Source organism: Punica granatum, chromosome 1, assembly GCF_007655135.1.
Source record: "Punica granatum isolate Tunisia-2019 chromosome 1, ASM765513v2, whole genome shotgun sequence".
NCBI classification, from domain to species: Eukaryota; Viridiplantae; Streptophyta; class Magnoliopsida; order Myrtales; family Lythraceae; genus Punica; species Punica granatum.
In genome coordinates this window covers 873,867-1,150,021 of record NC_045127.1, presented here as the reverse complement: position 1 = coordinate 1,150,021, position 276,155 = coordinate 873,867, and the positions used below count along the sequence as shown (strand labels likewise).

At 38.5% G+C, this 276,155-nt stretch overlaps 42 protein-coding genes, 1 long non-coding RNA gene and 1 other non-coding gene across 61 annotated transcripts in view; 25 read left to right on the top strand and 19 right to left on the bottom strand.

Annotated features, from left to right (window-relative positions):
• The window catches only part of LOC116192589, a 2,060-nt gene extending 1,640 nt beyond the window's left edge, over positions 1–420 (bottom strand). The window contains exon 1 of the mRNA XM_031521173.1: positions 1–420. This exon is cut by the window's left edge and continues 1,640 nt beyond it. Coding sequence (XP_031377033.1) covers positions 1–377 — 377 coding nt within the window. The 5' untranslated portion in view covers positions 378–420.
• Positions 421–5,970: 5,550 nt separating this feature from the next.
• TRNAG-GCC lies at positions 5,971–6,041 on the bottom strand. Its single transcript has one exon. It is a non-coding gene; the product is annotated as a tRNA-Gly (tRNA).
• Positions 6,042–6,869: 828 nt separating this feature from the next.
• On the bottom strand, positions 6,870–8,873 carry LOC116192376 (aldehyde oxidase GLOX). Its single transcript, XM_031520915.1, has one exon. It carries the CDS (start codon positions 8,774–8,776, stop codon positions 7,160–7,162), a length of 1,617 nt encoding a protein of 538 aa, XP_031376775.1. The 5' UTR covers positions 8,777–8,873; the 3' UTR covers positions 6,870–7,159.
• A 3,546-nt stretch (positions 8,874–12,419) lies between these two features.
• LOC116201017 (UV-stimulated scaffold protein A homolog) lies at positions 12,420–15,218 on the top strand. Its single transcript, XM_031532083.1, has 3 exons — positions 12,420–12,552; positions 12,687–12,946; positions 13,194–15,218. The coding sequence occupies exons 2-3, from the start codon at positions 12,719–12,721 to the stop codon at positions 14,955–14,957; spliced, it is 1,992 nt and encodes a 663-aa protein (XP_031387943.1). The 5' UTR covers positions 12,420–12,552; positions 12,687–12,718; the 3' UTR covers positions 14,958–15,218.
• Positions 15,219–15,434: 216 nt separating this feature from the next.
• On the top strand, positions 15,435–18,395 carry LOC116201027 (mitochondrial substrate carrier family protein B). The gene is made up of 7 exons (XM_031532095.1): positions 15,435–16,102; positions 16,738–16,914; positions 17,007–17,153; positions 17,313–17,414; positions 17,505–17,575; positions 17,682–17,749; positions 17,867–18,395. Exons 1-7 carry the CDS (start codon positions 15,884–15,886, stop codon positions 18,088–18,090), a joined length of 1,008 nt encoding a protein of 335 aa, XP_031387955.1. The 5' UTR covers positions 15,435–15,883; the 3' UTR covers positions 18,091–18,395.
• Positions 18,396–19,967: 1,572 nt separating this feature from the next.
• Positions 19,968–21,105, bottom strand: LOC116201036 (dynein light chain 1, cytoplasmic-like). Its single transcript, XM_031532106.1, has 2 exons — positions 20,901–21,105; positions 19,968–20,545 (listed from the first exon to the last, which is right to left on the bottom strand). Exons 1-2 carry the CDS (start codon positions 21,036–21,038, stop codon positions 20,345–20,347), a joined length of 339 nt encoding a protein of 112 aa, XP_031387966.1. The 5' UTR covers positions 21,039–21,105; the 3' UTR covers positions 19,968–20,344.
• Positions 21,106–21,572: 467 nt separating this feature from the next.
• On the bottom strand, positions 21,573–23,017 carry LOC116200379 (protein MIZU-KUSSEI 1). The gene has a single exon (XM_031531232.1). It carries the CDS (start codon positions 22,668–22,670, stop codon positions 21,912–21,914), a length of 759 nt encoding a protein of 252 aa, XP_031387092.1. The 5' UTR covers positions 22,671–23,017; the 3' UTR covers positions 21,573–21,911.
• A 78-nt stretch (positions 23,018–23,095) lies between these two features.
• On the top strand, positions 23,096–26,006 carry LOC116200389 (PRA1 family protein A1-like). Of its 3 annotated transcripts, none has more exons than XR_004155712.1 (8): positions 23,096–23,553; positions 24,226–24,266; positions 24,372–24,450; positions 24,698–24,784; positions 24,872–24,960; positions 25,062–25,133; positions 25,260–25,413; positions 25,609–26,006. XR_004155712.1 is itself a non-coding variant. In XM_031531241.1 (7 exons), the coding sequence occupies exons 1-7, from the start codon at positions 23,396–23,398 to the stop codon at positions 25,361–25,363; spliced, it is 630 nt and encodes a 209-aa protein (XP_031387101.1). In that variant the 5' UTR covers positions 23,097–23,395; the 3' UTR covers positions 25,364–26,006. The 3 variants fall into 3 exon arrangements, 1 of the variants encoding a protein (XP_031387101.1); XR_004155711.1 differs by having other exon boundaries at positions 23,097–23,553; positions 25,754–26,006; XM_031531241.1 differs by having other exon boundaries at positions 23,097–23,553; positions 25,260–26,006.
• A 6,008-nt stretch (positions 26,007–32,014) lies between these two features.
• Positions 32,015–35,553, bottom strand: LOC116200359 (uracil phosphoribosyltransferase). Of its 2 annotated transcripts, none has more exons than XM_031531212.1 (12): positions 35,300–35,553; positions 34,958–35,050; positions 34,791–34,869; positions 34,579–34,637; positions 34,248–34,325; positions 33,998–34,079; positions 33,634–33,682; positions 33,402–33,463; positions 33,126–33,193; positions 32,558–32,613; positions 32,402–32,449; positions 32,015–32,322 (listed from the first exon to the last, which is right to left on the bottom strand). In XM_031531212.1, the coding sequence occupies exons 1-12, from the start codon at positions 35,549–35,551 to the stop codon at positions 32,271–32,273; spliced, it is 978 nt and encodes a 325-aa protein (XP_031387072.1). In that variant the 5' UTR covers positions 35,552–35,553; the 3' UTR covers positions 32,015–32,270. The 2 variants fall into 2 exon arrangements, with proteins under 2 accessions (XP_031387072.1, XP_031387076.1); XM_031531216.1 differs by having other exon boundaries at positions 35,195–35,336.
• Positions 35,554–38,041: 2,488 nt separating this feature from the next.
• Positions 38,042–39,463, top strand: LOC116200352. Its single transcript, XM_031531206.1, has one exon. It carries the CDS (start codon positions 38,123–38,125, stop codon positions 39,176–39,178), a length of 1,056 nt encoding a protein of 351 aa, XP_031387066.1. The 5' UTR covers positions 38,042–38,122; the 3' UTR covers positions 39,179–39,463.
• Positions 39,283–42,083, bottom strand: LOC116200372 (NADPH-dependent aldo-keto reductase, chloroplastic). Its single transcript, XM_031531222.1, has 7 exons — positions 41,824–42,083; positions 41,297–41,347; positions 40,888–40,964; positions 40,622–40,709; positions 40,101–40,376; positions 39,752–40,000; positions 39,283–39,594 (listed from the first exon to the last, which is right to left on the bottom strand). Exons 1-7 carry the CDS (start codon positions 41,941–41,943, stop codon positions 39,508–39,510), a joined length of 948 nt encoding a protein of 315 aa, XP_031387082.1. The 5' UTR covers positions 41,944–42,083; the 3' UTR covers positions 39,283–39,507.
• Positions 42,084–45,339: 3,256 nt separating this feature from the next.
• LOC116193316 (NADPH-dependent aldo-keto reductase, chloroplastic-like) lies at positions 45,340–47,426 on the bottom strand. Its single transcript, XM_031522137.1, has 7 exons — positions 47,140–47,426; positions 46,955–47,005; positions 46,767–46,843; positions 46,561–46,648; positions 46,175–46,450; positions 45,747–45,995; positions 45,340–45,625 (listed from the first exon to the last, which is right to left on the bottom strand). Exons 1-7 carry the CDS (start codon positions 47,257–47,259, stop codon positions 45,539–45,541), a joined length of 948 nt encoding a protein of 315 aa, XP_031377997.1. The 5' UTR covers positions 47,260–47,426; the 3' UTR covers positions 45,340–45,538.
• Positions 47,427–48,769: 1,343 nt separating this feature from the next.
• On the top strand, positions 48,770–51,423 carry LOC116193274 (CASP-like protein 5B2). Its single transcript, XM_031522092.1, has 3 exons — positions 48,770–49,203; positions 50,056–50,188; positions 50,822–51,423. The coding sequence occupies exons 1-3, from the start codon at positions 49,073–49,075 to the stop codon at positions 51,020–51,022; spliced, it is 465 nt and encodes a 154-aa protein (XP_031377952.1). The 5' UTR covers positions 48,770–49,072; the 3' UTR covers positions 51,023–51,423.
• A 417-nt stretch (positions 51,424–51,840) lies between these two features.
• Positions 51,841–54,473, bottom strand: LOC116193048 (wall-associated receptor kinase-like 20). The gene is made up of 2 exons (XM_031521798.1): positions 53,708–54,473; positions 51,841–53,258 (listed from the first exon to the last, which is right to left on the bottom strand). Exons 1-2 carry the CDS (start codon positions 54,471–54,473, stop codon positions 52,123–52,125), a joined length of 1,902 nt encoding a protein of 633 aa, XP_031377658.1. The 3' UTR covers positions 51,841–52,122.
• Positions 54,474–56,548: 2,075 nt separating this feature from the next.
• Positions 56,549–57,286, bottom strand: LOC116197452. The gene has a single exon (XM_031527608.1). The coding sequence runs from the start codon at positions 57,187–57,189 to the stop codon at positions 56,881–56,883; it is 309 nt and encodes a 102-aa protein (XP_031383468.1). The 5' UTR covers positions 57,190–57,286; the 3' UTR covers positions 56,549–56,880.
• A 37,894-nt stretch (positions 57,287–95,180) lies between these two features.
• On the top strand, positions 95,181–99,955 carry LOC116192736 (transcription factor bHLH155-like). Of its 5 annotated transcripts, XM_031521361.1 has the most exons (10): positions 95,181–95,887; positions 96,460–96,660; positions 96,974–97,055; positions 97,139–97,180; positions 97,422–97,481; positions 97,578–98,705; positions 98,810–98,911; positions 99,057–99,206; positions 99,317–99,442; positions 99,532–99,955. In XM_031521361.1, exons 1-10 carry the CDS (start codon positions 95,790–95,792, stop codon positions 99,622–99,624), a joined length of 2,082 nt encoding a protein of 693 aa, XP_031377221.1. In that variant the 5' UTR covers positions 95,181–95,789; the 3' UTR covers positions 99,625–99,955. The 5 variants fall into 5 exon arrangements, with proteins under 5 accessions (XP_031377221.1, XP_031377224.1, XP_031377223.1 ...); XM_031521364.1 differs by lacking the exons at positions 95,181–95,887; positions 96,460–96,660 and adding an exon at positions 97,241–97,310 and having other exon boundaries at positions 96,973–97,055; XM_031521363.1 differs by lacking the exons at positions 95,181–95,887; positions 96,460–96,660 and adding an exon at positions 97,241–97,322 and having other exon boundaries at positions 96,973–97,055.
• Positions 99,956–106,755: 6,800 nt separating this feature from the next.
• LOC116196996 (zinc finger protein 10) lies at positions 106,756–108,334 on the top strand. Its single transcript, XM_031526980.1, has one exon. It carries the CDS (start codon positions 106,967–106,969, stop codon positions 107,885–107,887), a length of 921 nt encoding a protein of 306 aa, XP_031382840.1. The 5' UTR covers positions 106,756–106,966; the 3' UTR covers positions 107,888–108,334.
• A 7,857-nt stretch (positions 108,335–116,191) lies between these two features.
• Positions 116,192–116,800, top strand: LOC116192694 (transcriptional regulator TAC1-like). The gene has a single exon (XM_031521304.1). The coding sequence runs from the start codon at positions 116,192–116,194 to the stop codon at positions 116,693–116,695; it is 504 nt and encodes a 167-aa protein (XP_031377164.1). The 3' UTR covers positions 116,696–116,800.
• Positions 116,801–120,133: 3,333 nt separating this feature from the next.
• Positions 120,134–123,394, top strand: LOC116194315. Its single transcript, XM_031523107.1, has 4 exons — positions 120,134–120,735; positions 120,863–121,178; positions 121,274–121,819; positions 122,539–123,394. Exons 1-4 carry the CDS (start codon positions 120,158–120,160, stop codon positions 122,650–122,652), a joined length of 1,554 nt encoding a protein of 517 aa, XP_031378967.1. The 5' UTR covers positions 120,134–120,157; the 3' UTR covers positions 122,653–123,394.
• A 5,450-nt stretch (positions 123,395–128,844) lies between these two features.
• On the top strand, positions 128,845–129,656 carry LOC116193040 (probable LRR receptor-like serine/threonine-protein kinase At4g31250). Its single transcript, XM_031521772.1, has 2 exons — positions 128,845–128,955; positions 129,126–129,656. The coding sequence occupies exons 1-2, from the start codon at positions 128,845–128,847 to the stop codon at positions 129,654–129,656; spliced, it is 642 nt and encodes a 213-aa protein (XP_031377632.1).
• Positions 129,657–133,911: 4,255 nt separating this feature from the next.
• On the top strand, positions 133,912–136,020 carry LOC116195933. The gene has a single exon (XM_031525370.1). It carries the CDS (start codon positions 134,056–134,058, stop codon positions 135,616–135,618), a length of 1,563 nt encoding a protein of 520 aa, XP_031381230.1. The 5' UTR covers positions 133,912–134,055; the 3' UTR covers positions 135,619–136,020.
• Positions 136,021–143,078: 7,058 nt separating this feature from the next.
• LOC116210595 (L-type lectin-domain containing receptor kinase S.4-like) lies at positions 143,079–145,737 on the top strand. Its single transcript, XM_031544515.1, has 2 exons — positions 143,079–143,282; positions 143,374–145,737. The coding sequence occupies exon 2, from the start codon at positions 143,392–143,394 to the stop codon at positions 145,507–145,509; it is 2,118 nt and encodes a 705-aa protein (XP_031400375.1). The 5' UTR covers positions 143,079–143,282; positions 143,374–143,391; the 3' UTR covers positions 145,510–145,737.
• Positions 145,641–146,766, bottom strand: LOC116210610 (subtilisin inhibitor-like). The gene is made up of 2 exons (XM_031544542.1): positions 146,236–146,766; positions 145,641–146,030 (listed from the first exon to the last, which is right to left on the bottom strand). The coding sequence occupies exons 1-2, from the start codon at positions 146,315–146,317 to the stop codon at positions 145,801–145,803; spliced, it is 312 nt and encodes a 103-aa protein (XP_031400402.1). The 5' UTR covers positions 146,318–146,766; the 3' UTR covers positions 145,641–145,800.
• A 140-nt stretch (positions 146,767–146,906) lies between these two features.
• Positions 146,907–149,899, top strand: LOC116210603 (glucose-induced degradation protein 4 homolog). Its single transcript, XM_031544527.1, has 8 exons — positions 146,907–147,062; positions 147,604–147,659; positions 148,180–148,323; positions 148,715–148,788; positions 148,924–148,978; positions 149,061–149,123; positions 149,209–149,336; positions 149,439–149,899. The coding sequence occupies exons 1-8, from the start codon at positions 147,017–147,019 to the stop codon at positions 149,515–149,517; spliced, it is 645 nt and encodes a 214-aa protein (XP_031400387.1). The 5' UTR covers positions 146,907–147,016; the 3' UTR covers positions 149,518–149,899.
• A 2,893-nt stretch (positions 149,900–152,792) lies between these two features.
• Positions 152,793–154,777, top strand: LOC116193032 (putative cyclin-D7-1). Its single transcript, XM_031521762.1, has 6 exons — positions 152,793–153,122; positions 153,238–153,324; positions 153,432–153,533; positions 153,734–153,947; positions 154,255–154,388; positions 154,520–154,777. Exons 1-6 carry the CDS (start codon positions 152,844–152,846, stop codon positions 154,775–154,777), a joined length of 1,074 nt encoding a protein of 357 aa, XP_031377622.1. The 5' UTR covers positions 152,793–152,843.
• A 2,514-nt stretch (positions 154,778–157,291) lies between these two features.
• LOC116192466 (protein SRG1-like) lies at positions 157,292–159,090 on the top strand. Its single transcript, XM_031521020.1, has 4 exons — positions 157,292–157,644; positions 157,808–158,055; positions 158,219–158,543; positions 158,689–159,090. The coding sequence occupies exons 1-4, from the start codon at positions 157,375–157,377 to the stop codon at positions 158,932–158,934; spliced, it is 1,089 nt and encodes a 362-aa protein (XP_031376880.1). The 5' UTR covers positions 157,292–157,374; the 3' UTR covers positions 158,935–159,090.
• A 2,885-nt stretch (positions 159,091–161,975) lies between these two features.
• LOC116200093 (protein SRG1-like) lies at positions 161,976–166,541 on the top strand. Of its 2 annotated transcripts, none has more exons than XM_031530798.1 (5): positions 161,976–162,141; positions 164,656–164,941; positions 165,216–165,463; positions 165,625–165,914; positions 166,052–166,293. In XM_031530798.1, the coding sequence occupies exons 2-5, from the start codon at positions 164,672–164,674 to the stop codon at positions 166,150–166,152; spliced, it is 909 nt and encodes a 302-aa protein (XP_031386658.1). In that variant the 5' UTR covers positions 161,976–162,141; positions 164,656–164,671; the 3' UTR covers positions 166,153–166,293. The 2 variants fall into 2 exon arrangements, with proteins under 2 accessions (XP_031386658.1, XP_031386650.1); XM_031530790.1 differs by having other exon boundaries at positions 161,982–162,141; positions 165,625–165,949; positions 166,052–166,541.
• Positions 166,542–166,639: 98 nt separating this feature from the next.
• On the bottom strand, positions 166,640–169,276 carry LOC116200086 (hsp70 nucleotide exchange factor fes1). Its single transcript, XM_031530775.1, has 6 exons — positions 168,989–169,276; positions 168,728–168,870; positions 168,464–168,514; positions 167,995–168,216; positions 167,765–167,867; positions 166,640–167,581 (listed from the first exon to the last, which is right to left on the bottom strand). Exons 1-6 carry the CDS (start codon positions 169,072–169,074, stop codon positions 167,002–167,004), a joined length of 1,185 nt encoding a protein of 394 aa, XP_031386635.1. The 5' UTR covers positions 169,075–169,276; the 3' UTR covers positions 166,640–167,001.
• Positions 169,277–169,486: 210 nt separating this feature from the next.
• LOC116200104 (protein FAR-RED ELONGATED HYPOCOTYL 1) lies at positions 169,487–172,038 on the top strand. The gene is made up of 3 exons (XM_031530810.1): positions 169,487–169,882; positions 171,099–171,700; positions 171,807–172,038. Exons 1-3 carry the CDS (start codon positions 169,833–169,835, stop codon positions 171,878–171,880), a joined length of 726 nt encoding a protein of 241 aa, XP_031386670.1. The 5' UTR covers positions 169,487–169,832; the 3' UTR covers positions 171,881–172,038.
• Positions 172,039–172,528: 490 nt separating this feature from the next.
• LOC116200081 (laccase-17-like) lies at positions 172,529–175,672 on the bottom strand. Its single transcript, XM_031530761.1, has 5 exons — positions 175,482–175,672; positions 175,176–175,327; positions 174,775–175,019; positions 174,518–174,646; positions 172,529–173,901 (listed from the first exon to the last, which is right to left on the bottom strand). The coding sequence occupies exons 1-5, from the start codon at positions 175,581–175,583 to the stop codon at positions 172,808–172,810; spliced, it is 1,722 nt and encodes a 573-aa protein (XP_031386621.1). The 5' UTR covers positions 175,584–175,672; the 3' UTR covers positions 172,529–172,807.
• Positions 175,673–185,631: 9,959 nt separating this feature from the next.
• On the bottom strand, positions 185,632–186,819 carry LOC116192561. Its single transcript, XR_004154106.1, has 2 exons — positions 186,741–186,819; positions 185,632–186,276 (listed from the first exon to the last, which is right to left on the bottom strand). It is a non-coding gene; the product is annotated as an uncharacterized LOC116192561 (long non-coding RNA).
• A 4,962-nt stretch (positions 186,820–191,781) lies between these two features.
• LOC116192867 lies at positions 191,782–194,161 on the top strand. 3 transcript variants are annotated; one of them, XM_031521553.1, is made up of 8 exons: positions 191,782–191,939; positions 192,360–192,432; positions 192,517–192,582; positions 192,677–192,774; positions 192,880–193,005; positions 193,108–193,443; positions 193,539–193,604; positions 193,718–194,161. In XM_031521553.1, exons 2-8 carry the CDS (start codon positions 192,378–192,380, stop codon positions 193,874–193,876), a joined length of 906 nt encoding a protein of 301 aa, XP_031377413.1. In that variant the 5' UTR covers positions 191,782–191,939; positions 192,360–192,377; the 3' UTR covers positions 193,877–194,161. The 3 variants fall into 3 exon arrangements, with proteins under 3 accessions (XP_031377413.1, XP_031377414.1, XP_031377415.1); XM_031521554.1 differs by having other exon boundaries at positions 191,790–191,939; positions 192,302–192,432; XM_031521555.1 differs by having other exon boundaries at positions 191,795–191,939; positions 192,317–192,432.
• Positions 194,162–194,983: 822 nt separating this feature from the next.
• Positions 194,984–197,995, top strand: LOC116192869 (uncharacterized protein At5g02240-like). Its single transcript, XM_031521556.1, has 7 exons — positions 194,984–195,176; positions 195,768–196,039; positions 196,134–196,170; positions 196,262–196,359; positions 197,169–197,230; positions 197,405–197,528; positions 197,653–197,995. The coding sequence occupies exons 1-7, from the start codon at positions 195,122–195,124 to the stop codon at positions 197,770–197,772; spliced, it is 768 nt and encodes a 255-aa protein (XP_031377416.1). The 5' UTR covers positions 194,984–195,121; the 3' UTR covers positions 197,773–197,995.
• Positions 197,996–198,209: 214 nt separating this feature from the next.
• Positions 198,210–200,217, top strand: LOC116192870 (UPF0161 protein At3g09310). 5 transcript variants are annotated; one of them, XR_004154160.1, is made up of 6 exons: positions 198,210–198,468; positions 198,563–198,622; positions 198,875–199,015; positions 199,110–199,231; positions 199,468–199,588; positions 199,752–200,217. XR_004154160.1 is itself a non-coding variant. In XM_031521557.1 (4 exons), the coding sequence occupies exons 1-4, from the start codon at positions 198,261–198,263 to the stop codon at positions 199,169–199,171; spliced, it is 471 nt and encodes a 156-aa protein (XP_031377417.1). In that variant the 5' UTR covers positions 198,211–198,260; the 3' UTR covers positions 199,172–199,745. The 5 variants fall into 5 exon arrangements, 1 of the variants encoding a protein (XP_031377417.1); XR_004154159.1 differs by lacking the exon at positions 199,752–200,217 and having other exon boundaries at positions 199,468–199,745; XR_004154158.1 differs by lacking the exon at positions 199,752–200,217 and having other exon boundaries at positions 199,431–199,745.
• A 423-nt stretch (positions 200,218–200,640) lies between these two features.
• Positions 200,641–204,359, bottom strand: LOC116192866 (scarecrow-like protein 9). The gene is made up of 3 exons (XM_031521552.1): positions 204,208–204,359; positions 201,380–204,006; positions 200,641–201,269 (listed from the first exon to the last, which is right to left on the bottom strand). The coding sequence occupies exon 2, from the start codon at positions 203,706–203,708 to the stop codon at positions 201,477–201,479; it is 2,232 nt and encodes a 743-aa protein (XP_031377412.1). The 5' UTR covers positions 203,709–204,006; positions 204,208–204,359; the 3' UTR covers positions 200,641–201,269; positions 201,380–201,476.
• A 6,712-nt stretch (positions 204,360–211,071) lies between these two features.
• On the bottom strand, positions 211,072–213,080 carry LOC116189417 (molybdate transporter 2). The gene is made up of 2 exons (XM_031519075.1): positions 212,616–213,080; positions 211,072–212,414 (listed from the first exon to the last, which is right to left on the bottom strand). Exons 1-2 carry the CDS (start codon positions 213,011–213,013, stop codon positions 211,397–211,399), a joined length of 1,416 nt encoding a protein of 471 aa, XP_031374935.1. The 5' UTR covers positions 213,014–213,080; the 3' UTR covers positions 211,072–211,396.
• A 940-nt stretch (positions 213,081–214,020) lies between these two features.
• LOC116197278 (apical junction molecule) lies at positions 214,021–217,162 on the top strand. The gene is made up of 6 exons (XM_031527400.1): positions 214,021–214,328; positions 214,468–214,583; positions 214,708–214,826; positions 215,075–215,467; positions 215,541–215,856; positions 215,939–217,162. Exons 1-6 carry the CDS (start codon positions 214,170–214,172, stop codon positions 216,978–216,980), a joined length of 2,145 nt encoding a protein of 714 aa, XP_031383260.1. The 5' UTR covers positions 214,021–214,169; the 3' UTR covers positions 216,981–217,162.
• Positions 217,163–217,817: 655 nt separating this feature from the next.
• Positions 217,818–221,020, bottom strand: LOC116200458 (pentatricopeptide repeat-containing protein At1g15510, chloroplastic). The gene has a single exon (XM_031531310.1). It carries the CDS (start codon positions 220,744–220,746, stop codon positions 218,116–218,118), a length of 2,631 nt encoding a protein of 876 aa, XP_031387170.1. The 5' UTR covers positions 220,747–221,020; the 3' UTR covers positions 217,818–218,115.
• Positions 221,021–221,197: 177 nt separating this feature from the next.
• Positions 221,198–225,009, bottom strand: LOC116200466 (plastidic ATP/ADP-transporter-like). The gene is made up of 5 exons (XM_031531317.1): positions 224,236–225,009; positions 223,173–223,427; positions 222,936–223,079; positions 222,290–222,637; positions 221,198–221,834 (listed from the first exon to the last, which is right to left on the bottom strand). The coding sequence occupies exons 1-5, from the start codon at positions 225,007–225,009 to the stop codon at positions 221,499–221,501; spliced, it is 1,857 nt and encodes a 618-aa protein (XP_031387177.1). The 3' UTR covers positions 221,198–221,498.
• Positions 225,010–228,775: 3,766 nt separating this feature from the next.
• On the top strand, positions 228,776–234,522 carry LOC116215011 (protein ANTI-SILENCING 1). Of its 3 annotated transcripts, none has more exons than XM_031550576.1 (12): positions 228,776–228,929; positions 230,240–230,577; positions 230,678–230,846; positions 231,006–231,158; positions 231,254–231,609; positions 231,921–231,953; positions 232,743–232,835; positions 233,117–233,195; positions 233,284–233,374; positions 233,515–233,614; positions 233,742–233,858; positions 234,032–234,522. In XM_031550576.1, exons 2-12 carry the CDS (start codon positions 230,263–230,265, stop codon positions 234,083–234,085), a joined length of 1,560 nt encoding a protein of 519 aa, XP_031406436.1. In that variant the 5' UTR covers positions 228,776–228,929; positions 230,240–230,262; the 3' UTR covers positions 234,086–234,522. The 3 variants fall into 3 exon arrangements, with proteins under 3 accessions (XP_031406436.1, XP_031406428.1, XP_031406442.1); XM_031550568.1 differs by having other exon boundaries at positions 233,093–233,195; XM_031550582.1 differs by having other exon boundaries at positions 233,093–233,195; positions 233,742–233,863.
• Positions 234,523–234,687: 165 nt separating this feature from the next.
• LOC116215033 (probable histone H2A variant 3) lies at positions 234,688–236,714 on the bottom strand. Its single transcript, XM_031550593.1, has 2 exons — positions 236,411–236,714; positions 234,688–235,331 (listed from the first exon to the last, which is right to left on the bottom strand). Exons 1-2 carry the CDS (start codon positions 236,510–236,512, stop codon positions 235,035–235,037), a joined length of 399 nt encoding a protein of 132 aa, XP_031406453.1. The 5' UTR covers positions 236,513–236,714; the 3' UTR covers positions 234,688–235,034.
• Positions 236,715–243,564: 6,850 nt separating this feature from the next.
• On the top strand, positions 243,565–249,096 carry LOC116196517 (boron transporter 4-like). 2 transcript variants are annotated; one of them, XM_031526278.1, is made up of 14 exons: positions 243,565–243,693; positions 244,016–244,121; positions 244,219–244,301; positions 244,628–244,820; positions 245,050–245,188; positions 245,315–245,480; positions 245,585–245,751; positions 245,831–246,004; positions 247,319–247,414; positions 247,514–247,630; positions 247,730–248,049; positions 248,207–248,486; positions 248,604–248,741; positions 248,861–249,096. In XM_031526278.1, exons 2-13 carry the CDS (start codon positions 244,018–244,020, stop codon positions 248,730–248,732), a joined length of 1,968 nt encoding a protein of 655 aa, XP_031382138.1. In that variant the 5' UTR covers positions 243,565–243,693; positions 244,016–244,017; the 3' UTR covers positions 248,733–248,741; positions 248,861–249,096. The 2 variants fall into 2 exon arrangements, with proteins under 2 accessions (XP_031382138.1, XP_031382127.1); XM_031526267.1 differs by having other exon boundaries at positions 248,207–248,501.
• Positions 249,097–252,695: 3,599 nt separating this feature from the next.
• On the top strand, positions 252,696–254,122 carry LOC116193024 (transcription factor bHLH94-like). The gene is made up of 5 exons (XM_031521747.1): positions 252,696–252,777; positions 253,089–253,160; positions 253,248–253,552; positions 253,852–254,001; positions 254,117–254,122. The coding sequence occupies exons 1-5, from the start codon at positions 252,696–252,698 to the stop codon at positions 254,120–254,122; spliced, it is 615 nt and encodes a 204-aa protein (XP_031377607.1).
• Positions 254,123–262,334: 8,212 nt separating this feature from the next.
• Positions 262,335–266,846, top strand: LOC116194043 (boron transporter 4-like). Its single transcript, XM_031522765.1, has 14 exons — positions 262,335–262,493; positions 262,837–262,942; positions 263,038–263,120; positions 263,450–263,642; positions 263,944–264,082; positions 264,172–264,337; positions 264,432–264,598; positions 264,679–264,852; positions 264,915–265,010; positions 265,117–265,233; positions 265,341–265,660; positions 265,825–266,104; positions 266,214–266,351; positions 266,458–266,846. Exons 2-14 carry the CDS (start codon positions 262,839–262,841, stop codon positions 266,491–266,493), a joined length of 2,013 nt encoding a protein of 670 aa, XP_031378625.1. The 5' UTR covers positions 262,335–262,493; positions 262,837–262,838; the 3' UTR covers positions 266,494–266,846.
• Positions 266,847–276,155: the final 9,309 nt, after the last annotated feature.

The window sequence follows — 276,155 nt, the reverse complement described above, 5'->3', positions numbered from 1 at the left end:
ACTGCGCCACCTGCCACCGACTTATCCACTGAGCTGTGGTGGTGCTTCAAGTGAATCTCCTTCGTTTGTAAGTTGAATGCTGCGGTGTCCATTGACTCGACCGAGGTTGCCTCACCTGAAGTATGATCAGATTCGCCCTCTTTGGTCAAATAAGTGCTACCTTCATCATGTTGTGGGGCTGGGGACGGGCTACGTCGATCTTGCACATTGCGGAACCCCTGCTCTACCAACTGGTGGAGCCCCATCTTCCGGTTCAGTGTCGATGATTCTTTGAGTAGAACTATAGCTGGGCTTGGGGAAGGTGACATTTCACTCGCCATTGCAAGAACGGCGAAAACATCTACTAAGACCAAGAACTGAATTATAGATTTGGCCATCTCGATCGGATTGGAGCCCCCCTCAATTGTTATGAGGCTTCTGTTTGGTATGTCGCAAATGGATGTATTGCACTTGATGGCGACTTTTGGTTCTATATATATTTATGGAGGGATCTCTGATGATCATGACAAACACTCGTGCGGGAGGCTGATGGAAGTTTCCTTGCAAATAGTTTAGATCTCTTTAGGAATTATTATTTATGCATAATTTATTTTCGAATTTTTGAGGGTTTTGGTTTAATTAAATGGGCTGTGTCTGTCGTCGGGGAGGGAAATTGAGGGAGACGCACGTGGGACCATTAAAGAAGTATTTGGCAATACAACTCATGCATAGTACTGGCAAGGGAGCAAGATCCTTATATGTTTGTCTCTACACATTATAATGCATTTGAGTTGAATATGTATTATACAGCTGAAACTTTAGCAATTTAGGAATATAATAATCAATGAACATAGTTTATCACGGTTTCTTTCTCAGATTTCTTCCTGTATTGTAACTTTCGATTTCTCGGTTTGTGTTATATCAGCTTTTCCTTTGATAAGTGGAGACAAAATAAGGCGTTCATAAGTGGAGACAAATTAAGGTATCCATAGTAAAGACGCTTTGTTGTTTACTCTTGATTCAACACACTTCCATTGTAGTGGATTTGATTAGATAATGTGCGGTTACTAAACAAGGATCAGTTTTTTAGCAAGGTATGGAATGTATCAGAACATTGATGCCCCGTTTGAATTCAAAGAAATTTGATTTTAACTTTAACTTTAACTTTAACTCAACACACTACACAACAAAAACACACGTTTCCCAAATCAAATTTATAATCACATCTCATTTGTCATTTTCCACAATCAAAATCAAAATCAAAATCAAAGTAACTTTAACTCTAAATCCAAACGGCCCCTGAGATACTGATACAAGCTCTTCCATTCTGAATCAGATAGATTAGTATCCGCCTAAACCTTAGGAAACAATGTCCCACATAGCACATGGAATGCAACCATGGAGAGGAGGAGCCAACATATCATCAAGCGGTTGATGATTGTGTATGATTTGTTTGGTCCATAATTAGGTAGCAAGTCCGATAGACTGACAGGCTCTGTGTTCCATTGCAATTATAGGTAGCAAGTTTTGGTTGGTTTGGTCATGTATTTACAATTGCCGACAACCCCTCATAGTTTCTTATTAATCCATTGTTATTATTGGTTAATAATGTTTGTTGATTGGTACTTTTATTTTTAAAATCCGCCAAAGATTTGCTTCCCGAGTATAATGGATATTCGATGTCCGTATGTAGATAAGCAAATAAAATGTAATGTTTCTTTCCTAGAAAGATATATATTTCACTGATGCGAGAATAGGTGTTGGTTCATGCATGATCTATATAGTTTATATACATAAAAAGAATTTCTACCGAAAAAAGAAGAAGAAAGAACTTCTACTGTATCCTGGATTGATCTTGCCCTAGGTCGACACATCAGAACAAGACATTTCTTGACTTTGTTCCTGTACCTCCATAGGCGGGCGCACGCACACACCCACTGAGCTAAAAGCTATATATAAGGGAGACAAAGCAGTTTGGTCGAATAGACTCTGGGCAAATGGACCAAATTACAATGGAGTCTCCATAATAATAATAATTATTAATTAAACATCGAATTATGTCTATATATAGGCCCCTAAGTGGGCTCTCCAAACATGTTGAATATCCTAGAATTGCTCTAGATAGAGTAAGGTCAGTATCGAGATAAGATAGATATAAGACGGGATCCGATCATCTGAATCTTAAAAACAATTTCAAACTTCACCATACATACGTTGCATATATAATTAGGATTAATAACCAAAAAAACAAAAAACAAAAACAAAATTTTTACATTTTAATAGGTCTAGCACGAACTTTTTTCCTTAAACTAAAAATGTTCAAACTTTCGATTTGATAATAATTTTAACACAGCGTTATTTTCGTTAATTTACCAGCCAGAATCGGGAGAATCCCCAATTTGAAAGTTCTCCAGATTTCGAGGGTGGGGCCATCGATTCCGGCCACTCATCCCCGATTGGGGTCGCCAGCTCCCTGCCTCTCAATTAGGGTCATCGACGCCCTTTGTGACCTCGATTCCGTCGAGATTAACGTAAAATTTGATGTCGTGTTAGAATTATTATCAATCAAAAGTTTGTATATTCTTAAGTTAATAAAAAAAAAGTTCGTACTATAATTGTTAAAATATTAAAAATTTATATATATATATATATATATATATTGTTATTAATCCATATAATTACTACGGGGGATGATAGGGGTATATTGTCGGCAAGGGCAAGGGCAAGGGCAAGGGCTATCAGTATCATGGTACGTAAGTTGATAAAGTTAAAAAGGATGATATACCGGTGTTATTAGGTGTTGAGTTGAGTGGGGAAAAGTATCATATTTTCACACAGGGTAAGAAAGGGAAAATAGAAGGATTTATACGAGATTTTAAGTTAAAAATACATGGATCCAAATCCATATAAATTCAATAGAAATTTAACATCAGGAATTCGAAGTTGATGCTGTTGAGGTCTTAGAGAATGAATTCTTCATATGGAGAAGTAGTTTCAAAGAAATTATATATGGCGGAGGAGACAGCAAAATGCTTCTCACCCAGGGGACAACGTGGTTGAAAGACACCCCAAAGCCACCAGGGAGACCCAAAAAAATAAAAACAGAGAGAGAGTTTTTAAAATATAAAATTACATTAATTAAATCAACAGAAGTTTTACTGTCAGTCTTTGTCTCTTATTGAATTATATAAACTCATATTAGCTAAGCTAATTAATTGAGAAAACATATTATTAATAGTATAGTTTGTTTGCTGGAGTGGAGATACTCTCCGTCAGCTACGGAGCGGGCAGGACGGCGGTCAACCTGACGGTGGCAAAATAGGTTGGCCGTCTGCACGTGCCCTCTCTCGATTCCCCTGACAAGTGACAGCACCCTCTTTGCCTGCAAAAATGCTAAACAAATTAACAAAAATTTGTTAATGGAGATGAACAAATTAAAAAAATCATGTTCGCATATTGTCCTTGGAATTATGTTGATTCCAATATTTTCTGATTTGTTATGGATCTCATGTCGACGGAAATGAAATTTAAAAGAGATCATAAAAATATGTTGATGTAATAGATAGGAAATAGAAGTATGATCAACTTGACGTGAAAAGTGGAATGACCACCCGTTGTCACATGCGCACGATGCCTTCCGTACCGTGATAAGTGATAGCACCGATCTTATTTTTCCTTTCTTTTTTCCAATTATATGCCCACGTAATAGTTAGGAAATGGTAACAAAAGCAATTTCATTGAAAATAGCATGCAAGTTAGATAATTTTTTTTTTTGGTAGACGTATATGATTATTCTCTAACTTTGAAGTGGATTATTCAGGGGAAAAAAAAAACTTTGAAGTGGATATCAGCAAGTTATACCATCGCCCATAGTGTTGACCCTTACTATAGTCGGAGTCAGAGAAGCCTCAGTTGGCCAGATAGGCTGGTCCCATGCGTGGCAAAGCATGGTCGGCCCGTGGCAAGGGCCAACTTTGGGCTGCGCGCATGTATGAGACATCTACTTGAAATATTTATACTCAACGGGCTCCAAATATAGTTCCCTTAAATAGTCAATTTGTTTCTCAATAAACTAGCTGGTTCGTTCCCAAAAATAAAAATTTTCCCAGTTGAAAAATTCAATCCGGCTAAAACATCTATAAAAATGGAATCTCAATGCACTAGATTTATAAGCTTCCCTTGCAACCGATAACAGCTCGCTTGGTACGATGGAATTGGCCTTGAATGGAATCCAACACTGGTTTAATATGCTGCATATAGTAAACTGGTTTCTTCAAGTTATTTCTATACGAGCGAGGAAACCTCATCTAGACGGGACATACTTTCACGACTTCTTTGAAAGGAGATCAATTGCAGACACAACATGCTTGGACCAACTCAGGATGAATAGAGCAGCTTTTACCACTCTGTGTCGTATGCTTGAGAATGTGGGAAAGTTAAAAGAAACGAAGCATATGCTTATAAATGAGCAAGTGGCAATTTTTTTACATATACTTGCTCACCATGTGAAACAGAGATAAAGTTTCGTTTTAGACGATCCCGGGAAGTCCATAGATATTTTTCAGCATTTGCGACTTTGAGAAAGAGTCTTGAGTGAGAAATTTCTTGAACGGGAATTACTAAACTTGACTTTAACATCAGGTGATATTGGAAGAGATTAACAAACTTATGAATTATAGGTTAGGTGTTGAAGTATGATGTTCTTGAGAAACTTCGAATTTTTAATACTAGACTATTTTTGTTGCATGGAGATGCAAATTATGTCTGAAACTAATTTGAATGATAAAATATGCATATGCTTTTGTTATAAGTGGACATCCGGTAGGTCATGAAGCATAATTACCATCATTATGATTTCTTTATTATTGAGTCATATATTGAAATATGCTTTCTCGATTTTAATATTAATATTATATTATCATGTAATTATTAAAATTGTTCACCCTCAAAACGTATTATTAAAATTCATTCCATCAACTTGTATTGGAGACTTATGAACTAAAATCAAATTTTAGTTGAAACGTGAAAACATAGAAAACATAACATACCAAACATGAGTCTGTGGGGGGTTAAATTTGGTACATTAACTTTCCATTATAATAATTCCATTGCCATGAGCATAGAAAATACACCAAACATAAAATATATAATGTCAATTCTCACATGAATTCATTCCATTTCATTTCAATCTATCAAGTCCATTTTCATTCTAGTCTATCGGGGCCTAAAAATATTATAAGATATGTAATGGCAATTCTCTCATGAATCCATTCCATTTCAACCTATCAATTCCATTTCATTCCACTTATGAATTATAGGTTAGGTGTTGAAGTATGATGTTCTTGAGAAACTTCGAATTTTTAATACTAGACTATTTTTGTTGCATGGAGATGCAAATTATGTCTGAAACTAATTTGAATGATAAAATATGCATATGCTTTTGTTATAAGTGGACATCCGGTAGGTCATGAAGCATAATTACCATCATTATGATTTCTTTATTATTGAGTCATATATTGAAATATGCTTTCTCGATTTTAATATTAATATTATATTATCATGTAATTATTAAAATTGTTCACCCTCAAAACGTATTATTAAAATTCATTCCATCAACTTGTATTGGAGACTTATGAACTAAAATCAAATTTTAGTTGAAACGTGAAAACATAGAAAACATAACATACCAAACATGAGTCTGTGGGGGGTTAAATTTGGTACATTAACTTTCCATTATAATAATTCCATTGCCATGAGCATAGAAAATACACCAAACATAAAATATATAATGTCAATTCTCACATGAATTCATTCCATTTCATTTCAATCTATCAAGTCCATTTTCATTCTAGTCTATCGGGGCCTAAAAATATTATAAGATATGTAATGGCAATTCTCTCATGAATCCATTCCATTTCAACCTATCAATTCCATTTCATTCCACTTTAACAAACGGAATCTAAAAGTATTTATACAAAAAGAAAACGAGAATGCACCAGCCGGGAATCGAACCCGGGTCTGTACCGTGGCAGGGTACTATTCTACCACTAGACCACTGGTGCTGAATATGTTATGGTGTCTTGTTACAAATATATCAGAGGAGAGCATTCCATGCTTTTTTAAGGTTCGCCTTTTCCTTTCGTTGCCTGGTTGCTCCTTTGTGATCTTAGTTTTATCAACATTGATTGCAAGCTATAAAGGAAGCATGAAGGGAAGCCGTGAAGTGATCATAGTTCAGCTTTATCTTCTTCTCTTTTCTTGCCATGAACGGAAGGCAACGTCAGGAGAATGGACCAGCTGCTTGAACTTCACTGGGCTTAGACCCAATTTTGGGTCCGGAGACAAAATAGGGCGAAATTAAAGGCCCAGTCCTAAAAGATAAGTTGCAGTTCCTGTCACCGATTCAAGCAAAAAGCCCCGAACATAAGGAACCTTTGCTTTGTCTGCTGTAGTTTAAGAACATCTGATTCTCTGTTCCCTGAGAAAGAAAGAATAATTAAGGTCAATTGCATTGGACTTCACTTTACGTGACAGGAAGGATTTAAAATGTTCAATTGAAGAGTCTCTTAGAGCGGACGCAAAATATTGTCTAAAAACTAAAAAGTAAAAAGAACTGCAAAAGGAAGCAAAATGCCGGTGCTTGTAAATCCTCGGCCTTTTCCTCTTCACTTTCTTCATTGGCCCTTGCTTCTTTTACTTAGGTAGATATCAAAATCTGTTTAATTATCAAACGAGTATTCGACATTCAAATCACGTGCTGTCTTCAATCCAACACGCATCAAACAGTCGCCAGATAGAAGAAGTGAACCATCGAGCGAGCTGGCTGGTTGGCAGTCCAGCTTGGCTTGGAAACTATAGTACGTAGAGATGGAGAAGGAACATAAATAAAGTGACTTGCTAAAGCAGCGGACACTGCAATTTTATTATATTGCTGAATTCCCTATACAAAACAACAATGTCCCAAAGGGCCCCTTTTCTGTCTTGCCCTTTCTCGTTATATAATGGGGTCCCCTACTTGATCTATTCCTTCAGGCTTCACCTTCACACAATTACGATAGATAGATATCTCTCTAAGATTTATACTTGCTTGGTCAAAAATAAAAATAAAAAACAAAGAAAAAAACTTCTAGTTAATTATATGTATGTATGCTCGACCTGAAAATATATATTAAATATACAATTACTTCGTCAGCTGTATCCACCGAGCTATGCTTGGCACACCCTGATTTACTGCAAATGCCATGTAGTAGCCAGGTGGTGCCACCACCGGACTCGGTGGTGCCGTACACCCGATGTGGTATCGGCCGTTATCCTCCAAGACTGGGGCCGTCACGCCCAGCTTGACCAGCCGTTGCCCCTGAGAAAATGAATGCGTGGCAAAAGGTGCACTGTTTAAGTTCACCTCCACAATTCCCACCACAGGCAAAGTTACCGACATGCGCACGCTGAATGCCTCCCCGTAGCGCACCTTTGTGGGGGCTTCCTCCAGGACGGGCCGGATATTGGCCCGGTCCGGTGACAGGTATTCGGGCGAGAAGGCCTCGATCCTCAGCTCGGTCGGGAACTCCGCATTGAACTTGTAGAAGTAATGAGGGTTGCTGCCCGCAATTAAGACCCGCCCGTCGGGCAGGAGGTTTGCCGTGGAGTGGTACAAACGGGGAACCGTGCCTGGGTTCAGGGTCATGAACCTTAACCCCGCCGGCTGGTCGGGACGGTACAAAAGCGGATAGAGGCACGGGCTAGATGCCATCTCGAACCCTTGGGTCCCGGCCTCTGCCCCGTTAATGATGAGGACATCCCCGGTCGGTAGAATTACCATATCGCCCATGATCCGCCCGAATGGCATGTCCTCCATCTCCCACCTCGGGTCGGCTGATGTCGCCAATATCCGACCGCAGCTCCCGTGGGCTGGGCTGTCGGTGCTTTTCTCAATGAACGCGCCATACCGAGCTCCTCCGCAGACCACAATTACGGCCGTCGAGTAAGTGTCCGTGAGGGCCAGCATCGCAGAGGACCCGGCCGAAGGGTAATTCCGTGGGCCCCCTTCCAACGGCGGGTAGTTCCTCACCACCTTGTGGGCCTTGTAATCGTACGAGACCGCCTTGTCGTTGGCAAAGATGAAGAGGTTGCCGTCGGGGAGGAGGTGGATGTAAGGGTACAGGTTGTCCATCTGTTTGTCTTCAGCGGCGGCGAGGAATGGGAATGACACGGCGCCTTTCTTAGGCGGGAAGAACTCCACGGTGTTGGCTCCCCTGCCGCCGACGATGATGACGGAGCCGTCGGGTAAGATCTGGTTCGTCGCGTACCACCGGCCGTTGGAGAGCTCAACGTCATCAAGCTCGTCCCAGTCGCAGGACCCAGCAGGACCGCATGGTTCGAACCGCCGGAACTTCCGGAACCCGTCTCGGCCGCCGCCGGTCTGGATGAGGGAGCCGTCGGGGAGGAACTGCCCGGAGGAGCACCACGTGTCTGTGAGGATCATGAGAGGGCGGATGGCGTTGGTGGCGAGGTCGAGGATGGCGGAGTGGGCGTAGCAGTCGCTCTTGAGGACGGGGTCGTTGGGGTCACGGCGGCAGCGGCCCTTGGGGAGGAGCTTCCGGGAGGGGCCGATGTCTGTGCGGTCGAGGAGGACGACGGTGTTGAAGCGGGTGACAGCGGTGTGCATGGAGGCGATCCCGGCGTTTGCCACCAGAAGCTCCCACGAGCCGGGGAGGCCCGCGAGCGCGGAGCCGGGGAAGCTCCGGAAGGAAATGGCGGAGAAGAGGATGAAGAGGAAGAGAAGCCGTTGAGACGCCATTAGATTAGAGAGTTGAGTGATCAGTGAGTTCCACCGCAGAGTAGAGAGTGGAGGGAGTGCTTAAAGGAGAGCGGGCGGGTCCCGCAGGAAAAAGTGGAATTTAAGCAGAAAGACGCAAACCACATCGGAAAGATGGACAGACCCGTTCAGATAAACCCATGGTTTGTATGGTGGGTCCCACAACTTTAACTCTTGGGCGAACAAGAGCCTGCCACTTGGAGGATTGGAACCGAACGGGGGGTGTGGCAGTGTGGGGCCGGCGAGAGTGACACGTAGGCACATGGGTGCTACAGCCTCTTTATTTTTTTTTAAGCAAACGCACATAAGCATCATATAAAAAAATAAAATTAAATAAAAGAATACATAATTTTCACTAATAAAAATTGAACTCAGAATTTTTAGATTTCGAGCACTGCCTTGTGCCATTACGTAAGTACATGGGTGGCATGGCTGTTTTGGGCTTGTATAGAAGGTGGCTGACGAGTGTAGGGGGAAGAAGAGACAATGCATCACGGGGTGCGGGGCCCACTTATCGAAGTTTATATATTGAACTGCTCCCGTGCTCCATTCGATCTGGGTTGGGAAAGAGAATTGGATAGCAATGCCTGTGATGAGCCAAGTCATCAATCCTCGTTCATCTTAAATAAATTTTTAAATTCAAATTTTATGAATGAAAAAAATTTATATAGAATTTTATTATTTAGTAAGTCTCACACTCGAACTGAATTAATCGAGATCAATTGAATTTTTTAATATCGTAATACACGTTGATAAAATATTTGATGATCGACTCTTGTCCATAAATCAAAGAAATGCTCCTATTTTCATCCTTTGAAATATATTTTTTTCCGGTTAGAAGAAATGTCAAGTATAGTACAATGAAATAAAATTTTAATAACTATTAAAGGGTTTTGGTAATTTTATAATTATAATCAAATTTGAAATTTATTAATTATTAAATAAGGACGTAAATTTCCCTAGGAAAGCTCTTCGGTGTCTTCTCTGGGTTTGCCCTCTTCATCTTTGTGCTCAGAGTTTGGTATATTATAGTGATTTTCCTCAACTCTTATTATTGGCCATGTGAATCTTTGGAAAGAAAGAAAATACGATCCTATCATGTTTTAACAACATGATCATTTCATAATTCAAATTCAATTCTTCATTTTGAATTTTCCTCTCGGTACCTGTATGAATTCGAACGTGTCATGTAATTACAAATGAAGAATCCTATCAGATAATACTTTAAGAAAAAAAAATATTATCCCGTAACTTTATAGTAGCCATTTTTCTTATCTACACTTTTTAAACTAAACTAAAAAGACAATAGAAGTCGTTTTCTAACCCTAGAAGAGAGCCCCTATATTCATTGGTGCATTACACAACTTTAGTCGCAAGCAACTTCTAGTTCATTTTATATTCATCAAAAGCAAAAGTTCTAGTTCCTCTTTTTTTTTTTCTTTTTTTTTATATATATTGTTCGGCCTTTATAAATATGAACCTTTTTTATTTGAAATCATTTTAGGATATCATAGGGTGGGAGCCACAAATGAAGTATGTAATTGATGCATGTGACATAAATCTTACAAAACAAGATTATAACGGAAATGTTTTAATGATCAAAAGGATAATTCTATTCTAAGCTTGTTATCGATATTCAAGATGATTGAATGTATGTCAATTGTCAAGAGTAACACTCCAAAAATATGAATTATTATTATTGTCCTCAACGGTCGACACTCGCTTCTCCATAGTATATAACGAAAAAGGCATTAATGCTTTCTCTTTCTTCTAAAAAAATCAATAATGGTTTTTGGATTATACAGTTCATTGTTTTGGCAGGTCCTTTTCGGGGTCTTCTTCACGTCAGCTCACTTAATTCCTCTTAGTTTATTACTACCAAAAAAAAAAAAAACTCATGCTTCTCTTCTATATGCCATTCTTTACCCTTCCATAAATATATATTATGGTAAGATCACGTACTAGCAGAAGTCGCTAACGGTTTAATATCGGGTCATATGCATTGAGATCGTAATCGGTCAATTTCACCAGCAGAATCTTCTTTGTATATATATAATGGTCATTTCGGTTGCCTAAATCGGTAAAGCTTACAAGAAAAGATGCATGATGAAACAGAGAGGGCCCCTCTTAATGGAGATCTCGACCTATCTATTTTCCCACTTTGGGGACCCTTTAGCTGAACAACCAATAATTCAAGGGGGATTGGAAAATGTTTTCATTGGGAAAAAGGACTTTGCTTTTAATTGAAGAAGTGTCGGTGAAGCTAAGTGTTGATACAACGTGCCGGATTAGAGGAATTTAATCAAGAAGTAAGAACAATGAACATTGGGTTATACGTGATAAAACTCTCTCAATGAGGGAAACGTCAACGGACAAAGTAGGAAATTCCACTAGATTGATAAACCGGAGATTACAACATCGAGATCACACTTGTGTTTCCTAGTTCTTGTTACAAAACTCAATCCGAAAAGAGTCTCATAATCTTCTCAGCTTTCTCACTCTGTGAAGTCTAGAGACTCCAAGAGAGTAAACCCAAGAATTCCCAAAAAGATTATCCGTGATTATCACACAACGCCTCTCTTCCCAAGACTCCACCTCTCATATATATAAATACAAGAATATATCTATAAAACTCTAGAATATCTCTTATGAATAATATCTTATGATTACATGAAATCACGCCCAAAACGGAAACAAGAATCGCTATGACCAACTCGCATTTCTGCAGTGAAACAGCAAGTTGCTATGGCAAAACCTCCCAGTGTTGCGATAAACTTAATAATTGTTGCAGCAAATCTCTTTTACAGAGAGCAACTCAACTCGGCCCCTTTCTCCTCATTTTCAGCTGATTTCATCGTCATATCCAGGTCTCTGGGTCCTCCGTCGAATACGACACATATCTTCAACACTAAGCTTTAAATCCTGGTAAAAAATTAATATGAGGACGAACATAGATTTATTTATGCAGTCTTGGGAACAAAGTGACAATGAATGAGTGAGAGAGAGAGCTTCTAATCGAAGGCACTCTTTATTTAGACGAATTATGAGCTATGCTTTAATGAATGACGATATGAGGTCCACTCTGTGAAAATCAGATGTCCAATTCCAAACTCCTGGATAATGATGCGGGCACGAGAGGGACGACAATACAATAAGGCACAGAAGCTTCTGGTTCATGTCGCATATTATTAGAAATGGCTGTCATAATCAAATTGACAAAGAAGAATGTACTGAGCGAGCAACTGACCTAAACAGCCCGATAGATTCCCCATAACCCATGCAGATAGTTCAAAGTCCCTGCAGGCAACCGTTTTGTGGATGCTGCTCTTCAGCAGTTGGGAGATTGTCGGCCCATTGTGGCGGTTGAAGCCCATCAAAAGCCCTATACTTGGGCCTGTAATGGGGCCTTTCGGGCTTGAGATGTTGAAGTGGCAATTTTGGACCCTACCCTGTAACCATTATTGGGCCAAAGGCCAAAGCTTTGTCTTGCTGTGCACGTTAATGAGTCGGTCCGCAGACAAGTCTTATTCATTATCTATCGTGCCTGACCAAAAAAGTATACGACACTGCACTGCACGGCATATCAGCCTGTCACTTGATAATTGCGGCTTGCACAGTAAGGCCAGTTTCGTTATCAAGTCCAAAGGAAAGGATCTCGAGCGTGGCTCCGCTTGACTGGTTCGGGTCCATAAGCGGCGGGAAGAGCGGGGACTGATGCATCAAGGAACAAAGGAAAAAGGCAGATGACGTCCGTTTAGGTTCAGGATTTTATTTTAATATTTAATTATTTAGGGGTTGAAAAAAAAAGAAGAAATTATTATTAAATATTTTCTAGGATGAAGAATAGAAAGCCCAAATTTAATCCGGCTGCGCCCTACTGGCGGCCTTGCAGGAGAGAGAGGCAGAGGGGTCAATGGTCAATCAATGAAGCAAATCCAGAGACAGAGAGACGAGGGGGAGAGAGCAATGGATATGGAAGAGGAGGAAGGCGGCAAGGTGAGGGCTTTGATAGAGAAGGCTACCAATTCCACGGCCAGGGAAGTTGACCCCCGCCTCCTCAAGTCCATCAAGTCCGTCGTTCGCTATTCCGACTCCGAGCTCCGGGTCGCCGCCCAAACTCTCATGTCCCTCATGAAGCGTAACCATTCCCAGGTTCCCCCCCTCTCTCTCTCTCTCTCTGCGCTTTCAATTCATCATATGTGCTGAATATTTGAAATTGATTCTGTGATTCTGTTTGAATTCGTTAAAATTTTCGCCTTATTTTGTTCAACGCTGCTGTTGGGCACTGCATCTCAAGAAAATGCCATTTTAGGGTTATTATTATTATTATTATTATTATTATTATTATTATTTCTTGTAGGGTTGATTGGATTCTGAGATTCGTGTGCCCTTGTTTCAGGTGCGGTACCTGTCACTGCTGATAGTAGATGAACTGTTTATGCGGTCGAAGCTTTTCAGGACCCTCATCGTCGAAAATCTGGATCAGTTATTGAGTTTTAGTGTCGGGTTCCGAAGAAATATGCCTCTTCCTGCTCCTGCAGTGATTGCTTCTTGCTTGCGATCGAAGGCGATTGAGTTTCTGGAGAAGTGGAACGCTTCCTTTGGCGTCCATTACAGGCAGCTCAGGTTAGGATTCGATTACTTGAAGAACACCCTCAGACTGCAGTTCCCTGATCTCCAGGCGAACGCAGCCAGGATTCAACAGGAGAGGAGGGAAAGAGAGATGAGGACGAGAGAGATTCTGCAGAAGAAATTTGATGCTCTCAAGGAGAATTTTGGCTCCATGAAGGACGAAGTCCAGTCCACGATCGATGAGATCGAGCAGTGTTTGGATATTGTTCGTACAAGAGACAAACTTGTGCCCCCTTTCCCCCTTGATGATGAAGATGTCGGTGAGTTCCGTTCACGTGAACTTCTGCAGATACGTCTCTCATCATTGAAAGAAGGGGAAAGAGTTCATGAGAACCAGGACAATAGAGTTGTGTTTGACACACTGAGAGAGCTTTATAAGTTCCTTGTCGCAAAGCACTTGGCTTCTGTCCAAGAATCAATCACGGTTGTCGTGCGAGCAGATGCGACAGACAGCAGGGTGAGGGACTCCACTTTGAAGGAGCTGATCAAGATCCAAAACAAGATTCACGACGTGAAAAAGAAATGTGAAGAATTAGTCAGCGAACCTTCAATTCCTGGAAAGCATGATGCAGAAGAAGAAGACGACTTCTGGGAAGAGGGAAAGGTCGGAGAGCTCGAAGACAGCACTACAAGGGCACCTAAAGATCGTGTCGAGGATCTGAGTCTGCCATCAACTAGTGGTGCGAAAGAAAATTCTAGATGTGATATAGAAGATTCCAATAGCGACAAGAAACCTGATTGTGCACGTGTTCCGGATGATTCGGGTTCTTTGAAGAGTAAGCTTTTGGCTGAAGCTCCAGTGGTGAAATGGGGCTCTTGTTTGGACAAGTGGGGTTCCAGCGATGGCGTTTTGGCTAATCAGAGGGGATTGGAGCTGGAAAGCCACTGGGGTCGGGTGGACTATGATGCGGTTATTCCAGCCGAAAAAATCGCAGAGTTGAATGTCCAGGCAACCGTTTACAAGGAAGAGCGAGCAACCCCTCAGCCTTGCCGTGCTCCTTTGAGCAATGGGGCACTCTGTCAAAGAAGAGATCTAAAAGTCTGCCCTTTCCATGGACCCGTTGTATCTCGAGACAATGAAGGCAGACCAATCAATCAGGGGCATTCAGCAGAAAAAGAATTTCACGAACCGGAGAATGATCTAGTGAAAACATTAGCTGAACAAGCTGTTAAAAATGTTAGGACGCGGGATAGAGAGGAAGGCGAGAGGAGGATGCATGATAGGAAAGCGCTGAAACGTGCAAAGCTCGCTAAAATTCGTGAACACAATGAAGCGGTTCTTAGGGATGCTGCATTGGCTTCTACTTCGAGGTCTGCAGCTATTGGGGAAGAAGTGGATGTGGCTGTGGGTGGAAAATCATCGGCTAGGAGCAAGAAGCAGACTCTTGCATCAATGCTACGGAAGAAAGCGACTGCGAAGGATAGGCTATCCCGGAGGTTACTGAATGCCCGTGCAGCGGATTCAACCACGACGCAACTGACCACTGATGAGGATCAACGTTACAGGGAAGCCTTTCCGAACCAGTGGTAGACGGGCTGTTTGTTCTGTAAGATTTGATGGGTTTTGCTGGCTTTCAAGAGCCCTGAGTTAAGATACAGATTAGGTTTTTTATCTTCATCTGAGGGTGGAAGTGGAAGCACTTTATTTCCAGGAAGAAGTTCTTGGTCGGCAAACACCTCGATAGTAACCTTGTACCACGGCTTTTCTTGATGTATTTATGTACATGTAAAAGATGGGGAGGGAGGCATTTCGCTTGAAGAGCCCTGAAATAAGCTCCATTTTTTATTCTTACCCATATCTTTGCTAGCCGGTGGAGCACCTGTATTTGTAAATTCAACAGAGTAGCGTCTTTTCTCGGCTTCTCGGTGAAGACAGAGATGGCCACGGACATGTTAAACCTTATCTCGATATGTTACACGTTTTCAAGCGGTGCCTGTCAACTGTTGGATCGATGTTAACCTGCCGATCGCAGTGGTCCTCCAAAGACCAATGTGGCAGTGGCATGTATGTGTGGTGTGAAACAAGTCCTGGCCAAGTGTGAAGTTTTCTCAAGGAATATTGGCATCTTCCCCTGAATATCCAGCACGTGCGTAAATAGGAAGCTCTTGTCTCACGAAAACGAAATGGAAAATCTTTTTCACGAGTTGGTAATTTCCACTGTTCAGATCAGAGAACTTAAAACCCTCGCACGAGAAAAGACGAATATTAGGGTTCTCCTCTTGCCTTCTCTGCCACCTCCTCGTTCCCCCCTTGCGGAAGTTTAGAATAATCTAATGACCAGTTCCTGGTTTCCCCCGATACTGTGTTCTTGATTTCTTTCCACTCACCCGGTGACATAAACATCGCCTGCTGTCTAATTTCACTCACACCCAGCTGAGCTCAGCTGCTTTTCTCTGTGTGTGTGTGTGTGAGAGAGAGAGAGAGAGAGAGAAGGGAAGGGAAGAGAGACTGCGGCAATGAACATGGAGGCTAGAGTCGGCGTCGTGAACTCCGCTACCCACGGAGGGGTTGTAGATAGTGGGCACCGGAAGTTCTTGCAGCCGCAGCAGCACAAGCCGCCGCCAGCTGCTCTGACCCAGATTGGGACGGCGCAGCAGCTTTTAGCCGGCGGTATCGCCGGTGCTTTCAGCAAGACCTGCACCGCTCCTCTCGCTCGCCTCACCATTCTCTTTCAGGTCCATTTTGGATTCTGACTCTTGGGTGTCATGCTTTCATGCTGTGTGCTATGTCGGAAAGTTTTGATTTATGGGGAAGGGCTATTTTGCTTGGAATTAGGACTTGTTCTTATATAGGTGTCTCGCATAGAGTTTGGCTGGAGAGGAAAGAAATGGTTTTGTTTGTGTGAAGTGGCTGTATCTGGTCGAGTGCTATGTCCGCAGGGCTCTAGAGGTAGACTGAGCTGAAGGGACGGAAATTCCAGCTTCCCTGGTAAAGGTGTTCCATGGGTTCCGTTTGTTGGTTGCAGAGCAGAGCTCGCAAGTTTATGTTAGAATCACATGTTCTGTACTTCACTTTGTGCCAATATTGTGTCATTGCTATCTGTTTCAAGAGTGAGTATCCTTTAACCGATCTCTCAGTAATCCGTGTCAAGTTGATTAGGCATTGCCACCTTTACGTGATTGGGCAACCTCGCCATAGATCCAACTGTTCATTATTGAATTCCCCACCCGCGCATCTCCCCAGTTTTTGCCCAACAATATGACAATTTCTCGAGCATGAAATTCTCTGTGCTCCTCTTGGTGCTTTTGTCTTTGTGTCTGAACTTTTTTATTTGTTTGTTGACTTCATTTTTGACATCCGATCTTTCTAGGTCCAAGGAATGCACACTGACGTCTCACTTTTAACCAAGGCCAGCATATGGCACGAGGCTTCACGCATTGTCAATGAGGAGGGATTCAGAGCCTTTTGGAAAGGCAATATGGTCACAATTGTCCATCGGCTTCCTTATTCGTCTGTCAACTTCTATGCTTATGAGCATTACAAGAGGGTTAGTACATGTTACCGCCAACCGTCTTGTCTATGATTCTATCCTCTTATCAGGACTATCCTGCTAACACTGAAAAAACAAATTATTTTCAGTTCTTGCATTCGGTAGTCGGAAACAGTCAACAGGGGAGTGCGAGCTCAGATCTCTTTGTGCATTTTGTAGGTGGAGGATTGGCTGGAATAACAGCTGCCTCTGCCACTTATCCTCTAGATCTTGTTCGGACCCGCCTTGCTGCAACGGTAAACATGCATACTGTACTTAGAAAGTAACTGAAAAATAATAGAGATCAATGAGATGGACCAGATGGAGATTTTGGGTGAAACCAACATTGGTGACTTAGAAAGTTATTTGTTCCAAGTAGAACCCTCAATCCCTACTTTCCTTGTTGGGTTTTGCAGAGAAATGCAGTATACTATAGAGGAATTTTTCACGCTTTGCATACAATTTGCAAAGAAGAAGGCTTTTTCGGTTTATATAAAGGACTTGGAGCGACATTATTGGTATGCTATTGCTTTGGCAGTACACATCTGTTCTGCTACCAATTTTTGTCTCTGTATGTAATTTTTATGTTGGTATTCCCCCTTATGTAGGGAGTTGGTCCCAGCATAGCAATAAGTTTCTCAGTTTATGAAAGCTTGAGATCTTTTTGGCAGTCCCAAAGGTAGAAACTTCACACTTCTTCTCCCATGTGAATTATCTTATGTTTATTCGTCCTGGAATTTTTTATTAGACTCCACGTATTGATGATATGTTTATACTCTTCTTAGGCCAAATGATTCAGCTGTGATGGTAAGTCTTGCCTGTGGCAGTCTCTCAGGCATTGCATCTTCAACTGGTAAATTATTTGTGTATATCTTTAGATGTCAATTTTCCCACTTCTTCTATATAATTTTTTTCTTCCATATCCTGATTGTCTCATAAAATTTTCAATTTGCTCCTGAAAATGGTGTAGCAACCTTCCCTATCGATCTTGTGAGGCGAAGAATGCAGTTGGAAGGAGCGGGTGGCAGAGCTCGTGTTTACAACACTGGCTTGTTCGGGACATTCGGGCATATTATCCGAACAGAAGGCTTATGGGGCTTGTACAGAGGGATACTTCCCGAGTACTACAAGGTAGTCCCGGGTGTAGGGATCGTATTCATGACTTACGAGACACTTAAGATGCTGCTGTCCTGAATTTCCACCGATTGTTAGCTTCCGTTGCAGATAATTGTTCCCATCGAACTCTGTAGGCGGGTAGGCTTAAATGAGAAGGAAAGATAGAGTAGGGATGTTTGAGATAGTGCATGGGTAGAAGTGAAAAAGAGGATGTACTGGAGTTATTTTTGTTAAGAGTCTGGCAGTAAATTTTCCCGTTGCTGCCACCTAATTTACCAGGCCAAAGTTTTTGTGTGTATAAGTTGTTAGCACTGGAACCGTTATTGTGTTGAGTTTCTTGCAGCGGCATATTATCAATCCTATCCCTCGAACGATTCTTAAAATGACAGGTCTCTTGCCAATACTGCCTGTTGCCTGCTTATCCACACGTTAGGCTCTGTTGGTTCGAATGTTCCTTTCGCATGAAGATATAAGACAGCATATGGTGTTGCTATATCGAAATCTCTCAAGGTTCCTGATCATTACTTCATCCAGTGATAATTGATTTGCAGAAGTAACAGCAATTTGTTGGTGGTTGAAGGAGCTTTAACGGCAGCTTCGACCTTTGACAGCAGCATTTTGTAACAAGTAGATTCAAAAGAGTAGCCTTAGCCTTTGGGCATAAGTTACTTATGAAAAAAAAAAAAACTCTTTTTAGTTCTCTTTTTGCTGCCTTATGATTGGTTATTGGACATACATCATAATCAGGGTTGGTTGCAAGTTGCATTCTCTGCTGATCGCAGCTTCTGTCATGTTGGAGATATTTTCGACAGCAGTGGCCAACCTTTCTTGTGAAAGAACATAGGAAAAAAGCGGAGGATATGGCAGCCTGACGTGTGGTTTGGTTCATTGTAAATCAGCCATCAAGGATCGAAGAACTTCTAAAAGTTCGTATTCCACTTCATAGGAAGAATAGATATCATGCTGTAAAAAGAAAAAGTTCCATGCTAGATATCATGCTGTAATAACGTCATTCGATATGGGCATGCCACTCTCACAACTTGTATAATTTGATTCACTGATAAAATGTGCCCGGCAGATAGCGACATCAGTCCCACCTTGTAGCTAAGCTGGCATATACATTCTAGAAAGAAGTATTACAAATAAAAATTGAGCACTTGTACTAAGTAATCGATTAATAAAATGGAATATGCTATAGGCGTGAGAAGTGGTTCCAAGTGATGAAGAGTGTCAAGGTATCATCAGAGATCTTTCCAAACGATATGCTGCCGTTCGAGTTCATTCAAAGACCGAAGCGTAACTATTTGTCATGATTGTTCGAGAGCATTTCACAGATCATAGATCACGAACATGAAGATGAACACGAACAAATTCTCCCAGGACTTTAAGAATATCCACCCAAGCAGAGGCAGTTACTGGGGCTGGCAAGATTTTGACAAGACACCTCCTTTCCTTCACAACCCATCAATTTTTTTGGCTTCTCAGAGAAAATATGTGCAGAAGCTGAAGTATCCATCTTAAGCTTTAAGAGATGCTTGAATTTCTTCCTTTGAAGTTGCAGAGTAGCTTCAAGCTCACAATAATTATATCTGGACAGAAGTGTCTTGATTAGGACTCGGAATATATGTAAGGGGGAGAGAATCTATCAAAACTGGTGAAGGGGAAGATCCGGTGATCGGATTGGTTCATCTTCGGAAAGCATTCAAGGCAGAGAAGATGTCCTCATCTGCTGAAAGCAGATTGAAATAAAAGAAGGCCCTTTGATCATGATTGGTTGCAGAAGAACAGAATCAAATCAAACCAACAAAAAGAAATTCTGACACCTAATCATATAAATGCCTACATATATATATATATATATATATATCCCGAGGTAGAAACAGCTCTTTGCACCACATTAGATCTTTTAGTTAAAAGTATAACGTATCATTTTCTAGTGACTTCATAGAGGCATATATAATTTCGAACACATCTAACTCTTTGCTTTATCCTCCATGATCACTCTCTAGCTAGAGAAATACATACACAAGTCCCTTGTTTCCTGCCAAAGTTTGATATTTTGCTGATCATATTTGGGTGAGGATCGGATAATCTGCATCCTGAGGTTTAGAAATCCCATTGACCCGAAACCATTTCTAGTCCTTGGGCTGCAGATTCTCTCTTCCTCACTGACAATGCCAACCTTCCTCTACCGGTACTACTTTCCTGACGCTTCTTAATTATTCCGCTTGATTTTTTCTGTAGATTAAAATAAAACACGAGAACTTTAAGAAGTCTGTAGTGTATATAGGTTTGCTAACACTTCTTGCATTTGTAAGATTATCTTTATACTTCAGGCATCAAAGCCGTTTTTGCGCCGCACTCCGATCGCCTCCTCCTTGCTCTCGGAGAAGTCCTTCCCGTCCTTGAAGATGAGAAACGCCATCATGTCCACATGGAAGAAAATGAAGCTCCCACGCAAATGAGTGATGCACGAACCGAAGTCCTTGCCCACCACGCAGTGCCAAGAAGGCCCATAAGCTTCATCAAAGCTCTGTTAAATGAACAAAGAGTATGATTGAACATCTTTCATATTCTTGGAAGAAAATCCTCTGCAGCTGAGGATTCCTGCAGCTGGTGCGATAAGTATAATAGGACTTTTAGAAAAGTAGGGATCCCTCAACTGCAGAACTGACGATCACACAACATTGAAAGTCGTAATCATTCCTCAAATTATCTCCTGATAATAAGAAGATATAAATTAGCAGCGGTACTGAAAACAGATCAATCTGCCTTTATACTCTCACAAGCTTAAAACCACGCTTGCCTTGATCGCATATTCAACTCTTACTGCTATATACTAATATAGTCACATTAGGTGAGATTCTATGAGAGGACTGTGGTAGGACCTGTTTGATATGATGAGCGATGGATTGACAATCGGAGGATTCATACAGATCAAGGGACTTGTACGCTAACTCCATTACATGGGCTTGCGTTTCCTCTGGCATGTCGGTTTCTCGCACCACTGCTCTTCCCTCCAACATCTCGATGAAAACTCTGGAAAATTTCTCGCTTTAGGAATCACTTTAGGGCCTAGTAGCAGAGAAAATTCATACATTTTCTGTATTTATGGGGCAGGTAGGTTAACGCTTCGATTAGCAAAAGGTGGTGTTGGTGTTGGTTGTAGTGGTGGAGATTCAAAGCTGAATCATTCCAAAAATCTTCTACCATATTAGAGAAAAATATCTCAATGTAAATGCCGTACGTAAACAAATGCGATTGAGCCAATTTTGCAATTGAAATCTTGGATTCTTGTTTCTCAGAAGAAGAAAGATTTCGTTGGTAAGTGCAGAAACTGGAGGCTGAAGACAAGGAATTGTGTGGTTCGATCCGGCTTGTCAGTTAATTCTCTGTTGTCTTGGAGCATGGAAGTGGTCCATGTAGAGTCGAGCATGCAGTTGTTGCGAAAAGGACTCCAACTTCTTGTCTGTGTTTTGTGGCTTACGAACATTCTGAAGTGTTAGCCATTCGTCATCCCAAAGGAACTAAAAGATATGCATTAGAAACAAATAAGAAGATTTCGAAAACGAGAATTCATTCGAACATTGCATTGCTCTGACACGGGTAAGTCAGTTCTTTGTTGAAGATGAATCAACGCAAGGAAAAAAATGAAAAAGAAACGAAAAGTACAGCCTGAACTCCGTGACAAACTATGTCCAATGAAGCAAATTGCCTACCTACCAGTCTAACTCTGAATTTGTGTACCGATCATTCCCGAAAACAGATTCAATAAGATTACAAGGTCGTCAATTTTCTCAAGAAACCATCCCAAAGAACCCAAGAAAAACTCCGATCTTGGTAAAAGAATGAATCTGAAGAAATAACATGTTTTGCTTTCTTCAGGAACTCCCTCATAATTACTTTGAACGGAGCAAGAACACGCTGAGTTCTTGACCGGGGCACTGGTCCGGGCTAATGAGGTGGAAGGACTCAGAGTCGGCGCTCCCCACAACGTGCTCATAGTTGGCCCTCATGTACATGAGCTCCTCTGATGATTGTGCTCCTACGCTGGGTGGTATCACCCCAGCTCCGACTGTCATGGATTGCATAGCCTTCAGGATTGAACGGCTCTGATCGTTCGACTTCCTCCTAACAGCAAACCCGAGCTTCTTCCCATTGCAGGAGAGGGTCCACATCGGGACTGAACGGAGAGTGCAAGAGTAGGCAGATGAGGAGCACTCGAGGGCGATTCTCATGAGTTCGCTCGACTGCATCTCCTTGACGAGCTGGTGGGTTGGGATGGAGAGCTCGAGGAGGAGGAAGGGCTTGGTGGAGAGGCGGTCGTGCTGGATACAGAACCACACATGGCCGCGGCGGGGCCCAAAGATCGTCCCGGTAACCATTGTCTTGGAGGGCCGTGGTGGGGCCGCAGATGGGGCAAGCGGGGACGAGATGCTGTTGGTCTCCACCTCGGAGTCCTCCTCACGTCTCGGGCCTGGTTCTTGGATGCTCTCAGCCAGTGTGTCTCTGAGCGTGGTGCTTATGCGATTCTTAGAGGAGGGGACGGCAATGGCGGTTGAGATTGAGGCGGGGTGGCAGGTGGTAGGGGAGGAGGCCGAAGCGGAGGGGGCGAAGCAGGGAAGTGCGAAGCGGCAGAGGGTGCTGATCTTGGTCATGAGTGGCTGTGTTCTTGGTCGGGTTTCCGAGAAATGGATTGAATTCTGGGGGGTGATTGAAGGTTTCGAAGGGGCTAAAGTTGGGGAAAACAATGGGGGAGGGCTTCTTCCTCTTCCCGGTAGCGTCTCGGAGAAGGGGAACTGAGAATAAAATACGTTTGCTGGTTCGTTATGTGGAGGGAGGAAGGAAGGCGGGAAGAAGGAAGGCGGATATAGCCGTTGGGGGAGGGGGAGGGGGAGGGGGAGGATCTGTGAAGTTAAGGAACAGAGGAGATGATGTGAGAGATGGGCTTGGGCCTACTAACCCCCACATATTTGGGCCACAGAGTTAACAAGGCCCAATCTTGGCAGGAGACAAAAGCCCGGTCCATTATTAGCTCATTGACGAAGACTTCCCGTCGAAGAAAAGGAAAACCCCGGCGAAGAAGAAATCCATCGTCTCCTCCATTTTCCGTTCACCGCTCCGTTTAAGTTTAACAAGAAAGGACCCGTACGGAATTAAAATCATTAGGGCAGTTCCATTCAAAGCTTCCTTCCCCGTTGCTCCATCATCAAACAAAACAAACAAACTCATCTTCTCTCTCTCGATCGGCCTTTGTCGCCACTCCATCTAGAGCCTTCATCCGTCCAGTCGTTTCGAGGGTTTACGTTGTTCTCCGACCTCGCATCGGGATCGTATCCGATTCGGACCAGCTGGAGGGAAACAGGTAGAAGCTCGAGCTGCGATGGATTGGGGAAACGTGACGGCTGAGGATCTGATTGACGCGCTTCGTGAGGTCGATTGGTCGTCCCCGCCCCGTCCCCTCGCGGAATTCTTCTCCAAATTCACCGTCCCCAGATCTTACGCCAAGTGGAACAGTCGCTTAAAATGCAACCTCTACTAGTACGATCCGACCCTGCCTTCCTGCTCGTTTCGTCCAATTGATTTGTTGCGTGCTTTGTCAGTTTGCTGCTGCTGGCTCTTGTTGTTTTGAGCAGCAATCTCTCGTAATTGTCGGAAATTCTTGGAAATGCAAGAGCCTGTCGTGTTAACCGGGTCAATTTTTTCGTAATTGGAAAACGTTTGCTCAACGGTAGTACTTCTCCCGATTGTTGTCGCAGATGGAAAAAAAATATAATTTGAAGTTGTGGCCATTTCCATTTTTTACAATCCAGTGTGTTCATGGAATGGCCTGCTGTCTGCCTCTGTTTAGGGAGCTGTTTCTGTTATTAGTTTACCTTATGATTGGAGGGAGGGTTGGTTTTTGGAGACTTGAGCGCATACAGTGAGATATTAGATTTGATGCAAAACAGATATTCTCTGAAAATGATGCATTTTTTCCTCCACAATATAAATATGTTTCTTCCGATATGTCTTGGCTCAATTTGGTGGTGGTTGGGTGCTTTCTGGAGCTCATTTAAGCTATTCGCTGAGTTCGTGCTTGTTTCGGCAGCCATATTCTCACTACTTTTGTTTCGACTGTGAATGTAGTGTACCCTTTGCATGTGTTGATATATTATTATCATAAAAGCCTTTCCATTTCTCTTTCTTAAATATGGCATTTGTGGGTTGCAGCTACAGAACCAACTATTTCATCATGGTCGTTGTAATCCTTGGTGAGTAGGACATTTTTTTTTCCCTTCTGGAAACTAGTACGCACAAGGTTCTTATTTCTTTTTGTAGATGGGCATATTCGTTTTTGACGGTTTTGAGTTTTACAGGGCTGGGTTTTCTTAGGAGGCCACTTGCAATCGTTGCTGCTCTTTTGACAGCTCTTAGCATTGCGATTCTAAATGACAGGTATGTATGCCTTATCAAATGACCCTTTAACATTTCCTAGCAAGGCATTTCCGAAGGACTGGTAGACCACTTGTATCTTTAATGGTTTGCTTTATCAATTTATTGGCATGTGTGGTGATACTGTAAGTGGATTCTGTAATGGTGCATTAGGATTGAGGGGTAAAGTTATTTTTGGCATGCTTCCTCCTGTTTTTACTATGTTCTTGTTTGCTGAGGTTATGTGATGCAGCTAGGGTTTCTTTCACAGTTTTGCAGGTTCTTTTAGTGAAAAGGTGACAAGAAGTGTGAGACAAATTTCACCACATTTGGCTGCCAAGATGAGGCCTCCTCACACGTATGTTGTCTTGTTGCATTCTTGCGTGCTAAAATCTAATTTTATTGTGTTGTTGCTAATCATACATAGACATGTATCTGTTTGCAGACCTGTCATTCGTGGGCGTCCATCTGCTAAAAGAGCAATTTTTATTTGTGGTCGGCCACGCTGGGTGTTTGTCTTGATATTTTCTTCTGGTAAACTGATGAAGCTCCTAAAATAAGTAGCGTGTCGTTCCCTGATTCTTTCAGTTAATGCAGCAATCATGAATATTTTGCTGTGTTTGCTCTCTCTTCAGCTAGCGTCAGCCTTTGGTTTGTGTCTTGCGGTCTCTTAACTGTCCTCTGGGCTTTCACCATTGGGTTGCTGGGTATGTATTTTCACTTATATTATAGTTTGTTGTATTTTATCATTTTCAGATATTACTACTGTTTGTTTTCTTCTTTCAACTTTTGACATTTTGATGTCATTTCCATCTTCTCTTGGTTATTTTCAGCCACTATCCTCCATGCGAGTTTCAGGACTCCAAACTTGAAAGCACGCTTGAATACATTCCGCGAGGAGTTCCGTGCAGTTTGGCGCAATTACAGTGAACTGTAATGCTTAGGGACTTGTGTGTGAAGTAAGCTCTTCACTGAGCAGTGCATGAGGTTAGTCCTCATATTGTATGTTGTTAGTCTGATAGTTAAGTAGCTTGCACCTTTCCTCTGGGAATTTTTCCTTCTTCAGGAAGGAGTATTTTCCTAATTTATTGTCATGTTGACTGATAGCTCAAATGCTGACAATAACCAAGGATATAAGTTACGAAATATAGTACAAGCGATGTACTCTTTGCTTTATGTTAGGTTGTTCCTGTCAATTGAAAATTCCCTGCGCTTGCGACCGGGTTAAAGCTTATTTGGAGCTACGAGCAGCAGCTGCTTCTTCCCTGTATGATGCGATGCAATAATAATGTAATCTTGTTTCTGCTGGAATATTGGGAATTCTCAGGTGAAGCCTAGGAAGTGGGGGCTATATCTTCAGATTGGACATTAAGGGGCTGGTGAATTGAGAGGAGAGGCGGCAAGCTCTTTCATGTTTTATTATTATTGTAAAAAATGAAACTGATTGTCTCTTTAATTGTTAGCAAATATTCTGCCAAAAAACATACAACTGCACAATATCCGCTCGTGTATTTCTGGGAATCTCGGTTGGCTTTGCGACAGACTTTTGATATTTGATTGCGTAGCAGATTTACACCTCCCCTCCCTCCTTCCCTCCCTGGCTGACTCCATTATGTAGTATCCATGTGGACAGGAGCATGAGAAGGAAAGGAAGTCTTTTGAGAGTGAATCTGTATCACCCAATCCATTCCCTTCGGAAGAGGATTGTTCGATTTGCATGAAAGGTCGAAGTATGATATATCTGATTGATTTTAACTGGGTAATCCTCCGGTAACGTGGTTGTTACTGCCATTTATGCTATAATCGTAGATGGACTCATTGAGTAAATTTCCCATATTTTATGACTGTACTCTACAATATGAAGAAAGAGAGAGGAACCCATCAAAAAATAAGAAAAAAGAAAGGAGGGCGGAAAGGAGGAGGATTCAAAGTGCTTATTTGTCCTGAATGCAGTCAAGAACCAAGGAACTTATAACTGTTAGCAATACCCCACTTTCTGAACACAAAACCGCATGTTAGTTAGTACGATTCGTCACATTTCTAAAATTTGCAGTAAACAAACAATTCTCTATGTTATATATTTGGAATTTTTATATCGGTGCTTTGCTTCTTGTGATTACTCCCACAAATACAAAGCGGACGGACGCTTTGATTTAGATAACAATTAATTATGTTATATATCACGTCAATAATAGGATTATCTGGAATTTTATATATATCGGCTGTTAAGAGATTGAAAAGGTGGTTTTGATGCTCCCACAAATGCGTGGATATTCAATTTAATTTCCACACAGTCTTTAGACAGTTTACCTTTTCTTTTTCATTCTTTTCTTTTTTAATATTGTTGTTGTTATTAAATTCACATACTCAAATCTGAAATTGTATTTGAGGGAAATAAGTATCGAATAGTTTTAATCAACTTGGTTAATAGATTGATGAGATCTCTCCCTCTAACTTTTTTAGTCCTTCTTCACACGTCACGGGCCAAGTGCAACTTTTCTTGGCGATTTTATATTACGGGCACAAAAACAAGAAACAATTGCTAAAGAGAGACAATGAGAAAAGGTGCTGTTGGTGTCTTCTTCTTTGCATTGTGTTCCACCACTTCCTTCCATTTGCCCCTTCCTTTGTGCTTGGACCGGGAAAGGAATACGCTTCCCTAAATTCCCTTTTATCATTTTTATGAGCCACAGTGTTTATGGGACCTGATTTGATTCATTGTTTATGTTAAAAAGAAAAGAAAAAGAACCCCCGAATTATTTGAACTGTGAGTCAAGTGCACATGATCATATCAAGTTTCACGGTCTAATAGAATATTCGAGGCAATTGTGTGTGGTGGATAGTCTTATGCCAAGCACAGAAGAACTAATAACTATAGAACGACCAAATATGCTCAATGTAAGATATTCTTGCACAGATCTAATCCATAATATAATAAACAAAAAAAGACCAACGCCCCACGAGGTAATTAAGCTGTATATCTTTTACCTTTTTTATTTTTTATTTTTTTCCCCCTTGGTGGGATACAAAAGGCATTTCACTGTCTGTATAAATTGGCTCTCCTCAGGCTCTGGCAGAAGTCATCAGAGCTCTCTGCCTTCCCTCATCCCTCTGTTGAAGTTAAGGAAGTGTCGAGGCAACATCGAAGAATATTGTCTGCAGACTCTACACGAAAGGGAAGAAGAAGAAGAAGAAGAAGAAGAAGAAGAGGAAGAAGCTTTCAAGCTAATATTGTCTGCTTGCTTGCATGCGTGCGTGCGAATAAAAATGAACTTGAGTTGGGTAGAGGCAGTGGCATCTGTATCAGGTTTCATGCTGTTTGTGGGTCTCATGTGTTGCTGCCTCAGCACCAAACCTCGCGACCTCGACCTCGGCAATGACACCGGTGGTTGCAGCTGCGATGGTGGTGTTTAGCTCTCTGGAAATCTCTGTGCCATGCTATCTCTGAGTTGATAAACTTCGGCCATGAGTTCCTCCTTGTTTCAGGCTCATCAGAGCATGCATATATAATCGGTTGCTTGTAACTAGGAATATATTGATCACAACTCTTCAAGCTTCTATTCATTCTCTTGTTCAAATTTTAGCAAGTCGATTTCGCGTATTGCCCCACAGCAGCATGCAATGTCGATAAACTGATGTCAAGGTCTCAAAAAAAAAATAAAAATAAAAAATCAATCATCGATCTTCTGAAGATTCACATGCCGAATTCCATTCTAAGTGTGGAACGCCTTTGTACCGAATGCTGGTTCTGCTTTTGCTACTATTTGATTGAGTTGATTTTCCTACTTGAGTTTTGAAACTAACATATGCTATGAAAACGAAGAAATCAAATGATATCCGTGCAAAGTTAATAATGTATTTGACCACTCGGGCAGTCCAAGAATTTGTCCTGAGTGCAGTCAACAACGTCCAAGGAACTCTGTTCATTACCATATCAACATCTTCGCAACTCGAACGTTTCAATATCAATATGGCTTATTTTTCCAAATGCACTTATCATTGCAATACCAGCATGCCAAAATTGCTAGATGAAGATGGATAGCTGCGGGGCATCAGTCCTGAATGAAGCTGCGGTCTCCAGCATTACGGAGGCCTGCAATGATGAACCTGAGATCACGAAGATTGTTTTTAAGTATCCAAATAAGAGAGATAAAACTATGAAAAGTTGTTGATATAGGGCTTTTACTTGGCGCCGACTGTTGGGTCCATTGTGCCTTTATAGACATGCAGCCTACGAAGGGTGAAAAAGTAAAGGAAAAAATGATTAGTGACACCGAGCTCAATGTTGTTCTCGAATCAGTTATCAGTTAATCGTTTCTGTTTACGCAATGGAATGATTACACAGAAGCCCACAAAATGAATCAATCATTGCCTTCTCTTTGTCATTCTCAGCCACTATCCTCCATGCGAGTTGCAGAACTCCTAACTAGGAGGCACATCTGAATACATTCCGCGAGGAGTTCCGTGCTGTTTGTTTGGCGCAATTAAAGTGAGCTGTAATTCTTGGGGACTTGCGTTTGAAGTAAGCTCTTCACAGAGCAGTGCATGAGGTTAATCCTCATTTTGTATGTTGGTGTCTGATGTATATATAGTTATGTGTGATCTTACCAGTTGCTTGCATCACTCTCTCCACGGGGAATTTTTCCTTAAATTTCCGAAGGAGCATTTCGTTCCTAATCTATTATCATATGGTTGACTTGATTGCCCTATGCTGATAATAACCAAGGATATAAGCAAATAGAATATATATAGTAGTAGGACAAGCAATATTGTACTCTTCTCTTGATGGTTAGGTTGTTCCCGTGAGATTCAAATTCCGGAGCTTTCAACCCGGGATAAGCTTATTCGGAAGTTACGAGCACCAGCTGCTTCTTCCACGTAAGATGCAATGCGATAATAATTTTATCTTCTTTCTGCTGGAATGTTGGGGATTCTCAGGTGAAGGCTAGGCTATGGGGGGCTATCTTTAGATTGGACCTCAAGAGGGAACTGATTGTCCCTCTAATATTTAGCAAATTATTCTGCCAAAAACATATAACTGCACAACTCTGGAACCTCTCGACGATTCTGCTCATCTATTTCCGAAAATTTCAACAGCCTTTACGACGACTCGGTATTACTTGATTGTGTAGGACATTTACACCTTCCCTCCCTCCCTGTCTGTCCGACTTTATGACTCATATATGCATCCATATATAAGTCGTATGTATGCGTGGATGTATATAAATCAATACATGGACATGAGCATGAGAAGGAAGTCTTTTTAAGAGTGAATATCACTCATTCATTAATTAGGGAGAGGATCGTTCAATTTGCACGAAAGATCGCATGGGAAAAAAGAAGGATGGTGTCTCGTTAATGATATTATTGGGTAATGCAATAATTATTGTGGACTCATGGTAAATCTCCGGTATATCGTGGACTCATAATAATTGAACATGGACTCATTATTCCCATATTATTGTGGTTCTTTACAAAATGAAAGGGAAAAAAGAAAAGGAGGGGAAAAAGAAGAAGGATTAATTAATGTACAGCGAGAAAACAAGGAGGATTTAGTGTACACTTGTCGATTTCATTATTATAACGTACAATTGATTAGTGGGTCATCAACGGTATGTGGAACAAAAGAATCAAATGCTCCAGAAAGGATCAAAAATTAAAAGAGAAAACAAATTAATAATTTCGCATGTTTAAATGGATGAGGCAATGTGTAAATGCATCAACAAAATATTCTCGTCAGACAAGAAGAGATCTTTGCTTTGTTGCATTTTTGAAAGCTGAAGAGCCAGGCGGGTTTTATTGGACCGAAATCCCATCTTTTTAGCCTTAGGGCAGCTTCATTGCATGGAATTAATTAAAAGACTTTCACATACTTTTAGCATGCGAATAGTGAAACCAGCAATTCGCATGTTTAGTAAGATCAATCACGTCACAAATTCCATCGAAACAATCGTTTATGTTATTACGTCACGCAAATAACTGAATTACCTGAAATTTTAAACCGGCCACTACGGATGGAAAAGATGGCTCGCATCTTCTGACGCTCCCACAAGCACAATCTTAGTTGAATTAATCTAATTTCCACTGAATCTTTAGACCGTTTAGCCTTTCTTTCCTTTTTTTCTTTTTGCTATTGCTATTATTGAATGAATGATGAAATCATCCTCTTTTCTACCTTTTCAGAACAACTTCTTCTTCTTCTTCGGACAGCACAGGCCAGCGCAACTTTTTCTTCGTGCTTTTGTTTTATGTGCACAAAATAATTGGGAAAGTGAGAAACAAAATGAATAACGACATGCGCTCGGCATCTATACACTGGCCCCCCTTGACTCCTTCGTTGCTTGGACCGGGGATGGAATACGCTTTCCTTTTCTTATTTTTAGGAGCCACAACGTCTATGGAATTCCGGGCCTATGGAATTGCCATCGCGACCCGACAATATTCATTGCTTATGTAACGTAAAACTCCGAAAGCGTTCAAACTTGTGTACTTTGCACGATTTATATCAGGTTTTGTTTCAAGGTCTAATAATAGTGCTCGAGGCTTGTGTATGATAGAAAATTCTTATGCCATATGCTTTGTGCAAAGCAGAATCTTCGCAGGAGGTAAGTTTCATGCGATAATTCATTCTTTTTCTCTTTCTTTCTTTTGCGGTGGATGCAAATGAAATGTCAGTGTTCATATAAATCGGCTCTCCTCACGCTCGGGCAGAAGTCATCAGAGCACTCTGCCTGCCCTCATCCCTCTGCACACACGAGGGAAGAAGAGGCTTTGCAGAAGGCTCGATATTGTGTGCGGTGCGTGTAAATAAAATCAACTTCAGTTGGTTAGCGGCAGTGGCATCTGTATCAGGATTCATGCTGTTAGTGGGTCCCATGTGTTGCTGCCTCAGCGCCAAACCCCGCAACCTCTCCGACATTGGCAATGGCACCGGTGGCTGCAGCTGCGATGGCGGTTAGCTGGCGTTTAGCCCTCTGGAAATCTCTCGGTAACGCTCTTGTAAGTTGGTAAAACTTCGGCGCCGAGTTCCTCTTTCCCTGTTTTAGGTTCATCTGACCATGCATATAATCGATTGCTTGTAACTGGGAGTTGGTACATGCGAGATCATAACCGTTCATTTTCTATCCATTCTCTTGATCAAGTCTCAGGAAGTCGCCAATGAACTGATGTCACGGCGTCGAAGAATCACTGATCTTCTCAACATTTGATTGTGCCAATTTGACCTCATAAAATTCTGACTGATTTTTGGAACTAACATATCAGTTGAAATATAACAAACAAACGAAATCTGTGTGCAATGTATAGCTGCAGTGCATAACGCCTCAGTCTGCTCATTTATGGTGTGTTTGATTTTTGAATTGAGTTAAATTTTAATTTTAATTGGATTGTAATGATTGTTTTATTGAATTATGAAAAAAAGTGTAAAAAAATAATGAATAGTTAAGAGAATTTAATATTAAAAATTAAGTTAAGTATAATGAAAGTGTATATGAATTTATGTATGGACCTCACCTTTTTTACTTTGAAAAATTAATTTTTATAGTGTAGTGGGTAGAATTAAAGTTAAAATTAAAATTTTAAAATTCGATTGCGAAACCAAACGGAGGATTAACCACTCGGGCAATCCAAGAATTTCTCCTTAAAAAGGTCAAGAATCAAAGTACTGTTCATTCCCCCATATCAACATCTTCGCAACTCATCAGTTTTCCGAATTCATAATTTGCACATGAGAGCAGAGATAATACAGATGCAACCACTCATCAATGTGGTACTTGTAAATTCTCTGATCAACAATAAGCATCAGCATGGCAAAATTGCCAGACAAAATGGCTGAATGCAGGTCATCAGGTTCCGAAGCTGCGGTCTCCAGCATCACCAAGGCCGGGAATGATGAATCTGAGATCACGAAGAATGTTTTAAGTATTTGAATAACAAAGAATACAATGAAAAGTTGTTATAATAGGCTTTTACTTACCCCTTGTCATTGAGTGTTGGATCAATAGTTCCTGTATAGACATGCAGTCTAGGAAAGGAAAAAAAAGTGTTTAGCAACATTGAACTCATGTTTTTTCCTTGAATATTATAAGTCCACTGTTTCTGTTTATGAAATTGAGTTTGATGGAAAAATTACCCGGGGAAGTTTTCACTAAGCTTCTGGAGAGCAGGAGGACAAGCAACAGCTGATATCTGCAAGAAAAAGGTTTGTAAAATGTTCTGCGTAAAACAGAGAAATCTCTTCGTGAGCCAGAAAAGGTTAAAATAGATGTCTACGTTGCTCATACATGAAAAGGCCGCTCCAAGTATATGGCATTACTAAACATGCCAGACCACCCAACATAGTCTTATGTAAATGCAGCATAATGATGTGCCGTGTGGGTTAACATTTAAATCAGTTTCTGAAGAAAAAGAAAGAAATTTTCTTGGGGAAATGGTTAATCCAAAAACCAAAGTAATCCTCAAACCCTCTCAACTCACACAAGGCCCTGAGCCAGGTTGTCCGTCAACTAAGCATATAAAATTTGTGGAATTGAGGTTGTGACTACATAATGTGCTAAAACTTCAAACATGGGGATTGGTTGATGCTTTAAAATTCTTAGACACCGCTATATGTGTCAACTGATGGATACTACAAGCACTGCACTGTGCGTTGCATTTTATATCCAGGATGAACCACCAAGGCATCTATTACAAGTACTCACAAGTTTGATTTGCTTGCTGCCAACCCCGCGATCCTTGATAAGGTTGAGGGCAGTCACTACTGTTCCTCCTGTAAGTAACACGAGGGAAAAAACGTAAAATAAGAATAGCCACATATTGAATCAAGCCAAATTCCTTCCAGATAAAATAAAACATATACGGAAAAACATTATTACTTTCAAAAGAGGAAATCGAGCTGACTTCAGATTAGTGAAGCTAAAAAGGGTCGATTTAAAAATGTCCAAATGGTTCAGCAAAGGATAAACGACCCCGTATACCTGTTGCTAGCATAGGATCAACCACAAATACTCTAGAATTTTCAGGAAATTTGTCAGGTAACCTGCGTGTAGAAGATAAAATGTCTGAAATAAGCGCTTGTCGTAAGAACATCTCAAGAAGACTGAAGTACACAAAATCAGGCAATCAAAGAGGAAACTGATCTGTCATTGAAGTGATGTGAAGCATATTCTTCCCATCAACTGTCAGATAAAAAGTTGATGGAATTCTTACTTGTTCAAGTATACGGTTGGCTGAAGAGTCTCCTCATCTCGGCTTATCCCTAAATTAGCAATTGCAAATGTAATAAATATACAGAAAATAACATAACGAAGGTGCGTATACATTTTATTATAACAAGAGAGAAACAAGCCAAAATAATTGAAGTTAAGTACAGGGAGTATATGCTCATTGTCATGGGCATAAACCGGAATATACCCTCAAGTCAAAAGGCTGCAACTTTGGCAGCATTGTTTTATTAAGGTAACTCTTCTTCCGTAGGCTTTTTTATGAGAAGTAAGCGAAGTGAGGCAAGATATCTCAATGATGCAAACTTCCATTTGTGTTCACTAGATGACAAGATCCGAAGTTTTCCTACCTAGGTGGTATGTCTTCATTGCAGGCAAGATTGATGATGCATGTTCAGCAAGAGCTAGACCAGCTCTCAAGATTGGAACAACCTGCAAATCAAGGAGAATGCGAATATCATTCGAGACAGCAGCAACTATGATTTCCACTGAAAGAATCCCGCCCCTCTGTCCATTTCATTATAGGCCAAATGTGGCAACTAACTAGAAAAGTTTGAATTATGCGAGGAAAAAAAAGTAGTTAAGTCGATATTCACTAACCATGATAGGTTCTCGGGGATCAATAAATTCAACGGAGGCCACGCCCAACGGTGATTGAATTTCCCCGGTAATGGTAGGCTAGCATAGAAAAAGAAAATAAGAATAGTATCGTAGTCAGTATTATGGATTGATCTAGTGAAATGTCTTCCTAAGAGTATTATAAGATATTTCTCCTCTCAACAAGAAATACATATGCTTGACCTTATTATAAAGAACAAAAGGAAGGCCTGGTGACAAGGGCATATTCTCGGTGGGGATAAATACCAGATTCAGCAAAAGAAATGACAAACGCAAAAGATCAAAACTCCCTTGCAGACAGTATGACACTCACCAACCAATCTCTCGCAGCTTCATAAATAAGCAGCCTTCCCAACTCTGCCATTGCATTTTCTACAAATAAATGCAGTCAAAATAGATGAGGATCTGAGAAAGCATACTTTGAAAATGAGATCACTGAATTCGACCAAAAGCAAAGGTGCCAAGATGAATGCATATATCTAGGAAAAGCACCAAAGGAGAGGATAAAAGAAAGAAAGCAATTACTGAAAATGGGGCAAGGAGTTTGTTCATTCCTCAGAACCGAAACCCAATGCTTAATCAACGGATGCGGAGGTACAAAGACCTGAAAGCAGAAAAATTGCATTCAATGAGGGATACAGCTTAACATGCATGAAGGAGAGAGAGAGAGAGGAAAAGGGGCAGTGACTGACAAGCATTCTGTCCTCCGAAACGGACTTAGGCTCGGTGGCCATGTGAGAATTTACGGCGAGATACATCCGGCGTCGACTAGACGAAAGCAAAATCTGAACAAAGAAGACAAATATGAATGAAGTTACTGCAGAATCGAAATAAAGCTTGACCGGGAAGCCATATACAACAGGATGGCCACGCTCCACACCGACTCCCCAGTGTGGTTGCCTTGCAGATACAACAGATTCATTACTAACATTGATCGATTACTTCAGTTGACTTGCAGACGAATGGGATTCCGCATCTCACTTCGGCAAATGTGAGCTCGATGATTGATTCTTCGGCAAAGGAAGAAGCTTTACCTTGGAAGAGGAAGGAGGAGAGGAACTGAGTGGCAGGCGGGAAGGAGGAGAAGGCTTAAGAAGAGGACATGAGGGAGACGTGGTACGCAGCGAGGCGGGAGAGGAAGAAGAGTAGGAGCCGAAGCGGCTGCTGACAGTGAAGCTGCTGCAGGACGAAGCCATGCTTCCGAATCCTGAAGAAGAAGAAGAAGAAGAAGAAACGAACAGAGAGAGACAGCAAGAGAGAGAAAAAGGAGTTTGTCTCTCGGACATCGAGGTTGGATTTTCCTTTTCCAATGAGATTCGATCTCATGGGCTTGGCATGGCTTTGATTGATTGCTTGCTTCTATTATGGGCTCAATCTTCTATCTGTTAATGGGCTTTTTACTTGTATTAATTGGTGTAAGATAATACAATTGGCAGTTGAATAATATATGTTAATAATCTTATAATGTCACTCTTGTGTTGATAAAGTGTTTTGACTTGGTTAAAAATTCCTAGAGTAGCCAACTACACCCAACTCAACCATAAAATACAACCTCTAATAAGTCTTCTTCCTTCCTTATTTTAATGTTAAATTTAACTCGACCACGAAGTTACACATCGTTTCTCATCGTCCTCGTCCATAAAATCGTCCATTTTGTCGTCTGTGTCTGCAAATACTTCGGAAACAACTAACAAGAGAAAAAATAGAGAGATGGGTACGTACAGTGCATGGAAGCATCATCAATCACTTCATGCACCCGGAGCATCCACTCGCCAAGTTTGAGTGCCACGCTGAGTTTGTGCTAGGGGCGGGGGGAAGCGGTTCTGGTGCAGCATTTGCGGCTTCAACCTCCACCAGAGTTGTGCTACCTGCCCTGCGAGTCTCTCCTCCTTCCTGCACCCGGCGCACCCTCTCAGCCTAGTGCTCCGCAAGCCCCAGGGCGAGCGCCAGATCCAGCGGGTGTGCAATGTGTGCGGCGAACAAGTCGAGGGGCTCTTCTACAGGTGCAAGGCCTGCGAGTTCGACGTCCACCCAGGCTGCCACCGCTGGTGCGCCATGCCATGCACCCGGAGCACGACCTGACCCTTCAGAATCTGCCCTCCGGGCAGTGCTTGGTATGTCGGTGCACTTGCACTGGGTGGCGATATAGATGCAAACTTTTGTTGCGCTGAGATCCACTTCACATGCCTCCTCGTCCCGTGCCACAGTTCGACGGGATCATCCCGTGCAGTACCGCCTGCGCAATATCATTACGGGACAGCCCCATTCCCTTACCATTCGACGAATACGTATCATGGCGATCCATTACATACAACAATGGCACGTACGGGTGGCCCCATCCCTGGCCTGGGAACACCAATTCGAGCAAATAACGATAGGGTACGGAGAATAATCTATGGGATAGTAGGAAGTATAGTGCAAGGGGCTACAACTAATGTGGTTTTTTTTTTTTTTTGAGTGCAATGAAAGATAAATCATAAATAACTAATAAAAGTGATACGATTAGTTCCCGTTAGAAATCAAATCTGCGACCTCTAAATCAACAGGTGAGGGTGTGCGCCACTGCGCTACGCTCTCTTTTGAGATAACGAATGTGCTCTTTGGAGGGTTGGATTTCTCTTCGTTCTTCTCCTGAATGAATACAATAAATCCGGAATGGAAGTTATTTCTTTCTTAATTAAGGATCTTTCCATGTAACCAACCAAGCTTTACGTCCACGCAATGCAATGGCAACAGATGAAATATTGCATGAAATTCTTTCGCATATTATATTTCAAAAGTTGTTCAAACATAATTATTTAGCGAGACATAAAATATCAAAAATCGACCTGTTGGGCATAGAGTAAATTACAATTATCGGGTCACTTGGCAAATAAAAAAGAGTTACCGGGATGTTTCTCCTTTAATACAAAGCATAGATAGATATAGATATAGATATGGATAGATATGGATGTAGATATAGATCGATAATCAAGTGTAATATGATTGATATATCTTTTCTTATACTTGCAGTAGCTCGAAGAATCAACTTGCAAAAAAAAAAAAAAGGAAGAAATTATATTATATAAAGTATATTTATAGAATCATAAAACACCCCAAACCGTATACTTGTCTGAATTACATTTTTTAAATTTTATTTAAAAGAATATAAAAAAAAATCTAATGAAATTTGACTTAAACGTTTTGGGTGCAATAGGATTTGATTTTGATGTGGTGTTTGAGAATCGATTTTTCGCTTGATTTGCATAGGGGACATGAAGGCGGCGGCGGTGAGCCGTGTCCTGCGGGTGCGTGTGTAGAAATGCAGTAAACATCTCAAATTAAAGATTATGATGTTTTCACTTACCAAAAAAAAAAAAAAAGAAGGATTATGATGTTTTGGCTTCTTTTTTTTTCCCTGTTTACTGGTATGAATGAACAATCGGGTCGGCGCTAGATGATGAGGATCGCCTGTTCGACTTTCGATGGGCAGCACACAGAAGCAACAATCTGAAAATTGCTGTAGGATTTCTACTTTGATCTTCAACCTGATCCATAAATTAAAGTTGCAATTTAAAACATATATATCCTATCTTTTTAATGAGTTCAAAAGTTAAAATTTGTGCCCATTTAAGTAAATCAAAAAATTATTCCCACAATAAAATCTCACGCCTAAATAGGATCCTTCCTATCCGTATAGATATAGATTTCCTCGACAGAATCTAAAAGTATCGATTGATCCTTATGCATTAGTCAGATATAAACACCACCACCCCCACCACATCATTATATTATTATATAAACTAACCCTCGTACGCAGAACATGTACAACGAAACCAAAAATTCACTCACCCTCCTGTTCTGTTCTTCTTAAGCGCATGGCGATATCGAAGTCTTTTGAAAGCAAAGGTGAAGGTGGACCAGTGGACCGGGACGCTGTGGCGTCACTTTCCTCTCACTTCGGCAATCTACAAATCGTCGATGATGCTTCCACTGCGGATGCAGATCATGATCAACCCAACTGCGTTCAGGGTGGCAGGACAACATCCTGCTCCGAATCTTCCGACCCCTCTGGATCATGTGATAATCTACCTCGTGACAACAAGCTAGCTCATGAAGTTTATGATGATTTTGACTACCAAGAAGATGAAGTATGGTCTGATGCTGATTCCAATGACTCAAGCTACTTCTTGGACGATGACATATTGTTTTCCGACGATGGCCCGCTCTACGTGGTGCGCGACTATTTCCTAGCTGACGCTGGGATCGCAACTCGAACTCAACCTCCCTCCGCAGACAGGGTCATCTTCTCGATCCACTTTAGCGTGCATATGTCATCTCCGGGCATCCGCGATCTATCCGACAGGGTTAATGATACAGCCATCCAAGCCCTTGCTGATGTCCTGATCAATTCAAACGGGGAGGCCATTGCCCCCTTCTTGTCCTCGCTCGAAGTCCCAGAAGATCACCACCCACTGATTCTTGAACGGATTGTCAACACGGCCAATACGATGCTCGCAGATCCTCGGCATGCTCTAAGGCAAATATTCTCCATGCATGTATTCATATCAGATGGTGAGCCGGCGGTGGAGCAGGCGATAGCTCCTCCTGAATGGGAAGCTACACCCACCGATACAAGAGAAGTCACAAGAGAAGAAGAGAATTACTCGTATGGTATTCCGGCCACAGAATCTTCGATTAAAGCCTTGAAGAGAATCAGCTCCGAACGGCCCTGTGACGGCCAGAGCAAATGCTCCATATGCATGGAGGAGTATGAGCTCGTCGAGATGGAGATGAACCTAACGGAGATGCCGTGCTCTCATGTGTTCCATTGTGATTGCATCGAGAAGTGGCTACAGACGAGCCACATGTGTCCGCTCTGCCGCTACCAATTGCCATGCATAGAAGCCGACTCCGGGGATCTGTTCCCCTGAGAATAGTAGCTTTGCTCGCCCCCACCCTCCTCTAATTATTTTGGTTAGCATTCCTTGGTTGTACGGAATATTCAGTAGATGAGAAGAACATGTAGATTGCATGCTACAAGCAATAAAAGAAAACTCTGGATTGTTTAGGGCAGCCATAAAGTGAATAACAATCTAGATGACAATATTCAGTAGTAAATATAAGACTACAAGTCTCTTTATTTAAGCAAAGACACAGTTCAAATATCTAAAATCATCTTGATTGAGAACCGACACAATATTGTCAATCTCTTCTTGCCCAGAGCCAATGGAATGAATCAGCCAAATTAAATCGCTTCAAATTATATCTCCCCATCCCATAGTTCTTTCACGTTCTTGTACGGGCTGAGAGTCTCGTGGACAAACGAAGTTCCTCTAAGCAGCCTTGCCTGCAATATAAAAGGGAGTAGCAGAAGTGAATACCAACCATCGCTTAGCAGGTAATGGCTGATAAAAGGCATTTGAACCATAATACTTACTATGAAGAGGATCATAGTTACTATTGTTACCATAAGATGCAAAGCAATTTTGAACCATAATAATTACCTGCTCAATCTGATCAAACTTGGAGAACAGCTCATCAGGGATGGACCAGTCAAAGACATTGAAATTCTCCTTGATCCTGGCCTCATTAGTACTCTTCGGGAGCACACTGTGGCCCATCTGTAAGCCCCACCTCAATGCAACCTGCGCAGGCGACTTCCCAAGCTTCTCTGCAACCATGTTCAGTATCGGATTCTTGAGAACCTCGCTCTTGAGCCATGTTGAGCCCGGAGAACCAAGTGGTGAGTAACCCTAAAGATCATATCACAGAGCCAATGAGTTCTATGACTTCAGAAAACAATCACGTCATCCGTTGAATCATGGAATCGAAACACTTCAAATTCACACTCACGCTCAGGTGGACTCCCTTGGCTTTACAGAATTCATGTAGCTTCGCTTGCCTCCACGAAGGATGGCACTCCACCTGATCGACAGCAGGGGGAACACGAGCAACTTCCAAGAGGTCCCCTAACTTCTTGGTGGAAAAGTTGCTGACTCCAATTGCCCGAGCTTTACCAGAATCATAGAGCGCTTCCATGGCTTTCCATGTGCTTGGTATGTCAGGCTGAAGGAGGTTTTCAGGCTTGAATCCAACAGATCCTTTCTTCATCTTTACTGGCCAATGAATCTTTAACGTATAAGGAAGCCACAGTCAGCTAGTTGAAATTGAACAGTTGAGATCAATGTATACAAAAGATCAGCGCTACCATTCATCATCAGCTCTACACCTTTTCTTGGGTCAGTGTACTAAATAACACAGAGTTGTCGCTAAAGCTGCAGGGAACCAACTATGCAACTTCCTAGAAAACGAATCAAAGGTATGTTTGACATAATAAATAAAATAAATAAACAACCCTGTCAAAATACACTCACCAGGTACAGATCTATGTAATCAAGCTGCAGGTCTCTCAAGGTTTTCTCCAAGGCCTTTGGTACATCTTCAGGATCATGATCAGTACACCTACAAGGAATTGAGAGAGAGATCAGTGAACCTTCACTATATTGAGTGGATATCACAATAGAATTCGTAAAGAGATGAGAATGGTAGAAACAGTGGCTCCAATAAATGAAAGACTACAACGTCAAGTCAGCTGCACTCCTAATTGAAGTAGTATACGGGGCAGAACTTGTAGATTTACCAGAGTTTGGAGGTGATGAACAATTCCTCACGCTTGACCACACCATCTTCAAACAATTTCTTCAAGACGGACCCGATCTACATGGGAATAGTTGTCCAAAGCACAAATTAGGTACGAGAAGAACTTAGAATTAGAATTAAACGATCATAAGAGAGAAAATGGGTTTGACTCTTGCCCGATCAGTTGGAACAAATGATAAAAGACTGCTCATTCATGAATACGGGTTATGAAGTATAAAATGCTGCCCGTAACTCAGCAAGATTATAGAACAACATTATAGCACAGCATTAGCAAAAGCAATTTCGAGCTATTTAACTACAACTCCCATGAAAGGTCAGCTTAAATTAGAAAATCAGTGATAAATAAATAGCAGAACAGAGAGATTATAAATCTAGTCTGGTCCGGGTACCTCAGCTTCATTCCCGTAGACTTGTGCACAGTCGATGTGGCGGTATCCAATCTGCATCACGAAGAATGACGAGCTGATCAACAAGGGCGAGTCATGAATAACTGATTAATCTCGCAACATATAAACAACTATAAGGCATTCGATAATGGAAATGTCCTTCGGAAACATCTTTCTATTGGGATTCTTATGAGCATTCTACAAGTTGGCGATGAAATGAAATGCGCAGGCAATTGATATCAAGCGACAATGACACCAGTTCGTCTTTTGATTTTCTTTTAAGAGAACTGCAAAAAGAAACTTAACATGGGTTTTAGGCACGATCGATCAGTATCGCTACAATGCAGATAATACAGACCGTATCGTGGGACTGATCTTCAGAACGAAAATCAAATATCCAAGCATTGTATTGCACCGGTCATCTCAAGCTAATGGGATCATGAAAGAAGCAGCAGTAATAGCAAAGGGAGAGAGAACCCAGGCGGATAGGGGGCTCGCTCGCTGGGAGGAGGGGGGGAGGGAGAAAGAACCTTAATGGCGGCCGCGACAGCGTTGCCGACGAGCGAAGGCTCGGACTGCCAAGTGCCCAGGCCGACGGAAGGAATCTTGGCTCCGGTGTTCAGCTGGAAGAATCTTACGGCATTCGCCATTTCTCCGTGAGAGAGAGAGAGACAACAGAAAGGGGGGGGATTTTGATCAGAGGAGAAGAGCCTTGAGAACGTGAGTGAATAGGGAGACGAAGGAAGCAGGCAAAAATGTGCTTTGGTCGGCTTTATTTATATATTTTATTATAGAGGGAGGGGGAGGGGGAGAAGGCAGGCTGTTGAGTGTTAAAGCCCAACGAAGCCGTCTGCGGCTCAACGACAAAAAGCTAAAGTGTGGCGGTGACTGGGAGAGATGCTTCTCGTCGTATAGCAACGTGTCCTTAGCTCCGTCATTGCCGTCTCCAATTGCCCAACACCTTTTTCTTCGTTTTGTTTTAATTTGGGAAAATGTCAAATTTGGTCCTCAATCTTGAGCTCTTTTTCTATCTTAGTCCTAAACCTTTTCTTTGACTGAATTTCTTCCTTAATCTTTTCCGCGCTGTATGAGTTCAGTCATTTCATCCAAAATTCCGTCCATTTTCCCTGACATCTATATTCTTCAAATGAGAGTGTACCACGTGCGTGATAGATCACTACTACTCTAAATCGATTGTTATAGAACAAATTCGATTTTTTTTTAATCAGACCTGTAAATCGGACTAAGATATTTTCGGTTTCTTTAGGATTCCAGCCATCTGTTGGTGCGTGAGACGATGAAAGAGAAGCAATGGCTGGAATCCTAAAAAATCGAAAAATATCTTAGTCTGGTTTACGATTCTGATTAAAAAAGAACCGGATTTGCTTTATAATAACCGGTTTAGAATAGTAGTAATTTGCCGCGCATTCTCATTTGACGAATATACATGTCAAAGAAAATGAATGGAATTTTGGACGGAAGGACTGAATTCATACCGCGCGAAAAAGATTGAGGACGAAATCCAGTCAAAGAAAAGATTTAGGACTAAGATAGAAAAAAGCTAAAGATTGAGGACCAAATTTAATCTTTTCCCTTTGAATTTCGATTTTTTTTTAAGCTGTAGCTGACTACACCTTCCTCTTCCTCTTCCCGCCGCCCCCTCGCTTCCTTTTCTGAAAATTAGGACCTCTTTTTTGTTTTTTGCTGAGTATATGGAAAGAAGGGAATTTTAGTAATAAGCTTCGAAGTCCATCCTAAATTAAGGATTTTCTCCTCTTGTTTTTTTTTTCCCCTTTTTTCCTGAACTGCCAGTCCGCCTGATGCTGTAAGCCTGTAATAATTAATCTTTACCAAAAGAATTGCAAAGTGGATTTCAATTTTGACCTCTCTTTTTTTTTAGAAGTAAGAATTATCTAAGAATTTGACTTAATTAGTGGACTTATTGGGTTTTCAAATATCAGAGTTTACATAAAAAAAAAGAAAAGCACAGAAAATTTAGAATCTAATGCATAATTCCTTGATTCCTAGTTCCGACTAAGAGTTAATGCTATTATATTTAATTTTATTTATCGATTTTGCCTAAATATAAGGTGATGATTGTTCGAATTTCGTGGCGTTGGCATATGCATAGGACCCCATGAATTAGTCTCTTGAATAAATAATAAAGATATATATTTGACAAGCTTAAACTACATAAAAACGAACCTAGCCCGACGAAATGCAAAACATTGGCAAAATTTGGCCGGTATGGGTCAATTCCGACGTTTTTTAAAACGTCGGCTAATATTAACCCTATGCTGACGTTTTCCAACTTTTTTAATGTTGGTCTTTGTCAATGGATGTTGTTAAAGTCTGATAAAAGATTATCATTTCTCTACATGATGTTGTCAAAAGTATTGTCAAAATGCAAAAGGGTAAGAAGCAATACGTTGCCATCTTATTATATAATATTTCGTTGTTATTTGTGGCTCATAATAGAAATGGTAACATGTTATTTTCATATGAAAGTACGTTTTCATATAACATAAGATGTTATCGAGAATGGTATTGATGAAATGAATCTTTCGAGATTAAATTACGATGATCTTCAATATTTATCGATCGACCTAAATTCACAGTCGCTCTTTATCAAAAGACAGATTTATTACGCTGCTTTGGTTTCAAAGTAGGATTTTAAAATCAGATTTTGATTTTGAAAAAGAGTGGTATAAATAGGGTCTGCAATTTGACTTTGTATGAGTTATTTTGTTTTGTTGTGAAAAAAGAGTGGTATAAATGGGTTTCACCATTTGACTTTGTATAAATTATTTTATTTTGTTACGGGTAGAATTAAGTTAAAGTAGGATTTTAAAATCCTACTTTGAAACCAAACAAGCCATTAGTGTTTTGAAAATCATTCCAAAACAATGAATTTTGTAACATTTATAATCACGTTGCTCTTTCATGTTTAATTGCATGAAAGAAGATAATTAGTTCACATGAATTTGGAAAGTATGAAGCTAATCGAAACCCAATTGTCGATAATTGGAATTGAGTTGAAAGAGACTTGTTTCTCCCGAGTCTGACTAGATCACCCCTAAAGTTAAAAGAAACCAAGGTAATTGGCCACATTTCGATCATATAAAACAACTTTTAACTTCCTTGTTTTCCTTGAAATCGGAAGAACATCCTCACAAGCATGACCACATATTATAAGAGATCGATTAAACAATTGAAAGTGTGTACTGTATTCATATCTTACTTGAAACCCACAACTTGGTTTCACGAAATGGACCTAAACACACAACTTGTTTTAATTGAAAGGCTTGTGTAGCGTTTTCACGAGTCAACTCTTAATTTATGACATTAAAACTGCGCAATGTATATATATTTAGAATTAATGCTAACTCATGGAGGATGAGAATATGCGATGCACAAAGCTATCACTAATAAGATTTGAATGCAGTCTCTCTTTTGCTCAGAATTGAGGGTGAATATTGCACTAGTTACTCTTTCAAGCTATGATATATTTTTATATATTTGAAAATCATAATAATAACATCTCTTCTAATAATTTTAAGAAACAAGGCCCTAAAAACTCGATTATGGATTCCATATGATTCTACAATAATCCAAACGTCATACCGAAAATAGAAAAAAAAAAGAAAAAAAGAAAAGTAAGTTGCGAGTTGGGCAGCTCACCGACTTCGTCAATCCATTTCCCCAACAGAAATAAAGGTAGAAATGTATTATAGACTGTTTCAGAAAACACTAGTCTGGGAACCTCCTCCATCTATCTTTAATTCGATCAGCGAATGTCGGTCGAACTACATTATGTATGATTGATTAGGCCAACTATTATATACTTATATTTCACGAACTAGTTAGTATCAGATAATGGTCTGGGACTCGGAGGACACTTGGGCATGGCAATGAGGGTTGAACTGCACGATCACCTCAACATTTAATTTGCTGAGACAATATGGCATGGCATATATGGTTATTCGTTTTGGTCATAATTGAAATGAGAAACGAAATGGGCGCTTTCACTTGGCAGATGCAAAATATAGGATGAAAAACATGTCTTTATTTATACCAATTCAGGCACTGCATTAGAGCAAATTAAACATCACAAGTAAGTCATCACTCATCAGGAACCAAACGCTGTTTGCACCAATTCTTCCCTTCTTGCTATCTCAGAGACGTCCAGTTAAATCTCAGTTATTCCAGTCCGGTCCACTTCTCGCCGCGGAGCTCTAGTACTGTCTAGATCTCGCCGTCCCAGAGTTCCTCGACGGTCTTAATTGGACTGAGAGTCTCATGGACAAATGCATTTCCTCTGAGGAGTCTAGCCTGCAATTGTCAACGGTAATGCGGCAAAATCAAAGACCATAATAAAGACTTAAATGATAGGGAACACATAGCCAACGATACATGCCATAGTTATATATATATATGTCTAGGCAAATTCTACCTGCTCGATCTTGGAAAACTCGGCAAACAAGTCGTCGGGGATCGACCAGTCAAAGACTTCGAAGTTTGCCTTGATCCTGGCGTCATTGGTACTCTTTGGCAGCAAGCTATGGCCCATCTGAAGGCCCCACCTTATTGCAACCTGTGCAGGGCTCTTCCCCAACTTCTCCGCAACCATGTTTAAAATGGGGTGCTTAAGGACCTCGCTCTTAAGGAACGTCGAGCCTGGGGACCCGAGTGGTGAGTAACCCTTAAACCATACAACACAAAACCAATTACTTGGGGAATTCGTCACATGTATAGTTAGACGTATATGGTCTTCAGTTGATTATTTAGTCCGTAAAAGAGTCTCTCATTAGGTCGAGCTCCAGTAAGATCGAATTGACAGTCATTCTTTCTGGATCTTAAACGATGAAAGTCGGCACTCACTGTCAGATGGATTCCTTTGGATTTACAGAACTCACGGAGCTTGGTCTGCTGCCATGAAGGGTGGCACTCCGCCTGATCAACAGCAGGAGTGATGCGTGCAGTATCTAGGAGATCGGCCAATTTCTTGGTGGAAAAGTTACTGACTCCAATCGCCCGTGCCTTGCCTGAATCGTAGAGCGCTTCCATTGCCCTCCAGGTGCTTGCTATGTCGCCTTTTACGACATATTCAGGTGAATAGCCCACTGATCCTTTCTTCATTGCAAACGGCCAGTGTATCTTCAAGACATAATTGATAAACACAATGAGGGCCAAACTAGCCCATGGCATGCACCCCTCTCAATAATAACTAGTACCGAGAAACATATAGTATTGGAATGTGTACGTACAAGATACAAGTCCAGATAATCAATCTGCAAATCTCGTAAGGTTCTTTCAAAGGCCTTCGGTACATCATCCGGGTCATAATCTGTACACCTGAAATATTTTAACAAAGGACTGCTGTTATGCCTTAATCCATAAGACAAGGTTTAAATAAGCTCCAGTGTTGTTAAGAAGCGAATTCATGAAACTGCAGAATATATAGCAGATTTACCAGAGTTTGGATGTGATGAACAGTTCCTCACGCTTGACCACGCCTTCATCGAACAGTGTCTTAAAAGTTGAGCCGATCTATCAAGGAGACATGTACCCATAAAATAAGATCAACCATTACCATCGGCCCCAAGGAAAAATTTCGAAGACCATAAATTTCAAAATCTACGGTGAGTGTAATATATGTACCTCTGCCTCATTGTCATACACTTGGGCACAATCGATGTGCCGGTACCCGATCTGTACAGCCAAAACGTAATGGTTTAGGACAATCTAGTTTCCAGTATGAGGATTCCACTTGCAGCAAACAAATTCCAGCAAGCATAAAATGCTAACCAGGGACAGTGAAAGTGCAAGAGAAATGGAGACAAGACCTTTACTGCTGCTGCAACAGCTTTGCCGACGAGACCCGGATCGGACTGCCAAGTCCCCAATCCAACTGATGGAATCTTTGCTCCAGTGTTCAACTCAAAGAACCTGATTGCGTTCGCCATTTCACTATATATATATATATGTGTGTGTGTGAGTGTGTGTGTACTTGATATGGGAGGAACCGATGGATAGAGAGACGGACACAGGCACACACTGATGGACAACAATCTTGTAAAGAGACGCTGGCTAAGTACTAGAGGGCAGATCGTCGAGGAAGACACAAACGAGGTCCTTTTATAGAAGAAAAATCCTAATCCTGATTTACAATTTAGTGCTAATATCAGATATTCATCATGCATGTGTGGATGCAGGAGAAGATAAAAAGGGGACCCTGTTAGGTCCCCATCTCCTATGAAAATGGATTGAGACGTTTGTGTTTCAATAATTCGATGATGGGCCGAGGTTCACCGGCAGAAGGCCCACTTCAGTTAATGTCTACGTAAAACTTTCACTGAATCTACAATTGATTTGATCTAACATGCATTACAAATTTTAAATTGATAGGACAATAATTCTAATATATTATATACTAAGATAATTTTTTTATTTGATTTTCCGATACGGGGAAAAACAACTCTCGATAAAGTCGTCGTGCTTGACTCAATTTTTACCTTCCTCCGATATTTTTGCAAGTTGGGCACAAGTGTTTCATCATGTAATATCTTTCTTTCTTCCATGTCCGATAAGGATATGTTCAAATAAAATTCAAATGGTTCAGTCTATCTCTCTCGTGACCGTGACCGCACTGACCGGTTGAAGTGAATCGTACATGACAAGTTGAATGCGCACATGGAACATCTTCCTTGCTGAGGGCCGGCCCGGCCACGTCCCACATAGATGTGTGTTTCTCATGTTCAATGAGCACACTCAGCTAGTGACCAAAACCCACTTAAGACAAAGGACATTGGGTGGCCAAAGATGTTAGCTAGCTTTTACAGCAAGAAGGGCCAAAAGAGAAGGGACCTGCTGAGAGACCGGTCAATCAATTGAAGGTGAAAAAAGGGTACATTGTACGTTTTCTCCCCCTTTTTTTTTTTTTCCCCATTTCCACGTAATGATAACGATGATGACAATCGATTGATGGGTTAAATGTATGTTGGATCCTTTAAAGCTACTTCCATGCATCTTTTGTCATAAAGCTAAGCCACTATCCCCCCCTGCTTTGAGGTCATCCTACCATACGAGGCCGGCTCAATCCCCATTTTGTATTTGGTAGCTCTAGCTTATTCCTGTCAACATATTTATGGTGCAATCCAAAAGGGTAACCCGACTTGATCAATTGAATACATGAATACTGGAAAAACAAAAGTGGTCCCAAAAATTCGGACAGAAAGGACAACAAGTCACAGGCAAACAGTGGGAATCGGACAACACCTCCCGATCAACCGTACCGCCACGGTCGGCACATCCAATATTATTATAATCATAACAATCAATATATATACGTTAAGTAATCCGCCTTCTCCAAATCATAACCATAATATAATATAATAAATTGTAATACGTTCTTTTTCTTAGTTAATTAATTAATTAACTCGCATCAAAAGAATAATTAAATGAATATTTTTAATTTCTGCCTCTGCATTGCCATTTCAAAAACCTTCTTCCTTCAAGCCGAAGGTTTGGTGGGATTTGTAAGTAAAATCAAGAAATCGAAGCTGAAAAGAATCCCAGTGGGCTGTTCCTCCTCCTCCTCCTCCTCCACCTCCCCGACAGGTCTTCCACTTCCCACTTCGCCTCAAATCCACCCGATAATGCATCCGAAGAAGGATAGCAGTAGCTCATTTTGACATTTCTAGGGCTCTTTCTGCTCTGGGTACCCTTTTCTCTGAGGAGGAGGAGGAGGAGGAGGAGGAGGAGGAGGAGGGAGAGAGAATGAAGGAGTTGATTGGGGGGCCCGGGACCTTGAGCGGGCTGCTGCTGAGGATAGGGCAATCTGCCTTTGCTGCTGCTTCTATCGGCGTCATGGTTGCCGCGATAGGGTTCTCTGGCTATACTGCTTTCTGGTAATAATTGCTTCTTCCGTTTTCCTCGTCTTCTGCTAAATCTTCAAGTATTTCTGAAGTCACTTGTTATTGTGTTTCGTTTCCCAATTGATTTGGGAGTTTCTCAGCTCGCTAATAAGGGCATTTGTCTTTGCAAGTACTATAAGCTATTTAGCTCAAACTATGTATAAGAGGGGACCGGAAATTCAGGGAAATGCCCTTTATAGTTTCTAGTTTTCGTCTTAGATTTGTGAAGTTTACAATGCCATGTCCTGTTATGGAAATTGGAGGAGAAGGTAGCAGATGAGTGGATGCTGAGCTCGAACTTCGGTTTGTGTCCCAAGTGTTCAGCGTCCTTTCACATAACTTCTCGCTCTGTTTATGCTGGTAAAATACGCTCTGCATCTAAGCTTCTCAGCCCTGTGGCTTCGAAGAACAAATGCAGGATGATGCTTCATGAGATGGCTGGTGTCTGTCGTTAGACAACTCATCATGCTGCTTTTGGAACTATATATATATATATATATATATAGATATATATAGCAAGAACAAGATTCTCACTTTAATAAAAATGATGTTTCTATCTTTGGCCTAGTGCCTGTTCTGATGGAATTTGTTATTAGGGATGGATCGAAGAATGGTGCATTTATTGTACTGTGTGTTTTTTGTTCTGTATCATAGGTTTATACCTGCGGCTACAATCTTATGCTCCTTCAATGTGTCAAATTACATTTCTGCTGCAATTGGATATTATATCTTTCGCTGATTCTAGCTTCTTTTACTGTATAGCTTCCTGCTCTTATTTATAAATGTGTTTTGAGATGCAAATCTTTCAAGTCAGTTGTACTTTCATAATGATAAGTCTTCTCACAGCTATCTGATAGCATCAATGGGCCTTCAAGTGTTGTGGAGCTTTGGACTGGCATGCCTGGATGTCTATGCTTTGAGAAGAAAGAGAGATCTTCAGAACCCAATCCTAGTGAGCCTTTTTGTTGTTGGTGATTGGGTACGCTCCTTAACATGTATCTTCTACTTTATGTTGTGCCTATATGTAGAGATGCACGAGCATTTCTCTAAAAATCATTGAAAGGCCACGATACTGGGAATTATATGATCCATTTCAATTTGGATGAATACTGATCTGGTTCTTGATTCATCATCTTCTCGTCTATATCCTTCTTCGTCTCTTTCTATACATATTTTATCTTAACCAATTAAGTGCTTATTTTTTAAACACTTAATTTATCAAACACCACCTAGTTTTGGATTCATGCGTTTGCTTGTACCTGATAAGCTGTACCGGATAGCCTTCCTTTACTTGCCAGATAACATGGCCCAATATTCAGATAATAGAGAACTACCCATTTCTGCCTCATACTCAAATTCTTTTTTGCTTCAGTTTGTAAGATGTTGAGTAAAGTCCCACCTTTGGATTGATGGATCTTGATCTGGGGATATCTTTGCTTCAAGACGTTATGGTGATTGTTGGGTTGGCTGCATAAATTTCTCATTCTTATAGTTAATCATAGATCATTCTTAAGTTTCTTTGGATCAGAGTCATCAGACGTTCTTCTTGTAAATGCTTCCTATAAGTCTGCCGAGATGTCAAAGAAGTAACTGATGATTTCCGCCCCTGCAGGTCACAGCTACATTATCACTTGCTGCTGCCTGTTCATCAGCAGGAGTTGTTGTTCTGTATGCCCGAGACATGGACTTTTGCAGGGGACAGATGTTTTCCTCGTGCAGAGGTTTCCAAATTTCCGTAGCATTGGCCTTCATTACGTGGGTCCTTATCGCCATATCATCCCATGTTATGTTCTGGATCCTTGCTTCGGTATAGTCGACTTCGAGCAACCTTAGACTCTGACGCCTCCATGTAGACATACCAAAATGTCCCATGTTCAAACATGTAAATTCCTGTTCATCTGATGTCGTTGCCTGTGGTTCAATCAACTGATCTGTTAAATGCCTTTAGTTTGTGGGCAATTTCCAGAGTTTCTTCGCGCACATGAAGTGTGTGCTGCCAACCTAATGTTGTCTTCCCTCCCCCCAACCCCCCCGCCCCATCTTCCCCTTCCGATTGATTTCGATTTGTTGAGGCGAAGGAGATAAGTTGCCTTGTCGCATCCTGATTTTTGGCCTGCTCTCGTTGTAAATACACAGATGGCTTGAATTTGCTTTGTTCAATTCACGGAATATGATTATGGACACATTGACATGTATTTATTTAATTTGCGCTTGTATTCCCTCTTTCTTTGTGTTGGAGAAAAAGTGGTGATGTGAGAGGATATAATGTCCCACATCAGTTGAAAAGAAAAAAAATAAGAAAGTTTATAAAAGATAAAAGCTTAGAGTGCGTTTAGATTTAGAGTTGAGTTGAGTTGAGTTTTGGTTTTAATTGGTTTGTAATGATTGTATTGTTGAATTATGAGAAAAAGTGTGAAAAAGTAATAAATAATTGAGAGAAAGTAATGATTAAATAATGATTGTGTTGTTGAATTGTGAAAAAGTAATGAATAGTTGAGAGAATTTAATATTAAAAGTTGAATTGAATGGTTAAAAAATTTTAAAAAATGGAAAAAAAGTAATGATTGTGATGTTGAATTGAATATAAGTGGAGTTGAGTTGAGTTGAGTCAAAAAAAATTCAAAAAACAAACAAACCCTTAGTAATTCATTGGTTTAAGGTTTTGGATTGCATATGGGCTCGACTTCGAATTAGATTTATTTTATTTAAAAATTTATCTAACTTTTTGTACCAGATTTCAAGGAGAGTCAAAACTTAACAGCAAAATCCTTAAAAAAAAAAAAATTCTCGAATGATGCAAACCGGAAAATCTGCGTTGATTTACATTTGGTTGTCATTCACATCGACCAAAAAGGAAGAACAATACAGACGGAGCTACACCACCACTTATTCCAGGGACTATGATCAAGGGCCTCAACTCTGTGAGCTTTGGCCTTCTAGTATGCTTATAATGTATTGAAGTTCCTCAGCTACTTCCTTCATCGAAGGGCGATTCTGCCTCCGCTCATCGACACATGCCGATGCGAGATGAGCCAAAGCATGCATTGTCTCCACTTCCAGCTTGGTGGCACCCTCTTTGATTGCTGGGTCAATTGCCTCCATAAGGCTCTCCTCCTTCATGATTCTCCGGATATGGACTGCCAGGTTCACCTCGTCATCTTCCCGGTTAAAATCAATGGCCTTCTTGGAGGTCAGAAGCTCTAACAGCACGACTCCAAAGCTATAGACATCACTCTTATCGGTGAGCTGGAAGTTGAGGTAGTACTCAGGGTCCAAGTAACCCAACGTACCTTGAGCGCAAGTCGTGATATGAGTTTGATCAGTCACTGCAAGCCTGGAGAGGCCAAAATCTGAGACTTTAGCATCAATCTTACTGTCCAGCAGAATATTGCTCGATTTTACATCTCTATGGTAGATCGGTGGAATGGCGGATGTGTGGAGGTAGGCGAGGCCCTCTGCGGTTTGATGTGCTATCACAAGTCGGCGCAACCAGGACAGAGGAGGCAGTTTTTGTCGCTGGGCCAAGTGGAGATGATCAAAGAGATTACCATTGGGGACATACTCGTATACGAGGAGAGGTAGCTCGAGATCCACACAGCAACCCAACAATCTCACTAGGCTACGATGGTTAACTTGACAAAGGATCCGAACTTCGTTAAGGATCTGATCAATGCCCCTTGTGTTCCCAACTTTGGCACGCTTAATTGCAGTCACGGTTCCGTCATCGAGAACGCCCTTGAAAACCTCGCCAAATCCACCGGCTCCAAGAAGGTTCTCTTTGGAGAAGTTATTGGTCGCTTTTATCATATTCTTTCCAGTGAAGATCTTGGCTGGCTTTCCTAAGCTATTGGCGTTTAGTATATCCTCGCGCATCTTGCTTAAGCTAAGTTGGGCCTCCCTCTTGATGCCCTCCCGATGCCTTCGGATGATCAGAGCTATCGACGCAGTGAACAGGGCTGCCACGACAGAGCAGGTTAAACCTGTATGACAAGAAAACAAGAAAATAGAGGAATAAGATTTTGATTCAGTTAAGAGGAAACAAGCCCTGCCTATAAATTATTTCGTAATATAAGTTTATACCTCCAGTAAGTAGAAGGGTCCGTCGTTTGCACTTCCGCCCTTGCGGGCACTTACGATCTACAAGGTAGCACAAAATTTTACGAGTTAATGTATTATGGCGGTTTCATCTTCATCAGAGTTGTTAGGATCGGAGGACGATTCAAATCTTGTATACAAAAAGAAATTCTTCTCAGTATGATGGCTGAGTACCATTTTTTTTTTATAGAGATGGCTTTGTACTGCAATTCGTTCTAGTTTTCAATGGGTGTGAAAAGTATATGAAAATTTATGAGTATTGCATCATGCTGAATTGTGCTGCTTTTGAATGAAGCGTGCCGGTGACAATGCTGGATTAGGTCTTCCTCATTGAACTCGTAGCAACATGTATGAAAAGTTGTAATCTACTTTAACAAAATGTTCACAAGTCACTTACTATAGCACATTCCTCTGATGGGGTCCCACCGGAACCTCGACTTGCAAAAGCATCGGTTTTGATTGCTTAGCGGATCCTTGAGACACACCGACTCTGGCAAGCCCAGGCAGTCGATCTGGGACTTGCAAGTCGGCTCCCGGGGCAGCTCCCACGATATCTCTAGGCCGGGCTCAGGCCACTTGCTCACAGCCAGGATGGGATCCAGGTTCACAAAGCTCTGCCATGCCCTACATCGGTTATCACGAATCCGGATCCTGTATGCATTCTGGGACCCACCCGTCTTCAAGGAGCAGCAGAGCGGGAACCCACCACAGTAAGCTGCTGCCATGGCATTTTCCTTGATATACTTGTGGCATATGCTCGTGGAGGAACAGTCAACTGTAAGTTGCAGCATCTCACTGGAACAATTCATTAGGATGAGGGTATTGCTTCCCGTGACATTGAACGGGAGGTTAGGATCGAGCATGATCCCCTGGGTCCAGTAATCAAGCGATAAGCACGTCCGGTCGGCCCAACCCGATGGCCTAATCACCAGCTTCTGCATCTGCGGGCTTATGGAGGTGATCAAGTGGGATGACCCATTCAGCGAATTGAACCACAGGGCAGCCCCGTTGCACCGTATCTTGTAAGATTGGTCCCCACAGTCAGGTCCTGTGCTCAGTGGGTAGGGCACAGTCACATTGCCGCAATTTGGACATCTTCTGATGGCTCCTGCTACTATGGGAGCCAACAGCAGCATTAGCACGGAGAGGAACGGATCCATGGAGGCCATTGCAAAAGGATGAGTCAGCGAAGTGAAGTGAACCTCAGGGCAACCTCCAATGGAAATGGAAAAGGAGTTTTTCCCAATATAATTATTGCCTCGTACAAACCATAAAAGGGCAATGACATTTGTTTTTCCAAGGTAATGGCCGGTGATGATGGCATGGAAGACGGAAATGGACCAATTGCCAATCGTGCGAGATTCAGGTAGGTATGAAGCAAAATCACGTGAATTTACGAGAAAAATAAGTAATACCAAGAAATTCTAAAAGGTCTAGAATAGTGAGAAGCGTGATACTATTTAACGCAACTTGTTGCTTGTTCATAAAATGAACCGAGTCGGTAGACAAAAACTGCTACTCGGGAACTCAGAGGCATTTGAAGGTTTCCTAGAAGCAAGACAAGAGAGTCCTAGGAAGATTTTGGTGCTTTAGGATTTATGAAAGCCGAAGCAATCCTATATATAAAAAAAAGAACGATGTATGCAAACTGCGATTGGGTGTGTCCTCTCATAAAGATGTCTCTTGGGGTATGTTTTGCCCTTCTTGGAAGTTGAGATTAAGGAGATTGGACTTCATTCTTTCATAGGCATGCAGCAAAAAGAAAGCCGACAAATATAATTGCTATACTTAAACTGATTATGATTCGAGTGAGCATCGACTTAGAACATATGTGCATCATATAAATGATGATCTCTTCAATCTCAATCGAGTTAATTTCATGAAATTTGATCAGATTTATATGATACAATCTTTTGTCGTCAACCTGTTTATATCGTGCCAAGGACCTTGGAGTGCATTTCATTTTGCTAAATAAATGTTGAAATCATCATGGTGCTCTCTTCAATCACTTGCCTAGAAATTGGGAATCCGAGGTAGGAATTTTGAGATCCAAAGCCATTAATTACTTAGGGAAAAAAGAAAAAACCGCTTCTTCCCATAACATTGGAGAAAGTAAACTAAATGAAGCACTCGTGCCTCCCCCCGCAATCTCAGTCTAATGCTTCTATAAAGCTCCTGCCCTTCTCTTATTGGTTCTAAATTAAATAACTAAAATATTCCAACTCTAATAGCAGCAGTACGATGATTCTTTCCTCGTATTACACAATTTATTGGATATATCTAAATATAAATATTAGATATAAATAATATGTTCAGGTAAAATTCCATCAGTCGATATTGAAATTAATTGTACTAGTTAGCACAGTATATATAATAATAATAATAATAATGCCTAGCTACAACTTTTAAAAAATTATAATACCTGTTAGTGAACCCGATATAGAAGGATGGATTGGGGGATTGATCTCTCAGGTCACATCCGAGATCGAGTCCAAACTCGCTCACTATATGGAAATCTCAAGTTTAAGGGGATTCGGCTTTCGATGTGGTCATGTGACGCGCCTCAGGTTCAACTGCTAGAAATAATTATCTATTATATCAACTAAAAACTGAGATTCTTATTATATCATATTATATTTTATTTTTATGACGAAAGTATCTTGAAATCATCGTGCTGATTAAAAAAAGAAAATTGCTGCTGGCATGTAGAACTTCGAGATGCGTATTGAAATATATACGTACAATATTTAGCTTTTGCCAATGAAGATCCTTGTTGAAGGTTGGAAATTATGTAGCTTCTGGCTGGTAGCAATATAATGCCAACGTTTCGTATTCCTTAAATTAATAAATATATTAATGATATCGAGCAAAAGAAAACAAAAGTAAATATATGGTAATGATATTTGTACAGCTAAGAATTCCGACACATTAACCACGACCAATTTCGGGGCCACCCCTTCCTTCTCATGGAAGAGAAAGAGAAACATCAACCGAAATTGTTAATCTTAATTAATTTACAGTGAGAGCAAACCCAATTAATTAACAAAACCCAGTTGACCCTACCAGAAGCAAAACGAAACCACATATATAGAACGATGGTAAGGATATATTATATAGTAAGTTAGTAACTTTGATTGTCCAAATTTCATTTCTCAGTTATAAGGTTCAAGAAGACATATATACACATAATAATAATATTAAAACCTGCAGAAGCTATATATGATAATGTATATGAAAAATAACATAAAGAGAAGTAACAATTTCCTTCGAGATTTATTTATATATGATGGCCCTTTTGGCCTGCCCAAACCAACATTGATTACTCAAACATCTTTGGGTTTTTGTGTCTACACACTCCTGACTTTCAAGTTACATGCACCTTCACATTTTTTGGCAACATGACATATAACACGACTATTATATAAAGCATGCGACCCCCTTTGGTTTTTCCCATGCTCATTAATCTTCAAAAGGTAAAAGAATCAATATTCATGCTATAAGATATGATGGCACTATTCACAACTTGCATCTTCCATGACACACAACGTTCCATCATTTTATGGCTTTTCTTGCCGATCATGCAGCCACTCGTCGTGTAGTCATTCGGGGGAGAGGGGACTGGATGCGGGTTGGCGATACAATCACCTGGGTGTTCGAGGCAGGTCGTCCTCTTGAAGGCGATGAAGATGAAGTCGAAGTAGAAAGACTGTATTGATCGGATGACCGGAAGAACTGGAGGTCCGATGCTTGAAATCGGCCTGAATCCCCAGGGAGCCTCATGTATGATGTCGAGGGTGACTCCGGGAACCATGCGCTTGAGGGCCCCTGGTTTCCATTCTTGTATTGCACGATTGCCCTGTAAACCAAAGGAATTAGACCTTCCATTAATGTTGGTTGAAGCTTTTTGCCTTCGACCTTCTTGAGAGAAATAAGGATAGTTTGAGAGTGATCGATCAGGTTCAATTCGGGAGGGGAAGAGGAGGAGGAAGGTGGGTATAAAATAGGAGGGGCTTGAGCTGACGTGGCGAGGAGTGATTGGATGATAATCCAGCTCTTAAAGCAAAAGACAAAGAGGGACAGAACAAGGCAAACCCGCACGAAGACCTTTGAAAGCACTCTTGAAAGCTATATCTAAACAGCTTACCCAATCTCAGCAGTATCCCTTCTCCAAATAATTAAAATTATAAAAAGTAATGTTTATTTAGCAAAAAAATTTTGAAAAAAAGGGTACTCTTAACTCTTAAGTAGAAGATGACTGTATAAACATATATATATATATATATATATATATATAAGGTTTGGTGATAAATTATTACATTTGGCTTTATTAACAAGATTGGTCGGTTCTTCCATCTCTTTGGAGAGGTTTCCTTAAGAGTTGTTTTTTTTTTAATGATATGATGTACGTATTTAATCATATCTTTTGCCCTGCTGGTGTGATCAAGGACAATATTTTTATTGAGGTCGGATTGGAGGCTGTTTTAGAGTAAGTTACATGGAAGATTTGGTAGAGTGAGGGCCGTTATCGAGAATGTTCAACATATTCGATTTGAGATCCGATCAGCTTCTTCTCCACACCAGAAATGTATATATAATACCAACATGATCATCTCTAGCTAGCTGTTTTGTTCTATTCTAGCAGCTGGCTTCTCATATATATGGAATTGTTTAATAATTAATTATCACTTTCTTGCTTGTTGGTTTCAACTTTCAACTAGTGGTTATCTCTCTTCGTCGGCCTGTTTCATTCAATCTGTGGTCAAACTAATTCCATGTTTTTTATGAGGCTATGATATATATATAATATGACATTGACATTTTTCTTTCCCTCTCATTCTTTTTGAAGCGCTGGATAAGGTTTTATGTGTAAGAGATATATTACGTGGTATACCGGTTTGATATGTACTTTTAAATATTTATAATCGAGTCCACAAGATCCATTTCTCTGAAAAATGTGTGGTACTGTAGATGCCTTGCCTAACGCTGGCACATAGAAATAGAAATACCTAATGGAAGAAAAAGTCATCATCGGCAAGTGTGTTTGTATATTTATTATATTTTTTTGGGTAAATTTTTTCTAGTACAAATACATATATTTCGATCTTTATAACGTGTCAATACTCATTCACAGCTTGTTCCTGTTGTTTAATAGCTGAATGTTCATTCACTCTTATCAATACTTAATCGAAAACCTCATGATTTTTTTTTTACCTGTTATAAAGGACTCTCATAAATCTGGTACAATAGAATATAAAAATACAATAACTAATAAAGACATAAGTAAGCCCACAACGAGTAGGAATGGAGCCAGAATTTTTTTCCAACCGGGGCAAAGTAATGGCTTAACATGTATAATATGTTCCTGCAGGGGCAAATAATAGTTTAATAGTCATATTATCGAGAAAAATCTTAAAAAATTATAATTTTTTGAGGCAAATATTAAAAAGTTTGAAAATTCAGGGGGCAATTGCCCCCTAAGTATTAATGTGGTCCGTCCTCTGATCACGCGTATCAATATTGGAACATCTTAATTACTAAATAAACTAAATGAGGTCGGACGAATAAGTGCTCTACAACCCTTTTCATAAATCACTTGATTATTAAATAAGAACCAATACCATTGCGCTATATCCCTTCCTCACTCTTAGCTGTGTCTAAGTCATTGGACCAATAGTACGTGTACCTCATGGAACGAACCTTTGAATGGACAAAGTTATTAAAAAAACCTAAGGGTATTTCTATATGCTAATATATTGGAACTATTTAATTTGCGAAACTATGATCTCTGATCAATATCCGTCGCTGAAATCAATCAAATTGTCAACATATATGGAATTAATTAAAACTCGTATACTTAAATTCCTCGGAGCAAGTTAACTTGGTAAAATGCTAATATCATCAAGAAAAAAACTTACGGTAACTTTATTTAAATTGAAGTTAGAAAGTTCTAAGCAAGTCTTGAGATTTGATAGCTGCAACAACTAACTAATTACCGAAATTTTGTATAGATAAGTTCCAAATTAATTATGTACCAGGATGTGGAAAATTCAATGTCGTGTTGCTTTCCCCTTCTATAGAAAATAAAGGGCAGTTGACATGGAAATTATTAAGTTAGAGTTTGCTTGCTTCATCCTCATACCAACTCCAATATAGTCCACGGCAGATGAAATCACGGTTGGCATCATCTTTCCTTACCCTATGGTCAGAAATTAATCAAACCAACGAACATTTCTGTCCTTTTCCCCTTCCAATACAATATATAGTGGGAGTCTTCTTCGATTTAATTTCAAAACCAGAGATTATTCATCTTTGAATCCAATCAGTCTCCTTGAAGCCAAATGGAGGAAAAACTGCGTGCGCATATTGTTATTAGTTGATATACACTCTGAGGGGGCGTTAGGTGAAGGGTGAGGTTAATTAGGGATCATTAATTAATTATACTCCATGGCCACCTCAAAATCAGCCTGAATAAAAGACAGCCGGGGTCATAAAGCGGATTAATTCCATGCACGCTACTGTTAATTGTCACGTAGAACTTGTGTTACGATGGCAAAATTAAACCAACAACTTGTACGCTGTTGATCGCTGTCGATTCGAAAGAGTGGATCAACTTCCGGGTAGAAAAGTTCCATAAAAGGGGAGTGAGTGGGGAAGGCGTGGATGTCAAAAGGTTAAGGTCTAAAGTAGTAATAAAATATGAAAAGGAACAAAAGAAGGCATGCGAAGGGTATTCTATTCTAAATTGGTCGATTTCCTTGCGACATTTCAAGCAATCAAACATCACTTACCTACTCAAAATTGCTATTCCAATAGCAATCTATATCATAACTTCAACACTAGAGGTGATGATGAGGACCAAGACTGTATTCAATTCCACATTACGAATGAAGAAGGTTCTAGAGCTGTGCTCAAAGTGCTAATCCGATCTCGAAGTTATATATCCGATCTGTGCTAATCCATCATTGGTATTCGGTCACGTGTTTATTGGTTAGATGTTACAGCTCAATCGGTACATATATAAGACCAATAATATATATAGCTCAACAATATTAATAGATCATGAATGATATCAAACTAATTGGTAGTAACGAGATGAGTCGTTTCTCTTGTCCACTACATATATTTACTAGTAAAACTTCCGAAGATTATCTCAGTATCATTCGTTTGATGATCTATATATAATAAAATCGTTTCTGTAATTGGTTGGACATTCCGTACTTCACTAATAACTGTTTTCTCCATAAACTTTTACGTTTAGTTAAGGCGCGCATTCGAGAATTTCTCCGGGAGTAATAATTAAGGACTTAAGAGAGCTATGATCGACGTATTATGGGGCACGAGGAAAAAGGTTCAGAAAAAAGTGCTAGTGATATATATACAATTAGTATCATCAAAATCCCACGGTCAACTAAACCAAATAGTACTACTTGGAGGCAATACTAGCTAACCTTTTAGTACTACTTTTAGTTCCTTATTTGCCGAGAAGGTTTACATAGAAACTCCTCAACAAATGAATCGGAAGCTCTTATTGAGAGTATTTTGAATTGCTATATATATATATATATAGATAGATTGTCTTATTAATTTGAAATAATTAAGAACTAGTTTTCCTTCTTCTTTTTTTCTTTTACTAATTTATTAGAAATTGAAGATATTAATTAACAATTAAAACCAGCAGAAAATTAATCAGTCTCGAAATCCTTCCAGTTCACTGGAATAATTAGCATTCTTTCTTCGATATGTTTTTGTCCTGTTCCCCTGGTCGTCTAAGGTTATTTCTGTGCGGTCTTCATTTGTAAGATGAATCACGCAGCATTGGCTAAAAACAACATGTGTCACCGAAAGAAACGGCGCCCTTGATTAATTAAGGCAGATCAAGTTATTTAATCAAATGAATTCATGATGTGGATATATTATGGCAGAGTAATTAACAATATCGCAGTATATAATATTGCAAAAAATGCAGGTTAATCTTGCCAATGATATTATAATATAACTAGAAGCATCTGTAATCGTTCCAATAGGTTGGGTCAGTCGACTTGGGCCGATATGGAAAGAACATTCCTTATCCTATTCCTATCCCTATACATGTCTTATCTTTATCTTACTGGAAAAAATCAAGCCCAATTCCTTCACTTCATCCCTACGTTGAAGAATGGTCCAAATCTCACATTTGCTTCCACGACTTAATTTGCATACCTTCACAGACATTTCAATGATATCTTTAAGCTTAATTCGACGAGACTCTCCAATCCATCCATATCTTTACTCCATCCTCAATAATGTAAATTTCGAATGCACTTGCCTTTAATATACCCTTCTCTCATCAACATGTCAAGACACGAAAAGATTTGATCCCTAAGTTAGAAGTTTTGTTCTTCTATACATATGTAATGTAGTGTCTGAGATATATGGAAAATGGCGTCATCGGGCATCGCTTTGCTGGCTCCTTCACGTTCCAACAAGCGAAATCCCAAACCCATACCAGATGGTACACAATTGTCGTCCCAATTAATATCACAATTAATATCACAATTAGTGCCCATTCTGTTTTCTTTCTGAAGGAAATATAATAATATATCGTACCTAATAATCATCCCCAATAAAAATTCAAAATTTTCAAACTCACATAATGCTAAACAATTAGCTTCACTTTTAGTTTTCGGATCTTCACTAACATCTAGCAACTTCAATAAAACATCTTTTATTTGAGGAGTTTGAAATCTTATTGCTTTAACACTTTCAATCCAACTTTCTCAATGTGTTTATGACAATGATTTAAGAGTTAGATTGGGTACAAAATCTTTTAAAATTTTCCGTGGTATAGCTAAAGAAGAAAATAATGAATATATATGTTGTACAACCCTGAAAAATGATGTAGTTTTAGTACAACAATTAGCCATGTCACATGGTACCGAGTTCAGATTATGACAATCACATGGTGTATAAAATGCTCTAGGATTTATATCTAAAAGCCTTTTTTTTGTACTCTTTGGTGTTTTCCCTTCATATCTACCGCGGCTCTGTAGGAATTTTGCCTCAAGGTGGCCCGTGACCATGCCCAGTAACTGGTGACCGTGCCCAATGCCCCCGTCACCGTGCCAAGTGCCCGGTAACTTCAAAAAGGCCAAAATATTTTATTTCATCCACAAAAACTTCAAAAAAGGCCCTTCCCACTTGTGTCATGTACTTCTGAAAACTCTACAAAATATTCCGTAATTTTTATTGGATTTGAAAAAATATCCACACTTCGCAATATGAAAGACATTTGTTCCTGATGACTTCTATTTGGAGTGCAGTCAAGTAGAATTGAAAAATATTTTGTGCCTATAATTTTTTTAATAATTTTATTTTTAATTTCACTTGCTAACATATTTATTAATTCATTTTGTATTTTATGTCGAAGGTAGTGGTTATGAATTCCATCATGTTCAATGCGTCGGAAATGTTCTTTCATCACTGAATTGAATTCTGCAATCATTTCAGCTAAACCTAAATAGTTTCCATTACTTTCTTGATAATTTTTTTTATTCATTTTCCCCTGAATGCTAAATTATTTTTACCAAGAGTTTTTATGACAATGATAATTCTTAACTTTTTCTAGTGTTCTCTCTCTTTATCAATTTGTTCTTGAACATTCTTATCAATTGTTTTAGTTTTTAACAATCTCATTTCTAAATCAACCCATAAACTCATATTATTAATATGCTGGGTGCTTGTTTCATGACTTTAAGCTTAGCCCTAATATTTCTCCAACCGTTGCTGTCTTCATTAGCTAGTTTACTAGTGTTAGAAACAGAATTAAATAACTTGCAACAAAAAAAAAATTACTCTATCCAATTCTTTAGAATAAACTAACCATCGCCTATCATGCTTCTTACCATTTGCTAATTTTTGAATATAAAGCGTAGTAGCAAAATGTCTTGAGAATTTATCGTTTGGAAAGTCTATATCCATAATTCTAATTGGCCCTTTTTCAACCAATAAATCTCTCAAATTTGTATCGATATCATTCCACTGACTAGAATCGTAAATATTTTTTAAGGAGTCATTCAGTTCATTTATAAGTTCGTCTTGATGAGGATCACTAGAAGACTTGTGACTAATTTCTCATCTTCAATTTGATAACCATCCAACCTAATTGTATTACTTACGTGTTCATTTAAGGAGCAATCTTCCAGATTTTCTGATTCAATTTTTTGTGACTTGTAAAAAATTTATTGTGAGCTCCTTTTTGAGATTGTATTAAAGTTTCAATTCTTCTGTTTTCTTGGCATTTTGAATAACCAGATTTCAAATTTTCTACTTGACATACTTAATATCGTATAAATTACAATAATAATAATAATAATAATAATAATAATATGTGCCTAATAAGTATAAATAAAAAAGCATATAAATTAAAAAAAGAAATTAGAACGATGGAACCTGGCCCTTGGATATTGGAGTTGATTTATGAAAGCGCTTTAATGTAGACCGGAGTGTTATTTCTTCAATTCTTCGCAACAACACACCGAATAAATTTTCAGACTCTTGCTGCCCGCAATTCAGATTAGAATGAAAAGATTAAAGGAGCAACTTGGCTTTTATAAGGGTGTAAAAGTAACCGTTGTTGGATTTTTTTTTTTTAATTGAATACTGTTTGGATTTTGGATCAATCAGTAATGGTAGAGGTTAGTTCCATGAATTTAATGTTTAGGACGTTAGAATGATTATGTATGACAATTAATAAAAGTAACAAGTATTTGTATGGAAATTAATAAATTCAATTCTACTATAAGATGTTAGAGATAGAAACGATTTTTAGAAAATTAACGAAGTAATTTAATGCAGTAATTAAGGAAATTAATAAAATATTAAGTATGCTTGATTTACTCTGCTCGGGCTGAACATAGGCTTATGTGGGCCTATAATGAGCCCCTAAACAAATTGATCCTACTTTTATAGTAAAGGCCTTGGTGGGCCTTCGATTTGGAGGCCCCAAGCGAGGGCTTTACTTGCCTATATGATGAACCGATCCTGCTTGAACCCAAGCGTATCCACGCTAGATGAGGGTCGATTTGCGTTACAAACTGGTGGACATACTGTACAAATTGCACTAGGAAGCTAGGGTTGGTAGCCGATATAGTGTGTCTGTCTTGTCTTTTAAACTTGGGATTTCTGTAGAGCACAAATTTTGGAGTTATACCTAATACTCCACTTTATTCTATTTTTCAACAATATAATCATTAATTTTGTCTTTTTATCTTGTTTAATAATAAATTTCTCATATATTTTTTTCTAAAAATTATTAAAATTAATTTTCAATAATAAATTATCTATATATTTTTATATCCACATATAAATATATACATACTTTTTGTCATTTTTTCTCATTTAATAATCAACTGTCGCGTAGATGAGTAGATGTAATCCTTGCACATATTCCTTTTATCAATAAAAATTGCATCATTTATCCAAAAAAAAAACTATCACAAATCTCATTTTTCTTAATTAATATTATAATTAATTTTTAATGATATATTTCTCATCTACTATTACCTATTTTGTCCGGACATAGATGTAATATAGTAGAATAAAAATCATACTCCGAAACCAAATGTAATAATTTATCATGACCAAACCTTATATATATACACACACATACTGTCTTAACTATCAAAAAATAAAAAAATAAACAAATATATAGAATAAATTCAGGCCTCGGGTCTCCTTGTTACCAATATATATATATACATACACGCACGCACACACTATCATCTTATACTAAAGAGTACTTTTTTTTATTTTCAAAATCCTTTTGCTGAATTAACATAACTTTGTAATCAATATATAATATATTAAAACATAAGAGTGGTGTTCATAGAGTTTTATTTCATAGCCCTCAGCTCCCGATGAAATCTCAAAAACCCTCGGCTCCTCGTTAGGCGTCTCTTGAGCTGCTCGGTTTAATGGAGGTAACACAGATAAATTTGATAGAGACGATAAGAAATTTCTTTGCACATAAGTCGAGGAGTCCCAATTCATAGAACTCTAATCGAAAATTCTGAACTCCTAATGAAATATCGAAAATCCTCAACTTCTAATGAGAGAACTTCTTAGTTACTCCCATGATGGCTCTATTTTTCCATGTGGCTCCTCGGGCTCAGTTCCAATCTACCAATCCGACTCTTCTCCTTATGCCCGTTGTCGGTTTTCGGAGGGATAAGTCCAAGGGTCGAAGAAGGCACTCTCTCTCCTCTGCAAATCTGCAAAACCCACGAAGGATTTTGCTACTTGCATAACCATCTCCGGAAGCTACATGCCGAAGCGAAGCAGCCAGGGATTTTTCAGTGGATGCTAGAACAGACACAAAACAGGAATCCTCTGCTTTCAACTCCCTTCCTTGAGTGCTGAGTATAGTTCCCAAAATAGTCTTTTATATATATATAAAAATAATCTTTCGAATTAACGTTTTGTTTGGACCATCCGACCCTTTATATACGCTCCTCAGATCCTTAAATCTCATTCGCTTCCTCTGCAGCCTCAGTGAACGATAGGCCATGAAGAGGACATAACCGTAAACTTGGAAAGAGGGCGAGCATTGAGCAGGAGGAAGTCGGTTTTTGGATCCAGTGTTCGTACATGAACTGCTTATGAAAGACAATAGACAATGGCTACCATAGTGTGATACGAACTTGCCATAGTTCAGATTTTTGTTTCCTGACTTCCTTACTACAATTATAATGAAATTGTGCTTATGATCCCCATATATTTTCTTGAGGAACTTGAATTTGTTCCTATAGGATTGATTCTTAGTCAAGAATTTTTCTGCCCTTATATGATAACTTATAATATTGATAATTTTCAATGTGATACTATATGCACGAATGCATGATTCCAATTATGATGATTGCAAAAAATCCCAAGAGACTTCAACCGGTAAACTTGCTTCAATGTTTTTTTTTTATAACCGTATTGAGTTCATAATATTGATTTGCATGATTGAAGACATTATAAGTCGACGCATGCTTCAACTTCTGGTTTTCATTCTTTGATTTGTAAATCTAAACTACAGATTTTGTACTTCCTATCACTTCCATGTAAAGATGGGACTCAGTTATGTTTGTTGGGGGTTTAGGTTCTGTGATGATTCTTGAAGACACATTACCAGTCATTACTGTTGTAAAGAAATGATCAAGGGCACATTATTAAGGAATTTGGCGACTATTGTGCCTGTAATAGCAGGTCCACAAGGATTGAAACTAGCATTTCAAAGTTTGTATTAGTGGGTTGTCAAGATGTTAAAGATTAACCGGAATTATGAGTTATATAGGTCCTCACCTCAAACACTTTATATTAGGAGCAACAAAAAACCTTGCTGGGATGTTCATGAGAAGCATGACCTTGGTTTGGTTCCTGAACAAGGTAAAAGAAGGTACAAGTAAGCAGAATAGTTACAAAGGGTCCGCCTAAGGGATGGCTAATATAAGAAGGGAGATGCTTGATCAACATTATATGCATAATTAGCTCAAATCTATTGTTCAATACAAATTGTATATACTTCATTGTTTATCCAATAACTAATTATTCCCACAAAATTTTAGGTTTTGTCGCTTTTTTTTTAATTGGTAGTTAGAAAAGGATTTTTTTTTTATCAGCATTTAAAAATTTCAAATGCTGCAAATTCTTCCAACGATCGCATTAAAATGCTCTGGTCTGGTTTACAAGATAATCATGTTTTACAGACTAATGTCCAAAAGCGAAAGAGACAAGCGGGTTTAATAGTCCCGCTCCCAAGAGATGAAGTCCGATTGCGGCTGGATTCTTCATGCTCACAAGTTCGAGAGCTGTTAAGGTTACCATCGACTTTCAAGCAGTTATCGATCGGTTTGAAGCCAAAAGAAGCAAGCAAGAGGATGAGGCAATTGTGCCTTCAATAGCTATAGGCTTGAGTGCTACAACTCAAAACAGACAAATTATTTCTCTTTGGTTCTTATTAGAGTGATGATCTTTAGAGTGATTTCTCTTTAGGATTGTTTTACTGTTGAGCTAACAGCCTGCCTAAAACTAAAAGTATAGGAGACAATATTATTCCTTTTTTTTACTACTCAGATAATTTCTGTTGTGTCCCCATAAAGTCCCACCTTTTCCTTAGTAAATATTAATTTACAGAGCATCCTTACTTGAAAATACTAATTTAAAGATGTGTATTACTATTTCTTTCGAGTTCGGCATGCCAAATAAGATAAGAGTGACAGGGGTATCATTATAAACAAAAGTAGGGGAACTTTTCCATGCAGATGGTTTGGGCATTTGTCCAATCCGGAGGAAATTTATTTTTCCTTTAAATAAATATATACTCAATCAGGGGCGGCTCTTCCGTTTGGTAAGGAAGGCAATGGACTTAGGCCCCGCAAAAAATTAGGCCCCTAATTTTTAGGTTTGTGATAATATTATTAATTATTTTATTTACTAATTATAAGAAGAATTCCAAAATTAATTAACAATCAAAGCCTTACAAATTTAAAAAAAATAGGGCCTTACTTACATTAACTTAGTCAACATTATCTAATTACTTCTCAAATACTCCTAAATTTTCTCTCCCACATTAATTGATAAATCAAAACTTCCATATCTAATTATTTACTTAATTTCTTTTACTATCTCTTCCTTTTTTCCATCCTTTAATATCTCAAACTACCTTTGTAATTTAATCTGCTTCCCTAAAACGTTAACCTCCTTATTTATCTCAAACTACCTATTTCCAATAAATGTTTTAACGTTCAATAGTTGTTTTTATTTTAAATACTAATTATTCTCACAATTATTTCTTTTTCTCATCTTTTCTATTAAATTACACTCCTTTCAGTTGAAGCAATCCTCTCATGTTGAAGTAAGTGATCTACTTCAAATTTCATAACTAATCAGGTTCTATTGTATTAAACTTTGATTATTCTTTTTAATTTATATTTATATTTTAAAATATATATTGTTTATAGGTATATATTTTTTGAAGTGTTTATAAGTATATTTTATTGTTTGTAATACACAGGAGTTTTTTCTTATAGTGTTTATAAGTAAATATGCCAACTAAGCGATATGAATTTTGTTATTCAAAAAAAAAAAGAAGAAGAGAAGAATTGAAAGTTTAATTCAATCTCATAAAAAAGGAGCTCTTGAAAGGTTCACTCAGATTTGAATCTCTCTCTGCCCCTTCCGTAGGGGTAGAGAATTAAGAGTTGGAATCCCACATATATTATCCATTTGACGGAGTGGGATTTGCCCTAATGATCACAGATCACCTACAATCGCATTAACCTCCTTTGCTTATGCTAAAGAACTTATATATAGAAGATTTTCCGTTATTGCAGTGTTAGAGTGACCTCAATAGATTATATTATTATAGGTTAGCATAACAAGATTATATTATCACACTCTAAACTGGCTTGGAAGGAGACGAGAGATTTGTAGAGACCTCTAGAAAGTGAGGAATGACGGATGTACAGAGATGGAGCATCAACTACACAGTTGAAGTAGAAACTCATGTTCTATTGCAATAGTTTCTTAGCCCTCTACTCTTCGATTCACAAAGTATCTGTATATGTTCCGCTTATACATTAATTATCTAAAAACTAAATGTGCACTTAAATTTGGATACAAGGCACGAGTTGATTTGTGATCGCTAACTTGTTCTTGCTACCAACTTGAGTTCATTAATTTACAGCGTTTGGTCTACTATGAGAGCACGGTACTATTAGATTGGGAGACTCTCAAGGCCGATGGGGTCATCAAATCATGGGGGTAATTGCTATTTGATACTCATCTCATTGATATTATCAATTCTGAAGGTGGTAAAGGCCTCAAAGGATTTGAAAAAAGGGTTCGGTGCAACTAATGAAGTCATGTCCTTCCATGTCTGCTGCTATTGGTTCTCTATATCTGTTACTTTCGTATTTTACTCATTTCTCAGATTCTCAGATGCTTCGAAACTTACATAATTTTTTCAGTTAATGTCAATATGCCAGAACAGAATTGAGAAAATTAAAGTTTGCAAAATCAAGCCTAGTCCAACCATTATCTGTGGGCAGTCCTAAATTCTCTATATTCTCATAATGTTTTTAGTCATGTGGCGGCTTTCTTTCCTTAATGTTAATTATTCTTACATACTACATAGTTAAGTCAGATAACTAAGAGAAATCGAGATGTTTTTTTTATTCTTTTGCCCAAACACGGCATCTATGGATAGGCAGGTGAGTGTTTGTCTATTATTGGCACATCGTTTGATTGTATTCATGCTTTTCATTTCCTCTGTATATAACAACTAAATTTATCAATTCAATCTATTCTGATTGTGATGCAAGATTTTTGTCAGTTATCTTGATTGAAACTTAATGTGGACAAGACAAAAACTTTCTTAGCTGGAGTCTCACTGGACAGAATACAGTAAATAATAGATCTTACTGGTTTCAAGTTGGGAATGCTTCCAATTAGATATCTGGGCCTGCCACTGATTTCTGGTAGGTTGTCCACGAGTGAATGTGTTGCATTAACTGAGAGGAATGCTGGTAGATTTAAGAGCTGGACATCGCATTATATGTCTTATGTAGGGAGATTAGAGAGTTGTTTCACTATGTGCTCTTTAGTATGGCAAATTTTTTGTATTCTGCTTTTGTTCTGCCTAAGAAAGTAATCAAAATGGTTCTGCATACTTGTACTGCACTTTTATGGAAGGGGCCTGTCTCTGACTCTAAGAAAGCCAAGGTAAAATAGTTTAATTTATACTTACCATAATGGGATGGGGGACTTGGTGTCAAGGAGTTGGGCGTACTGGACAAAGCTTGTATTATGAGAAATCTTTGGATGATCTTGATAAATGTGGGGTCATTACTGGTGGCATAGATGAAGAATATTTGATCAAAGGTAGGAGTGTCTGGACTTCAAGTTTCGAAGTAGCATATCGCATGGGGTTAGAGAAAACTTCTGAAGTTGAGTTGAGACCCTCGGCAAGGCCATTTATCAGTTATAAGGTTGGTTCTGTTGGGAATTGGTGTATGTCCTAGATGCAATCTATCATCAGTTCTGTAATATGACATGTATTTCATTATATTACGAGGCATATCTGTTATTGTGTAGATTGCGCTAAATATGATTTTACACAATAATGTCCTTGGAATAGTAGGTTCAATAGGCATCAAGTGTGACTTGATTGTGAGATCCTATAATTATTGAACATTATTCCTAAATGTCCATAGTCAAAGTATTATCGTTAATTAGGACAACGATAATACAGTTAGATTAGTGTAAGTGTTGATTGATGATCAAATCTCATAGGTCATGGATATGGAGATATCAAATCACACCACATGTATACATTAAGAGTAATGTGTATAGGACTGATCCGCCATGAGATTGCTACATGGGTTGTTACGTGACTGTCATTAGCATATCTCAAAGTGACTATAGTGTAATGGTCCTTTGACTTGAGGTCACCATAGATTCCTACATGTAATGTCATATAATTTGATACTGTCAAACGCCACTGTAACAGGATGGTTATAAAGACAGTTATTGGGTATACCACAGAGCATGGAGAGGAATGTGAGTGATCAAGATAGGATTTGTCCCTTCTACGAAACGGGAGCGATATCTCACGGCCACTTGGTGGTTAAGTCTAAAAGTGTATGCATACCCAAATGAGTCGATATAATGATATCGAGCTCATTTGTTCTGATAGACTTACCCGGTAAACCAAGAAAAAGAGATATTGAGCCATACAAGGATGTCATCGACCATGCCTTGGGCTCAATAGAGATATAGAGGACAAAGGGATTATATTACACGGTAACGGAGGTCACAAGGTTCGTCGAGAAATTGACTTTCCGATTACTTGAGTAACAGTGATGCATTGCTAGATGCCACTCACTGTTTGTAATATTGAAATAGAGATTTTGATATTACTGTCAACGTAATTGGGAACCTACAGGGTCACACACTACGACTAAATTGACGAGATATTTTGAAACAATAAAATCATCTAATAGAGATTAGATGATTTATGGTGCGACTAATTAATTGGATATTTAATGAGATTAAATTTGTCGATTAATTAGACTCGATTTATTAGATTAAATGGACCAAATTGATGCACGATTAATATGGTGACACATGGCTTTTATGTGGATTAACATGTGTAAGGACACATGTCATAAGGGAACCTTAATTCCCTAAATCCCACATCGGTTGGGATTTCATCTTCACCCCCCCATATTGCTTATAAAAAGGGGCAGTAAGCATGATTATATATATATATGCTTATATATAAAAGCGCACACATATTATATATATATATGCTAATATATATATGTACGTGCATATATGTGTGCATATAAAATATATATAATTTGGGTTGAATTGTTCAACTCAAATTAGGTCCATTAGTCTGAAAATTTCGGGTGTCGCATCGGTGTTTCTTTCGAGTGTTGGTCGCTAGCACCGCCGATCTCGAAAACTCGTCGACAAAGTCGGTGTGGATTCCAGTAGAGGCGTCACGCGTGGGACGCTCGGTCGACAACTTTAAATATTTCAGGTACGTTTTTATTTACTCTTATTCTTCTAGTAGGTCTTGGAATTAGTTTCACGGGTAGGAAATTTTGAATTTCTGTTCCTTTTCGCTTCCGTTGCGCCCCGTGGAACTAGCAATTGGTATCAGAGACTAGCTAGTTAGAATCTGAGTAGATAATAGCATAAAATATGATTTTATGCTTGGTACTGGTATGATTATGTTTGATATTTGCGGTGCATAACTGTTAGACATGGACTATGTCCTAGTTGTGTTAGTATAATAGTTATACGTGTGGACTATTATGTAATAGTTACATAATAGTGTATAGTGAGATCGATTAAATGTTAATCAAATCCCTCAAAATATTAAGTCCATATCTTTCCACCGTGTAACGCTCGTCAAGACCAAGATCGATGAGTGTGTAGACCTTGCCTTCGCAGGATGCCCTTATCTATCCTAGTAAGACGTTGTGTTTACCAGTGGGTCGGACTTAACTGAGCAAGCCTAATAGGATTAGGAGTTCAGAGGCATGTAGTTGGGCATCGATCTATAAGATAGATTTGAATAAGGAGTTATTCACTCAACTAATCAAGAGTTGCATGTGATGCAATTGGGAAAGTGAGTTCCCTACCTAAATAGCCAGTTCTGGGTGAATCAGCCCTCGCTGACTCAGAGCTTGGTGAGATATGGATCTTGAGCTACTATGAGAATGATATTCTCTGAATCAATGTTGAGGGTCATTGATTTGATATAAATAGTGGGAGCAATATTTATAAAGTCCTCATTAAATATTGTTGTGTCATAATACTTATTTTGTATATTTCTATGGTAGTTACCATGGCAGGGAGCACTTCTAGTACTTTCTGTTTGCGATCCGTCCTTGATAAGGACAAACTGTCAGGGAATAATTTCCTTGGTTGGTATCGAAACTTGAGAATTGTTCTCACCCAAGAAAAGAAGCTATATGTCTTAGAGCAACCTCTTCTTGCGCCACCGCCTGACGATGCCCCCCAAGCTGAGAAAGATGCTTATAGTAAGCATCATGATGATGCCGTAAACGTCGGATGTCTCATGTTAGTCACCATGGACTCGGAGCTTCAGAAGCAACACGAGAACATGAAGGCGTACGATATGATCGTGCATCTCAGGCAGCTCTATCAAGAGCAGGCCCGACATGAGAGATTCGAGATCTCTAAAGCACTTTTTCAAGCAAGGTTGACTGAGGGTAGCCCGGTGGGTCTTCATGTACTCAAGATGATTGGGTACGTTGAGACTCTGGGAAGACTGGGATTTCCTCTTGGTCAAGAGTTGGCCACAGATTTAGTCCTACAGTCGCTGCCCAGCAGTTATAGTCAGTTCATTATGAGCTATAATATGAATGACTACAATAAACCATTGCCTGAACTGCTTAGCATGTTGAGAACAGCTGAGCATGATATCAGCAAGGGGACGTCCGTTCTAATGGTCCAAGGGACCAAAAGAAAGGGCAAGAGCAAGAGTAAAGGCAAGAAGGCTAAAGGTGCATCCAATTTTGACTTGGGTGCGTTGAAGCCTAAAGCCAAGGTGGCGAAGAATGATTACTGCTTCCATTGTGGCAACACTGGACATTGGAAGCGGAATTGTAAGATATACCTGGAAGAGTTGAAGAAGAAGAAGGGAAGTGAGACTTCCACTTCAGGTATCCATGTTATAGAGATTAATGTATCTACTACTTCTACATCTTGGGTATTAGATATCGGATGTGGTGCTCATATTTGTGGAAATATGCAGGACCTAAAGGACAGTAGATCGTTGACAAAGGGCGAGGTGGACCTACGAGTTGGAAATGGAGCAAGAGTTGCTACATTAATTGTAGGGACTTATCACCTAGTTTTACCTACTGGGCTTGTATTAGATCTTAACGACTGTTATTATGTACCTGCTATTAGTAGAAACATAATATCTGTTTCTTGTTTGGACAAGAAGGGATTTTGTTTCACTATAAAGAACAAGTGTTGTTCTATGTACATGAATGATGTATATTATGGCAGTGCACATTTAAGTAATGGTCTGTATGTTCTTGATCTAGATACGCCTATTTATAATGTGGAAACCAAACGGCTCAAATCTAATGATTCGAACCCGACTTACCTCTGGCATTGTCGTTTAGGCCATATTAGCGAGAATCGCATCTCTAGACTCCATAAGGATGGATTACTGGACTCGTTTGATTTAGAATCGATCGAGACATGCGAACCTTGCTTAATGGGGAAAATGACTAAGGCCCCTTTTACCGGAAAAGGTGAGCGAGCTAGTGATCTTTTGGCTCTCATACATACCGATGTATGTGGACCAGTGAACAAGCTTGCTAGAGGTGGGTATCTCTACTTTATTACATTTACTGATGATTTCAGTAGATTTGGATATGTGTTTTTGATGAAACACAAATCTGAATCCTTTGAAAAGTTCAAAGAATTTAAGAATGAAGTGGAGAATCAGTTGGGTAAGAGCATTAAAGTTCTTCGATCAGATCGAGGAGGTGAATATTTGAGCTATGAGTTCGCTGACTATCTTAAACAGTGTGGGATTTTATCTCAACTGACTCCACCTGAAACACCACAATGGAATGGTGTAGCTGAGAGGAGGAATCGAACTTTATTAGATATGGTTCGATCTTTGATGAGTCATGCAAACTTACCTGACTCCTTCTGGGGATATGCTCTACAGACAGCTGCTCTCATATTAAACAATGCTCCGTCGAAATCAGTTGAAAGGACACCATATGAGATGTGGTATGGGAAGCGTCCCAAGATGTCTTTTCTAAAGATATGGGGTTGCGAAGCTTATGTGAAGAGATTATCTTCGGATAAGTTTGGCCCTAAATCGGACAAATGTTACTTTGTGGGGTATCCTAAGGAAACTCGAGGATACTATTTCTATAATCCCATCGAGGGCAAAGTGTTTGTCGCTCGAACTGCGGTATTCCTTGAGAAAGAGTTTCTCTCCAAAGGAACTAGTGGGAGGAAATTAGAACTTGGGGAAGTTCTACCACAAAATGACATTAACCAATCGACGGGCGGTGTTGCAGAACAAGTATCACAAGTTGTTGTGGCACAATCTTCTACACAGGTGACACAGGAGCCTCGTAGGTCTAGTAGGATACGTCATGAGCCCGAGAGATATGGATTTCTCGTGACTCAAGACAATGACGTATTGCTCATAGATAATGATGAGCCTACAACCTATGCGGAAGCCGTAATAGGCCCAGACTCTGAGAAATGGCTGGAGGCCATGAGATCTGAGATGGAGTCCATGTACACTAACCAAGTATGGACTTTGGTTGATCCACCTGAAGGGGCAAAACCCATTGGGTGTAAGTGGGTCTTCAAGAAGAAGACTAACATGGACGGTAATGTGATTACCTTTAAGGGCCGACTTGTGGCAAAAGGTTTCAGACAAGTTCATGGTGTTGACTATGACGAAACCTTTTCCCCGGTAGCTATGCTTAAATCCATCAGGATCTTGCTTGCAATTGCAGCTTATTATGATTATGAGATCTGGCAAATGGATGTCAAAACTGCTTTCCTGAACGGGAATCTCCTCGAGGATGTGTATATGACGCAACCTGAGGGTTTTGTCGATCCACATAGTGCCAGAAAAGTTTGTAAGCTACAACGGTCTATTTATGGGCTGAAGCAAGCTTCTAGGAGCTGGAATCTTCGTTTTGATGATGCAATCAAAGAGTTTGGCTTCATCAAGAATGAAGATGAACCCTGTGTTTACAAGAAGGTTAGTGGGAGCATAGTAATCTTCCTGGTGTTATATGTAGATGACATACTTCTGATCGGGAATGACATTCCTTCCTTACAGTCTGTGAAGACTTGGTTGGGAAGGTGTTTCTCTATGAAGGACTTAGGCGAAGCTACCTACGTGCTAGGTATCAGGATCTATAGAGATAGATCCAGGAGACTGCTTGGCTTAAGTCAGAGTGCATACATAGATAAAGTGCTTCGGCGATTTAGCATGCAGGATTCTAAGAAAGGGTCGCTGCCTATGTTACATGGCATAAGCCTTTCGAAGGCTCAGTGTCCTTCTACTCGAGAGGAGAGGGACCGCATGAATAGGATTCCATATGCGTCAGCTATTGGATCCATCATGTATGCTATGTTATGCACTCGATCAGATGTCTCGTATGCTTTGAGTATGACGAGTCGATACCAATCAGATCCAGGTGAAAGACACTGGATTGCAGTAAAGAACATCCTTAAGTACTTACGAAGGACTAAGGAGATGTTTTTGGTATATGGAGGCGAAGAAGAGCTCGTTGTAAGAGGTTACACCGATGCTAGTTTCCAGACCGATAAGGACGACAGTAGATCGCAGTCAGGGTATGTGTTCTGCCTGAATGGAGGTGCTGTGAGTTGGAAGAGTTCCAAACAGGAGACAGTAGCCGATTCTACCACAGAGGCCGAGTATATTGCTGCCTCTAACGTTGCAAAAGAGGCCGTTTGGATCAAGAAGTTCGTGACAGAACTTGTTGTGGTTCCTAGCATCGCAGACCCAGTGGATCTCTATTGTGACAACAATGGAGCCATTGCGCAAGCTAAGGAACCCAGGTCTCACCAGCGATCCAAACATATACTCAGACGCTTCCATCTCATTCGCGAGATTATTGACAGAGGAGATGTGAAGATATGCAGAATACCAACAGATGAGAATCTCGCAGATCCACTTACGAAGCCTCTTGTGCAGCGCAAGCACGAGGCTCACACTAGATCTATTGGCATTAGACAGATGCCAGATTGGCTCTAGTGCAAGTGGGAGATTGTTGGGAATTGGTGTATGCCCTAGATGCAATCTATCATCAGTTCTGTAATATGACATGTATTTCATTATATTACGAGGCATATCTGTTATTGTGTAGATTGCGCTAAATATGATTTTACACAATAATGTCCTTGGAATAGTAGGTTCAATAGGCATCAAGTGTGACTTGATTGTGAGATCCTATAATTATTGAACATTATTCCTAAATGTCCATAGTCAAAGTATTATCGTTAATTAGGACAACGATAATACAGTTAGATTAGTGTAAGTGTTGATTGATGATCAAATCTCATAGGTCATGGATATGGAGATATCAAATCACACCACATGTATACATTAAGAGTAATGTGTATAGGACTGATCCGCCATGAGATTGCTACATGGGTTGTTACGTGACTGTCATTAGCATATCTCAAAGTGACTATAGTGTAATGGTCCTTTGACTTGAGGTCACCATAGATTCCTACATGTAATGTCATATACTTTGATACTGTCAAACGCCACTGTAACAGGATGGTTATAAAGACAGTTATTGGGTATACCACAGAGCATGGAGAGGAATGTGAGTGATCAAGATAGGATTTGTCCCTCCTACGAAACGGGAGCGATATCTCACGGCCACTTGGTGGTTAAGTCTAAAAGTGTATGTATACCCAAATGAGTCGATATAATGATATCGAGCTCATTTGTTCTGATAGACTTACCCGGTAAACCAAGAAAAAGAGATATTGAGCCATACAAGGATGTCATCGACCATGCCTTGGGCTCAATAGAGATATAGAGGACAAAGGGATTATATTACACGGTAACGGAGGTCACAAGGTTCGTCGAGAAATTGACTTTCCGATTACTTGAGTAACAGTGATGCATTGCTAGATGCCACTCACTGTTTGTAATATTGAAATAGAGATTTTGATATTACTGTCAACGTAATTGGGAACCTACAGGGTCACACACTACGACTAAATTGACGAGATATTTTGAAACAATAAAATCATCTAATAGAGATTAGATGATTTATGGTGCGACTAATTAATTGGATATTTAATGAGATTAAATTTGTCGATTAATTAGACTCGATTTATTAGATTAAATGGACCAAATTGATGCACGATTAATATGGTGACACATGGCTTTTATGTGGATTAACATGTGTAAGGACACATGTCATAAGGGAACCTTAATTCCCTAAATCCCACATCGGTTGGGATTTCATCTTCACCCCCCCATATTGCTTATAAAAAGGGGCAGTAAGCATGATTATATATATATGCTTATATAAAAGCGCACACATATTATATATATATATGCTAATATATATATGTACGTGCATATATGTGTGCATATAAAATATATATAATTTGGGTTGAATTGTTCAACTCAAATTAGGTCCATTAGTCTGAAAATTTCGGGTGTCGCATCGGTGTTTCTTTCGAGTGTTGGTCGCTAGCACCGCCGATCTCGAAAACTCGTCGACAAAGTCGGTGTGGATTCCAGTAGAGGCGTCACGCGTGGGACGCTCGGTCGACAACTTTAAATATTCCAGGTACGTTTTTATTTACTCTTATTCTTCTAGTAGGTCTTGGAATTAGTTTCACGGGTAGGAAATTTTGAATTTCTGTTCCTTTTCGCTTCCGTTGCGCCCCGTGGAACTAGCAGGTTCTGGAGCTGATATCTCGTTTTGGCATGATAAATGATGTACAGAGGCTCCTCATACTGATTTATGCCTAAATGGATTTAGTTGTTTCCTACTATATCTTCAGATCAAAAACTTGATTGTGTTTATTCGAGAGGACAATGGAATTAGCCTAGAATTAGGGATCCTCAAACCTCGATATACAGTCTACTATCATGTTTTCTGTTCAGCCTACAAAGCGAGATGTAATGCAATGGAACTCCAAGGTGAAATTTGTTTTGGATGAAGTGTGGCAATAGCTTAGGCCGTGCAAGCAAAGGAAATACGGCACATCTTCCCAGATGCTCCTTTATTAGCTGGTTGGTGATTCTTAACAGGCTCCCTACAATAGTCAGATTGCAGCAATGGTGTTGCCGCAACACCAGAACGGCTTGTGAATTTTACAGCACGGAACAAAATCCAGAGGAGATCATTCTATTTTTTATGTCAATATACAAAACTTGTTTGGTCTAAAATTCAGCAGCTGCTTTGCATCTCTACTCCTATTGGAGACTGGAAGGGCAAGAGACTGGAGACCACTATGAAGAAGTTGGCTTGGATATGCTACTTTTCACTTATGTCATCAGGAAGGAAATGAATATTAAGATTTTTCAGGGCCAACTGTGGAAGAGGAAGGCTTGATCGAGCAGATATATGATATGGTGTGACTAAAAGTTTGTTGCTCTTCCTAATGTTTCTCATAGGATTGCTAATTATCCTCTTTCTGTGTTGTTTGTTCTATATGATCTTATGTACATAATTTCATTTACTCCAACTCTTTTATTCATTGTTGTTTGAAGTAATACAGATCAGCACTTACAAAGAGAAACAATTAAATTTGTTTATATTGCAAGATTATTATGTTAGACTTATATATGCGTTAAAGTAATATGCTTGTGCTCTTTCTATAGATCCTCTTTTAGCCGCTTGACTTGCTTAACTGATAGACGTACGATTTTCTCGGTGGCCTTGTACCTGCAGCAGTTTATATTTAGTTTCAGACAATATGGTATCATGTCAGAAAAATGACACCACTGTGATGCCATGGACATGGTCGAGAGAGGATTGGTTGTATGAATCCCATAGCTTGCTTGGAAATGATACAAACGTAGCATTACATCTCACAAATTAAGTGGTAAATTTCTTCTCAAATCCCAACATTTACTTTTTCTTCTAAATAGTCGTCAGTATGTCATAAAAGAACAAGAATTAATGATATGTACTTGCTCTTGCTCATGATAGGGACTCTAATTCTTATATAGAAGGTCGACAATTGGTATATTCCTTCATCTTTACTATACACGTATTGAGCACGGAGTTTAGTTTTATAGCGAGGATAGAGGCATAGAGAGAACCATCTACATGTCCCAGCTAGCTGAGTAGAGCTATTCTGGCTTGCCCTATCGATGCACTGCATCTACTGTGAGGTGAAAGGGGAAAAGTTGTGCAAAAAGCACGACAACCTTACCCTTTGCTAGTCGGAATGAGTTGTTGAGCTTCTCAGTTGTCTAGATCCAGAGATGATTCCTTGGAAAGAGATGTACTACGGTCTCAGATCCATCTGATGGGAAGGTGAAGTCGGAAGATGTGCTAGAACATCACCCCTATCATGCAAGAGGTTAGCCAGAGCCTGAGGATCATTTGCTCTCTTTGTCATGCTTGATGATCCTTGGATTACTTTGATCTTGTTCGACTGAGTTAGGATAAGCTTCTGCTTGGCTTGGTCTTTTGTTTTTGTGCACTCTGTTTTTGAGCAAATCTATAGATGGGAAAACTGCGGTTCTCTTTGCTGCTTCTGTGTTTTCTTCATCTGGGTCCACATTATTGTTTTGTAATTCTCCACTTTATTGTAGAGAAAAAAGGAAACAGACATGCAAATATGATGGTGATACTTTGAAACTTATGACAAAAATATTTCCATATCATTTTAGCACATATGACACGTCATATGTCACATGTCACATTTTAGTAATTCTGTTTCAGCAGGTACAAAGACTTTCATCTCCAAATCTCAACTACCTCGATCGCTCTTGGAGCTGATGACGAGTCCGCAACATCCTCCGATCGGGATCGTCATCTTCTTTTTGGGCAAGACGCCACTAGAGATGATCTCGTCTTGAAGCCCTTTGTAGCTGAGCTCTCAGAAGGGAATGGTGGTATCAAAGAGGACGAAGATAAGATACTTATGGAAAAGTTCATTGGTTCGGAATTGCGGTCGGATACTATGATGGAACTACTTCGGCGCAATCACACTTCCTATCGGAAGTTGGTGGGATTCCTCAATGGCTCTACTCTCTTGGAAGTTACAGTCACTTCTATTGAAAAGCGGGTCTACTAGACTTGTCCCTGTTGGGAATTGATGTATGCCCTAGAGGCAATCTATAATCAGTTTTGTAATATGATATTTATTTCATTATAAAACGAGACATTTCTGTTATTGTGTAGATTGCGCTAAATATGATTTTACACAATAATGTCCTTGGAATAGTAGGCTCAATAGGCATCAAGTGTGACTTGATTGTGAGATCCTATAATTACTGAACATTATTCTTAAATGTCTCTAGTCAAAGTATTATCGTTAATTAGGACAACGATAATACGGTTAGACTAGTGTGGGTGTTGATTGATGACTAAATCTCATAGGTCATGGATATGGAGATATCAAATCACACCACATGTATACATTAAGAGTAATGTATATTGGACTGACCCGCCATGAGATTGCTACATGGGTTGTTACGTGACTGTCATTAGCGTATCTCAAAGTGACTATAGTGTAATGATCCTTTGACTTGAGGTCACCATGAATTCCTACATGTAATGTCATATACTTTGATACTGTCAAACGCTACCGTAACAGGATGGTTATAAAGACAGTTATTGGGTATACCACAGAGCATGGAGAGGAATGTGAGTGATCAAGATAGAATTTGTCCCTCCTACATAATGGGAGTGATATCTCACGGCCACTTGGTGGTTAAGTCTAAAAGTGTATGCATACCCAAATGAGTCGATATAGCGATATCGAATTCATTTGTTCTGATAGACTTACCCGGTAAACCAAGAAAGAGAGATATTGAGCCATACAAGGATGTCATCGACCATGCCTTGGGCTCAATAGAGATATAGAGGACAAATGGATTATATTACACGGTAATATAGGTCACAAGGTTCGTTGAGAAATTAACTTTCCGATTACTTGAGTAATAGTGATGCATTGCTAGATGCCGCTCGCTGTTTGTAATATTAAAAATAGAGATTTCGATATTACTATCAACGTAATTGGGAACCTACAGGGTCACACACTACGACTAAATTGACGAGATATTTTGAAACAAATAAAATCGTCTAATAGAGATTAGATGATTTAGGTGCGACCAATTAATCGGATATTTAATGAGATTAAATTTACCGATTAATTAGACCCGATTTATTTGATTTAATGGTGTGCTAAGTGGCTATTTTTTATTGAACCACTTGGAGTCTATTATATGGTAACACATGGGCCAATTGTATAATGACACTTAGCCATGCACTTGGCTCTTGAAATTCTTAATTTCTCTTATCCCACATCGGTGGGACAAGCAAATTGCCCCATTCTCAAGCCTATATATATGTGTATATATATGGCAGTAAGTATGGGTAACAGGGGTATACATATATATGTGATATATATGTATGCATAAGTATATATATAGATATATATAAAACGCACTCATATAAGTGCTCAGATATATATAGTGCGTGCATATGTGTATGTATATAATAATTTGGGTTGAATTGTTCAATCCAAATTAGGTCCATTAGTCTGAAAAATTTCGGGTGTCGCATTAGTGTTTTCTTTCGAGTGTTGGTCGCTAGCACCGCCGATCTCGAAGACTCGTCGACAAAGTCGGTGTGGATTCCAGTAGAGGCGTCACGCGTGGGACGCTCGGTCGACAACTTTAAATATTCCAGGTACGTTTTTATTTACTCTTATTCTTCTAGTAGGTCTTGGAATTAGTTTCACGGGTAGGAAATTTTGAATTTCTGTTCCTTTTTCGCTTCCGCTGCACCCCGTGGAACTAGCAATTGGAATTAGTTTCACGGGTAGGAAATTTTGAATTTCTGTTCCTTTTTCGCTTCCGCTGCACCCCGTGGAACTAGCAGTCCCATAGTACGAGGGCTTGTTCCTTGCCGATGCACCACCAAGACATATTTTCGACAAGGTTAGTGTGTTGCCTTCAGAAGTGGAGTTCAACTTCTTTAAGGCGAATCTTAAGCGGATTTACCTTATTTAGCATAGAGTCGAGTTTTACATCAAGGATAGAGGCATAGAGAGAACAATCTACATGTCCCAGCTAGTTGAGTGGAGCTATTTTGGGCTTGCTCTATCGATCCACCGCATCTAATATGAGGTGAAAGGGGAAAAGCTGAGCAAAAAGCATGACAACCTTACCCCTTGCTGGCCGGAAGGAGTTATTGAGCTTTTCAGCTGTCTAGATCTGGAGATGACTCCTTGGGAAGAGATGTACTGCCGTCTCATATCCATCCGAATTGTGAAGGTGAAGTCAAAAGACGTGCTAGAGCATCACCGTCCATCATGCAAGAGGTTTGTCGGAGCCTGAGGTCCATAGGTTGATTTAGTCCTTGTAATTGGTTTTCATGTTGGTAGAGCTAGGAGGTTGATTTCTTACCTCCGATATTGAAAATGATGTATGGCGAAAGTTGGATTAGAGAATTTGTCACAAGCTATTATTGAATTCTCGTGGATCAGAAAGAGATCACCCTATATCACCGCTTGTATTTTGTCGATCGGGCTGGGCTCGTTGCAGGGACAACAAGTTCTAAAGGTGGCATTGGACTTGGTAATGCTTCTCTTCTTCCATCAGTCGCTATACTTAAAAGATGACATATCAAGGAGGGGGAGAAAAAGACACACAAAAAATCCTTTAGTAGAGTCATGGTTAGGTTCCGGCTCACTGCCAATGCCACCTTTAGAACATGTTGTCCCTACAACGAGCCAAGCCTGATCGACAAAATACAAGTGGCGATATAGGGTGCTCTCTTTTTGATCCACGAGAATTCAATAATAGCTTGTGCCAAATTCTCTAATCCAACTTTCGCCATACATCATCTTCAGTCTCGAAGGTAAGAAATTAACCTCCCAGCTCTACCAACATGATAACCAATTACAAGGACAAAATCAACCTCTGTACTTCAGGCTTCGGCAAACCTCGTGCATGATGGGTGGTGATGCTCTAGCACATCTTCCAACTTCACCTTCACAATTCGGATGGATCTGAGACGGCAGTACATCTCTTCCTAAGGAGTCATCTCCGGATCTAGACAGCTGAGAAGCTCAACAACTCCTTCCGGCAAGCAAAGGGTAAGGTTGTCGTGCTTTTTGCATAGCTTTTCCCCTTTCACCTCACAGTAGATGCAGTGGATCAATAGGGTAAGCCCATAATGGCTCAACTCAGCTAACTGGACATGTATCTTTTTATGCCTCTATCCTCCCTGTAAAACTCGATTATGTGCTCAATAAGGTAAATCCGCTTAAGATTTGCCTTAAAAAAGCTAAACTCCAAGTCTGGGAGCAACACGCTAACCTTGTCAAAAATATATTTTGGTGGTGCATCGACAAGGAACAAGCCCTCGTACCACGGGACAAGGTCCAGTAGACCCGCTTTCCAATACAAGTGACTATGACGTCCGAGATAGCATAGACCATTGAGGAGTCCCACCTTCCTACCGAAGTGAGATTGCGCTGAAGCAATTCTGCGTAGTATCCGACCGCAATTCTGAACCAATGAACTTTTTCACACGTATCTTATCTTCGTCCTGTTCGATATCGCCATTCCCTTCCGAGAGCTCGGCTACAAAGCGCTTCAAGACGAGATCATCTCTAGTGGCGTCCTGCCCAAAAAGGAGATGACGATCCTGATCGGAGGATGCCGAGGACCAGTCGTCAACTCCTATGGTGATCGAGAGAGTTGAGATTTGGAGATGAAAGTCTTTGTATCTGCTAAAATAGAATTGCTAAAATGTGACGTATGACATATGACATATGTCATATGTGCTAAAATGCATATAGCAATATTTTTGTCAATAAGTTTCAAAGTATCACCATCATTTTTGCATGTCTTTTTCCTTTTTTCTCCACATTCTTCTTTTTATAAGCACTCAGGCAGCTTTTCACTAATAAGCCTATGACTTTACAAAAACTCACTACAAGAAAACTGCCATGCACTAATGGTCACAATTTGTCAGAAAAAGTTGAAAATTCGTTAGCATAGTTTATGCCAATAGAAATGGTTGACGTTGGTGTAAGGCGCATTAGGATAGGTCCTTCCCAACAAATATTCATGCCGTTGGTATAGTGAAGAAGACTATACTAACAATTTTCCAATCCGTTAGAATTCAATGTACCGTTAGGATAGGGCTTATCATCACAAATGACTTAAGTGTCGTTTGTACAAGATTTTCAAGCAAACCACGTTGATTTTGGTGCTGGTTATTGTTATTATTATTATTATTATTTAAAGAAAAAGACAAAAATAAAAAAATATTGCAAGACAGGAATGATGAAAATTTAAATATTTAATATATAAATACAAAATATACATCAAATACATCATTTGACATCTCTAAAATCCTATAATTTACAAGATCTAAGTGCAATTGGGCAATTGGTTGATTTTGAATGATCGTCTTCAACCCATGAGATAACCCCATTTAAAGAACTTATAATAAAATAATAATTTATTAAAATTAGAAGACATATACGAGTAAAGCTTAAACATGTAGAAGAAAATTGATATTTTACCATGTTGATCAGTGAATTGAAGTGAGAGAACCAAAGAGATGTAATATCAAGAATTAGGCATAATCACCAAAGCTTGACAAATTCTATACCTCTGCAGAAAAAAAAATGTTATTTGTAAAAAAATTTACCTCTATGGTTATCTCTACATATGAACCATCCAAATGAAAACGTAGCTTGAAACTTGAATAGGTTAATCACCTCTTCTTAAATCCTGATAGCAAGCATTATAATCAAGTATACAAACAATTCTGAACCAATTAAGTGGAATTAGATACAATGAAAGTGGTTGAGGTCATGAAAGCAGAGAGAGAGAGAGATTGACATACCCAGGGAGGAAAAAGGATGGGAAGCCCGGCTTCAAGAATGAATTTAATTCGTCTTCCTGCTGTTGAATTGAAATACCCAGATCATGGGCGAGAAATTAGAGATAGAGGCAGCCTAAGATGGGAAGTGAGAAGATATTTAGGGATCTTAAAATTTTAAATTTTGAACTTCTAAATTTAGATTGAAGGAGATTATTATTATTATTTTTTTCCAATCGTTTCATTTGTGTGCCATATCTTTAAGATTATCCATATCGGATAGTTTTGTTTGTTTACAAACAAAGATGAAAAGATACTATTTTTCTTTTTCTCATGTCTTCGGTTACAGGAAAAAAAAAATCTTTTTCCGTTTCTTTTGTTTGAAGAATACAGACTTACTTAAGGTTAACAACGAGTATAGCCAATATCGTTTCTAATTCATTTAGTGTCAAGTTTCTACAGTTTTACAAGCTTAATTCAAAATCTAATAATGCTTAAATGGACTAGTTGCGTACATACTGTTATGTTAAGTATATATGTAATATGTGGCCAAAAAAAAAAGTACATATGCAATATAAGGACCTCGTCTGGAAAGAATTAGAACGAGTTAAAGAACACTAACAGAAGACCTGTTAGTAGAAATAATTTTTACTAGCGGAAAATTGTGTTCCGTTAGAAAATAACTGAACATTAATAACAATTGTACCAGACCATTAGTGGAAAGCATTATTTAGCTAATGGATTATCAAAGTTGTTAGTGTATAGCCAAGATTTCCTAACGGAATATAGCAAATGTTAGCATATCCGGAGTTGTACTAACAGTTATAGGAACCGGTTTGTTGATGCAAGATACACCAGCGAACTTGTAACTTGTTACTATAGATTCCTGTTACTAGATGGCAGTTTTTTTGTACTGAGTATGCTGCCACTTGAAACCTAAAAGCATGTAAAAAATTAAGATCAAAATTTTCTCATTTAGTCTATTTACAATGAGTGTCGATGAAGTCTCTCTTACCTATATAAGTATGCATTTTTTTTGTTTTAATTACTTTCTCTTGGGTCAAGTAAAATTACATAATTATCCTTCATTTTGTAGCATGTCGAATAGTTGCTTGTTTTACGTTACTATGGAGATAGTAGATCCATCTCGGTTACTTTTATCCCTCCCTAACCCGATGAATCTAGCACCAAGCTTTCTTTATTGTTGATTGTCTACAAGGCTTATAGCGTCATCATTCCTCTCAGCGATTGTCACCTACTCCAAATGGATTTCTTGTTTGCTAAGTTCAAGGAAAAGTTGAAGTGCGTCGTACTCATGCAGTTCGGTCTCAAGGTTTGGGATATGGAGGATAAGAGGGTATTGGAAGCGCTTCGTACTCATTCCAGCTAGTGTTTAGGGTTATCAGGCTCTTGCACTTGTGATCTACTATAAGTGGAGCATGGCCAGTGGCCTACCTACCCGCTACCAACATGCTGCCGACTTATGAATTTTTTGGCCTAATATCGAGGTCATCCTCTTGGATAGCTATGGGAAACAGGTTGATCCGAACTGCCTCTGGAGATATGCCTTTGTTCGCAGGATGAGGGCTAGGTTGAATTGTACGTGATGCACATGAATCTTAAATTAGAGTATGAAAAGCTTGGAATATCTAGTAGGCTCATGAGTTATATATCTATATATATATATATATATATATATTTGCATTTCGTTGATTTTTGGCTAAAGTAAAGCCTAGAATTAGTAAAGTCCCCGATCCATGAGATTTCTTGAGTGGAGAACGCTATACAGAGACCACTTTTGGAAATTTTTATTTGATTCGGACCTTGTTCCAATGCTTCAAGCCTTGGAAAATTCATGACGATAATTTAATTAGTAAAAGTTGAGGATAAGTGGTTAATAATCATGAAAAGATAATCAAAATAAAAAACAACAACAATGGTTGGGGAAGTGTGCCGATTCAAGAAATTTAAACCGAGAACAGAGAACAAACAACATTGGAATATATGTGGTAAAACTCTCAAGGCGAAAGGAAATATTTACGGACAAAGTAGGAGATTCCACTAGATCGATAAAATCAGAGATTATAACCTCAAGATCATATTCGTACTTTTCAATCCCGTTACAAGATTCAACTCGAGAATAACGCCACAATCCTCTCAATTTTCACCACTCTTCCACTCTACGAACCCTAGAGAGTATTCCCGGGAAAGTCCAAGAAGATTATCCGTGATTCCCACACAATGCATTGTCTTGATACAAGGCATTCTCCCACATTCCTAATATTTTAAGGATATCCAAATATAATGTTAGGATTTTTCCTTCTTTGAAATATTTTATAAATAATACAGAATTATCTCTAATCTATTACTACAAATTGGGGAAGGAAGTTAGTTTGTCTAACTTTCCCTTTCCAAAAATACCCTTAAAGAAATATGAAATTTATTTACTAATCATTAGATGAGTGAAAGTTTAAGGGCGATTATGTAAATTTAACTTATTTTTGTAACTACAAATTCTTAACTCCTCCCATAATTCTCTCTTCCTCTCTCTCCTCACTTCCTACGTATCCTCTACCATTCTCTCATATTTCCTTCCCTCAACTTCATAATTTCGACAAAATTAATATGCATAGCATTTTATTATAAATAAGTATCTTCAATATATAATGCATATATGAAAAATAATCTACTATATTTCACGTGGTTTAATTTTCAATTTAGAATTGCTTTTGATTTCACGCGTAGCGCAGGTCCCGCTGTAGTATTGTCAAGAGATAATTCTTTTATTTAAAGATCTAAGAGATACAATAAAAATTCTATAAAATAGGAAATATAATCTCAGCAAATTCTGACATTCTGCATCTTCCTTTTTTGTCCAATCTTGTTACCGCTTTCGGTCTTTAGGTCTTCAGATTTTCTCTAAATACGAGACATATCTCAACAACAACAACAACAATAACAACAACAATAATAATAATAATTGGCAATGGTGCTTAATTGTCTTTCCAGGAACAAGAACCGCCCCGTAGTCGACAACATTGTGCAATTCTTTTGTGTGCGAGTGTGTGTGTGTGTCGGCAACTTTTGATTTGATCTGGTGTGCCTCCCCCATGACGTGTACGACCCCACCTGTGGTTGGAAGTAAAAGGAAAAAAGAAAAAAATTAACGTTTTCCAACTCTACGATATAATTAAATAGGAGACGAATAAGAAGTCTCTATAGTTGATATTCAATACAAACAATTATTATAATATGCCTATGCTTACTATGTATCACACACTTTGAAGTCGTTTTCTGCTGATAATCAATGAAGAAATTGTCCTTGTAGTGTATATGGAGCTTCCTATTATCAACTTGACAAGTAATAGAGTGATGCCTCTTTATATATGTGTATATATATATATATACATATATATAATCTTAATTTGAAAGCAGAATTTTCTTTTTCGGATCCATTTGTAATTGCAATAAAAGTAATATAGGAAATCATCTGTGTAAAACTTTAGACTAATAATAAGAATCCTCTTGAATAATGACAGTCGCATGTGATTTTCAACAATCCATATTGATCATAACTATTTATCAAATATATTAACTATCCAATACTGTTTCTCTTTATCCTGTTTATGCGAAAACATATAAGTAATTCTAATCAAGGATGAGAGCGACATCATTCAAACATAGGTCTTCTGTTAAGTTCCATAAATTGCGAAATCTCAGGCTCTATGTACTAATTGATATTTCTTTATATACATTTTAGAACATATATATATATATAGGTTCCAATTTTCCTTGTCTCCAATGAATTGATAGTGCCATGATATATGTAACGGAGAGGATACACAATGTCCCGACCATGGGCCTTATCCTCTCCCTCTCTCGGGGGCAATCTTGCAGCCATTCTCTTCTCTTGATAATAATCGGACTGGTGGATATCCATTAATTCTATTTATTTTTTCTTTTTCGCCCTCTTTCCTTGTGGAACAATTTGGAAATCGAGTCTATATATGAGATATTTTAATAAATATACACTTAGAAAGCAACCTAAATACTTGTTTCCCTTTTCTTCTCCTTTTCAGTTCCGAAAAAATAGGAGTTAATTGCTTATTAGGAGTGGGCAGCTTATTCAGATAATAATATATAAATTTCGTCAGCAACTTGGCTAACATCTCCGGGTGGATTAAGTCAAAACCTACAGGATTGAAACTTAGCTATCTTATTAAATGAGAGAATTTCCAATTACACTATTATTTGAAAAGTTATCTTACGGTTCCTAAAATTCATTTTATTAGGGATATAATATATATATATGTGCGTGTGTGTGTGTGTGTGTGTGTGTGAGTGTAAGATATTACTTGTCCATAATGTGGATCTTGATGTAATTTTGTAAACTTCCACTCTTATATATCCCTAATAAGTTTATAAATTACCCGAACAACAGGCAATACACAAAATTGTGCCCCGGATTTGACCTATATATTACTTATGATAGTAAGTCATTAATTATATACAAACATCTCTTAGAATTGTAGAGGATGATGTAGCAAAGGGTTGACTACAGAGAAATTTTCAAAAAAAAAAATCTTATCTTAAAGAAACGTTGGCTTTTTGCGTAATTATTTTCTAAAATAGTATATAGGGAGGGTGATGCCTAACTCATATATATATACATATATATATATACTTAAAAGTTATGTACAAGAATAGTTATGATTAATGGGCATCACGTGTCTTTTAGCAAATTTAAGTTATAAGAGGCATAAATTTCCCTATTATTCATAACCTTAATTAAGCCCTATATAGGTTCAAACCTCTCCTATCAATCGGAACTATTGTCAGCATTTTGCGCAGTCGATCATTTACATATCTTATATATAATTCAATAATTATATATTGGGGGGGAGCAAGTAATTTTCGAAATACGAATGAGCGAGGTATGTTAATAGGAGAAGGCATTATTGTGCACCACTACAATTTATTATAATATAATGTAATAAATACTATTTAGAAACAAACAAGACGTCTTAAAAAAAAGTGATTATCATCATTTGGAACTTTTCTTTGTTTGAATATTCTATGATCGATATGGTTAAAATTCATGTATGATATATACATGTATTTACTTTGAAATTTTTCAAGTAATTTATCTATAACTCAAAGAAATTATGAAAAGAATAAGTAAATTATTTGACCTTACTTGAAAAAGTAGAAATAATTTACTTGCATGTACCATACATACATTTTGAACTCCAGGTTCTAAGCGTTACAGACGAAAAATTCTGCGATACATAATTGCCTGTATTATAGATTCCCCCATTATAGACCGATACCTCTTTGTTACTTCTAACGTTATCTTGCACCAATTTTCTAACCATCGGCCTAAAATTTCAAATTTCCTTCTTATATCTTCGATGCAAATTGAGCTAAAGACACTCAAGTTTATGTCAATCTAAACAATTTCATAGAAATTTGATACGAGTCAGCCGTCAGTTTGTCAAACTAGCACTATCGATTGCCCTAGTTGATTACATTTTTCAAATACGATTATTATATATTATTATTACACTTGGATGTTACGATTCGATCGTGAATGCACATCATCAATAAATCTATGATCAGTGTGTTGCACATTGTAATGTTCAAATAAAAGTAAAAAAATTGCATATAAAAATGCAAATTGAATTTAAATAAGACTCTATCAACGGTAGATTAATTCAAGTTGAAATTGCAATTCATTCTCCTCACATGAGCACAAGTATCCATCCTCCCATTCTCATAATGAATATGGTAGTAACTCAATTTGTTTCAATTAAACTATTTGTTTCTTTTTCGCCTAAAACTGGATGGACGAATCTCCAGCCTACACGTGGCAAGACGAGTGTACCAGGCTTGCCATAGGGCGCTGTCCCAAGATAACGGCGAAACCACCAGCTAACTTCACTGACTTACATCAAAGCTCCACGGTCCCTAAGGTCTGTAGATGCAAGCGGTTGCTGGGTTTCGTGGATGTGGTCGATGCATTGCAGGTATGTCAAATGTGTCAGACGATGAGACGATCTCGAGGATTAAAGCGTCGAAGTTCTTCCCACAGGCCTGTGACTTGTACACCTTCAAGCTTTAGGATAGAAGGAGCGGCTAATCGGTCAGCTTGAGCACTATGCAGCTGAACTGCTAGCTGACCAACACAACATGTAAGTTTCCCAACTGATGTAGCTGAAAGTCAATAGAACCTCCAGCCCTGAAATCGAAGTGGAGAAATTGCCCAGAAGCAAGAAACAGTGGAGAAGATGGAACCAAGAGCTCCGAACACAAGGTGAAATATGTAGTATGAGAATCTAGCTATTTAGGTGTGCATACGGGAAATAGATATCGAAAGGGCATGGTGAGATATATGAGATATTTAAAAATACTGAACGGATATTGAGATATTGAAGAATGGTATGGAATTGAAATGACAAAAAATGTAAAAGAAAAGTAACGATACGTTGGCGTAGAGCCGATTTGTGTTTGTGTTGTTGAAAGAGCTTATAATTATGACACCTTCTAACTCTGAAAGGGCAGACCATGAACCCTAATTGAGCATAAATTTGACCTTATTATGTGGAAATAAGCAACAAAAAGCAATAAAATCATGCTGCATTAATAGTTAGCTAAACTGAGAAAGTGGATATCCTTTATATCTAATTACATTGAAACTTCCTAGTCATAATATTTTACATGCTAAACCCTCTAGGAATCTCCATGTAGACGGCCTCCTACTCTTGGAAACATCCTTGACCGTCATAATTAGGGCAGTGGCCGTGCCTTCATTGCCATAGTCGCACACATCAACCCAAGTAGGGAAATAAATTGAACTTGTTCCCTTACCTGGTTAATGACCAAACGTGTATCGCTAACTCTCGATGTCTGGGGTGCAAGTCAAGGAAATGCCTCCCGCTACCATATAGTCACATACCTACCCGTGCCCCTTTATTTAGATTTCATTTCCATTTCCTTGTATTAGGCCATGAGCCTCCTATTGTAACCAGAAAAAAAAAATCAAATCTCTTCCTTTAGTGCGAACTAAGGGCTAGCTCTCGACTAACTCATCTGATCAACCCAACTAAAGCATCTAATGACTTCTTCCTCGAATTCTCTCTCCACCAACGGCTATCCTAGTAGGGTAGTATCGTGGATCCTCGAGTCAGGTCTTCAAGTCCTCGATTATGGGCTGTCTTATGATACAAACCTTCTTGAATATCCAAAAATGCAAATATCGAGTCGTGGACCATAAATGAACCCAAATTCGACTAATTGAGTTCACCAAATTATTGCGTCTGTCACGGGCTTGAAACTGCCGTTGGGTGCGAAAAACCGGTGCAAACTGTTTCATAGGTAGAATCACGAATTCATTTCTTCCCCGGCCTCATGTTTACATAAGTCGAATTATCATTGATTCAACATCGATATTGAAGAGTTCGGCCAAAAAGATCCCTGAAGAGTTAGAAATGTGCTTATATATATGGGGTCATAAAGTAAGTAATAAATTAATCTTTACAGGCATGCATGCCCCCCGCATCATTGAAGTCCAAAATTGCTGCTTGAAGAGAACTGAGAATGCGCCTTCTGCTTGCCGTATAGAGTTGGAATCTAAATAGAATAATATTAACTACACAATTAAATTTCAAAGATCCCATTGGGGCAGACAGACGGGCAGACAGACAGAGAGTTGCTTCATTGCATCTGGACGACTATATAAATAAATAAATAAATATATATATATAATATCAATGATTCACGACTTCTAACCGGCCTGAAGGTCAGTCATGTATATTGTATTATTTAGTCAATTTTTGCTGACTAAAATATCGCAAGTTAACCCATTAATTATTAATTCAGCACAATGTATATTTTATTATTTAGTCAATTTTGCTGATTCATATTTTGCAAGTTATATGACTTTATGCTTATTCGTTGCAGCGATCAGTTCATCATCCCGATTAGTGAAAAACCTAAATTAATTCCCGCCCCCCGCCCCCAAAATGTATATATATATATATATATATTTAATATGTGGTTGCTAGGTCACCTTACAATGTTCCTTATTTATTTATTTATTTATGGTGAATTAGTGGGGCCGAAGCCTCTTTTTCTTCTTGGCATCAATCGCCTTATAATGTTCACTTATGTTCAAATACATATATTGAATTATCTTCAGAATATATATATATATATATATATATATATATATATATATATACACGGGCAATGCTTGGGATCAGCCACTTAAAATTCAGTCGTTTTTGTCTTTTCCAAGTTTACTTGCTACAAGAGGTGCAGCAGGTGGCTGGCTTTTTTTTTTTTTTTCCTTTTGTTTTTTTGTCTTTCACTCCTCCCCCATCCCAAAAACCCAAATCCCAAGACGAATATGGAAAGTTTTCGCAGAACATTATTTTATACTCGAAGAATTATTTCTACTAAACTTTTAAATTAAAATACGACAACTTTTCGCACATCTCTTATATCATTCAATACTGAAGCAATAGTCTTGATTCAGGGTCTAAGACAAAAATTAATGATTTCAATCTAAGCAAAAGAGGAAATATAATGAATCCCACAATTTTTTGATAAAATATAGATGAAAAATATTGGCCAAATGCAAGAAATCAACCGAGAAATATTGACTTCAATAGATAAATAGTAAGTCATAAAATGTTAGTTCATGCATTTTATCAAACACCTTTGAATCCAATATAAATTATATGCATAGCACAAAAGTAAGAAATATAAAGCTAACCAATATGTTGCAAATCAATTCCGCAAGCTCCTCAAACCTGGACTAAGTATGTTTGACAAACAGAGAAGACCTGATAATTTAAATTAGCATAATCTCAAAAAATACCCGTCAATCGGAGTTTCGGATTTCTCAATTTAAATATTAACTCCATGAAGAAATTACCACCAATCAACATTATCGAGCTACTACAGTACATATAATCAACAGAGCATTGCAATGCATTACCGCAAACAAAATATAATTAAGGTATGAGGTGGCGAAGCAAACACTAGCCAATCAGTACAGGAAGTGAGAGCCACTGGTCGAAGATCTTGTCGACGAAGCCAGCTTTCGACTCCAGGGCGAAGGACGCCACTGGCTTCAGCTGCAACGGGTCAGTATCCAGGGAAACGGGAGAAGAGAGAAGCAAATGCGAGTTGTTGCACTTGAATGTCCAACCTGCCGCCGAAAAGACCTCCGCGCTGAAAGAAGGCTAAGCAACCTTCCTGCTTCTTTCCAAAGATAGCCGAAGCAACCTTCTGCTTCTCCCCCAAAGATCTAGTAGTCTGCCTGCTTTCTTCGGTATTTTGTCTGCTTCTTCAGTATATTTGTCGTAAAGTCAATGTGTTTGGGGTTGTGTGTTGTAAAAAGTTTAAAAAAAGGAACAGAGGGGAAAGACTGGCAACTTATTAAGCCGGTCCCCATTCTCATCCGTTGGATTTCTTTTGGATCTCTTTTATGCGATCCAACGGCAAACACCCATACGGGCCCACTGACTTAATAACCATTGACTGGATGTAAGAATTTTCCCTATATACTTATTTAATTATATATTTATGTTGTGTATGTTTTCTCAACTTGTAGGTGGGTTTGGCCGACTATCCACGCGCTCCGGTCGCGCGTGAGACGGATTCAGAGAAGATAACGGGTTTACCGGTACCGGAGGCGGGATTCTATAAATGTCCAGTTCCATTCATGGGAATGCCTCCATAGGACAGAGAGAGAGGCAGAGGAAGAGATAAAAGGCAAAATCGTATCTGCCCGCTGTGTTTCTGATTCATATCCTTTTTATACAGAGACCTTGTCTCAGAAAACTATGGAGTCCAACGAAGTTGAACGTCTCAAACCTCACTAACAGTGATATTTCCCGCGGCAGACTCGGCTTCTGGCCCAATAGCTTCCATTCTCTCCGGTGATTCTGCTTTTGGTTGCTGAGAAAGCTAGGAGGAAGATCTTGTTGATCCGTCCTGACTCGTATCGATTGAACTCCTTTTGCCTCTTTGAATCATCTGCAGAAATTCCCTGAAAACTTCGTGTTTGCAGCATTTGCTGTGTCCACTTCATTTAGCGTGTTCTCGTTCAGCTCGGATCGCTTCAACTGCCACTGAAACTCGATCTCTCTCACTCGAACTCATCAAGATGCGGCTTTTGAGGCTCGGGTTGATGGGACCTCCAATGGTGAAGCGAAGAGCAGGACTCCGCATGAAGCAGGCCGGTCGAAGTTCCTACTTCGGGAGCTAGACAGTGTTCTGTTTGTGATCAGACCTTGTTTATTTTGTTTAGCATAATAGTTTGAATCGAAGTTTGTCAGTCGTATGGAAGCTACTGCCTTGAGACAGTTTCTCACGGGGCTCTGCAACAATTCTTGCTGGGACTATGCCGTCTTCTGGAAGCTTTGGCATCAAATCCCCGCGTATGTTTCTAACTCTGCTGTAATGTAGTTTTCCGGTTCTTTCCATTCCCATGAAAATTGGTTCGATTAATTTCTTTATGCCAGTCTCAGGATAGCTGCTTCTTGGCTAGTACGGTACTGAATCTACTGATAGTTAGCAGGAAAAGATATGCCCATGCTATATATAGGTTTCAATCAGTCATCAGGATACACCTTCAAAGTCTTTCATAGCTTGTCCCAGATTGCGGGTTATGGAGGGATGGGTTATGTGGTGTTATAATACAAACAACTTACGCATGGAACCGGCTCTTTCTGTGAAACATCTCAGATGGATAATTGGATGATCTAAAATTATGCACTGAGATACCGGATGGAACTCATGTATCAAGCTTATCCGCAAACTAGTCTGAGGCATCTATACTGTACAAGTATCTATTGATTGATTTGCTTAGCCAAAGTTCTTAACCTGAACTATACCCTGTCCTAGCTTAGACTGACATAATGATAATCTTTACGCTATTTCATCATCTGACAATGACTTGAAGAAAACCTAACATCTAGTTCTTAATAATATTTGCTGCATATATTGTCAGGGTTTTGTCATGGGAGGATGGTTATTATGATCAACCAAAGCTGAGAACGACCATAGAAAAATCATCGGGCATGCTATACTTTGATGGATATAGTGAGTTCATTGATGATGAAACTAGCCAAATCTACGGAACTGCAGTCCAATATCCAATTGAACTTCTGATAGCAGATATGCCAACTCAACAATACACACTGGGAGAAGGGTATATTACTATCTTGTCTATCTTGGAGTTCATTTATTCGTTCCATTTGCAGCATTCAGTAAACCGATCCTTCTGATCGGAAGCAGTCTTACGCTTTCTATGTTAAAGCTTTACTAGAATGAAGGCCCTCTTAATCATTCTAAGTAAAAAATGTGCATCCAATTTCATGTAATTTAGAAGATTAATACACGTTGCTACGCATCTAATTCGGTTGCACAAGCGCTATCCTGCATCCCAAGGTGTCCTGCAATTTTTTCATCAGCAAGATATAAGTCTTCATTGTGATAACAGTTGTACCTACATCATCTGCCAGGCTTGTTGGCCAAGTGGCAAGCACATATAACTACTGTTGGATTTCTTTGGAAGCTAGTCAGTTCAAAAACAAACACTTCGATGTGAGTATCTTTAACAAAAGAGCTTCTTACCGCTTTACATAGCAGGAGAAAACTGTATTCTAATATCTCGATATCCATTGCAGTTTCCAGAAGAATGGCTCCCTCATGTGCTAGCCGGTGTCAAGGTAACAATTGTCTTCATTCTACCTTCCTTGGTATACTTACAAAAATATGGTTTATAACAGGTCATTTGATAAAATGGTTCCATATAACTTGTCCGTAAGACACCGGATTTGCTCGCGGCTCCAACGATTGGTAACTCATGCTGTAAATTTCACACGAAAGCTTTCTGTACAAGTGATTTCCCTTAGCTTTTAAGATTTCCACAACAGATCAACATCGATTATGTGCATAATTCTGATGCAGACAATGCTATTAGTATCTGTCCATCCTCACGGGGTTTTGCAACTTGGTTCCTCTCACGAGGTGTGCCTTCATGTGCCTTTCATCATTGTGCATAAATATCAGATTGCTGTAAGCTTTGAATCTTTTGTGTAATGTTTTAATAGGGTTAACTTTCAGGTTGCTGAAAATGCAGCAGTTGTCAATCACATCAAAGAGACATTTATCATGCATCAAGTTCTTTCTGGATTTGCCACCCCTCCCATTCTGAAGGAAGATGATCCACTTTGCTCATTGCAGTCATTGGCTGACATTGATGATCCATCAATTATCACCAGAGCCTTGGTTAATGAACTACATCAAGAGTCCCCAGAGGACAGTGAGGAAACAAATGCAAGCAACACCTCAATATTCGGTTCTCTCCAGGAGATTTTTGAAGATTTAGAGGAGAACAGGGAACTCATTCATTCAGAAATAGGCCTTTCCAGGGTGCTGGTTCCCCTGAACGAGCCTTTGGAATTAAGCCAGCAAGAGATGGCCCAAAACGAGCAATTAACGTTCTCCTATGTTGGAGCAGACTTGTCAGGTTTTCCCTGTGGAGTAGGGGATTCCTATGTCACCAGCAATATTATCAGAGGACCCTATGGAGATGATGAAGAGGATGTTGAGTACACAAGGTGCAAAAATTTGGGTATATTTAGCATTCCCGAGGACTGTGATCCCTTTGAGGCTCTTGGTAACTCTTTCCGAAGCCAAACCGGCGAGTTTGTGGGAACTGAAGCTCGCCCTGTAGAGATTCGTGATTTTCCTGATGGTATGGAGTCACCTCCTAGGGAACTCGCAAGAAGTGATGCCAAGGTAAAAGCAGAGGATCTTTTAGAAGCTGTAATTGCAGACTTGCGTGATGGTCTTGATGGAACTTCACCAATCAGTTCGGCTGTCACCCTCACCTCATCAGCAGCCCCAGTAGTTCAATGTGATCCTAATCCCTCCTCTAAATCACTTAATAAATCTGCCGAAATTTTCATGGGAGAGAGTGATAACTCAGTTATATGGAGTGACATTGGAACAGCATTTGCCAATAGGACTGGAAACAATTCCAGCAAACATTCTAATCCGGCTTCTACAAAGAGCACGGTTAGCAGTTTAACAGTACAGGGACAACCTAGGGAGAGCCAGAAGCGTCAGTTGAGTGGAAGCAAAAGAAAGGGCAGATCTGGTGATAGTCAGAAGCCGAGACCGAGGGATAGGCAATTGATTCAGGATAGGGTGAAGGAACTACGAGAGCTTGTCCCAGATGGCTCCAAGGTTGGTGTTTCTCTGAAGCTTGGCCTTTAAGGCACTTCTAATTACTTAGGTGAATTGAATCTATTGCTGTTATTGATTGGAGGTCTTATATGATATGTTTTCAGTGTAGCATCGATGCTCTTCTTGATCGGACGGTAAAGCACATGCTTTTCTTGAGAAGCGTAACTAACCAGGCCGAGAAGTTGAGAATATGTGTGCCGCCAAAGGTGTGCTTCTTTACATATATCAATTGCTCTCGTGTCACTTAAATCTTCAAATAATATGATCCATCAATGACCAAATCTTTATAATGTGCTGTGTAATCATTTTCTGTAGGTCTTTCCTAACAACTCTTCGAGTGAAATTGTGCAGGAAAATAAACCGAAGATCTGGAAATCCCTTGGAATTGATGAAGAAGATCGTGAGAACAGGAGAGGCTGGGCTTTCGAATTTGGAGGCGAGTTCCAAGTTTTCCCTATAGTCGTGGAAGATGTCGAACACCCAGGACAAATGCTGATCGAGGTCTGTTTCCTATATCTCTGGCCACTTTGCCTGGAAACAAAGACAGTCCATAGTGTTTTCATCTTCTCAAATTGGGTCCCATGTCTAATATAGAGACGCTCTGGGTGCAGATGATGTGCGACGAGCAAGGTCAATTTTTGGAGATTGCTCAGGTGCTTAGGCGCCTAGAGCTCACGATCCTGAAGGGCGTGATGGAGACCCGTTCTGATAACACCTGGGCCCGCTTTATCGTTGAGGTACCAATACTAGGTCTTCCGGAACAACGATCCTCCATGTCGTATTAATGGACTATGATTTGATTATTTCGGATTGTTTCTTCGGGCAGGCATCGAAGGGCTTCCAGAGAATGGAGATCTTCTGGCCACTGATGCAGGTTTTGCAGCAGCAGAGGGGGAAGCCTATAACAGGCATAGTTTAAGGATCAACACGCCATTCATACGTCATGATGTTTTCTCGATCCACTTGGAATTAAATTATTGTAAAGTAGGCTTTTTAAGATTATGGAACACAGAATCTTCTCACAGTGAGATGGTTGAGGTTACTCGTATGCATGGGAGGTCTATGGCATGTAATGTCTTGTACGCTACGCCAGCGGAGTTAGTTTTCGTTCTTGACATAACACATTCCATATATGAACGTTGACTGATCCTCTGTGCATGTAATATTAAATACTGGGTCATTGTCTAATGTATTTCATGTGGAAATTTCTGTTCAATGAGAAATTAGAAAAGTCATATTTATGTGGAAAATTTTGCATACGGATACTGAATGGGCAGGATTGATTACCTTGGACATGGTGTGAAATGGGTTCAGCGTGAAGAGAAGACTGCATGGGTGACTGAGATTTCGGGGGTGCAAACAGTCGATCGACATTGACCGCGACCCACCATGAAACCCGGATGACTCTTATTCCCTTTGCCGTGTTGGATTTGGTCGAAAAAAATAAATAATAATAAACAATATAAAATAAGGCCCGATTATATATAACCATAATTTCCTGTGTATTTGACTATCAAGTAACCTATCATCAAATCAAAGTTTTAATTTAGCTCCACAAGCTATTATGTTTCTCTTTGGATGGAGCTGCTCTAAACCCTTTGTCATTCTCTTGTTCGCCCATTAAAAAGTAACACTCCTCTTTCGATTGTGAATCTTTTTCATTCAAAAAATTTGAATATAAACTTTCCTGAAGGAAACAAATGATGAATCACTTAAACTAATCCATATTTGTAAGCCTTTGTCATATTTGTATAGAAGATAAAGTTATTTATCGGTCATATTATGTTGCTTGACTGAGGATCGGCTCACATTACTTTTATAGATGTTACTCACACTGATCGTGCTATAATTATACTTTCAGTGCAATAAGAGACTACGATGCACCTAAGAACTAGGCAAAGTGGGTCAAAGAAAAATACGTTGAGTGTGAAAATCTCTACCACGCGCATTAATTTTTAGAAAGTTTGTACTTGTTATTATATAATGGCCAACCTTAATTTGGACCTATTATCGGTTGAGTAGTTTTTCTGGTGAGATAAAAACATTTTTCTTGGGGGAGGATTTTGAGGATGCAGTAAGTGCGATTTTTTTTTTCTGCATAGTAATAGTGAATGGATGACTTTTTAATAAAATTTTGATTGACATTCAATTGTTTTTTGGGCCCCTTTCTAGATGGTATATATAGACAAGAGGGAGCGTCAATTAAGATTAAAGAGTATTGATTTCTTGTAATATTGATGGTGATATTATACCGAATTCCTCTCCCACAAGATCTTTAAATTTCTTGACAAGTGTGTCCCCCTTCCTTCCATGAATGGTCTTTCTCTGGGCTTTCCTTCCTAGCTAATTTGTTTCCTCAGACTCAAAGGTCAGGAAATAGCATAATTGTCCCTGAACTTTCTCACTATTTCGATTTTGGTCCATCTTCTGCTGTCATTTCTTTTAAAGGAGCTTCTCAACTCGTGTCTCGTTTTCGATTAATTGAAAGCGATGGCAATGATCAACCATATCTCTATTTTCCATTTAAATAAAAAAGCTACATTTGCTTTCTTGAAATTGAGCAATATGATACGATACAATCAAGGGATTAAAATGGAGAGATTAAAATCAAAAAATCCACGTTAAAAGAAAAAATAAAAGGAAAAGAGGAAGAAAAGGCCTTTGTCAATGGATGTGAAGCATTGAGATCTCATGACTTAGACATTTAATTATAGGTAAGGGAACAAAGAGGCATTCAAATTTGATTGTAGATCAGACAGACAGAGGGAGAAGAGAAAGCAAGGGACGTGACGAGGGTTCCTTAATTCTTCTTTCTTTCTTGAGGCGGGGCTCCCAATTAAGACTCGAAGTGACGCACACGTACGTTGGCTTCTTGCACAGTTAAGACAACTGAACATCACTTCATTAGATAATGATTGATGCAAAATTAATTAAGGAGACCATAGAGCCTAAAAATCAATAATTGTGCTTCAGACATAACTTACTATAAATTATTATATTTTCCGTATATTGAAGTTGAACCACCCTCTCCTCCTAACTTCACAGTTCGCCTAATACTTAAGGTGAGTCACTGTTGCAATTAATTTAGATTGTCACACAATATACATACAAATTATCTTTTCTAATTTATCAAAATAAATGTTATCTCAATAATGCCTTCTAATAACATACATCACAATTTCGTAAAAACAACATATTGCTCCATGCATCCAACTAGCATTTGAGTATATATATCTAAATAATTAAATCGATCGTGCAAGATATTCCTTATATATTCTTATCCAAATGTGACATGTGATCTTGCTTCGTTATATGTGGTGCATTGCATATAAGACGAAGAAATAATGCCCTATACTATGCATATGATGATGAACTAATTAATTAAAATCAGGAAACAGGGAAAATAAAGATTGTACTATCTTCTACCATATATCTAGAAATATAAGATAATGAATTTGTCTATTGTCCTTTCCGTAGAACCGTCCGCATTTCGGGGGTAGAGAGAATCAATCGTTAGAAAGCTTTACGCTGAAAAGAAATCTTCTATGAACGCTACATGCTCCGACTGCTTGCCAAATAGAAACGATCAAAATCAATTTTCAGAAAAGAATCAATTCAAGTGTACAATATCTTCTAACATAGAATTTCCAATATTTCCTAATAATTACATTGATCTTTTTTTAATAGTGTATCGAAAATCCCTTCAGTGTCAATTCGATGCTAATATTTAAGTTGTAAGTATGCATCGCTCATAAATCTAGCTAGCTAATAAGTGCTTTATTCCCTTAGCTATACATGCATGTTTCTCTAGACCTTAGCATCAAATGTGTGTATATATATATATATATATATATATATATATATAGTTGCATACTCGGGTATAATTTAATTCTGTTGTATACTTAAATATACCCCCCCTAGCTAGGTATACAATTTTGCTATGGAACTACTGATAAGATTAATTTTATGGTCTAGTTGCAACTAGATTTGTCCTTATTTTGTTTTTAAAAATTCACATGCTTGGCCGATAGTGACCTTGCCGACAAATCTTCTTTTGAAGTTAAAATGGATAATTAATCTCGATTTTTATGCATTTAATAATTTATGGCTTTGAAATGTACCGTATATTAATTATCAGCATAGTTTAATCGAGGAGCACGGAAGGTTCATACATTTTTAGGAACCTGGCAAATAAAATAAATCAATAATTATATCTTTTCTTCGATGTGCATTTCATTATATCTGAAAGTCTAATGACCCCAGTTAATTAGGTATGTTTCGGGTCGCTAACTAAGGATGAAGGTTTTCCCAATCGTGAATATTTTCAATCCTACAATTTAAACCTTAATTAAGGTGAAGATGTGACGAACCACCTAAATAAATTCACATGTTATTTAATCAGTAATTATGTTTACCGATCGAAAATACATAAACATTTTGTTACCCAAAAAGAAAAAAGAAAAAAAAGAATAGACATTTTGATGATAATATATAGTACATGTCCTATGTGTCTTTTCCAATAGAGATAGTTCCATATATATTTTTCAAACTCGGAGGTTGCACTACTTTGCACGCATAATTCACTGTTACTACCTGTGACTACGTACGTACATATTATATAAATCGTCCTAATAATATATATCAGTCCCAAAGTGTCATTTCACAACCACTAATATTCTTTGAGTGGCCCCATATCTTTATTATTATTTTCTTCTTAATTTGATTATCCCTATTTCGATTTTCTCAAGCACTTGGCCAGTAAAAAAAATTGAAATAATAGATATCTATTAATTAAAGTGAGGAGTCTCAAAATTTGTGTGGGAAAAATGGCTGAATTGGCACTTAAATCAATGAAAAATTCAATCCCTAGATACCTCTTATTATTTATTTTTCAGTCATTTGACCTTTTATCTAATTTTATCCGGTAAAAACGAACATGAGCATGATTGATTTTACAGAAAAGACGTGTATAGTAAATTATTGATATTAGCTCACTTCAGGAGGGTTTCTTATACTATTTGAAAAGGCAATTCATATACTGACTTATTGGCTTGTAAATCGTTAAGACTTTATTTAGGACATCCACTTCTTCTACTCTCTTATATTCATGACGATATTTCAGAAGGCTCCATTTCTAACCCTTTCCTGTGTAATATAATTTAATTGTTGTTTTGGATTTGGCTCCCTTTCCACCAAAAAAAAATTGAAATTAGCTCAATATGCTTGAATTATTATTTTCTTTTCTTTTGAATAATTTATGTTTAATCTTTGGTTTGTCCGCATAATCAGAAATCCCAATAGACCGGAGTCCTGCGGTCAAATGGGCTAGTCTTAGCTTGCAATTGACACCAAAGACCTGATTCTTTCCTGCTTGTCCTCCTTAATTCTTCTTCTCCTTCTTCTTCTTCTGATGTTGAAGATGATCATATCAGGGACTAATTATTAACGTAAATTATACGGCTCATTATATATATACTATGGAAGAAAATGAGCAAAAACCTTTCGCTATCATTGACCACTTAAATTAAGGCAAAAGACCAAAGACTGATGAAAATGAAGATTCTCCGCTCCAACCACAGGAACAAACAGTCAGCATTGTGCTGCCAAATATAAACAGCCGTAGGAAACCTTTTTATGTGTCGATTCTCTATCCCAGGAAAGAAAGATGCGCTTCATTCAACGCCAGTCCAATATTACTTTTGGAGATATATAATTTAAGATTATAAATTAATTACTGTGTAGAGATATATAATTTCAATATACGATATCTAGATATCGTAAGTTATAGTACTTTAGGTTTGCATCTGATAATCATTGTGGAGATGTACGTATAATTTCAATTTACAACTTTCTGTGTCCCACAAGGATAAATCATTGCTTGCATGCGATTTATATTTGACAATTAATATGGAAAAAATATAGTCAAGAGTTTGGAAATTAATGTTGATATCATATAAGGCGATCAGTGATCGGCTTAAACAACACATCCGACCACGACTGATATTAATTAGGAGCCTAACAATCATCAAAATCAATGGGAGTTAACCACAAAAGAGGGAAATCGTCGGGATTAGGTAAAAGACGTCGAATGACTTTACCTGGAGGTAGATGTAGAACATATATACAATTTATTTTTAGCTCAAGGAAGGAATATTATTTTGGCTTCTATTTCTACCGCGTTTACGAATGGCAAGGGCCTCTAGCGAATTCCCATATCTTCTTATTATAATATTGTAGAGAGTGGGTTGAAGGAAGGAATGTCGAAATAATACAAGAACTACATTCCAAAGGACAACCTTTTAGAGTGAGTGTTACAGGCCTCTACTTGTTTCATTTGTTGACTTCCGCGAGCGCTAATTTTACATCATTTCTTTATGAATTCATTATCTGGCTGATCCAATTAATAAGGACGAGATTGAAGCTATGTGAACACGTCCGAGTAGTTCCTTCGGGTGATCAAGTTATGGCAGAAACCATGAAAGACCAAGAATATATATACATATATATATATATATATATATATATATATATCTGATGTGTATACAGCTTTTAGCCTTGTTATAGCACGTTTGGAGTCCACATGCATGGTATGTGTACCGTGCAACTACTAAACTGAGGACATTCGTCAATGTCAGCATCTGTTGTTGACACTAGGCCCATCACATATATATCCAAAATCCGGGAAATCAATCATCAATCAGTATGTGTCGAGGGGCTCATGAATAAAGGCTCCCCTATTCAGACCTGCATTCACCTCCTTGGACTTCCAAACATGCCAATGTTAATTTTAGCGTTGTGATTGCAGAAAGAATATCCCTAGCTAAAGCTGGAATTGGAACTCTAGGCAATGAGACTTATTTTACGAGTTTACTTTTTTGATCTCTTCGGTGTATTGGTTTAATTTGCAGTTCCATATATATCATTCCAGGAAGTTTTCTATGATCTCATTGTTGTTGAGAATATTGACACGACGTTGTTGAAGAGCCAAATTGATCATATGGAGAGGTGCAAGTAAGTGCAACAATAAGGGAAAAGCTCAAAAAATAATAATAATAATAATAATAATAATAATAATAATAATAATAACAACGAACAAGTTTGAGTTTGCAATGGGTTTCATGCCTCACTGCATCTGATGAATGTTATCATTAAAAGTATTGGCTGTTTTAGACCAGTTATTATAAAGAACATGTTTGAGTTGCACAAATATATGTAACGGGCATTTTGGAAAGTCCATATATAATGGGTAAGTCTAGACATGAAGGAAACGTACAGATCAAACGCCACGTGCAAATTATCTCTACTTATCAATATCAAATATAAATATGGTGCATCTCATTCTAATGCCAAATAAAACTTTTGAAAACAAGTGAAGTCATTAAACATTTAATCACGAAATCCTATGCGTTAAACTTCATTTGGTAATGAAGAGATTTACTCGGGCTCTCAGTAAAAACCAAAAGACAATGAATGAAGGATATATGCATATATAAACACAAGACAGCTTGTGTGTGGCTGATATGTGAGAAGTACATGTGAACACACAACTGATAGGGTTGTCTCATGTACTTCTGATTGAGTGCCACCCATCAGCAGGGACACTTTTAGAGGATCAAAACTTCAGTCAGATGAGATCAATATTAACACATAATTTTGTCTGCATTCATATCAATCACTAAGCCTTACTCAAATCATGTCAGGATCCACTTGGCCCACCCTAAGATCTTGAGCTAAAACCCTAAATTGCTTCTAATTCTCACAAGCGGTAGAAAACAGAGATACATGTTTGGGAACCTCTAGCTAGTCAGTTCATATGCCACTGTAATTTGCCACACAAATTTATAGAATGTTTTATTCTCGAGACATGGATTGCGGTTAGCTTTTAATTTGTCTGAATTACTTGAACGAATGGACCTGAGATCTGTATTATGTGATAACGTGTAAAAGAAATCATAAAAAATTTTACCGCCGGGAGTTCCTCAGTCATCGTTAGAGTGAATATTTTAATCGGAGACAGCCTAAATGAGACAGAGATGATCAGTTCACCTTCCAAGCAACCGAGCTGGTCTTGTGCAAAGCTGCCCCCCTCTCTCTTTCTCTCTCAATAATATTTGATACCATAGACTACAAGCTCTCATTCAGGTTGAGGTTCCTAGCTCATAGTTAGAGATGCTTACTGTTTGCTTGATGCTTTTACTTATATGATCTCTCTGGTTGAACTCTTATTCAACCAAGGAGATTAGTTCTTCTTCAATTCATTCATGGAGCAACCACAATTCTTGCTGTGGACCAAGAGAAGGCACAACCTCAGCTCTCACTTGAAGCTGGGCAACAATACTTCTTCGCATGACGATTCGTGGGAAGAACAAGCTTTTGCCGAGGATGCTTCTGGTCCTCTCGGCGGCTGCATATGGCCCCCGAGATCTTACTCTTGTAGCTTCTGCAGGAGAGAGTTCCGATCAGCCCAGGCTCTCGGTGGCCACATGAATGTCCATCGGAGAGATAGAGCCAGGTTGAAGCAGTCAGGCGGTGAAATCCTCAATTCTCACGAGCATCAAAACCAACCAAATCAGATCCAAGGTCCCTTTGTGCCTTTAGGTTTGCCATATCCTTCTCAAGCATACGCTACAGCTCTCTCTCACAAGCCTAACCCTAATTGTGATTACTCTCCCTTTGTATCCTCGACCTCATCAACTTCTAGGGTTTCAGCCCCACCGAGTGAAGCCAGTTGCAATGAACAAACCTCGAAAATCCCTTCCTATTCTTCCTTCTTAGTGAATGAAAATTGCACCAAGTCCCCGATTCATTCACCTCAATCTAAGCCACAAACAGTCAGCCATCGGTATCGGCATCCCATGAATGCCATAATTGGAGAGAAGAATCCGAGAATTATCAAACAACGAGGCATGGATAAAGAGGATCCTGGAAAAACCGATTTAGCGGTAAGCTGGAATTTGGTAATCCGGACTCGGCCAAATCCATTGGACGATGAAATAGAGGAGTCTCGCAGTTGTAAGAAGAGGAGGACCGATGAATCATCACTATTACCTTTCTTCATGAAGACTATCGCTGTTGATAGAAATCACTGCCAGGAGCCATGTGCATTCAGCTCTAGCCCAGGAGAGGACCTAGATCTCGAGCTACGGCTCGGTGATCGGCCCAAGGTAAAGCTGCAAAGCTGAATTTGCTTAAATTGTTTGTCCTGATTGCCATATCGATCCGTCCGTTGTTCTTCTTGCTTCTTCTTCTGCCCCCCTTCCCCTTGTTCTTCTTTTTCCTTTGATCTGAAGGGTCAAGGGCATGTCTGTGATATATGTTTGATCACTTGACCAAGTTTGAAACAGTGTGGATTTGTAAGGTGCAAGGATACAATAGAAATCACACGGCAAAGTTTGATCTTCTCACACTTCCCTACACAAATGGATTTATATATAGATATATAATAACCTTTCTTTATAAATGTACAAATAACTGCTTTGATTCAACCGATCTAGAGAGGTCTGTTCTATTTGTTGTTTCTCACGCTTTTCACATCTCTGGAGTATGAATAATATTAGGTTTCACATTCCATTTGAGTCGAGTCGATGGCTTCAAGGCCAGATTAATGAACCTTTCCTCTCCTTGGTATATAAATAGAAACCCAGCTACCAAGATCTCTTATAGGTAGTTAGTATGCAGGAAACATCGAGGCACATCAGAAACATGCGAAAACATTGATGATGTGCGCTTTAAGCTTTTTCAGTTTTGCTGGTATGCATGCCAAACTCTAGATTTTAAACATGTAGTCACTCTTTCAATAATGACATCGCATAGTCACTTCTATTGCCAATCCACCATATAATAAAATATAATCAATCATCATGCACACTTTGTTGGAGAGAGAATGACAAATGCAAGTCCTCATGCATGTTACTATAGAGACTTGACGGAAATTAGGGCAGCGCATATTTATAGTTACGGTGGTCTAGACATGCACAGGTATTATTACAAGCACTATCACGTGATAGTTCACGGCCTTTGTGGAGCTTGTGGCCAGTGGCGGTAATTATCCTCCCATGCATATACTTGCTGGCTGACGATCGAGGTGTCGCCAGACTAGATATATGCATGTGTAATCAGATCAAAGAAAAAGTTTACACAGTGAAAACATAGAAACTTTGTCCGTAAGATTTTGGGTAGAATAAGGTAAATTAGGAACATTGACTGATCGAGTGTATGTTTGTATGTGTGTCTGCATGTGTTGAGAGTTCGAGATGATAAGAGGATGAGAGGAGCACTGTTTCCCAGTCAGTACCTCACTGAGTACTGACAATTCTCAATTTGGAGCAGTAGCAAAGCTAACAGACGACATGACAGGCACAGCAGCATCAAAACATGCACACAGTACACAAAACAACGTAAACCCCGCAGTTAGAAAAATGGTGGTCTTAGCTTTCCGAAGCCAAATAGAGTCGGAAAACATCCCAACATCGATTCCCTTTTCCCTTGTACGCATATATTATGTATCCATCCATGCATCCTGACCCAAACACACACATCACAGAGAGATTTCTTCGGTTTACTGGGCACAAAAATCCAACATTGCATGCATGACCTCTCTCTCTCCCTCTCTCTCTTCCATCTCTAAATCCTTCCAAAAGTTGCCAACAACTCTTGGAATCAATCGGAATTAAGTATTGAGCAGTGTAGTTGTATGAGTAGTACGTATATGCATTTTTATATTCACAAGCAGAATATTATCGCATCACGGCTCAGTGGCATATAATTGTGCGCATATATCTTTTGTTCCTTTGTGGGTGCATCTCTCATCTTTAATCATTTAATTATGGTTGCATTCTTAGGGCTACACTCATATATCTCGAGCAATATACATAATTAATGTGCCCTCAGAGTCCGATAGCTATATATGTATTTATGTAGGAAACCCTCACCCTAGCTCCAGGAGCCATATAGTAAATACCTAGCAAGTTTGCACAAGATTATAATTAGTGCCACTCACAAGTACACGCACATGCCAAATTTGGGCATTCAACAATAAACTGACTGTCAAGAAACTCCGTGGTCTATTTCAGGCAAGATCAAATTATCCTTGCGTTGTCGGATCACGGTTTCTAATTATTATTCCCGAAATATATCCCGTTAATTTCTCGTAATTAAATAACTCTTCGATCTATATAGCTATAGATTCCAGGTTTCTTAGAGGAAATAAGTAAGATTATTATTAACTAGCTAGCTTAGCCCTATATGTATGATCCTAAACCTATGTAAGAGAATTTCAAGGATGGTTGGTTAATAATCATGTTGTCTTATAGTTATATAGTCTCATAGAGCTGCGATCATCAGTTGTATACTCTGGGGAGAGAGATGATGAGTGGCAGAAAGGCACATGGGCTAATCAAAATATCGTTAATTTCTAAAGGAATTCTGAGCCAGAGGAATTGAGGAAATTATTCTCACCGGAGCAGCTTACGGGGGATTTTTATATTCCGAAAGAGCATATTGTAATTCCATATATAATTGTGATGAGGTGAGGGGAGAGAGAGAGGAATTTAATTGAATAATAAATTGGTGATTCCAATGGGGAGGAATAATTCCAGTCATTTGGCTGGTTTTGTATATATATAGGTGAAATAGTATTTATAATTGGCACTGACAACTAATAAGGGTGGAAATGTTGCATGGGAAGGAGTTCCCTTACTCACGAGACAATTTCACACTATCACATTTGGCATATTAGCTAGAAAGTAGAGAATTAGCCAAAAAAAAAAATGGGTCAAGAGAGCGGAGAAGCCATCGACCTCGAAGAAATTTTCCTCTCTGCTCTCTCTCTCGCTCCTTTATATTGACCGATCGATAAATTTTTCTTTCCGTGTATAATTTCGTATCCAAAAATTTAATGAGCTCCAACTAATCTAGTTCGAGTCGGGTTGATCTATTAAAGGGTAGAACTCTCTCAACATTGATTTTTTCCATTCACAAAATTCGAAATCATGACTTCTTTTAAAGGAAATAAATGCCGAACTGTTTGAACCAACTCATGCTAGTTTATTGATAAAATATTATATGTACTAGTGGGAGGCCTTCTACCATTTTCTACATGTTGTGCTTATAAGGCTTGTGCAATCTAGGTCAGTAAAATGCCCTCTTTATTTCAACAGCCTAGTATCAATTCAAATGATTATGAAATATATGGAAGTATGTGGATTAATGCAAAGCTCGAAAACTTCATGCAAAGCTTGAACTCAACGGAAACAATACATAGCAACACAAATAAATATTCAGTTACGCAGCCAAGTGGCTGTGTAATACCCAATAAGAATGCATGGAAGTGATAATCATGGTCTACAATGATCTCACAGATTCTCACTTCCACACATTTTGATTAGTTGTTACTCGTCCATTTTACATGAGATTACTCATTGCATGTATGCCTGCTCTGTCATGTCACGTGAGTATCCTCATATACAGGCCACATATGTATGGGCTCGTAGAAACAGATCCCAAAGTACTAGTAGTTTGAGCAGAACAGGCCCATCGTCTCCATGTGCCAGCCAACTTCTGGGCCTATTTATACTCATGAGAAGCCCATTCTCATTTTAACCTTTAACAGGCCCAGGAGCAAATGGTATCACTTCTGGGGCCGAATATGTATAATCAAGGCCTTTCTCTAATTATGCAAATTTATTCTCTTTCAATTTTTATTCCCAGCAAAAAAAAAAAAACTCAAATTTTATTTGTATTTTCTTTTTTTGGAACAGAATCTTTATATAAGCTAAACCATATGAAGGGATGAGCCGAAGTCGCAGCAAATAAACAAATAGCCAGTGTCGACTTTGAAAGAGAAAATTAATCTTAATTTAACCAAATGCATTGAATTTACCTACGCAGTAGTTATTCGCAATTAACATTGAATGTGATTGGAAAAGATTATGCAAACTTGAATTTCCCTATTTGTATATAGTGAAACTCCCGTAGTAAAGTCAAATATGATCACTGTATTTACAGGCTATGTTTTTTACTGAAAGATATATTTTACTATGACATCTTTTTTTCCTTCTAAATAGAATAATTGAATAATAATACTGTACACTTAATATTATTTTTCCCTATTTCTTTACTCGCATGTGTCAATCTATCTTTATTTTGCTCTCTCGTTTCAATCTCTTAATTCACATTCTATTTTTTTTTCTTTTTAATTAAGTCTCTAGTATTACTTACTTTATATTTTTTAACCTCAATTTTTTCTTACTCTTCCAAATTAATCCATCCATGAGTGTACTGAAAAAAAAAATCCTTATAGTTGAAGCGCGGTCAGTTAACCCGTGCTATATTCAGATAAGTTTCTAATATATATAATAATATTTCTGATAGAGTTAATGATGATCACGATATTTATACAACAAGTAGCAATATTTACGAGACAGGTCATCAAAAAAATACGGGGAGGCCACATCCCGCGTACGGCCGACCCAGCTATTAGATTGTCCGTGTCAACAAGTTTTTCTTGGTTGACATTTATAAACTGATGATCACGTGTTAATTTTATCGCTCATATTGATCAATGCTCTATATTCCATGCTATAAATAATAAAAGATCGTAGTCTTACCAAATCTCTTGCTATGTTCCAATTAATAACCCAATCTCTAACAAAGCGTAGGTCGTCTTTCCATTCATTAGGGGCCATAAGCTTCTTTCTCGAGGACAACTAATTGAAGATTAGTAACATATTGCAAGGGAACATCGTTAATTAAGTATGAGTAAAATTAAGAAATTATTCCTTTAATTTATATAAACTGAACCGATGAGGAAATAAATATTTAAAATTATAAATTTGTGTTGCGCTTCGGCGTCCTAATTAAACAAAAATTGAGAAATTTGTAAGCTGGGACGGTGAGCTAGGGATAATCCCAGCCACGTGGAACCCTAATTAGTCTCTAGTTAATACGTACGGCAGAGATGATGAAATAGTCGGTTACCCCATCAATAGAACATCACTATCAACCATCATAAACTAGATACATTGTTCTTGTTCTTGTCGGTTGATCTTCATCAAGATTAAGACGACCCTCACATAATTTAATATTTTCTTACATATATTATATATTAACTAAAGCTTTTGGACGGCGATAGCTCGTCTGCTTGCTGCACGAAGCTTCTCAAGCCCTGCCCGCTCTTATTGTTCAGTATTTGGTGATAAAATATAAACCGATATCTAATTTGCTATTACAAGAAAAGACTACGGTGTGTTTACTTGTAGAACATTATTTCTCACTTGCCATCTCAATATTTCTTCTCTTTTTCTAAATTTATTTCTCCATAGGAAATTATAAGAATATGTTTACTAATGTTAAGTTCGAAAATTTTATTATGTGAGAATAATTACCATTAGAAGATTATAAATCATACACAGAAAAATCATTTAAAAAAGTCATAAATATTTGAAAATAAAAAAAGAAAATAATAGACTAATGAAAAACCGAAAAACTATATAATTTTTTTTCTAGTCTTTATACAATTTGGATAATAAAGAAGAGTCTTTTTAAAGCGAACAGTCTCTTTTTTTTTTTTGTTGGCAGTTCTCCATATTTTAGAAAATTTTCCTGAGAAATTGAAGAATTCTCCAAAAAAGTAAATGGGCCTTTAGCCATTTCTTTCTTTGCTACAATATGGAATTTCATGCCTATTTTCCCCTTCTTTTGTTAAATTTTCATGTAACTCATAAATGATTAGACTTATATTTCTTTCAGCTGTAAAACTTGCCAAATCTCACAAGTTTTATCAATTTTGGCCCATGCAGGACATTTGATTCACAGATATTTTTTCTGAAGTAAATCTTCATACACAACATGAACATGATATACATATCATTTGAATCACTTACTTAAGGTTTGTTAGATTAAGAAATTCTATCATGGCACATAAACTTACAACTGCGGTCATTGTCAATGTTACATAGATGAGCAGTTTAGTTGAATCTTTTTTAAGTGTCATTGTCATTACAGACGTCATACCTAGATAAGAATGATCTTACATTTTCCCTTTGGTAATTTTCATCATATATTAAATAAATAAATGAATAAATATATGCTGTTATAAATGCATACAGAGCAAGAGGATTCTTGGCCAACATATACTGAATAAATAATACTATAAATATTTTCTCATTCTCATAACTTGGTTCCGGTTCGATGTTTGACTTCAAAAGATTAATAGTATGGATTTCCTTGGTGATTTCTTCAGGTATGATCTAATTTTACATTGTGTCAACCTTAATGAATTACCGAAAGTTCACTTTAACGTTGTACCTTTTAATGTGAGGAAGAGACAGTCCGAACTACGCACATACTGAAAGTTTTAAGTGCAAATGGTCAGGAAAATCCTTCTAGTGCTGAAAGTGAAAGTCTGGAGGCTATATATGTTTTTCAAAAGATTATTGCATGTGGGAAAAAAAAATATCTATATATAGATGAGAAATTATTTATATTATATATATATTTGTAAGAAATTGTTTAATAATTAGAAACTACTATAGTAGGGGCTGCTTCGTTATAGCTCTCAGGGGTCAAATTAGAAAGTAGCATGCGTGCTTGCTTTCGCAAAGGTCAGGTTAAATATTATCCGGTGAAAACCAAATTGATTCTGACGGCGCAGCTGTTAGCTTCCTCGATTATTAATTACTGCAGACGATATCGATTTTCTTAAACAACAGCATTTCCAAAAAAAAAAATTAAACAGTATTATTCTTAAGGAAAAATAAAATTATGGAGGAAACCATATATATACATATATGTCAAACTACTCAATAGCATCTTCTTGAGGGCGCATGAGTGGCAAAACTCTTACAAATTAATTAAGCTATAATTTTGTTTTGATAAAAGTAAGTAAATGAGATTTTTCACATATCAAACACGTACAATTATGTATATCACAGTTGGGCGAGCATTAAAATAAATCTCGGAACTGCAAGTTCCTTCTTTTTTTTCTTTTTAAATAATTATCCGACACAAAATCTCAACCGAACTCTCGACGAAAGATTTAGAAGCATATTAATCTGATTATATACTCTTTTGAATGCAAACAATGAGAGAAAGACTAATGATGGGTGTTTTTCCCAATGCTAAATGGGGTCTACATGTTCGAGAGATTGCTTCACTCAATGTCGACTGTCGGGCACTAAGCAGTTTTTCTAACATTATTTTTTCCGGTTAGTTATAATTTCTTTTCGGTAGTAGTTCTTCTATCTCTTTTAAATTTCTTTTACGTACATGTTTTATCCGATCAGCTGACCGATTAAATAGCAGAAGAAGAAAAAATATTTATTCAAATCTACATATGTATCAAAATAAGAGGATTTATATATATGCTCCTGCTTTGAAAAGATTCTGCTTTACTCTTTTGTTTATTGAGAAAATCGAACGAATTAATAAAAACTTCATCTGTCTGGTGTAGGAACAAATTAAACATGTCGCTCAAAATAATATTTTTAAAATTCCACCGAAAAATTAATATTTTTAAGAGAGAGAGAGAGAGAGTAACTAAGAAAAAGGTCTATAGTATATATGTCGATCGATGGCACAATATACAACCAGACCAATCCCTCTGTTTCTTTAATTAATGAGTTTGAAACTAGAAGTCAACCCTGCAGGCCAAACAAAACTTTGCTTGATTGAATAGTATGAGTCTTGGATTATTGTCTCGTTTCTCCCGTTCAGTACGTATAGTTTAGTTCATTTCTTGTAAATTCCTTCAGAAATCACTTGTGAATATACAAAATACAAACCAATTTGTGCCCCTTTTTATTTTCTTTTGCTTTTTTTCTTTTTATCAAATCCTACATTCGAATTAGTCAATTTATTGGGAAGTTCGTCGAGAGTTAACCGGAAAAGTACTGATATAGAGAGAACATGAGAACATGTAATTAGATTTATCAGATATGACGTCCATCTAGTTAGTAATTACTAGAGGCACTTGCAAGGTGTGTGATTTCAAGGATGGATTTAAGAGGGGAGGGGGGGATTGGGGAGCATTTGCTTCCTTCGGACTCGAGAAAAGTTATAAATTTTCTATTAGGTTTTGTCAAGTTTAGTAATATTTTTTCAATGAAATTATTATGTTTTGGCCTCTTGATTTTACGATGTAAAATCTGCTTGAACTCCAAAAAAAAAAAAATCTTAGACCCGTCCCTACGTAATTTGGCTAGGGTCGACCGTTGACATATAATATATGCGCGTATCTAGATCTGGGCATATTCATGAAACCACGTTTATTGTACTTACATTTTCGTAACAAAGCCAATTAGATCTAAACGTAGGTATATAAGTACCTGCCCGCCTTAACGAAACCTTAAATTTCATACGAAAAAGGCCGGACATATATATATATATATATATATATATATATATATAGTTGACCGTGACTGCGTCGCCTATATATATATATAGTAACAAGCTCCGCTAAACCGTTGCATTGGATCGTAGACAAATTAATGGATCAGGCCAATGCTTCGAGTTCAACTAGGGAAAAGTCCGACCAAATTGCAGACTCTTCCTTGAAGACATATTCGTGCACCTTCTGCAAGAAGGGCTTCTCGAACGCACAAGCTCTCGGAGGCCACATGAATATTCACAGGAAAGATCGAGCCAAACTTATCATGCAATCTCTGGACGATAAGTCACACGAAGTTGTTCTGGACCTGAAGGACGTCCCTGACGATGATCATCATCAGCATGCAGAACCTGGTCCTGATGATGATCAGGAACATCCGACAGATCAGGAGTCGCGGCTTTTAACTGCATCTTTGTCATCGATAACTGGGGATCACGAAAAAGTCAGGAAGTCACATCACAAAATGATGCTCAAGGAGAAGAAAATTGATCAGGTGATTCATGGGAGGCAGCGTTCGTTCCCTTCGGAGTTGGATCTTGAGCTACGGTTGGGCCACGAACCACAGCCGGGATCAACGGTGCGTGATGACGGAAAAATCTCTTGATATTTATACTTTTAGGGTTAATTATATATGCAGAGTGTCATAATTAGGTTAAGTATAGATGTACAATTAGATATATGTCAATCAAATTAAGACTTGGGTTACTCATTCGTTCTCTCATCTTAATTCCCTTGTTCTTAGCACCTAATTATTATTATTATTATTTTCGGTTACAAGGGAAATCTATGGGTTTATTACATTGAAATAGAAATCTTAAGTATCTAATAAATGCGCACGGATAGTCCCACAGAATATCGAACCTAAGACCTCAAGGTTACCAGGCGAGAAATGCATCACTTAATTATACCCTCTCTTGATAGTACCTAATTAATTTTTCTTAGACTATTACACCAAACCAGAAACTCTACACATATGCTCTAGGTTAAAATGTGCATGGACCGAGGCTGTTATTATAGACGATATCCATATATAGATAATAGTTTTGCTTTCACGTATACACTTATAAACCCTGCCAAGAGAGTAGATGGTCTAATCCGTAGTGACATTTATTACGAGAGAGCGCGCAAGGAGGTGCACTTTGGAATAGCAACTGTGTCGAAGGACATGTTTTATACGTTCCTAAATTGTTGCGGTGAGAACAGCCTAAATTTCATATATAGACGTTCTCATAGTTAATTACATGTTGTTTGACCGATTTTCTATAAAACAACGATTACTTCCGGTTAACTTTTGAACTTGTTTGCATCAAGTCTTTTATCTTGTCGTCCTTTAGAAATCCAGATGGAAATATATAACTTAGCTATTAAAGCATAAACGAGCTAAGGCAACGTTGATATCGGATTCTTTTACTCGGCAACAAAAATAGAACTTGCATGTAAATTTGACCAATTAGAAGGTAATTTTATGTATGGAATGTATCCGATTCTTGGATTCATTGAGGAGATCGGTAGTTGGATTGTGATAGCTAGCATGGACTAGGTCTGTAGGTTTTGGCCTCGTATAAGTTTGAGGAGAAAACATATATGGTTAATGTAAAGAATATGATAATTTACTGTCGTAATTATTCTTATATTCTTGTCGTCCTTATTCCTTAGTACTCAATTGAACGTTTCTTTGTAGTCCAGCATGACTTTCAATTAGAAGATTGTCGAGCAACTCTAGATTGGTCGCCATAAATTGATATACTTTATTGCTCAAATATTAACATTTTTATTTTTCCATTGTGCGCCACCTGCTATCTAAAGCCTAATGGCCCTGACTAATACAAGTTCGAACCAGGTTAATCTACTGAAAAGTAAAATTATCCTTTTTCATGGGTTTTCTCCATTTACAAAATTCGAACTAGAGACTTTGATTAAGTGTTAAGCATTAAACCACCTGAATCAATCCACGTTGGTATTTTAAAAAAAAAAATCAATAAGCAACTGTTTTTAAATTGAACATGTAGAAATTATGGTGGTGTTTGTTTCAACTTATCATCAAGTGCTGATCTTTGAAGTGTTTAAGGAAATGAGTTAATAGAATAAGTAAATTTTATTTGGTGGGTGAAAAAGTAGTAAGTGCCCAACACTATGAATCATTTTATGCTATATTCAGTATTCACGTAATGCAACTAAACTTCTCTTTCTTACACTTTTCCCATCATTTTTGTACACTTATTAATTAAAATAATTTCAAAACTATTGAAAAAAGAAAGAGCAAATATGAGAAGCATCGACTGAGAGGGGCGATGGAGGCTCCTACTCCGAACACCACCGCCCGGGACAAGGTCAGTGGCACCATCGAGGGTCGCCCGCAACCTCATTTGGGCAGTGGTGGCTAGTCAAGGCTTCCACCGCCCGAAATATACTCCTCTTCCTTTCCAATTGAATAGAGTGAGAGGTGCAATTTTAGATAGTGGTGGCTCCGATCCTTACCACCACTGCCAAGACAAGGTTGGCGGGGGCCTCTAAGATCACCAAAACTAAACAAAGACAAATACATTTCAATTTGTGGATCTCGACATGGGTGATGGTGACCCACCCCAAAGCCCCACCGCCTAGAATCATGAAGTTGTGCCCTTCCCCCTCTTTTTACCTCTCTCCCCCCTCCTCTTCCATGTTTGACACAAATGGGACCTACTTGCAATTAGAGAAAAGTTTAGGGGTACCAATGCAACTTTCAAAAATTACCTTATTAATTAAGCAATTAAGTAAGAATAAAAAAAATATGTAGTTTTGGGGGATTATTTTCTGCACACATTAGCTTAGAGTAAAAGCTCCCAAGGCCAAGTTGTATCTAGCTAATGAAATTGACTGCTTACTGCTTTCCAAGAAAACAGAAATTGAGCGAGAAAACCAATTGTCCTTCCATGAATACATGCAGAATATGGGCCCATCAGAATTTTATCAACTCTTGCTTTGAGGCCCATTGCACAGTGATGCATGATGGATCAATGGGCGGGCTTGCTTGATCACAAAATTACTCCTGAATTTGTCCAAAACCGAAGTCTGCCTCTGTCCCATAGTCTTCTTTTTTTTTTATAAAGGAGATTCATCGCCTAATGAAATAAAAGAGAAATCATAAATAATTAATAAAAGGACACAGTTAGTCCCACATAAGTATCGACCCTGTAATCTCTAGGTTAACAAGCAAGAGTGTAGCACAGTATCGTCCAATAGTCATTTGAATAGATCTTTCCTCAGCTCAATCAAAAACTTACATGGCAAGTCCGGTGTGTGCAATCACACGATTTTCCATTACATTTAATCATATCACTCGCTTAAAATAGATATCAAATGCATGTGTTTCCCTTCCCACTTCGCCAACACCAACAGGAAATTCTGTTTAGGATATGTTGTAGAAAATATTATCAATCGGTGTAGACCAGAATCTCGACCTCTGAGGGAAATATCCGACTGTATATATAATAGTCAATAATTGAGAGATTGCTGGAATCCACAAATTCTTTAGGCAGATTCGTTTGGATAGGAAAAAAGTGGTCGCCCATCAAAATGGAGAAAAAAACCTTTGTATTTCATAGCTGGTTGGTTCAATTGATTGGGACAGATAAATGATACTTTACTAATACTTTATACGAGGAATTCATATGCATAGACTCATCCATGTACTATTGTAGTCGCGTAGTGGGCTTCCAAACACAGCAACCTTCCCCATCTAACACACACATATAATTTGCTCCATTGTCTTAGCACGTGCACGCATTTGGTTGTAGAAGACTAGAAGTTGAGAGAGAGAGAGAGAGAGAGAGAGAGAGAGAGAGAGAGAGAGAGAGAGAGAGAGAGACATGATTCGATATTTTTAATGATACAATCATGATTAGTAGATTTATTTTTGTCATGTTTAGGTAAAAAAAAAATCACGATGGTTGATTGTTATAGTCCTAAGATTAAAACAGACGCTCCTAAAATAAAACACAGTAAAAATCAATATAAACGTCTAGGCAACGGCAAGGAAACGGCTGTTTCATTTTCATTTTCTTTTGCATTTTCCTATCGATCAGAAATGCCGCCTCCTCCTCCTTCTTCTTCTCCTTCATCGGCAATTCAAGACCCAATGAAAGCATGGAGAGTGCTGGTCCTGCAGATAACCACATCCAAAGTGACTGATGCCTTCACCCTCTTCATGAAATCGGCCTTCGTCATATCGACGGTCGCCTCCCTCTCCCTCCTCCTCTACTTCACCTTCTCCTACTCCCACCTCCTCCTCCTCTCCTGTCCCCACTGCAGTCGCGACCCCGTCCCCGTCCTCTCCCTCCGCAAATTCACCCTGCCCGCCTCCAATGATCCTGAGCCCCCCACCAACATCTCCCACATACTTTTTGGCATCGGTGGATCCGCCAGGACCTGGCACAAGCGCCGCCACTACTGCGAGCTCTGGTGGCGGCCCAACATTACTCGCGGGTTCGTGTGGCTCGATGAGAGGCCCCAGAAGAATGTGACCTGGCCCGCCGGGTCCCCGCCCTACCGGGTCTCATCCGACACGTCACGGTTCAAGTATTCATGCTGGTATGGCTCAAGGTCAGCCATTCGGATTGCTCGCATCATCAAGGAGAGCTTTGAGCTAGGATTGGCAAATGTCAGGTGGGACACTGAATCGAGGGTGGGCCTCCTCCTAGATAGTAAACTTTATTCGATCTGTTGCTCACTTATACTACATATATGATATGATATGACCCTGGTTCTATGATTCTATCCCCGATTCATGCAGGTGGTTCGTAATGGGGGACGATGACACTGTCTTCTTCACGGAGAATCTTGTCAGGGTGCTGTCAAAGTATGACCACGATCAGATGTACTACATCGGGGCGAATTCGGAGAGCGTGGAGCAGGACGTGGTCCATTCATACACGATGGCTTATGGAGGTGGAGGGTTTGCCATTAGCTATCCTCTCGCAGTTGAGCTCGTGAAGATTTTGGACAGATGCATCGATCGGTATGCAAAGATGTATGGCTCCGATCAGAAGGTCCAGGGTTGTCTAAGCGAGATTGGCGTGCCTATCACTAGAGAGCTCGGGTTTCACCAGGTTCTAGGCCATTACTTTTCGCAATTAGAACCGAACAGAACGCATTTCATGTAGGTCAATCATATATTAACGTACTTTCTATATGCTTGTTGCAGGTAGATATACGAGGAAACCCTTATGGCTTACTAGCGGTGCACCCGTTGGCTCCTTTGGTGTCCCTCCACCACCTCGACTACGTGGACCCTCTGTTCCCGACCTTGACCCGGACTGACTCGCTTAAGAGGCTGAGAACTGCATACGAACTGGACTCCGATCGCACCCTCCAGCACAGCTTCTGCCATGAGCTGACCCGAAACTGGTCGATCTCCATCTCCTGGGGTTACACAATACAACTCTACCCTTCACTGCCGACCGCAAAGGAACTCGAGACAGCACCACAGACCTTCTGGACGTGGAGGACATGGAGCACCGAGCCGTTCACATTCAACACCCGGCCCGTGAGTGCGAACCCGTGCAAGCAGCCCGTGATTTATTTCTTGGACGGGGCATATGACAGCGGGTCGACAGGCGAGACGGTGACCACCTACAGGAGGCACGTTGACGGAGGGAAGGGATGTGACCGACATGAATATGTTGCCGCTCGGGGCGTTGAACGGTTCAACGTCAGGGCTTCCAAGTTCAATCCCGACTTGTGGAAAAAGGTAAGCAGAAAATATTATCTTCCCATAAGAGGGGAGGGGGGAAAATTTCCATTTCAAAGCAATAATTGTCAAAATTTTGGTAGAAATTAGTTGACCGTAGATCATCATCAAATTTACATTACATGCCCACTGACTTTAACTTGTCCCGAAATCTTGTCCGACCACCCATCGCTAGTGAAATAAGATTTGATTAATTAAGACCCAATGTTCATGTCAGTTTAGTTCACATGTGACTCAGAATTTTGACAACCGAAATCCAATCGATGGAACGAGTAAAATAATTGTTTGGTTAGTGTGAAGCTTACACTTGGAATGGTTTTGAGAGAGGAGGGAAAGTGAAAATAACCGGAACCCGACTTTTGTTGGAAAAGGAAAAGCTGGAAATCAAATAACTAATCCGGCGGAAAGCTGGCCGTAGATTTCTTGATTTCCCACATCATATGTTCTTTTTTTTTTCCCGCATTATAGAATTTCCTTTTTTCTACCGTTGTATGTGCCAACAAATGTTCCATAGCGAGTGCAAGTCAGCTAATAATGGAGGGAATGAAATTTTGGTCCACCATTTCTTCCGCAATGCTCGCTCAACTGAAATCATTGCATTACTGGTCCAAAATCTAAAATAATTTATCTATTTCCCATTAACTAGTTTGAATTTAATGCAGCGATTGACCAGCATAAGTTTCGTTTCTGATACGTATTATGTATATATTGGTGGGCAGGCGCCACGTAGACAGTGCTGCGAGGTAGTCAACGGTGGGGATGACACAGACATTAATGTCGTGGAGGTCATGATCAGAAGCTGCAATCCATGGGACAGCGTAACACCACGTTAATTAAAGGTCAAGGTAAATTACACTACGGTCCAAAAAAATTTATAAATATTTTAATATGTTATAAATTTTTTTTTTTACAATTTGATAAAATATTTCAAAATTATTTCACCATTGACGCCGTCAAGTTGTCCTTTATAAGACTGTAAATTTTGCATCATGGTGTAACTAAGGTAAAACATTTTGTATTATTAAGTTACAACTTCAAAACATTTTGCACCATCATATAACATTCCACAAAAATCGGTTTTGCACTATCAGCGTCGGTTTGACGGTGTCAATGGCGAGATGACGATTTATATTATACTGAAACAATTTTGAAACATTTTGTACCATCAAATGACAAAAAAAAACTTTTTATAGCATATTGAAACATTTATAAAACTTTGTGGACCATCAGTGTAATTTACCCTAAAGGCAATTAAGGCAAGAAGAGCGGAGCGAGCTGCCGGAGAGGAGACATTGCCGTACGTTCTGGCGATTACTGCATGCAGTTAGATCATACATTTCTTGACCTGGGCTGATCTTATTGGAGTTTAATTAGCCACGAAAAATAGATTAGTAGGGGAGTGGGGGGGCCATCACAACTCATATACGTGTCCGCGAATTAATTTTCGGTAAATTCCATGTAGAGTCTCGAAAAATTTTCAGGTCGATCGGTGGAAATGGTGATTCCACGCAGCTTGTCCTGATTATCAATTCATGATAAGAGCGGATCTTGATGTGATTTCGTCGGTTCTTGACATACATAAATCTTGACTCGGTAAATAGAGATATACAGCCCGAGGTAATTAATTAACTTGCAATCAATCATGGAAATGATCTGCTAGTTAATCTTGTACGTATATTCTAGCCAAAAAGAGATCATGTACCTAAATCTACACTACCTCAAAGAGGACAAGGAGATCCTCCGTTTAACTTTCTATTTCCTATTTTACCCCTATAGTTTATGTTATATTATTTAATAATCATTACATTAAAGGCATAATTGTAAACTTATACCAATAAAAAAAACTACCCACCCTTTTCACATTTCTCTCTCCCTCCCTCCCTCTTCTCTCTCCCCGCTAACTCATCAAATGTGGCTGTGATCTTTTTTTTTCTTTTAATTTTATTGATCACGTGAGATAATTGAGATAAAAAAAAGTGGAAAAATAACTAGGATCGTAATGACGAAATTAATGTCAAAACTTAACAAATGAATGCATTTCATATAAATTTATTTTCAGATTAAACGCGTGGTATGCGTGGGTCGCCATCCAGTTTCTTAGAAAAGGAAAGGAAATAATAGGAACACTAATGAAAGGAGATTTATTGATGAATTTCCACATTAAGTTTAACAATTTGATGAATTTTTCCATATAAAGTTTCAACCATTTCATGTACAAATATAATTTTTATGTACCGATACAAATTTGGAAAATTCTAGCATGAGACACTAAATAATATTCTATGGTGGAACATATACTTTTTTTTTTACCCTTTAAGTATTAAAACTTACATTTTAACCCGCAGTTTTGTTAATCTTGTTACAATATCATCGGGTCACATTTAAAAACGATCAAATATGTTGGATTGATTGTGTGTCACATGTATACACCTACACGTGTCACAATTACTACCCGACACTTTAACTATTCCTACCCGAACTACGACAAATTCGACCTGACTTTTTTGGACCGAAAGGCTTTTCGAGAAAACCAATTTAATACAAAACTGTTCAAAATTAAATTGGGTCAAATTTATCAATATGATTCGTAGACTAGGTTTAAACATTTAGTTATTCTTCTAAAACAGCACCATCAGCCATGGCATCCATCATCGCCAGAGATTAGAAAGACAGACTTAGGTTTTCATTTGGAGAATTACAACCGAATAAAACAATATATAATCAAGTGAATCAAACGAATGAATTTAGTAAATTTATGATTAAGTTTCATGAACGATTTATGTCCGACCATGCTCCTATGGGCTAAAGACAACTACCAATAGTTGTCTTATTGTGCAGTTGGATGAAGATCGGACTTGGACGAACACAACATAGCGGAACATAAAGTTATGAAACGACAACAAGATTCTGAAAAGGAAATGAGATTATTGCAATAAGGCTCAACATATTTTAAAGACGATGAACGTCGTCGTCGATGGTGGCTTCAGGTCAATGAACAATTCCATTTTCTTATGGAATGTTAGATTTTATGAGGATCACTATTCCTAAAATTATGAAATTTTAAAAGTAAATTAAATTTAGGAAAATAGATTAAAAAAAATTTGAAAAACACGATTCATCTACTTGTCGTGTACCTCTAACCATACAATAACTCGCCATTATTCTTTTAGATAGATTTGTTTAGCGGATTACAAAATTGGCCCATGCCAATATATAAATATACAAACTTATTAGTTTTTCCATCATGGTCCTCTTCATTGATACTTTTGTTTTCCCTCCTAAAGAAATTTATATTCCTTAAACTATTTGTAGTACAAATGAGCTCTGACAAATATGACATTTAGCTTGAACCAATATAAAGAAACAAAATAAAAGTTAGCCATGTTCCAAATATTTGTTTCTATTAGTGGTCGTCATCATTGTTGCATTCATCAACAATTGAAACTATAAATAGGAATAAAATATTGAGGTAGCCCCTAATTACTCTCTAAAATTCATTTTGTTAGATTTGCTTAAGCGGATTATAAAATTGGTCTAGGCCAATATATAAATATACGAACTTATTAGTTTTTCATCAGGGTCATCTCCGATGCTTTTGTTTTTCCTCTTAAAGAAATTTATATCCCTAAGAATATTCATAGCACAAATGAGTTATGGCAAACATTACAATTAGTTTGTGCCAATATAAATAAACAAAATAAAAATTAGCTATATTCCGAGTATTTGTTTCTATCAAATGGTCCTCACCGTTACGACATTCATCAACAACCGAGACTATAAATAAGAATAGGATATGAAGGTCGACTTTGGCAAGTCATTCAATCGACCAAAATCATTAATGCTCAAAGCATTTAATAATTACTCATTGTTATCCCTTTAGTTAGATTTGCTTATGCGAATTATATAATTGCCTTAGGCCAATATTAAACTTACTAGTTTTTTATTATGGTCATCTTTACTGATACTTTTGTTTTATCTCATAAAGAAATTTATATCCTTAAAACTATTTATAACATAAATGAGCTCTAGCAGATAAGACAATTAGTTTGAACCAATAATACAAAATAGTTTTAGAAAGAAAAATTAACTCAATTAACGAATGAAATATTCTCAGAAGATATCAACTTACCGAAAATGCAAAATATCCCTCAATATCATGGAATAACATAAGAAAATTATTGTTGCCAAAAAGAAAAACTGATCGTAGGTCAGGAAAAAAATGAGAAAGATTAACATGGCTAGCCTCTGACGAAATCTCAGAGAGTACTACGGGAAGCCTTGAGCCATAGCGCAATTTGACGAAGTGAAGCAAAACATGTTGATAGGAATTGGCCATCGTAATCGAAACTAGTTTCCCGTCGCAACAGTGGAACGTCCAATAGGGGACTCTTTTCATATTGAAAGCATCGGGAAATTGATGAGGGAGTTGAAGTTTCAATTCTGGTAAACAAAATTTTCAACTAGGTACAAAGAACTGCGAAAACCAATTGTTTGTGTAAACAATTTGATGATCGAAAAGACCGAAACCTCCGTATTTATTGCTAGATGATGATCGAATGCGGTGATTGGAATTGGAAATGATAGAATGAACCTATTGAAAACCGAAGAAACTAGTTAAAAATGATAGAATGAACTAATGAAAAACCAAACAAATCGGTTGAATAAATAAGACCAAATTAGATTTGCAAAAAAATTAGACTATTGATTCAGTATTACTCCGATTAATTAGGGTCAGGTTTCGCCCATTACCCAATTACATTTTTTCTCGCGTGTGGACACGTGTGACGGTGTGATTGGGCCATGTGTCGGATGAGTACAAATTATTGTGGGTAAAAATCGCTAAATAAATAATTGAGGGATTACAATTTGAGTGGCAAAATATATAAATTATGAATGACTTGATTTTATGTTGAAATATCTAATTAATAGAAATAGTATCCAATCATATGACATTATTTAGCGTCTCATTCTAGTAGTGCTCTAGAAATTTTATGTACCATTATTCCTACGTGCAGAAATAGAACTTTTTGAGTTCCCGACGCCCGGCCATAGGAAACTTAAGATATGGGCCTTAATTAGCTGGGCTACTTCCAACAGACTACACATATTCAGAGATAGCATATAGGAGTACATTTCAGTCCTCAATCGTTGGTCGCCTTTCATTTAAGTCCCTACTCTTTGTTCTTTTTCTTTCAGTCTGTTCATTATGTAAATCAAAAAATTCGAAACAGTCCTTCCACACTAAATTAGTTCAGCCAACAGTACTAGAAACTGATATTTCTATATTTCAATACATATTCAGGTTTTCACCAAAAAAACAAATATTCAGGTACTTGTAATAGATAAGTAAGTTGCTAGCAGGCGGACAAAAGCTAGCTTAATTAGAGAACTATATATGTTTCGTTTGTTCATTGTTCTTCTTCTTCTTCTTTTTAAAAATGTATATATATTATATTAAACAATAGAACTAAATGTAAAAGTAATAAATACTTGTACTAATCATGAACATTAAAAGTACTAAATATTTTAGCTGAAAGTATCAAATGTATTACCATGATTATTTTTCTATTAGATGGACCAAAAAAAATATAAAAAGAAGAAAAAGGTTTGTGTGTCCGGCGACTAGAATGTAAGGGAGAAGAGATAGAAGAAATAGGAGAGAAATACCAATATAGACAGTTCAAGCAGTTCGGCATTTATTTTCTTTAAATAATGTCTTATATTTCAATCTTAGGAATAGAATCCATATTATGTAAGACGTGGTAAAAAAATAGGATTAATGGCCTAAAAAACAAAAACTTTTTACATTTTATCAATTCTAACGAGAACTTTTTTTTATTCTAAAAATCCACGAAGTAATAATTTGATATCAATTTTAGCACGTTTCAATTTTTATGTTAATTTAAACGAGAATTGATGGCCACACCCTCCAATCGGGGTAGCCGAGGTCGTCAGCGACCTTATTGGGACGACAATTGGCCCCGTTAATGCCCTCACTGCCCGAATTTGAAAAAAATTTAAAATCAAGAAAAAAATGAAGGGGATAATTGGCGAGAGTCTCATTAGTTGCCACCATACCCCTAATTGCAGTCACCGGAGATCTCTGCTGTCATGGGCAATCCCAATTAGGCGGCTAGTGGTTGTCGTTGAGGCCTACCGATCGAAAAAATGAATGTCGTGCTAACATTGATATTAAATTGATAGTTTATGCATTTTTAGGTTAAGAAAAAAGTTCATGCTATAATTAATAAAATGTGTAAAGTTTGTATTTTTTAGGTAATTAACCCTAAAAAATATATGAATTTACTCATTTATCCTTTAAGCGTGTAGTTTACAATTTAACAGTTTATTTTTCAATGGACAGTTTAAAAAAAAAAGAAAACTATCACTGTTATTCATCTGCTTGCACATTGCCACCAATTTAGTCCCTCTACTAGTTTTGCCACCATATTAACTCAAACATTTGCTTTTCGCATATCAAAATGGTCCTTGACGTCAGACGAGGTAACAGAAGTCTTACGTGGCTGCACATGTGGATCAAACAATGTCAATTAAATCATTTTTTAAACCCAAACACGTTCCTGGTTTAAAACGACACCGTTTGAAGCAAATCCCCGAGCACTTGATTTAAACGCCACCGTTTTTAGCAAAGCAAGAGCAAGTGCTTCCCTAAGCAATGGCAATCACTCTTCACCCGCTAAGTTTCCGAGCTCTGCTTTCCTACCTGGTTTTGATGTGGTTGTCCAAGCTTCTACTGCGCATAAGAATGAAATGCTTCGTACTTTCAAAAGTGTTGGACCTAAAGCCACATTAACCTTTGATCCCCGAAGAACCAATGCTGAGAAGACCAAGCAAAAGAAGCATACAAATGACCTTGTTTGCCCTATGCCTGTTATGCTTATGTTTATATGATATATCTCCAACTGTTTGAGATGTTTTGTCGTCGAATTACTTTTACTGGTTAAAAGATCTCCTTGAGATTGGAAAATTGTGGCAAAAATATTACCACATTGAAGAAACTGGTCATGTACTCAAAGTTCCTTTCCGACGGATCCTTCGTTTCCTCCGCTTCCTCTGTAGAATCTCCCACCAATCTTGCCTCGCATGCCTTGTCAAACTCCCAACATTATACAAAGGTAATCAAACTAGAAAACTCCCCATTTTCTCGATCATTCGGCCGAATAGAAGCACGCCCCATGATTGGTTTCGCCTCGGGTTGCAAGCTTTGATCATGAGCTCGAACATCCCGAGGTTCAGTAGCGATGCGACTGTACTCTGTTTGCTCATGTTTCTTTCTCTGTTTCAGCAGCCCTGTACCTCAGCGCCCGTCGATGTCGATGTCTTGTATCCCAGTGAGAGGAGTGATCTGTTGAAGCTCAGGGACTCCACGAACTCTTCGTTGGATCTGCACCAGAGGTGGACCGGGCCTCCTTGCCTTGGGGACGAGAGCAGGTGGGTCGGCGTTGGCTGCTCGAACTCGCACGTTGTTCAGCTCGTGCTCGATGGGATACAACTGACGGGATTGGTCCCGGAAAACTTCCTGCATAGTGTCGCTTTCTTGACCAAGCTCAGCCTCCGGAACAACTCCATCTTCGAGGCATTGCCGGCCCTGGTAGGGCTCCTGCACTTGGAGGACGTCTCCCTCTCTCATAACAGGTTCTCAGACTCGATCCCTTCCGAGTACGCTGAGCTCTCGACACCGACCAAATTGGAGCTGCAGGGGAATGTCTTAGTCCGGGGATTTGCTTCAAACGGTGTTGTTTCAAACCAGGCACGTGTTTGGGGTTTAAAAAACGATTTAATTGACGTCGTTTGGTCCACATGTGCAACCACATAAGACTTCCGTTACCTTGTCTGACGTCAAGGACCATTTTGATATGCGAAAGACAAACGTTTGAGTTAATATGGTGACAAAATTAGTAGAGGGACTAAATTGGTGACAACGTGTAAACACAGGGATGACAGTGATAGTTTTCTCTTAAAAAAACAAAGCGTTATATTAGCTAATTTTTCTTCCTTCCATTTGTAAAAGTTATAGATAAGGATGGGTTATGACCATAGAATTATATAGAAAAATGGGAAGAGGGTGCATAGAAAACTTCTTGGATACAAATCAAATTTTGGACCTGATATTACCCAAAATAAAATTTAAGACTTGATTTTTTTTTCAGTGTGTACCATGATATTTAGAAATTAACTTGTATCGACTAATCTAATTCGAGCCGAGTCGGTCCACTAAGAGGTAAACTCTTTCAGTGTGAATTTTCTCTATTCGCAAGACTCGGATAGAAAACCTTGCTTGAGAGAACAATTATTGAACTGCTTGAATTAACAATGTTAGTAGACCTAATAATTCTTTTAAGGGATTTTTACTTAAAATTGTTCATGATTTGTCCGTTTTGTCAAATCTATCCTATGTTTTTTTTGTTAAATCTATCTCATGGTTTACTTTTTGCATCAAATCTATCTCGGCGTTATCTTTTTCGTCGACATCTAACGGTCATGCTGACGTGGCACATGGAGAGATAGTGGCCACACTTGCCACGTAGGCGCCACGTCAACACGGCCGTTAGATGTCAACGGAAAAGATAATGCCTGGATAGATTTGATACAAAAAGTAAACCATGGGATAGATTTGATAAAAAAAAGCATATGATAGATTTGACAAAACGGACAAATCATGGACCATTTTAGATAAATACCCCTTCTTTTAATATGTGTGTGTGTGTGGAGTGCCACTTACTAGAATATGAGGAAAATATATAACATATGTGATCAAATCATACTCTATAAATATATTGCCCCAAAAAAATTCATACTCTACAGACAATAATCAATTCACATCTTCTCTCTTCACTTCAAATGGGCGCCTCCAATCCCTTCAAACTAGTTAATTTAACAGTAAACTTACAGGCTCAGCAAAGAAAAAAGGTTACATTTCGTGCATATCTTTTTTCGAAAGTGAAAGTGAAACCAATGAAAAGGGGGGTGGTGTTACCTTAACCGCGCCAACTGGCCGTGTGAATGGGGAGAACTCTCCCTGGTCTTTTCTCGTCTTCTTCTGTGGCGACTGGTAATTCTTCTTGACTCAACTCAGATATAGATATACATAATCATATATGGTTAGATAATTATAATATGTACCTATATATAATACATTCAAACTATGTACATGTTATAGTAGGTCGACCATTTTCTAATATATATTGTCAATTAAAAAAGGATGTTTAACTAACGGGAGCGCTAGCTAGCTAGTTTTCCAGCTTCAACTTTTGCTTCTCGTAAAGGATATGGCTTTAACTTTCTGAGTTTCTTGAAATGGGAGAGCTTAGAGAGGATATATTTGTAATGTTGTTTTGGAATTTTTCTTTTCCTTTTTTTTTCCTTCTTCTTCTTCTTTTTTTTTGGCATCTATATAGAAATAAGTGTGGATATTATATTCTCTTGTATATATTTTGTTGGGTTATACGCAAATAATATATATTTTACAGCATAATTAATGATGAAAATTTTCCTTAATACATGAGTGATGACGTAATAAAAAAATAGAGCTCTATTTTTTATTTTTGATGATACGGTATTATGAGAATTTAACTCGTGCTTTATTTTAATAAATATATATATATATATATATATATATATTCACCATACTATGTGCCAAAATGCGGAACGAAAATTTTGATGTCATTCCTATTGCATAGTACGATTTTCATATCCTAAGACCAGCTTTGTTAGGTCCGAAATTACATCATCAATACAATTCCTTAATGGATGTTATGTTCTCGGTGGCTTCTAGCGAATTCACCGACTATACTTGATTCAAGAATTAGTTTTTGTGTGTGGGTCAAAGTTTCTAGCTAGGCAGTCTTCCCACCTAGCAGGTGTCATTGCTCCGTTTATTTTCAAAGTCGTGATTTAAGATTTTAACTTTAACTTTAACTCAAAATACTATACAACAAAACACACATTTCAAAAGTCAAATTGGTGGATCCCATATATTATTAAAATACAATCTCATTATAATTAATTATTTATACCTTCAATTTATTTCATATTTCAAAAGTCAAACTGGTGGGCCCATATATTTTTGTCTTCTTCTATAATCACAATCACAATCACAAATTCGTGATTTTAACTCCGAAAACAAACGCATTGTTAATTTCCGTGTAAGATTGATTGATGAAATGAAACTGAGATTTCAATCGCACGGCTAAATTTTATGACGTACGTCATGTCATTGTCACTTGACTTGGTCACTGAGAAAATATATAAGAAAATGTACACATATATAGACAAATGACATGACTAGCAGAGATTGAGTGCAAAGAAAAGGTCAGTCCATTGATTACATAGATGGAGTTAAGTCGATGGGATCATTATCAATTTGACCAATAATAATAATAATCGCGGGGGAGGGCAGAGAGAGAGAGAGAGAGAGCCGCGAAGGAGCTACGAATGATCAAGCTTCTGTTCATTGTTTCAACTTTTAGTTTCTCTCTTTTATATATATACAATGCAATTTTAATTAAATTTTTAGAATTTAGGATCCCTTAGTTATCATGTTTATAGGTTGATCCCAATGCAAATGGATTTTAACTAGGGATGATCATCAATATATCTAGTTCCCGGCCGCATGTATTCAAAAAAGAAAGAGAAAAAAAAAACTCACGGCTGCACGGAGAATATAATTAACCAATGTCCATTTTGTATTGTGAGTCGTCGATGCCTTACCCACAGTTCGAGTGGTTCTAATAGGATCATTTCTTGGTAATCTATGCAGCTATCGTGGTTCTTATATTAATTGCACATTGACTGAACAAATTCTTAGCATCCGGCTGCGGATTGAAGTACTTCGATCTGTTGATGAATAGACAATATATACAATCTGACGTTTATAAACATAACATGCCGTGTCATTTGCATGCTATACATATAAAAATGACAGCCCGAACCTGAAAATTTTTATCAGACTAATATGTTAGTACAGCAAATGGTGTACTAGCTAGTACAATCAACTCTATATGTTAATCTAGTACAATAATGTTCATACCTGGACTTACTAGAATATCATGGTCCACCATATGTTAATTAATTGACCGGGTCAAATATCTAAGGAAAAGTTTCATTGCTCTGGCCAGTCACAATATTTAGTCGAAAAAATAACACAGCACAGCACAAATTTTTTTTCAAAAATACAGCACAAAATAAAATCAATTCATGAGACAATATAGAAATTTTTATTTTTATCACCATGTAACACAATATTAGTATTCCGTCGAGAATTGAATGGAATTCTGACGTAACAACCTTTTTAAGAGTACTTTCGCACAAAAGATTAAAATATAAAAAATTATTTTTAAAAAAATACAAAGAGAGAAGTGGTGGCCGATTAAGAGGTGGACGGGGGGCTCTCCACCGGCCACCGACCCCCCAATTGAGGTGACCGACCCCAATTGGGGTGTGGATAGCCGAAGATGGAGCCCCCAACAACCACCCCATCCCCTCCCCCCAATTTGAGGGACCCGACGGCTGGGATCCCCCAAATTGGAGGGGATGGGAGCTCCTCCCCCGGTCAATGACCCCTCGATTGGGGTTGTCAACTTTGTCTGAGCAGGGCGGCGACTCCATTTGGGGCTGGGTGGCCGATGGGGGAACCCTTGACCTCAACCAGCCTTTTCCCCTTTTATATTTTTTGATTTTTTATGTAGTTTTATATTTTTTATTTTATTTAATATAACTTAGTCTCTCAAGTTTCATTTTGTGCGAAAGTACTCTTAAAAAGATTACTACGTTAGAAACCGTCCAATTCTTGACGGAATACCAACAGCGTACTACACGGTGATTAAAAAAAAATATGTATTGTCCCGTGAAATAATTTTGTCTTATGTGTGATTTTCGAAAAAATTATGCATTGTGCGGTGTTATTTTCCCCGTTTAATATCATATATCATATGTTGACATGGAATTTTCGTAGGCTCTTTCCGCGAGGGAGCGGGGGTACCCAAAAAAGCGCGTCTGCCATTCCCAAACCCTCAAAATACGTCTCCAAGCTCCAATTCTCACCCTTCATATATAATAACCTCCAACTTAATGTCTCTCTCTCACCTCTCAACCTCTTAAACCCTCGCTAATTCAGAACATCACGACCAGAAAACTTAACCACCACTAGACACGATCGGACAATAAAAGAGGAACACTTCTATCTTTGCCACGATATCTCTATCGATCGAGAGGCCATGGTTGCTGCAACCATGGTTCGCGTCTCCGCTGCCACCTCCATCTCCGCCTCCCTCCTCTTCCGATCCCATGACAAGTCCTCTCAACCTTCTCCCACCTCCCTCGGGATCCTCGCCTTCGACACCGCCAAGACAATGTCCCGCCTCATCTCCCTCTACAGATCCCTCACCGATGACGAGGTTGACAACCTCCAGAAAGAGGTCCTTCGGTCAGAAGGTGTAGCCTACTTGAACTCCCGAGACGAGGCCTACCTCCTCAAACTCGCATGTGCCGAAAGGCTGGAAGCCCTAGATAGCGTTGCCAATACCATCTCTGTCATGGGGCGGAAGTGCTCCGATTTAGGTTTAAATAGGTTCGACCTCGTGTATGCTGATCTAAAGCAAGGGTTGATTGATATTGGGCGGCTCGAATTTGCCTCCCGGAACGCTGACCGAATTGTCGAGAAGATGGAGAAGCTCACCTCGGCGACTGCGAGCCTGTACTCAGCCCTGGAGACACTTGCAGAGATGGAAAAATCAGAGCGGAAGCTCCAACAGTGGAGGAAGAATGCACCCGCAGGCCCTACGGTAACAAACCAATCGACCCTACAGAAGGCTAACTGTGACCTCTTTGAAAGCAAGATTGCCTTCCAGCGGAAGCAAGTGCGGCGGTACAAGGATGCATCCCTTTGGAGCCAGAAAATGGATAAGTGTGTCGGCCTGATGGCCAGGATTGTGTGCGTCGTGTTTATGCGGATATGTGTCGTGTTCGGATCCTACATGACGGATCTCACGACCAACTCAAAAAATGAGTGGCCTCACAAGCACAGCCCGCAAATTAGGGGCATCTGGGTCCACACTGAGATGACTGGATGGGCGAAACGGGCAGTGAGCAATTCGGGTCCAATGCCCAAGACCAGCGAGAATAGGTCGGGTTCGGCAAAAATCTATAGCCGGAAGTTGAAAATGAACCTCTTTGTCCCGGAAGATACGTGTCTTCTCTCGGGGTGTGGGAGGATGCAGAGCCGCCCGACTACAGTATTCCACTCAGCCCCGGAGTCAACAGTTGGAGGCTCGGGACTGGCCTTACTGTATGCTAATGTGATAATTCTGGCAGAGAGATTTTTGAACACTCCCACCAGTATTGGGGAGGATGCTAGGGGCTTTATGTACGACATGCTACCGTCAAGGCTGAGAACGAAGGTGAGGGCGAAATTGAGGAGAAGCAATATCATGGATCAAGATCAGGATTATAGTAGTAGTAGGAGTAGTAGTAGTAATAGTGAAGATGATGAGGAGGAAGAGGAGATCGAAGGGGAGGGTAGGTTGGCACAAGGTTGGAGGGACGCACTCGAGGCCATAATGGAGTGGCTGGCCCCGGTGGCCCATGACACGATGAGATGGCAGTCGGAGCGGACCCTGGAGAAGCAGAGGTTCGACACGGGGCCGACAGTGTTGCTAGTCCAGACATTGCATTACTCAGATTTGGAGAAGATGGAGGCGGCCATTGTGGAGGTGCTGGTGGGATTGAGCTGCATATTTAGGTGTGAGAACAGGTCTTGCTTTGGCGGGAAGATCAATTAATTGATTATCTGATTAAAAGGTTACACATTTTTTTGGGTAAGTTTTAAAAGGTTACATATTAATTTGATGGCTTGGCTTAACTTTTCGAAGTTATATATTTGTTACATTATATTAGGCTATGTACCTCCTTTAACCTTTATAACCGAAAAAAAATTATATATTTGCACAATTATTCCTTTTTTCACCCTTGTTTAGCAATGGGATTTGGTTCATTAGGAGTAATTAATTAGTTGGATTGAGTTTATTTTTTAATTGATTAGGGATTAACGGATGCCTAAGTATAACTAGTCATCCTTTTTAATTTCTTTGTTTCTTTTTTTCTTTTTTATTTGTATTATGGTGAAATAATGAAGTGCTTATGAAAAGAAGAGTTTCTTACGACAATGGTATGACAGATATTTTTTCCGTGAGAGATATCTGACCGTACCTTACGGTACGTTTGGTTTCAGAGTTAAAGTAACTTTGATTTTGATTTTAATTTTGATTGTGGAAAATGACAAATGAGATGAGAGTATAAATTTGACTTGGGAAATATGTGTTTTTGTTGTGTAGTGTGTTAAGTTAAAGTTAAAATTAAAATTTTTTACTTGAGAAATGTGTGTTTTTATTGTGTAGTTAGTTGAGTTAAATTAAAGTTAAAATTAAAGTTTTTTAACTTACAATCCAAACAAGGCCAATCAATAAATTGTTCCTGGGTTCAGGCCTGGGTCGAAGCAATAGATCTCGAGCTAGGCCCATTAACAACAACAACGCCCACATTACGATATGTCACATCAATAACAAATATAAATCGTCAAAAACTGTAACAATAGTTAAAAGAAGAAAACCCTATTACAACAATCATTATATTAGATATTATCTAAAGACAAAACAAGAAAACCAATCCTTTCCACTCGTTTGTATCCAAATTTTTATACATCGTTATGAAAATTTGATCATGGGAAGTAGGTGTGCTAGATTGTACCTGAAATGAAGATTTTTTTTATAATTTAAAATTCATCCCCTTTTGTTTTATCGGTCAAATTTAATTTTATAATGGGAGAGTGTTCGTTCTAGATTAGTTGTCAAAGTTATATGACAACATTATATATAGCCCCTGCTGTATTAAATTAGAACAACTAAATTCGGTTGGACGAGTCATTTTAATTCTTATTTATGCTCCACGAGGTTTTTCATCTATAGATAAATTTCATATGTGAGATAGCTTTTTTTCTTATACTTGTCCATAATGAAATGGTTCACACTAAATTATTTACACTTAATAAGAAAAGTCTGAACTAAAAATAAGAAATTACAATCAACGTGGATTGTTCAAATAGTTCAGCGCTTATTCCCCTCTGACGTTGTCGAATCTGCATCACTTCTGCTTCTCTGCTCCAGCTTTCATGTCCAATCTGCATCACTTCTATTTGTCTGCACTTGTTATTTTGTCCAAACTCTCCTCTAATTAAATTTATTATATCCTTAAATTACCATTTGATATATATATTTTCGGTATACTCTATAGTGACTATAGTCATTAAGGGATAAAATTCTCGCAGCGTGAAAATATATTTCTATATATTTGATTTTTTTTCTATATCACTTCTTTATCTATATATATATATAGATTGACATGGTCTTTTCTATCCTCCAATGCGCTCTACAGTTGTGCAACTAATTAATACAGGCGTGGTTGTGTATTGTTTGGTATACGTTATTTTTTTGGGTAAAAATATACATTTTATATAAAGCATATAAATGGTTTTCATCAGGGACTTATTGGAAGTTGTAAGAATAATAAATATATGAGCTATCCTAAATCATCCGGAACACCCTTCTGGTCACGTATATCTCAACACGGTGTGAAATTTTTATTAATTCATACTATGTAGAAAAATATGATAAGTCTCTTTTAACTGAGTTAGTCATTCATTACAGGCAAGTCTGTTATATTATTATTTAACGATTTATAGTTTTAAAATCTCATTGCATAATATGTTCGTTTTCAACGTCTGTTATCCTAATAAGTTCATACATTCTTTATCTCATCACTATGAATCACATGATTGTTTTGAAAATTTCCTATTTTTCCAATTTTTGTTCCAAAAAATACATGTATCCTTCATAAATTTCTATATTTCTTTTCATAACTCTTACTCTCATAGTTTTAGTGTGTTTTGGTAGTATGATTTTTTTTTACTCTTACATTTTCAACTTTCTATTCATTATTCATTCTCAACATTCGTTGCTTCACATGTGCTATCATATATTGCCCTAGCCGAGTTAAACTTGGTACATCTCTTTTAAAGTATGTCACTTTCCAAAGTGTTTCTCTATCATTTTTTTTTCATTTTTTCCCTTGTTAAATTAATAATAGTATTATTTTAGCATTTACTCAAATAATATAAGTGCTACTAAATATCGCATCTTTTCAATAGCGTGACATCTTTTCATTTATTTTAATAGAAAAACTAACTTTTACGTATTATTTTTCGTTACCTTTTGATTTCAATGCACCATTTCATACTTCTTCACTGTAAAAACTACCTAACATGTTCTTTCTCATAATTATTCACTCTAACAAACGCATCAAACATAAAAAAAAACTTCTTAATTCAATGTTCATGATTCCTCTCTCCCCATTCCTATTTACATTTATATCTTTTCTATTTTTTCTTTCAGTTTTTAATTGCTTCTCCTTTTAATTACTCTTATTATTTGACTTTGCGAATTATTAGAAAAAAATGTCCATATTCTTTTTATTCGATCATAATCCTTTTATTTTTTTCAAGTTCCAAAAATCAATTTATACCTATTATTTCTCATGACCTTTGAATTTTCAAGCCACCTTTTCATACTTTTCCACTATAGAAACTACTTATCATGTTCTTTCCTATAATTATTGACTCTAACGAACATATCAAATATGAAATAACTTCTCCATTCAGTGTTCACGGGTCCTCTCTCATGCTTCCTATTTACATTTGTATTGATGAAATTTTAAAATTTTTATTTAGAATTTTTTAAAATTATTATATAGATAAATATTTTCTGATGAATTATTCAAAATTTATATTAATTTATTTATAAAATTATTTAAGACATTCTTTGTTCCACATCTCTTGCTATTGCTTCTTGTGCTTCTCTTACTTCTCTTTATTCTCTTTCTATTATGCCAATAACTCGATAGCCTCCTCATCACTAATCTCCTCAGGATTATCTCTTTGGTGCTCATAATAGAGATGCACCTTATTATATCCATGAACATTAGCAATCATGATTCTTGCATCATCATCAGTGTTTAACTGTTGCAGCCCATATTCTTCCATTCTCACTCCAGACATGGCATACCAGCAAGCCCTTGGTTTGCTTATATAGTGATCACTAAACATATTCCTAATGATTATGAAGGATAATGTACCAACATCTACATGTGGGAATACGTCTACCGACGCCACCAACATACTGCAATGGGTTCTGAAACAAACCTTCCCCCGTGATGGCATATCAAATCCATGCACTCCCAAGCCATACTGCAACTGTCTCAAGAAGCAAAATCATATTTCACACACCGTCGAAATAGAAAAAAGAGAACTTTATAATGTTTTGGACCGCAATGAAGCAAAATGACTCAAGTAAGGGACCACAATGTACATGCAAACACAGGGGCAAGTAGGGGACCACAAAACCGACAATGTAAAAGTAAATTATCTTACCTACCTTTCAACGTTCGAAGCCACAAGCAGAGCAGCAGCCTCACGATTATGCACACCAACCCGTCTAACCCGATAAATCATACCACTTCAATACTCTCCAAATGAAGCGATTCCTCTCCTCTGATACTTCTCCAATATGACTTCTGATCGAAAAAATCCCGCCTCTTTAGATATATACAGAGCAAGCTTTTCCCGCCTCTAACTAAAAAGTGAGGGAACTGTACAAAATAATTTTTTTAAGCCAGACATGAATGGTGAATAATAAAAAAAATTGGAAGAAACAATCAAACAATGCTACATTAGCCGTTAAATATCATATCATATTTTTTCATCCACTTTTTTACGGCATATTGATGAAAGGTTGGATTTGATGTACATTTAATCTCTCAAGATTCAATTCGATGTAAAAAAATTTTTGAGGTCAGATTTGATATAACTTGCATCTTTCGAGGACCAAATCATTAATTTACTCATTTTTTATTTTAATTACTATTCAATTTATTTTTTAATACTAAATTCTTTCAACTATTCATTACTTTTTCTATAATTCAACAACACAATCGTTACTTTTTCTCAACTATTCATTATTTTTTCTTACTTTTTCTCATAATTCAACAACACAATTATTACAATTCCAAATAAATATAATTATTTATACTTAGAATATTCTCCAACAAAGCCTCAAGATCCGTTTAGTAAAGTCAAGAGTGTTGGATGCGTAAACCAACAAATTGACATTCATCAACGAGTAAGTAGAGTAGTGCTCTTTTTAATTCTTATCTTCGACGAAAGTTCTCTTTCAATCGTCAAATAAGAGTCTAAAAGGTGGTTCGGAAAAGTTATCAAAAGAGGCGAAATTTGGAGAGCCATTAACCCACTTCCTTAAATATTTAAAAAATGGAAAATGAAAAATCTCAAGAGATTTCTTTACTTAATGGATATTTCATATTTGAAAAAAAAATATTTTATAAAATTTTCGATTATAACAGAGATTTATGAGTTTTAGTATAAAAATAAAAATTCTAATAACTAAATAAATGAGTACACCTGTAGTTCCACGACACGAAAGTCGGACATGTAATCTCTTGATTGACAGATAAAGACATATGTCACTGCGTTACAACGTACTTTTTTTTACTTTACAAAATTTTATAGAATGCCTGAGGCTTCTCATTGTAAGCATTTCATCCAAATTTATATATATGAAAAATATGTAGCAAAGTTAGTCAATCACCAGATTAAAAAATTCATGTTAGAAAGCGTGAAAATAGGTAGCCTGAAATACACAATGGTGAGAGATGGCAAAGTCTGAGTTCATGAAATTGGATAGCAAAAAAACACATGGCATGAGTTCTTGAAATAATCTCATTGGTTGAAATTGAAATTGGAATGACACTCAGCCGGCCTCCACTAGTGACATAGTTGCAAAGACTCAAAAGCCACCAAATTAGTGCTGCAAAATAAAGTATATTAGAACAACTTTTCTTCTTTAATGGCCCTCTTTTGTATAAGCTAGTTAAAGGTGGTTGAATTAATTAATTAATTTGATGACCAAGCATTAGAATTTGAAGTCCATCTCACGCTTCATTTTTTTTTTTTAAGTAACGAAAGCAAGAGGGAAGGAACAAATCATTTGAGCAGGTTGGATGGAATAGAACTTGATTACTCAGTTTTTGAATTTTTTTTAATTTTTAGAGAGTGATTAGCATCAAATGCGTCTATTGAGGATATTAATACTACATAAAAAAAGACGAATCAAAATTTATTAGTTTATATAAAATTTGAATACCATTATTTATCGGATTGAACTTTTAAGTGGATATGAACTTAAACCCATATAAGTCCATTGAAAATTTAATAGCGTGTAATTTTCAAAGTAATTTGTCGGCCGATGCTTAAAAGGCAACGTGCTTCAATTATTCCAAGCTACAATACATACTATTTGGCCGAGGTGGGGTCCCCCATAATTGCTTTTGCTTTCAGCTTTCTTGAATTTACGGTAAATTATTTAATCATTATGGGATATTGACGACACTATATGCCTATAAAATACTGTTTTGATTTTTCGCTTGACATGTAAAGTATGATTTAATTGAGAAAGGATATAGTATAATGGAATGCGTTCTCCCATGATAATTTGCGATTTCGGATTCGATTTTCATGGTAAAGTAATTTATACTTCTTTTTAGTTTTTCTATATAAACTTCTTTTGTAATTCGAAAAAAAAGGGTAACATTTACTGATTTTTCTGATAATTCAGGATAAGTGGAACTCATTTTCAATTTTTCCTAAAAAAATCGAGTGAAATTTCACATTTGCTCACAAAGGGAAAGGAAAGGACATTTTTTGATGGAAATATGCAAAGGAAATGATTTTTTTATGTGCAATTTAAACTTTAATATCTTCCTCATCTGCGTCGAAGAGGGTATGAGGGAAAAAAAAAAGCAGCCGTCGGCGTTTATGAGCGTTCCAAGCTGGCGACTGTCCGCATCATGAAATGGAATCGGAATGGGGCGATCTGTCTCTGTTGGGCTTTTAACTAATGCTTCCTGTCCGTGTCCGTGGCCGATCGAGGGCTGCTGCTCAAGCTCTTGTAGCACTGAATATAATTTAATTTAATTAGTGCATTAAAGAAGAAGAATCCAAGAATCATTTTATTTCTGTTTTGACCCCCCGAACTCTTCCTCTCTTCCTAATCCACCTCATAAACATTGCCTCAGTTTTAGCTCGTCAACTGTGTGCGCTATGCACCCATCTCACTTCACTCGGAAGGCTAGTCTCCGATTCATTCTAAAATTTTCAAGTGTCATATCATGTGAAAGTTGCAGTTCACCATGGAAGGTGAATTAATTAGATTTGCATGCTAAGCTCCTCAGTGCATGTGCATCTTTCGTTAATAGAAAAGTGGAAGAACATAATTAGAATTTCACATTTCATCACTTGGGGTTAATTGAGTATCGATTAATTGACAGAGATCATCTTTTGAAATTTTATTTTTCCTTTTGATTTAGATAAACACAACGGGTTTTTACTGACCGAGACTATACAATTAGAGCGTCAATTTGATTTTAACTATGAGAAAGATGCTTCTAATATATTTTGAATCCTTAATAAAGTAAAGCCTACATGATGGGAGTTTGATGCCGCTAATTCACATTCTCCTGGTTAAGTAAATTGTTTCTAGGCATGAATATATATTAATAGCTGACTTTCAAAAGAGAGAGTTCCTGTTCATTAAAATTGCGTGTGCTCGTTATGTAACTAAATAAAATAGTTTATAGAGTAAGTTGAGCCAAACAAGAAAGTCGAGGGTTCAATTTGAGATAGAGGCATATAAATAGGCGCCAACTGGAAAGAAAAATCCAACAACAGTCCGACTCCGCCCATCAACTCCACCAATAGAATTGTCCAAATCTATAACATGTCAGAAACATCACACTACACCCAAAAAGAAAAAAAGAAAAACGAGAGAGGAGAGAGGAGAGAGAGAGAGAAGCACGCCTTTCAATGGCTCCACTCACTTTTTTTAATAAGTAAAATGGTGGGCAACCTTGCCGCGCTACGCACGCAATATTTGAACTCTCGTATTCAACCGTAAATATATCAGACGAATTGAATAATCAGCGTAAGTATTGATTTCGTTAGCGTAGCATCATCAGAGGCTTAGTATAGTTTACAGAAATCGAAAATGACCCCAACCTCAAGTCAAAGAGCCCTATCCTAGCATATATTTAGGAACCTCAAATCACATGGGAATGTATTTATAATCCACTGTGGTGATGGCTACACTCACTTTCTTCTGCTTCATCGCTCCCTAAACTACTAAACAGGCCTGAGGAGGAGGAGGATCGCCTCTGCTGAACGGAACGGGGCCGCCTCCATAAGAATCCCATCACCAAATCATATTCATTCATTCATTCGCACAGACGCAGAGAGGAGATCTAGTCTAATAGAGCAGAGGAGAGTGTGAGTTGCTTGCTTCGCAAATCTTACCCTCTTTTTTGATGGCGTTCTTGAAACAGATCAGCTGATTCTCCGTCTTCTTCTACCTCCCCAGCCCCGTTCTTGAACAGAAATGGCCGCTCTGACTCTACCCCGGCCGCCCTTCTCTGCCTTCATCCTCCTCCTCTTCCTCCTCCGGCTTCCCTATTCCCACCAGCAGCAGCCGCAGACGCCTCCTGCCCCCTCAGCCGGCGGCGAGCTCTACTTCCCGGGGTTCAAGAACTCCGCCTCCAACATCTCCCTCGCCGGATTTGCCCAGATTCAGCGCTCCAACGGCCTTCTCCAGCTCACCAACCACACCAGCCGCCTCCTCGGCCACGCCTTCTACTCCTCCCCTTTCCGCCTCAAGGCTTCCCCCAACGGTTCCGCTCTCTCCTTCTCCACTTCCTTCGTCTTCTCCATCGTCCCCGAGTACCCGAAGCTCGGCGGCCACGGCCTCGCCTTCGCCCTCTCCCCCTCCCCTCACCCTGCCGCCCTCCCCAGCCAGTACCTTGGTCTCCTCAACTCCTCCGACATGGGCAACTTCTCGAACCACCTCTTCGCGGTCGAGTTCGACACTGTCCAGGACTTCGAGTTCGGGGACATTAACGATAATCACGTTGGGATCGATATCAACAGCTTGGTCTCCAATGACTCTGCTTCGGCCGCCTACTACGCTGGCGATAGTTCAGGGAAGGTGGATCTGAATCTGAAAAGCGGGAAGCCCGTTTTCGCGTGGGTCGATTACGACTCGGGCAGCACTACTGTGAACGTGACGGTGTCTCCCAGTTCTTCGAAGCCCACAAAGCCCATCCTATCATTTAAGGTCGACCTGTCTCCCATATTGAATGAACATATGTACGTCGGGTTCTCAGCTTCCACGGGTTTGCTCGCGAGCTCGCATTACGTGTTGGGTTGGAGCTTTAGCATAGGTGGAGGAGGAGATAGCAGAGCTCTGGAGCTCTCCTCTCTGCCCCAGTTACCGGGACCGAAGAAAGACCATCGAGTAGCTCTCGCCATTGGGGTTTCCTTCTCGGTAGTCTTGGTTCTAGTTCTTGCGATAGGTGCAGTGTTTTACATTGTCCGGAAGATCAGGAACGCAGACCCAATCGAGGACTGGGAGCTTGATATCGGGCCTCACAGGTTCTCCTACCAGGAGCTCAAACGGGCAACCGACGGGTTCAAGGGCAATCAGCTGCTGGGCGCTGGCGGGTTCGGGCAAGTCTATAGAGGGATACTACGAAACTCCAAGACCCAAATCGCAGTGAAGCGAATCTCCCATGAGTCAAAGCAAGGGTTGCGTGAATTCGTCTCGGAGATCTCCACCATCGGCCGGCTCCGTCACCGCAACCTGGTCCAATTACTAGGATGGTGCCGGAGAAGAAGCGATCTGTTGCTTGTTTATGAGTTCATGCCCAACGGAAGCTTAGATAAGTTCCTGTTCGATGGGCCAGAGACAACCCTCGATTGGGACCAGAGGTTCAACATCATAAAGGGAGTCGCTTCGGGGCTGCTCTACTTGCACGAGGGGTATGAACAGGTCGTGATCCACAGAGATGTTAAGGCAAGCAATGTGTTGCTCGATGGGGAACTGAATGGCAGGCTTGGGGACTTCGGACTGGCGAGATTGTATGATCACGGTTCGAACCCGAGCACAACTCGGGTTGTGGGAACCTTGGGCTACTTGGCCCCCGAACTCTCGAGGACAGGAAAATCTGATGCATTCTCTGATGTTTATGCCTTTGGCGCATTTTTATTAGAGGTTGTTTGCGGGAGGAGGCCGATTGAGCCGAAGGCCCCAGCAGAGGAGCTTGTCTTAGTGGACTGGGTGTGGGAGAGGTACCGAGAAGGAAGAGTTCTCGATGTGGTTGACTCGAAGTTGAATGGAGAGTTCAATGAGAGTGAGGTGTTAATGATATTGAAGTTGGGGTTAATGTGCTCAAACAGTAAGCCCGATCAGAGGCCTAGCATGCGGCAGGTAATGAGGTACTTGGACGGGGAAGTCGAAGTGCCTGAGAGCTCGAGGGCCCCGGGGGCGCTTGAGGTGGAGAGGGGTCAAGGAGGGTTTGAGGATTTCCTGGACTCATTTGCGTCGTCCTCCTTTGATAATATGAGCTCGTCCTCCTTCACAGGGAGAAGGGATTTCGATACGACCTTGTCACTCTCGACTCCTCGTTCCCTTCCGAATGTTAGCACTGGCTACACTAGATAGTCTTAAAGAGTGTCCAAATTGGGCACTTCCATTTTCTTCCTCTTCCTTTTTGTTGCATTCATCTTCCGTGGGTGAGATTCTTTTATATATTTTGCTGATTTCTTAAGCTCCATTACTGAAACTCTAATCAGTATCTGAGAAATTTGTTGTTTCATTCATATGTTTGTTGGGGGGATGAATATTTGTAAATAGCAGTTTACTTTGCAAAGAAAGTAACCCCATAGCAGAGACTCATGTGTTCGTGTCCAAAACATCATTGAACGTACCCGGAACTGAAAAGGAAGTGATCATTTAACCGATTCTCGGTCTTCTCTCCACCTTCCCAGAAGGATCTACGTACAGTCGAACTCGACCGGTGTTGAAATCCATAGTGGTGAAGCAATCCGGTCCGACCACTTGGACTATGGCCCTGGGTTTCTCTTCCTTGATCTTCTTCTCTGCTTCATCTGCCATTAGACCCACCAGCTCAGGCCATGAATCCTTTTCTGAGGAATTACCTCCCCCTAAAGCTCCGTAGAATCCTGAAACCATCTTCTCATCAGTTGCAATCATGAAATCTCATACCAAACAAATTTGAGTTGCTGGATCATGCTATAGTTTCCAATCGATACGAGAAGATTGTGACTTGATTGGAAAGATCATCTCATCTCGGGCATGCCTATGACATAAAAAGAGATTTTGCGCCGCTAGCAACGATAAGAGTCAAACGACAAGCTCACGACTTACTTGGCAAGAGATGGGCCGGCGAGTCAGTTGATTGGTGTTCTTGATCTTGTGGAGGGTTGGCCTGCTTCTCCTCTTCAGCCATGGTCAACGGGGCTTATCACTGCTGCGCGGAAGAGAATGGAAGAACTGCACTGTCATTAAGAGGAAGACTGTATTATAGGTGAGAAGTTGCCAATGACTACCAAAGACCTGTTTCCAACTCCATCGGTTGCATCACAGGCTTTGTCCTGACGCTGTCATGCCTGTTCCTTATCGGAGGATTCCTTGGCCGCCCGGTCTCCCTTCATTCGATAGAAATGATATATCCTCCAAGTCCTACAAACAGATATTCCGTATCTAGGGCAGACATACTGGTAACTCTGATCTACTGCACAAACACGAAATGAGCCTACGATGTCATATTGATGACATAGGACTAGTGCAAATGTTGTTGGTAATCCTGCTTTGAAATTGCAAATGCAAATGAACTATGTCTCAAAAGCTCAACAATATTCGAAAGTCTCTGAACGGATGATGTGGACGTCACAAGATTGAGCTATGCACGGCGAGCTGGGTCGGGTCCATTTATTGGGACTCGCAGGCCCGCTAAGTCCGGCGCGAAGTTAAGCCCAGGCCCTGTCAAATAGTAGACGGGCCGGGGGCACATAGTTTTTCTGGTTTTCCGGGAAAACGGAGAGAAAAGAGAGACAAGCTTACGCTGGGAAGGGAACACAAACGAACGAAAAGAACGAAGAAATCAGCGGAATTTCTGTAGATCGATCGATCTACCAAAGGAAGGAAAATGCCAGTGAGAGTGGTGGAGAGCTCTGCACCTTCTCAAGTTTCAGGTACTTCTCTCCCTCTCTCCCCGTCCGTCCCTTCTTCTAAGCCAATCGATTGTCTTATGACTGGGGAATTGATTATAGCTCCAATGGTTCGTCCTATTCGTTCATTCATGGAGATGATTGTGCGAAACGACGGTCTTATTCCCAAATTTCCGGCTGATCGTTTGTCGGATATCTAGCTCTGAAACTATTCCAGGAGCTGAGCCAAATCAGTTCGCGTGAAATTTGTGGAGCGAGAGAGTGTAGAAAGTACGTATATACTGGCGATTCATGGTCGTTGCTTACACACCACGTGAATGGTGAACGTCTAAGGGGTTGCCTCTTGTAGCTTAGAAACAAGCGTGCTGTTGCTTCAATCCTAATTGGGCTCTTGCTTGAAGGAACTTTCACCGGATGGGATGTCTTCCGACCCCATTGTTTGCTTCTATTCTTGTGCCTAGGACGAGCCTTATCTAACAGCCATTTTTTGTATGACTGATGCTTGCATGAGACTTTTCTGATGTTTTGTTTTCGTCGTCTCAACAAATTATGCTTAAATTTGTAGGTGGGAATTCTGGAAACACATGTCCCCAGCCCTGTACACTTTTGAGTGTTGGACAGGTGAGTTCTTCCTACTTTCATATGTTTCCTCATGTAAATTCTTAGATTACTTCTTTCCAACACTAGTTTTTCGCTACGTAAATCATTTTCCGGAAATGGCTGTTATGCTCTCTGGCTTTTGGAAGCTTGGGCTATACAATAATACACCCCTTCCTCTTCTTTACTGTAAGAATGAGTATGCAACTCTTAGTCTGGTTTTATGTGCATTTTAGCTAACGTCAGCTATCGGCAGCAATTTCTCATAAGAAAGGGAAAAAGATGGAATGAAAAAAGGCCATTGTAAGGGAGTTTCTTCTGGCTGGGTGCCATTTCAAGTGATGAATTTGTTTTAGAACTTGTTTCTTGTTCATTTCAGCTGACTTATACTTTTTTGTGCTCTCATAGGAAGGAATCTTACGTATCTTCAATTTTTAGAAGGATTAATCTCTCTTAACCGATGAAGATCCTTTTATAATTTACAAAGAAAATAAATCTACCAGATTTCCAGAAGCTAATTGCTTTTGTGGAGCAATTGTTGCAGGCCTTCTCTGGCACTCAGAATGTTTCTAGCCTACAGAAGGATGAGGCTTGGCGAGTCAATGTCCGCATTCAAGGATGTGACCTTGATCACGGTTATCTCTGCGGCACTATGGAGGCTCTTAATGTTCCAATGGCGGACACACCAGTAAGCTGTTCTATTATTTTCACTCCAACCACAAACAGACATGTGTAACTGTGTTTTTTGTGTGGCTGATATTTATAATATCGATATGACTTTTTTTTTCATTTCAAAAATAAAAATGTGGACGAGATAAAATAATGAACTGTAGTTACATTATGTGCGGTCTACACTCTGCAGTTACTTCGAAATATATATTCTTGTACGTTGTATTTGATCTCTGTTCGATTTCTGGCCACAAATTAAAGTTACTCGAGTTAGTGACATCTCATTGTAAAGATTGAATTTTTGTTGCCGTGTTAGGGACGCATACTGTGAACTTATGAAGTCTTCACTAGTTTATTGTCTTAGTTTTTCTTTTGGTGAAGACTCATCTGCTATCACTAATTCATATCAGGTAGTGACCTTCTGGGAAGGGGAGATAGTAGATACCAAGAACTACACGTTTTTCACTGGTAAATGGGAGGCAACGTATGTTTTCTTGTTCTTTCCTCATTTCTGGTCTCTGTTCTTCTTTAGCAAGTAACTTGGATTTTTGTCTCCTACCTAAGACTGGAAGCACACAACCTTTTACTATCCATATTCACTAGAAAAATTATTTTATAGGCCGGAGGACGATATAAGACATTGGAGCAAGTTCCCATCCTTTTCACCCCTTCAGGTGAGAGCTTGTGCTTGTCAAACTCTCATCTTCACTTGTAATAGATTGGATGGTTTCCTCACGGCTTAAGTATCTGTCTCAGAACCAAGTGGAGGCTGATGGTGGCAAATCCTTGGACCTTAGCAATTACCCCTACATATTTATGGTAACTAGAGCTGAAAATATGCTGCATTTATGAAGTTACAATTGTAATGGGGAAGGTCTTAATTTCTTTATTCGTGGTTGGGCAGAGGTGGAAAGAGCTATACTTCGTAAATGTCGGAACTGACTGTGGGTTGACTATTGCGGGATTTTACTATGTATGCTTCTCGTGTAGTGATGGATCCATCAACGGGTTCTATTATGACCCCAACAGCAGGTAATGATCTCTCTTCTGCTACTTTCTTGTAGTTCTCGTTGATGTGTTTTAACTTTGTGATTTGCTGATGATTAACAAACTATTAATCTCAATTTACCACAGCCCGTTTCAGAAGCTTGAACTGAAATCCACCAACGAGGGAAGACCAGGCTTCAGCTTTTCAGCATACGAACTGCAGTAAATGGGCACGCATTATGACCTTGGAATGGAAATTTCACATGCATAAGTTTTCACAAAAGTAGATACTTATCATGAACTATGAAGGTGCTCCGATCTTTCTGATGTATTAAAATTTGTCTGTCCTGGTGCATGTTTGTGATAAAGTAAGTAGGTGAGCATCACAGCATATTATTTTTCCAGCTGTGAGAATGCAGGCCGGTTGAAGATTTACCATGAGGGAGAGGGCCTATAATTATTGTAACCTAATCTTCATGGAGCAATCTTCATCCGGTTTCCGCGATATCGGACATCCTCTCCTTATCTTATATTTCGTTTCGGTTGTGATATCTACATTTATAATATGCAATTGTATCATATTTTGTCTAGGTGGAGGATAATTTTTATCTTTTTCATTAATTTCTTTAGATCTCGAAGCATTAGATTAACATATGACATAAACATGAAGGGGCTTGCAGTTCTTTATTTTATTTTATTTTCCCTGCTGAATTAACGTCAGGAAGATTTTATAGTGGTCCTGCAAAAAATGTATAGTTCTCTGGTCCAAATCTTAGGGCATGTTTGGTTCGCAGGAAATGGTAGGGAACTGAATACCTATTCTGTACAGAATATTCATTCCGACGTTTGGTTCATGGGAATGTGGAATAGCTATTTTGGGTCAGAATAGCTCTCCGGCTTGCATATGGAATTCGCGTGCCTCCCTCGAATGTTTGGAATGGGCATTCTCCGTCCGGAAATTAGTGTGAAAAACCAAAAATGCCCTCAACTTTCTTGAGTTATTACAATGTAATGGCATCGAGCTTTTCTTCCTCCCAAGCTCCAACTTTGCGAGCCATATATCCGACCTTCGCGAGGCTTGAAGTCTGGGTTGGTTTTGGGGAGGCTCAAAGTCGAGGGTGGATTTGGGGAGGCTCGGAGTCTTGGATTTGAGGTGGCTCGAAGTCTTGGGTGGATCTAGGGTGGCTCGAAGTCGGTGGTGGGTCTTGGTCCTCCACGCGATCTAGTCTTGAAGTTCTCACGGCAGGGCTGTCGGTTTCTACTGTTGTCAACGACAACAACACCGCCACTTCCTTGAGGTCTCCCATCTGAAAGCGCATCTCTCATCGCTCTGGATCTGCTCCCTCCTCCACGAGGCTTCGACGTTGAAGACGAGTTAGCCGCAAAAGTGAGGCGAAGATCGGGAAAGCTGCCACCCAGGAGGTCGACTTTCATCCCGTTCGCGAACGATTTGGGCGGCAGGGCAGCCATGCACCGTTCGTCTTCTTCATGTTGAAGAATATGAACGGTGCATTTTTTAAAATTTTATTTAATATAATATTTTAATATATTTAAAAGGGAGGTATTTATGTCTTTCTATTTTATTTATATTGTATTTTCGATTTTTATCATTTTTTATTCCGTTCAATCAAACAAAATAAATTTTATCAAAATTTCTATTTTAATTATTATTTATTCTATTATCTATCAATTTCATTCCAGCGAACCAAGCGCAATCTTAAGGAAAAAAGGAACAGCTTTCCTCTGCCAATGCTGTTCCAACCATCCTTGAGAATAAATAATCAGATAGTCATCTTTTGTTCTTCGCACTTTGATTGATTAAAGATGGTCGTCTAATTTTCTTATCTTTGCTTATCGACCGGTCTCAGGTTCTTTTGTATTCGATTGGCCGAAAGACGCGGTTATAGAGGCAATAGAGTGTGCGTGGATGGCGAGAACAATAAACCGAGTACTGAGCTGCTCATGACTATGGAGATCGTGAGTTTGAGTAGAAAGAACAGTTGGGACTAAAAGGGGGGGGATGTGGTCCCCACTTTCCCAACTGGAAAAGCGACTCTGCCCATGGTGGGGATTAAATTGCTGGGCCCCACCTTATAGAAGTGGGCCCAAACCAAATCTGCTCGCAGCCATGTATAAACAGGCAAAGCACAGCAGCGCTCTTTCCCTATGCTATGCTTTGATTATTATTCATTCGGTCATTATACCAGACCCCGAACCAACATTAAACGTCCACAGCTATCCTCGTGCGCTCACGCAATTGGTTACTGCGGTCAAAATTAATTAAAACTCCCAACGCAAATATCTCAGGCTCTTTCCCTCTTCACCCCCCCGGTTTTTTTTTTTTTTTTGTTTTTATTACATTTTATGAGACGTGGTAAAGGTGAGAGGCCAATCGAGTCGATGATATCCCGGGGGGAATGCTACTACTAAGGCAAGTCATGGGTCATCCGAACTTCTTATGTAATTTGATGATTGAATCTTCTTATTTTCTTATTGATTCGCTAGTGATTACATCACATGTATCTTTTTAGTTAGCATTGGAATACACTTGAGCTGGCACCATCTCGACTTTCACTTTCGATGAGTAATGCATCGTAATATATATCTCAGTCGGCAACGATATCGAGCTCATCTGAGGTCTACTTCCCCAATTACGAGGGCTTTGTGTAATTCTATCTGTCTACAAAATTTCTTTTTCTTTTTTTTGGATAGTTATAAGGAAAAAATTAAAGAAGTTATCCATGGTACGTACAATATATACTGGATATATGAGAAAATTAGAATCTACATCCAATGTTTTTCTTTTTATTTTTTAATTCACAATAAAGAAGAAGAATATAGCTAGTGAAAGTAGCTCACCCGTAATACGTTCGAATGAGTACGTACATGTTACATGTTTGCATGAGTATGCAGTGTGGTAAAAAACAAATATTGTTGTTCATAACACATTTACAACTATATTAACCGCATCATATATATATATAGCTAATAGCTAGCTAGTGGGAACTGTGGATATTATAGGAGAGCTCAATTCTCGAGCAATGTATGTGCTGAGAGAAAGTCATACTATAGGATTAGCACACAAAATCTTTCGCTTTTAGAAGAAGATGGGTTCGCCTGGTACCATTATATTATTGTCCTTCGGTTCGTACTATGAACAACGCATATGTAGAAAATCTCTGTTTTTCTTATTTCTTTTTCTTTTTCCTAGTAGAATTAAATATAGATAGAATATTCTCCATCAAAAAATGGGTATAGATCGAACTATTTCGGGTGAAGAGTTACCTTTATTTTGGGCCAAACGATTGCATGCATTAAACCTTGTTCATGAGGGACGTCTCCTCCTTATAACTCCTCTCCTCCTCCTTCTTCTTCTTCTTCCTCTCTCTCTCTCTTTCCGTGCATGTTTGTCAACTCACCAACCCCACGAAGCCCCTTTCCTTCTTCCTATAAACTTTGGCAACCCCCCATTATATTTCCTCCTCTCTTCCTTCTCCCTCACTCATTTTCACAAACAAAACCAGTTTTTGCTTTTGCATCTGCTGTCTTCAGATGGAGAGCTTGCTCTGTGATGAGAAATCCTGGGCCCTTACAAGTCCCTTTCACGAAGCCTCCACCGAACACGGCATCGTTGTGAATCCAGGCAATATTGCGGGCGGCGGCGGTTCCCCAGCTTCCTTCTACACGACCAAGGAAGACGTTGAAAACGCCCTCAGGATCTGCCTAGACAAGGAGACTTCTTACATGCCCAAAGCACCCGGCTTTGCTGCTGTGGTCGAATCAAATGATTTGACTGTCCTTAGGTTTAGGGTCACCCAGTGGCTCATGAAGGTTCATTATATATAATAGATCATTAGATGATGTTGTCAAAGTCTCATCTTACTGCGTCATTTAAATTAACAACTGTGAATTGAACTTTTTTTATCTGTTTAATTTCTACTTTCAGTCTAAGAGTAGGTTGAGGCTATCTTATGGAACGTTGTTCCTCGCTGTCAATTATTTTGATCGGTTCATCTCGGCTTGTAAGTGTCAGGTAATAACAGTTCTTTCGTTCATGATCAATTATATGGCAAATCAAATGATGTCATGTCACAGTAACCTATCAATCAATTATCCTAGCTATTTCACATATAATTACAGGAATGGAAAGATTGGATGGTGAAATTACTATCAGTCGCATGCCTCTCTGTTGCTTCCAAGTCTTTTGAGACCTTCACCTCCTTTCCCCTGCATGAGATTCAGGTGATTTCTGTATCCGTATCACGTAAAGTGGTACGTGAAAATGAACAATATATTACTTCATATATGTTAAGTTTGACCCCGATAACCGACCGACCAAGTAGAGATGTAATGGAACAAATATTTCGAAGTTGTCGAGAAGACCTTGAGCTTCCTTAATAAATTGTACCTGGTGTCTGTGCTGTGCGTATATCTATATGAAGATGGAGGGCCTTGATCATGCATTCCAGCCGAGCACGATCCAAAGGATGGAGTTGATACTTTTACGGGCGCTAGAATGGCGAATCAGCTCCATCACGCCATATACTTATGTGGAACTTCTGATGTGGAACCTCAGCAACAGCTTCTTACTGCCAAATCATCTCCATGAGGAGCTCCGAGGCCGAGTCCATGAGCTCCTGCTCCTTGCAGTTTCTGGTATGTATATACATACATACATATATATATATATATATATATATAGGCTTGGCCAGGTTCACTCCAATGTAATGTTTGTTACATTGCTTAGCCGGATACATATACATGTACACATAGTCAATCAAATGGTCACTTCAAATTACCATCTGTATAAATCATCAATTATATACCGTACACACGTTGATCCGCGATGATCATTACTACATATATATTGATGAAACGTAAGAAAACTTTGATGTTTACTATATCTGCGTACAAACCAACTAACTGCTCATGTTGGAGAAAATTAATTTTATTTTGTTATCAGATATCCAGTTGACGGAGTTCAGGCCGAGTGTTCTTGCCGTATCTGCAATGAGATACGGACTGCAAGAAGTGTTGGCCTCATTATCTGACATTCATCCTACCCACTTTACCAAATTCATTGATCAAGATCAAAAGGTAAGAAAATTAAATCTCATAAAATTAATACTCTCAACATAGTTTATTTGTTCATCCTGTTTGTTTGTTCTTGTAATTCAGTGGCCTAACTGTATTTTGAAATTGTCATGTAACTGCACATTATGTAACAGGAAAACCTGAAAAGATGCAATAGGCTCATGGAAGAACGACTAAAGAATCATAGCTTCGACCCAGTTATCCTAACTTCATCACACAGTACATTCAATTGCAGCCCTTTGAGCCCTGTGACCGTCTTATCAACTGAAGGGATAAGCATTGGTTACGATGAGCTCGAGCTCTCCCAGTTTGAGATGGAAGTTTCACGTGCGAATCAGAGATCGAACAGAAAGAACAGGAAGGAACAAGAGTACCTGAGAGGTTCCTCCTAGATTATTAGTCAATTAGAATTTATATCTAAGATCAGAATTATAATAATAAAGCTTTTGTATCATGTATAATGGGGCTCAGTCAATGCCAACAGCTAGCTGAGCCACGTTCATTTATTCCCCCTCAACTAATGGCACTTTGTCAATTTAAGTTGGGGAAGATCATATTCATATGAATTAATTTAGGGGGCAATGGTTTTTCTTCTTTATTATGACAGTGAGATGGCTTTAAGTTTATTATATCAGAATGAGTAATTTCTCTTTGGATCAGAGCAAACAGGCCATGTCCATGGCACTATTCTGTATGGCATTCACAGCAAAGTGTAAGGCCATCATCTGTACGCCTTAATTATTCCTAGAGATTCTATTCATCAATATATATATATACACACTAATCGTAAAGCCTGTGCGTTGTACGGGATAGTTCCACCGATTTGAAAAAAGATATAATTAAAATTAAAAAGAAAAATTACTTGGAAAATCTAAAGTTAAATAAAAATAATAAAATAAACCAACAAATTTTAGTGGTAGAACTTACTTTCTAAAAGCTTGTGTATGGGGGTGGCAATACATTTTGAAAAAGAATATGAAAAAAGCAAAAAATTAGAGAAAAATAAAAGAATAAAAAAATTCGATAAAAATAAGAGAAAAATCAATAGTAAACTCATTTGCATCTAGAGAGAGATACAGTTTCGACAGTTTAATAAGTTTTTATTTATGTGTGTGATGATTCATATTTATAACTATCATACAAAATATAGTTGATTTATTTTTTGAAAAGAAAATATAATTTATATATATATATAAATATTTACTAATCTATTTTTAAAAATAGATATCTACAAAAAAACATATAATTTTATATGTACTTTTTCTTACTATATATACTAAAAGTTGTTCACATAAACATATATTAACATATTTTATATTATGTATGAATATATACAAATATATATACTTATTTTGATGTTAATAATTTTTTATGAAATATTAATTTTTATTTTTAAAAAATTCGAGATTATTAAATGATATCTATACATATAATAAAATCTTCTCATTTATTTCAAATACATTATGTTATATGGATTACAAAAATTAAAGAAATCAAGAAATTGGATTTTATGATGAGATATCTTAAAATACATATTTTTATTAAAAATAATTTCGAAAATAAAAAATTCAAAAAATCTAGAAAATTCCATATATATCTATAAAATATTATCTAAACTATTTTTTAAAAAAGCATATCTATAAAACAATATAATTCATATATACTTTTTCTTATTATATATACTAAAAGTTATCCACATAACCATATATTAATACGTCTATATTATGTATGAATATATAATAATATATACTTATTTTGAAGTTAGTATTTATGTGATGAAATATTATTTTTATTTTAAAAAATTCAAGATTATTAAATAATATATAATTATAAAAATTAAAGAAATCAAGAAATCATATTTTATGATGAGATACCTTTTAAAAAATATTCTTTTATTAAAAATAATTTCGAAAATTTAAAAACTTTAAAAAAACCTAGAAAGTTCCATTTAGAAAATTTATATTGCATTCAACGGAGATCACTGTATTATCCAAAAAAATTTAGAGTATTTTTTATTTTATTAAATTGAATATTATTTCAGAAGATTTTGTTGCTAATTTTATAATTGAGTATAATTTAAAATTTTAAAAAACTGAAAGAACTAAGAAAAATCCGTTCATAAAGGGGGTATTCTAAGGCCATCTGGGATGAAATATTAATTTTCGTATTAAAAAGTTCAAGATTATTAAATAATATATAAATTATAAAAATTAAAGAAATCAAGAAATCGAATTTTATAATGATAGATATTTTAAAAAATATTTTTTATTAAAAATAATTCCTAAAATTTTAAAAATTAGAAAACCTAGAAAGTCCATTTAAAAAATTAATATTACCTTAAATTGGAAATCATATTATCTTCGTTTTTTAAGTGGAATATTATTTCAGAAGATTGTTACTAATTTTATAATCAAAGATTTTTTTTTGTGTGAACCCTAGTATCCGGAAGCTCAATTGGGTCATGACTAATCTAGTGGAGCCAAGTCAGCCTACTAAAGGGTAAAACTCTCATAGCGTGAATTTTTTTGCTTTCACAATGACTCGAACTAGAGACCTTACATGAACGGAATAAGCGTCGAACCACTTAAATTAATCCACGTTAATATAATTTAAAATAATTTAAAATTTTAAAAACTCAAAAATAACCCCACTGGATCCACGAGTTCTGGTGGAACCTTTTGAAGCAGAACTGCCAAGACCTTCAACCTGATCTTACGAACTTGGAAGTACTGACACTATTTTTTGTCTGTAGCCTTTATCTCGTCCTAACAAACACACGGGGGGCAGCTAGCTAGCCTTCGATACTCCCGATGAATAAAGAATCCTTTTGTCCTTAACAAGATCAAGATCCTCTTTAGCTACAAGTTAGTTAATTTTCAGATGATGATAAAGGCTTCAAGGGATAGTTCATCATTGCCTAAGCCTGTTATATATATCGTTGTTAACTATTGCCACATCAGTTTGCCAACTCCAGAGATTATACAGAACAATGGGCTCCTATATGGATGAGAATATTATCGGTGAAGATGATATACCCACCTACGCGGCATCATTGCTGGTACCAAATGTTCAAGAAATGGTTAGGAAAAATCCTCTCGAAGTTCCCCAGAGATACATCAGGACCCAGGAAGATGTTGCCAAGATCAATTGTATCCTCTCGCCAGAGATCCCCACCATTGATCTATCTTCACTCTTGGGAGGATGCCGGGACGAGCTCGAGAAACTCCATGAGGCTTGCCAAGACTGGGGCTTCTTTCAGGTTTACGATTTCCTTTTCCCTCTTTATTTTTATTTGTCAAGACCATACACATGCTGAAAAAATGCAGGATCCTCAAACACCGTACTCGCCTTTTAGTGCCTCAGTAATGAAAATGCAGTTGTAGAAGATCCAAATATTTTCTAATGTAAGGTGCATATAGCAGGTAGTAAATCATGGAATGCCCAGACAAGTGATGCGGGCGATGAACGAAGTTACTGCACAGTTCTTCGATCTTCCATTAGAAGAAAAGAACAAATTGTCGATGCCATCAGACGATATACAAGGCTATGGCCACGCCTATGTTGTATCTGAGGATCAGAAGCTCGATTGGTCTGATGCTCTTATTCTCATCATCTATCCAAACCACTTCCGGCGGCTCAAGTACTGGCCTACCTCACCAGAACATTTCAGGTCTGTTCCTAGACTAATATATTTCCATATGTAAGACTGAAAACAGAGACCTCACTCTATTTATTCCATTTGAGCATCTTCTTTCTTGAGCTACTTTTGGAATCTCGGACTACCTTTGCAATGCATATAAGCAAACTCCGGTCTCTATTCTTTGTCATTGCAGAGAAACTCTGGAGTCATATTCGAGTGAAATCAGGAGAATTGGAGACGAGCTCATGGGCTCAGTAGCATTGACCATGGGACTTGACAAGGATGCCATGCTCAAGCTGCATGGGGACTTGCTCCAAGCTCTACGCGTGAACTACTACCCAACTTGTCAGAAACCCGATGAAGTGGTGGGAGTTAGTCCACACTCAGATACGAGCATCATCACCATACTATTGCAGAGCGATGAGACAGAAGGGTTACAGATTCAGCACGATGGAATGTGGATCCCAGTCAAGCCAATTCCTGATGCTCTCGTGGTTAATGTCGGGGATGTTCTTGAGGTAAGTATGAGTAACAAGATCTTTTAAGTTCCTTTTGTTCTTCACAAAACACATAAACAAGTTCCCTTTAATCTTATCGATAAAGGAAAAAGTACATCTTCTGTGCCGAATCCAACACATACTACCTTACATGATGCCTTGATAGATTTGGACAAATGGGAAATACAAGAGCATTGAGCACAGGGTCGTGACCAATGAGAAGAAGCCCAGAATCTCTTTGGCGTCTTTCATAGCCCCACTCGATGACATGGAGATTGAGCCTCTCGATCATATGGTGGATCAGGAAAGGCCGTGTAAGATGTACAAGAAAGTGAAGTATGGAGAGTATCTGAGACATTCCATGAACAGGAAGATGGAGGGGAAAGCCCACACTCAAATGGCCAAGGCTTAATATCAGTCATATTAGTTTATAAGCTCCAATAGATGTGGGCATCTATAAAGTTGCACGCACTTATTATCCATTCGTGATTCAGGCCATTTTCAGTTTTGTTTTGTATGATTACGCAGTGTGTAAATATGAAAAAGCAGAAGAAGCACCACAGAAATTAGCTCCACTTTTTACAACAGCTCTGGAAACATGCGTTTTCATTCTTCCATCCCGGGGAAGACGACCGGCCACCGCAGTATAACTATATTGTTAAATCCACATATGGATAAATATAACCCAAGAAATGACGTATATTCTCATGGGAGACATTTGCAGAACATTCAAGAAAATTTTCTCTCATAACTTCCTAAATTCTTCCAAGTCAACCCTGTCTATAAAATCATTTACTCCATTTCAGCTGCAGGAATAAAGGATACTGATTGAGTAATTAGTCCTCCGCAGAAATACAAAAGTCGAGAAGTTCTGGCACCAAACGGTCGAAACCCACTAACCCAGCGTATTCTGTTGGAGCCTTTTGAAGCAAGCTACCGATCTGACAAACTTCGGAAGTACTGAAACTATTCTGTTTGTGTCCTTCGTCTCATCCTAATGACCACGGGGCGGCAGCTAGCTAGCCTCCGATACTCTCGATGACAAAGGAATCCTTTTGTTGTTAACAAGATCAAGATCCTCTTTAGCTACAAGTTAATAATCAGGTAAAAAGGGGTCATCAAGGGCTCGTTAATCACTGCCTTAGCATGTTATACAAACACGGTTTAACTACTTCCAAGTCATTTATGGAACAATTTGCTCCTATATGGATGAGAATAAATCATCGAATGAGATAATGTACTTATATATGTGGCATCATTACCTGAACCAAATGTACATGAATGATTAGGAAAAATCCCCTCAAGGTCCCTGTAAGATACCTCAAGAAGAGAACAGATGCTCAGCGACATCAAGCTGAAAATAAAGGTTATGGACACACACGCCTACATTGTCTCGAAACAACTGAATCCCGATTGATTTGACAAAGAAACAGGGAAAAAATTTCAATTTTTCTGACACACTAGTTCTCTGCTTTAACATGAAGCACGCATCTCCAGAGTCTCCATGTTTAGCCCTCTGCACCTGAACATTTTAAGCAGACGATAAATACCTTGCCATACCTTCATCTGCAAGTCAAACATTATTTTCATATTTTTCTCTAATTTTTTGTTTTTTTTTCATATTCTTTTTTAAGATTGGTTATGTAAGATTATATGTCGAAAGATATTGCTACCCCTATACATAAGCCCTCCGAAAGTAAGTTCTTCTACCACTAAATGCGAAGATTGTTTGTTTATTTTATTATTTTTGTTTCACTTTTGAATTTCTAAGCAATTTTTTCTTTTTAATTTTTAATTATATTTTTTTCAAATTGGTGGAACTATTCCGTTCAATCCACAGGTTTTACGACTAATATATATGAAAGTAAGGTGCAAGTTGGGCAGGTCAAATGCCCTTGGAGTTGGAACGCTCAATTTCTGAATGAAATTTTCTAGCTTTTTTAGTTTTTAAAATTTTTAAATTATCACTTATTATAAAATTAGTAATAAAAGCTTATGAAATAATATTTCATTTAAAAAAATCGTAAAAAATCGAAAATACCATAAAATCTTTTGGATACTATGGTGATTTCCAATTGAAGGTAATATGAATTTTCTATATAGACTTTCTAGGTTCTTTTAAATTATTTTAATTTTTCGAATTATTTTTAATAAAAAATATTTTTTTAAAATATATCTCATCATAAAATGCGATTTCTTGATTTTTAAATTTTTATAATCTATATATTATTTAATAATTTTTAAAATAAAAAATAATATTCCATCACATAAATATTAACATCAAAATAAGTATATATGATTATATATTCATACATAATATAAATATATTAATATATGGTTACGTGGACAACTTTTAGTATATATAATAAGAAAAATTATGTATGAATTATATTGTTTTATAGATATCTATTTTTTAAAAATAGATTAGATAATATTTTATAGATATATATGGAATTTTCTAGATTTTTTGAATTTTTTATTTCGAACTTTTAATAAAAATATTTTTTTAAAGATATCTTATCATAAAATCCAATTTCTTGATTTCTATAATTTTTATAATCGATATCACGTGATGTATTTGAAATAAATGAGAAGTTTTTTGTATGTATAGATATTATTTACTAATCTTGATTTTTTAAAATAAAAATTAATATTTCGTAGATAAATATTAACATCAAAATAAGTATATATATTAGTATATACTCATACATAATATAACATATGTGAATATATAGTTATGTGGACAACCTTTAGTATATATAGTAAGAAAATGTATAAATTATATTTTCTTTTCAAAAAAGAAACTAGATTACCTTACTTAAAAAAGAAAACAAATCAAATTATAGTTTATCTTGTATGATAGTTATAAATATGAATTATCATACACATAAATAGAAAGTTATTCAGCTCTCAAAGAATATGTCTACAATTAGATGCAAGCTCTCAACACTATATTTTTCTTATTTTTATCAAAAATTTTCAATCTTTTATTTCTCTAATTTTTCTGCTTTTTTCATATTATTTTTCAAGATTGATAATGTGAGTTTCATCTCTCGAAAGGTATTGCTACACCTATACAGAAGCTCTCAAAAACTAAATTCTTCTACCACTAAACGCGAATGTTTGTTTATTTTATTATTTTTATTTCATTTTGATTCAAGTAATTTTTCTTTTTAATTTTTAATTTTTTTTTAAATTGGTGAAAATATCGCATGCAATGTACAGACTTCACGACTAGTATGTTGAAATTACTCGGAGATTTGCACAGGAGCTCCTTTAACTGGTTGACTGCCCTGCCCCCGAATATTCACTCCATTAGTTTCTCTATGTACCACAAGAGCCAGGCTTAACAAAACAACCTGCACCTAAAATCATAAAAGCAAAGGCCCCTTGTTTTTCATTATTTTATTTGTGGTTATCTATTGGCAACCACCTCTCTTTTTTATCATTTAATTTTCTCCCTTCCCTAAGGACAACTCAGCCGGGGGGGCATACAGTCGAGAGAGATAAGGAGAAACATCAGCAACTGATAATACTAAAAACAAGAAGAAGATTGATCAACAGAAAATTGAGGTCTTGAAGTTATCTTGCTGGTATTTGAGATTCCGGAACCATCGAGGTATGCAACTCCTGATCTGATATTTTTTTCAGTGGTGGTTATTCATCGGATTTGTGCTCACCGATCTATGTTATCCTCCTGATAAGTTTATATAAGGTCGCATGACAGATATGTAGTGTAACCTTTCCTATTGGAATTGGATTGAAACTTGTGTTTCGTGATTGTAGATTCTCTAACATTAATTGGAATTATTTTGAGGAGTGAACAAGATGTAAGATTATGGGGTTGGTACTCAACTGAGTCCGGAGCACTAGATGCACTATAGCTAGTCATAACTCGATCCATGTAGCACAACATATCTCATCATACACCTTCCATGTATTTTGATTGATTTAGTCCGGCTTGGTCCATTAGGATATAGTACTATCTAATTATCCCTTAATAAAAGATTACGAGTTACAGTATGCTTTGCGGGGAACAATCCCACAAAGATTATGCATTACCTCGAATCTAAGAACACGCCAATTGATAGTTTTCATAGGCGGTACAGATCAAAACTGTTTCTCTTGGAGTCTTCGAGGAAGCGGAGCTGCAAAAACTTAGATCACGCCAGACAAACTTAAAATACTATTTCAAGCCTTGCCTCACCTGAATCTGACAGGAGGCCCCTAAAAGCTCGTTAACCACTAGTTAATTGTTATAATAAACTGCTATTTGCGACAAAATTTATTTGCCAATCCCAGGAAATTTTTGAACATTGGGTTCCAACGTCAATGGAGATGTTACAGAAGGAGGAGATGATATACCTATTTATGCCACATCCCTACCGGTACCAATCCAAGAAATGGTCCGGAAAAAGCCCCTTGAGGTCCCTGAGAGATACATCAGGACCAATATAGATGTTCCTGGGATCGGAGATGTACTCTCCCTCGAAATTCCAGTCATTGATCTATCTTCGCTCTCGAGAGGATGCATGAAGGAGTTGTTGGGAATATAAAAGTCAATTAGGAAAAGTTAATCTCACATTAAAATATAAAAAAAATGGTTTGTATGGGATTGGACCTCACAATTTGATAGTTCGAACTTTTGAGTTGAAGTTAAGCTCAAACCCATGTAAATTCAGTGGAATTTAAAATGACATTGGAACTCATGGTAATGATCCTAGGGGGCGTATGCACGAAAGCCCACGCACCATGCCAGTGAAGTCCAAGTCCGGAAGTGAACGTCGAGTGTTGGGAATATAAAAGTCAATTGAGAAAAGTTAAATCCCACATTGGAAGTATAAAAGAAAATAGGATTATATATATGAGATTATAGAATGATTTATATGGAATTGAATAGCTCGAGCTTTTGACTTGAAGTTAAATCCAATCCCATGTAAGTCTAGTGAAATTTAAAACAAGCAATGTAAGAAATTGCTGTGAACTTCTTTAAACTTCCACTAAAAAGCTACGTTTAGTTCGTTGGAATGGAATAAACATGGAATAGAATAGATAGGGAATATAATAGAAATTCTGATGAAATTTTTTTGTTTGGTTGAAGGGAATATTAAAACTGAGAATTATAATTCTAATGTTTGGTTGGTTGTAATAAAGAATGGAAAGAACATAAATAGGATGAAAAGACATAAATGTCCTTCATGCTAAATCTAATAGGTTTTATAGGATAAATAGATAACTTCAATAACATCGCCCGCCACTTGAGCCGTATTGCGGGGGAACTCGCACGGATTGGGGAAAAAATAGAAATAGAGGGCCAACTGCCTGAAAGGTGCCTTTCCAGCGGAAGATGCAGCGATAGCGGGATTAACCTATGTTGTGCCCCCTTTCATCCAAAAGCATTCCGGCACTTGTCTCTTTGAGTGGACACAAAAGACTATTCGAACCAGAGTTCACAGCTTCCGCACTCCAATCCCGATCCCTACTCCTCTAATGGCAACCTCCGACGCCGCCTCTCGTTCCTCTCCCTCAAGCTCCAGGCCCTCCCTCTCCGCCTCTGCCACGGCTACAACCTCCTCGGTCGCCACGGACGAATCGACACTGGATGCGAGGGGAATCGAAGGATGATGTCGCGATTGCTCTGCTAGGGTTTCGAATGGTTCTGCCGATTTCGAAATGTCGAGTTTCGGCGGGAAATAAAGAGGATGGCATGCGTTTGTAATTAGTGAAAGAAGTTGAGGGTATTTTTATCCTTTCGCGTTCATTTCCGGATGGGGAAATGCTAATTCGGACAGTGCTGGGAGGCACCGTTATTCCCTATAAAAACTGAGTAACTATTCCGGATCGAAATAGTTATTCCGCATTCCTTTCAACCAAATTTCGGAATACATATTATGTACAGAATAGGTATTTCGTTCCCTATTAAAACCTGTGAACCAAACATGCCTGAAGAGAAGAACAAATTCTCAATTATGTAGGATAATCTATTACGTAGGATGGAATCGTCGTGTTCTTTATTAGGACAAGATTCCATGTCGCTACGAGACAAACGCGGTGAGAATACTCGGTTTGTCATTGACTGACCATCTGCTAGTACAAATATACCAAGTCGAAAGTCTTGTTTATCAATACCCAGATACGAAAAGGAAAGCATGGCCGGCTCAGACAATGTTGTTGTGGAAGCAGAGGACGTACCTATCTATGTGTCGTCTCTACCAGTCCCAAATGTCCAAGAGATGGTCAGAGAAAATCCCCTTCGTGTTCCTGAAAGGTACCTTAGAACGAAGGAAGAGATTTCCGAGTCTGAACCGGGATATGTCAATCCCATGCTTCCCGTCCTCGATCTATCCTTGCTCGTGGATGGTAATGCGCAGGAGCTCGACAAGTTGGACTTGGCCTGCAAAGACTGGGGCTTTTTCCAGGTGGGCCATCTATTTTATAAAGGATTTCGAAGACTCTCTTCTGCTTTTAAAAATGAAAAAATGACAAAAAGAGGGCGTAATGCACTTACGCGCCTCCTCGCCTAGTAATTATGAGATTTTAGATTCAATACTTGGTTGGGACTACCCGTGTCCTTGTATTGAAATATCTATTTCATCGTACTAGACCCATGCACTTTCATTGTAATCGGAAACAAAAAAAAAAAAAAAAGGAAAATGACACATTATTCTCTGGACTGTCATGGATCCCACGCAGGTGGTTAATCATGGGGCTGCAACTGAGGTGATGAACATGATGAGGGCAGCTGCCATTGAGTTCTTCAAACTTCCGCTGGAAGAGAAGAACAAATTTGCGATGCCAGCAAATGACATACAGGGTTATGGGCACACGAACGTGGAGACCAAAGATCAGAAGCTTGATTGGTCAGACACACTAGTTCTGGCCGTCTACCCGGAGAGGTTCCGGAGACCCCAGTTTTGGCCGAGCACACCACCTCATTTCAAGTACGTATGCTAGCCTGGTCTCGTTACTTTTCCAAACTTGTATGGAGGTGCAGCCACTATGCAAAACAAAGCACGGTGCAACACTTCCCTTCGCATGCAAGTTGGGCTTGACATGTGGAGACATAGCTAGGAATGACATATTCATTCTTTCCAATCTGCAGAAAAGCTATGGAGACATACGCAAACGAAATTAGGACAGTTGGAGATAAACTCATTGGTTCGCTGGCAACTGTCATGGGACTCAACAAGGATGCAATGCTCAAACTTCATGGGGAGCTCGTGCAGGGCCTGAGGCTCAACTATTATCCATCTTGCGTGAAACCAAATGATGTATACGGTATAAGTCCGCATTCGGATGCTACTATCGTCTCCATTCTCATGCAAGACAGTGATACAGACGGGTTACAAATTCGACATGAAGGACACTGGGTGCCTATTAAGCCGATTCCAGGTGCTCTTATAATTAATCTCGGAGATGTTGTCGAGGTACTTATGAAAGATCGAATATTACTTTTCTGGAATGGAACTGACAAGAAATTGTGTTAGAAACGACTTTTTAGACTGTTTTTGACTGTCTTGAATTGGCAGTTCTGGACAAACGGGAAGTACAAGAGCATCGAGCACAGGTCAATGACAAACGCGAAGAAATGGAGGATCTCCTTTGCGACTTTCATATATCCACCAGATGACATCGAAATCGGGCCATTGGCCCTCGTGGTCGACCCAGGGAGGCCACATCAGAAGTACAAGAAGATGAAGTACGGAGAGTACCTGAGATTTTCCCTCAAAAGGGAGTTGGAAGGAAAAGAGCACATCAAAGTCGCCCAAGTCGAAGTGCCAAATTAGGTGTGCTGGGATGTCATTGACCCTCGTTAATCACACAATAACAAGAGTCTTGGCCCCATGTATGCAATAAGAGTGTGATGCACATGCATTATTATCTTGATTCGGAAACTAAAAGGATAAGAAGGATGAGAAGTGTTCTGTGCCATTTGTATAGCTGTCTGAAAGGATGTTTAGATTACTGCGGTTGTAGTATGTGTACTATTGTTTATGCAGTGGCTCAATACATTTAGTTGAAAGATTTCATATATTACTTCTTCCCAGTTCTCCCCTTAACAGAGCTCGCACAACAATTGTATCACATAACTACACGCACGCACGCCCGCACGCATATTGAAAGAAAAGGCTATCATCTATGCTATATTGATGCTATGTTGCCGGAAAATGGAACACAGTGATCAGAATGACGAGATTGCTACAGAACTCAGCAATTCCGGCATGATGTTTGGTAAATAGAATACTAAAACGATGTTCTACCAGGAAACAGTAATACATATCTCTCCCTCCCTCCCTCTTTTGCTCCAAAAAAGACCAGGAGAATAAAATAAAGGATCGTCTAAAGTTAATAGATCACAGGCAGGCGGCAGGTGAATAAAACTTCCCCCTTTCCTTAAGTAGCATGGAGGAAGTCTCCACGGAACACGGAGAACTGCACAGATACATTATCACAACAAGATGGATGCTATGACTTTGACTTATGTACGAGGGTTTGACTGCGAGTCAGCATCATTTCTGCTTGTGCTATCTTGCTCAGGAGGGGCATCGCGTGGCGGACCAGCACCCAGTAGCAATGGGGCCGCCTTCTTCTTCTCAGTGCTGGAACTTTTACTAGCTTCTGACGCAGCCCAAGCCCTGAGCGGAGGCTCAAAATGTTTGCTCGCGACATCAGGAGGAGGAGCATCTTCCCCCGGAAGGACGAGGAGCCCTTGCTCCTGCAGCGAAGAAGGCTCCTTGTATCGGGCATTCCAGATTGAGTCCACCAGATGCCTTTCCTCTCTCGCAGCTCTGAGATCATCCGGAGACAATAAACTGATGCCCTTAATCCGCTCTTGGAGGAGTAGCTTCAGCTTCTCATCATCCTCCCTTAATTGACTGCTAGAGCCATCAGAACTGTCTCGGGCAAGCTCAAGTAGACCACGAAGAGCTGCTTCTCTCACGTCTGCATCATCGCTAGCAGCAAGATGCATCATTAGACGGGGAAACCCTAGCTCCGTGACAACGTCACAGTCAGAACTGTTCTCGTGCAAGAGGTAGTGGATCAAGTTCAGGGCTTTCCTGAAAAATCAATTCATTTGAACACAGGGCTCAGTGACCACATTTGGCAAATGAAAGCAAAGGCAAAATAATATCAGGTCGCCGGGAAGGAACATTGCTCTCTGACCTCGTTTTATTATTTCACAGCATAGGAAAAAAAAATCACAAGGAACATTAATCTCTGGACGTCGTTTAATTATTTACCTCTGGAATCGCAAATTATCAGAAGTCAAAGCATCCTTCAAAGCTGCATAACCATTTGCAAGTCGAAAAGCGGTAATGCCAGGTTTATTGTGCCTAATTAGAGCTGTAAAGTCACCAAAAAGGAACGCATAAAATTAATATTTCATTTATCAAGATAGAGAGCTACAACCTACTCAAAAGAGCACGATAATCAGAAAGGTTTGTGAGGGGCAGCAAGCAACGGAACTCACAGGATATAGCGCCAAGGGCTTTGGTCCGAACCATGACCTCAGGATCGGAAGTAAAATTAGAAAGGAGGTATTCTAGGCCATTTGCCTCCATTACCAACTGTTGACTACGAGGGTTGTTCTGGACAATGGTGCTGACAACATCTGCAGCCTTTGCTCGAATATTGGCATGGGCATTCTTCAAGTAGGAAAGTAGAGGGACTAAACCACCAATGGAGTGAAGATCTGCCATTTGAGTATCAGAGGACCAAGAGATTACACGAAAGTCAGAACCAACATATACAATACAAGAATAAATTCACACAACACACAATGTGTTTTGTGTGATGCTACTCTACCATCAACCAGTTGCAACATTTAACATCAGCAACATTAATTTGTTCCTAACATAGTTAAAACAGGCTGTAAATAAGGAAATGTCAAGGCCAAATTTCCAACTAAACAAGATCATATGAAAGTCGAAGAGGCATACCATTGGCCATGTCGATGGCCTCAACATGCTCCTGAAGCTCGTCCAGCATACCTGCCACAGTGCAAGTTAGTCAGCATGGAGGGGGAAGTCCAGAAATATATTTAACAAACCGTAAATAAACTATCCAATTCATTCAACAATCCCTCTGTTAGTGTTAAAGATTTGATTTTGAAAAACACAGGTCAACCAATCTACTAGCTCAACTAAACCATAAATCAGTCGGGTCGGGGGGGCACTCCTCCAAGCATCGCGTAAACTGATTACCTTCAATATCTGTAGGAGTGACGCCTTGAGACTCCAAGACTTGCTCCGGTGTCTGCATAACAAGCGTTATCTCCTTCATCCGCTTCATCACATCCACCGAGTGAGATTGCATAGCTTCCATGAACCATCTCCGATCCTCCTCGCTGTCACGACAGAAAGAACCAAAGCTCAAACTCAACACCACAAAGAACGCACACCAGCGGTTTAACAGCCATGAAAACCTAGAGCATTTGATCGGAAAATTACAAGGGAAAGACCTACCTCAGGTTGCGCGTGGGACGAGTTCCGTCGGAATGAGCGACGCTCCATTTGAACAGTCCTTCCCAGTTAGGCCCGTCTTTCGACATTTTCACAGGTAAAGGTAAGAATTCGCCGCAGCCAGATGCTTCAGAATCATCTCAAGAGTGAATGAACAAGAAAAAGAGTCCGGAGGTGAAGAGGATCGCGAGGTGAGAGCTAAATACTCCGAACAGCGAACAGCTAAGCGATCGGGAAACCTCCGTAGAGTTCCAGAAGCTCCTCGGCGCTCGCAGAGGTAAATGGTTAAAAGGCGGTGGACTGGAAGGAGGTAGAACTGAACGACGACAATGGCGCTCTGATGGGCTTGTCCTTGGGCTTAACATGGGCCGAGGGAGTCCGTAACTTGGGCCGGAGAAGAAGTCCGCCGTATGTTTAGTTTACGAAGTGAGGCTGTACTGAAAGAGGTTCATCGCGTGGGGCCCGCGAAGCATTGAACAGTACTCCCGCCGAGTCACGTGGGCAAGTAAGGGCGTCCACGTCGTCGGTCGGCTTCCCACGCGCCTTTTGCTGCAGGGATGATCCAACGGTCTGACTCCCCCAGATTCAACATCACCGGCACCGGCGAGAATAGAGAGATGAGATGCAGGGCCCCGTTCGTGCACGCGCTACACACGCGACTTAGAATCTTCCTGGGAGACAGGAAAAAGGTGTTTTGCTTTTCCTTTTTCTTTTTCTTTAATTGATTGATGAGAGAGAAATCAGAGATCCCATCCTCGGATATCCTCGACGCGAAGGTTTCTTCCCTTCGCTTGCAGTTGCCCAGTTCGTTTTTTACTGGGTTTGACAAGTGTTCTCTCTGCTTCAAATGGAAGAAGAAGAAGAAGATAAAGAGAGCCTACTATATAACACCAACAGGTTGGTTTGCTGATGCTCCTGTAAATTTCTCATCATTAATTGTTTTGCTTAATTGAGAGGGGAATACTTTTGGTTTGGTTAAAGAAATCCGTGAGATTCTAGTGAACAGTCGCTTATCGCTGAAGGAATCGGTCATGGGATGAAGATGGTGGTGGGTTGGACTGTTGATACAGATCATATGTTGGGCTTGGTACTTTCTAGTGTCTGTTTCGTTAGTTTTTGGTTGGATGGACGGAAATGTCTTTGTTTCTGTTCTGTTCTGTTCTGCTCTGTTGGGCAGGCTGTTAGTGTAAGTTGCCACCGGAAATCTTTGAATTCAATGTAAACCATGACCGGCGGTTTGACTAAGCCTGTGTTTCTCTCAACTAACATATATAACAAGAAGAAAGTCAAATGTTTATCTTGGAGAAGAATGAACAGGCAATAGTGGGAAAAAGAGGATCGGGGGAAGATCCAACCAGTTACTGTGAGAAAACTATCGTATTAGGGTTTCTATTGAATTTTCATTGCTCTTATATGGATTTGGAATCAGGATTTTCAAGCTTCATATAAATTCATCTTTTCTAAGTGAGATTGATATCATCAACGCTTATCCTCACGTACAATGTGTGGTCTATTTCTGTATATACGTTGTCACGTGTCTTTAAATACCTACATTCAATAATTGATCTTGAGCTGGGCTCATCTTCTGTCTCGGGCTAGGGGAACTAACACGAGACGCAATCTTGACTGCACTCGGATATATTAGGTTTGGCATGGTGTGGTTGCAAACATGCACGTGAGCCCGCATACGCGTAATCTAGGCTAATACTATATTGAATTTTCATTTGACTTATACAGGCATGGTCAATTTCCACAAAAAAGTTCAAGTTTTAATTTTTTTTACTGAATAAAAGGTCGGGATGGGAGATAACAAAAGCGCTTTCGTGGTTAAGTCGAGTTTGGTCCTCTTGACCTCCCCTTTGGAAGACGAAGTCCGTTACCAACTGAACTACCACATTGATGGTAAAAAAAAGTTCAAGTTGTTAAGTGTTGGTTCACAATTCTCATATAAACTAATGGATATTAATTTATTTTTTCTACGTGGGATTAATATCCTCAACACTTTCTAAATTGATATTGTAATCAAAGGCCTCCACTGCAACTCCCATGAAATAGAGAAAACGGGGAGGAGAAGACCCTTATTACGTGCTAAACTCGGTTCTCTCTTTTACAGCTTTGGTGAAATCAAGATGTTCCACGGCAGCATCCTCGACTTGAACAAGAAAAGGAAGTTGCAGTCCGAGCTCCTTGGCCTGCCCACACCAAAGCACACGTGCTTAGGTCGAGGCTCCGCACCATCCTGCTCCACATTCCAAGGCTATCCTGAATTAGGACAGCTCCAGCCAATTGTAACAGCCAAGGCAACATATGAGGAAATTGGTTCCGGACTCGAGTCTGCTGATGGTAGCAACAGCTTCATGGAGGGCTCTGTGTCGTCGACCATGTCGGTGTCTGCCAAGTTACTTAGCACGCCTTCCACTTCAACTGCTATCTGGAGCTCAGAGAATCAAACATATTCCTCAGACAGTAACGAGGCAAATGAAATGGAGATTAGGGCTGCGGAGGAGGACATCAATTCTCAGTCAAGGGGTGGGCCGATCAATCTTCGGCAAATGCTGGAAGAGCAGCTACTAGAGTTTACCACCCATGCAGACTATAATGGGATTGATTTGATGGAGCAGTCTGGAGATAACCGGACCGAAGATGTACTTTATTCCAGTGGCATGAATCCAAACAGTTATGTGCTTTCCTCGGGAAGATGGATCGTCGAGCAAGGTATCAATGGCGTAGGCTTCTAGCTTATGTTTATGTCGATGAGACGCATGTTCTGGAAATCCGCAAATTCTTTTATTCACTTACTAACTGGTTTTACTGAATGCAGAGGGCCAAGCTACTACAAGGAAACCAACCATCGACAAGGAATTCGAGCAGTACTTCTCCATGCTCATGCTGTAACCGCTGCTAATTAAATCGGAGTGTGTAAATATATTACCTTCATATGAATCATTTGCGTGGTAACCTTCCATGGTAAGGTATCAAAGGATGCTACGTATTGAATAACATCTTGTAAACTGGATTTGATAATGGAAAGTTGCCTTCTGTAATTTTTTTTTTGGATAAATGGTAGAGACTTTCATTAATCAAAAGGATTTACATCAAGAGACCATTTACCATGTACATCACCAACATCAAAGAACTCCCAGTCTACACCCCAAAAGAAAATTGATTAACTATTAGCACTATCAAGAGGGTAAAAGATGTGATGGACTATGACAGAATTGACAATTTTGTGAGAGAATCGGGGGAGCACATATAACTTTGCTTTTACGTCTGCAAAGATCTTACGAATCATAGCCGTTGTAGATGAGGTTTGTCCTTGATAGATTCTAGCGTTCCTCTCTCGCTTTCTGTAATTTTAGGTTCAGTGTTGCTCACGTTGATTCTTATTCGGGTTTTTCGTTATTCCCCGCATGCTTCGGGGTGCTCAAACAAGGTCCTCAGTTAACTATTAATACGTGAATACTCTTCTTTTCCGAGACTTGATTAAGGCGATAGTTACAACAATGCAATCAAAATGGGGCCACCCTGATTGAGTAGTAAATCAGCATTGAAACTGCAACAACTTTGATTAAAAGCAAAATGATCATGAGATGGGACATAAAACATGTTTGGCAGTAGAGGATTAGCATTAATCAAATTCTGAATCACATGATTAAATCCCCGTACGATGTTCACTGCCGAGCTGTTCGCTTTCTCTCTCTCTCTCAAGCAACAAATGTAGACAGACGCGCACACCTTATGCCCCAAGGGGGAAAAAAAAACATTAACTTACAAGGACCCTCTAAAAAAATTAGCCGCATCCCGGACCTTTCATGGTCGTTGTTAACATTTTGGTAAGTCGGACGGCGGCGGCGGCAGCTTTTGGTTTGGTTCAGGTCCATTGAGGACTATCCACGCCATCCTAAGGCCCCAGCTCGTGTGCACGTCTAGGTGACAGTGCATGAACCACACGCCAGGGTTGTCCGCTAGGAACCGGACTGCTACCCAGCCTCCTGCCGGGACACCGAAAGTGTTCCTCTCGACAGGGTCCACCAGATTGAATTTCGTTGGGCCCTTGCTCGGGTCATAGTTCCCAAAGCCCTGTCCAACTACGAAGAAATTGAAGCCGTGCAAGTGGAGCGGGTGGCTCTCCGCACCTTGAATGCTCGTGCCCTGCATCACCAGCTCCACACTACTATTGAATGGCAGAACCACAGTCTTTGTGGCATTGAGAACCATAGTGTTGTTTGGCGGAGTCCCGGTGTAGTTGAACGGCACTGGAGGTTTAACCGGAAAGTCCGTAGTGAATACCCCATTGGACTGGCCAAAGAAGTAAGCTTGCAGGAGGGCTGTTGATGGCAACGCGAAGGACACATTATTAACCGAGGCAGCAAACTTGGTGCCATTGGGCCCTTGGCATGTTGTGTTCTTCGGGCAAGGGCTGGTCCCAAGACCGACGGTGAAAAAGAATTTCTTATCCACCTTCTGCGGTACTGTCGCTGGGAACTTAGCATTGGCCAGGCTTCGGAACTTTCCGGTGAAGTTGGCCACAAAGCCAGTGGCATTAATCGGAGGCAGAGTAGGCTTTAGCAAGGGGAGCTTCTTATTGGAGGAATGGTTCTTGGACGGGTGCTCGTACTCGAGGATTCCAGCAGTGGTGGAGTTGTCGAACGTGCCCTGTCCGGAGAAATAGGGCCTTGCTTCCATGAGGAAGGTAGCATTCGGGAAGCGAGGCTTGGTGCGGAGCAGGACATTCATGGTCTGTCCGGGGGTGATCAAGAGCTGATCTGCTTCGAAGGGCTTGGTGTATGAGGCATCAGCTTCGACCACGGTGAGGGTGTGGTTTGCGATGCTGAAGAAGAGCTCATCGTTGAGTGCAGCATTGATCAATCGAAGGAGATAGGCCTTCCCGGGTTTCACCTTCAGCTTGAACGTATCTGATCAACACTCATACATGAAGATAATTAAGATCATGGCATAAAATTAGTGGCTAATGTAAAAAAATCATATGGAACTAATGTAAAAAAAAAAAAATTTTGTTAATACTAATTTTTTTTTTTCGATTTACCCAAAAAAAAAATTGTACTTGTTCAAAGTGGAAATCATAGTGCCAGCTGACTTTTCGCTGTTCAAATTTAGACGCAAACCCAAATTTGATGGAGACAATCACGGAAAGACTTCCATGCACACAATTTCCCGCAGGTAGGAGAGAGGTTGTTGTCAAATATTATCCTTGAGACTTTGTCGTTCAACTTACCCAAAAAAAAAAAAAAAAACTTTGTCGTTGAGCACTCTCTGATGATTGGAGGATAAAATATTTGTCATGTCTACGTATGCATGGTCAGCAAAATAATGAATAGTAAATTAGCCAAAAAAGAAAACAATTAATTTACCGAAAAAAAACAATTATTCTTTTCTCAAGAACAAGATATTACATGATATCTGCCCAAATTATTGAAATCTCCTCAGTTACATCAATATATATAATAATGTTATTATTATACTTATTATAATAAGTATATATGCGCATGTGTACGAAAGAGATGGGTATACCTTGAGAGGAGCAATTGTATAAGGGTCCTGGAAGGCCATTAATCGTATAGGCGTCTGAGACGTTGGGCCCTGCTCCCGTCTGAAGAGCCTGACTTATCACAGCCTCTGGGTCTACGTTAAACCACTCTCCTGTACGTCAATACATAAATTAAGCAACATTTGTAATTAATAATTAAGTCGGTCCATTTCTATCTGCTAATTAGAGATTAATGATAGATGTAGTATATATATGTGTATACAGATTTCTGTATACTGACCAAATATGATGGGGACTTCCTTGTAGGGCTTCTTGAACGGGTACGACTCGTTCCTCCTAGGGAGGATGATGATGGGACCATGGACGGTCGATCTCATCCACGAGATGTGAGCATGCCACAGCAGAGTTCCCCGTTGCCCGACGGTGGTGAAGTTGTAGACGTATGATTGGTTAGTCTGTATCGGACACTGCGTGACATACGCAGGCCCATCTGCCCACCCGCTCCTGAGCTGCCGAACTCCATGCCTGTTCTCTCGAGACATTCATTCTCAGACAATTAGCATATCAACTTGTGCCATGCAGAATGAGATGGTTATAATTGAAACTAATATTGATCGATCGAACTGGCAGTTTCATATACATAGTATATATATATATATATATATATATATATGCACGTACCAGTGAATGGTGATGTTGTTCGAGACATGATTAACGACTTTCACAAGCACACGGTCACCTTCCCTTGCCACCAGCGGAGCCCCGGGGAACTGTTTGTTCACGGTCACAATCTTTCTTGTGTGGCAGAGTCTCGTCACATTGTGGTAATCAATCTATAATACCACATAAACATACATACACACAGAAACACCACATCAATATTTTACTAATTGCATATACACAAGGACGCCTAGACCAGCTGATTAGTAGTAGTAGTATAATAAGAAGAAGAGAAAGGTGACAAGTTGATACGATCGACGAATGTACATTGAAAGTGTAGTGTCTTGTCCTGGCTGCGGTGAACTTAACAAACAGAGACAACAGCGAGGCGAAGTAGATGAGGAGAAGCGATTTCTGGGAGGTTCTCATCTCTTTTGTTTTGTTATATGTAATTCAGAGGTGGTCACGCACAGTACATGTGTGAACGAGGGTGGTGCAAAAATAAGGCACAAGGCAAGGCAAATATATAGATGATCATGGGAGAGGGGATTAGGTAGTGAACCGAGGCGTATGAATGAATTTGGTCGAGGGCGAGGCGAGGGAAGGAAGGGGAAAGAACGTTCCAAACTTGGGAATAGTGGGGGAGAGGGAAGTTTTCATGTTCACTGTCGAGGTGGAGATGGGTCAGCTTGTCTGTTCCGCTTTGTTGTTGGTCGAGCTTAATTTTAGAGTGCTTACCAAGTTAATTAATATAATTGAAATCCCCCCTTCAGTAAACTTCAGACTAGCTCATGTCACTTATTATGGGTAAATGTGTAAAAAAAATCCCTCCTTCAGTAAATTTGCCAATTACGTAATACCTCATGTTTTGTTATAGGTAAATGTGTAAAAAATCACAAACTTTACCCCTTTTTTATATTTTATCACAAACTATATTTTTTGCCTAAGAGTTACACGAACTTCACATTTTTTTTTTTACATTTTATCATAAACTATATTTTTTAGCACGCTGAGGGTTTGATAGTTTCTCCGATAAAGTTTCATGGTCAGCAACTATGGAGGCAGTCACTTATCTCCCTATCTCCGATTGTCCAAGCTTCAAATTTTTTAAATAGTTTTTTGATAATGTGGTTCGCCACATTAATTACCGTTAGTGACCGTTTGCCACATGTCATCTGTTAATGGCCATGTCAATAAAACTGACGAAAATTTAGACGTATGTTAAATGGGATGAAAAAATGAAAGTTTGTATATTTTTTAGCCAAAAAAATGTAGTTTGTGACAAACTTTAAAAATATTTAAAGTTCGTGTATTTTTTAGAAAAAAAAATAAAATTTGTTATAAAATGTAATGTTTGTGATTTTTTGAACATTTATTCTTTATTATTATTATTATTTTATTTATTGTTTTTATAGTGGGCTTGCTTTAGTGATGTTAATCCCACCTCAACCGGAAGTATATAATAATATAGACATAGGTCCTAAGCTCATCAAACCGAATTAATCACCATTACAGGGCCTTATTTAATAACAAGTTTAACAACATCCAAATGCTTGAAGGATAGAAAAGCCGAGAAGTTTAAGCTACATTTGGTTCGCTAGAATGGAATGAATACAAAATAGAATATAAATTCTGATAATTTTTTTTTGTTTGGTTGAAGGAAATAACAAAACTGAGAATTATAATTCTGATTTTGGTTGTCTTGAATAAGGAATGGAAAGAACAGAAATATGGTGAAAAGACAGAAATGCCCTTCATGTAAATCTAATAGGATTTTATAGGATAAATAGATAACTTTAATGACAATTTTTATAATTAATAAAAAATAAACATTTAAAATAATTTAAAAGTAAATATTTTTCAAAAATTAATTATTTTAATTAGAAATAGTAAAATTATTAATATTTAAATGTTTATTAATAATGAATTAATAATATTATTTTTAATTTTAATTATTAGAAATAACTATTTTAATAAATTAATATGCATAATTATCTAAATAATTAATAAAAAAATTTCTTAATGAAAACATATTCTCTCATTATATTAAATAGGGGTTTTTACCTAAAATGACTCATGGTTTGTCCGTTTTGTCAAATCTATCATATGTTTTTTTTGGTCAAATCTATCACATGATTTACTTTTTGCATCAAATCTATCCCGGCGTTATCTTTTCCGTCGACATCTAACTGTTGTGCTGACATGGCACGTGGAGAGACAGTGGGCCACACCTGCCACGTAGGCGTCACGTCAGCACGGCCGTTAGATGTCGACGGAAAAGATAACTCCGGGATAGATTTGATGCAAAAAGTAAACTATGGGATAGATTTGACCAAAAAAACATATGATAGATTTGATAAAACGGACAAACCATTAGCCATTTTAGGTGAATACCCCTATTAAATAACATAAAATAAAATGATTAAAATAGTATATTAAATTTTAAAAAATAATAATAAAAGAAGTTATTGTTCATCTTCTTCTTAGAGAAGATGAACAGTAACTTCTTCTTGGATCAGCTCGAACTCAAACCAGAGTTCGCAGCTTCCGCACTCCAATTCCACCCCTACTCCTCTAATGGCGACCTCCAACACCGCCTCTCGCCCCTCCCCCAATTCAGATGGGATCCAATTCAGATTCAAGCTCGAAGTCGCCGGTAGTCATCAGAGAGGTCTAGCCCCACAACCTAGAGTCCGAGTTCGAGCTGATATGCGTCGTCGTCAACCACTACACCTTCATCTCCATGGACACGAAGTTCCCTAGCGTCGTCTTCCGCCCTCCGCCTGAGGACCATCGCCGCTGGTGCCCGTCCGAACTCTACCGGGAGCTTCAAGCGGGGAATGGGGGTGAAGAGCGAGCTTCGAGTCACGGAGTGGAGTCATGGAGTCGCGAAGCTTCGAGGGAGGAATTGAGCTTGGACGAGGCTTCGAGCACTTCACTTCTCTGGTTTGCTCTACAATCGAGGAAAGTTGCTGATATGTCGATGGCATGAGATTGTAATAAGTGAAGAAACTTGAGGTCATTTTCGAAATTTCACGCCTTTTTCCGGATGAACAATTGTTATTTCAAACATTCAAGTGAGGCTTTCACATTCCTTTTGAAAGTCGGATGGCTATTCTGATCCGAAATACCTATTCCATATTTCCATGAACCAAATGTCGAAATGAGTATTTCCGTACAGAATGAGTATTCTGTACGGAATAAATATTTTATTTCCTATCATTTCCTGCAAACCAAACATCCAGTGAGTGCATGGGATATTTCTGGGAATGGCATGTGCCACCAGTGACGGAGGAGATATGCTATTGTACATCGGGATATGCGAATGAGGCTTGATATATATATATATATATATATATAATGATACTATACCAAATGCGGAATCAATTAGCTAGATAAAATCTGTTGATGAGACTGAAGAAAAGCTTTTTTTTTTCTCTTCTTTTCTTTTTTGGCTTTTTGATGAATGACTGAATCAAAGCCTGTTAAATGAGTTGAAGTAGTTGAAGGAAATCTCTGTCTGTCAGTCATTCCCGTAATCTGAAGACAGTCCCTTCCAACTTCCCTCAAGCCCTTATCCCAACTGTCCCTTTTGTCTTTGACAGTAAGAAATATTTAATAAAACATATACTGAGCGATCGACACATTATTTATTCTCAAAGGAATCCCAAAGCATTAGTTTAACATAATATTTGCTCAGAAGTAACCAGCTCGTACGTTCCTGTTCTTTCTTAGTCACTTCCCCCAAATAGTGATCTTATTCCATTATGATTATGCTATTCCATGGTAATTAATAAATAAGTTCTAACAAGCTTAGGAATAATTATTCTGAATTAGTTATTTGATCCCAAGTTATGGCTAGCTAGCTATATATAACCTTTAAGAAATAGAGATGTCGTGCCTGAACCATCTTATTCTGCAAGCTCATACATCTGAAATTTGTTGCAGCTATATATATAATGATGGACAAGACAAAGCTTGTTTGTCCAAGACAGAGACAAACACACACACACACACACACATATATATATATATATGAACTAAAACGACGATGAACATGCATCTGAATGAATTACATACATCGCGATCGAGAAATATATTGAAGACATATACATAGATGTTATTTGTGATATTATATAATGCGAAATTAAAAATGCAAATTAAACACCCCATAGGCGGTAACCTCCACTTTGCGAGTACGTATAGTTAATTATAAATCACTTTAAGCTGGGGCGCATTATTTAGGTGTTGGAATTAATCGTTGTGTTACTGCTCGAATTTGGTATTTAATTTGGTCAGTTGTTGAAGCTCATTTTTCGCCAACTCGTTGGAAGAGAAGGACATCCCATCTCCTCTCGCTTTACCTCTCCCACATATATCCCAGAGATCAATTCATGCCTTTTGCCCCCCATATATATACATCTATATATATACATATTTTCGAATTAGTCCCATATTCTTTGGGCGTGTACCTAATGGTTTTCTATTTTTAAACTTTAGACAAGTCGATCTCTTCACGGGCCAATACTCTAAGGAGGCCATCTATGCCTAGCCTAGCTAAAACATTCATAGGAAGTACGAGGACTTCCCATGGTCTCCTCGACAATAATATTGATTTGAATTCTAGATGTAGAAAAAATTAAGCAAAACTTCTTAGCCATGTAACCCCGTACTTAAGGATATATAGGGAGATCTGAGACATACTTGCAGTTTAGGAAATAGTTGGTCTCCCTGATTATGACTAGTCATATGAGAGTTCGATAGTACTTTTTAATGGATGACATTTAACATGAACATGGCATTCTTTCGGCCCCATATCAACTAATAGTTGCTCATGCTTAAGGTGATAGATATTATTATGTATGTGCAATGATTGAGTCAAAAGACTCTAATTAAGCTGCTAACTAATGCCTTTTCTTTTTCTTTTTTCTTTTTTATCAAAATCAGGTAAGAGTTATTTCATATACCTATTAGCTGCCAATGGGTCCTGAATCTGAATGAAATAGGAAATTTAATAATAAGTTATTCCAGATAGGGAAGCCCCAGCTGTTGCAACTTTTTTGTTCTTTATTTGCATGGTAATACGAAATCGATTGCCCAACAAAGTCAGAAACATATATCCATCCGTACCCTTAACACTTCATGCATCCATTCATTGATCTTATTGGCCGGAAGAGGAACTTTTTTCTGCTTTTCTCATTTAGGCATGAATCGGCGCATCTTTAGGAAAGACGACCTAATGTGAGATTTGCATTCTGCTTTTGGTTTTCGGCCTGAATCGGATGAGGTTGGCAAGCTAGCATTACATGTAGCATTTCTAGTATCAGGCTTATCATAAGCCGCTTATGTTCGCTGGTTGATATGTTCGATGAATTATGTAAATATAGACTAAAACATTGAGGCTAGGAGAATAGCTCAGTACCAACTGTTAACATGAAATACACCTGCAGTTTCTGACCGTGGAATCATGTCATCATGATTCAATCGTTGCTGCGACCCCTCAGGCCCATCACTGAGCCCATCGAGCCCACCATACGGAGCTCAAAATGCAGAAATTAAACCCAGAGAGAGGTTCTCAATCTTAGCGAACCCAACAAGACTAGGGCTTCGCTCGAATCGAAGATCTCGTGCCTTTTCTTTTTCCTTTTATTTTTCTTTTTCTTTTCGAAAGATGCAGTACAACGACATACTCGAGGTGGAACTACCTATACATTTTTTTTTATTTCGGTTATAAATGAGACTCGTCTATAAAATAATCCCGAAATCTCTTAGTTATCAGGCGAAAACATGCACCACTGCATTACACAATCTTTTAATATTTGAATTTTTATTTCGTTATACATGCACCTTCATTAGAATTTAAAATATTATATAGATAATAGATTTGGAAATGCACTGCCCTGGCCTCTGCTTATTCACTTCTTCTGACCACTAACAAAATATCTCATGAACATAATTAGAGATGATTCTCGAGAAAATCCAAATAGAGAACCTCAAAGACAGATCGGTGCAGCAGCCGTGAGCGTTATGTCGAGAAGAATTTACATAACGCTCACCACCACCACCACCACCAAAGCTTAGCTAGGATTCACTCTCGGTTTCACAAGATAGCACAAGGGGATGTGAACATCTTTTTGAGCTTAAATAACGAATTATGCAATGCGTTTGTTTTCGAAATTAAAGTCACGAATTTGTGATTGTGATTGTAATTGTAGAAGAAGATAAAAATATATGGGGCCCACCAGTTTGACTTTTGAAATATGAAATGAATGGAAGGTATAGATAATTAATTATAATGGGATTATATTTTAATAATATATGGGATCCACCAATTTGACTTTTGAAATGTGTGTTTTGTTGTGTAGTGTTTTGAGTTAAAGTTAAAGTTAAAATCTTAAATCACAACTTTCAAAACAAACGGAGCAATGATGTCTTAACTCTTTGACTTCGTACGTTCTTTGTGACTCGTTGCTTGGTAGCTAACAAAAATATATAAATAATTCAAGAGCCTGTGTTGGATGAAACGACATATATTAATTGAATATATATATATATATATATATGTGTGTGTGTGTGAGCTTGAAAAGATGTGTAAATTGATATGTAGCGTCCCATTCCCCGAACATATTTATTTTCCTGAGAGATGATTGGCAACAAAAACAATGTATGGGCGGTGGCCATTGGGCGGTACGACGTGACTCGTACTGCCCGATAATCTAAAGCTCTGCTCTAATTCTAGATTCTTTTTTGGGATTTTATTTATAGGAATTTTCACACCGAGCTATCCAGTCCCTCTTTAGCACGGTATATATAAAGAGGTCATCTACGCCAGAGTTATGTGGAGACGACCATGAGGAGAATCAGTATGTAGCCTCGCATATCGCATATACCAGCCGATCTCCCGTCAATATCCCACACATTATTTTAACATGATCGACAATGAAATGTCATATTGTATTCAAAATTCTTAATTGTGTGATTAAGTATAATTTTTTACTCTAAATTTTCTCCATTATTATTCCCGTCTCAATCTAATATTAGCAAATTATGTTTCATAAAATATACATGAAATTCATATTGGATTCATTTTAAGTCCTCATAATTCTTCAGCTGTGACTTATTAATTATATATTTTAGGGTTAATTGTCTTAAAAAACACAAACTTTTCACGTTTTATTAATTCTAGTACGAACTTTTTTTCTTGACCTAAAAATACACAAATTATCAATTTGATATCGATGTTAGCATGAATTTCATTTTTCCGATCAGTGGGTCTCAACGATAACCACTGCAGGCCCAATCGGAATTGTCCATGACGATAAAGATCTCGGGTGACTCTAATTAGGGGGAATAGTGGCCCCCGATGAGATTTCAACCACCTACCCCTTCATTCTTTTTATCAATTTTACTTTTTCTTTTTTCAAATTCGAGCATTGAGGGCCTCATCGGAGCCCGCCGCCACCCCTATAAGATCGCCAACGACCTCGGCTACCTCAATCGAAGGGTGTGACCATAGATTTTCGTTTAAATTAACAGAAAAGTTAAGGCGTGCTAAAATTGATATCAAATTGATAGTTCATACATTTTTAGGTCAAGAAAAAAGTTCGTGCTAGAATTGATAAAATGTAAAATATTTATATTTTGGGTAAATTATAAAAAAAACCTCAAATTTTGTAAAATGTCTCAATTTTGTCATAAATTTTGTTTTGTAACAGAAAAAACCATAAACTTTCTAAAATGTCTCAAAAATGACCTCCGTTATAACTTCCGTTAATTTTTGCCTACGTGTGACCTACGTGGACTGTTAAAGGGACCCACCATCGGCAGCAAAAATTGAAGGAAATTATAACGGATGTCATTTTTGAGACATTTTAAAAAACTTATGGCTTGTTTTGTTACAAAACAAAATTTAGGACAAAACTGAAACTTTTTACAAAATTTGAGTTTCTTTTTGTAATTTGCCCTTGTATTTTTTTAGGTAATTAATCCGATATTTTATCTAAAAAATTCTCCATTTTGACAAATTATGATCGAAAGAATAACATGTCATTGAACACCTTTTTCTTTTGTGTGAATTTTGTCCTCTGCTTTCCCTATTTTTCCTTTTTCTTTTTCTTTTTTTCTCTGACTTGGAGTGCCCGAACTTCACACGACTAATCCCCGGGGCTCGTGAACCTCGAGCGACGCGCGAAAAGGATAATCACGCAAAAAACGCTCCAGTGGCCCCAAGAGGTTTCGAATCCGAAAACAAGTGAATACATAAGTTCGTTTTTAACCACTAAGCCAAATTCCTTCCATTTGTTTTTTTGTGTTTCTTTTTTCCCCTTTTATGAAGTAATTCCATTTTGAGTTTAATTAATTAATGATTGTAATTGTTGGGGATAAATTCCAAAAAAAACACAAACTTTTCACTTTTTTATAATTTTAACAAGAACTTTTAACTTTGTCCAATAAAATCACAAATTTAGTAAAATGTTTCATGTGTGGCATGATGTGGGCTCACACGACATTTCTAGCATAAAAAGCTTATGTGGACCGTTAATGGTGCTGACGTGAATAACGGTAACCCAGATTTATCAACGTGGATATTGTTGTGGGCTCACTCGACATTTTCTAGCAGCAGTGTTCTGTGACAATTAGGACACGAATATGCCCAGATTTGGGGCTTTTCAACCCTAAATAAGGGGAATTTTTCAAATTCTCAAATAGTCATGGATTGACGTTATCCACGTTGACACCATTAACGGTTCATATAAGCTATTTTCATTAGAAATATTGGGTGAGCCCACGGCGTACCAAACATGAAACCATTCTCTAAAATTGTGATTTTATTGGACAAAGTTAAAAGTTCGTGTTAAAATTAGAAAAAAAAGTGAAAAGTTGTATTTTTTTTTAGGAATTTACCCTAGTTGTTGGGCTAACAAGTTGCCAGCTCAGTGCCTACCACTCATTCCAACATCGGAGCTCTTGGGTGCGGAATCAGTTTTGTGGTCCAGAGATATCTCAGTTAGATAAGTCTGATGGAAATAATCGATCGATGATGACACCACGTTCACGGCGGATGTCGAATCTTCATTATTACTTCTGGCTTACATTGAATTGAATATCCAGCTCATCGATGAATCCAAAAACATGACAAATGAAGTAGATATCCATTACATTCGATATGAGGTCCTATGAAAAGGAAGTTCCTTACGTTATATGAGTTCTAGACTAGGGCAACTTATGCCGTGTGTTTTGTATGACACATCTTGAACTATCAAATTACTGGCATAACAACTGACTACAAGATTGAATAATTCTTATCTTCTCCGAAAGAATGGGCAGATCATATATATCATGAATATGTTGATATCTCGAACTCTAGTAAAAAAATTGTTATGCTTGTGAATGAGGTGGCAGCGGGAGATCAATGCGGACAAATGAATGTTACTTTTTTTAGCACAAGAAATTGTTTTAGACCCATGAATCCAAATGTATATATTGCTAGTGCCCTCCTTATTGGAAAGCTATATATATATAAATATATATATATATATATATATGTATGTATGCACACACACACACGCAATATAGCTAAGCTAGCAAGTTAGATGAAGAGGAATATCCTCTCACACACACCCACTCTCTTCCCCCCAAGAAATAATTCATTGCCAATCATTTTTTGTGGGGCTCTCCTCCCCTTGTTCTTGGACTGTGGATAATTTTGGTGTACTATATATATATATATATATATATATTAATGAATCCAAAAAAAAAATTAGTGTACTATATATGTGGATATTGATCTCCTCATGAATGGTAGATGTAGATCACTGGGGTCTGAGAGGGATAGATGCTTTTTTTTTGTCTTTTAAATTTTGTGGCTTAAAAAGGAAAACATCTCTTCTTTTTATTTTATTATAAGATAAGCTCATGAACTTAGTAAAATAAAAAAAAATATTATCAGATGAAAGCATATATCATTATATTAAGTACTTTCTTTGTCTTAAGTTTCTCAGGTTACCTGTAGTCCAACAAGGCACATTCATCACTTTATCAATTATTAAAGCAAGTACGTGCTAGCTTCCAATTGGGGCAGTTCCTCTTGTGGTCTAATTGGAGGGTTTCATATGGAAATGGGCTCCAGTTTGTAATTATGTGTTTAATTACTTAAATGATTATTGAAGCCAAAAAAGCAAGTCCTTGCTGGAAGGTAAAGATGCTGAACTTTAGGTACTAGCGAATGCATATGTATCGTGCATTGAATAAAGATAGGAAGTATCCGGGGTGTACAGATATCTGTACTACGTAATATGACAACGAAGATGAGGATTACAGCTATTCCCTGACAGCCATGTCTTTTTATAACAGGGTAATCATCGCGTGAAAAAGGGACGAAATGGACAGTTCACTAAAATGAACGTATGGCCGTGTTTCATGGTGGATGTAGGATTTTTTTTTGATAAATACGATAATTCATTAAAAGGTGAAGGGAGATATAATATCTACTGGATTGAGCGTAGAATACCCTTAAAAAATACAAAGAGAATAAAATTTAACTTAGAGCCGAATTGGCACAAGTCGTGGGCAAGGATATTTTTTTCCCTAGGAATCCAGGAGCACAACCAATCCGAAAAAAGATTAAGACTAGAAATAATATCCGCAACTAAGGTCCTAATTTCCCACGGCGAGTTATGTGGGTGCAAGATGGCATCTACCAAAATTAAGGCGTCGCTTCTCAGCCATATCTTCGACAATCATTTTTTCGCATCAATTGAAAGGGCTAGGAGGGCGGCTCGAGCTTCTGCTTGGAGTGGCTTTTCCTCCGAGGAGATCTGGATCCATGATTGAAACGGTGGGCAATACGGTCGTTGGAAGATTCCTGAGAGGCAAACTCCGTTACTGTTCCATGCTGCGTCCGTGCTAATGATGCTCCAATCTGATCCAGTGGAAACTTGATCAGCCGAAAGTTGCAGTAGATGTATCTGTTAGGAACCTCCATTTTGTTTCTCGCTACTTCCACTCCTGCTGTGATCCATAAAAGACCTCTTGATGATTTTGACGGATTCGTGAAGATCAGCTGATTTACTTGCATGCAGAGCATTATTTCGTGAGATCCACGGATGGTAAAGAGTTAAGGCTGCATATAGGGAAAACTTGGTCATATCCCGGTGGTTGTGGGATCTTGGTTGAGAGAGAAGGCAGACTTTTAGAAGGTAAAAAAAAAATTGTAAATTGATTCTACGGGGATAAACGTGCATGGATCGGCATGATTTGTAATTTCACGTGGTATATTACTGCTAACTTTCACGAAAAGATCATTTTCAATATCTAGAAAATTGAGTGGACGCAGATTTTTTTTCTTTTACCCTTGCAATATATGTTGGACGGATTCGAGCGTCCATCGATCATTGGCCCTCGAACGAGCATTTCATGTTGGCCGAGATTAGCAAAAGCTAAAAAGTAGTATCGACAAACCAATTATTTGGCCACACCTTTTTACCAAAACTAACAAAAGTACAACGAAAGCCAGATATTTGTGCTTGCTGTCAATCAAAAGATCCATTGACCAAAAACCAAATTGAGCTCCTAAAATAAACTCACTTGCCCCATGGATCTCCGTTGATGTAGCTTTCCTTCCTTTGTCAACCGACACAAAAATTTGATTAATCCTTAACTTAATTAGATCAAGGATAGAAATTGGATATGAATTATGACTTATATATATATATTATGTTCCCGTTAATATTAATGGACTTGGGCAGGTGGGCGTGGAGGTGGCTGAAATAATTGAGGAAGAAAGAGTCAGAAATGGCTCTTTCAGAAGACCTTAGCAAACCCACCAAGGAAGGATGTTCTTGTCAATCACGTATCTCTTCACACCCCACCCTTTATATTTATATTAATTAAGGGCAAATTGGAGGGGAAAGAATTAATTAATTAATTAATTAATTGTCTTAAATTATAATGAGTCTCCCTCCCGAAGGGAATTCCCTTTTGCAGCCCTTTTGATTTCCTACTGCTCCTTTTTCATTTAAAGGGTAAAATGCCCTTCTTTGTACCTTTGTTCAAGACAGGCACCAATTATTTGTTCCCCAAGCTCATTAAAATACCATATTAATTTAATGGAGCAGTGCCAACTCCGAGGCCATCTATATGTGAACGTAACGGGGGTTGGTCATTTTCCCTTTTAATTATTGCGTGTGGTATCGATATAGTATGGGCTCTTGACTATATAATTATTATAAATTCTTATAGGATCCTTATATTATGTAATTATTTTGGTTGTTTTAGTTATGTGCCTAGATTTGGATGAATATATATATATATATATATACGCGCGCCCACACACACACTATTTCATTAATTTCTAATTAATGGAGAATTTATTCCTAATGTACCTTATACATCTTATTCATTAGCAAGTTATAGCTCGAGTAGATTATTGAACAAGACTCATCAAGGCGCCTTCTAATTTGGTGGTACTGTGTGTGGTTAATTAGAGACTTTTTTGATGCGGTATATAAAATCAAGCAATGTCGCATTGATGTTATTAATTAATCAGCAATCTGGGCATTTTGCATCCCTTTTGCACTGGGATCCTAAATTTGGGAGAGACGCCCTTTAATTTAGTTTGATCTTCCATAATAAGCTTGGCCTCAGGAGCCACAAAATTTTATTGAATATCATCGGCTCTCGCTAGCTAATATAGATACTGTACCTATGGCAAAGCCACTATTCGATTCACTTCATATGATTCAAATTTAAAGTCTGTTATGTGCGAAAAAGTTATCTCAGCATGCACCATTGACGCCGAGCCAATATAATTCAATGAGAAACAAAATATAGAATATGTTGTAACGAAGAAATTTTAGTATAATGGTATAAGGTACCGACTCGGAATTAAGAGTCACTTCTCAATACTGAAACCTAATTGCCATTTCATTTCGCTTTATTTTCTATCTTTATATTAGATTAATGAGCCTCTTATATATTATAACGATTGAAAAAGATATATAAATATGTTGTGTTGTATTAATAATTAGAAATGTAAGGTGGAACTAGACTAATTAATCCAACTCATCAAAGAAAGACAGAGATGCTTCATTTTATTTTATCTTTTTATGTTTTCGTGCATGATATACTCTCTTAGATGGCCTTGCTGATTATAGCAAATGAGCCAATCTCTGACTGGCAACTGACAGATACCATAAGATGGAGAGAGTTCCCAGAAAAACCCAACTTCTTTAAAATTATGTTGCTAATCCGTGTGTATCAAGAAATTTGCCAATAATTGTAATTTGATTTTGATATTGATATCAGCTCCGATCATCATGCTCATTAAAGCATCAATAATGGGGGCTCCCCAATTATTGTGGGGCGTCAAACCCTCAACTCTCAATCTGTCTGGGAAATATATATATCATATAAAAATCTAGCTAGGAGATAACCAACGTGATTTTGTTCAAGTGATTCGGCACTTATTTCTCTTAAATAAGGTCTTGAGTTCAAGTCCTTGTGAATGTAAAAAATTTACGCTGGAAGAGATTTATCCCATAGTAAATTGACCTAATTCGATTGAATTAATCGGGGTTCAATTGGATTTCCGGATACTAGGAAATCACTCCGAAAAAAATCTAACAGATATGCATATACATGATTTATCCACACGATATATAATTTTGATTTGATTGTATCATCCTCATAATTATTGTTTTAAATTCCCTATTATGTTGCTGAGATCATATTGTATTTTGATAAGAAGGGAGGGCATATTGTATTTTATTAAAAAAAAAAGGAGCCCATTGTATGAGGTTACCAACATATATATGTCAGGTCAGCATCATTCCGACGATTATTGGCAAGTAAATTCACGAACATTGATTCTAGAAACAATAATACTAAAGCTATATCCGAAAATTTCCAGATAATTCAAATAAATGATGCGGATGTTTATGTATATTTGGCATGAAACATGCATGATGGAACAAGGGCGACGATCATCATCATATTGTCAAACTATTTCACTTGATTCAGCAAATCGTGGCATTAGATTCGCCTCGAGGAATCGTTTCCTCTATGCGTTCTCCGGCCTGTGCATCTTTGTATTATAACGTCTGACCAGACCATGCATGTGGATTGACCAATTTATCTAGAAGCGTCCGCAGATATGAGATACATAATACAGACACACACACATATATAGATATAAATACACATATATCAATATAAAAATGAGATTTTAATGAAAGAGAGTGTAATATAATAGCGCACGTTAGCACCTAGTAACCAAAAGATTATATTCAATATTCAAGTTAGATTAATCATGCTCATTTATTAGATACTTAAGATGTCAATTTCGTTGTATTAAATTTAGGGGTCTCTTTGTAAATACTATAAAAGATAATCAGGCCAAAATCAGGTATTTGGTAAATATCATTGAGGATACTCATGCCAAAAACAGGCATCTTCCCTTGTGGAATTTACTAGGTTGATTAACTTAACCATTATTCGACCAGGCCATTCTCAGCCTCTTATTCCAAGTCAATCTAAGCATAATTAGGAACGCTGAATTGGAGCAATGTTCAATTTGTACACCTTCTGATCTGCTCCTGTGGCCACCGGGAAGCCCAACATAAGCACAGGAAAAAATACACAGCCATCCAACAAAGTTACATATGCGATGCGACAGTGGAATTATTGCCAGTAATTCGTACCGATTAGACGTCCGAGGTAGGAAGTTAGGAGCTACTGACACCCCACTCTAGTAGAAAATGGAGAGAGATTTCTATTTATGAAAAATATAGTATGGTTTCCGTTATAACCTTCTTCGACCTCCAATAAGATAGATATAATATGTTAATAGTAAGCAGATAATAATATATATAAATCGCATTAACCATTTGCAATAGGTCGATGGGCTTATTTTGTAAACGGAAAATCACGTTAACCATAAGGTATAATGAAGGTTGGCATATGTGATCCCATGGGGACAAATTTTATTTGTAGTGTGAGATTTTAAAACTCATTAACTCATTAAAAAAATGATTTATTTCACAGTACAACACGATATTTTGAAAATTTTCAGCATATATCGTCATAATTTCACAAAATTGCACGACATTTTGAAATTTTTTTCACGGAATAGCAATAATTTCATCATATGGCACAAAATTTAAAAAAGATTCATGGCATAGCATGACGTTAGTTTTTTGTCAATGACCTAACGGATAATTAACGTGGCCAACGTTGTTGGTCCATCCTTGTTCATCCCAGTCATACATGGCCACGTCAGATCTCAATTAGGTCATTGACAGAAAACTAATATCATGCTATGTTATGAAAAGTTTTTAAAATTTTGTGTCATATGATAGAATTATTGCATTCCATGCTATGCCGTGAAAAAATTTAAAAATATCAGGCGATTTGGTGAAACTATGACAATTTATGCTACGTGGTAAAAAATTTTAAAATATCGTTTTGTACGGTGAAATTAACCCATAAAAATATCTCATGATCATGGGCAAAGTGATACTCGGATAGACTTAAGAAGCTTCTTTTTTATTTTGGCTAAGTAAAAAGGTTAGATCGAGTTATTAACTTGTTGTGGTTGTCCCAACTAAGGGAACTTGGCCACCACAGAATGTTTCTTTCACCATAGCTCGCTGAGACTTCACCCAATTTGGTCACCGTAACCCCACCAGCACACTAATGAATTAAGTTCAAAACTCACTAGATCAAGTATCATGGGCACCAGCCCATAATACACCCACATAGTGTCGAGCTCTACATCCTCAGTGAGGTTCGAACTCGTGATGTTCAAGTGGAACGCTTGGAGCTTAACAACTAGACCACCGTGCTAGTGGCGACTTAAGAAGCTTTTGGTTCAAAGTAAAATTAGAATTTTACAAGCTATTGAAAAAAATGAAATTTTACATGAAAAATCCAAACGTTGCATCATATTTTATAACATTTAGTTGTGAAATTAACGGTTGTAATCACTTTCTCAAGTTAAAACTTTACAATCTTGATCGGTAAAAATTTTTGCATTTGAAACCAACAGAAATTCTCATATTACAACGATATTACAAACGCGTAACTCACATCTTATATCTAAAAAGAGATTATATATTAAATTATTACTCATCTTCCCAATAATTTAATATATATTTACCATACATAATAATTTTATATTTTGTCCTACGATTAAGAGAAAATGATTCAATGGTTAAACTTTTATTGTAATCTTTTCTTTTCTTTATAATATAATAATATTTGAACTGGACGTCATCTTAGTCAAACAAATTAAAAATGTTTCGTCATTTCATCGAAAAAAAAATATAAAATTATAGTTAAAGTAGAGTCTAGAGTTCTCCGGAAGGTCCACAAAGCGCTGCCCTACTTCAAAGCCAAAGGCAAAGCCGAACACGAGAATTATGCCAATCCTCCTCACCTTCCCAAACTTAACCATCCTCTTTTTTCCTTGCAGACAAGAATTTAAAAAAATGGCAGGAAATTAAACGTGCCCACTTAAATAATAATAAATAAGAGACAATTATTCAGCCAGAAAAACGATTAAATAATAGAGAAACGTTATTTTAATAACAGAGAAGAAAAAATCAAAAGAGCAGGCAACGGTTCTTTGAGCCTATTTAAAGCCCTCCCCTGCCTCCCATTCTTCCTCCTCGCTCTTCCTCACTTCATCCATCCTTCTGCACCGAACCATAAGCATCTTTGTCCCTCTTTATCACTTCTCTCTGCTTCTCCATATCTCGCTTCACCTGCATTGCCCATTTTTTTCCGGTAAGTCATTCTTTTACACCTCGACAAAATTTCATTGCTTTCCCTAACACATGCTCTGTTTTCTCTACATTCTTGTTTTTGCTTGTATTCGACGATGCAAAGTTTCTGTTTATATGCGTTAGTCATTTCAGTTTCGCCTCCACTGCTGTCCCTTTAAGTTTTGTGGTAGTTGGGTTTCGATGAGCTGCCAGCTAATTTCCTTTTAGAAATTTCACCAATCTTCAGTTTTATCTGTAAGGTTTCTGTTTTCTGAAACGCCAGTGGCGAGCTTTTTATTTAATGAGACAAACATGGCCACATGCTGGCGACCTCTAAATCTTTCTTTTCTTGTGGCATTTGCTTGTGCTAACACACGCACAAAGACTGGATTCTCATAGGTCGAACATTCGAGTTTAAATTCGTACTTTCGTTGTTCTGAAGGGCGCCTGAGCGAGCATTATGGAAGACATTTACCTGCAGGCTCAGAGGCCAAAATACGATTGCCTCCTGTTCGGTAAGTTGGGAAGACACAAAGGTCCGACAATTTACCAAATTTACTACATGGAAAGCAATTTGCTGATTACTTATCTGTCTGCAGATCTTGATGATACCCTCTACCCCCTAAGCACGGGACTCGCTGCAGAATGCCGCAAAAATATCGGAGGTATCTTCATTGGCCTGTCTTTGTTTTATTCTTTTGCTGCTTGTATCTGAGTTCTCGGAGTCTCCAATTACTAAAACAGAAGGGTATATTTCAGATTACATGATCGAGAAGCTCGGGATAGATCCGACCAAAATTGATGCCTTGTGCAACCTTCTGTACAAGAACTATGGGACAACAATGGCTGGTCTACGGGTAAGATGATTTTGAAGATGGTTTCTATTTTCCCTCTTTAACTGTAACATATTTTTTCCCCCGAACAGCAGAACTAATCTATATTATTTTCTTTGTTCGGGACAGGCAATCGGGTATGACTTCAATTACGATGAGTACCATGCCTTTGTTCACGGGAGACTTCCTTACGAGAATTTAAAGCCTGATCCGGTGCTGAGGAGCCTCCTCATGAGCCTGCCTTATCGCAAAATTGTGAGTGATAATCTTATCGTTGACCACTTGAGATCGCCAAATTAAGTCAATAGTACAGTGTTTAATTCTGACCCGTTTTCTCTTGGGGAAAAACAAAAACAGATCTTTACGAATGCAGACAAGATTCACTCTGTTAAGGTACTGAGCAGGCTCGGGCTAGAGGACTGTTTTGAAGGGATTATATGCTTTGAGACACTGAACCCAGTTCACAAGAACACCGTGTCCGACGATGAGGACGATGTTGCTTTCATCGGCTCGCCAATGAATTCCTCTCCTGCTGCAACTAGCAATAGTGAGTCTGGAATTTTTGACATTATCGCCCATTTCTCAAAGCCGAATCCCGGATCCGAGTTACCGAAGACACCTATTGTCTGCAAACCTTCCGATCACGCCATGGAACGGGCTCTAGAGATTGCTAATCTCAGCCCCCAGAGAACGGTGAGATGGACTTCTAGGGGTCATTCAAGTTCTCCATGATTAGTAGCTGATTCTTTACAGTTTGCTTACATCCTTTGGTTTTCTTGTAATACCAGCTTTTCTTTGAGGATAGTGTGCGCAACACGCAGGCAGGAAAACGGGTCGGGCTGCACACAGTGCTGGTAAGTTAAATGAACTCAACGGATACCATCTAAATTCTAGCATCTATCAAGCGTGATTGGTAGGGATGCATAGCATAAAACGACATAAGTTAACGTTGCAATCTGCTCCGCAGGTGGGGACTTCTCAGAGGGTCAAAGGGGCAGACTACGCGCTGGAGAGCATCCATAACCTGAGGGAAGCAATCCCACAGCTGTGGGAGGCTTCTGAGAAGAAGTCAGAAGTCAGCAGCATCTCTGGCAAGGTTGCCGTTGAGACTTCTGTGACAGCTTAATCATCATCAGCGGACGCAAAGTGATAAAAAAACTCTAATAAGGCCAATTCGCTGCTGATGTGTCAAGCGAAATCCATAGTCGAATTAGGATTATATCGTAGACCCAATCTTGATTTTCAGATGTGCAACCAAAGTGTCGTCATTAATCGCGAAAAGTCGGGACTACGATGGATGGTTCCCGACCTGCATGTCCACTTACCCCAGTGCTTAGATGATGTAAATCCTTTTCTTGTGAATAATGATTATGATTATTATCTTTATGATTTGAGGAGGAAAATTGCTCTCTCTTTTTTTTGCGGTGGTGGCTTTTTCACTAAAGTCTCAATCAACTGGTGGCTTCATTTATCGTTCAAATAAATTTCTGGTGCTTAATCAATTGGCCGGTACACATAAATTAATAGCTTGGAAGGCCACTGATTGCTTCACAGTTCGACAGCAACTTGGAATCGAATTTTCATGTACTAGAAATTCCGGAATATTCTAGACTCATTTCCATAAGAAAAATATCCATAATACTCAAACATCAGTCATGAGTTTCTTGTATGCATTGTTTCCTACCCAGTGTTTGCTATCCGTCAGGAACCGGGACATGCTTCGTTCTTCGTCGCTAAGTTCCAGGACGCTGAAGTTGGTCCCACCGGTTCGTGTTTTTTTCTTCTTTTTTTTTTTTTTTTTTTTAAAATTTTCTTAGATAGATGTTGGGACCATTAGCCTACAGATCAGCAGAAGGCACTCGCAACATTCTGAATCTATATGCCTATTCTACAAGTAGACCGGCCCGTGGAGAAGCTGAAGCGTCCGCAGGCCTAGTCTAATGGGCCTTTCGGAGCCCATGGTTCGTACGTGGCAGGGAACTGTCTACTTAAGGATAAGCCAGGCCCATGAAGAAATTATCCGTCTCCGACATCATAGAATTAAATGCAGCGGGCGCATGTAGACCCGGGGTACTATCTCGTGGGTCCTACATAGGCAACGCCGAGCAAGGTGGCGTGGGCTTACATACGCTAGGAGTAGGTAAAGATCGATGAGGAGACACGTATTCCCGTCGGTCGTCCGTAACCAGTGTACCAAACCTCGTCAGCGTCATGCTCAGCTCAGGCGCCTGTCCATGTCATAAATTGGGTCTGTTTGGTGGGAAGGAAGGAAATCTCGAGAATCTCCCACTCTCTGCTGATTACTCTTCCTCTCGCCATTTGAACAGGAATCCTCTCGGTGAACTATTGACCGGAGCTGTCTCTGCAATCCATGGCGCACGCCCCTCGTCCCACTGTCCTCGTCACCGGAGCCGGTGGCAGAACTGGTCCGTATCTTATCCTACCAGACCGGTTTTTCTGTTTTTTCAATCAAATGTCTGTTATCTTCTGTTGCCAAATGCTATTTTAGAACCCCCACCCCCCAACGTTTTTTATTAAATCGTCATCTATCTCGTTCCTCTCTATTGGAGCTTAGCTTAAACTGGATAATGGAAAATGATTTTACTATTGATTGGAGGCAGAGGCAGTAGCAGTAGCAGTATCCACTGAGAAGCAAGAGACCATCCATCGAGCAATTATGTTAGTCGTGCCAGTGATGTTTTTGCTAATATTATGTTTATGGTTCTTTTTTGTCCCCCTCGAAGAAAAATATGATCTCATAATCGATGAACTGTAGGACTGAGCATCTCTATTTGATTTGATTAGAATTAGGGATGTCAAATCAGTACATGTATGCGATTTCAATTTTTCACATATTTAGTTCAAGAGATCTCATATTGTTTCTGTCGATGCGGTCGGTTAATTCTTGGCAAAAATAAAATGCAACATTTTCTGCTGGTGGTTACGTTAAGGAGAACTGAAAAACGCTGATATCAGGCTGGGGACTGAACTTAAGTTGTGTGTGGAAATGTGGGCAGGTCACATAGTTTATAATAAGTTGAAGGAGAGGGCTGATCAGTTTGTTGCGAGAGGTCTGGTGAGAACTGAAGAGAGCAAGGAGAAGATCGGGGGAGCTGCTGATGTTTACGTGGGTGACATAAGGGATGCCAGCTCTATCTCCCCTGCGGTTAGAGGCATCGATGCTCTCATTATCCTCACAAGTGCTGTTCCAAAGATGAAACCTGGGTTTGATCCTACTCAAGGTGGGAGGCCCGAATTTTATTTCGATGATGGAGCTTATCCTGAGCAGGTAAAGGCTATGCTTTCCAGTAGCTGAAGGTGATAAGCTGGGACTTTAGTTATGCTTTTTACTTGCTCTTACGGGATTCTGTTTTATTCTTTAGGTCGACTGGATAGGGCAGAAAAACCAAATTGATGCAGGTCCCTGTCTCTTAAGCTCATATGGTTTGTAGCTGTTAATATGATTTGTAAGGGTGTTTTTCTCTGATATTATTTGAGCAATCTTGTGCAGCGAAAGCAGCTGGAGTGAAGCAGATTGTGCTGGTCGGTTCTATGGGTGGAACAAATCCTAATCACCCTTTGAACAGCTTAGGCAACGGGAATATACTGGTTAGTAATATTTGCAAATTACAGTCCATAGTATATGAACTTCATCCTAGTTGTTGGTATTTTCCAACTGAGGCATCCTGACTGAATCTTTTGGGCTGCATTTTTTATTTTGATCCTTTTGAGCTAAAAAATTAGAGAGCTTTTTCTTTTAATTGTTATCTGTGTATAACTTTTCAAAAAATATATATATCTATAAAATAATAATAATAAGGGTTAATTGCCTAAAATGCACAAACTTTACACATTTTTTCAATTCTAGCACGAACTTTTTTCCTTAACCTAAATATGCACAAACTATCTATTTAATGTCAATTCTAATACGAAGTCAAATTTTCCATTAATTTGAACAGAAATTGTGGACATATGTTACCGATGATACGTGGCTAAAGATGATAGGTCAAATGGGACCACGGACATTTCTTAATAATTTTTTTTTTAAAAAAATAATATAAAATAAAGAAAGGAAAATCGAGGGAGGGGTGGTGGCTGGCGGTGGGGGCCTCAATCCCAGCCACCCCAACACCCCCCACCGAATTGGGGTCGCCGATGACCATAGAGGGTGCCACTCGACCTATTATCTTTAGCCACGTGTCATCGATAACATACATCAGCAATTTCCGTTTAAATTAATGAAAAATTTGACGTCGTGCTAGAATTGATATCAAATGTATAGTTTGTGCATTTTTATGTCAGTGAGAAGAGTTCGTGCTAGAATTGAAAAAATATGTAAAATTTGTATATTTTTAGGTAATTAACCCAAATAATAATGATAATAATAATGTTATTTCCCTTCGTGCATGATCTTGCAGGTTTGGAAGAGGAAGGCTGAGCAGTACTTGGCTGACTCTGGCATTCCATACACAATTATAAGGTCCCTCTTCGGGTTTTGAACTGATCGCTCTGTTTGAATTGTGCGAGTATATTAAGATTTAGACTTTTTCTTTTACAGCCGAAAATAATATTAATCGATTGTTTGATTGTAATAAATCCTATATAACACTTCACCTCAATCTACCTTGGGAGTGAATACTTCTTGATGATGTAGGCCTGGCGGCTTGCTAGATAAGGAAGGTGGTCTCCGTGAATTAATTGTCGGGAAGGATGATGAGCTTCTTCAAACAGAAACAAAAACCATTCCTCGGGCTGATGTTGCAGAAGTTTGTGTTCAGGTCTTACTTTCTGCTTCTCTCTGCCTCATATCTGGTTCCCGAAAGACTCGAGCCCAGTCCAGACTTCTGTGCTGTCTGGCATCCTGGATTAGTGCTAAATGTGGGTTTGTTTCTGTGTGAACAGGCTGTACTGTTCGAGGAGGCCAAATTTAAGGCCTTCGATTTGGCCTCGAAACCTGAAGGGACGGGCACGCCCACAAAGGATTTCAAAGATCTGTTTTCTCAAGTAACCTCCAGATTTTGAATTCGACGTGGTTGGCCCAGCATTGGTCCCAGTGACTGATTCTATTCCTAAGCGAATTTTTATGTAGTATTAAGAGTTAAAAATGTATTGGTCGAGCATGAGCTCAAGGAAACTATTTAACAATATTGTATAAATACTCTCTCACCAAACAATCTTCATGGTATAAGGAGGAAGAGACCACAACTGATTTTATGGGGTTGCCCTTCCTCATGTGGTCGATATATTCGGAGTTGTTCTGTTCTGGGTGCAATGCTACTTCGACTGCCCGAAAGATCATTCAGGCAGTGATATGGAAGAGGATAATATATATCCCCATGAAGTAAATACATGGTTGCTTAGAACAGTATGATGTTTAATTATGGTTAACATTCATTCATGGCTAAAAAAATTTCTGGTTTTTTTTTTTTTTTTTGCTTTTAAAATTTTAATTATGTGGCCGAGAAAATGATAATGATAAATAAAACATCTCCAAATGAACAACTTCAAAAATGGCTGTCGTCCTCCGTCTCGACCCGCTGAGGCCATTCTCAGCCAACTGCGTCGCCTCCCGTCGCCAGAACCCTAGATTCTGTCCTTTGAATTTCCAACAACATCAAAATCGGAGCTCCATAATCGGCACTTCCTTCAATCTTCGCCGTGGTCGGGGCTCAGTTGCCAGTCAGCTAGACAGCGGCTCAGACCCTAACAGCCCTCAAGGTAACCCTACTAAATTCTCTCGCCTTCGCACCATTGTTGAACCAGGTCGATGAAGTGCTCATAACGCCGACTTGTAATTTCTTTGCGTGATCAGATGAAAAGGAGGACAGTGCGGGAGTCAAAGTGGCTTTGTCCATGCTCAGATTCTACAAGAGTGAGTATTCTTCTGGCTCTAACTGCACTTCAGCTGAAATCTCAGTTGATCTTGTTCCTAAAATGAATTGAAACTTCATTGAATTTGGTTGCGGCCAAGCACCAACTCTTTGATTATTTTCCATCCGTAGAAAAAGCCAAACTAGTTTTAGCGGGCTCTGAGCTGCTACAATCATCGTGTCGTCATATGTTTGTTGAATTGGCTGAATGAATTAGTAATGTGGCCGACATTGGATCATAATGTCTGAAACAGGAGAAATTTCGCCTCTGTTGCCAAACAGTTGCCGGTACATTCCGACCTGCAGTGAGTACTCCATGGAAGCTTACAAGAAGTACGGGGTCGCGAAAGGCACTGTCTTGACTGCGTGGCGTCTTTGTCGTTGCAACCCTCTCGGTGATTCCCCTTTATTCCATTCTCACTAACGGAAAAAACTGTTTCTGAGCTTCCAAACGAGGCCTTTGTTTATCAGTGCCCTTTCACTTGGCAGGTGGGTCGGGTTTTGATCCTCCGCGATGGTTCAATGAGGAGCGCCCTAGTCCTGAGGAGTGAAACTCCAGCAGTGAGGTTTTCTAATTTGAAAGGCCCAATTAATCTGCTTTCCACAATCAAGTAATCAGATTTGACAACTATGCTCGCTCTTCCATCTGTTTCTTTGTCTAGATGTCTCCTGTATATTTGGTGCTGTTAAGATTCGTTTCTGTTATGAGCTTTGAGTTAGAAGTTTGCTTTTTTCATAAACATTTTGATGTATCGTATTCGTTTTTCTCTTCTCCAAAACCGATTCTTCGATTGTTTTCCAAGGTAACAGCTTGACTGAGTGCTTTGATCAATCCCCTCATTCGAAGGAAAAACAAAAGAAGAGACCCAGATGAAATCAGGATGAAGGAAAGACATACATCGTCAGCTTCATCCACAGGAAGTGGCAAGATTCAAGCACTTTCAGTTGCAGGGGCTGTTCATTTTCAGGTACTAGTGGTAATGCAAAAGTGAAATCTATGTCGCGGTAATCTACATTACCGCTATCATGTAATGTGCCAAATGCAATCTTAGGGAGTTGAGATTCATATACTTTCAATTTAAGACAAGTATACTGAATGTGACTTTAGACAACTCGATTTATGCATACCAGACCATCCAGATTTTTAAACACCTGGCTCGACCCGATGTTCAAAGGAATACCTCTATTCGGTGTGCTTGCTGCAGAGGATCCGCTCTTTGCTGACGGACTCGTTATTCTGCGGCTCCTCATGTTAACTTATCAGAGTGAGATGCATTGGTAGGACACCCAATAAGTTATGGACCTGTGGGCTAGACGGCGGGAGTGATCTTGTTAGACATTGCATGCGACGTTTAATTATTTTCGAATCCAATGAACTTGGAAATGAATCCCCTCACCGTTAGATCTGCCGATGGTCCCCTACTCAAATGGCAGTGCATCTGATGGCTCTCGTATATTATTTTTAAATATTTACATGTACCTGTGTGATTTGCAGCAATGATTGGGTAGTAGTAAGTGGGAGGTCAACGGATTGTTTTCCAATTTGCCAAAATTGTTTATAGGAATAATGGAATCGATCGACGTCCCAACTTTGAAATCCGATTTCATATGATATATCTCATAGAATCCGATTCTATCAATACTTTAAGACATCTAATGGTTGCTTGACAGGCTATTATCGTCATGCGTGTCACATGCCGGAAGGACGAATCCGAACCACTTCGAAGTGCCAAACCTGATTGGATCCCAAATCAACTGCCACTAATAATCTGAAATATTGCTCCCTGTATTTTAATCAAGTAAACGCATTATGGTGATACTGAGATAATTTATTAATGCCGACATGTAGTTATAAACAATGAAAATGGTGGCGTTGAATGAGAATGGCCCAAGGAAGAAAAGGATGAATTCCAAACATATGTTCTCATAAGAAGAAAGCCAGAAATATCTCGTTCTACGATACATCGAATGTGGCGCGCATCGTGTCCAGGAATTGCATACATCCTAGATGCTTGGTCGATTTGATTCAAGCCTTTCATGCAAACTTCTGCCTTTTCAACATACGAACAGAGTACGATAAAGACGTCACCACGGAAATTTATCGGATGACAATCAAGATAAGGTAGAGTTGTCCTTAGGAATCCGGAAATAGCACAGCTTGCCTTATTCCCCACCCACCCAACAAAGCATTATCCTCAACCCCAAAACATTGAGGTGGAAATTTGTCGAACTAATAAAGGATTTATCACTGAAAATATCTTGCCAAATACATCTCTATGGAACATAGTAGAACATCGGGCTGCTTTTCTAAGTCAAGACTGCTATACCTCTGTTTGTGGAATTAAATCGATTAGATGGACCGATTCAAGGACCTCCTCGAGGAACAGGGGCCAAGGCCTCTTACAGTCGATCTCTCCTCCATGGATTTTGCTCCTTCACCGGAATGCACACACCCATGCAATACCAAGCAATTTTTAGCCCATTATGCTAGCCATCAATGTTAGCTAAAATCAATGGTATCGTATTCGCGTATATCTCTACATGCTTCTCCTCGGTGTTAGCTGAAATCCATGATAACATATTCTGTTTCATCTTCAAGCAGTTGGCAGAGGTGGATCTTAGTTGGGAATTCAGATTGGAATAATGTACCTGAAAAACAGATTACCAAACCAAATTAGTTTCTAACACAAGGACAACGCCTCAGTATGGAATCAGTAGTAAACCTTTCAAAGAACCAAGGCTACCAGAAAGGAAAATACCAGGATTTGTTCAAGGTTCCCATAGGATTCACGAGATCGAGCATCAATCCCTACGAGTGCGGGCCAAGAAACCAAATATGATGGTCTTGGATCCTCTCTATGCTGGTTTCCAACACGAGAGGGCGAAAATGATTCGGCCCTTCCAGCCCTGCAATAGCCAGCGGATATCCTCATCGATCAGAAAGTCCTTGTGGTAGTTCAACCTTACTCGATCACTTGCCCTCTGCACGATCTCCGGATCGAATGGCACCTGGACAAACCCAGCCCGCATGTCCCGGACCTGCCACTGCTTGTACGTCTCTGGCCTCTCAACTCTCTCCCACCCCTCGCATGCTATTACATTCAAAGCCTCCCTCCCAAAGATCTCCTTCTCGATCAGCATCCTCTCCAGATTCTCTCTAGGAACAAGAGTCTCGAGCATATCAAAAAGGGCCGAGAAGTGGAATAGAGCCTCCCGAAATCGTGTGACAAAGAAGGGGGCATTGTAGGAACCATTTACAATCCCATGGATGAAGATATCGGGATTGATCTTCCTGATCAAGTTGAGGACCATGTTTCTCGGGCTGTCCACAGCAACAGTCTCATCGAGCAGGTTCTTTGCCCGGTACAAACAGTTGACCACAAGAAACTCGTCCCTGTCGATTTTGAGCTCTTCCACTTTAATTGTTTCCCACTTCTTTGCTATCGCAGTGTACTCAAATGGGACACCGAACTTCTCCGCATACGCCTTGAGCCGATGGCCCGTCTCCTCCACCCGCTCCGCTGGCCTGAACCCAGGCTGGGGGAACTCAATCCCAGTGATTCGAATCCTGGGCGGGCCCCCTGGCCTCATTGACAGTCGCTGTATCAGCGTGGGCCACTGGAATCCATAAAGGATCCCGAAATCGATTATATGAATCCTCATGGAATCTGCTGCTGCATTGATTATAGTCTTGTTCGACACAAAGTTTGACAGTTTCCTGAATGGGCAGGCAGCCAGGAAGAGATGGTACGCTTTCAAGATATCAGCAGCAGCAGTTCTCTTACTGATGAGGCCTTTGTAGATCTGACTTCCCGTACCAGCCAACCTGGCTTCAAGTCCATCACCGAGACAGTGCGCCAACCTCTGGTTCCCATCCCCGAAAGGAGACGCATGCTGCCTAATCTGCTTTAGGAACTGGCTTGTGCTTGTTCGATCATCAGTAGCAACTGCCTGAGCACAATTAATTAATAGCGTTCTCAAGTCCACAACCTCCTTCTTCCGGCCGTGCTTCTTTCCCCTCCCTTTTCCTCCATCGAGCTCTTTAGGTTGTCCATTCTGAAGCATGTTTGGGTTTGTCCCATTTTTCAAGGCCTCTCGAAGAAGTGCCAGGTGGTTCTTACCTCCACTGTGGTTGCACAGAAGGACGGCATCAAACATCTCTGATCGAACGATTGGTTCAGCAAAGACAGCTGCTTGCTTGCTACTTCTCTCCTCCTCCATGTCTCCTTCCTCTCGCTGAGGACGATTCTTCCTTCCCCGTGACCCATTTGGGGAGTTCAAGCACTCAACCTCATCGCCTCTCTCTACCTTCACTAGACCCTCATCATGTTTCACTTTCAGGTTCCGTGACAGAATTCCCTTCAACTCTATATTGTCAAGGAACCCGTTACCACTAGGAAGGAACTTACTAGCTTCCTTAACCCCCTTCCTGAACTGCCAAACCAACTGGCTCTCACTCGCTAAATCAGGTTCCTGGAGAATGCTGCCCGGAGAATCCACGAGCCCATCTACCCTACTAAATGCACTGTTCGACGGGCTGTAAGATGACTGAGGTGTTGATCCATAAGTTGAAAAATTTCTAGCTACTGAGATCCCACTATAATTGTACTGATACGGATTCGAAAAATTGCAAGAGAACTCGTCGTCTGGAACTTCACTGGTTGGATGTGCAGTATGGCTACAGCTCGGGATGACTTCCGGTGAGGGAGGATACTTTTTTCCAATAGCCTCATAGAGCGATTTCTCAGCAGCTTGGAGGTCCAAGGAATCTTGAAGCATGCAGGTCTTCTCCTCCATATCTTCTTCCATCAGCATCTGCCTTATGTAACTCAACATGGTATCGGAGAAATCGCAATCTTCCGGGAACTCCTCCTGCGCCCCACTCGAACATGGGGGTAGACTATCCCGAGTCATCTCCGGAGGATGATATTGGATTCCTCCTCGAAAACCATTGTCCACAGAGGCATTCCCGAACCTCGGCACCGCTGCTAAGGTCTGATCCGGGAAAAAGGGAAGAGGTTGATTATTACTGAATGAGATTCCATTCACCGCAACTGGGAACCCGCGCAGCCGAGGATCCATACCCATGTATTCCTCTACTAGGACACGGACTGAAGCGAAAACGCAAAGCAGTCCAAGCCCCAAATACTGACTCTTCGCTCAGGGCTTCAGGGGCAGCTCCCTTTAACTGATCCCCAGAAAGAACTTCTAGATGCCTTAAATGCTTAGCCGAGCCGCACTTACTATTTGATTCCGGGTCTCAGACTTTTCATGAATCTATGGCATCAACTTTCCGACGAACTGGCAGCTAACATACAGATTGATAATGAGAGCTTCCGCAGGATTCTCCCAAGGAAACCAACTTTGCAGGTTGAAGGGTCCAAAACTAGCAACAGGTAGAACAAGATGAAAACTCAGTAGCCTAATAAATCAAAAGGAACAAAAGAATTGGAGCTGAAAAGCCTCAATAGATATGATCAAGATTCCAGGTAAAGGAATTTCCTTTACAAAAAAATCAAGAAAGGAACCCCGACAAGATTTATTCTGCCCAAAACCAGCGAAGAAGAAGAAGAAGACACGAGCTTACCCCAACAGAGAAAAGCAAAAGCCCCCAGGCCCAATCCACAAGCTCCCTCACAGATAGAGAGAGAGCGCGTGGAAAGATGCCAACTTGAAATAGTAACCAGAAAAGAGAGAGAGAGAGAGCGAGAAAATGTTTGTGGAGAAACCGAGAATGAGACGACCCCTTCGACTTTAAAAAGGCCAGCCTAAACTTGAAGACTGGTTTTACAGCATCCTATCGCTTTTGACTGACGTGATTATCCGTCCCATAAGCCATCAAGGATTCACAGTGTTCCGATATTAGTCGAATGAAACCCGAATATTTTCAAATCGGCAGAGGAATAAATAAAAATTCCATTGACAGCCATCATGAATGATGGCCTAGTGATTCCAAACTCACTCACATGTGATTTGGAGATCTTAAGGTCTCGAGTTCGAATCCCCCGGGAGACATATGCTAGGGTGAGTTCTTTGACTTTGGCCTGGGGTTATTTTCGACTTCTGTGAACTATACTAGACTACTGGTGATGCTATGCTGATGAGGCCAGTACTTGCGCTGGTTGTTCAGTTGGTCTGATATGTCCACGGTTGAACACGAGAGCCCGAACATTGCGTAGCGGGGGGCGGCAATGTTGCCATCACTGCTGCTCACCATATTACTTATAAAAAAAAATCCATTGACGTCGACGCTTTGCACTAATATGTTTAATGTTCGTTTTTCTAGGTTCTCCAATCTCTTTTATCGTTAAATTTTCGAGAGATTATATTGAAAAAACTTCACAAAAGTTCGTCGATAGTAGTAGAATTTCTTTTTTAGCTCGAGTATAGTGGTAGATTTTTTTTTTGCACGACAAATCAATGAATTTCTATTAATAACAAAAACGAGTATAAGGTAAAATATTCAAGAGAAAGATTACAATGACAGAAAAATACAATAAACCTACCTACCGAATCACTGCAAAAGAAAAGTATAATGCGACAGAAACACACTCAATAAACACAGATACAGTTGTAGAAATCCTTTCAGTTGTTATATGTCTGTTACTAACCTCTTGCAACAACTCTATGTGGACCCCAATCAATACTAGGAAGCGGAGTCTATACTGTAATCCGTATAAAGGCTGCTACTGTGGGAAGACAGAGGAGTATGGCAAAGAGGGGTCTTGAACCAGTTGCTGGCGCCGGAACCTTCACATATCGCAACATCTAGATATAATCCATCAATCAGCCCAAAACAACCCACTTCCTACACCATTAAATCATAAAAATCCAACTTTCTTGATCGGTTCAAACCAGCGATTATCTACCTAGACAATAAAACCAAATCAGCGAGGCTATCATGATTGGTTCAAACTAGCTACTATTTTCAAGGAGCCAAGACCTGCCACATATCAATGACAAAAGAAAAAGCAAAGCCAAAAAAAAGTTGATTGTTGCAGGAGGGAGGTATGATCAGTTAGACTAGTGGTAGGCGGAGATGTTGTCGCATGGGAGGCGAAGAAACCGTAGACGAGAAGTTGTCACCGGAGGAAAGGAGAGAGTCGATCAAACAGGCGGTGGCGTTGGAAGGGGACGCTGTCACTGCATGGTGTTGTCATTTAATCAAATGGACAGTCAGGGAGGTTCGGTCGGATAGCATTTAGGTTCAGGTAGGGTCCGAGTCTGGTCGGGGTCGTTCATGCCGATCAGAGGCACGATGGTTGACGACTTCCCCGTTACCGCGGATTTGATCAGAGGGGGAGAAGGCTCGACTACTGGAGGGGAGCGAGAGATTGCCACCATACACACTGCGTCAAAAACGGAGATGAGGGGGAGGAGGACCGCTACGATTGCTGGGACGCCATCAAAGATCGCTTTCACCTCGAATTTAAGGGCGGAGTTGTGGGCTGACGAGCCCACCGTTGAGGAGCATGCGGAGGAGGTCGCCGTTGAAGAGCATGTCGAGGAGGCCGTCGTTGAAGAGTCTGCCGATGATAAGTAGCCCATCGAAAACGTCGTCAATGATAAGACTGTCGTGGGAGGCTACAAGCAGGTCTGGAGTTGAGAATGTGGACGACCAGTGAGTCCACCACTGGGATCCGCGACCGAATCCAAAGACTGCCGATGAGAAGATGGCAACCCCCAAAAACACCATTACCGTGTCTGAAGAAAGGATGTAGGGAGAGGTAAAGAGGGAGGGAGCCACCGAGAATGAAAACTACCGAGAGAGAGAGGATGGCTCTAGTTTTTCAATCCCGATGGCGGTGATGCTGGACGCGTAGATGAAGGTTGCTGGATTTAGAGTTTTTGTTGTGTTGGTTACAAAGAGGAAAAGGAAGAAGAAAAGCTAAGAAAGACGGGGGCAACTTTTTCAAATAGCTGTAGTAGAATTTCTTTTGAGAAAAGCAAAGATAAACGATTTCATGTAGCAAACTTTTGAGACTTTTCTCAAATATAGTCTATACTTTAAAAACTTTCCAAAACAATCTAACGTTTCATTCATAGTTCAATCTATTCTACAGTCAATTTTCAGTAAATTATTGACGGGAAATCTATCATGGCATATTTTTGGACCCACATTAACATATATATATATATATATATATATATATATATATATGTACAATTCAAAATATATATAAAAAAACCCACCCATGGTGTCTTATTGAGGGTGGTGCAGCGGCTATTACCCCTTGAATGATGTCATCGTGAACACATAATTCGTCAACCGACATCATCTAGGGGTGATGCCAGCCGGTGACCGAGACTGCAATCGCCACCACCCTTGGCAAAGCATGTGTCCCCAACAAGGGTCGGGTAGGTGTATTTAATTTAATTTAATTTTTTATATTTTATAAATTAAGCATAAATAATATATTAATGTTTAGTATCAAAAAATGCCTAATGTCATATTTTTCGTTAATTTTGGATAGAAAATTGATGTAGATTTAGGACGGAAATGAAATGTTAAAATGGCGCTGAAATTTGTTAAATAATAGGCTAAAATTGAGAAAAAAAAAATCAAATATTAGACTACTTGAAATTATTTAACAGACAAGTTTTTCTTTTTTTTTTTGATTTCCTCATAAGGCGCTTTTAAATGCATGCGGTTAGGCGGGGGAAAAGCAATATGTGCCGTTGATTCCCTCCTCCGTCAAAATGTGGGGTCCCACCAGGAGCAAACAGCCTGTCCGAAACAAATCATGCCTGAAAAAGAGATTTGTCCTGCTCCACATCAATTTACTGTAGAATTTTCCCAACTGCTCAATCAGGAATAGCCACGTGTCCGTATAGAGGGACAGCCTAAGCACGTGTCACCCTACCGAAGCCACCGTGGCTGGGAAGACGACAATATTATGCTGGGTCCACCATCCCGATCAACCGGATGCGGGCGAGCGAGCACTCTCGTTTTCAGCCTTCTACCTTTACAACCAGCTGCTAGGAAAAAATGCCATACATAAAAGAGAGTGCAAAGTAATGATATACTTTAGATGGTTATGAGATATAAGATTTATTGACTATTTTTATATTTTTATTAGTTATTTATGATTATAATTTATATTTTATTATACTGAGTTCATATATCTTATTTATAATCGAAAAATATATTATATATATAATATATATGGTCAGTGCTCATTCAGCAAAAGGATACGGTCAGCAGTCACCTTAGATAAGGACTTTATCTCTAGCTTGGACCATAGCACGATATCTAGGTCGTCCAACTTGACCAATAATGATGCCAGTTTAGTTCCACGCTCTCTTATATAAGCCAATCCGACCTCATATAATGCCAGTGATTGCGATAATTTTTTGTCATACACCACTGGCCATAAACTAGTTTTGTATTCGTATCCTCCCGTTGCTAAATGCATGGCAATGAAGCCTTCCCTTTTTGCAGCCCATGAATACAATAATATGAGGCATAGCCATAACCGACGCTGGTGACAAGTTTCCATATATCTATGCATTCAAGAGAGAAGAGGAAAAAAAAACATAATAATAACCATAATATAATTCGTTAGAGGTTGTTTTGGGGAAGGGGGAGCCACGTATTGGAGGGTGGCACGGCAGAGTTGTCTCAGATGACATATATATAAATATATGGAAGGCACATTTGCAAAAGGGCGTTGGGACAAGAGAGTGAAGACGAAACCTCTATTTTTTTTGTTCTGATGAAAAAGTAGTGAAGAGAACGGAGACGACGATTAAATTAAGAAGAGATTCGAGATATGAGACCACATAAGACGAGAGACACGGGAGGGTGTGGTGTTAGGTTCTCTCTCTGTCTCTGTCTCTACCTCTGTCTCTCTCATCACAATCCGTTCATTCTAAATCGAATCCATGCATGAGACTACTGCTAATGATAGTGTGGACTGCGTGGAATGGTGTAAGGGAAAAGATGGATATATATGGAGTGAGGACTGAGTCGACTGACCGACCGAGGGAAGAGTTCCTTTCCATCGTTGGTTGCCTCTCTCTCCCTCTCTCTCTCACTACCGTGTCATACGTATTCCCAGTGCAATCCTTACGTGTGCGTGACGGGGTCTTTCATTTGACACTTTAGGATTTTCTTAGAAGAATTTTCCTCCCAAGTTTTTTTTTTTTTCCTTTTGTACATCCCCTCATATCCTGAAGATTAATGGATTTTGATTGATCCTGCATGATCGAATTCGTTCGGCTCATTAAAAAATAAAACTCTCTCTATTCGCAAGACTTAAATTCCTTAAATCTTGCTTACAAAAAATATAAGTGTCAAACCACTTGAATCAATCATATTTGTCGTAGCCCCGATTGATTGGATATATATGCTTAACTAATGAATGATTGTTTTGAGCGTAAACCCTGATATTCAGAACCCTAACGGATACCGACTAATTCAGTTCAAGTCGGGTCGATTCACTTGTAGAGTAAATCTCTCACAAAGTGAATTTTATCCGTTCACAATATTCAAACTCGAAATCTTATTTAAAATAAATAAACGCTAAAGAACCAACCCACATGGGTAAGTTTAATCATTTTTCTCTCCATATGTTGTCTAACTTTTTTATTGAAATATAGTGCACTTGTCGTGAATCTCTTTAAGTACGCAAGATATATGAAGATATTCCCACAACCCATTATGGAAATAATTCAATAAAAAAGGAAAAAGTTGTTTAATTTATCGATGGCTTCGGCCTCTTTTTTCCATCCGAAAAATCAAACAAAAAAAATTCAAAGCATGGAGTAGTAAATAAATCGAGATTATTCTATTGATTGGTACCACATGTCCCCCAGCAAACACTATGTCCAAACATGCTTCAACCTGTCCCAGTTTCCAGAGAATTCAAGATCTCATGCATGCTAACTTATTAACACTACGTTTGGTTTGTAAGTAATATTTTAAAATAAAATTATATTGGTGTAGAGAATTTATTAATTATGAAGTTGTATTATAATAGAATAGTATAAATATTTATGTATAAGGTCCACCTTTTGACTTTATATGAATTATTTTATTTTATTATGAGTAGAATTAAATTAAATAAAATCTTACTTATAAAATAAACGAGCCAACTTGTTGCCTCTTCTTGGCTTAGGGTGAATGAAATTTAATATACAAATTATGAATAAATGTGTAAAACTAAAAAGACTCACTAGAAAGTAGAAAAGAGAAGGGATAAAATATTAGCTCTTAAACTCATAAGGAAAGTTCACAAAAAAAAAAAGCCCATGTGGAAATTAACACCTTCTTTTTGGGATTTCTCTTTTTCTTCATGCGTGCGTATTCCTCCATTTTACTTTTTGTGGTAAGCTGTTATTATTATATTATATTATATTATTTTCCGGTTTAGGCGGGCGGGAGTTGGACACCGAACGAACCAATGGGCAAACGACGACGTAAAAGGTGCAAAAGAGAAGACCACCAACGTGCATTGTGTACGCTCTCCCAAAACATTTTCTCCACCAATAATCTAAGCCCACTCCCCATCCCTCCCATGTACTTGTCGTCATGTTCATATTGTACCAGGCACAGTTTCATAATCCAAGAAAGCCTAGTCGTACTTTTAGCGGGTCTCATAACATATTTTATTGAGAAATTACCTCTTTCCCCTCTCTTCCAATTGGGTGTTCATATAGTGGAGCAGATTCCAAGTGGCCGTCTATGCCCTCCGTGATTCTATCTTCTCATCAATTAGATCACAACAAACGGAGGACAAGTGTCAATCACTCGATTAATTATAATACTTACTCATCACATCATTGTGGAGTAGAATTATTTGAAACATTCTAATTAAACTTGAATCGTTACGTTGAATATTTGATGGACTAACATTTACAAAAATGGTCTATAAAATTTACAATTAGATGTCGATTATCCAATACTAAATAAAAGAACTCGTAAAAAAAAAGTAATAAATACAAATATCACTCCGCAAGATAGTGGGTCATAGTCCAACTAAGAAGTATATCACAAACAGTATATCTAATATCTAATATTTTCTCGATGTTGTATGAGTTTTGACTCCTCGATTATGTACTCCTTGCATTTGGAAAAAAGAAATCGTATTTATTTGTGCCAGAGAAGAGATTGATAATAAGTCGGGCATGAGCGATGCCGCAACGACTGTACAGCTCGTGAGCTTTGAGGGTTTTTCCATATGGGCTGAGAAGAGAATTTCAGCGTTGGGCCGATCCAAGATCCTGGGCCACTGAACTGGGCATACAAGATTTGCCCAGATTTGCCGTAGTTTATGATTTGATGACTGTATTTTTTTATCTCATTACCCTTCCACCAGATGCTCTTATAGTGTCATGTTTGCAGCATCAAACTGTCATGTTTTAGAGAGACAGTGCTTGAAGCAACGAGAACATAATTTCCCGAAAGATCTTGGTTCTTGGCTCTATATGATATCTTCCATAGGCTCAATTTAACCTCATATGGCATGCTATATCCGATAACTTTGTGATGATGGCATCAGCAATAACAGAACCGTAGCATCGCAGGAACTTTTAGCAGCGTGTATGCTACTTATAACCAATAAAAGTCATCAGTTACAGAAACAGGACAAAGTTGAAGACGATTTCTACAATGATTATACCTTGCCGAATGCTTCCACCACTCTGCAAGCCTTGAATTGTAGTAACTTATCAGTCTGGCTGAGCATAATATATCTTACAGAGGCCAAATCTGTACATGCTCTGCGAACGGCCATTATTTTTGCTCAGATAAACTCATCAGGAAGATCGTTGGCTCAAGGGATTATATTAGCCTCATTGACAGGATTTTTCGATTTCTTGAACGAGAAGAACCCAGAAGAGCAATCCATGGACCTCAACTTGACCAGCAAGAACAGCAAGATCCCACATCCGAACCCGAGAGCGGCACTGGACCCGGTCAAAGATACAGCAGCACAGACCAACATCACAAAGGACTCCTCCTTCGAGTTCATGTCCCTGGAAGCCATTGCGAGCTCTACCCCAGCAAACAGCAGCAACACCCCCAGAATCCCAATAGGGAACTGGCTCAGAACCCGGACAAAGGAGTTACCAAAAACCAGCCCCAGAAACAGCTTCCCAAGCCCGAGGAACACAACAGATAGACCGGTTCGTGCCCCGAACCGGTACTGGCCCGCAAGGCCGCCAGCCCCGTGACACACCGGCATCGCCCCAAACCAGCACCCAACAAAGTTCATTAACCCAACACTGACAGAGACCGAGGTTGCAGATAGTTCCCTGTCGGGGAACAGGTCACCCGACAGTTTGCAGACTGCGATGACCGAGTTTAGCACTGACAGCGGGATCTGGGGGACAGCAGCCCTGAAAAATCCAGTCTTCCAATCATCCCAGGTGATCTTCAGCACATGGAGCTTCGATGGCCCAAATCTGATGTCCTTGAAGATCGAAGGGTCGCGGACGAAACAGATCACTAGCCCGAATAGGAAAACCAAGAGGGCCGACGGTATCGATGAGAGGATCCTCAGTCTCTGCTTGATGCGATGCTTCGACTGGCTTAGCTCAAGACTACCGTCAGTATCTTCGATCGAGCTCGAGCTCGAGCTCGAATCAGTATCGCCAGCTCCAGTGGACAGGAGTAGAAAGAGTATGGAGGCCAGGGCGAGGATCAGACCGTCTAGCCCGAGCCACGACCGGGGAGAGCCAGACTTTGATGCCGCGAAATCTTGTTCGTACCGAATGTATTTGATCGCGGAGAAGGCAAAGGAAAGGCCCTGAGAGAGCTGAACTCCACGGACGACGGGCTGGGGGATGTACCTGTGAAAGTAGCCGAAGTTTAGGGGTGCTAGTGAAAAAAGAAGACAAATTATGGTGCTCTATATGCATAATTTAGGGAAGCTAGTGAGAAAGAAGACAACCTAACGGGCTCTATATGCATAAGAGCAATAATACGGGGACCACCTTTTTTTTTTGCAGTTGACCTTTCAGAACCTGAGAGGACACCCAATGATTGATTACCTGTAGAAGAAGGACATAAGGCCGGTGGCACCGAGGACGAGGAGGACGGCGGCTGTGGAAAGGCCCGCGGCGGCGATCTGGGAGACGGAGAGGTGGGGGGATTCGGAGACGGCGACGGCGGCAATGGACTTCATAGGCTGGACGGGCATGGGGACGCCGAAGAGGAGGCCGGTGGCGATGTTGTAGAGGGCGGTGAATATGAGGGTGGTGCTGAGGTCAAGGTGGGACACTAGAGTCAGGGTCAGGACTATGGGTATGTAGGTCCCGAGGTCCCCGACGGCGCCAGACATCTCCGAGGAGAGGGGGTTTCTGAGGCGTAGGTTGCGGCGCCACCACGGCCCGCGATGCTGGGGGAGGAGCGGGGCGGTGCTGATACCGTTGCTGGACGGGTCTTCCATGATTGCGGGAGCTGAGGTTGAGCGAGTTTGCCCTCTGCTGCTCTCCTTTATCTTCTAACTATGAATCTCATGACATGATAAGCCTTGTAATAATGAATCTGATGGAGGAGCTTGGGCCGAGATAGCATCAAAACCCATACCTGCATTGGGCCGAATGATATAAAGATACATCGACTCAATAAGATGGAGTGAACTTCTTCGGGTCATGGGTTGATCAACCACCATTCCCATAGGCCCATGCCCGTAACTAAGGGGGTGTTTGGTTTCAGAGTAAAAAGTGACTTTGATTTTGATTTTAATTTTGATTGTGGAAAAAAACAAATGAGATGATATTATAAATTTGACTTAGGAAACAGGTATTTTTGTTGTGTAGTGGGTAGAGTTAAAATCAAAATCATGATTTTAAAATCTGATCATGAAACCAACACAGGCCCTAAGAAAGGTTCTCGTGGGAACCGCAAAAAGGTAGACTTTTTGGTGTCAAAGAATTTGTTCTTTTTGTGTTTTGTTTCAAAGCAAATAATGATTCGATTCAATGATTGCCTTTCACCATAACAAAAAGAGTTGTTGTGTGATTGGATTAAGATTTTAGGCGAACCGCTTATCCTTTTAACGTAGGCCATATATATGTTGGAAAAAAAAGTACGATCACTTTTAATGTGCAGGTGAATGAGCGAATGATAGATAATGGTTGGAATTAAAGAAAAAAAAAAGAATTTGGCATTCGAAATTGATATAGGATAGCTAGAATATTCCTTATAAAAAGCTAATGTGCAAAAAATCAGAAAGGTGACAAAGCCCTTTTGACTGAGGAGGAGTTAAAGACGAACAACAAACATGATTTGACATGATAAAATAAATTGCTGATGGGACCGTCTCTCTTGTAGCCGTTACAAACATCACACCACCGTTTGCCAGCGTCATAAATTCTTTTTCAAAATTTAATATTCCACTCCCCCTCCCTTTTTCCAAAAAAAAAAAAGAAGTTAAATTAAATTAAATCAAAATAGAAACAAATTCGACCGTTAGAGCTCTTATCCCATCTCTACTCTTGCTTGTTATCTCCCCCTGTTTCCCGTTCACTTCTTCACCGAACCAGAACAACGGGAACAAGGAGTTCCAACTTCCAAGTTCGTTTTGCTCAGAAACTCTGACAATGGAAGCTAGCTATGCCTTCACGGAGGAAGAAATGGCAGTGAACGAGCATCTTGGATACCCGAAAGCATATGCGAAGCTCTGCAGAGGCAGGAGCACCGGGCCTTACAGCCTTGGCCCTCCGTTCACTTTCACACCCTACGCTCCGCAGCAGGATGAGGTGATGATTTCTTTGTCCAGATTGAATCCTCAAGAGCTCAAATTCATTACTTCCTTTTATTGATCGAAAAAGGTGCGATATTTTCAAATTATGGGTCGAGTGAAAGATTTGATTTTGATTCAATTTTTGGGGAGTGCAGCTTCTGAAAGCAGAGGAGTTAGAGCTGATGTTTCAGATAATTGATCCCAAAGCGAAACCAACTGCGAAACCGAAGATCTTCATCAGCCTTCTGTGGAAGCAGCTCAACCACTTAGGGTAAGCGATATGATACGATCTTTCACAGATGTGAAATTTTTGTCTGTAAAATGAGACCTCGCAATTCATCGAGGGAGAAATGAAATGAAGTGCCTGATTTTGATTTGTGTTTCTTTGGATGCAGAAATGCCGGGTTTGATCCTGCAGTGATCAGGGTGGACCCTTATGGGAATGTCCTCTATTTCCATGCTGATTCAGCCTCTCCTCTTGCTTGGGACATTGATCATTGGTTCCCATGCTCGAGTACTCTTCTTGCTTGTGCTTCGATTTCTGCTGCCTATGCTATTCGTATCGGATTTCAGTCTAATATCTCATATGCAGACTAAAATTTCTAACAACCACTTATTGGGTCGTGTCGTTTCAGATTTAAAATCAAGCACATGTAACTTCCTGCTAGACCTGAAATTATAACACCATGCTGGAATGGATTATGGTAATGTCGGGTCCGAAATGCCATCTTTTTCACAGTTTCTAGTGTCGAAAATTTTCAGGAGGGGGATTGACTGTTCCAAGCAACTTGAGGATACTGCAATGGCAAGCATGCAAGAGAAAGCACAACAAGCTGGAATTCCTCATCCCCTGGTGGGACTTCCAGTTAGGCATCTCTGTGAACCAGTTCCTATCCATCTTTGCCTCTTCAAACTCTGATTTCAGGCAAAGGGCCTTCCCCTACCTGTTCTCCGAAGGTGAGAACGAGGAAATAAACCCTTCTCAGTCGGTAAATGGGCATTCTTTCCCTCACCACTTCATCGAATCAAAAGAGAAACTTGGACTGGCACCCGCTGCAATTGTGGTCACACGAAGGGAGTCTTCTCCCCGTGATTATTCAGTCTTGAAGTCTTTGGATCACAATAAACAGCTGTGGCCTCATCAACCTGCAATTGGTAAGTATCTAAACTTGTCTTCTTAGATTTATTAAGCTTCAGTCATATTTGGTAATCGATTTCTTTGTTGCAGCCTCAAGGAAAGGGAAACCGCTGAAGGAAAACGAGAACCCCAATCAAGGAACGAGCACGTATCAAGCGATAGTGATGGCCCGAGATTCGCTCAAACAGAAGGAGGAGTCAAAGAAGTTGCAGGCAGAACTTCAGGAGCTCGATCATGAGGTGACCCATATGAAGAGGAAGAATGAGGAGGAGAAGGTAACGATTCAAGACCTCGAGTTGGCACTGATAAAGAGAAGGAGACGGGCCGAGAAATGTAGGAGGCTAGCGGAGGCTCAGTCCTCTTATCGGACCATGCTCGAGAAGATGATCCGTGATGCTATGCACCAGTAAGGGTTGCGTTCAGATTAGAGTTTTCCATATTTTACAGTCATTCAGGATTTGAATTAATGGATTTTCTTTTTGCTGCAGGAGTGTTGTCTATAAGGAACAGGTGAGGCTGAATCAGGCAGCAGCGAATGCTCTCATGGCGAGGCTTGAAGCACAGAAAGCGATTTGTGATGCCTCGGAGAAAGAACTCCACAGGATACACAAACAGAAGGATGTAATCGAGAAGCAGATTCGACCCGAGTGGGAGAAAGCAAGGAAGAGATCGAGGGGAAACGAAGATTTCTTGATTAACGGCGAGGAGGAGAACCGAAAGCCAGTGCTCTACTTACCTGGGATAAAACCGAATACTACACCTCTACACAAGGAACTGAGGGTCTTCCTAGAGGAGGAACAAAGAGCTTCAGTGACTCGTTTTTCTCCGGTCAATGAAGGAAAGTCCGAAGGAGGTCTTGATGATGAAGAAGAGCATGAAATCAATGCTGTGAATGAAATCGAGGAGGCTTCCGAGGTGGGACAAATTAGTAGAGGGCGGCGCAGAGAAGGGTTCTTTGCTGTTGTCAAAAAGCCCGATAGAGAGGAGGAGGATGGAGAGACCAGGAAGTTAAGGGGCAAAGAAAACGTCGAGAAATGGCTTGAGATGCTTCTCGAGAATGTTCCCGATGAACCAGCTCCTCAAGAGGAGGATAAAGATCAAAATACATCGACAGCCACTGATGATGACATAATCAAGAACTTGAATATCAAGTACCCTCCTCCTCAGAAGAAGGAGGAGGAGGAGAAGTTTAAGGAGGTCTCGGAAAAGGAATCATCTGAGCTGAAGAAAGACGACGAGATAGTTGAAATAGAATCAACGAAACTGGTGGTTGCAGAAGCTGGGAGCGGAAGGGAGTTGGAAGGAAAAGAGAAGAAAAAGGAGAAGGTGCTGGCGAGATCGGAGAGTGCGAGGACTTTCCGTCGAATCCCGTCTTCTCCTTCCATAATACTGGGAATGAAGAAGGGCGTCGACTGTATTAGGAAGAAGCCTGTGGTCTTCAGCGATGACGAGGGAGACGAGAATTATGCTACGAGGAGGAACTTCCTCAGCTCATCTTTCAAGTCAATCAAGAAAGCCGTAAAAATATGATAAAAAAGCTCCTTGAGCGGGAAACAATCTGTGTGCAGATAAAGAGTACCTTCGTATATCATTTTTTTTTTTTTTGGGTATTGAGATTGGATTGGATATGCTGTGTACTAATAACAGCTTGTTGTATTTGAATATGAGGCGATGTTTACATATGAATTTAAGTTTGATTGAGGGGGTGAAAATAAGAGTAATTAAGAAATATATATGAGAGGATTTGAAAAAGAAAGATAAAAAAAAATAATGATTGTATTGTTGAATTGAGAAAAAAAAATATTGAATAATAAAGAGAGTTTAATATTAAAATATTAATTTAGATAATAAATAAGAAAAATGCGAGATATGATTTAATTAAAATCAAATTTTGTTTTCCTTTGGCTCGTGCATAACTCTACTGGTTTACTCAATCTTCCCTGCAGCAGCTTAACTGACGCAGCTGCTCTGTGTTATCCAGACCGATCAGCTTAGGGTGTGTTTGTTTTTTAAAATATTTTCAACTCAACTCCATTTATCTTTAATTCAACAACACTATCATTATTTTTTTCATTTTTAAAAGTTTTTTAATCATTCAATTTAATTTTTAATATTAAATTCTCTCAACTATTCATTACTTTTTCACAATTCAACATAATCATTTCTTAACCATTACTTACTCTTAACTATACATTACTTTTTTATACTTTTTCTCATAATTCAACAATACAATAATTACAAATCAATTAAAACCAAAACTCAATTCAATTCAACTCTAAATCCAAACGCACTCTTAAACTCCGTTCCATTTAGGAAGACAGCATCCTAAGAGAGAGAGAGAGAGAGAGAGAGAGAGAGAGAGAGAGATTTCATTCAAATCGAAGAAGCGATATAACATTAAATGCGCTATTACATATATGGTACACGCACGAGATCTGACCGGTATCATCAGTACCTGAGGCGAAGAGCGTTTAACCCCTCTACCTTGTACCTAAAAATCTCGAAACTTTTGCGCGATAAATTATTTTTTATCTCTGCCACTCGCGCTTTGACCTCCTCCTCGATCACTTCCTCGTGTAAATATGCTGTGCACTTTGGCTCTATTTACAGTAAAAACTGTAAATTGCTATCTCCCTCATCATGTCCTCAGAAAAAAGGGTAAAACTTATCCAGTTTTCCCCCAATAACCTTCATCACCACAAGAGCAAACTCCATCCCGGAAATGGTGGAAAATCTCTGTATCCCTAACGGAAATTTGCCTCCTCACCACCTTCGTGATAAACTTCACCATATCGTGACACGTTTGGCACATGTATAGATTCTTTGTCACCCAAATGGGAGTCCCAGGAGCAGTATTTATCAGCCCAAATGCAATTGCCAATCTCTCACTGTGCCCACAGAAAATCTCTGCTCTCGAAGCCTCGACTTCATTGCTGGAACTTCTCATCTCCACTCTTTTGTAACCCTCTTCTTCCATTCTATCGTAAAATCCCTCCAAGACTGCGTTTATTTCCTTTATATGAGGATGAAAATCGTCTCCGCTGAGAAAAGCCTGAACCTTCCCTTTCACCTCAATCCAGCTACAACCAGGATCCACATTCAGCCCCCTTTCCCGTATTACCCTTCTCACTCTCGCTACTTCATCCCATTTCCCGCAGTCAGCATATAAATTACACAAGAGAATGTAATACCCGACGCTCTTGGTATCAATCTCGAATATATGCTGAGCTGCAATCTCCCCAAGCCTGATTTCTCGGTGTATTCTGCATGAATTTAGGAGGGCTCCCCATATCGCTGCATCAGGCATTAAGGGCATTTTCTGAATAAACTCATATGCCTCCTCTAATCTCCCAGAGCGACCAAGTAAATCGACCACACAAGCATAGTGCTTGAGGTTAGGAACAATAGAATACTCACTCTGCATGAATTCAAAGTACTCTAAGCCTTCATCCACCAGACCTGACCTAGAACAAGCACATAAGAGCGAGATAAAAGTAATCTCGTCTGGAGACACTCCAGATATCACCATCCGATGGAAGAGATCGAGAGTTAGCTTTCCCTGCCCTCGTTCGGCATAACCTGTCAGAAGAGTATTCCAGGACGCGACATCCTTCGGGTGGGTATTAAACTGGTTCCATGCGAGCCTCATCCGTCCACATCTCACGTACATGTCCAACAGTGCGTTGGGCAAGAACCCACCAAATGCTTGCGTGGTCCTTAGAGCATAGGCGTGAATCTCCTTCCCGCACATCAGGGCTCCAATACGAGAGCATGCTGAGAGGACAGAGATTAAGGTGACAGTGTTGGGCTTCAAGGCAAGCTTCATTTGGCGAAAGAAGATCAAGGCCTCAAAGCACCGGTTATTGATCCGAAGCCCAAGGATGATTGAAGTCCATGATATGACATTCTTCTCGCGAATTGAGTTAAACACTTCTAGAGCCTTGTCGATGCATTTGCACTTGGAATACATGTCAATTAGCGTGTTTGCAACTATGACATAAGAGACGAGCCCCATCCTATCCGCAAGGTCGTGAATCTTCAAGCCTAAATCCAGGCGACCTAAAGAAGCGCAAGCCGAAAGAACACTAGCTATAGTGATCTCATCGGGCATTTCGCGCACTTCCTCCATCTTTTCATAGGTTTCTAGTGCTTTCTCAGGAAGGAAATTATTCTCGTAGGATGAAATCATTGCAGTCCATGAGACCACATCGTTATACTCCATTCTTGAGAATACTTTCTCTGCTTCTTCCCAGAGACCGGCACTCGAGTACATTTGAATCAGCGAGTTGCAGATGGAGACTTCAGTGCCAAAATCCGTCCTCATCACATACCCGTGAATTTCTCTCCCTAACCACTCATCACCAAGAAGCTCACAGGCAGAGATCACACTGGTCATGGTCATCAAATCTGGGTCGAATGAGCACTCGAGCATTGTGAGGAACAACCTCAATCCTTCCAAGCACTCACCATTCTCAAAATACCCTGAAATCATTGCATTCCATGAGATTCTGTCCCTCCTAGGCATCCTATCAAACACCAACCTCGCGCTCGAGAAATCCCCGCATTTCATGTACATGGTGATCAAAGCATTAAGAACATCAACATCAGACTCGAAACCGAATCTAATCAGATGGACATGAATCTCCCTTCCCCTCACCAAGTCTGGAATGCCACCGCAAGTCCTCAGGACACAAGGAAACGTATAAACGTCAGGCCTCACACCGACCCACAACATCCTGTGGTATAAATCCAGAGCCTCATCGAAGAACCCATTCTTGGCATACCCACCAACCATAACATTCCAAGAGAAGACGTCTCTCGCAGCCATTTTACCGAACACGTACCACGCATCACTTATATTGCGAAACCTGACAAACATGCTCAGCAGAGCGTTTCCCAACCTAATGCTCAAATGGGTACCATTGTCCCTCAACACGTAGGAGTACACCAGAGCCCCTTCATCGTAGGCCCTCCTGTACTCGCACGACCTCAACAAAGCGATGTAAGTGTCCTCCTCCACCGTAAAGTCCAATTCTTGCACGGAGTTTAAGTAGCTCAAGGCTTGCTGTAGGTCTCCTCGGAGGCATAGCTGGCACAGGATTGAATTTGGGTTACGGGGACTGGTTGAGCTTTGTGTGCTTAGGGCTGGGAGTACTTGGTACTTTTTGGTGGAAATTTGATGGGGTTGGATATTCTGAGAGCAATTCAGAGTGCTGGCTTTGAGGGTCTTGGTGGAAAGAGGACCGAGGTGGTCTCGATGAAGAGAAATTGGAGATGTTTTAGCAGGAAGAGCCATTTCTTTGAGAACAGAACATCGTTCAGCTGCTTCTCCTTCTCCTTCTCCTTCTTCTTCTTTGTTCGTCTTCTTCTGAGGTTTAAGGCTCTTCGCTTTAATTTCTTCCAATTGCAGGATAACAGACAGAAGAGACTCTGGAATTCAGCACAAAACGACGTCGCTAATAAGATTTTTGGCGCCATTAAGTCTGCTGCTGCTGCTACTACTACTTTTTTTTTTCTTTTTTTTTTTTATTAATAAATGTCCAGAATTAGAATTACCAGGGTAGAAAAATGAACTTCTAATAATACTTATGATTGTTGTAATGGGTAATTTCGATGATTTCCGGGTAGGCCCCGCCAGTGTTCGTTGTGAACTATGTTCGGAACATTGAACTCTTGATTAAAAATTCCAAAAGGTATATTGAAACAGGCTCTTGGGTTTAAGCTGTCATCCACCTTGCAAGCTCATCTCGTCCCCAACAATAAATAACGTTGGTCCAAATTGTTTATATGTTTGGTGGCTGTTCTGGATTTCTTTTTCTTTTTTTTTCAAGAAATGATACAGGAGATGGTCAATAACTACAACCCTCAAACTCTATAACTTGCAACAATTAAATCTAACTCATCGAGATCCAATTGCGATGAACTTCTATACCCGCTCTTTGTTCTACCAGATCAAAACTCGACGGGCCTAAACCGATCAGAAGCATCCACCATCTCGTCTACTCCATCGAAACATTCCTTATTCAGTTGTCTATTCAAGGCTTATGATCAACTGGTCGAGGAGTCACCAGCTGTAGGATTTAAACTCAAGTCGCCCCCAACAGAAGTGCCTCCACTTTCGTTCTGGGCCACGACTGGGATCTTAACGCTCGCCTGCTCCATCTCCTTCTCGAGTTCTTCCTCACGGCGTAAGGCGGTGAATTGGGTGTCCAGGGACTTAGCTGCAGCGAGCCAACCAAGCACAATCACCATTAAGATCCCTCCGAGGTAGGGAGTGGAGTTAGCCAGAGAGCCAAAGGTTAGGATCATGAACTGCTGGATCAGGGCCCCTCCCGACTTGCCTAATGGGTTGCACACAACATCAATTGCTGCTTTTCCTTTCACCTGAAGGAATTTCACAAGCAAAAAAAAAACAAAAAAATTAGTGATGCAATGGAACCCGACCGACTCCATCATTTCCAGGATTGAGCAAAAAATCATCCTGAGTTCATTGCAAAGGCTGCCTAATCTTAAACATGACCTTGACTAAATTCCCTCTGTAAGTCCAAAATGAAGCTAAGTCAATCGCAATCTTGAGTGAAGGTTCAAGCTTAGAGTCAAGCATGAGAACTGCAGTAACTTGAAGATGAGCTTATACCCGTAACTAAATCTGGATTTTAGTTATTTGAAAACTAATAACGGAAGAATTCTCACTGTACTATCACATTTGAGACTAAAGAATCCAGTCAAAGTCAAGAAATCATACAGCCCTCGCTGACAGATTTGCTCATTTCAAACTGGAAATTAGGCTAACAGTGAAAAGGAAAACATAAAAAGAGATCAGCTAGAGTTTTCCAAACCTTGGTGTCCTCATCAAGCGGAATATAAGCCATTTCTTTGCATGGGTCAAACAAGCTGTACTTGGCACTCTTGCTGAAAATGTTCTGCATGGCACCGACATAGACAGCTGCAAGAAGAGGGGTCATCCCAAACTTTGCCAGGGTAGGAGCGAAGGGGTCGCCAAACAATATCAGAGAGAAGAACCCAACTCCCGTCAGAAGCAACACAGTGGGTGCAATCTTAGCAGCAACTCCCCATCCGTACTTGTCGAAGATAAACTGGCTAAGAAGCATCATCGTGAAGGTTGCAATTCCTGTCGCAGTCGAGAAGTCGCCCATGAAGGAAGAGTACTCATTAGGGCTTGGGAACTGCATGGGGGATTGAAAAGAAAGAATTGAATGAATTGGTATGGCAATAAAGATGCAAGAGCTAAAAGACAGTGCTACTTTGTCAAATTCATGCAGCCATCCATGTCAATCTCTGGTTTATATCAAACACATCCAGTTTCCAATAGCGCAAAAAAAACTAATCTAAATTGGATTTGGTTCAAAGTTCAATTGTATTTTATCATGTCAGGTTTGAAACTCTCTCGATCATATTCATGATATTGAATTCTGCCATAAACCAACAGCCTGCAGTACGTGGCTGAAACTAAATTTCTCTTACTTGGGCTTTGAGCTTTGATTTCCATGTAACCTCGACGAGGTTGATGCTAATACCATATGCAACCACCAGAGTGGCGAGGTCCCGAATATATCGGGAAGAGACCAAGAACTTCAAGCTCTCCATCGTTCCCATCTTATGCTTTTCCTGCAAAGTCAAAATCAAGCACAATTAATCCAAGAAAACAATGTGTTAAGAGTTTCTCTGACCTATTTCTTCAAGTTATGTGAATCTCATTACCTTCTTCTTCTTGCTACGGGTTGGAAGAGGAACGAAAGTGTTGACCCACCAGTAAAGGCCACAAATTGCAAGTCCCATCAGAACCACGATGCTCATCATAGCTTTCAACGAGATGGCCCAGCCATCAACTCCAGGGCCAAGATTTTTTCTCAAATTGGAGAAGTACTTCACTGTTCGACCAGAAAATATAAGGGCAACATTCGCGCCAAGCCCAAAGAGGGGATAGAATTTTTTGGCCTCATCAACTGTTGTAATCTGAGGTAAATTGTGATATTAGTATAAGAATGCGAAATTAAAGAAAGAACAATAAGACTTTGATAGTTGAAAAAATCTAGAGGAAATTATGATTATTAGATATTTAGTCTATCATACTATAATCATACAGTTGGTTCAAAGCAAAGAAAAGCAATGTTAGGAGTTAAGAAAACTTAAGACAGTAAACGGTATGCAGTAAGAAGAAATGTAAACCCAGTCGATTAAATCACTGAAAAGAACCTCTGTCAGTGAAGCACAAAGTGCATTTCATCAACATGGGGATAATCTAAAGACATCTTAAAGTAGTTTCACTTGATAAACTACTATAATCGTAAGACTGAACGTACTTTCTGGAGAAAAAACCAATTTGATTAGTGAAAGACTTTTTCCATCAGAAGCTAGAATGCGCAAGCAGATTTCATTACTGAATCTACTAATACTTATCCAATGATATAGACATCACTACTATCATGACTTCGAAATCTACTTTTCAGTTTAACAAACAAAAATATTGGTTGGTCTTGGACGCTGGTCAATGCTGTAAATGATTGGGTTAAAAACCGAATCCAAGCAGGATGCATGTCTTTTGTTTTCATGGAGTTTAGCATAGGCAAATCCATATTTTATAGCTAAACATGGTTAACATAGAGAAGCTAAAGTAAATTTCCTGGTGGCCTGAAAAACTGGACCAAGAGCAGCAAACTCCTTCATTAAGATGTCTCGACATAAACCAGCAAATGAGATACTTCTATTTTGTCTCAAAAATGACAAAGGATTCAATTTCAAGATAAAAGTAAAAGATTGTCACCTGATTGGCAAATCCCCAGAATAGCACTGAGATGACAACACTGCCCCACAGTTCAGCCATGACATAGAACAAGCAGAAGCTCCATATCCTCAATATTGCAAGTGGGCCAAGAAACCTTGGACCGAGCGTACCAAGAAGCTTATCGGCAAGAGCCTCAGGGTGAATGTAGTTGCTAAGAGGGTACAGCACAAAACCAAATGCTCCAAAGAAGGCAATGAAGGGAACAATGACTGTGTAGAAGAGGGCTTTCTTTGACAACACGTTGGCCAATTTGGTGTACAGCAACATGAAGCCAACAGCCATCGGCAGATTGACCCATGTTTTGAGGAATGGGATAATTTCTGCACTGCTCCCTTTAGCTGTCACAACTAAGACATCCTTTGTATCCCTAAGGATTGTATAGTTGAAGAGAATGCAGAAGAACATTAGCCCGAGGGGGATAATCTTCTTGAAAGTCACAGTCTCAATGCCGAAGATTTTGGGCTTCTCAGGTTCAGCAAACAGTGGCTGCCCGTCAGCTGAAGCTGCTGCAGCAGTCTCAGCCCTGCAGATGTGGAAGCTCCTGTTCTTCTGAAAAACCCCACCAGGATTCGAGGTAAAGCCATTGAATTTGTATGAGTTCTTGAGAGATAAGGGGAACCCAGAAAGGGAAGTGGTTTTTAGGGACAAAGCTCTGTGCTTTAGGCCATTGGAGGAGCTGAGGAAGGCGGTTGTCCTTCTGGGGCTTTTGGGCAGACAAATGAGCCCGCCGGTTCTCAAGAAAGCAGTCTCCATGCCTCTACTCCTCCTGTATGTTCCCCCTACCTTCAAGAAGCCCAAAATACTATGGCTATCAAGAGAAGGAGAACATGGTAAAAGACGGCGACACCGAGATAAGGAGATAAGGTGGCTGGGGAGGAAGAAATGGGGTTTTTGAGAGTCCTTTTATACCAAAACCCTGAGGATTTGCAGACGATTCAACGTTTGGTGAGCAGCTTGGAAGTAAATACATGATTAAATGGCAAATATAATAATATTCCGGCGGTGTAAGAAGAAGGCAGAATCTGGGCACGAGTGGAGCGGGCAAAAAAAAGGCCCCAATCATGCCAGGCAAAGAGAAAAAGAAACATACAAATGGGCCCACAAAGGAGGGTTACCGTAAATGACACTGTTGGTACAAATTTTTTTGTACGAAATTTAAAAAGCGTAACAATTGAGTATAATTTTTTTAAAAAAAATATAACAATGTTATGCAATTCGTCAATTTAGAATAAACACCGTTAACTTTTAATGACGTGAATCCTTTGTGGATGTTAATATATTAATCTAAATGATGTTGCACTTGCACGACTGTCCATTCGTCATACTAAAATTTTTATTTAAAAAATTTAAATAAAAATTATAAAAAACTAAATACATATGAAAAATTAAAAATAAATAAATAAATTTAGAATGTTAATAATTAAAATAATCAAAATTAAAACTAAATTGAAAATATAATAAAAATAAAAAAGTTTAAAATAGAGAAATTAATTTAATAAAAGAGAACAGTGGTCGGTGTTTCGGGGAAGGAGGTGAGGGCGCCCCCTCCAACCACCACCCCTTCGACAAAGGTCACCGGTGGTCTCAGACCACGTCGACGACCTTTGTCATGGGGGTGGTCGGCGGGGATGCCCCCATCTTCATGCCCGAGAGATGTCGGTTGAGATCTCTAAGGTGATCCCGACTAAGATCTCGATCGGGATGGGGGTGAGAGGCCTCGCCCCTACCCCTCCCCCCTCCCCCCCCCCCCCCCCCCCCCCCCAAGGGTCGACGGAGGCCGTCGACGTGATTTGAGACCACTGGTGACCTTTGTTAAGAGGGTGGTGGCTAGAGTGAATGCCCTTACCCTTTTCCCCGAAGCACTGGCTACCCATTGTTCTTTTTTTCTTTTCAGTTTTTTTTCGTTTTTAGATTTTTTTTCATTTTCAGCTTTTTTTATTTTCATATTTTCCTTTCGATTTTAATTTCTCTATTGTAAGTACTTTATTTATTTTTATTTTTATTGTATTTTTAGTTTTGATAATTTTGTTTTTAATATTCTAATTTCATTTATTTATTTTTAATATATTTTTTATATATATTTAATCAAGGATAATATCAAATCATATTTTTTCATTTATACTTGTTGTATTTTAGGCATGTAATTATTTCACATTTATGTACTTCCTTAGATAGTCATGTACAATGCCTATTTAATCAAATACACTAATCTCACCTCATCAGTGAGGATTCAGTTAGTCTGTGTCTATCCCTTAATATTATTTTGGTTTCTTTTGTATTTTATTTTATTTATTATTAATTTAAAATGACATGTCAACGCACGTAAGTGCCACATAAACATTGTCTGATGTCAGCTGCCACATTGGAAGCCACGTCAGCAACTATTAACTCCGTTAGTCTAAATTAACGGAGTTAATAGCACTATTACATTTTTAAAAAATTTTGTATTCAATTATTACACTTTTTAAAATTTATACCAAAATGTTACATTGATAATAAAGTTTTGTACCAATAGTGTAATTTACCCTCACGAAGGACGTCTATTTATCCTTTTATTAATTATTATCGATATATATCCTTTTATTAAGATATTTGGCGATTTCAGAAAAATTCATGCGACTTAAAGCCTTTGCCAGTTTTGATCATCGAGTCATGAGTGAATGAATCTTCTCCTTTTCTTTTCTTTTCTTTACGAGGTCCATGGATGCTCCTAAAGGGCCCGGTTTCCATGAGGGCCTTTGTTTCTAATTGAAGTGGGCATTGAACAAAATGCTCCCATCTCCTTTGCTTCCTTGCTGCCGGTTGCGCAAGTCAGCGAACGTGACTAATTTGTTTTTAATTTTATTGTGTGTCAACAAAAATAAAATTTTGTATGTGTCTTGTGACATAATACCACGTGGTACAATCATACACACAAGATTTATCGAGGAGAAAGAGGTATTAATGCCGTGGCATGACACGTTGATTTGAAGCTAAAATGTTATTCAATTCTCATCACTGAAATTTTGAATTTATTTTCATATCTTTTGTCCTAAGCTAACATGTATCTCTTGTGATCGAAAAAAAAAAAATTAGGAGTACGCACGCATGCACGACACTTTCCCATGTACGGAACATTTTGAGTTTCGCCATTCAACTGTGTTTGTGTGTGTGTATGTGTTTTCTCCACCTCAAATCGTCAAACTCCTAGCTAAATAGCCCAAAAACTCCGAGTGCCTCCATTGTCGATGGAACGATCGAAACGTGTGCAAGAAATGTCGAGTGTGAAGACATCACGCCATCCCAACAGACGCTGTCGTACTGGAAGCACAGAGTTTATTCGCAGTCAACTTTTTAGGATGATGAAGACTTTACATGTGAGAGAACCTGTTGGCGACGATGGGGCTAGCAGCAACAACAAAGCCGACGGCAGTTGGCACAACTGTGAGATTTTTCATCTAATATCATATAGCACAAAATTATGGAATTTTTTTTACCATATAGCATAAAAAATTGACGAAAAATTAATGCCGTGCTACGTGGTGAAAAAATTTTAAAATTTTATACCATGTGATGAAATTATTACTTATTGTGCTATGTCATGAAAAAAATTTCAAAATATTATGCTGAATGGTGAAATTAATATTGAGTGAAAAATTTTAAAATATCGTAGTACATGATAGGGATGTTCGGATCTGGGTACCCTTTTTTTTCATGATACTCGGATTCTACCATTTAAGGAACATGTTCCGAGATTTTGGAACCGGAACCTACCTTGTTGAGTCCTGGATCCGGAACCTATCTGGAACATGTATTATACCATAGATTCTGGGTACCTTGTTGGAACCCGTAAATTTTTTTGTCTCTCTAAATAAAAACGAAAATGTCTTATCTATAATTAGTAATCATGCAAAGCAAAATGTCGATATAGATTTAGATTAATCCGCAATAAAGAGTAATATGCATCATCGATCCATCCACAAAACTAAACATTCGTAATACAATCAGGCCTTATTGAGGACACACCGAGGTCGTTGAACCAAAGCTATCGACAATAAGGAATTCGAGGCTTCCATCGAGAGAGAGAGAGACAAAGACAGAGAAGGTAAGAAGATAAAGTAAGAGGAAAAAAATATCTGAATATAATTATAGAAAGTTATTATTGAGCATGGGTATTGGTTTCGGTTTCGATTCTGGATACCCTATATGCAAGAATCGGAACTGGAATCTATTTTTACCGGTTTCTTATTTTAATACCCGGATCCTACCATATTTTCAATATGAGCTATCCGAATCTTACCCTAATGGATATGTTCCGACTGGTTCCGGATATACTCGGTATCCGTTCACACCCGTAGTATATGATGATATTAATTCATAAATAAAATAGATGACAAAAATGGAGCAGCGGGACTAGAGTTGACTACAAATAGAAATTCAGGTCCGGTGCTGACGTGGCGGGCAGTGATTGGTCATATGTTTTGTATTTGTGGAAAGTGCGCGTCCATCTTCTTCTCCCCGTTGTCGAGTCGCCGATATGTATTATTTGCAAGAAAAACAAACAAAAATAAAACAAACTGCAAAACGGATTTTCCATCATATTCTTTAATCATTCTCGTTTGTTTCTCTGCAAAGATTCTGTTCTTCGCTTCTTCCGAAGCTCCACTCCCGTCCTTCCTTCCGATCCCACTAAGGTAAGTTCCTTCGAGCTCTCTCTTCCTCGGGCCGCCTGTAGATTGCCGTCGTCGTTAGACGCCATACCCGCATTGCATCACTTCTCTGCTGTAAAAATCCTTTTCTAGTTACTCATCCTTTAAAAAATAAAATAAAATTTAATGCTCTTCTCCGAGCTTCGCATTTCACGGACATGGCATCTTCGCGTGGTATTCAAGTCCAATAGAGTGTCAAAGAGCCTCCTCCCGGACGTATATGTTTTCTTCCTTTCGTTGTTTTGGGTATTCGAGATATTATATTAATAGGAAAATGTTGCCATGTGAGCATACTCTGTTCCAGGGTTATGAACCTTTGAGTTTTCCCAGGTCTCAAACAGCATTTGGGTTTGCTATTGTCTTCTTTACATATTCGTACTCCTTATTAGGGGATATATGTGCGTGTGTGTATGTAAGGTTGAATGGACAGGTTGCTGTTTGATTTCAGTGAAATAGAATATTATTCTCCAATTGGCTTCTATTTAAATGTTTTGGTGGAGTGGAGGGCACTGCTGCATTATCAGCTGCTCTGTCCTACTGTGTTTGTTTCGGAGTTATATGGTCCCTTTTGAAGTCTATGTAGGGACCAACATGTTCCTGGCCAAGATTTCCCTTTTACCCTCCTTTTTGGCCCCTTTCTTGAGCTAGCCAAGGGGAATGGAAAAGATTATAGGCTTGATCCATATAAAAATTGCTACCAGACCCTGCTACATGTGCTGTGGTGGCCTACATAGCAAACCTTATACAACCCATCTCGGGATCTAAAAGCGGGGTGGAACCAAAATTTAGCAATTCAGTGGTGGCGAATCTTATGTGGTAGATTGGAGTGGGCTTAGCTTAAGAACAATTTGTCATATATCTTGAGGGTTGAGGTTTTACTTGAAAGTTTCTTCAGGAAGTTGGGGCAAGTTTACTAGGCTCCCAGTTTAGATTGCATTATATCTTCACGGGCCAAGTTTATTTCATTTCTTTCATGCTTTGCTCACCCAATAAAGAATCCTGTCATGACTCTTGCTATCTTCGGGAAGATTGCCAGAGGATTTACTTGGCAAAATACCTCTTGATTCTGCTTCTGAACTTATACGTGAGAGAGTCTGACTCCTATAGAACATTTCGCTTTTATTCTTCATTGGAGTTCATTGTAGTAATACACTTTGGTTAAGTTTTTTCTCTGTTAGCTTCTATTATCATCTCAACATCTGGTCTTTGATATTGACTTCTCCTGCCTTCTTTGGTTCCTCATCATGCCAATGCTGCATAATTTGACCTAAAACATATGTCTCTTCCAAGTTCAGGTTCCTGGAATAGTAGTTACACGATGAAAATGCCTCTAGAGCTATATCAGGAAGATAACGTAAACAGGGATGTCCAGTCTTACGAGTCTGTTACCTATGATGGTGTGGAGTACTGTCTCCATGATTGTGTAATCTTTTATCAAGCTGGAGAAGCTGAAACCTATATAGGTAAAATTGTTAAGATTATTGACACAACTGACTGCGGGAAACAATTGGAGGTTGTATGGTTCTTTCGGCCATCAGAAATCCGAAATTATCTCGGAGATTATGAGCCTCAGTGGAATGAGATATTCCTAGCTTCTTGTGAGGGTGAAGGCCTCTCAAACACCAACTTTCTGGTAATTAAGTATGCTAAGATGATCTCAGTTATGTTCCTGTTCCCCTCGAAACATTTTTAAGTGCAGTGGTTTCTGATGTTCTTCTTCTATGATGTATCAGGAAGCAGCTCAGGGGAAATGCTCTGTTGTATGCATTTCAAAGGACCAAAGAAATCCTCTTCCATCAAAAGCTGAACTGAGATCTGCTGATTACATATTTTCTTGTACATTTGATGTTGGAAAATTAACAATTTCCAGAAAATTCCCTAATGAAATTCATGGGTTCAGAGGTAAGTATTTGCTGCTGTTTCTGCTGATGACACTGTCCATCGGCCATAAATAGGATCGTGTTACCTAATTCTTTCAGAGCATCTTCTAATAATGTGGAGGTGAACGAAGATTGCTTTACCTTCTTTTAGTACATTCTTAACTAAAATGATTTGCTGCAGTGGAGAACTTTTTCAACAAAAGGAAGGATAGAGATCTCACTCTCTCTCCTATTCGCAAACCAAGCTTGAATTATCCAACTGGAATGTTAGATAGAGAAGTTGATGCTGTAACAGATGATCAGAAATATGATGATAAGCATACGGTGAAAGAAGGTGAGTTCTGCTTTTGCCTAATTTACATTTGAAGTGTCATCCACATTCTGGGTGTCGTCATATGCCAAAGCAATGAACTTGCTCATCTCACGCAGAGTGGGTTCGTCCAACTTCTCCAATCAAAGTGAGATGTTTAGGAAATGAGAATGTCGCATTGAAGTTCAAATCAATCTCAGATGATAAAGTACAGGAAAGAATCTCGTCTGGAAAACCAAAGGAAAAGGATAAAGAGAAATTCTCATCGCACTTTTCAGCTTCAAGTCCTGTCAAACAGAAGTCAAAAAAGAAGGTAAGGTTCTCGGATGAGGTCAATGTTGCAGTAACCCAAACTAGAGATCAAGTGCCGCTGGAGCCTCCCCAATTAAATTTTCCAAAGGATAAGGGCAAGAATTCCAATGAAGCTTCTTCTCTAGTGGAACAGGATCAGGCAACAAAAACAGACAATAATGCAGTAAGTATTCAGGGCTTAGCTTGAGTGGACTGCCCTTCCAACAAAGGAGTCATAAACCTCATCTTTTGGATCATGTAAAATGCTAGAGTTTGGCTCTGTTCAATTGAATGTTCCGGTTAAGGCTGCTTTTGTCTTTCTCACAGCTGGTCTGGAATCAGTTCTTATAAGAATCAGTTCATTTAGCTGCAACACAATGCTGGATGAAATTCAGCTGTCTGCATTTGTTTCACCTTATGTTGAATGAGATTAGCTGGCTGAATGGTTACAAATTGCCCTGCGTCGAAGTTCTGATTTGGAGTTCTTCTTTGCAGGATGGAGGGCATTGGTTCAAGAGATTTGTGACTGTGAGTATATCCATCTGATGGTTCTAAACCATCTTCTTCTGAAACTGGACTGCTCATTCATACGGCAAGGCCTTAAAATGACAAATGCTACCTTCCATCTTAAAAAGTAGTCTTGTAGTTTCTGAGTTTTGAGATTTGAGAGTCTATCTAGGGTTAAATAAAAATTTAACATTGGAATGCTAAAAAGAAATCCATGGGTTTATAAGATTGTTGACCTCACTATCTTATCTGCTCGAGGTCTTGTGGTGGAGACGGGCCCAACCATTTGTAAGCCCAATCGAAATTTGACATGGTATCGGATGGGTTTTACGCGCATGTGTGCACTCTCACTATGCTAGGCCTAGTATTGAGAGCAGCCAGAGTGCGCCCCATGTCTGATTAATCCGAGTGTGGAACTCGTGGTTAATAAACTCGAGTGCAAAAGAGTTAGTCTGCCTCGTGGTCAGTTTGTTCCTCCTTGCCTAGGCACAAGAGGAGGTAGTTGGTTCATGGTCAGTCATTGATGACAGTTGTTTAAGAGCACGTGGTAGGTGATGGTTAACAAGTCGTCACGTGAGGCGATTATTGAGGGTCAAAGCTTAAGAAAAAATTTCACTTTGGAGAATTAAAAAGAAATCCATGGGTTTATAAGATGATTGAGCTCACCATCCTATCAGCCCGAGCTTTTGTAATGGAGACAAACCGTTTGTAAGCGCAATGCAAATTAACGCCGAGCGTTCTCGTTCCTTCGATAAATTTATAAATGGTGGCGTCATGGATGCTACTTGATACGATGTTTTATTCTTGAAGCCTTGGAGGGAAAGACTACAAAAAGCTCAGGAGCGGGGCACCCTGGTCTTATTAGACAATCTGGACCCTACTTATTCATCATGTGAAGTAGAGGTATGCATCGATCCCCTTCCCTACGAGGAAAAGTTACTAGACACTTTGACGAGTAAGCCTTTCAATAACAGAGCTGTTGCAGGTGACCTTTTTTTGCCCTGAGATAAGCTTAGAAGTCTTTCCTTGTAAGACCACTATTGAAATTTTACTGTGTCAATGTAAAAAATCGGACATTCTGTGCCATCAATGTGAAAGAACAGTCCTCATAATTTATCTCTCTCCGTAATTTTTTTTTTTTTATTTTTAATTCTGCCTAGCTCAAATTTCCTGACGTTGCTCAGGAGATAGTCCGTTCTGCGTTCAATGAAAGAGTTGAAGCGAAGATGGTAACACAAACTCCTTTTTCTTGTCCGCTATATGGTAGATCCTGATCTAGCTCGATCGCAATTTCAGTTGAATTACTGCACATGCTTTAAGGATTCATCCTGATTGGACTTGATTCATGCAGGTAAAGCTTTTGTGATATTCAAGTCGAAGTATGCAGCCACTGCTGTGATAAACAAGTTAAATAGGAGCTGCCTTATGTTAACAGATCAAAGGTACTCTAGCCCGGATCCGCTTTCACAAATTACTACCCCGTGAACTCGAAAAAATATGAAATCAAGCCATGAAATATATTTTTCCATGAAAATAAAGCATGAGATAAGGGTGTTGTGCTCAAATTTCATTGGACATGCAGACCTGTTCTTGGTTGCGTCGGATCTCTGAGGAAGTCTGATGATTCAAAACTATTCATTGGCCACTACAAAATCAAGCCAAAAAGGCTAACAGAAGATGCGGTATTTTATCTATCAGATGATGTTCTTATATATATCATGAATTTTATTCTAATTTTCGTTTTATCCCTAATCAATTCTTAACAAACATAATTATGTTGGGTTGGCTCTTGGTGTTTCTGTCCCAAAGAGGAGCGCGGTGGCGACCTCACATTGCTCCCAGGAAAACACGATCGAGTACAGTATGGGCATGGAGTGGCGTACCCTGCAGGAGAAAACGGAGAGATGGTGGAAGCAACTACATGAGGTAATGTAAGCCATTAAACTAGACAAGGCAATTGGGACATGGTGTATCAGCTTAGAGCTGCACTTCCATAATAATCAAGAGTCACATTTGATTTGAACGTCTTGCTTTCCTTTCATAAATCTTACCACTACTCGAATTTTAAATTGCATTCGATCTCTCTCTCGGTTGATCAGAAACAAGCGAAGGAGATGATGGAACTCAAGAAGCAGCTGCGGATCCAAACCTGATAGTTGTATGGAACATCAGTCCCATAACCAGGCGAAAGAGTTCTTTAAGATTCTAGTGTTTTATTTATTTTTTTGGGGGGTTAATACTCTTTAAGATTCTAGTTTTGGTGTCCTGGATAGGTTGTCCCTTTAGGTTTCGCCTTATAGATTTTTGTAGGCATATAACATACATGGGTGCTCCACACAGGAAGTTAGCGGGTCACCCTTTACCGAGGAAGAAAGCTAATACCTTCTTTCTCGAATGGAAACGATTTGGATTAGATTTCACTGTATATAGAAAGCAAGCGATTCGGATTCGATTTCACTGTATGTTTGAAAGATTTCGCATATGTTGTGCTGGGTTCAGATATCATGTCAATCTTAGTTTTTGCTGTTTTATGTGGAAGGATATAACTTAAAGAGATCAACCCTTGGCTTCAAATAAGCCTTTTCTTTGATATGCTATCTAATCAGATAAGGTGATCTCAACTTTTGGATATTGCAAACCTCAGATATCTTACAATTCCCGTCATTGTAGCTCATGGTAATATTTCATTTCATAAAAAAAAATAAAAAAAAATCACGGAAATGTCCTCTTGTTTATGCTGGGTCCACATCACTGATACTATCACAAATCGAATATTTCCGTATATCCAATGGAGTCAGTTGCTCAGATCAGAGCAAATTTGAAAGAACAAGAAAAATGAAAACCATAGAAGAGCGAGTGAGGATAGCGAGAACTTCCCGGACACAGCTAAAACTACTACATTAGTGATTGTTCAACTCGAATATCCCAAAAGCTAGACCGCTAAGAAAAGACAACTTCTCCTCCCACTGGAAAGAAGCACAGTTCTGTAGATTTGCTACACAGGGACAAGACTGACTGTCTTTGCATCTCAACACTGATTCATCAACATTCCAACCGGCAATAAAGATTATCATATGATGATTGTCAAGGGGTTTACAGACTCTACTCTTTTGAGGACTTGTTGATCAGCGACTTGTGAATGTGCGGGATGACTCCTCCACCGGCAATGGTTCCTTTGATCAGGGTGTCGAGCTCCTCATCTCCACGAATCGCAAGCTGCAAATGCCTCGGCGTGATACGTTTGACCTTCAGATCTTTGCTAGCGTTGCCCGCGAGCTCAAGAACCTCGGCAGTCAAGTACTCCAGAATAGCTGCGGTGTAAACAGCTGCAGTTGCTCCGACCCTTCCATTAGCGGCGACCCTTGATTTCAGCTGACGGTGGACACGACCTACTGGAAACTGCCGCATTCATGTAGCAAAAGGGTCAGAACAGCTGAAAAGAAGACCCACATAATCCCATGTTTGCTGGCCGAAACAGCTAGCTGTATTCAGATGAAGCAGGAAAAGGAAAAAACTTGGAAAATGAATAAATCAAGAGCTTCGAACATAGGAGATGGGAAGCGGTTACTTATCAATTTTTTTTTACTTATTGCAAAAAAAAAAAAAGGAGATGGGAAGACATCGACCATTATCATGCCTTCTGCATTCCGCTGAAAAATCAGCTGCAGTAATTATTTATGGTCCTCAGTCCTCACGGAGTTTCTGGCGTGCTACTCGACAAGCTTTTCCACTGTCCACATTCCAATACTGACTCTCAAATTCATCTTACGACTGAAAATGTAGCTCCTGTCGACCCCCAAACAGCTAAACAGAGTCCCCTAAAGTTGCAAATGAATATCAAATTGCTATATCCATGATTACACGAGACAGCCTTACTCACTACACTGTGCAGGCCAAGCCTTACTGCTGCCAGTCATTAACGGTTACTGTCATGTATCATTCCCTACCCATTTGCTAATTCCTGTTTTATCAGTAACACCTGCACTTTTCTAACGATGTGTGAGAACAAACATACAGTGGCAACGAGAAAGGTTCTAAAACTTAAACAATGGTGGTGACTTTGACTATTGACTTTCATGATGTAATCACGTATAAGGCTATGACACTGAATATCTCCACCAGCGCAGAGTTCTTCAATCAACAAAATCAAGCCACTAAGTATGCTAGATTGACAAATTCTTTCAAACGGCGGATTTTGATTGTCGGGTATCGAAAAGTGTTCAGCATCTTCACAGTACGACTAAAATCAGCGAAAATCAAAGCTATCGCCATCACAAATCTGACCAATTGCATGACTCCGAGCCAATTTCCCTAGTCCTAACGCAATCCACCATATCGTTAGAGATCTAAGCGCTGTTAATTGAAGCTGAGCGCTGCACTTCTTCAGTCCGACAGGATTTTCCACAGACGTGTGTAGAACAGACATTATCTACAGAGCCGTAGACAGAGCAAAGGAGAAGGAAGGGTAGAGAGCCAACCTGGAGACCGGCACGTGACGAGCGCGAGACGGGCTTCTTCTTGTCCTTGTCCTTGTTCGCGGATTTCCCCATTATCAGACCTTTAGCTCCTTTTCCCGACATTTTCGATACCAATCACAGTCAAACTCCCACAAGCTAAAGAATTCCCCTTTCCTCGGAAAGGGTCTCACGACGGAGAGGGAGGAAGAGAGACGATGAGAGGATAGGAGAGGAGAGAAAGAAGAAGGCTCAGCTCCCGAACGCAGGCGGAGTTGAAGGCAAGAAGAAGGGGACTGCGAGTTCTCGATCTGAAACTGGAGATTGGCGATGCTTTTCCCGATAGATCATTCACCCTTTATTCCTCTTTTGCCCCTGATATCTCCTCAGAATTACTTCATAATCATGGCTGCACGAGGACCGAGAAGTCAACGGGCTTAATGGGCCTCCTCGGCCCAGCACACTTTCGTAAGTTGGGCCGAGCGGGTTCAATATTGCAGGCCCATGGACCGGATCCTTGAATGTCCGCACTGGTGTGAGTATGCGGCCGCCGAGCTCCCATCAACTAGTGAAGTGAAATGGGGGCACTTATCGCTGCTAATGGTCCGTATCGAACTATTACGAACTCCCAACTCGTCGTCTTCAGCTCGTCCACTTGATTTTCATATAATTTATCCATTCTTATCCTTCTTCCACAGAGACGTACAGTGGAATCCTCCAAACGAAGGACAAGTCAAATGCATCGCAATTTTGAAAGGATGGATCAATGATGCGGTTCGATTTCAGTGTTCCTCCTTTTCACAGGAATTTCATCCTATGTGTATTAGGAATCATAACTTGATATTTCCTATCCAACGTCGAAATTGGCAATGAGCCACAGTGTGAAGCCAAATATTTCCTGGCGGTGTTAACATGACACAACAACGGCTTATTATTGAATAACAATATTATTGTGGTCAAAAAACATGATCAGCAATATTGGAATATCTTTTATTATTATTATTATTATTATTATTATCATTATTATTGGTAGAATCAATATTGGAATATCACCCTATACAAGTGATGCGCGAAAAAAGGTCCGGCTAGAAATCCTCTCCCCATCATGAAGGATCTTCGAGTCCTCTTCCGAGTCCGACCGTTGCTCCGTGACCTGCAAGAAGCACTCTCGGGATTTTGCCCAAGAGCCCCCTCCGATACCTAAGTTAGAGGTGTATTTCAGAGAGTATTCAAGACAGAGTTTTTAGATCTCAATATTTACTAAAATAATTAATTAATTCTTGTTCAAGTAACTATTTTTCATCACATTAATACCGCTTATTAAGAAAAAGATTACGGATATCATATTAATTTATGTGAAAATATTGATTATTATGTTTTTGCAAGTTGGATTTTTATAAACTTTAATGGCCCATGAAATATATGTTTATTGACTAAGAATTGACAAAATTATTTTGTAGAATTAAATTCAAGATTAATCAAGTTCGACTAAATGGTAATATTTTTATTTTTCAAAAATTATTTACTTTATTCTTAAATACTTCTTTTTCATTTTTTTTTACAAATTGGATATTTTATATAGTTTAATGGCCCATGAAATATATGTTTATTGACTAAGAATTGACCAAATTGAATTGTGCAATTAAATTCAAGATTAATCAAGTTTTACTAAATTCAAGCTTAATCAAGCTCGACTAAATGGTAATATTTTTATTTTTAAAAAATTATTTACTTTATTCATAAATACTACTTTTTCTTCTTCTTTTTTTGTCAATTGGATTTTTTATATAGTTTAATAGCCCATGGAATATATGTTTATTGACTAAGAATTGATCAAATTGAATTGTAGAATCAAATTCAAGATTAATCAAGTTTGACTAAATTATCATACTTTTATTTTTAATAAAATTATTTACTTTATTCTGAGATACTTCTTTTAAATTTTTAATGATATTTATTAGTTTAGTCCAATATACTAATTAAGTTGGAGTCTCATATACATATACATATGGTTGCATGAATAAAAAATTATTTAATATAAGTATGCGAACTTAGCTCATATCCCACTAATCTTATTTATTAAATTTTTAAATATCTGTTGTTAATTATTTGTATTTTTTTTCATTTAATCAAAATTTGGAAATTTGCAAAGGTTATCTGACTTTATTTCTTTGTGCAAGAATTTTTAATCATCTATTGTTAATTATTTGTAGTTTTTTTTATTGATCAAAACTTAAAAATTCGTGAAGGCCATCTGGCTTAATTCCTCTGTGCATGAAGCTATAAAAAATAACTACTTAGATAATTATTTATTATTTTAGGGAATTTAATTTCATCATTAATTAGAAGTCAGCAACTTCTTGGATGATTATTTGATATTGTTTTCTTTTTATTTTTCTATTTCTAGCTCAGAGAGAGAAACGAGGAGTTAATCCTTGTGGATCAAGTTTCCTTGTGGGTGAAGCTACCTTCATAGAGTAAATGAGAAACCATGCAGTCGAGAGTTGAGAGTTTGAAACATAGAGTAACGTCAAGCTTGACACATGGAGCAACATGACGCTTGACACGTGGAGTGGCCTGGTTAGTTTTATATACGAGACTTCGACTTAATTAATATCTGAAAGTAAACTAACAAATGTCGGTAAAAATTAAAAAGAGTATCTCGAAATAAAATATTAGTTTTAAAAAAATAGAAATATATAACAATTTATTGAATTTAATTAATCTTATTTGATTTTACAATTCAATTTTAACATCTCTTAGTCAATAAATATATAATTCAAGGGCCGTAAACTATATATTCAATTCACAAAAATATAATAATTTATATTTTCAAATAATTAATATGTTATCCGTGATTTTTCACTTAATAATTGGCATTATTTGATGAAAAACATTTACTTAAATAAGAATTAAGTAATTACTTTAGTAAATGAAAAAAGCGTTGCAAAAGAATTTAGAATAGGATTGTAAATGCAAATTTTCAGATAATGAATTGCTAAAATGATAAGTAAACCACCAAATTGTTGGATAATAATAAATATTAATTAATTACGTTAATTTTGTTAAAAATAATTTATACTTTTTAAATTCACGTTGAGGTTTTCCCTTTAGTGGGCCGACACAGCTCGATTGCATTAATCGAGACCCAAATTGAGCTTCCGAATACCAAGATTCACATTGAAAAGAATAATTTATAATTTTTAAGGTATCGTACCAATAATAAATATATATATATATATTAATGCCTTTTAAGTGAATAAAGTTTCATTCCTGTATATAAAATAAAATATTAAATAGTGCTTATCTAGTATGTTGAATTTAACATTTTTATTTATTTATGTTTAACTTGAAAATAATTAAAGAGTTGATGCTATAATTATAAATTAATTAAATGTTCGGGGACCCATTTAAATACTATTTATCCTGTTAAGAGTGATATTTCCGCGCAACGCGCTGGTGAAATAGCTAGTCTGAGCTAAAGTTGGCACATCTTAGCTAGCTAATTAATTTACAGGAAGAGCTCTTCCTGTAATCAATTCATCAATTAGCAATCAATCAATTAGCTGGCATACCCGTAACATCTTGCTTTGCTTTAAAAATTATAAAGAAGAAATTAACAATAATGTATTTATGCAATCTAAATAGCTAGCCTTGGGCAGAAAGAGGAAACAAAAAAAAAATCCAAATAGCCAGGTGGCACAGCTAACAATTGAAATCCTAGATTGAGTGTAGAGTTAAATGCTGATTAATTTGTCCACCTTAATTACCAGGGGATGTGATGGTTGTGTAGTTCCAAATTTTGTGTAGGGACGTACAATTATGCTCTTGCATAGAATCAAACCAAATATGATATGATACATATTCTTTTAAAGTTCCATTTTGTTAGTAACCAAACACATGGAAAAATTGCCGTCGCAACACATGACATGCGCAAACATCTGATGTCTCGAGCATATATTCCAGTATGCTTGAGGCCTCTAATCGAAATCATCGATGCATTTACGAATGATATTATATAGTAAAGAATTTAGTGAAAAGCGCATTTCATATAATTTGAGCGGCACACATTAGTCCGATCATCTCTTATGATGGTGATGCCCTGATCGAACAAGAATTTTCACGTCTTGGAATCTAGAGGACTACGAGTTATCAACCTAATAAGTTGGACAAGAAGTTTGAATATGAGAAAGCAGCAGCCAAACATGTAATGTCGCTCCCATAGAGAATATTATCATTCAGTGGCTATGCATGTGCGGTCGGTGATTCGGTGAAATCTATTTATATCTATTTATCTATTGATAATATATAAAAGCTGAACAACAAAGTCGTGAGAGCTTCGTTGGCTAGTTCTCAGCTCATAATTGATCGTCTTTTCGATTTCTCAGAAAATTTAATTCTAAATCAATATTCATGTATTTGTCCAATTTTACATTAATACTTCGTATGTACGTTGTCTCTAAGCTACTTATTTAGAATACCGAGAAGAATATTTCTATATTCAATGTATGTATAGGATATTGAGGAGTTTTTTCAATTATGGAATAAAACTCCTCGAGATATGTGGTTTTTTTTACTAAATTCAATGTTTTAAAAATACTATAAATAGAAAATTTTTGAAAATTCATTATACGCTTCATCATTCGATTTTATATTATATAACTTTTCCGATAACCTAATCTCATTTCCTACACGATATCTAGCACTCTTCGTACATATACAAATATACACCGTACATGATTGTTACCTCTTAATTTATATGTTATTTCATAGGGATAGAGTAAGTATCAGCTTATTAACATGATTTTTCTCTTCTTTGACTAGCTCATAATTTATAATTTTAATTGTCTATTTGTTAGAATATATAACTTTTATTAGGTTTTTTCTATGTATATTAATTATATTTTTATATCTAATGATAATTCTTTGTCAAGAAAAGCAAATTATGTTAAGATTCCGTGCAATGCACGGGCGAAGCACTAGTTATAATAAATGTAAATTAAAGTTGAGTGTTACTCTTGACAGAGCTCTTTATATCTATAGCTATATTATTTTCATGTGAAAACAGATTAGCTTCCCTAACTATTGCATTCTGAAATTGCCCTTGTTGTATATATTTGGATTTATTACAACCATTAAATTAAGGGATATAATTATAAATTAACAAAAATAATTATTCACTATCCCACGATCCCTATTTTCTCTCCTCTCTCAACTTCCCTCTTTTGATTAAATTGCCAATTCCTCCATTTTTTTTTCTTTTTCAGTCAATTGATTTCTTTTAATACATTAATATCCTCTTATTTTTAATATATTTTTATTAAAAAATAACCTTTTTAAAAGTATTTTACATACTTATTTTTATCAATGATAGTTCACTACTCAAAATAAATTTAATCACGATTAAATTTATAAAATTCCATGTATTAATTTTATAAATTAATAAGAATATTATTTACTAATAAATAACTCTGCACGACAGTGCGGATAAGTATCTAGCTAGTGTGTGTATATATATATAAACTAGCCATCCCTATATATATATATTCTATTTATTTGTTTTGTTTTATTAATTAGGTAAATGATAACATTGATAAAACGAATATTTCGTTTGATTTTTAAATAAAAAAATTATACTCTACTGCTCAACTCAACTCTTTCTCAAATTCAATGCTATAATCATTATTATTTTGTCATTTTCTCCATTTAATAATAATTTCTCAATCATACTTTTTTAATAATAAAATGTAAATTACTCACTGGAAGTATAAGCGATTTGACCTATCTCTAACAAAAAAGTTCTAACTGATAGATTGTGGTATCCAACCACTCAACACCCGCCATCATGTGGCAATGTGTGGTCCATCACGTGTCATGTGTCGTTAAATACCCGTCCTCAACAACTGATTACGAGCTGCATATCCTCTTTCGTGCTTGTCGATGGGGGACAAACCAAACTAATCACGAGTTTCACACTCGGGCCTGACTTAACGTGATGCGTATTCTTAGCTGCCTCAAACTAGACATAACCACACTCGGGCTAACACATGCGCATTTTTCGGCTACCCTCCCAAACAGACTTTAAACCGAGTGTGGTGTGAGTCCATATACGTGAACGCGAGGAAGCATAACCGCTCTGATACCATGTAAAATACCCAATGGGCCTATAAGTGATTAGGTCTATTTCCAACCCAAAAGTTCCAACTGATAAGTTGTGGTACTCAATCTCTTATAAACTTATGGAATTTCTCTTAGGTTGCTATTCTTAACTCTCAACATAAATTGTCTATCTACTTCTACATCTATATATATATATATATATACACATATATATTTATTCTCACGCATCCATATATTTGTCAACATTTACAAAAAATATTTTTTTGTCTTTTTTAATCTCCGAAAAAAGAGTCAAGTTGAGTTGAAATCCAACTCAAAAACTAAATACAAGCTAGACGACCTTTTTCTAGTATATATGTTCTATAATATAATGTTATCTAGGTGTCTATATAGTTGTAATTTAAATTAAAATCAATTTATATAAATTAATTACATGTATCATTCTTAATTTCTTATATATATATATATATATATATATATATATTGATCGGAATTACATATGTGCATTCATGATACCTGCTGTGTATTTTGAATTACGTTGGATATATATGTCAAGTGTCATGTATTTATATATGGCAGGTAAGCAATAACATCGTACCACAATTTCCAATCACATCGAGATATTCCCCCACCTTGCATATTGATTGTGTGTACGCGCAAAAAATCTCCCCAATAGGTTGTCTCACACACACATATATACGCATACACATATTATATACATATATATACGCTACATAAAAACAGAAGATAATCGCAAATTGAACTTTCACAGTGGAATCATTTTCTTAAATGCAACCATCTTTTAACCGTTGGATCGCAGTAATTGATGAAAAATAAAACTAATTAGCCATCTAATAATCCAAAAAGGTGATGATATTCTATGATGAATGGACCATAAAATTTCTCACATAAGCGGACAAGGAGCAGATGTTTTGTGCATCCAAAGATTATTGGGCAGGCAATTAAATTCTAATGATGTGTGGGTCCTACTTTTACGCGGGCGGGATTGAGGGAAAGGAGTAGGACCGAAAACCATTCGGGTTCCCATGTGCCGCCGTGCTGTTCTATTTAATTTTCCTCTTAGTGTCTCCCCGTCTCAACCAGAAGGTGATAGAATTTGGCACCTGAACACCCATTTTCTCTTAGATTGTATTTGCCTTATCCCGCTGACGACCAGAACTTTTCCGGTAACACTACCATCCCCAATAAGCTCTCTGGGTCGGGTTATATGTGGCTTTCTTTCTCGGTTTCAGACTTTCAGAGACGTGATTTTGTTCAGAGTCTCTTAATGTGATGTAATCGTATTTGTGCTTTCTTTCATGTAGCTATTCTTCAGTATTCTATATCCATATCATTTTATTTTTATCCTAGTAATGTATCTTTTCATGTGAAATGTATCCCTTGTTGTTTTTGAAGTCGCAGTAACGAGACAATTGCCCGCACGAGGCAATTTTTTACTTAGTTCTTTGCATATACTCATTTAAGATATATGTATTTTACTTGAATCAGAGATGGAGAGCATCAAATCTCCATTTCGAGGAATAGTGGCGGATTTCCGAGGTCGAGCGTCGTGCTACAAGGAAGATTGGATCTCAGGTCTTCATTCAGGATTCGGGTATTTATATATTAATTGTGGAAATAGTTATATTACTTGAATTGCAAATATCGCTCCATATTTGTTTAAGTTGCTGCTTGTTGAAATTTTTTGACAGGATTTTGGCCCCAACAACATATATTTTCTTTGCCTCCGCACTCCCAGTTATTGCCTTTGGTGAGCAGCTCAGTAGAGATACAGGTACAAAGTGTGTGCATTTTGGTGAACAATAACATAATAGAATTTGAAAAATCAGACGTCACTTTAACCTTATTAAGTCCGTTTTCGTAAAAACTCGATTTTGGATTTGATGCTTCCCAAGTGGAGATGAAACAATGAACAGTCAAAAAGGAAATCATATGTTGATGCCAGAAGCCAGTCCCCAGATGTAGAATGCTGGTTAAAGATCACCTTTCAGGATTCTTGGTAGAAACCAAACCGGCACTCCATACTAAATATCGATAAATAAATGCGCATAGTTTTCTCGTGTCATGAACTGTAAGCAACCAGCTTTTTGTTCTTCGCAGATGGAAGCTTGAGCGCTGTTGAAACATTGGCATCGACCGCCATTTGTGGCATCATACACTCCTCGTTCGGTGGACAGCCTCTTCTAATACTTGGAGTTGCAGAGCCCACCATTATCATGTACACTTATCTTTACAACTTTGCCAAAGGAAGGAAGGATTTGGGCCACGAACTATACTTGGCTTGGGCTGGATGGTACGTAAACTGATCACCGACCTCTTGAAAGTTAAAACGGTTTGGTCACGGAGGATTTCCCAATTTCATATTGTCCAATCATTTTCTAACCAGTTTGCAAGATACATAAAACGGGAAGCATGTAAAACACGGAATTCAGAATATAAAATAAAAAAAATTCCATAGAAAGAAGGGAATCAATGACACAGGCAAGTAGTCCATAGTTGAGCCTCTGAAGTTGTGATTGCAGGGTGTGCGTATGGACTGCTCTGTTGCTGTTTCTGCTAGCAATATTCAACGCCTGCGACATAATCAACCGATTCACAAGAGTTGCAGGAGAGCTTTTCGGGATGTTAATTACTGTTCTCTTCATTCAAGAGGCCATCAAGGTGCACTTGTATTCATGTTCAATGATTGTTTTCATGGGCCTAGCTAGCATCATAGCCAAGTTAGAGCATGCTCATGCTTGGTTGTATACCCATATTTTAATTGAATTTTAATACGTGCACTAGCAGGGAGTTGTGAGTGAGTTCAGAGTCCCTGAAGGCGAAGACATAAGCTTGGAGAAAGATCAATTCCAGAGGTTTTACATGAACGGGCTGTTGGGGATAATATTCACCTTCGGCCTTCTCTACACTGCTTTGAAGAGCAGGAAGGCAAGATCTTGGTTATATGGAACAGGTTCATGATCTCTCATCGAGTTGCATCTAAATCCAAAAACTAGAATGCATCAGATGTAGGGTAATAAACTGTTTTTTTTTTTTTTTTGCTGTCGGGCTTTTCAGGAAGCCTCAGAAGCTTCATTGCTGATTACGGGGTACCGCTAATGGTAATAGCTTGGACAGCACTTTCCTTTAGTGTGCCAAGTAAAGTTGCTTCCGCTGTTCCACGGAGGTTGTTTAGCCCGTTACCATGGGAATCCGCTTCTACACATCACTGGACTGTGATTGTGGTAACTACTTAATCTTCATAAAATGATCAATTCATTCTTGATTCTTTGATTTAAGAAGTTACAAAGTTTTTTATTCTAGGATATGTGGAGGGTACCGCCTGCATACGTCTTTGCAGCTTTTGTTCCTGCTTTAATGATCGCCGGGCTCTACTTCTTCGACCACAGTGTGGCTTCACAGCTAGCACAGCAGAAGGACTTCAATCTGAAGAAGCCGTCTGCATATCACTACGATATCTTAATTCTCGGATTCATGGTAAACTAGCTTTTTGCCCGTGGAGTTGCATCAAATTCTGATCAGTTTATTTAAATTTATAAATTTAGGATATTCTAAAAATATATATACATATATATTTTCCTGATTAGTGGTGTAAATTTCATTAGCAAAAAATATGTACAAGAGTCCACTCAAGCAAGATACAAACTCAAAACAGATAAAGAGTATAACCCCAAACTTTGAGCTATAGAAGATCTAGACAATTTAAACTTTACATTTGGAATTGATAACAATTTATCTTCAGCTTGATGGCACAGAGTACTAAATCCGGTACGCTAGTCGATTTCTTCTCAAATATTCTCGAGTTCCTTTCATTCCATATCATGTAGTTGTATATGGTCCAGAGAAGTCTCTGTACAGCAGTATCAAGTGACCTTCCCTTCAAGCTTGAAACCCACTGAAGTTCAAGTTCCCAATTTGTTAGCCATCCAGCATGACTCATTGGGCATAATAAGTTGCACAAGATCCTCCTAGTAATTCTGCACCCAAAGAACATATGATCCCTAGTTTCCTCCTCGTCGCTGCAGAACTCACATTGAGGGGTCGAAATGAACAGTCCCCACTTAAACATTTGATCGTTAGTGCTTAGCTTGTTAAGAATAGCTAACCAACTAATGAAAGAAGCCTTGGGGAGGTGGCCAGCAAACCACACCGCTTTTTGCTATGTAAACTTAGAACCTTTGCTTCGAAGACTTTCCTATGCACTTCTTGTTGTATAGGTTCCGGATTTATGTGGGAACCAAATAACATGGTTTGTGAATCTAAGAGTGATAGTACATGCCAATCGCTTTATCCTCAGACCGGGGATCCAAGCTCCTTGGCCATTGCCAAACACCATTCTCGAGGACATGACGGACCGACTCATGGCTCTTTATGGCAGGAAAGCTAGACCCAACTATAGTATAGGGTTTAAGGTCCCACAAGTAGCCAGTAATCATGCCAAAAACTTATAGCTGACTCATCTTCCACAACATTCTTAAACAAAGGCCTAGCAACATGTCTAAGCTGAAGGATTATTCCAAAAATATTTTTAATTTTTAATTGGAATGGTTTTATGTGAGATAACAAATGCACATCTTTATGAACAAATAAAAGGTTATGAATAGTTGTACAACACCATAACAACAAATATGTAAATACATATATACATATATGTGTATATATATATGTACATACATATATACATATATGTACATACATGTACGTAAATAATGTGTTATAGACTAAGAATTTTCGATTAAATGGCTAGATATCATATTATATTACTTTGGACTAATATATTGATATTATCAGACTTTGCTTTGCGGGTTAATCGGGTTGCCTCCATCCAACGGGGTCCTCCCACAGTCTCCGATGCACACGAAGAGCCTTGCAGTTTTGAAGAAGCAGGTCAGTAAAACCCACTATATTTCCAATAAGAAAATTTGGTTTGTGCAAGTTGCACGAGAGCTTTCTTCTTTCAGTGAAGGAGGATTTTTTCGGTTGCAGTTGATTCGAAGGAAGATGGTAGAGAGTGTGAAGGAGAGTATTAAGCAAAATGCCAGCAACTCAGAGATATACGGCAAAATGCAAGCTGTTTTCATAGAAATTGAAAACACTCCTGTTGTAAGAAATAGTCTTCAGAACTTTCTTACGATCAAAGAAACCACTTAAAAGATCTTGGCTCCTTCAATTTAGTATTCATATGACATACCTTTTTTACAGACTTCGTCAGTATTTCAAGAGCTAGAAGATTTGAAAGAGGCAGTTATGCAACCTAAAAAGGACCAAGACAAAGAAGTAACATTTGATCCCAAGAAGCACCTAGATGCCTGCTTGCCAGTGCGAGTGAACGAGCAAAGAGTGAGCAATCTCCTACAATCACTTCTAGTAGCAGCATCGGTACTTGCTATGCCCGCAATTAAGCTCATTCCGACATCGGTGCTCTGGGGATATTTCGCTTATATGGCAATCGACAGTCTCCCCGGAAACCAGTTCTGGGAGCGTCTGCTCCTTCTCTTCATCGTGCCAGCTCGTCGCTACAAGTAAGCTTGCACCCTACTCAAAACCCATTGATTATATATCACCTTAACCTCAAGGGGAATATTTACGGGCTAATTGGCTTTTAAGTAGTTCATTCGATGTTATTATCACGATGAAAGTCAATGAACTGGTTGCATTACGGTGTGTGGCAATTTATAGGGTGCTCGAGCAAGTGCACGCCTCGTTTGTCGAGTCGGTTCCTTTAAAGTGCATAGCGGCATTCACGCTATTCCAGTTTGTGTACTTGCTCCTTTGCTTCGGAATTACATGGATACCAATTGCGGGAGTCCTATTCCCCCTCCCATTCTTCATCCTCATAAGCATAAGACAGCATATACTGCCCAAGTTTTTCTCTCCCCACCATCTTCGGGAATTGGATGCTGCCGAGTACGAAGAGATAGCTTGGACCCCAAGAATCTCCCTCAGCCTATCTCGTCGAGTATGCGCAAACATGGTTACATTTTTTTTTTCCCCCATTTTTTGTGTCCCTATGAATGCTTTATCTACATATTGATGGCCTGAAAGGTGAAGAATTGATTGTGGTTTGATGTACCAGCTGAACGAGGCGCCTCACTTGGGAAGTACGGAAAGCAGGATTGAAGTTTGTGACGCCGAGACCTTGGATGAGCTTACGACAAGCAGAGGAGAGCTGAAGGTCAGGACCATGAGCTTCGGCGAGTACTGAAGTGGCCAAGTAAGGCACAAAATTTAATGATGTTCCAAGGCATTTTTCAGCTCTCTGTACTCAGCTAGCGCTTAATGTGTTTAATCTAAGTTCATCATTCTTATTGAGGCTTTTTTCATGTTCTCCAGCTGGTGCACCGGCAAGAAATTGTCCCCAAAGATGGATGGGTTTCCGTTTTCCCGGGGAACAAATGAAAAGATGATTATGGCATAGCAATAGCAGAGAGACGGTATATATTAAACAGAAGTAGGCATAATTGGGTGGACTGACATCAGAATTTGATTGGAGTAAGACGCATGCTACACACACGAATGACATCAAATATGTAATGTTCTAATAATGTTTAAATACCGACTTAGCAAATTCCAACTCGTTATGACACAAAGCATCTGCACTGAAAAAGTAACCAATAGAAGATAAATCATCTTAAGATCTCGAAGGAGAATGACTAGAATATTTACCCCTCGAGAGAATTAGAATTAGAACTCTACAGCTCATATGGGATCAGTATTCTTAAAATTTTCGAATCGTGGATGATGTCGGTTAACATGGATGGACTAACGTAAGGGCTGGGTATATGTTTAGAGTGCCCAATGTTGTGGCTACCTGATGGGCCGATCTCAAGTCCATAATGGGCCCAACGAATGAAAGGGCTGGCCTAGTCTGCATCTTCCCCTTTCGTAATCCACAAAACACCCCATCCATCCTGGAAGGCCCAGTTCCAGGCTTGGTCCATTTCCTCAGCCACCATCAAGTGTCATAAACAGGGAGGTACTTGAACTGACTTAAGTATCGTAGGGAGAACGATGGGAACACCCGTCATCCTCTCTTATTGCATATGTCGCCGGGAAGATCAGGCGGAGTGACTTGAGCCTAGGATCATGTGGACTGCTCGCGGTATCCAGCGTCGTCACTACCCAACGAAAAATGATATAAAATATGCGAAAGCCCAATACATATGATGCAGAGGATAGAAAAAAATAGAAGAACAATTAATTGATCATAATAGCTAGGATTTCGAACAAAAAATAATTATTAAGCAAATAATTTTTTTGAACTTATGATCGATTATGTAAAAGAAAAATTTATCGCAAATTACTATGAACTTAGAGTGATATAAAAAAGAGAAAAAATTATTTAGAATAAAGGATTTCATAAACAATACTTTTAGAAAGGGAAAAAATAAATTCGTATTACAATTTCTAAACTAAATAATATGTTAAATCTTCATTAATAACTAAATTGAACAATATATGACAATTTATATGTGACTATTAGTTGCAAAGTACCATTGAATTTTTAACTTTAACAAAAAGTTAATCTCTGTTTTAACCAAAAGTTACTCTAATTCTGTTGAATATTATTATTTGAAATTTGATTTTATAATTGAAAGTGCTTCTTTTTCTTAATAAAAAAATTGGCCAAAATGCTAAATTGAATGATTAAAACTAAAACGACAACAAGATATATGAAACGAATCCGTGTTATATGCACAGGAGAGAGCACTACTATTAAAATAAGACTTGCTTTATAATTAAGTAAATATAACTTAAAGTAAAATATAAATCGTTAGCTTGACATTTAGGGAACTTGTGACTGAAAATGTACGAAAGCACATTGACCTGAGAGAGAAATGGATTTTTTTTTTTGATGAGTTGAATGGACTAAAATTAATTTTCCTGTGAAAGAGCCGGCCAAATGAAAGAGCAAACAAGAGAGGAATCTTATGAGAGAGACTGTAAAAGTGAATAGGACCTTTTTTTTTCCTTTTAAATATATGTGTAAGCAGATGGTTAAAGAAATATCAGTTCGATAAACTTTCTCTGAATTTTTTTTTACAAGAAATGCTTATGAGCGTAATACAATAAAATAAAAATATTAATAGTCACTATAAAGGAGCATGAAGTAATCAATAAAGAATCTAAATCTTAATTACCAACAAATGAGAGCTACTTTCTTTTTAATTCTTTATGATTTCCTTTAACGAAAATTATCTTCAACGTCATTCTGAAAACTGAATGTTTAACAAAAAATTTTCCTTCTTCAATTTGTTGTCGTAGTACAGATAATATACATTTAAAACAAAAAGGCCCATCATTGAATATTACGTGGTCAAACAATATGATCAGCAATTTTGGATCTCCATATATATAAGTCTTTATTCAAATATTTGCTAACGTTAGGGATGACCTCATATTGGATGTGTGATGGGCTTTACCTAACCATATGCAAAATGAATTTTAGTTCTTCCCCCACACACCCCCTCGAGAAATAAACAATTGAAGCGAATACGATATGTGTGTGTGTGTATACACACAGATAGTCTTCTCCAAAATAAAAAAACAATATATGGTTTTTTAATCTTTTTGTGTCTCTCCTGATATGGGATTATTGTAATGGGGACAATTTCATGATAATTGTTAATTACCAACTATCTATTATATATATATATATATCAAAGTCAAAAAGCGAAACGTATAAGTTTCGTTTGAGAACCCTCAGCTCTTGGTTCAACATCGCAAACCCTCAGCTCATTGTTGATCGACTTTTCATTCGCTTAAAGAGAGTTTTACTCATAAGAAAAGAAATTCTTGGTGCGTTTGGTTTTTGAGTTAAGTAGAGTTGAATTTTGATTTTAATTGGATTGTAATGATTGTGTTGTTGAATTATGAGAAAAAAATGTGAACAAGTAATGAATAGTTGAGAAAAAGTAATGATTGTGCTGTTAAATTATGAAAAAAGTAATGAATAGTTGAGAAAATTTAATATTAAAAATTAAATTAAATGATTAAAAAAAATTAAAAAAGAAAAGTAATAATTGTGTTGTTGATTTTTGTTGTGTAGTGAGTAGAGTTAAAATTATAATTAAAATTTTAAAAATATAATTGTAAAACCAAACGAAGCTAATCTCTGAGGGTTTAATTTATGATAATTTAATTGCAAGTTTGAGTTTTTTCCGCAGATACTTTTGTTTGGAGGCTTGTTTGTCGGCCCTAATCCCCTTGTGAGGATAAAACTCCATTCCATAAATTAAGTAGTTTTTTGTTTGTTTATCTATAGATGACACGAATTAATTTTTATTTTTATAAAATTAGTGGCTAAAATTGTTATATTTATTTGCATATATCCAACAATAATATTTATTATAATCTTGCGTACGTACAAGTGAAATCACTAGTATATATTGAATTTATTAATTTGACTTTTTTTTGGCTGAAAAAGAAGTTATTAAATTTATTGATTTGACTTTTACGTGTGTACTCAATACTTTCACGTACAGCAAGAAATAGACATGCATGAACATGACACTAAACATTAGAGAACGAGTAGGAGACGGAAAGAAAACCCTCTACTTTATTGCCTCAACACGAGAATAAAAGCAGAGATTTAGCCAGAGGGGACTGCAGACTGAACATGGATATTTATCCGTACGAACAATAATATAATTTTTTCAAATGCCAAACGATACATCGGATTTCTTCAAGATTCTCTTATTTTCTCTGGGACCTGTTCACGTTCATTTGTTGTTGTTAGTACTTGATTAAGTAAAAACCATCATCGACCTACCACATGTACATGTTATAGTTTAAAAGGGAGAATACTCAGGATCATCCTGAAAGTTTTACATTTTTTGACTATGAGTCTTATAAATTTAATTTTACAAAACATAGTCCTAAATCATTTAGAAAAGTGATTGTGTTGGACCATTCCATATCAGACAGTCACGGAGTTACTGATCTGGACTTAACGCCATTAAATTCGTTCGAGTTGGCTACAAATTGTCCAAATGTCGATTTTTTGTTGGGAAAAAAATTAAAAATGACACAATATTAAATAAGAAAAGAAGACAAAAATAAATAAAATAAAAAGAAAGAAAATTCCAGCCCTTGCCAAGCTGGGTGGTTGCCAGGGGTGGGGACCCCACCGACGACCCCCAATCCCCGGGACGAGGCGGCCGATAGCATGTTTGTCAGAATCGCGATTCGAATCGTAGAATCATACGATTTTACGATTCATGAGGGGGTCATCGATTCCGATTGCAGGGGTGAGTCGGAATTTGTAGAATCGGGCCGGAATCGCGAGTTGGACCAAAGAATCGCAGAATCGGGCCGATTCTGCGATTCTACGGTTAGGCCCGAGTCAGCCCGAGCGCGGGCCTAGAAGAGGCCGAAGCCTACGCCCATAGTATTTCCCCCCTTCCCCCTTCTCTCGCCCGCCCTTACTTCCTTCTCTGCTGTGGTCTTCTCGAGATTTCCAGTCGAAATCTTCCATAGTTCCATCCACCTTCGATTAACGGTGCGGCTAGTTCTTCCTCCGACTAGCTAGCTTGTCCGAGCTGCCATCCATTTTCTCCAGGTTACATAGCGGCGGATACGTTCTCGGGTTGCACGGCTACTCTGAGCTTCGATCGGGGGCAGGGCAGGACCGGTAGGTACAATCTTCGATTCTGAGTCGATTATGGTCCCAGTCCCTTTTTCCCCAGTGTTACAATGTATATTCGATTTCTTTTTCAAGATCTGATTCTTACTGATTATGTTCATCCTCGTGATCATGCCGTCTTCAGCTTTAGCCTTTCGTCTCATGGCCAAGAAATGCTTGGAGGTCATGAGCCCCAGCTACATCCCAATTATTCTTTTCCTAAGCCTTTCGTCTCTGGACAAACAACTAATGATAGCAATAAGGCCCCTAAAGATGCTGATGTTGATGAAGAAAACAAGAAGAAGAAGACACGTCACATAGAGATTGAGCGGCAGAGAAGGAAAGAAATGAATACCCTTTATGCTTCGCTTCGATCTTTGCTGCCTGCCCAGATCCTTAAGGTAAAAAGATGGGAAACTCACACTAACAGATTTTCCAGTGGAAACTTGCTGAATTGTTGTCTCTAAATTAAAGAAATGATTAATTCAATTGTTATTACTCGTGTGCAAATTTGTGGTTGTCATCTGTCGTTGGTTAATTGCTTCCAAGAATTATGATCTCGAGATAATCATCTGATCCTTTTATGTGCATGAGGTGCAGGTTTGAGATTGGAGCTAATATAAAAATTTAACTGGAATGCATAAGCTTGAAATTGAATTAGGGTTTGCTTTCTGACTAAACTTTGGGTAAATGTATTTAGGGAAAGAGGGCGGCATCAGATCAGCTGAACGTGGCCCTGGATTACATAAATCATATCCAAAGGAACATCAAAAAACTCGAAGCTGAGAGAGCTAGATTGAAAAAGAAAGGTCTTGATAAAATGTGGTATTTCCTCCAGCCATCTTCCGCTGTAATTGATCAAATGTCTTATTTCCTCCAGTTCCATTCCGCTGCATATTAATGGCTTCTTAGTTAATTTACAGACTCTTGTAACCTGTTTTTGTTTCTTTTCGAGTCTTGGACAGATGTGAGTTGGCTTTGCCTCAGTTATAAAGCATGTATTGAGCAGCTCACTCTCTGACCGATCTCTTCAAGGCAAGTCAATGTTAGATTCCATGCAGTTGTCTGTGTTGTTTTGCATTCTGCCCAGTGCCCCGTAGAGTAAGCTTATATCTCGAATGGTCACATTACAAGGAAAGGAACTTGAATCAGTTGCATTTACCTTAACTAGTTTGCATTTCAAGTGAATTCGAGAGAACCCTTTTGTGGAACAAGCTGTAGAGTATGCTGTTGCAGCTGCCAATGCAAATCTCCACAAGAACAATATTTTGTGTTTGTAACGGTATGCTGTTGAGTTATGATTTGGACCTTGAATTTCGATAATTTGTAGGGATATTTTGTGTTTTATGACTTATTGTTGATTTTTTGGTTTGCGGTCTTTATTTGAATGAACAATAATTAATTTTTTTTGCTTAGGAAAGTATGTTACATATATAAATATATGTTTTTTTAATTACAGGTAGGATCTTATGATTCACCATTCGAATCGCGATTCACGATTCTACGACCCTCGATCGATTCTAGGTAGAATCGCGATTCTGACAACCTTGGCCGACAACCAATTCGGCTCGAGTGATAGTTAACTTTGCTTAGTAATTATCGAATCAAAGATAGAGGACAGAAGAAAGGGAAGATCACGATGCGGATTGAGCCCACAACCCAAATTAATCCGCAGATTAATGGATCAAAATCGATTAACCTCGAAGGAGTGAAATCGACTCTCTCTCTCTTCCCAGTCTCTCTATGTCTGCTCTCTGCTATCCAAATCAGCGTAACATTATCGGAAAGCAACGATAATAGAGATATTTGATGGTCTATACATACATATATATGTGTGTATAATGAAAATGGATTAATTAGTGCAAACTAACACGTGGACAATTTCTTCCCGCCACTCCTTTTAGCAACAACATCCCCGCACATTGCGATTGGCATCACACTCCTAGCTGGATTGATTATGCCTCCCGCCAGTCCAAATTAATCTTTTTGTGGTTTGCCTTTTTGTTGATTGATTTTGGACAGGTCTCGGCTCCCTAGAGATGCTCTGGTTTGAACTGATCAAGACAGTCACTGGTTTAAACTGATCAAGGAAGTTTAACAGCTTAATTGCTTTAAATTCTTTGGTTTGATTGTTTTGGTTTTACTATTGTGGGATTTGTCTGTTTGGGATTAGGTTAATTGGTTTCTGTTCTGGGAATGTGATTAGCAATGGAAGTCTGTGCTCGGATACCAACCCAAAGCATCATCCTTGCTCTATATCCGGAAACGAAGATAGAAATTCACTGTGATTAATGGACTGGATTGAGGATCCCCTACCCGATTTTCACTCGAGTCCATAGTGAATTGTTGTAGAAAGGTAGTCGATCGGGATTATTGGTTTCAGGAGGCTTGCTACAATTGTAGCGTTCTTATTCGATGTGATTTTCACATTTTACTTTTCTTTGTAGTTTGCATGGTGGGTCAACCATTGTACTCCGTTCTTGTAATTTCTGTTAGGGTATTTTTCCTTATATCCGCTTTTGCAATGGATCGTTGTATCTATTTGAATATCAATGAAGAATCCTCATTACCGTTTGAGAAAAAAAATGAATTTTAGTTCTTGTTCTTTTTCTTCCTTTTTCCCCCTTGAGAAATAAACAATTGGAGCGAATAATATATATATATATATATATATATATATATAATATACATACATAGCTTTCTCCAAAATAAAAACCAATATATGGATTTTCATCTTTTTGTCTCTCTCTAGATATATGGGATTATTGTAATGGAAACTTCGTGATAATTATTGATTACCACTATATTAATTTTATTAATTTGACTTTTATATGTGTGTCTCAATACTTTACGTAATGTACAACAAGATATATACATGCATGAACATGGCACTAAACATAAGAGGACGAATTGGAGACAGAAAGAAAATCCCTCTACTTTATTGATGGCCTCAACACAAGAATAAGAGTAGAGACCAGCCAGGGAGGAATACTGCAGATCGAAGATAGTCCACAATTTATCAGTATCAACAATGATATAATTTTTTCAAACCTCATACGATACATCATATTTCTTCCAGAATCTCTCTTCCTTCCTTCGGGACATGTTCGCATCCATTTGTTGTTGTTAGTACTTAATTAAAAACCATCATCGACCTACCATACATGTTATAATTAAAAAGAGTATATAATAACCGGTGCAGACAATATAAAAGACACTCGAACATTTTCCACCCGAATGATATAAACGTGTGGCTAGTTAATTTTATCATTTTATTAGTGATGTCTTGATTTGCTTAAATAAATAAAGAAGAAATCAATAATGAATGCAGAAAAATTAGCAAGTGAGCATCAGACGACGAGAGAGATGAAAATTCTTTGAACCTATGTGTGATTGAGACACAAACTTCCCGTCACAGTCAACTCGAATGCGATGTTCTTTTGATGTCCACCAGGCCAGACCCAACATACATAGATATGCCATCACAAGACATACGACATGGCCGTACATCCCTACTGCCGTGAGAAATAAGTATTTATTTGTGTAAGCTCATCGAATTCAATGCATTCACATGCGATATGACTATAAAATTCGAACTGCATCCGTGGCTCTGATCTCTAATGATTTGATCTGATGGAAGAAGAATTAAATATGGAGTAAATTTCACATGCACTTCCTAGATATTCGTAGTACGCTAAGGACGCCCTATATTCGTAGTGCACTATGTTCAACTGGATCATTTTATCCCGGAACTGGATAAATTTTCGAGCTTATTTAATTCCGGGCCGGAACCGGTCGAGTTGAATATAGTCGACTGGAGCAAAGTGCAGTCGACTATATTACATTTCCATTCGAGTATGTTTAACTGGACTGATTCCATCTGGGACTGAATAATTATTTTTTTTTGTAGAGTTGACACCTTGTATTTTAAATAAGACTCTTACATTGCATTTGGTAACAAAATTAAATTTGATTTAATTTGATTTGAGAAGATGAAAATAAAAGTAGTAATGATTATGTGAGAAAATTTGAAAAATGAAAAAAAAAGTAATGATTATGTTATTGAATTGAAGAAAAAATATTAAATAGTTGAGATAATTTAATATTAAAAAATTAATTGTAATAATAGATAAGAAAACGTATGAAAAAGAATATGAAAAAAAAGATAAAAAAATAATGATTGTGTTGTTGAATTGAGAAAAAAGTTAAATTAAGTTAAATTTAATTTTGTAAACTAAATTAACAGACACGAATAATATTATAATGTATTTATCAAAACGAAAATAACGGGGGAAAAAAACAATTTGAAGAGGCGAATGGAGGAGGGAACCGCCAGGGCTCCCGCTGGCTACCAACCAATCTGCTCCTGACTGGGTCACGAGGGGCTCGAGACTCAAGCTAGCAACTCATAGTTATGTTATTTTAGTACGTAATATTATGTCATTAGGATGCAAATCCAAGTGATGCTGCGAATAAAAAATGGTTAATTTTTTTTACTTATTATAATATTTTGTGCAATAATTAATATAGAGTATAACTAAAACTAATTATATCACTAATTATATGTAAGAGTTATGATCTATCGATTGATAGTAACTGAGCAAGATTTTTTCAAAAAATTGTAGTAAGTAATATTTTCTTTAAAAAATTAATATTTCCATGCTAAACTTAATTTATATTTTCCATAATTCCAATTGAAAAATTATAATCGTATATAATAGGTCTTATTAAGCGAGCAAATCTTGCTTGTAGTACGGGTTTGAAATTGATTAAAAGTATTACCGTATTTACCATTGAGTCAATACTTAACCAAGAATAGTTTTAATCAACATGCTGGCATAATGTTGTTTGCATTTCATCAAAAAATAAGGACATCTCTAACATTACAAATGAAAAAATATTACTTAAATCACTTGTAAATTGAAATAAATTTTTTATCAATGTGAATTGATTTTAAATCATTTAGCACTTGCGATTGGAGAAAATTCACAATCAAGAGAAAAATTATATTGATCTACCGTAAGTTATCAACCAACTTATATATTTTGGAAATTAATTAATAAATAGATTTCACATAATATAATGTTGATGTAGAAACAATATAAAAGATACGTGGCATTTAATATAAGGCAGGAGAGAGGAAAGATAATAAAATAGCGAGTGAAGAGAGAAGGAAAGCGACGATGAAAAAAAATATGAAAGTTAGTTATATATGTTTATAATTATAATTCTAATTGAATGATTGTTATTAAGTAAAAATATTTGATTTAATGTACTTTTTCTCCATTATAATAATAAAAATAGATAATAAAACATCCGTTAGATGAGCTATAGCAGCTAGTCAAAGGTCAAGAAATAGAAAATTATTTGGGCTGGCTATACATGTGGCCGGTGAAGAAGACAAGAATATCAACATTTGTTGTTTTTTTTTTGTTTTATTTATAAACTTGTTGTTTTGGTTTAGTTATGAATATAATATATTTTTCGTGTGCATATATATATATATATGTTTCGATAATTACATGATGACATAATGTATACATATGTCTCATTAACTTTTACTAAAATCAATATATATATATATATGTATGTATAAAGTTATCCCAACAACAAATATGAGTGTAAAGATATTTTTCAAAATAGTAAAAGATCATAAATGTAAATATATAAATAGTATTCAAGATTAAAAATGCTCTTAAGTAAAATAAGTACTATATTAATGATATATGTGCATGAATTAAATGCATATAAATAGTGATGCAATTATAAATATATATATAAATATATGATCATGAATTAAATGCAAATAAATAGTACGTGATTATAAATATATATATATATATATAATTCACTTTAATAAAATATTTATCAAAAAATTAAATTATTGTCTATAGATCTACATCTTTATAAATAAAATATATTGATATATATACTTCACTCTCACTTTACTAAGTTAGAATAAAAGGCAAATTTATAGTGACGAAGAGTTTATTTCACAAAATGTTTTAGTAATTTTGATTGATATACATATATATAGTGCTAAAGAAAATAATATTTGATATTGCAATTGTCAATTTGAATTGTCTTTAACTTGTTAGTACAAGCATTTGAACAGTTTTACTTTAGAAAGATATATCTCATTAAACATTTTAAAAGATACCAAATTTTTAAATTTATCATTAAAAATAAATACTCTAACCAAATTCCATGCTAATTCTTATGTTAATGTACAGTAGAAAAATTAAATGGCAATAATTAATATTATAATTAATAATAATGTCTGAACATAAAGAAAATATTCAATGATGCATGAAATAATCTATTTATAATATATAAAAATTGAGTCGCGATATCGTGAGAGCTCCGTTAGCAATCTCTCAGCTCACGATTGATCGTCCATTCGACTGCTCGGAGAATTTAATTTTACATCAGAGGTTCATTGTATTTGTTCATTTTTAAATTAATATTGCTTAAGTACATCATCTTTAATCTACCTATGTAGTTTATCGAGAAGATATTTACTACATTCAATGCATGTCGGATATCGAGAAGTTTTCTCGATTACCAAATAGACGCCTCGAAATATGCGATTTATTTCCAAATTCAATGTTTCGACATCCTATAAATAGAAGATTCGAAATTTCATTTTTCACATAATCTTTTGATTAAATATAATTTTTTCAACACTATAATCCTCTGTCACTCTTCGCATATATACAAAATATATACTACGTGAGTATTATCTTTTAATATATATGTTATTTGCATTTTCATAAGAGTAGAGTAATTATTTGCTCATTAAATGATCTTTTTTCTTCTTCGATTCTTGCTCACAATTAGTAATGTTTATAGTGTTTATTTGCTAGAATATATAGTTGAGGTTATGTTTTTTCAATCAAAATTAACCGTATTTTTATATGTTGCTTTCTTAATTTTCTATCATAAAAAGCAATTTATGACAACTTCCCATGCAACGCGGGAGCGCAACACTAGAATTGCAAAATTTCAATCAATTGTTGTCATTTTATTAATATATAAATATATTCATAATTAAGAAAATAAAGAATCATTTATAATCATATAAATTTAAAATCAATTTAAAAATTTTAAGAATTGTAACTAAGCCTGTAAAAGCTCAATTAAGTAAAATTTTCATTTAAGTGATTGGGTCATTTCACTTAAAAGTATTCAAATTTTTAAAAATTAATATATGAAATTATCAGTTATAATAAAAACATAATGATGAAATTTAAAGTTTAGATAGATTGTAAGAGTATTATTTTTTCATAAAATAAAACGAACAATTTGATTTAAATTAATATTAATTTCCTTAGAGATTAAATTGATAATTGTAATGATGAATGTATTACATGAATTCCATACTTAAGAACTTTTAATATATATCCTTTGATCACAAGTATAAATTTACCGCATAAAGTTTTTTATAATATAAAAAAAGAACTTTTACATATAATATAGACTATTAATTTACAACAATTATCATTCTCATATTTAAATTTTTATAATAAAATTTTCTTTATAGAATTCATGCAACAGATGGATATGATAAACCAGTATATGTATGTACATGTATGTGTGTGTTTCATTAATTACATGATGACATCAATAAACATAATGCCCTATTGACCTAATTACTTTTTTACATGGATATCTAGAATCTTCTTCTGACGTTGAAATATATTTGAAAGATTAGTTGGCAATAGAAATATATATATATATATATATATATATATGTATGTATGTATGTATAGTTCTTGAGGATTCACGTTAAGCCTTTGCCCGGTTAATTTCAAAAGTTAAAAAAGAAAACTTTACTTTCTTTACTAAATATAATAAAAAATTAATTTCCCTTAACTTTTTATTAGAAAATGATTTTTAAGTTTTAAAAATTAAGATGGTTGAAGAGGAGTTAGGGACGGTAGTAGAGGATCCTCACCATCACACATTGGGTATTGGTGATTGGTGATTTTTTTCTTAGAGATTAAGGTGGGACAAAATTTCGGCAATCTTGAGGCCAAAATCAGTCAGTAAAGTTGTTCCCATTGTTCCCTTTGTTACTATGTATTTTCCATTTATTTTAATTTTAATTTTTAATGGAATTAATGGAAAACTAACGAAGGAATGAAAAACGAAAAACTTGACTGCAAATGCACAGTTGGCTTCAATTAAAAATATGTTGTTAACACCTATGCATGTGTTATCTAGGTGTGTATATTATGAAACTTGAATCAGTTTGTACAGTATATATCGTCAAGTGTCATGTACGTCAGGATACTATGATTTGGAAATTTTATTTTTATTTATGCTATTTATATGGCACGTAAGCAATTGCACCATAAGCATGAAACACATGGAGATAGCTAACTTGCATACAAATTACATGTGCCACAAAGCATTATTTATTATGGACCGATTCCTCGTACCCGGGCAAGGAAGAGGACAAAGAGCGGATGTTTGGTTTAAGAAAGCCGCTTTTTCAACCCAAGAGTCTGCCGAGGAATCGGTCGAGACAGTGGCAGAACCCGTATATATATATATACGGACTGGATCAATTCAGATCAATTCAGGTACGGACTGGATCGACACACTAAACTATATATACGTATGTGTATATATATATATATATATATATATTAGTATATCTCTGATTAATTTAGATGTGATTAAGATTAGTTCAATAACGGATAAAATTCTCCTACTTATGATTTTTTTTCATTTACCAACTATTTTTGTAATTTTTTCGATGCACTATTTAATATTCAAAGGTTTAATGGTTCTCGAATAATTCAAGATCGAGCTAAGGCGGCCCGCTTTGGAATAAAGCTCTCATTGCATGGTTTTTCTCCATTCTTTTTTGACATATACCTTGTTGTTCGAGATCCCAATGGATCCCGACTTATATATCTTATTATTCGAAATCCCAATTGATTCCGACTAACCAAGTTCCAACCAAGTTAATTTACTAAGGGGTAAACTCTCCCTAACTAAAATTTTTCTCAAAAAACTGGAATGCAAGATATATATATATATATATATATATTGGTTATAAAAGAATACGAAACTTCATTTAAGATGTGTAATTCAAATCGGTTTCTTTTAATAGTTGTGTAGGATGTTGGACGCGAGAGAGTTAGATTAAGGACCAGACTAACCAATCAACGTTTCCGGAGGTCAATGCATCGTTTTGTCTGGTTCTGACCCGCCTGGTCCTATTTAAGTCCTCCATGAATGTCCCCGGTCCTTCGTCTTCCTGAACAACTGACTAACAGTGCATTTGCCTTATTTCCCGGCCAACAGATTCTGAGGCCCAGAACTTTTCAGGTAACATTGCCACTCCCAATAAGCTCCAGGACATGAGTCGGGTTATATGTATTGTATGGTGCGTTTCGTTCTTGCCGTTGTAGTTTAATGTGATGATACAAGCTGTTTATTCGTGCCTTCTTCCGTATAGTTATTTATTGTTTTAATTTCGTTTCTTTCTCCTCCATACATAGTCTATTATATCCTGATCAAGCTTTGGAGTCATCATGATCAATTGTCCGATATACACTGACTACTGCGATATCACTTGGATATATAGCTTTTATTTTTCCTTCCTTTGCCAATCGGTTCTAGCAAGGATATGCAGAAAATAATTCAATGTTGGATATTTTACTTGCATCAGAGATGGAGAGCATCAAATCTCCATTTCGAGGAATAGCGGTGGATTTCAGAGGTCGAGTGTCGTGCTACAAGGAAGATTGGATCTCGGGTCTTCATTCAGGAATTGGGTATCTATATATTGTTGAAATAATTATACTCCTTGAACTGCAAATATCGCTCCATATTTATCTTAAAGTTCCTGCTTGTTTAAATTTTTTGTCAGGATTTTGGCCCCAACAACATATATTTTCTTTGCCTCTGCACTCCCAGTTATTGCCTTCGGTGAGCAGCTCAGTAGAGATACAGGTAACTCATCAACTCTCTGTGTTAGCATACTTAGGGAACCGTAACATAATCGAACATGGAAAATCAGTTGTTATTTCAACCTTACTAAGTTCGTGTTCGCAAAAACTTGATTTCGTATTTGATATATCTTAAGAGGAAATGAAACAAAGAACAGTGGACATGGAGATCAATCGTGTGCAGATGCCAGGAATCAGAAAGCTGGTTAGAGATCGATCGACTTTAAGATTATTTATGGAAACCAAGCATGCAGTTCTATCCTACTGCCGACAAATAAATGCAGCCTTCTAGTTTCATGAACTGTTGTAAAAGATGCTTTTTGCTGTTCACAGATGGAAGCTTGAGTGCTGTTGAAACATTGGCATCTACCGCCATATGTGGCATCATACACGCCATATTCGGTGGACAGCCACTTCTAATACTCGGAGTTGCAGAACCCACCATCATCATGTACACTTATCTTTACAACTTTGCCAAAGGAAGGGAGGACTTGGGGCAGGACCTATACATGGCTTGGGCAGGATGGTAATTTAGATTGAACACCAATCTCTCTTTGAAAATTAAATGGTTTGGTGATCAAGATTTTCCTGCTTATCGTCAGCTCTTTTTGCTTTTTTTTTTTATTACAATGGAGGCCTGTGGACCTAGTACTATCGTCATATCATTTCTAGCTACTTTTCCAAGATATGGGAGAAGAAGATGTAAATGAAATAAAAATATTAAAAATTGTAACGGAGAATGTTTCACCGAAAATTAAGAAGTGACTACATGTATAGCCAAGTAGATTCAAGAATCTATTCAACTGATTTGGTAGTTATGATTGCAGGGTGTGCGTTTGGACTGCTCTGATGCTATTTTTGCTTGCAATATTCAATGCCTGTGACATAATCAACCGATTCACAAGAGTTGCGGGAGAGCTTTTCGGGATGTTGATCACTGTACTCTTTATTCAAGAGGCCATCAAGGTGCACTCCAATTCTGCCCAAGAAACGACTTATACTCAGGCTTAATTCTATATCTCTATCTTTGATCAAAATAATGTGTGCAATGGCAGGGAGTCGTGAGCGAGTTTAAGGTCCCTGAAGCCGAAGACCTGAACCTGGAGAAGTATCAGTTCCAGTGGCTTTACACAAATGGACTCTTAGGGATAATATTCACCTTTGGCCTTCTTTACACTGCCTTGAAGAGCAGGAAGGCGAGATCTTGGTTATATGGAACAGGTTCATAATCTCTCATCGAGTTGCATTTAAATCTAAAAAGGTAGATTGGGCGTACGGTAACAAGGTCTTTTCTTTGTTGTCTGGTTTTCTATAGGTAGCCTCAGAAGCTTCACTGCAGATTACGGGGTACCGCTAATGGTAATAGCTTGGACAGCGCTTTCCTTTAGCATGCCCAGTAAAGTTGCTTCTGGTGTTCCGCGGAGGCTGTATAGCCCGTTGCTGTGGGATTCTGCTTCATATCACCATTGGACTGTGATTAAAGTAACCAGATCTTCATGAAATGATCAATTTCTTCTCGGTTCTTCGACCGAAGAAGTTAAAATAGAAATTTTTTATTTTAGGATATGAGCAGGGTCCCACCAACATATATCTTGGCGGCCTTCATTCCTGCTTTGATGATCGCTGGGCTCTACTTCTTCGACCACAGCGTGGCGTCGCAGCTAGCACAACAGAAGGAGTTCAATCTGAAGAAGCCGACTGCTTATCACTATGATATCTTAATCCTTGGATTCATGGTATGTAAGAATCTTCGTAAATTAAATGGCTAGACCCAACCAGTAATATAAAACTGTATCAGACTTTGCTTTGCGGGTTGGTTGGGTTGCCCCCATCGAATGGTGTCCTCCCGCAGTCTCCCATGCACACTAAGAGCCTTGCAACTCTAAAGAGGCAGGTCAGTAACCTAGCTAACTACTGTAAATCCAATTTGTTAAAAAGTTGCATGAGACCATTCTCCAAGTCATCTTATTGTCCCGAAATGAGGATTTTTTCGGTTACAGTTTATTAGAAGGAAAATGGTAAAGAGCGTGAAGGAGAGTATTAAGCAGAAAGCTAGCAACTCGGAGATATATGACAAGATGCAAGATGTTTTCATAGAGATCGAAGACACTCCTGTTGTAAGTTCCATTCCATCACTCACCCTTGAAATCGCCTTTAACACTTTCTCAGAAATGGTTATATTTCTTAAGGTCATTCAGTTTAATGTTCATATGCCATACTACAGACTTCTCCTCTAGTTAAGGAGCTAGAAGATCTGAAGGAGGCAGTTACCAAATCCGAAAAGGACCAAGCAGAAAAAGTAACATCTGATCCCACGATTCACATAGATGACCACTTGCCTGTTCGAGTGAATGAGCAAAGAGTGAGCAATCTGCTGCAGTCGCTCCTGGTGGCAGCATCTGTATGTGCTATCCCAGTCATTAAGCTCATCCCAACATCAGTTCTCTGGGGATATTTTGCTTATATGGCAATCGACAGCCTCCCCGGAAACCAATTATGGGAACGTATGCTCTTTGTCTTCATCACTCCTGCACGTCGCTACAAGTAAGATTGCACTCTTCTTATTTAACCTTTAGTCACAGGAGAATATATAGTTGTTTGTGGCTATATTCATGGGCTAATCGGCCCTTTGAGTTGGTTCATACGTTAGTTTTGTGCGATCACTTTGAAAGTCGACTGGTTGCATGACAAGGTCTGGCAATTTATAGGGTGTTCGAGCGAGCGCATGCCTCGTTCATTGAATCAGTGCCTTTCAAGTACATAGCAGCATTCACACTACTCCAGTTCGTGTACTTGCTCCTGTGCTTCGGGATCACGTGGATTCCAATCGCAGGAATCCTATTCCCCCTCCCATTCTTCATCCTCATAGCCATAAGGCAGCATGGGCTGCCCAGGCTATTCTCTCCCTACCATCTTCAGGAATTGGACGCTGCCGAATATGAAGAGATAGCAAGGACCCCAGAACTCTCCCTCAGCCTATCTCATCGAGTATGCATGAACATTCTCACATTAATTCCCCTTCAGTCCCTTGATTCAAGAGTGCTTCTACGCTTTCATGGCTTGAAAGGTGAAAAATTATTGTGATCTAATGTATCAGGAGAATGAGGCGCCTGAATTGGGCGGTATGGAAGGCAGGATGCAAGTTTGTGATGCCGAGACTTTGGATGAGCTTACAACAAGCAGAGGAGAGCTGAAGGTTAGGACTTCGAGCTTCAGCGAGCACAGAAGTGACCACGTAAGATACAAAATTTATTCATGCTCCAAGACATTTTCTCTTCTAGTATGTATTAAGGCTAACCGTGTTCATTGTGTTTAAACTCCCTTTCTTTCCCGGTTTTTAGCAGGTGCGCCCTGAAGAAATCGTCCCCGAAGATTAATTTGGTTTCGATGTTCCCGTGGAACTAATGGAAAGATTATTATGGCAATAGTAAGGGAGGTCATATGTATGTTCTACAGAAGCCACACACATGATGGAGTGAACTTCGGGACATCTCGACATGGGGGGGGGGGGGGGGGGGGGGGGGGTGAAGAGTAGGTCTCTTCTTCTTCTTTTTTTCTGTGAAAGCACGAGAAGTTGGTTTGTTTTAGGTACTTCGTTACATTTCGAACATAATGTTGAGTTTGTTGTTTGTACAGCTTTCTTTTTCAGTTAGTAAGGAGATGTAAGGGTTTAATAAAAAAAATAAAAACTAAATAAAGTACCACGGGAAGTTCTACTATAAGAATCAATTTAAAAAACCTCTTGAAATTCATACAATAACGCATGTCACTACAAGACGTTCCATTTCTTATTTTTAATATTATGTTAGTTCTCTCGGTAATTTTTTATAATTAAACAATGAAAGAAAGACCGAGTAATTCAATGTCTCGATTGTTCAATAATGTTGATCTTTGACTGTACCGCGCAAGCTCCCTAGTCGCCACAACAATCTGCCAGACCAGCTTGAATTATTAAGAGGTCCTACCAGATCATGCAAATGGACATGAGTTGATCGAAATCCACGGGGCTTTCTAATGATATAATCAAGCATCTCGTTGTTACATGAGAGCCATCTTCTCCTCTGTGCAGTAAAGTGAGGCTTCGATGGTATATATTTGCCTGAAAAGAAACTCCCTATTATTGTAAAATCAAAAGACACATAATACGTTTCACCCGGATCATCAAATTAAAAGTACAGGTTTAATTTACACTAGGATTTAAAAGTACAGGTTTAAAAATATCAGCTTGGAGTGGAGAATAAAAAGTACCCAAGAACATCTCTCTATATCATGTTCGAATTCCATAGTTGTCAGGCTTGTTATATGCAAATCTCTTTACATATATAAACAAATCGAGGCCCCAGCTATTCCTACTCAACCTCTTTCTAATAAACCCCTCGACAGGCATAGTGTGTCATCCTAGTTCACACAAATTATACCAGTTTAGACGCTTCCTAAATCTAAGCCAATTCAGTTCACTATGTATGAAGAAAGTTTCATAACCCACTGATGCCAATCTCCATAAAGCAGCTAGAAAAACCAATTTGGAGCTAAATTCGCCAAACTACTCATAATCACAGCGATGGAGTTAATCAATTGTGTTACTGTCCCGTTAATTAGAGTAGAATCAAGCTTAGGGGCTGTGAAACAGCTCGAGGGCTGCTGGTGGTTGCAGATAGCTCGATTGGCATGTGAGATCAGGGGGCTCTGTGATTGGCACTTGTGCATGGTGTCGGGGCTCATCGAATGGCAAGGGTCGCTGAGACGAGTCCCTCGTCATCACCGGTGGATCTCCACATGAATGGATTCGTCGGAGCCTCAATATGTTGCTTGGTGCTACTTACTTATCGTCGGAGAAGAAGATTTTTTTTAAGGAAGAACATTTTTTTTTCTTTCCAAGTGAGGGATGGCGGCTTGGGTTCCAAATTGGAGGCCTAGGCTTTATCAACTCACTATGTTTTCTTTAACACAACTAAGCTCTACAAAACAAAAGGAAAAGAAAAGAAAGACTAAAAACAATGGTGAAATTAGTCCGACTCCTAAATTTAGAACGGTACAAAAATACCAAAATAAAAATAATGATTGAATACTCCCTTGAATCTATGTAGGTGTTTCTCTTGAATTGCACGATAGCACCACTCCCTTGTTTGTCACTTCAGCTCATTCCTTAATCTTCGAACCCTTTCTTTCAGTTCTTCATATAGTGCCTGCAATAAAAATCTACACAAATCATCCCAATTTTTAAATTGTTACTTTCTTGGTAACATAATTTTTTTCAATTTAGGTAATTGAAAGAAAATTAGAAGTCCATCTTGATTTATCGTTCTTAGCAAACGTGGTGTAGGTTCTAACCACTTTTGAACTCCAAGAAAATTCATATCTTCAAATTATCCTCGTGAAGTGGTAAATCCTCGGGTGGATCTTCCAGATCGCTTGCACCGTCATGTGGCATGGCATTGGGTCCTTCTTGATCTTTTTCCTCAGTCGATGTGGCATCATCCTCGAGTTTTACAATGCTGACGCTTGTGGTCGTGTGTACCTCAAATTGTTGTTCACATTGCACTGTGGTTATAGTGACTTTGATAATTCCTTCCTTCGCTCCCTTTGTCTCTCAATTCCCCAGCATGTAGCTTAGGATTCCTCTAAAAAAGTTGACATTGATTGTAAGTAATACTTGAATCGTTCCTCTATACTTGGCTCTTCTTCTGGAAATGGGTGTCATTGTTGCAATTCATATCCGTATGAATTCGCCCACACTGCTTGTTGATCTTGCCACGTGAAGCTAGGTGGATTCCTCTAATCCGCGTAACCCTTGGCTATATGTCTCATCATCATGCTCACCATCGATGGCTCATCATCATTGGACCACATCTTATTATTGTACCTACAAAAATTCAAGAAAGGAAACTAGCTTATGCTCGAAAATATAATATAAAGCTTGTTCAACAATTAAGTTGTTTGGTATCAAAAGTAGTAGAAATTTTATAAAACAAATTCCCGGCAAGGTGAATAGGTATATTTTCTTAATTCTTAAGGTGAATAGGTATATTTTTATCCTACTCACAAATCAACTGTAAACCCAAATCAACCCCCGAAACGATCTATCAAAGCCGATCTTAGGCTAGTCTACTCCTAATCTATATCTAGAATTCTCCATTCAAGTTCATCTAAACTATTGAAATCAATACAATTGGTGATCGGGCAATTGTAAACATTAAGCACGGAGATAGACTAAATAGATTAGAATCATAAACTTATTAGATCAAAAGAAAATAATCAAATTAATTACATGCAAGTTCAATTGCAATCCTAGCTTATGGAATTAGCCCATAAGAATTAGAAAACACGCGGACGAATTTAACATAGACATTAAATTCAAAAGAGATTCACAAAAGTATTGAGAAAACTCCCCAAAACTCAAGTCGACTTCTTCTCTATGGTGTTTTCCTCTTCTTTGCCGTCCACACATTGAGGCTCACGGCCATTTGTGCTTTTATAGGAAAAAATATGAAAAACTTTATAAATCTAGTTTCCTATCTGTTAGAGTTTAAATTCCTAAAATCAAGCTCAAGAGATATCTACGTAATCTTCTCTTCCAAACTTGGTCTTTGAAATATTCCATCCTTCATACCCAATTTCCTCGAGTTCACACGCTTCCGGAAACTTCTCAAAATAACTTAGGTGCCAAGTCGAGACAATTTCCGTAGCTCTTGATGAATAATGGGGCCAAATCCCGGTCCATCTAAATAATCCTCATCCTCTCTTAAAAACGTCCATTCGTCGATCTGGAACTCTCGAGCACTCCTAGGTCCGCAAATATCTATCCAAAAATAGAACTCAATCAATCGCACAAAATTCATAGGACTAATCTAATTAATCACATAGAAGTGAGAGAAAATACTTGACAACCTAGAAAATAGAAATAAACTAAAAATTGACCAATAAACTACTAAACTCAACTTATTCAAGGACCTAGCATCGATTTATAGCCCAAAAGTACATAAATTAACTCGTATCTATCAAGTTATCAATTATCACAACGATAATCGATGAATTGGTTGCATTATGTTGTCTGGCAATTTATAGAGTGCTTGAGCAAGTGCATACCTCATTTGTTGAGTTGGGGCCTTTCAAGTACATAGAGGCGTTCACGCTATTCCAGTTTGTGTACTTGCTCCTCTGCTTCGGAATTACATGGATACCAATCCCGGGAATCTTACTCCCCCACCCCTCTCTTCCCATTCTTCATCCTCATAAGCGGAAGGCAGCATATACTGCCCAAGTTTTTCTCTCCCCGTCATCTTCAGGAATTGGAAGCTGCCAAGTACGAAGAGATAGCTTGGACCCCAAGACTCTCCCTCAGCCTATCTCGTCGAGTATGTGCACTCTTCAGTCCTTATGAATGCTTTATCTACACTTTGATGGCCTGAAGGGTGAAGAATTGATTGTGGTTTGATGTATCAGCTGAACAAGGCGCCGCACTTGGGAAGTATGGAAGGCAGGATGGAAGTTTGTGATGCCAAGACCTTGGATAAGCTTACTACAAGCAGAGGAGAGCTGAAGGTCAGGACCATGAGCTGCGGCGAGTACAGAAGTGGGCCAAGTAAGACGCAAAATTTTATGATGTTCCAAGACATTTTCCAGGTCCCTTTGCTGAGCGCTTAATGCGTTTAATTGAAGTTCATCATTCTAAATGAGGCTTTTTTTTCTGTTTTCCAGCCGGTGCACCGGCAAGAAATCGTCCCCGAAGATTGATGGGATTCCGTTCTCCCGGGGAACAAATGGAAAGATGATTATGGCATAGCAACAGCAGAGACACGGTATATGTTATACAGAAGTAGGCATAACTGAGTGGACAGACTTCAGAATTTGACTAGAGGTATGCGTGCTACGCACGGGGAATGACATAAAATATGTAATGTTCAAATGATGTTAAAATACCGACTTAGCAAATACCGACTCGTTATGACAGAAAGCATCTGCACTGGAAAAAGCAATCAATAGAAGAAAAATCATCTTAAGATCTCGAAGGATGATGATTAGAATATTTACCGCGCTCGAGAATTTAGAATTAGAACTCTATAATTTATCTGGGACAATATAATAAGCATTCTTAAAATTTTTGAATCGTGGATGATGTCGGTTAACATGGACGGACTCACATAATGGCTGAGTTTCTTTTGTTGTTCTTATTTGGCACGAGACATAAGGGCTGAGTTTATGTTGAGAGCGCCCGACGTTGTGTCAACCTGATGGGCCGTTCTCAAGTGAATAATGGGCTCACTGTCTGAAAGGGCTGGCCTAGTCTGCATCTTCCCCTTTCATAATCCACAAACACCGCATCCATCGTGGCCCATTATCTCAGCCACCCTCAGGTATTATATATAGGGAGGTACTTGAACTGACTCAAGCATATCGCAGGAAGAACGATGGGAACACCCGTAATCCTCTTTTATTGCAGGTGTCACCCGGAAGATCAGGCAGAGCGACCTGAGCCTAGGATCATGTGGGCCGCTCACGGTATCCATCGTCATCACTATTCAATGAAATATGATATAAAATATGTGAAACTGAAAACCCAATACATGTGATGCAGAGGATAGAAAACATAGAAGAACAACTGATTGGTCATGATAGGATTTCATAAACAATACTTTTAGAAAAGTGCGAAAATAAAATCGTATTGCAATTTCTAAACCAAACAATATGTTAAATCTTCATCAATGAATAAATTAAAATAATACATGACAATCTAAATGTGACTAATAGTTGCAAAATTACTATTGAACTTTTCAAACTTTAACAAAAAATTACTCTAAGTTTTAACCAAAAGTTACTCCAATTCTATTGAGGGTTTATTCGGATTTTGATTTTATAATTGAAAATGTTATTTTTTTTCTTAATAAAAAAAATTGGTCCAATGCTAAATTAAATGATTAAAACTAAAATGACAACAGAATATATGAAACCAACCCGTGCTATGTACAAGAGAGAGCAGTGCTATTAAATAACACTTGCTTTTATAATTAAGTATGTATAGCTTAAAGTAAAAAAATAAATCGTTATCTTGATATTTAGGAAACTTATGACTTTAAACGCACGAAAAGGAAAAATTGACCTAATAAAGAAATGGACTAAAATCAATCAATTTTCCTGCGAAAGGACTGGCCAAATGAAGAGCGAACGAGAGAGGAGTCCCGTGAGAGAGATAGTGAAAGTTTTTTTTTTTCCTACAATTATAAAGGAGATTCATGAGTCTAGTATAATAGAAAAATAACATTTTATCTAATAAAGGGCATAGGTAGTCTTACTTGAATATCGAACTTGTTGATCTTCGGTTATTCCTATAACTTATCAAAAAAATATCGAATTTGAAACTTCTTGATTGTCAGATGAATACATGCGTCACTCCTAAACATAGTCTAAATGTTTAATAAAAAAAATTTCTTCTTCAATTTGTTGTCGTAGTACAGAAGAAAATATACACTATAAAATAGAAAGGCCCGTCATTGAATATTACGTGGTCAAACAATATGATCAGCCTTTGGATCTCCACATACATAAGTCTTTATTCAAATCTTTGCTAACGTTAGGGATGACCACATATTGGATGTGATGGGCTTTACCAAACCATATGCAAACAATGAATGAATTTTAGTTCCCATGGTGGAAGGCCTTTTCTCTTTCTAATCTCTCTCTACCTTTCTCTGTCAAGCCAAACCCTCGCCTGACCTCACCGCTGGTGACGCATTCAACTCCGGCTGGGATCATCCGGTGACTCTTCGTCTTCCTCTTTCCTTGTAATTAGCTCTCCTTCTTCCATACTTTCAAAACCAATAATGTCCATTCCGATTAGGACCACACTCTCAACTGGACTAATTATGCCTCCTGCCAGTCCAAATCAATCTTTTTGTGGCTTTCCTTTTTGTTAATTGATTTTGGACGAGTCTTGGCTCCCCTAGAGATGCTCACTAGTTTGAACAGATCAAGACAGTCGCTAGTTTGAACCGATCGAGGAAGTTTAGCTGCTTGATTGCTTTAAATTCTTTGGTTTGATTGTTTTGGTTTCACTATCTTGGGATTTGTTTATTTAGGATTAAGTTAATTGATTTCTGTTTAGGAATGTGATATGTGTTAGGAGCCTACGCATGGATACTGACCCAAGGTATTCTCTTTGCTCTATATCCAAAAACGGAGATAGAAATTCACCCGTGGATTAATGGACTAGATTGAAGATTCCCCAGCCTGATTTTTACTAGGGTCCATAGTGAATTATTACAGAAAGGTAGCCAACCGAGATTATTGGTTTCAAGAGGCTTGCTACAACTATAGTGTCCTTATTCGATGTGATTTTACATTTATTTTTCATTGCAGTTTGCCCGGCGAGTCAACTATTGTATTTGATTCTTGTAATTTCTACTTGGGTATTTTTTGTTATATCCACTATTGTAGTAGACCGTTGTATGCGTTTGGATATCAATGAAGAATCTCATTAGAGCTCTCAGCCTAGAAGCAGCTGTTAGCTAGAGAAGCTCTGGCAGTCTGCCCGTGTCCCTAATTCCTCTAGGCCTGAAAAACGTTAGATTCTAATAAGAAAGAGAAGAAGTCAACCTCTCCCTCCCCGTAGGGCACCTTTGACTAGAGGAGTTGCTGAGCTCTGACTTCTTGAGTTCGGAATTTCCTATTTGTCAACGAAAAGGGACGGAGTAGTTGATATCACTCTTCCTACATTAATTCTTCTTTTTTTTCCCTTGAGAAATAAACAATTGGAGCGAATAATATATATATATATACACACACATAGTTCTCCCCAAAATAAAAACCAATATATGGGTTTTCACCTTTTTGTCTCTTTCTTGATATATGGGATTATTGTAATGGGAACTTCATGATAATTATTAATTACCACTATATTAATTTTATTAATTTGACTTTTATGTGTGCGTGTCTCAATACTTCACGTAATGGACAAGAAGATATATACGTGCATGAACATGGCACTAAACATACGAGAACGAATTGGAGACTGAAAGAAAACCCCTCTACTCTATCGATCGCCTCAACACGAGAATAAGAGCAGAGACTAGCCAGGGAGGAGTACTGCAGATAGAAGATAGTCCACAATTTATCAGTATGAACAATGATATAACTTTTTCAAACCTCAAACCATACATTGTATTTCTTCCAGAATCTCTCTTCCTTCCTCTGGGACATGTTTACGTCCATTTGTTATTGTTAGTACTTAATTAGAAACCATCATCGACCTACCATACATGTTATAATTAAAAAGAATATATAATAACGGGTGCAGACAATATAGAAGACTCTCGAACATTGTCCACCCGAATGATATAAACGTGTGGCTAGTTAATTTTATCATATTATTAGTGATGTCTTGATTTGCTTAAATAAACAAAGAAGAAATCATAATGAATGTAGAAAAATCAGCAAGTGAGCATCATCAGACGACGAGAGAGATGAAAATTCTTTGAACCTACGTGTGATTGAGACACAAACTTCCGCGTCACAGTCAACGCGCATGCCATGTTCTTTTGACGTCCTGTCTGGCCAGGCCAAAACCAACATAGATAGAAATGCCGGCACTGGACATATGACATGGCCGTACATAGTCACTACGGTCCCCGCTGGCTACCAGCCAACCCCCACCAGAGGCTCGAGACTCTAAGCTAGCAAGTCATATTTATGTTACTTAGTGATATTATTTAATTTGGGCGGAGATTCGAATGATGCCGCGGATCGAAAAATTTCATCAATTTTTTATTTATTATAATACTTGGTGTAATAATTAATATAGATTATAACTAAAACTAATTATATATCGTGAATTGTGTAGCTGACCTAGATTTTTCAAAAGTTTATCCTAAGTAATATTTTGATACGTTAAAAGCTAATATTACTAAACTTAATTTGAATTTTCAATAATTGTAATTGGAATAAGCCTTATTAAGTGGGCAAATTTTGCTTGTAGTACAAGTTTGTAACTCATTAAAAGCGTATTGTTGTCACCACTAAGTCAATACCTAAGCGAAATAGCTTCAATCGACATGTTGGCATAATCTCGCTTGCGTTTCATTAAAAACATAAGGACATTTTTAACATCACAAATGAAAGAACATTACTTAAACTGCTAGTAAATTAAAATAAGTTTTTACCAATATAAATTGATTTTAAATGATTTAGCACTTGCGATGGGAAAAAATCTACAATCAAAAGAAAAATTATATTGATCTAGCGTAGATCATCAACCAACGTATATATTTTGAAAATTAATCAATAAATAAAATTCACATAATAATTAATTAATTAAGTTGATTTAGAAACAATATAAAACATACGTGGCATTCAATCGAAGGCAGAAGAGAGGGAAGAGAGAAATAGCGAGAGAAGAGAGAAGGAGAGCGACGAATAAAAAAAATATGAAAGTTAATTATATATGTATAATAGATTTATAATTCTAATTCAATGGTTGTTACTTGTTATTGAGTAAAAATATTTCATTTAATGTAATATCATCACGTGTCTTTCTCCATTATAATAATAATAGATAATAAAACATCAGTTAGATAGATGAGCTATAGCAGGTAGTCAAAAGTCAAAGAAATAGAAAACTATTTGTGGCTGGTGAAGAAGATAAGAATATCAACATTTGTTTTTTGGTTTAGCTATGTATATAATACACGTTTCGCCTATATACATGTCTCGGTAATTAAATGATGACATCATATATATTTTTCATTAATTTTTACTAAAATCCAAATACATATATATATATATAGTTGATAACACTCTAATAAATAAATAATAAATCGATTACTAATTCATATTGTTAATATACAATATAAAAATTAAATGATGATAGTTAATATTATAATTAATAATAAAATATGAACATAAAAAAATATTCAATGATGCATGAAAGAATATTTCAAATTTTCACGTCATATTATTAATGAATAAATATATCCATATTGAGAATATAAATTATCATTTATAATCATATAAACTCAAAATCAATTTAAAAATTTTAAGAATTATAACT

Bases quoted from the DNA above. Each gene is read 5' to 3' on its own strand.
- LOC116215011 (XM_031550568.1), top strand. From the start codon at position 230,263: ATGAAAATGCCTCTAGAGCTATATCAGGAAGATAACGTAAACAGGGAT. The intron at 230,847-231,005 runs GTAAGTATTTGC...GATTTGCTGCAG, and splicing joins TGAAATTCATGGGTTCAGAG to TGGAGAACTTTTTCAACAAA. The intron at 231,954-232,742 runs GTGAGTATATCC...TTATTCTTGAAG, and splicing joins GGTTCAAGAGATTTGTGACT to CCTTGGAGGGAAAGACTACA.
- LOC116196517 (XM_031526267.1), top strand. From the start codon at position 244,018: ATGGAGAGCATCAAATCTCCATTTCGAGGAATAGTGGCGGATTTCCGA. The intron at 245,189-245,314 runs GTGCACTTGTAT...GTGCACTAGCAG, and splicing joins TCATTCAAGAGGCCATCAAG to GGAGTTGTGAGTGAGTTCAG. The intron at 245,481-245,584 runs GTTCATGATCTC...CGGGCTTTTCAG, and splicing joins ATCTTGGTTATATGGAACAG to GAAGCCTCAGAAGCTTCATT.
- LOC116197278 (XM_031527400.1), top strand. From the start codon at position 214,170: ATGGAAGCTAGCTATGCCTTCACGGAGGAAGAAATGGCAGTGAACGAG. The intron at 214,329-214,467 runs GTGATGATTTCT...TGGGGAGTGCAG, and splicing joins ACGCTCCGCAGCAGGATGAG to CTTCTGAAAGCAGAGGAGTT. The intron at 215,857-215,938 runs GTAAGGGTTGCG...TTTTTGCTGCAG, and splicing joins ATCCGTGATGCTATGCACCA to GAGTGTTGTCTATAAGGAAC.
- LOC116192870 (XM_031521557.1), top strand. From the start codon at position 198,261: ATGGCTGTCGTCCTCCGTCTCGACCCGCTGAGGCCATTCTCAGCCAAC. The intron at 198,623-198,874 runs GTGAGTATTCTT...TGTCTGAAACAG, and splicing joins CATGCTCAGATTCTACAAGA to GAGAAATTTCGCCTCTGTTG. The intron at 199,016-199,109 runs GTGATTCCCCTT...TTCACTTGGCAG, and splicing joins TTGTCGTTGCAACCCTCTCG to GTGGGTCGGGTTTTGATCCT.
- LOC116200093 (XM_031530790.1), top strand. From the start codon at position 164,672: ATGGCCGGCTCAGACAATGTTGTTGTGGAAGCAGAGGACGTACCTATC. The intron at 165,464-165,624 runs GTACGTATGCTA...TCCAATCTGCAG, and splicing joins AGCACACCACCTCATTTCAA to AAAAGCTATGGAGACATACG. The intron at 165,950-166,051 runs GTACTTATGAAA...TTGAATTGGCAG, and splicing joins ATCTCGGAGATGTTGTCGAG to TTCTGGACAAACGGGAAGTA.
- LOC116201017 (XM_031532083.1), top strand. From the start codon at position 12,719: ATGAAGCAAATCCAGAGACAGAGAGACGAGGGGGAGAGAGCAATGGAT. The intron at 12,947-13,193 runs GTTCCCCCCCTC...CCCTTGTTTCAG, and splicing joins TGAAGCGTAACCATTCCCAG to GTGCGGTACCTGTCACTGCT.
- LOC116200372 (XM_031531222.1), bottom strand. From the start codon at position 41,943: ATGGCGAATGCCGTAAGATTCTTCCAGCTGAACACCGGAGCCAAGATT. The intron at 40,377-40,621 runs GTGAGTGTATTT...TATACGTTAAAG, and splicing joins ATTACATAGATCTGTACCTG to ATTCATTGGCCAGTAAAGAT. The intron at 39,595-39,751 runs GTAATTATTATG...TTTATATTGCAG, and splicing joins AGTTTGATCAGATTGAGCAG to GCAAGGCTGCTTAGAGGAAC.
- LOC116192736 (XM_031521361.1), top strand. From the start codon at position 95,790: ATGGAAGCTACTGCCTTGAGACAGTTTCTCACGGGGCTCTGCAACAAT. The intron at 98,912-99,056 runs GTGTGCTTCTTT...GAAATTGTGCAG, and splicing joins GAATATGTGTGCCGCCAAAG to GAAAATAAACCGAAGATCTG. The intron at 99,443-99,531 runs GTACCAATACTA...TTCTTCGGGCAG, and splicing joins GGGCCCGCTTTATCGTTGAG to GCATCGAAGGGCTTCCAGAG.
- LOC116194315 (XM_031523107.1), top strand. From the start codon at position 120,158: ATGCCGCCTCCTCCTCCTTCTTCTTCTCCTTCATCGGCAATTCAAGAC. The intron at 121,179-121,273 runs GTTCTAGGCCAT...TGCTTGTTGCAG, and splicing joins GAGAGCTCGGGTTTCACCAG to GTAGATATACGAGGAAACCC. The intron at 121,820-122,538 runs GTAAGCAGAAAA...ATTGGTGGGCAG, and splicing joins ATCCCGACTTGTGGAAAAAG to GCGCCACGTAGACAGTGCTG.
- LOC116192866 (XM_031521552.1), bottom strand. From the start codon at position 203,708: ATGGGTATGGATCCTCGGCTGCGCGGGTTCCCAGTTGCGGTGAATGGA.
- LOC116192867 (XM_031521553.1), top strand. From the start codon at position 192,378: ATGGAAGACATTTACCTGCAGGCTCAGAGGCCAAAATACGATTGCCTC. The intron at 192,775-192,879 runs GTAAGATGATTT...TGTTCGGGACAG, and splicing joins CAACAATGGCTGGTCTACGG to GCAATCGGGTATGACTTCAA. The intron at 193,006-193,107 runs GTGAGTGATAAT...AAACAAAAACAG, and splicing joins GCCTGCCTTATCGCAAAATT to ATCTTTACGAATGCAGACAA.
- LOC116200379 (XM_031531232.1), bottom strand. From the start codon at position 22,670: ATGACCAAGATCAGCACCCTCTGCCGCTTCGCACTTCCCTGCTTCGCC.
- LOC116193024 (XM_031521747.1), top strand. From the start codon at position 252,696: ATGTTTGTCAGAATCGCGATTCGAATCGTAGAATCATACGATTTTACG. The intron at 253,161-253,247 runs GTAGGTACAATC...TTCTTTTTCAAG, and splicing joins TCGGGGGCAGGGCAGGACCG to ATCTGATTCTTACTGATTAT. The intron at 253,553-253,851 runs GTAAAAAGATGG...AAATGTATTTAG, and splicing joins TGCCTGCCCAGATCCTTAAG to GGAAAGAGGGCGGCATCAGA.
- LOC116193048 (XM_031521798.1), bottom strand. From the start codon at position 54,473: ATGGCCTCCATGGATCCGTTCCTCTCCGTGCTAATGCTGCTGTTGGCT. The intron at 53,259-53,707 runs GCTATAGTAAGT...AATAATTTATAG, and splicing joins GGACCCCATCAGAGGAATGT to GCAGGGCTTGTTTCCTCTTA.
- LOC116200352 (XM_031531206.1), top strand. From the start codon at position 38,123: ATGGCGATATCGAAGTCTTTTGAAAGCAAAGGTGAAGGTGGACCAGTG.
- LOC116193040 (XM_031521772.1), top strand. From the start codon at position 128,845: ATGTACTCAAAGTTCCTTTCCGACGGATCCTTCGTTTCCTCCGCTTCC. The intron at 128,956-129,125 runs GTAATCAAACTA...TCTCTGTTTCAG, and splicing joins ACTCCCAACATTATACAAAG to CAGCCCTGTACCTCAGCGCC.
- LOC116200104 (XM_031530810.1), top strand. From the start codon at position 169,833: ATGGAAGAAGAAGAAGAAGATAAAGAGAGCCTACTATATAACACCAAC. The intron at 169,883-171,098 runs GTTGGTTTGCTG...TCTCTTTTACAG, and splicing joins CTACTATATAACACCAACAG to CTTTGGTGAAATCAAGATGT. The intron at 171,701-171,806 runs GTATCAATGGCG...TACTGAATGCAG, and splicing joins AAGATGGATCGTCGAGCAAG to AGGGCCAAGCTACTACAAGG.
- LOC116210595 (XM_031544515.1), top strand. From the start codon at position 143,392: ATGGCCGCTCTGACTCTACCCCGGCCGCCCTTCTCTGCCTTCATCCTC.
- LOC116193274 (XM_031522092.1), top strand. From the start codon at position 49,073: ATGAAGGAGTTGATTGGGGGGCCCGGGACCTTGAGCGGGCTGCTGCTG. The intron at 49,204-50,055 runs GTAATAATTGCT...GTCTTCTCACAG, and splicing joins TCTGGCTATACTGCTTTCTG to CTATCTGATAGCATCAATGG. The intron at 50,189-50,821 runs GTACGCTCCTTA...CCGCCCCTGCAG, and splicing joins TTTTTGTTGTTGGTGATTGG to GTCACAGCTACATTATCACT.
- LOC116192694 (XM_031521304.1), top strand. From the start codon at position 116,192: ATGGATCAGGCCAATGCTTCGAGTTCAACTAGGGAAAAGTCCGACCAA.
- LOC116193316 (XM_031522137.1), bottom strand. From the start codon at position 47,259: ATGGCGAACGCAATCAGGTTCTTTGAGTTGAACACTGGAGCAAAGATT. The intron at 47,006-47,139 runs GTCTTGTCTCCA...TTGGCTGTACAG, and splicing joins CTGTTGCAGCAGCAGTAAAG to ATCGGGTACCGGCACATCGA. The intron at 45,626-45,746 runs GTAGAATTTGCC...TGACAATTGCAG, and splicing joins AGTTTTCCAAGATCGAGCAG to GCTAGACTCCTCAGAGGAAA.
- LOC116201027 (XM_031532095.1), top strand. From the start codon at position 15,884: ATGAACATGGAGGCTAGAGTCGGCGTCGTGAACTCCGCTACCCACGGA. The intron at 17,576-17,681 runs GTAGAAACTTCA...TACTCTTCTTAG, and splicing joins TCTTTTTGGCAGTCCCAAAG to GCCAAATGATTCAGCTGTGA. The intron at 17,750-17,866 runs GTAAATTATTTG...AAAATGGTGTAG, and splicing joins AGGCATTGCATCTTCAACTG to CAACCTTCCCTATCGATCTT.
- LOC116200458 (XM_031531310.1), bottom strand. From the start codon at position 220,746: ATGGCTCTTCCTGCTAAAACATCTCCAATTTCTCTTCATCGAGACCAC.
- LOC116193032 (XM_031521762.1), top strand. From the start codon at position 152,844: ATGGAGAGCTTGCTCTGTGATGAGAAATCCTGGGCCCTTACAAGTCCC. The intron at 153,325-153,431 runs GTAATAACAGTT...ATATAATTACAG, and splicing joins TCTCGGCTTGTAAGTGTCAG to GAATGGAAAGATTGGATGGT. The intron at 153,534-153,733 runs GTGATTTCTGTA...ATCTATATGAAG, and splicing joins TTCCCCTGCATGAGATTCAG to ATGGAGGGCCTTGATCATGC.
- LOC116210610 (XM_031544542.1), bottom strand. From the start codon at position 146,317: ATGGCTGAAGAGGAGAAGCAGGCCAACCCTCCACAAGATCAAGAACAC. The intron at 146,031-146,235 runs GTAAGTCGTGAG...AGATGGTTTCAG, and splicing joins GCCGGCCCATCTCTTGCCAA to GATTCTACGGAGCTTTAGGG.
- LOC116192376 (XM_031520915.1), bottom strand. From the start codon at position 8,776: ATGGCGTCTCAACGGCTTCTCTTCCTCTTCATCCTCTTCTCCGCCATT.
- LOC116195933 (XM_031525370.1), top strand. From the start codon at position 134,056: ATGGTTGCTGCAACCATGGTTCGCGTCTCCGCTGCCACCTCCATCTCC.
- LOC116189417 (XM_031519075.1), bottom strand. From the start codon at position 213,013: ATGGAAGACCCGTCCAGCAACGGTATCAGCACCGCCCCGCTCCTCCCC. The intron at 212,415-212,615 runs GTAATCAATCAT...CTACTTTCACAG, and splicing joins CTTATGTCCTTCTTCTACAG to GTACATCCCCCAGCCCGTCG.
- LOC116200359 (XM_031531212.1), bottom strand. From the start codon at position 35,551: ATGTCCGAGAGACAAACTCCTTTTTCTCTCTCTTGCTGTCTCTCTCTG. The intron at 34,870-34,957 runs GTCAGTCACTGC...TTCTGCTTTCAG, and splicing joins TTTCGGAGGACAGAATGCTT to GTCTTTGTACCTCCGCATCC. The intron at 33,464-33,633 runs GTAAGAATTCCA...TTCTACACGCAG, and splicing joins CCAACCGTATACTTGAACAA to GTTACCTGACAAATTTCCTG.
- LOC116200086 (XM_031530775.1), bottom strand. From the start codon at position 169,074: ATGTCGAAAGACGGGCCTAACTGGGAAGGACTGTTCAAATGGAGCGTC. The intron at 168,217-168,463 runs GTATGCCTCTTC...CTCAAATGGCAG, and splicing joins GGCCATCGACATGGCCAATG to ATCTTCACTCCATTGGTGGT. The intron at 167,582-167,764 runs GTAAATAATTAA...TTGATTTTTCAG, and splicing joins GATAATTTGCGATTCCAGAG to GAAAGCCCTGAACTTGATCC.
- LOC116194043 (XM_031522765.1), top strand. From the start codon at position 262,839: ATGGAGAGCATCAAATCTCCATTTCGAGGAATAGCGGTGGATTTCAGA. The intron at 265,011-265,116 runs GTCAGTAACCTA...TTTCGGTTACAG, and splicing joins TTGCAACTCTAAAGAGGCAG to TTTATTAGAAGGAAAATGGT. The intron at 265,661-265,824 runs GTAAGATTGCAC...GGCAATTTATAG, and splicing joins ACTCCTGCACGTCGCTACAA to GGTGTTCGAGCGAGCGCATG.
- LOC116215033 (XM_031550593.1), bottom strand. From the start codon at position 236,512: ATGTCGGGAAAAGGAGCTAAAGGTCTGATAATGGGGAAATCCGCGAAC. The intron at 235,332-236,410 runs GTTGGCTCTCTA...TGAATGCGGCAG, and splicing joins CGTCACGTGCCGGTCTCCAG to TTTCCAGTAGGTCGTGTCCA.
- LOC116192869 (XM_031521556.1), top strand. From the start codon at position 195,122: ATGGCGCACGCCCCTCGTCCCACTGTCCTCGTCACCGGAGCCGGTGGC. The intron at 196,040-196,133 runs GTAAAGGCTATG...TTTATTCTTTAG, and splicing joins ATGGAGCTTATCCTGAGCAG to GTCGACTGGATAGGGCAGAA. The intron at 197,529-197,652 runs GTCTTACTTTCT...CTGTGTGAACAG, and splicing joins TTGCAGAAGTTTGTGTTCAG to GCTGTACTGTTCGAGGAGGC.
- LOC116201036 (XM_031532106.1), bottom strand. From the start codon at position 21,038: ATGTTGGAGGGAAGAGCAGTGGTGCGAGAAACCGACATGCCAGAGGAA. The intron at 20,546-20,900 runs GTCCTACCACAG...TTCATTTAACAG, and splicing joins TCGCTCATCATATCAAACAG to AGCTTTGATGAAGCTTATGG.
- LOC116200389 (XM_031531241.1), top strand. From the start codon at position 23,396: ATGGATTGGGGAAACGTGACGGCTGAGGATCTGATTGACGCGCTTCGT. The intron at 23,554-24,225 runs GTACGATCCGAC...TGTGGGTTGCAG, and splicing joins TTAAAATGCAACCTCTACTA to CTACAGAACCAACTATTTCA. The intron at 24,785-24,871 runs GTATGTTGTCTT...ATCTGTTTGCAG, and splicing joins AAGATGAGGCCTCCTCACAC to ACCTGTCATTCGTGGGCGTC.
- LOC116200081 (XM_031530761.1), bottom strand. From the start codon at position 175,583: ATGAGAACCTCCCAGAAATCGCTTCTCCTCATCTACTTCGCCTCGCTG. The intron at 175,328-175,481 runs GTACATTCGTCG...GTGGTATTATAG, and splicing joins CAAGACACTACACTTTCAAT to ATTGATTACCACAATGTGAC. The intron at 174,647-174,774 runs GTCAGTATACAG...ATTGACGTACAG, and splicing joins GGAAGTCCCCATCATATTTG to GAGAGTGGTTTAACGTAGAC.
- LOC116196996 (XM_031526980.1), top strand. From the start codon at position 106,967: ATGGAGCAACCACAATTCTTGCTGTGGACCAAGAGAAGGCACAACCTC.
- LOC116197452 (XM_031527608.1), bottom strand. From the start codon at position 57,189: ATGGAAGGTCTAATTCCTTTGGTTTACAGGGCAATCGTGCAATACAAG.
- LOC116210603 (XM_031544527.1), top strand. From the start codon at position 147,017: ATGCCAGTGAGAGTGGTGGAGAGCTCTGCACCTTCTCAAGTTTCAG. The intron at 147,063-147,603 runs GTACTTCTCTCC...TTAAATTTGTAG, and splicing joins TGCACCTTCTCAAGTTTCAG to GTGGGAATTCTGGAAACACA. The intron at 149,124-149,208 runs GTAACTAGAGCT...GTGGTTGGGCAG, and splicing joins ATTACCCCTACATATTTATG to AGGTGGAAAGAGCTATACTT.
- LOC116192466 (XM_031521020.1), top strand. From the start codon at position 157,375: ATGGGCTCCTATATGGATGAGAATATTATCGGTGAAGATGATATACCC. The intron at 158,056-158,218 runs GTCTGTTCCTAG...TTGTCATTGCAG, and splicing joins ACCTCACCAGAACATTTCAG to AGAAACTCTGGAGTCATATT. The intron at 158,544-158,688 runs GTAAGTATGAGT...ATGCCTTGATAG, and splicing joins ATGTCGGGGATGTTCTTGAG to ATTTGGACAAATGGGAAATA.
- LOC116200466 (XM_031531317.1), bottom strand. From the start codon at position 225,009: ATGGAGACTGCTTTCTTGAGAACCGGCGGGCTCATTTGTCTGCCCAAA. The intron at 223,080-223,172 runs GTAATGAGATTC...TTGACTTTGCAG, and splicing joins CCCGTAGCAAGAAGAAGAAG to GAAAAGCATAAGATGGGAAC. The intron at 222,638-222,935 runs GTAAGAGAAATT...TCCCCCATGCAG, and splicing joins AATCAAAGCTCAAAGCCCAA to TTCCCAAGCCCTAATGAGTA.